Source organism: Balaenoptera ricei, chromosome 16, assembly GCF_028023285.1.
Source record: "Balaenoptera ricei isolate mBalRic1 chromosome 16, mBalRic1.hap2, whole genome shotgun sequence".
Classification (NCBI taxonomy): Eukaryota; Metazoa; Chordata; class Mammalia; order Artiodactyla; family Balaenopteridae; genus Balaenoptera; species Balaenoptera ricei.
Window position 1 is genome coordinate 4,463,997 of NC_082654.1, and position 273,359 is coordinate 4,737,355.

The window sequence follows — 273,359 nt, forward strand, 5'->3', positions numbered from 1 at the left end:
GGGCAGGCAACATGTACCCATCTGTGTCTAACTTCTTTCACCCAATGTAATATGTTCTTCGAGGTTCAGTCACAATGTCCTATGTACCAAGACTTCATTCTTTTTTATTCCTTTGTCATATTTCACCGTGTAAATATAACACAGCTTATACTGTAACATAGCCTCTTAGGACATACCCTGTTGATGGATATTTGGATTGTTCCCAGGTTTTGGATATAGCTGCTCACACAAGTCCTTTTGTGGCAATATGCTTTCATTTCTCTTTGGCAAATGCCTTGGAGTGGAATTGCTGGGTCATGGGAAAGATGTATATTTGACTTCATAAGTATCTGCCTGAGAGTTTCCAACCTGGTCACGCCGCTTACATGCCCACAGCAATGTCTGAGAACCCATCGCGCTCTGCACCCTCCCCTGCATTTGCTGTTCTCTGTCTTTTTAATTTTAACCCTTCTGGTGGGTGTGTAACGGTATCTCCGTGTAGTTTTAAATTGCACTTCCTGGTGTTTTGGGAATGAGTTCAAGTTCTCTAGGTTCCTGCTTATCTGAAAATGTCTTTATTTCACCCTTTTTTTAAACAGGGTATTTTCCTTGGATATAGAAATCTAGGTGGACAGATTTGTTTTTCCAATGACTGCCAGGCCTTGCAGAGTCTTGCCCTGGACTTGGAAGTCCAGCCCCTGGCTAAGGACCCTCAGCCGAGGTGTTGGCGTGCCCGCCCTTCTGCACACAGCCCCTCCTCTTGCGGCATCACGCCCACCAAACCCGTCTTTCTCAACAGCCCAGTCTCCAGTCTCTGCTCCCACGACAAGGGGAGATGCCTCCTCTCCACTCGGTCTCACCTTTCTGTACCCACACAGAAATCAGGGCCAGGAGGCACATGGCTCAAATTGCGTGGTTTCTTCTCTCAAGGATGCCAGCCTTAGCTGGCTGTGGCCCAGTTCCCGCAGAGAGTGCCTTACATATTTTGTTCCATTTTACGATTGTTTGAAGTGGGAGGGTGAGTCTAAAACCAGTTTACTCCATCATGGTTGAAGTCCAAGACCTTCTCATCTGTTCCTTTAAATAGGTTCCTTTGCCCTCTTTTTGTTGTTGCTGTTTTGTTTTGTTTTTGTTTTTGTTTTTGTTGTTCCTTGCATATACTGAAGAAAGCACTTCCTTGTCCTGCAGACTTGCCCACATCTGGATTCTACCTCCGCCTCTTACTTGCCCCTCTCCCTCGTGTTTCCCAGACACTGGTATTTCCATCAGGAGGCCAAATCCCATTCCAGCTGATTTCTTCGCAGACCACTCGGAGGTCCAGGTGTGTACTGCTCTCCGCTTGCACTCAATGCTCAGTCTCTTTCTGTGATGTGAGTAGCCTTTGATGATCATTGCCTGGATTTATTTTTTCATGAAGGATTTGCAGAATGGTGACATTCTTTTACAATTTCCCTTCTCCCGTCACTTACTGAGTGCATCTGTAAAGAGAAACTCTCCCTGATCAACTGCGTGTTTGCTCTGAGGCACAGCTCCTGGAAGAAAGGCAGATGGAAGCTTGACCTTCTCCCTTGCTTTGCCAGAATCTTTTGAAGGTGGCCAGTGAGTTTCTTTTCTTTCTGTTTTTTTGAAGGAATCATTGTGAACTTGAGGAATTTAAATATATTTTGTGCATTTCAAGTCCCTGTAGTTAGTCAATATTTTTTTAGCTGAAGATCAAAGTTTCCCCACTGGGGACACGGGGGGCCTCTTCACAGCGGCTCCTGGGTCCTTTAGGCGTGACCCCAGTAGTCTCTGAGAGGCATCCTTGCTTTTTACTTGTTTATTTTATTTATTTATCTTTGGCTGTGTCGGGTCTTCGTTGCTGCGAGCGGGCTTTCTCTAGTTGCGGCAAGCGGGGGCTGCTCTTTGTCCTGGTGCGCGGGCTTCTCACTGCGGTGGCTTCTCTTGTTGCAGAGCACGGGCTCCAGGCACGTGGGCTTCAGTAGTTGTGGCTCACGGGCTCTAGAGCGCAGGCTCAGTAGTTGTGGCGCACGGGCCTAGTTGCTGTGGGCACGTGGGATCTTCCGGGACCAGGGCTCGAACCCGTGTCCCCTGCATTGGCAGGAGGATTCTTAACCACTGCGCCACCAGGGAAGTCCCATCCCCATCCTTGCTTTTCAGTGTGACAAGTCATTCTAGGGTCATCCTGCTCAGATCTTGCACCTGTTACAGGATTTACCATTTCTATAGGGAAACTTGGTTGTTTTTAGTAGGAAACAGTACTGAGAGACCACAATCTAGGAAGTAAGGACACTCATGACTATTGGGTAAGTTCTAGGTCTTTCTGGGAATATATCAGGAAATATGTCTTCTCTTTCACATTTTAAAAGAAATATATACCATGAATTCGTACTGCCATTCCCAATTGAAAATCTACTTACTGTGACAAGGAATCCAACTCTGCTTTTGGATGTTTGACTGCTGACAGCTTTTAAGCCTCATCCCTTGCCTCCCTCCCCTCCCCCACCTCCCCTGCCTGACCCCACGTCTGAGTGAGCTGATAAGAAGGGCCAGATGCTCCTTGCTTCAAACCAGCCAGCCCCCGCCACCAGCTTACCCTCACGCCGGCCCCGCTTCCTGACCCCAGTAAAACCCCAGCCAGGTTCTTTTCCTCACGCTCGCGAGCCATTTCAGACCTGGTGAGAGGCCTGCCCTGCTCCCCCGGAGACCTCAGTTATCTGAGTCATGAACCTTTCATACCCTCTGGGGGATGGAGGCGGCACCATCAGGCCCTACACACAAATCAGACTAGAGGGGAGGGTCCCTCCTTTGCAGGGTCTCCACAGAACACTTCACTGTTTGATTTCATATTTATATCCTTTTTTCTTAGGCTGAAAAACTCTCTAGTGATACTCACGTAATTACCTATTTGCTTTCTCCCATTATAATAAGTTCAGAATAATGATATCAATATTACTACCAATGCAATTATTGAAAACTTCTTGATACTATTTTTCAGTTCATTTATATCCTTGGGGAATGGCTATCAAGGGATGCACCATTCAATTATTGTGTTTTAAATGACTTTAAATTATTGCTCTTTGTGTGACTCTGTTGCTGCCTGAATGTTAGTTTCACTTTAATTTCTACTTTTAGGGTGTTCTATATCTTTGATTCAATTGGTTTTATATTTATATAAATATTAATATGATTCAAGAGTCAAATCTATCAAAGAAGGAAAGTTCAGAGAAATCTAGCTTTTCTCCCTGTGCTCCCTCCTCCATTTTTACATTATATGTATTTCACATTATATGTATATTATGTATATCATAATATATATATTATATATGTCTATATACATATGTAAACTATATGTTTATTGTTTTATTTTAATAAGAGCAAATATGCATATATATTCATAAGCCCCTTTTTTAGATAAACGTAGCATGCTATATGCAACTTTTCCCACTTTATCTTTTGCACTTGATAATATTTGGAGGCAATTACTCCATAGCAGTTAACAGAAATATTAAAAACTTTTTGTTTGAATAGGCCACTTAAAGCTATTGAATCAATTGATGTATTTGATATCAATCTTGTTATATTTTAAAATATATACTGATATAGCTATGTAGTCTTTCACTATGTTATCTGTATTCTCTGTCTCTCTTTTCTGTATGTTTAGATATTTCAGAGTATTTGTAGTTATGGTCTAATGGCTACACTTACACTAACAGCTTTATATAATATCTTTGTCCCTTCTTTTTGAGCCCATTGGTTTCTTAACATGAGCCTTCTTGATAATTAGCTAAAACCTTCTCTGACACAATATTTAACTTGAAGTAATATTCTTTTACTCCCAGTTCATACCTAGAAAGCAATCAGAGAGCTTATTTTCTTTTGCATATACCCTCACCTCTACCCCACCCCAGTCGCTATTTGTTGTGTTATGTCTACATTGTCGGAGTTTATACCCTCTACAAAAGATATTCTTTTGCTTATAACCATCATGTAGCCTTAGTTCTGGACTTACATTTATATTTAATATTCAACACTGAAACTTACTAAAGGTATCTTCAGTTTGGGGTTATTTGAAGCTTGATCACCCCAAGTAAGGATGTTCAAGACAAGTTTTCTGTAGCCTCTATACTTGAAGGCCTCTTTGTTAACCTATATCGTCCAGGCATGCTTTCCTTGTTCTCTAGGGAAATTATTCTCCTCACTGTTCTCTCTTTTGTTATGATAAACGTCTAGGACATTCCACTGCAATTCATTTCTTTATTACTTAGGTGACAGGGTTTTCCTACAGTATTAATATAGGAGATTAGGACTCATAACTTTTTAGCTTCAAATTTCTAGGGGTCCCTATTCTATTCTTAGCAATAAGTGTTCCAAATTGGCCTGTACTTTCTTCAGGTTGCTTGATGCACTGGTTTGTATATGGTTCCTCTCTCACCTTTGTACCTAGGGTCCCTGTCTTGCTCAATTTGGAGTCTATCACCCAGCGGGAACCATTGAGTCTGGAAACTTGGTTGCTTGTCAGTGTACTGTATTTGTAAAGTAAATATTTCAGCCTTGCCAATCACTAACTCTTCAATACATTACACAGCAAAACTTCCTTTATGAGTGGACATATGTAAAGGACATTTTTTTAAAACTGGCAAAAGAGAAGGAGGGTCGATCTCAAGGAAAATTACCTTTCCCTACCCAGAAATTTCCAATGTTTCAAAGGCAAAATTTTACTTAGGGCTGTAATGAGGGCTTTCCCAATGATAGATATACACCTAGAATTCTATAATCTTCTAATAGCTACATATAAATAATCATTGATCATCTCTAAAGATTTTATTACAGTAAAAAAAACCACAATTACTATAGGATAGAAACTTGTCTGAACTAATTATTAGAGTATTGAAATTCTGTTCTCAAGCAACTCAAATATCTAAACCTAAACTCATAGATCTTTCCTTTCATTTTGCAAGAACCACATACTGAAAAGTGGTTCCAGGAGAGTTTCAATAATGACACCCCCCTCATCTCCAGGAAAGAGGGTCTGTGAGATTCTCTCCAGGGGCACCATCTGGCCCTGGGAGTCCAAGAATTATGAAGATCACAGAATTGAAAGTTTCAAATTGTTAGTTACTCAAATCTTTGACAGTGGAAGGAATGATCTTTTATAAGAGATTATCAATTACCTATCTAGTTCAACTACTCACATATCATACACCTAGAGGTCATAACCTTCTCCAATAAAATTGTTTCCTTCTATGTCAGTTCCCCTTGGAAGTAGTGATTTCACTCAGCATCTTTTGGGGATCTAGATATGCTGGCAGAGCCCTGCACTGTCATCTGCCTGTGGATATGCCAGTGCTCCAACTTGAAGTGAAGCCATTCCTGGACAGAGATCAAGGAATCCAATGTCCTTTCAAGGAATCCAGGGATCAAGGACCCCACATCCTTTCTAATCTTATTTTAGTTTTATTTTCCCATTTTATACTCAAGTGACCTACTCTGGAAGTTTCACTGTGGACTTTTGGGTCATCTTTGAAAGTAGCTTTATTGAGCCTATCTGTTCCTTACCCCCACCACATATGTCAGCCATACATAGAATGTTCTCAGAGAGCTGGCGAGTTTTATCCTTTACACACGTTTATCCAAGGAATCCAACAAGTGGCTTTAAATATTCTTTGGCTTTATGACTGACTTTTAAAATTCTGCTAACTCTGCTGAACAAGGATTTATATATTTGTTAAATAAATTGACAAGGAAAACTCAAAGACATTAAAGATACTTAGGGAAATGGCACGAAAAGCCTGTTGCCCCAAAGTAAAAAGGATGAAAAGTTTTAGAAAGGTAAAGAAAAGTGTTTAACCTTACCAGTAATTTAAAAATTCAAACTGAAAACTAGATAAGTAACAAGGACCTACTGTATAGCAGAGGGAATTATACTCAATATCTTATAATAACCTATAATGGAAAAGAATCTAAAAAAGAATATATATGTGTACACCTGAAACTGATCACCTTACTGTACACCTGAAACTAATACAACATTGTAAATCAATTCGATTCCAATAAAAATTTTAAAATTAGAAATTTAAGAAAATAAAATAAAAAAATTAAAATTGAAACAATATTCCATCCTTGGCTAATCAAACTAGCAGAGAATTTAAAATGTGAATGCACAGAACTGGTGGTAAAATAAGCATTCTCAAGTATTTCACTGAGTAGAAAAATTGTTACAAGCCTTTGAAAAGCAAGCAGTTAGATGATAAGGAGCAAATATTGTTTCGTCCAGAAACTAGATTTGGGGAGATCTAAACTAAGAACATAATCAGTTATGTCAAAACAAGGTTTTTGCCAAGATGTTCATCAGCACATTATTTATAATAATAAAATGCTACGGAAAACCTTAAATGTTCAAACACAGGGAAATAAAGTTACCAAAGTGATATTCAGCAAAAGTGAATGAGAAAATGCTTATGTTATAATGCTAAATGAAAGCATAGGAAATAAAATGGTGTGTGTATACACAGATATGTAATGTTTATTATGCAAAATAAACAGTAGACAGACAAAAATATGACTGGGTCTTTGTGTGTGTGTGTGCATTTTGGGGTAACTTTTTCTTCCTTCTACATTGTATATTTTCCAAATAGTCTATAATGGCAACATATACCATTACCATCTTAAATTTAAAAATGTTTTCCAAAATTTCTTTCATGTTTTCTTTTTTTAAAAATATTGAAGTATAATTGCTTTACAATGGTGTGTTAGTTTCTGTTGTACAACAAAGTGAATTAGCCATATGCATACATATATCCCCATATCCCCTCCCTCTTGCGTCTCCCTCCCACCCTCCCTATCTCACCCCTCTAAGGTGGTCACAAAGCACCGAGCTGATCTCCCTGTGCTATGCAGCTGCTTCCCACCAGCTATCTATTTTACATTTGGTAGTGTATATATGTCAGTGCTACTCTCTCACTTCGTCCCAGCTTCCCCTTCCCCCTCCCCGTGTCCTCAAGTCCATTCTCTACGTCTGCGTCTTTATTCCTGTCCTGCCCCTAGGTTCATCAGAACCATTTTTTTTTTAGATTCCATATGTATGTGTTAGCATACGGTATTTGTTTTTTTCCCATGTTTTCTGATGCCACGTTCTGTCCCAGTTTCTTTTTCTAAATTCAGAGAGTAGAAATCAATGTCCTTGTTCCCCGTTTCTCCAGGCTGTTAAGTCGCGCGTGGGCACACAGGGGTGGTGGAGGACACATAGGGTTGGCTGGAGGAGGCCTTCACTGGTCAGGGGACGTCCATGGTTGACTCCTCTCCAGGTGGTTCTTTACCTGTGCTAGTTGTGGTTCATCCTGTCTACAAAGCCCAGCTCCCCTTCCTCCCCCAGTGAAGAGTTCCCGGGGAAGATGGGCAGAATCAACAGCCCTGAGGCTAGAAGGATCTGGGCACCTTTGGGGAAGCAAGAACTCAGGTGGCTTGAGCAGGAAGTGGATTGGGATCAAACTGACTAAGGAGGCAGAGGCCCAGGTCACACGTGGCCTCATAGGTCCTGGCAGGAGTTTGTATTCAATTCTGAAGGCAATTAGCCACCTCTGAAGGATGTGATGCAGGAAGTCACATGATCTAGTGTGTGTTTGCAGCAGCTCATTCCGTCTACTGTGATCTGATCTGTGATCTGGTCCTCTACAGTGGGTCCTGAGGTGAGGTCCCAGAGGTCAGCAAGATTGTATCACATCACCTTCAGAGCTGGGACTAAGAGCGTAGGAAAGCGATGAGGGAATTTGGAGGAGGAGGTGTGGTCTCATGTGTGCTTGGACCTAGGTGGAGTTAGCCTTCCAGAGGAGCTGGGAAGGAAGGCCCAGGGGACCTAGTGGGGACAGAAGCTGGGAAGGCAGGGAGGGGCAACCCCACAGACCACCTGGTCACCGCACCTGTGGAATGCTGGCCAAGGGGAATGGCCGGGGAGTCCTGCTTCTGACTGGGGAGAGGGGAGATTGGGATCCGAAGCAGGGAGCCCAGGAGAACCCCGGTTTGGGGCCCCGGGAAGCAAGTCCAGCTTCGGAGATGGAGGTTGGAGCCAGGCAGATGCCCCAGGCCGGGTCAGCGCCTGGGCATGGGGGCTGGAGCTGACAGTGACCAGACTTCTAGGGGTCTCCAGGGTCTCAGCAGGGCACGTGACCAACGTGAGGGAAGAGCGCGCCCGATCCATTCCAGAAGGACCCCAGCCCCACCCCTGGGCCGCCTTTCTCGTCCCAGACCCACACTTTAAGGGCTGGCCGAGGAGCAGGGTGAGTGAGAGACGGGGAGGGGGAATGAAGTTGCGAGTCTAGGGGCGCTGCTGATGGACTCCGCGACCCCTACCTGCAGCCGCCCGCCCAAGGGTCCCGGGGCCAGGGTGCGTGGCTGGGACCCGAGACATGCCGTGGACTCGGACGGAGCACCTGCCCCGTGCGGTCCCGGGGGTGCCAGGATGAGACCCTGCACGGATAGACTGAGCTTGTGGGGGGAGGGGAGAGGGGGAAGGGTCCAGGAGGGGCGTCTGGAAGTCCAGGCCCTGCGCCTCCCTTCTCGCCCCTCCTCTACACCCCAGGAGGACCGGGTGTCCGGGATTACAAAAGATACTATTTATGGGAACAGAGATGACCAAACAACGGAAATGTCTCAAATGTGATAAATATTTATTAAACATATACTCAATTTATTGGAAGTGCACGCTCTAATTGGGCGAATGGGCGTGGATTTTAAGGGAATTGCTGAAATTTCCCTTTACTGGGTGCCGGGCAATGCCCAGTAGTGAGTTTCTGGCAGGTGAGAGTGGGAGGGGGGATGGCCGGGAGACGCGGTCCAGGGGCAGGGACACCACCCCTCCCCCACCCCCAGACACTTTCTCCGGCTGATCGATTTGGGGCACGAGTGCGAGGGTCTGAAAGTGAATTCCCTGAAAACTCCCCAGGTCCACAGACTCCCTGGAAAGCCCTTTCCGGCCCATCGGGGCTGGCGGTGCTTTAACTACAGGGTCCTTATTCCGCGTGCTGTTCAAGGCTGATTGTGCTGGAGAGGCGCCCCGGTGCAGACAGATGCCAGCCCTGCAAACCCGGATGCTCCTCCCAGCAGTGAGACTTGGGCTTTACTGGAAACTTAGGCTGCGGGCCAAGCCTCCAATTCAACAGAAAACACCGCTGCTCAAGCGCATCATCAACAGTTTAAAGAGGGGTCCTCCCACAGATCAAAGCGCCCCACTTCGGCATTCCCCGAAGTCTTTCCTTGAATTCCCTGCTCTCTCTGGAGAACTGAACGTATGTGTGGCGGAGGGCTTGTAAGATTATTTGACAGGAAATCTAGCACCTCCTAGTTCTAATTAGGCTGCCCCGACAGAGTCACAGAACAGTCCCTTATAACAAGCAGTAATTAGAGTGACAAAGTAGCATTTTACGGGGTTGATCGGGGATGAGCTTTCTTTGATAGTGTAAAAGTGAGGGAATGAAACTAATCCCCCAGAAGGTTAATAGTACCCAGGCATCTACACTACCCAACCCACATCAGCTTTGTCACAGAGGATTAAGAGTTGGGAATCCTACACATTCACGTTGTTTTTCTAGGTGCTTTCCCACATAACTGTAGGCACTCTATCTCTGCGTTGTATCTCGGGAATAGAAAGGCCCCAACTTTTGGTCTCAGGGTCCCTTTTCGCGCTTAAAAATCACTGAGGACCACTAAGAGTTTTTGTTTATGTAGGTTATTAACTGAATATTTTTTAAATTTCGTTTATCAATTCATTTTAAAGCAATGATGAACCCATTTCATGTTTCACATAGAAACATCTTTTTTTAATGAAAACTACCTCTATTATCCAAAACAAATTAGTGAAAAGAGCAGCATTATTTTATATTTTATATAAAATATATATTTTACTAAATCAGGTATCACAGCAAATCTCTGTAATACCTGATTTAGTCAAAGACAGCTGGATTCTCACATCTGCTCTGCACAGGGGAAATGCCACTCTCCACGCACGAGAAATGAGTGAAAAGGGCAAGGACCGTCTGTTATTACAAAGGTGGTTTTGACCTCATGGACCTCCTGCAAGGATCAAAGAGACCCTCGGGTCCCCAGAACAGCAGCTCCGGATCAAGGAAGGCCAAGCTCCAAAGGTGTGGAGTGAGCTGGAGGGCGGACATCCCCAATTCACTTCGTACCACGAGGGCCTGCAGAAGCTCTCCCCTCCCCCTGTCCCATCACGCACGTGGAGGAATCCTGTGGCTAATTATTTTACAATTCATCCATTTTGTAGTGCATCAGGTTTATTAATTAAAGAATTTTTTCTAAGAGGAAAACATTGTAAACCTATATGTATGGCAATAGCAGAGATTAAATAAATTATGGTTTCTAAAGCCGAATACTTTGCCGTCATCAAAAAAGAAAGAAAGGAGAAAGACGTACTCAATATTAATATCCTCGGAGTTTGTGAAGCAGAGAATACAAAGTACAGAACAATGTGTATATTATGATAGTCTTCGTGCGTTTTTATAAGAGAGTAATGCATGTGTAACTGGGACAAGACACAAGAAATTGCTTACAACAATTGGTTATTTTTAGGGAGATACAGGAATTTTTAAAAATTGTAAACCTTCCAGCAATGAGTAACATATTACGTACCACTGTTAACTGTACAATTGTATTTGGTCCTTAGAGAAAAGAAGGCAAGAAGGGTTTCGCGGCGGAGGGACCCTGTTGCATTTCAGTCCCGTCGCGGCCGTGGAGGTTGAGGACCCTCAGGTGGGCGTCTTCCGCGGACGCACCGGAGCTAGCCCGGCCAAGCCCGTCTGCCCCGCCCCGCGGAGCCCGTCCCCTCTTGCTCCGCCCCCTCCATTCCCATTGGTCTGCCTCCTCTCCCCTGCGCCCAATCGCAGCGCTTAGCGCCAAATTTGAATCGATGTTATCATTTGAATCTGGAGGGCGCGGCGGCGGCTTTCCGCGCCAGAGCCGCTAACGCCGGGCACATCCGGGACGTCTCTGGGCAGGGCCAGCGGGCCACCGGCGAGGGCGAGGGCGAGGGCGGGGGGAGCGGGGACTGGGGGCACGGCGAAGGTGGGGGCGGGCCGGAGGACTGAGGCCCGGTCCCTGCAGCGGAGGTGGACGCGTCGCCGGCCCCTCCCGGAGCGGACTCGGGTTGCTCGCCGACGAGCGGCGGAACCACTGGTGTCGCCCCGGGAGACTCGTCCTGGGTGAGCTGCGGCCGGGGAGCTTCGGGGGCGGGGGCGTGGGCAGCCGGCCGGGCCGGGGGCCGCGTGGACCACTCGGGGCTCTGCGGGGACCGGCGGCGGAGCGCGGCCTTGGCCCGGCTCGTCCTGGGCTCTGGCGTGGGGTCTCGGTGGGAACTCCCGGGAGCCCAGAGCCTGGCGGGCGGCGTCCTGGACGCAGGTCTCTGGGGGGCGCTGGGTGGTGGGCGCAGCCCCGGGCCTGGCTGGGGCTTCCACCGGGGTCAGGTAAGGCGTGGGTCGGGGCGGCAGGGGCAGCGGTGAATAGTACACGCGACCCCAGTTGGTCACTTACAAGTGACTTCTTAGCTCTTTGCCTTTAGAATAACCCTCACCCCCGCCCCCACCCCGTGTGTTTTATTTTTGTTATTTTGTTCAGTGGCGTGTAAAAGTGCAGTCAAAGGATTGCTTGTTAAGTCTGCTTCAGCAAACCTTTTGATGCCTGACCTTCCGGTACGGATTATAGTCACAATTCCTGTTTAGAAAATGGGTCCTACGAGACGCCTTGTTACCATCAAAAGGAGCGGGGTCGACGGCCCCCACTTTCCACTGAGCCTTCATACCTGCTTGTTTGGAAGGTGAGCCCTGCCCACCCGCGGACAATTTAGACAATTTAGCTTTAAAAAAAACCCTCAGTATTACTAATCAGAGATTAACAGACGAGATACCCAGCTCTAGGAGTAGTCAGCCCTCGAGTTTGCCCAGGACTTCCTGTGTATTGTCAATGCTACTGGTTGTTTATTATGAAATAGAATTCGAAGACAATGTTTTTTTTTTTTAAATGTAGATTTGTCAGATTCTTCCGGCAGGTCTAACAATTTATTTTTTTAAAGACTTTATTTTATTTTTATTTTTTTTATTAACCCATTAACTTTAATTAATTAATTTATTTATTTATTTTATTTTTGGCTGTGTTGGGTCTTCGTTTCTGTGCGAGGGCTTTCTCCAGTTGCGGCGAGTGGGGGCCACTCTTCATCGCGGTGCGCGGGCCTCTCACTGTCGCGGCCTCTCTTGCTGCGGAGCACAGGCTCCAGACGCGCAGGCTCAGTAGTTGTGGCTCACGGGCCCAGTTGCTCCGCAGCATGTGGGATCCTCCCAGACCAGGGCTCGAACCCGTGTCCCCTGCATTGGCAGGCAGACTCGCAACCACTGCGCCACCAGGGAAGCCCGACAATGTTTACACAGTTGTGCTTTTTCAGTCAAACAAAGATTTTTAAATTGATTTGATAAAAATATAACTGGAGAAAAATGTAAAGGATTCTCACATCCTGCTTCACTTCAGACTGTCTTTAGCCGCCGTGTTCCTCTGAAATCTCTCCAAACTGGGCATTCCTTGACTGCTGGGGGATATTATTGAACAAGTGAAGGAAGGAACCTGTGTATGGCTTGTTGGTCTTTTTGGAAAAATGGAAGTGGGAAGGAAAGTCCTTCTGGTTGTGTTTTGAGAACTTCTCTTTTGTTGCCTTGGTGGTGGTGGTGGCAGTAACATCTGGTCCCAGCGTAACAGGCACCATTAATCACAGCCCCTCTCCTTTTCTAACATGTGATGGGGAAGTTACCCTCCCTGTGGAACCCTGACCCCCTTCTACCCACACCCCGTCCTCCTACCAGCCCCACTCCTGCCATGTTCCACCACACTTCAAGCTCTTTCTCACCTTGGTGCTTTTAGCCAGTTCGAACTTTCATCTCTGGAATTTCTCTACCCTCCTACGTGACTGACTGCTTTCCAACTTTCAGAGACAGGATCCATGTTACCTGAGAAGAAGCCTTTACTGAGCCCTGCTCTTGTCTTTCCTAACCCCACACACGGTGGTGAGGCTGTGCTTTGTCTGTCTCACTACTAAGCTCCCCAAGGACAGGGACTGTCGAGTTAATAATTATGTGCTCGGTGTCTGGTATGGGGCCTGGCATATGAGAGGGGATCACTATTTATTTAGCACTCTGGCAGTTGTCCAGTCATAACATCAGCTGGAAAATTGAGTTTGGAATCAGTATGCAGCAGTGGTTATCAACTGAGAGCCGTATTGCCCCCCAGGAGCTATTTGGCAAAGTCTGGAGACATTTTTTTCATGTCACAATGTGGGAGGCACACACCACTGGCGTCAGGGAGCAGAGGTCAGGGTTGCTGCCAAACACCCTACAATGCACAGGACAGCTCCCACTACAGAGAACTAGCTGGCCCCAGATGTCAACAGCACCAAGGTTAAGAACCATTGATCTGCAGTGATTGCTGATGGCAGTCTCCTGCCAAACAGATTCTCAGTTCTAATGAGATAGTCTTTTTCTCTCTCTTGCTGGGATGCTCTGATACCTAAAAATCAAATTCTCTTCTTTGGCTTAAAGTAGCTGTTCACTTTCCATAGCTTCCACTCTCTTCAAAAGGGAAAAACAAGGGCTTCCCTGGTGGCGCAGTGGTTGAGAATCCGCCTGCCAATGCAGGGGACACGGGTTCGAGCCCTGGTCTGGGAAGATCCCACATGCCACGGAGCAACTAGGCCCGTGAGCCAGAACTACTGAGCCTGCGCGTCTGGAGCCCGTGCTCTGCAACAAGAGAGGCCGCGATAGTGAGAGGCCCGCGCACCGCGATGAAGAGTGGCCCCCGCTTGCCACAACTAGAGAAAGCCCTCGCACAGAAAAGAAGCCCCAACACAGCCAAAAATAAATAAATAAACAAATAAATAAATTAAAAAAAAAAAAAAAAGGGAAAAACAAAAAACATTTTGAGGCTTCCCTGGTGGTGCAGTGGTTGAGAATCTGCCTGCCAATGCAGGGGACACGGGTTCGAGCCCTGGTCTGGGAAGATCCCACATGCCGAGGAGCAACTGGGCCCGTGAGCCACAACTACTGAGCCCACGCGTCTGGAGCCTGTGCTCCGCAACAAGAGAGGCCGCGACAGTGAGAGGCCCGCGCACCGCGATGAAGAGTGGCCCCCGCTTGCCGCAACTAGAGAAAGCCCTTGCACAGAAACGAAGACCCAACACAGCCATAAATAAATAAATAAATAAATAAAATTAATTTAAAAAAAAGAAAAGAAACAAAACATTTTGGTACCAAATAGCAGTAATTCTGTTATTATACTGTAGTGATTAAGTGTATTTTTATGCGAGATTTTATAATCCAGAAACCCACTTGTAAGTGTTTGGTCATGATACAGGTAGGAAGGGATATTCTTAGACTCCAGAGGTTCGTATTGAGTACAGAGAGGAGGCATACGGTCTGTTCAAACGTGTAAAACCACAGGATGGTAACAGGAACACCAGAGACCCAAAGAGCCTTGCTAAGGGCATCTCTGGTTAGTTTCTGTGTGGGTTTGGGAATTCTCCCTTCAGCTGTTTCCTGCTGATGTTAGTTTTCTGTAAAAAGACAGGTTGCATCTAGATAATTTGTTGTTGCTTTTAGATTAGTGTCTGTAATGATAGGAGGCTTGTGACTCTGTCAGTTAATAATGTGGTTTATTTATTTATTTATTTTTGGCTGTGTTGGGTCTTCGTTGCTGCATGCGGGTTTCCTCTAGTTGTGGCGAGCTGGGGCTACTCTTCGTTGCCGTGCACGGGTTTCTCTTTGCGGTAGCTTCTCTTGTTGCGCAGCATGGGCTCTAGGCACACAGCTTCAGTAGTTGTGGCTTGCGGGCTCTAGAGCACAGGCTCAGTAGTTGTGGCACACGGGCTTAGTTGCTCTGCGGCATGTGGGATCTTCCCAGACCAGGGCTCAAACCCATGTCCCCTGCATTGGCAGGCGGATTCTTAACCACTGCACCACCAGGGAAGTCCCAATAATATAGTTTTAAAACAATAAAAAGCTCACAAGTTATGAGCATTTACTGTGTGCCAAACAAATGACAGACATGAGCAACTCATTTAATTTTCTGAAGAACACCATGATACGTTTGCCAATGGAGTCCTCTTTGTATATGAAGAAACTGAGACACGGAGAGGCCCTGGCATGAAATAACAGCACTTTTGGTGATGATTAAACCTTTAAACATACATAGCATTACCAATAAACATACATAAACCTTTTTTATAGGAAAAAAAAAAAAAGCACAGAGTACAAACAGTAAGTATTCTCCAAACTGATGTAAGGTACTCCTTTAGTTGGATCTTATAAGCATAGATATTTTAGTGAAAGGCAATTCAATTTTGTATTCTAATATTTTCCATTATAATTATTTTTAAGTACTCTAAGTTTTAATGATTTAAAATAGTTGCTTATACAATACTTATAAAAATTGTGGGCAAAATGCAAAGATCATTTACATTGCCCAGTTTGTCTTTCCTTTATGTCATTACATTTACAGATCAAACATAGAGTCAGATGCTGTTTTATTTTGAATCACTGATGTAAGTTTTTAAAATTGCAGCAACCTAAAAAATCTTTATTCTTTTGAATTAAGGGGTATCGAGTGTGACATTCGTATTCAGCTTCCCGTAGTGTCCAAACAACACTGCAAAATTGAAATCAATGAGCAGGAGGTGAGTGGGTTTTTGGAAGTCTGTTTTTTAAAACTTTTCACTTTTTATCCATTTATTAGTTTACATGTTTTCCTCTCTTTTCTACTTGTAGGCAATATTGTTTAATTTCAGTTCCACAAATCCAACACAAGTAAATGGATCTACTTTTGATAAACCTGTACAGCTAAAACATGGAGATGTGATAACTGTTGTTGATCGGTCTTTCAGGTGGGTAAGAATTAAATGAGCTAAAAATAAATAGACCTTCTGATTCACCAAAAACTAGCCTCACAGTTCATCAGTGATCCTTCTCTAATGCGGGTGAATGTCAGCATGTTTGAGGTTGCCATTCCCAACGCAGTCTTTATCTAAATTCATATGGATCTAGAAGGAATGGCAAGTGAGGTTTATTGTGTGCTCCAGCTCAAAGATTTGAGAGCACGTAACTATGCCAAGGTGGCCACGTCCTAAAGGAGTTTCATTTGGTTGCAAGTGTTGTGAAACTGCATTCATTTTACTTTTTTTATTTTAAAGTAAAATACACTCATAGAGAAAGTTACAAAACGAGATGTATGACCCAACTTACCATGAAGTGACCAGTCTTGTGATCATCACCCATCATGGACCGAATTTTGCTCTCCCTAAATTCCCAAGTTGAAGTCCTAACCCCCAGCTTCCTGGAATGTGGCTGTCTTTGGAAATAGGACCTTGAAAGAGATGATTAAGTTAAAATGAGGCCATTAGGCTGGGTCCTAATTCTACCCGAGTGGTGTCCTTATAAGAAGAGGAGATTAGGACACAGAAGCCAGGGGAGCAGGTGTTCAGAGAGATGACCATGCGAAGAGGCAGCAGAGGGCGGCCAGAGCCAAGGAGAGAGGCCCCGAGGAAGCCAACCCTGCCGACACCTTGATCTTGGACTTCCAGCCTCTGGACCTGTGAGAAAATAAATTTCTCTTGTTTAAGCCACCCGGGGTGTGGCATTTTGTTATAGAACTAATACACCACCCAAGTCATAAACAGAGCATTTCCGGAAGTTTCTTTCATGCATCTTCTAATCATTACTTCTTCCCTGCACCAAGTAAACCACTAATGTGGCTTTTCTGATAGCATGAAAGTCTTTAGAGTTCTACTACCTAAGCATGCATCTCTAACTGCTATGGTTTTGTCTGCCTTTATTAAACTCCATAAATTAGTAACTGAGTTCTGCTCTTACGGTTGTGGGGATTCATAGCATGGATGGGATGGATGAATTCATCCCAGTTTGTTCCTTCTCACTGCTTAAGGATTTCACGGAAATAATATCCACAGTTATATACACAATTACACACAATTTATTCATTCTGGATGGACATCTGAGTAATTTCCAGTTTCTGAAATGAGTCAGAGCTTGCTTTTTATGATAAGATATGGTTAATTTTTTACTAATCTGTCCTGGGTATTTGGAAAAAATGTGTGTTCCACAGCTGCTGGGCGGAGTGCTCTATCTGTGTAGGTCCATCAGATTCAAATTCCTGACTCTAGAATCCTAGTAAATTTTCCCCCTGATTCTTAGTTACCTGGACAGATAAGCTGAAATCACGCATTGAAGATTTTTTTTTTTCTTTTTGTTTTTTAACTGTCAGTTTTTTGCTTCCGATATTTTGAGGCCATACTATGGGTTTAAATTAAGAATTATCTCCTCTTGGCGGATGAAGCTCTATCATGTATCATTCTGAAATGTCCTGTACCTTTAATAATGCTTTTTTAAAATTATTATTAATTAATTAATTAATTTATTTTTTGGCTGTGTTGGGTCATCGTTTCTGTGCGAGGGCTTTCTCTAGTTGCGGCGAGCGGGGGCCACTCTTCATCGTGGTGCGTGGGCCTCTCACCGTCGTGGCCTCTCTTGTTGCGGAGCACGAGCTCCAGACGCGCAGGCTCAGTAGTTGTGGCTCACGGGCCTAGTTGCTCCTCGGCATGTGGGATCTTCCCGGGCCAGGGCTTGAACCTGTGTCTCCTGCATCGGCAGGCAGATTCTCAACCACTGCGCCACCAGGGAAGCCCCCCCCCCCTTTAGTAATGCTTTTGATGAGAGATTTCATACTATAGTTTTGTGGTTTTTTTTAATCACATTGCTTTCAACTTTCATAATCCTTAAGATTTAGACGATCTTTTGCAACCAGCTGTTAGGTATACTTTTGTCTATAACTGGTTGATCTTGATGGATTGACCCTTTTATCATTATAAAATGTGCAGTGTCTCTGAATAACTTTTATCTTACAGTCTATTTTGTCTGGTATTGGTACAGCCTCTCCACCTCTCTTCTGGTTACTATTTGCATGGTATATCTTTTCCCATCATTATCCTTTCATCTTGTTTGTGTCTTTGACTCTAAATTGTGTCTCTTGTAGGCAGATATAGTTGGATCATTTTTGTCATCCATTCTGCCAAATGGAACTCCATCTTCATTTCTGCCTTCATTTGTATTAAATAGATATTTTCTAATTTGAATATCCTGGTTGTTTCTTTTTCTGTGCTTTTTGTGAGTTTGCCTTCATTTTTAAAGGGTATTTTTTATTGGATAGAGAAATAAATATTATTTCTAGGTAGGAAATATTTGATGAGGAATGGAGAACAGAAATATGTCCCCCAAATGAGATGCTGCTCAAATTAAGATTAGTTGAGATGACAAAGTACCTCCAACAAAGACCAGGACATGGGTCATAGGAAGAAGGGCTTGATTCAGAACTCTGGTACCATGAGAAACAATTCCAGACGCTTGGCTGCTTCAGAGCTTACTTAGGTGGCATCTAAATTCGAATCAGGCTGTCTCACCGAGGTACCCGAGTTCAGCGTGTGTTATAAAAGGTTGTTCTGTGAATGGATACCTGAGGTCTGTTAGAACAACCATGTCTCTTGCTAAATATCTTTGCGTCTTGCTAAAATGTGCCTGTCTTTGTTCAGATACAGATGGAGTAAGTGGGAAGCTGAAAAGATCATAGTGATCTTAAAGTATAGCTCTGTGGTTACCCTGTGGTGAATGACAACACAGAGTGATAAAGGTGTCAGATGCCACCCAGCTTCTTGGTTGACCTTCCAAGCCATCAGATGATTTCCACGACCAAAATCTAGCAGACACCGGGTTTTGCTCTCTTGCGCAGTTGGTTCCAACACAGGAGGTGCTCAGGGAAGTTGTTGAATCTTACAGAATAGTCAGGGTTCAGAAATTTAATCCGGTCCCAACCTCTGACTGTGGTGTTCCAAAAGAAATCAATTTACCTAAGTTTTTAGCGTAAAAACACTTTCCTAATTTCTTTCCATGAATAAGGTAATATCTTGAATAAAACCTGATCTTTGTTCCTTGCTCCTTGGACATTAGTCAGATGTGGAAGTTTTATCATTGGTTACAAATCTTTAATCTGAATATGTGCCTGTCATTCTGTGCACTTCAGGTATGAAAATGAAAGTCATCAGAATGGAAGCAAGTCACCTGAATTTCCAGGACAAAGATGGGAACAGGTGATGGGGGATATTATGGAACTTTGGGCTCTGATTCTTTTGCATGATGATATGAACTCATTTATATGCACTTTGACACTGATTTCTCACAAGGGAGAAGGACTTACCAGTTATAGTAGGAAAATGTCACTAAGGTAGTAAAACAAGTTGAACTTAGGTATATTAAGATAATTTAAACTATCCTTCCTCTTTTATTCAAAATGAGAGTACTAGGTGTTACACTTTGGGCCCAAAGTCTCCTAAAGTATCTCACAATATGATTTCGCAAACCTTTGGCTAGGGCAACCCTGACGCAGAACTCAAATTCTAGAACCACATGATCTGGCGGCTCATTTTTTGTCCCATTGTACTCATCGGTCTTTATTCATCCAAAATAATCACATCAGAGTTGTAGGTACCAATGATGCTTCCCAGTTTTGACAGACAGATGACCCACGACACTGGAGGAGAGTTACTGCCCTGTGTCTATCAGTGGAGAAAACATATTCCAAACGGCCCACCTTATTAAATTGCAGTCTGGGCCCATTCTGGGAGATTTAGTAGGACTTAGAAGGTTCTGGGTTAATACTGAGATGTCTTATCCTTGTTACTTTTTATGAAGCTACTCAAGCTATTCTCTTCTGACCAGGTTGGAATTCCCTGGCTTAAGAGTCTTAGCACAGATACTCCTGAAATCAGCAGTGGGCTCTGCATGTGAAGTTCCCTGCTTCTGCTGTGTGCCCTTGCTTCCCCAGAGGACTAACTTTAATGTCAACCCTGCTCATCAGCTTTGGGGGAAAGCTAGCTTTTGAGGTATCCCACCCACCTACCAACCCAGCTTCTAACTTGTTAGTAGGTATAAGGAAACCAACCAAAAAGCTGGACTATGGGTTAGATAAGAGGTCCCAGTGGTCTATGACCTGTTCGTTATCTGGATTGTGATCATGTAAATATTGAAGTTGAATACTTAGAACATGTTATTTGACACTGATTTTTATGGCTATTGGATATTATAGTACAAAAAATATGGGCTTGTATTTTGCACACATTTTTAAATTTTAATTCATTTTTATTGTTCAGTCATATGATTCCTTTTGTCAACTTCAGATCGGAAGTTAGAAACCGAGCCCTCACATGGGAAGTTTGAGAAGCAGCGTATTCAATACCAAGAAATCGGAAATTGATTAAAGAAAGAAGTTAAAGTATTTGCCTTTGGATATATTTTGTGATTTTCCCCCCTAATAATTCAGAGGATATTATTTTTCCTCCTTTGAAACAATATTGGACTTTTATATCTTACATCTGTGTTATTCGGTAGTTGTTCCTCACCCACTAAAAAGCTGCCTGGGAAGGAATGTGAAGGCGGCCCAGTGGGAGGGCTGCATCCCAGCCCGTGCTCTGAGGGTACAGGGCCTCTGGGTGCATCGTTTTCGCTTTTGCCTTAACTTCTGGGCTTTCAGATAAACACTTAGTATCTGCCAGCAATGAGCACACACGCTAAGTGGAGCCCCACTTCACCCACAGGTCCTGTAGCCAACTTTTGATAAAACAGTGTACAGTCAATAGTCTGTGCCCTTGGTAGGTTCCCAGATACTGAGTGTGGATGATGTTTACTTTTAGCTTTGATTCTTCTTTCGTAGAAGTTCAAGGAAGTTATAAAAAGTCACTGAGGTTCAATTTAAGCAGTTTTAATCTTCAAGTTTGTTTCTTATTCTATTACTATATTTTTAAAAAATCAACTGAGAAATGCTTGTGTTATGAGTACCAGCCCAATGTCTTGGGCTCGTTTCTCAAAGTCTCTGAAAGTTCTCTAAGAACAGTTGGGTAGAGAAGGTCATCAACAGGAAGAACATTTTAGTAAATATGACTGTCGGTATTTGAAAAGGCATCTAAATTGCTGTTCTTATCTGCCAATTCACAGGAGCCTTCACGTCGGGTCTCAAGATCTAGCTTCCCTTCCAACCCTGGTTAGTAGTTTTTTTGGTTTTGTCTGGGATCCTGTAAGATTGGTTCTCTATGTAGCTTTGTGGTAAGGAAGGGACAGACATAGGCAGACACCTGAGTTAACTTTTCTCAAGTGATGTATGGGTGCCATATGCTTGTTGGAGGGTCCATGTAGAGATGAAATGTCATGCTCAGTTGTCCCCCCAATTCTGAGCAGATTGATAGCATTGGATGTCTCCTGTTGGTTATAGGAGGTATAGGAGGCTAAAGTGATTTATTTATTTTCATCATGGAACTAGTACCAGAATGCCATTATAATACATTTTGGACATTAAGAAATTTGTAGGCTAAGTGAAAGGCTAGGTTTTTAAGACAATTTGAAATAATTTTAAAATGTGAATATTGCCCATGTGAATCATTGAGAAAATCTCGAATTTCTGCTTCTTATTTCATAACTCATTGTCAAGACGGAAAAGTTCAAGATTCCATTGCCCGTTCAAAATTCACGGAAGAAGCTGCTTCAGGAAGGCCTGTGGTGCACGGGAAGAATGTCACCGGAGCTGGTACTGTCTCAGGTGGCTCAGGAGATCCTGTTGCCGGGAAAACACCTAACAGCGTTCATCCCTCAGAACTTCCCCGAGATAACGGCAGAAATGCAACAGCTCCCACTGCTGGGGATTCTCAAGAAGATTCCAGTGTAACATTGGGGAGCAGTAATGGAGAATTGAAGGCTTCTTCCTCTATAAAGTGTCTTAAGGGTAGTGACCAAAATGAATCTCCCTTTAGGAAGCTTTATGAGTCAATGAAGGTGGAGTTAGATGTGAAATCAGGAAAAGTCAATGTTCTACAGAACCGCAGAAAATCAGGATCACAGAGTCATTGCACAACAGAAAAAGAAAGCACTGGTGGTTTACAGAGTGAGACTCTGGTCTCACTTAAATCCAGACCAAAATCGGGCCAAAGCCCCCAAATTAAGGCAGACCCTGCTTCAGGAGAACAAGGAAGTAGCCAGACTGAGGGAAAGAGGAGTGATGAGGGGCCATTTCAGACCCCCAGGGAGACCAGGAGTCCCAGCATCCTCTGCACAGAGATAGAGATGCTGAAATCCACGACCCCTGTACGATATTCACAACAAAGTCCCTCACGGAGCCGGCGGAGTGAAGACCTGAGTGTTGTCACTGGTGGTGCATCCCTGAACCTAGATCAAAGTGAAGGCTCCAGGGCAGGTAATAAAACGTTTCCTCCTCGGAAGTTCTTACCGAGAATTCAAACGCCCGTGAAAGTTGAGAGTTTTGGAAATACACCGGAAAAACTTTGCCCCAAAAAGAGGAAGAGGATTCCTACAAATGTTGACGATCTGACAACAGAAACAGAGATTCTGCATCAGACAGTTTCAGCTCCATTGGTCCCTGAAGTTGAAAGGAAGATTCAAAGCGATTTTCTCAACAAGCCTGAGAAGCTGGGCGTGGCAGCTGATCCGGTGTGCCCTGGGTTACCGGGTCTCAGCTCAGCTGATGTCAGCAGCTTCGGCGATTCCACGAGTAAGTTTGTTTAACTGTAAATTTATTTCCCCCCCCCAAATTTACGCCTACCTTATGTCTAGATATGAATTAGTGGGACCTACCTTCATTCACGAATGATTAGCTCTGTGAGGCACATAAGGGCACATATTCATCATCTACTCATAGATTTGCCTGAAGACCCAGATAACCAACCAACCAGAAGAAGTACTGGTTATTAGGGAAGAATTAGCAGGGGGTCTAAGGAGATAAGGTGGTCCAAAAACATATTTGATTCTTCTGTCTACCACAAAACAAAGGAGAATAAGCATAAGCATAATTGCTTTTCACAGGAGTTTAATTCTGAACTATAAGCTCTTTTATCCTATGAGTTTGATCCTCTAGAATAAGTCAGTGGAAATCCCTTGGAAATCTTTTCATGTGGGGTGGCTCCTAGAACACACCTGCCCCATCCCCATGGGTTTACGTGCCAGGTGTTCTTTTACGTGCCTTTCAGACACTCATTTCCCATCCTCTATTCTGGCAGCAGGAGGGCCCACGGGACAGGAGTTTTGTTATCTTCCTTTTGCAAATGGGGAAACCAGTAACCTAATGGCACCCCGTGGGTGGCAGAGATGTGACCCGTGGAGCAGGCGTGGTAGCTCCAGGGCCTCCCACGCTCCTCGGGGGCCCCCAGGTGTTCTGATGCTGTGCCCCGCTGTCAGCTCTGCTTCTGCAGGGATCCCCCAGGGCAGGAGTGTGCGGCTCTGAAAGCAGGCCCACGCACATCAGTCACGGAGTCCCCACAAGTCTTACAAACGGGGCGCCTCACTTAGGCAAGGGTTTATATTGACAAGTGGTTCACAAAGATGGATAGTGGGGCTTGGGACGCATGAATTGCCCATCTGTCAATATCACCAGGAGAAGTTTCCAGCTCGAATTCTACTCACTGGATAGGTCTGAGTGAGACCCAAGTGTGAGTCTCTTGGAAAAGCTTTCTCAGGCCACTGCTGAAGCCCCATCCCCATCATCCCCCAGCTCCAAAGTGGGAGCCACTGATCCAGGCCACTCCCTTTATTAAGCTCTGTCCGCACAGGACTTGTCAATGTTTAAAGAAAGTCCTTGTCCTGTCAGGTTGGGACTTGGCATTTAGTGGTTTGTCCTGGATCTTTCCTGAGCTCTTGAAGCAGCATCACCTTCGTCAACATCACAAGAGAGTAAAGGTGTGTGAGGTGCCAGGTTTCAGTGAGCTTACAGTAGGTTTGTCTTTAATGGTAAATGGAAACAAGTCACACCTATGGTACGGTTCTCCTTTGCCCTCTCTACGTCTGTACCCATTCCTCTAGATAAGATGGATGGGGTGTCCCTGAAGAGGAGGCGGGTCTCCTTCGGTGGTCGCCTGAGACCTGAATTATTTGATGAAAACTTACCTCCTAACACACCTCTCAAAAGAGGAGAGACACCAAAGCAAAGATGGTCTCTGGTCACCCACACGCCAACCGTCCTGAAGAAAATCATCAAGGTGAGTTTACCCACTGGTCCCCCCTTCGGGTCTGATGATAGCGCACATCCTTGGTCCATATTCTTTCCAACCCCTCACACTAGTAGAATGACGATGAACACCTTTTTCTTTCTAATAACAAAGTAAAAATATAAAAGTCTCTGTGAGAGCTCATTCATGCGGGTGTTGGGAAATGAACACCTGGGTTCCTAACCACGGCCCGAGGGTGACTGAGCACAGGTGGGTCCTCAGGACTTTCCTTCTCTGCAGAGGCCTCTGCTGACCACACTTCCAGGGCCAGGTGGTCATGCTAGGGTTATAGTAAATACATTTGGAAAGACTCTAGAGGCATCATGACACAGAACCATAAGGTTTTGGTGTTTTTCCCTTTTAGAATTACAAGGTGAAAAGAAAAATCTTGGATGGCAGCACACCCATGATTTTCATCATCAGCTCTTTACAGTTTTTCATCACCTACCCTAGGCTGTGATCTTAGGTCTCTAGAACGGGGTTGGCCCACAGCTCGCCTTCATCAGAGGGCCTGGGAAGTCTTTAATTTCCTTTCACACTAACAGGTGTGTGAGGTATGTCTCCTTTCCTTTCCTTTTATATGGGCTCCTGGAAGTGAGTGGCTGTCTTTCCATGCAGATCAAAGGTGGTTAAATTCCCACGGACGGTGTTTCCTTGGACTTAGATAAGAGCCTCACTCATGAGGAAGTTCCTTTCATCTTTCCACCTGAAATACCCCAATTAAGAATTGTTTGGTGCCTTCTCCCCCCCCCCCCCTTTTTTTTTTTTTTAAGTGAGAGAGATAGACTCCCATCTCTACCATATACTTGCCAGACACTGTTTGAAAAGTTTGGTGCTTCCAGGTTTAAACAGTTTGGGATTGACAGGTACACACGGCTATATTTAAAATAGATAACCAACAAGGACCTGCTGTGTAGCACAGGGAACTCTGCTCAATATTCTGTAAACCTAAATGGGAAAGGAATTTGAAAAAGAATAGATATATGTATAAATGAATCACTTTGCTGTACACCTGACACTAACACAACATTGTTAATCACCTATACTCCAATATAAAATAAATAGAAAGCCTGGTGGTACTGAATTCTCTTAGCTTTTGCTTGTCTGTAAAGCTTTTGATTTCTCTGTCGAATCTGGATGAGATCCTTGCCAAGTAGAGTAATCTTGGTTGTAGTTTCTTCCCTTTCATCACTTTAAATATATCATGCCACTCCCTTCTGGCTTGGAGAGTTTCTGCTAATAAATCAGCTGTTAACCTTAAGGGAGTTCCCTTGTATGTTATTTGTCATTTTTCCCTTGTTGCTTTCAGTAATTTTTCTTTGTCTTTAATTTTTGCCAATCTGATTACTATGTGTCTCTGCGTGTTTCGCCTTGGGTTTATCCTGTATGGGACTCTCTGTGCTTCCTGGACTTGGGTGGCTATTTCCTTTCCCATGTTAGGGAAGTTTTCGACTATAATCTCTTCAAATATTTTCTCTGGTCCTTTCTCTCTCTCTTCTTCTGGGACCCCTATGGTGCGAATGTTGTTGCGTTTAATGTTGTCCCAGAGGTCTCTTAGGCTGTCTTCATTTGTTTTCATTCTTTTTTCTTTATTCTGTTCTGCAGCAGTGAATTCCACCATTCTGTCTTCCAGGTCACTTATCCGTTCTTCTGTCTCAGTTATTCTGCTATTGATTCCTTCTAGTGTATTTTTCATTTCAGTTGTTGTATTGTTCATCTCTGTTTGTTTGTTCTTTAATTCTTCTAGGTCTTTGTTAAACATTTCTTGCATCTTCTCGATCTTTGCCTCCATTCTTTTTCCCAGGTCCTGGATCATCTTCACTATCATTATTCTGAATTCCTTTTCTGGAAGGTTGCCTATCTCCACTTCATTTAGTTGTTTCCCTGGGGTTTTATCTTGTTCCTTCCTCTGGTACATAGTCCTCTGCCTTTTCATTTTGTCTATCTTTCTGTGAATGTGGTTTTCGTTCCACAGGCTGCAGGATTGTAGTTCTTGCTTCTGCTGTCTGCCCTCTGGTGGATGCGGCTATCTAAGAGGCTTGTGCAAGTTTCCTGATGGGAGGGACTGGTGGTGGGTAGAGCTGACTGTTGCTCTGGTGGGCAGAGCTCAGTAAAACTTTAACCCGCTTGTCTGCTGATGGGTGGGGCTGGGTTCCCTCCCTGTTGGTTGTTTGGCCTGAGGCGACCCAGCACTGGAGCCTACCTGGGCTCTTTGGTGCGGCTAATGGCGGACTCTGGGAGGGCTCACGCCAAGGAGTACTTCCCAGAACTTCTGCTGCCAGTGTCCTTGTCTCCATGGTGAGCCACAGCCACCCCCCGCCTCTACAGGAGACCCTCCAACATTAGCAGGTAGGTCTGGTTCAGTCTCCTGTGGGGTCACTGCTCCTTCCCCTGGGTCCCGATGTGCACACTACTTTGTGTGTGCCCTCCAAGAGTGGAGTCTCTGTTTCCCCCAGTCCTGTCAAAATCCTGTAATCAAATCCCACTATCCTTCAAAGTCTGATTCTCTAGGAATTCCTCCTCCCATTGCCGGACCCCCAGGTTGGGAAGCCTGACGTGGGGCTCAGAACCTTCACTCCAGTGGGTGGAATTCTGTGGTATAAGTGTTCTCCAGTTTGTGAGTCACCCACCCAGTAGTTATGGGATTTGATTTTATTGTGATTGCGCTCCTCCTACTGTCTCATTACGGCTTCTCCTTTGTCTTCGGATGTGGGTATCTTTTTTGGTGAGTTCCAGTGTCTTCCTGTCGATGATTGTTCAGCAGTTAGTTGTGATTCCGGTGCTCGCGCAAGAGGGACTGAGCGCACGTCCTACTCCGTCATCTTGAACCTACAGAGAAGTTATATTTGTGGTAAGGTTTCTTATGCACATTTAAATCTTGTCAGGAGCAGCCGCAGCCATCAGGGAAAGAAGATTCTTCAGAAGTCTGTCTGGAAGTGACTGCACAGGATGCATTCACGAGGTCTCCAGCTCCTAACACTGCTCCCGCTTCTCCACATGCACCCGACCGATGCCGTAGGTTATCCAAGGCGTCTTCCATCTCCAGCGACAGCAGATCTCCACATCAGACAGATATTCCCAAGAGAGGAGGGAGAAAAAGTGGCAACCTGCCCTCCAAGAGAGCTTCCCTGGATCGAAGCCAGCATGGCATCTTACAGATGATTTATTCCAAGAGAAGGAGTGGCGCTTCTGAGGCCAATTTAGTTGGTTAGTGTTGTATCAGCAGATAGGTTTCAAGGTTGATTTTCTCGTTAGTGCCGGTTTTGAAAAGTCTCAACATCTTTTCCCTGTGACAGTGGCAAAATCGTGGGCAGACGTGGTAAAACTTGGTACCAAGCAGACCCAGACCAAAGCTGTTAAACGTGGCCCTCCAAGACCCCTGAGCAAAAGGCAAAGAAGAACCAATACTCCGAAGGTAAGTGTTCCAATGTGAATTGCTCTTTGACACATAATATGATTAAGGGATACATTAAGTGTGGATTGAGGCTTTGACACTTTGTTGATTTCCTGATTGTTTTCCAGAAGCCGACTGGCATCATTCACAATCAATTTAGCACAGGCCATGCAAACTCTCCCTGTACCATAATAATAGGGAAAGCTCACATCGAGAAAGTGAACGGGCCGGCTCGGCCCTACAGGATGCTGAACAACTTCGTGGTCAATAAACCAATGGACTTTAGTGAAGATCTTTCAGGTAAAAGCATAGCCATGGCTCTTAGGAACCAGAAACCTTTCATCCTCCTGTGTGGGTCCACATGGGTGGGTATCACGTTTGTTTATCTGCTGTGCATGGGACAGGAGGACAAACAATCTAGTCAACTCGGAGGGTCATGATATTCAAGGAAGAGGGTGCTGGATTGGAGAACAAGGCCAGGTCCCTGACGATTTGGGGTCACGTGGCCTGTAGGAAGCAGGTATGGCAGGAAATGCACATCTTTACCTGGGAGAGCAGCACAGGTATACGACGTTGACAGCGGCTTTATGGTGAAGAAAGCAGCCTTGCTCTTATAATTGCCAGGGGTGGAGCAATTGGTTTGAGTGATATTTTGCTTCTTCAAGATTTCCTTTCCTTCCATGTAGCTTAGCTGGTTCGTGAAGCAAAGGCTTCTTTGAGCCATTCATAGTTGAGCCAGTATTGCCATTTTCAGTAAAAGTGTGATGTGAGCTGCTGATACTTGTACCGGATTAGAACCACGGCAGGGCCCTAGGTTTGGGATGTTATGCTACTTCGTTTGACCAGTAGTTTCCATTCTGAGCACTTCTGGAGGGAGGTGACACTTGAATCCATTAGGTGGAATCTTGTTTTTATTTCCTGGCAGATTTTAAGATGGGAGAATTGTTGTACCACTTATAAAACCCATGCAAGATACCCTCCAATTAGAATCACATTTGGATCAACATATTTAGCTTTTTAAAAGCAAACTATAAAAATGTAGAACAGTGATAGCCAGAGTTCTGATAGCATGCTCCATGAGTGAAAAACAATTTGAGCTTATACCACCCAATATGCAGATATATGTGTATCTGTGTATCCTTGTAAATTATGCACACGTGTGAGTGTACTACTACATATGTTACGAAGCATTGAAGACAAATTCTCAAAAATATTTATAAGATAAATAGAAGTTTAAATAGTACCTGGGATGGTAAATTTTCTCAGCCTTCCTTCAAAACATTTTTCTTAGACACTCAGCAAAGGCCACCCCTCGGTGTTAGTACTTTTATGACAAAACATTAATATGTGATGAAATAGTAAATCTTGGATATTTTAAGTAAGGCCTGAACGGTGGCAGAGGAATGAGCTTTTTAAGTGAGTTGCCTGGCTTGGGTGCCTTCAGAACAGGCTTCCCAAACACAATTTGCAGACGGCTGCCAGACTGAGAGAGCGTTTTGGTCCATTGATGTCAGAATGAGAAAAGTAAGGAGAACAGGAGGAGAATGAGAGTTTGAGAAACTTAAATCTTCCCTTTAGAGTACTGGATGGGTTTGCTTGTTTGTTTTCTGAGATTATGTTAGTACTACCTTTTGGTGTTAAAATGAAAAGATGGTGATATGATTACTTGACAGTACTAAAAATGGGCGGTCCTATCTCACTTTTAAAATTTGGACATTTTATTTGTACATAAACTCTAGTACGGCATAACCTAGGACTTACCGAAGGAGCATGAGGGCCCTAGATTTGGGGAAGCATGGAGAGGGACCCTGAAGGGCAGCCTCTGTCCTCTGGCCAGGGCTCACAGCTGGAGTTTACTCTAGAAGAGGGTGGACATCGACTTCCTTCATTCCATTTTCTTTCCAAGAGGAAGGCCAGAGAAGAGGCCATATATGAGTCTAACTTCCCATTGCCTTCTTCAAAAAATGGGTTCACAGCTGATGCATCAACCTCTCCCATGAGACCCTGTCTCCCAGAAGTTCTAGGGTGTGATCTGTTGTTTGCCTTCTGACATTTCCTCTGTTGTACGTGAGGACGGGCGTGCTTGTTTGCAGGTGTGAGCAGTCTGTCTGTTAACTGTTTTTCCACTATTTTCATGTAACAGGGCTGCCTGAAATGTTCAAGACTCCAGTGAAAGAGAAACCACAAAGGGTGAGCCTGTGTCCCTCCACTTTTTCAAATTCAGAGGATTTGCTTGGAAAAGAGCTTCCAGTACCTCATTCAGGAGAAAAACCTCTGCTGTGCGCTTCAGAAAATTCTGGTTGGTTTCCTTTTTTTCCCCTGGCACTTTGATCTTTTCAGTGGAAACTGTAGATGGTCTTCTTTTTTCACAACAGCTACTGTATTATTTATTTCTCTACGACAGATATTCCTGATAAAGTACCATGTCCAGCTTCCCTGTCCCACTGTTTTTAGGGGAGGTTTCTGTCAGCAGCTGAACCAGCACTGGCTTTCAGAGACTTGCGTGAAAAGGCATGCCTGTTTACTAACCGTAATCTACGTGTGTACACGTGGCCTTCTTCACTTAGCATAAGTAAAGAGGATGACAAGCAGGAAAGTGTAATGATCTCTCATCATACCTATATGTAAATTACTCAAATGTGAAAGTGCTGTCAGTTACCAAAGAGAAAGGCAGCAGGTGTGCACCGCGCAGGTAGTCCTGTTAATCTCTGGTTGGGCACCTGCCGCAGGATGAGAGTGAGATGTGAGTCTGTTTCTCTCTCGTTTACACTGGTCACCAAGTTTCTTTCATAGAGGGGACAGCGTGCTACACTCAAGATGCTTCCTGTCACTAAAGAATTGATGTTTCCTGTGTAACGTGGACCCTTAGCGTACTAAGTATAATCCATATTATTGCATTGGTGGTCCAGCAGATGAAGCAGCTGTTTCTCACATTTGATGAAAAAAATGTCTGTGTTCAGCTCACTGAGACCTGGCTGGCAGCCTTCAGGTGACCCTTCTTAAGGAATGTTTTTCTTTTATCCAATCCCCATAGACCCTTACCACTGCCTATGCATGACCCCACTCTGTGTCACCCAAAAACATTGTTCTTAATTGTGTGTGGTTCATGTCAGACAGATTTATGGCCACATAAGCAGCCTCATATCCTGAGGTGGATGGGAGGCTGGGTTATTGGTCCTTAAATAATACCTCATGAGGCTAAAACACCACATTGGCACATACAGTGCACAGAATATACTCATCATGTATGTGTTAATTTCTTATAGGACAGAATGTGTTCCCCGGGACTCAAGATGCACCAAAAGAGCTGTCTGATCAAAGTTCTGCAAGCCCTGCCTTAAGACACCAGTGTATTAAAATAAATGAAAGTATTATGAAAACTCCGAGGAACGTGTATAAAACAACAGGTGCTGAGATGAAAACTCCAGCGTTTGAGGCAACGACACCAAAGACAACATCTAGTGCAAACAAGTTTAGAAGGTCCATGGAGCTCAGAAGCTCACAGACACCAGGTGTAGAGTGTAAATACGAAGGCACAAAACCTGACACTCTTGAGAATGTCTTGGGAAGGTGTCTGAGGAAAACACCACAACCAGAGCAGAAGCTGGAGGGAGACGTGAAGGAAAGTGAAACATGTACAAAAAACATGGAATCAAAAGAAAATTCCAAAACGATGATAGCTGTGAGGAGATCAAGAAGAGCTTCAGAGCTGAAGTGTGAACTAGCAGCAGGCCTGACCGCCCTCGAGAGCTTGCAGGAGCCAGAGCCTGAGGAAGACCAGCTGGACATCCCAAGTCTCCTGCAGACCCCAGCTCATGCCAAGGAAGCAGTGGATGCAGAGAACAAAGCCACAAAAATGCGCTGTAAACCTCCCAGATCAGGCACAGTCGGCACGCCCACCAGGACAAACACACAGCTCAGGACGCCTTCCTGGAAAGTGGATGCAGAAGATGCCTCAGCCCTCGGGAAACTCACACAGACACCAGGGAAAACCATGCCCATGCACAGAGAACCAGGTGATGATAAAAGCATCAAATTGTTTAAGGAAACTCCGAAGCAGAAACTGGACCCTGCGGAAAATGTAGCTGGAAGTAAGAGGCGGCCAAGGACACCCAAGGGAAAGGCCCCACCTCTGGAAGACCTGGCTGGCTTCAAAGAGCTCTTCCAAACCCCACATCATGCCAAGGAACCCCTGATTGATGACAAAACCCCCAAAATGCTCTGCCAATCTCCACAGCTAGAAGCAGTGAACACACCAAGTAGAAAGGGGCGTCTCAAGACACCTTCCCAGAAAGTGGCTGTGCAGGAAGACCTCTCAGCTCTCAGGAAGCCCACACGCTCACACAGAGAACCAGAGGGTGGTGACAGAGGCATTGCAGTGTCTCAGGAAGCTCCAGGAGAGAAACTGGACCCTGCAGAAAATGTAACTGGAAGCACGAGGCGGCCAAGAACACCCAGGAAAACGGCCCCACTGCTGGAAGACCTGGCTGGCTTCAAAGAGCTCTTCCGAACCCCAGATCATGCAGAGGAACAAATGACTGAGGACAGAACCCCCAAAGTGCTCTGCCGATCTCCGCCACCAGAACCAGTTGTTACATCAACCAGCATGACCACAGGTCTCAAGACACCTTCCCAGAAAGTGGCTGTGCAGGGAGACCTCTCGGCTCTCAGGAAGCCCACACACTCACACAGAGAACCAGAGGGTGGTGACAGAGGCATTGCAGTGTCTCAGGGAACTCCAGAAGAAAGGCTGGACCCTGCAGAAAATGTAACTGGAAGCAAGAGGCAGCCAAGGATACCCAAGGAAAAAGCCCCACCGCTGGGAGACCTGGTTGGCTTCAAAGAGCTCTTCCAAACCCCAGATCATGCAGAGGAACAAATGACTAATGAGAAAACCACCACAATACCCTATAAATCTCCAGCAGTAGAACCAGTCACCAGGCAAACAGGTAGAAAGAGACGGCTCAGGTCACTGCCAGGGAAAGTGGATGTAGAAGAGCCCTCAGCGCTCAGGAAGCCCACACAGACACCAGGGGGAGCCAGGCACTCAGACAGAGAACCAGCGGATGGTGATAAAAGCATCAAATTATCTAAGGAAACTCCAAAGCAGAAACTGGACTCAGCAGAAAATGTAAATGGAAGCAAGAGGCCGCCAAGAACACCCAAGGAAAAGGTCCAATCTCTAGAAGACCTGGCAGGTTTCAAAGAGCTCTTCCAAACCCCAGATCATGCCAAGGAACCAAGGGCTGTTGTCAAAACTCCCAAAATGCTCTGCATGTCCTCCCAACCACAGCTAATTGTCACACCAACCAACATGAAGAGATGGCTCAAGACACCTCTGGGGAAAGCGGATACAGAGAAAGAGCTCTCAGCATGCAGAACGACACAGTCACCAGGGGAAACTAGACACTCAGAGGGAGAACCAGTAGATGATGATAAAAGCATCATATTGTTTCAGGAAACTCCAAATCAGAAACTGGACTCATCAGAAAATGTAAATGGAAGTAAGAGGTGGCCAAGAACACCCAAGGAAAAGGCCCCACCGCTGGAAGACCTGGCTGGCTTCAAAGAGCTCTTCCAAACCCCAGATTGTGCCAAGGAACCAACGACTGATGACAAACCCACCAACATACCTTGTCAATCTCCACAACCAGAACCAGTGAACACACCAAGTAGAAAGGGGCGTCTCAAGACACCTTCCCAGAAAGTGGATGTACAGGAAGATGTCTCGGCTCTCAGGAAGCCTCAACAAACACCAGGGGAAACCACACACTCACAGAGAGAACCAGGGGGTGGTGACAGAGGCATTGCAGTGTCTCAGGAAACTCCAGGAGAGAAACTGGACCCTGCAGAAAATGTAACTGAAAGCAAGAGGTGGCTAGGGACACCCAAGGAAAAGGCCCCACCCCTGGAAGACCTGGCTGGCTTCAAAGAGCTCTTCCAAACCCCACATCAAGCCAAGGAACCAATGACTGAGGACAGAACCCCCCAAATGCTCTGCCGATCTCCACCACCAGAACCAGCTGTTACATCAACCAGCATGACCAGACATCTCAAGACACCTTCCCAGAAAGTGGCTGTGCAGGGAGACCTCTCGGCACTCAAGAAGCCCACACAAACACCAGGAGAGGCCACACACTCACACAGAGAACCAGAGGGTGGTGACAGAGGCATTGCAGTGTCTCAGGAAACTCCAGAAGAAAACCTGGACCCTGCAGAAAATGTAACTGGAAGCAGGAGGTGGCTAAAGACACCCAAGGAAAAAGCCGCACCGCTGGAAGACCTGGCTGGCTTCAAAGAGCTCTTCCAAACCCCAGATCATGCAAAGCAACCAATGACTGATGAGAAAACCACCACAATACCCTATAAATCTCCAGCAATAGAGCCAGTCACCAGGCGAACAGGTAGAAAGAGACGGCTCAAGTCACCACCAGGGAAAGTGGATGTAGAAGAGCCCTCAGCGCTCAGGAAGCCCACACAGACACCAGGGGAAACCATGCACACACACAGAAAACCTGTAGGCGATGAAAATGACATCAAAGTGTTTAAGGAGACTTTAAGGCAGAAACTGGTCTCAGCAGAAAATGTAATTGGCGTCAAGAGTTGGCTAAGAAAATTTAAGGAAAAGGCTCAACCCCTGGAAGACTCGTGCAGTTTCAAGGAGCTCTTCCAAAAGCCAGATAAGGCCAAGGAACCAATGAGTGATGTTAAAATCGCTCCAGTGTCCTGCCAATCTCCACCAGCCAAACCAGTCCCCAGACGAACAAGTAGAAAGAGACGGCTCAAGTCACCACCAGGGAAAGTGGATGTAGAAGAGCCCTCAGTGCCCAGGAAGCCCACACAGACACCAGGGGATATGCAGAGAGAGCCTGTATGTGATGAAAAAGACAGCAAAGCGTTTAAGGAAAATTCAAGGCAGAAATTGGTCTTGGCAGAAAATGTAATTGGCATCAAGAGTCGGCTAAGAACATTGAAGGAAAAGGCTCAACCTATGGAAGACTCGGGCAGTTTCAACGAGCTCTTCCAAAAGCCAAGTCAGGCCAAGGAACCAGTGAGTGATGTTAATATAGCTCCAGTGCCCTGCCAATCTTCACCAGCCGGACCAGTCACCAGGCCAGCAAGTAGAAAGAGGCGACTCAAGTCACTGCCAGAGAAAGTGGATGTAGAAGAGCCCTCAGCACCCAGGAAGCCCACACAGACACCAGGGGATATGCAGAGAGAGCCTGTATGTGATGAAAAAGACAGGAAAGTGATGAAGGAAACTTCAAGGCAGAAACTCAACCCTGCAGAAAATGTAACGGGCATCAGGAGTCGGCTAAGAACATTTAAGGAAAAGACCCAACCCATGGAAGACTCATGCAGTTTCAAAGAGCTCTCCCAAAAGCCAGATCAGGCCAAAGAACCGGTGAGTGATGTTATAATCACTGCAGTGCCCTGCCAGTCTCCACCAGCCGCACGAGTCACCAGGCCAGCAAGTAGAAGGAGGCAGCTCAAGTCACCACCGGGAAAAGTGGACCTAGAAGAGCTCTCAGTACTCAGAGAGCCCATCCAAACAGCAGGGGAAACCACGCACAGAGAACCAGTAGGTGATGAGAACAATATCAAAGTGTTTAAGGAAACTTCAAGGCAGAACCTGGACTCAGCAGAAAATGTAATTTGTGTCAAGAGTCGGCTAAGAACATTTAAGGAAAAGGCCCAACCCCTGGAAGATCCGGCCAGTTTCAAAGAGCTCTTCCAAAAGCCAGATCAGGTCAAGGAACTGGGAAACAATGCTTCTGGAGTTAAGAGAGCCCCAAAGCAAGCAGCAGACAGAAGAAGACCTGTAGAAATATCCCGAAGAGTCCTCAGGGCCCCTAAAGTAAGGTTCACGGGAGACCCTGTGGGCAGCAGAGACCCTGTAAAATCACCAGGTGAAAGCTGCATCTCCCCGTCCCCCAAGAGGAAACTGGGAGAAGATGCAAGGGTTGTGGGCAGGAAGAGGCTATGCCCCACGATGGCTGCACAGGACCCTGAGGAAGAGAAGCCCCTCCAGAAGAAGCAGAGGACAGCCCCCAGGGAGAGACGGGAGCCCCCCAAACCCTCGGGCGTGAAGAAGAGAAGCCTGAGGATTTTGGCACAAAGGACTAAACCTGTGGGAAACCTGCCCAACAATGACGTGAAAACTAAAGCTACGGATCCACAAGGAGAAGCCGCGCACGCTCCAAATAAGGTGATGCAATCGTGTGATGCAATCGTGTGATGTAATCGTACCATGTCATCTTGGGTGGATGCTCTCCATTCTCGTATAACGTTTGCTATAAACTGTACATAACCCAAATGTATGTGTGGGTACCCTTTCCCCATGGGGTCCGCCTTCAACACAGTGAGTAACTGCAGACCTTCGTAAAGCATCCTTTGGGGATTTCTAGAGAGAATAGGCTAATTTGGGAAAATAACTGGTCAAAATTATTATTACACATTTTGCCAAGAACTTCTCGGGAAGTGACTGAGTTGTGTTCACCTTCAAAGGTGTGGAACTTTGTGCCGAGAAAAAGTGGGCAATTCAGTCCTGCCTTGTTCCAGACACCGAGACCTGGAGTGCTGGGTAGAAGTAGTATCTGCGTCAGTATTTAAACAATTAGAACAATTTACACGGGGCGTGTGTCTTGGGAAGACCATAACTGTCAAGGCTGTCAGATAGAGAAGCTTGTAAATTCGATTCCAGAAATAGAGATTTTCCTGTCCTGCTCTATCAATGATTGTTAAAGGATTAGGAATTCACTTACTACCTGAATAATGGGGCATTCTCCTGGAATACCCTTTTAACGCTTGTTATAATCAGACGTATATGACATTCAGACATTGTGATTGGAATTTATACTGAATTCCTTACTTATGGTTTATCAGTAGAAATGGTGATTTCTCCATTGGAACAAAGTGACAGGCACTCCCTTGACTCGATTAGATTACTGGCATCTTAGAAATTGAACGAATGGAAAATTTTCCAATTAATTCCCCTTTGAGTTCACTTTCGAATGATTTTCTCCATGTTGAGTTTTAAGATTTGTATTCCTCATTCTTGACGTTTTTTGGATGTCTTTTGAATTTTTTTAGGGAATGTCCCTGCGTACCAGGCGCCCCACTAAAACCAATATAGAGGAGCAAAGACCTGGGGTTCTTATATCAGCAGGAAAGATGAAAATAAAGAGAAGTGAAAAGAAGTCCCTGAAGACCTCCCAAGAGATGAAGCTACAAAGCCCAGAAGATGGAGCCGAGACTCCTACCTCTGGGGGCAAAGTTCAAGAGAGAAGGAGGCACTTGAGATCTGGGAAGCAGAATCAGAAGCCTTTGCCTGATGCAACAGAGGAGACAGCAAGGCAGGAAAGGGTGGAAATCCCCGTGAAGAAGCAGGAAGAGAAAGAAGCAACGGAATATTCAGACTTCAAGGGTTTGAGATCCAGAAAGATTACTCTCCGCCCTCGAGGAAACACTTCGGAGGGTGAATCCGAGCAGAGAGTAACCCGGGGTGCCAGGAGATGTGCCAACAGCCTTCAAAAGGCAAGTAATTTCCTGTTTCTCTTTTTTTAAGTGCATAGAATGTTTCAATATAATTTTTGCCCCATGTTGCTAGAGCAGACACAGCACATGATATGTAATAACACACCACCAGCTCCCGGTTAGACTAATGTTAAGAGGCATGAATCTAAACCACATTTTGTGGCTCTATATTCAGGTGTATCTGGGTTAGGAATTCCACTTTGAATAGTAAATTCACATTATAAAGTCATCATTCAGGAAAAACAAGGGATGGGACTTCCCTGGCGGTCCAGTGGTTAAGACTCTGAGCTTCCACTGCAGGGGGCTCGGGTTCAATCGCTGGTCGGGGAACTAAGATCCTGCTTGCCGTGGCCAAAATTTTTAAAAAAAGGAAGAAAAAGGGATTTATCCAGTTAGTATTTTCTGACTGCTTATTGCATACCCTGTATTAAGATTCCAGGCAGCTGTCTTCAGTCTCTGGTTAGAGACTGAATGAAACTTCCAGAGGGGTAACGCCTGATTTTGAAGGCGTCCCTTTGGCAAGCTGGGATGAAGAACAGGTGGAGGTGTGTTTAGCTGGGTAGTACTGTTAAGAGTTCCCATCCGGGAGGCAGTCTGGTGTCCTTTGTCCCATCCCACATGCGCTCTCCACTCACACTCACGTAGCATTGAGGGACGGTCCCCTTCAAACACATCAGTTGTTTAGAAGACCCAAAAGGTTTTGGCCTGAGAAAAAAACCAGGCCGAAATCTTTTGAGTCTTCTGGTTTTTAATTTGTTTCACATCTGGTCAAGTTGAGATTTTTAAGAACCTCTTTTTTATTTGTAATAAAAGTTGACAGCTTGATTTTTTTCAAAACAGTCAACCAACTGCAAACACTTGTTAATAAAGGTCTTAAATAATTGTCTTTGTGTATAAAAGAAAAAAAAGATTTCAGCCTGATGATACATTTGAATTCACTTTTCCTGAATGGTATTTATGAAAATTAGTGAAAATATACGTATTTGTGTGGAAATTTTCTTTCTCTTTTTATGATGTATTAACTTAAAAATAGCTTACAAACCTTTCTATCAAAGGACACAATATTTAACTTTAAAAAATTAAATAGTAAAAACAGTTTAAGGCAACTTTTACAGGCTCTATCTTAAAGTTTATTTCCAACCTCAAGATTAATTTTCTAGGACTAAAGGCCTGCATCACACCTAGAAAGGATCGGGGTTTTTGCAGAGTCGGTTACAAAAATTGTTCTTTTAAATTACTTGAGTTATATTTTTGTTCCCAAACAGGAAAATGACAATGTGGGTGTCAAGAAAATAAGAACCAGAAGTCATCGAGACAGTGAAGATAAATAGCCAAGAAGTTTAAAAGGGAAAAACATGTAATGAATTTAGTTTAGCGATAAGTTGTAGTACAATATTTGCCGTAAACTTTAAAGTGAATTCTGTAAATAATGCTGTCTGGAGGGGAGGGCAGGTTTAAGGGAAGAAAGCTTGGAATTTTCTGACTCTGAATAGTTTATTCAAAACCCCCATATGGAGGTTATGAAGGAGACCGCTGGGTCTCCTAAACTGATAAAAATTTAAAACTTGGGTGGGTGGGGGGCAGGGGCGGGGGAGGGTTTGCCAAGGTGTGGGCTTCAACTTGGCGAGATGAAGCCCTGGAGTTTGTGATGTCCACGGTCAACCCCCATTGGCCGTGGGCTCAGGCACTTGCCACGCTGTGTTGTAAATGCTTGTGTGTGTGTCTGTGTCCTTCTGTGTCCTCCATCTGAATGTGAAAGGCGGGGCTTCTATCCTGCATCCCCAACACCAGGCAGGCTCTCTGGAAACATGAATGAGGGGGTATAGGAAGAGAAAAATGAAAGTTACAAGAAATACCTTTACACTGGGGAGACCTCGGGTCCAGGCACTAGGGCTGTGGGTCATCTGCCCAGGACTGTCCTCTCCTTGATGTCCTGACCACTTAAGGGAATAAATGTGTGATTTGGAGGACAGTTTGTGATGCCATTTTCAGGGTAACGATGAGACTTTGAGGAATGACGGGTAGCTTGCCTTTTTCACGTTAAGTATCTTTGTCTAAACTGGGACTGCTTTCATCTGAGAAGGGATTCCCCCCCACTCAATCTTAGGGCCATCGGCCAGGGTGCCCCTCAATTCCAAACTGTAGCACCCCTCTGAGCTTTCATGTCATTTACACGTTCTGAGCTTTCTGCAAATCTGCTCTCACCTGTGTTTTCTCTGACCACGCCTGTTGGCCTGACTTAGTCCCCAGCAGGTCACCTTGGACAGGGAGCAACACAAACCCGAACGTTTCCCCCAAAAGAACGGCCGTTTCTGACAGCCGCAGAGCGTGAGGCTCTTTCCCCACCATTTCTGAATCACTTACACGTGAGCCCATGGCTCCTACATCTCGTTTTAAGCCTGGACTTTGTCTTCCTTCAGTTTCAGAGCCGTCCATCACACTGCTGTTCTGCTTTGTCCTGCTTTGTCCTCCTTTGTGTTCCCTAAATCAGAAATGAGCACACCTTCCCTCCAGTCACCTGTCTGGAGTCCTCCCCATTCACTTACCTTGCCAGGTGGAGGTATGGATGGACGATAAGAAAAGGTCGCTGTCCCCTAGAGCGTGAACTGTGACATCGGTGCCCCTGCCTGTCTGCTCTTGTAATCCCCGTGTCGGGCATGGAGCCAGGTCCACATAATAATAAATGTTTGCTGAACGAATACATGAATCCAGGCGTGTCTGCTGAGTCAGTGGTATTTGCTTTTGCTATTTCGGCTGCTGTAATACAGTTTTAGACAGTGTTGTCTGAAATCTTAAGGGAGGGTGAGTGACAGATGGCGGCAGGAGGGTTGAGGATGAAGCAGGGAGGGGACATTCAAAGAGCTGGGCCGGAAAGGGGTGGAATTCTGGCAAGCAGAAGGGAGAGTATTTTAGGAAGCGCAACCCTCGTTACAAAAGGCGCTCTATTTGAAGGTGTGAGTCATCCATGTGTCATTGAGGTAGGCAAGATTCAAGAAATTGTAAAATAGGAATTTTCTATGATGAAATTGTTCTGCCAACACTTCACATTTAGTAATAATTATGAACCTTACGTATAGAAAAATTTCAATTAGCTGTATGCCTGGGGAATGGGATAAAAATTAATTAAAAATCTCTTAGGGTTCAATTCTAACCAAAAATCTCACTGAAATATATCAGCATATTTTCTCGCCTTCGTAAGTACAGCATATCAAGAGCATAAGAGTGGTTTTATTTTACAGGGTTGTAGGTGCTGGATTAGAAAAGGTCATTCAAACAAGTGTCTACAAAAGCACACGTCCACAGGACACATCCTTTATTTAGCATTCTTGAGGGTGAAGGGTCAGAAATATTAACCACCATTATTTAGCCAGGCTAATTGTGTGTTTCAGAATGGGGTGCAAGAAATAAATACCTACTCGCTGTGTGGTTTGGTACCTTCTCTGAGCCTCAGATTCCAAGTGAGTAACATCCCTCTGATGGAAAGTTCTCAGTAAATGGAAGCTATTCTTTTTTTTTTTTTAACATCTTTATTGGAGTATAAATTGCTTTACAATGTTGTGTTAGTTTCTTCCGTATAGCAAAAAATATGGAACGCTTCACGAATTTGCGTGTCACCCTTGCGCAGGGGCCATGCTAATCTTCTCTGTATTGTTCCAGTTTTAGTATATGTGCTGCCGAGGCGAGCACGATGGAAGCTATTTTTTTTCATCTCCAAGCTTTTCCGTGATATGGCTGCCACAATCTCTCCTTCACTTTTTTGCTCCAATTCTGTACGAGCCAACTCTTGTCTTTCTTAGTTAAACCCCCCCATCCCCCTCACACATACGTAGACCTGCACACATATACACATGCATATACATAAACATATACATGGGTCCACACCCCTTCCTACACACATATACACATGCATATACATAAACATATACATGGGTCCACACCCCTTCCTACACACATATACACATGCATATACATAAACATATACATGGGTCCACACCCCTTCCTACACACATATACACATGCATATACATAAACATATACATGGGTCCACACCCCTTCCTACACACATATACACATGCATATACATAAACATATACATGGGTCCACACCCCTTCCTACACACATATACACATGCATATACATAAACATATACGTGGATCCACACCCCTTCCTACACACATATACACATGCATATACATAAACATATACGTGGGTCCACACCCCTTCCTACACACATATACACATGCATATACATAAACATATACGTGGGTCCACACCCCTTCCTACACACATATACACATGCATATACATAAACATATACGTGGGTCCACACCCCTTCCTACACACATATACACATGCATATACATAAACATATATGTGGGTCCACACCCCTTCCTACACACATATACACATGCATATACATAAACATATACGTGGGTCCACACCCCTTCCTACACACATATACACATGCATATACATAAACATATACATGGGTCCACACCCATTCCTACACACATACACATGGATACACATTCAGGCATTTATACACACACACACATACTCATACATGCAGATGAACACACACACACACACACACACACACACACACACCCTGCTCTTTTCTCTGCCTGGGACTTTCCCCACCTCCTGCTTCACAAGATGATCCCCGTCAGCCCCGAGCTCAGCTCCAGTGAGACTCCCTCAGAGAAGCCTCGTTCACCCCCATCCCCGTTTCCCAGGCTGGGTTAGTCCCCCGTCTTGTATCCGGGGGTCTTGCTGTGCATCCTCGTGGGACGTAGTGCAGTGAAAACTAGACGCCCCCCTCTAGGACAAAGCTTTGTCCATCCAGGAGGGCAGACCATGGATGGACAAGTCTCTATACCCTGGTGACCAGTGCAGGAGGTGTCTGGGATGAAATGATCTTAAAACCCACGGTATTTTTTATTAAAGGGAGGGAAGGGAAAGAAAACCAAACCAAAGCAAGACAGTGAGTGGCAGACGGGGTGGGGTCGGCGTGGGCTCTTTGGCCTCCTGTCTGCATTTCCACAGCTCTGACGTGGCCGGACAGTTGCTTCCCCTCCTGGCCAGCAGGCCCACTTTGGTCCTGCAGGAACAGCCCTTGTATTCGGGGAAGGGGACTCCCCACAACCCTGGCTCTGTCCTGTTCGTCTGGACAGAAGTGGGGAGTCCAGGGACAGGGATTTGGTCAGGGCCGCAGAGTCAGCAAACGAAGACGCGTGTTGCCCCGAGGTTGGCCGTCCTAACGTGAGTAGATCCTGGGAGTGAACTTGCGGGCAAGTCAGGGGGTGGGAGCCCGTGGTGGGTCGGTTTGTTCCCAGGAAGAAGTCTGTCAGGGGCAGAGAAAGGCTTTTGGGTGCCCGGGCGTCAAGTTCATTACTACCTGGAGGGGCTGAGACAGGAAGGAAGGGCCATCCTGAGTCCGAAACACAGTCAAGACCGAGGAATTCAGGCCTCAGCAGACGGGCGCGCTGGGCGGAGGTGTCCGGGTTGTCGTGGAAAGCGCATTGGAAACGTCCACTCCATAGAGTCAAGTCCAGCTACTGAACTAAAAACGACGTAAGACACTGTGGCTGGGAAATGCCCATCTGCTGGGCTTTCTAGACGATTCCTCTAGAAGAGCTGGTGGGACCGTCTTCCCAGGCACAGATGCGATGGTCCAGCCACAGCCCGAGGGACCCTGATTGCGGTGCCGTGCAGACCCCCGGGGCTCGGGCCGTCGCCCGGACATGGCTGCAGTCTCCCCTCTCCTGGTGCAGAGCGCCGTGCTGACACGTGGATGTCATCACCATTGCTCCTCACAGAGGGACAGAAAGTGCCCAGGACTTGTTCACGCGAAGCCCCGCCTGGCGTCTACACGGTGATCCCACAGGCATGAATGTTTGGTTTGATGCGTTTATTGGGTGCCGCCATGCAAGGGCCACAGAGGGCCCTGCTGCCAGGCGGAATCACCCACACACCCAGCAACCCTGTCGACGGGCTGGTAAGTCCCAAAGCTTCCTGGACAAGGGACGTTAGATAGCCGTCAACGACAGTCTTTTATAAAGCAGCGAAGGGAAATATTTATAACATGAATAACAAAGGGTTAGTCTCCACATTTTATGTCCGTCAGAGTAGCTTTAGGCCAGGAATGCCAAGTAGCCTTTAGACAGGATGAGAAAGCTGTGTATATGCTGACACGGCCCGACCCTAAGGCGGGACAAGGGCAATGTACACAACTGCCCGCAGGTAGTGCATTTTGTCGTTTCTAAGATACAAGGTTTTTCCATATTAACCTCTCGAACGTCAGGATGTATCTCAAAACTGACGGTGTCTTGCAAGAAATAATTGGCAGTGTGTTTGCTCTCTCAGCAAAACAAAGTGGGTTTGGCAATTTTGTCATCCTGGATTTGATGATATACCGGGAGTTCGGCTCTGTTGTTTTTATAAACAAACAATCAAGCAAGAGTCCGTGTGTTTATGTAACGGTACAGGTTTAAATCTGCAGATAGCTGTCTGGAAGGATGTACCCCAAAGTTACCAATGGACTGAGGTGGAGGAGTCAAGTGAAAGGCCAAGTTCGTACACACTCTTTCTCTTTGGTTTGAACTTGTACAACAAACGCATCTCCCTGTGTCGCCAGGGTGGCACCGTCCTTTGAAACCAGGGGCTGGCACCGCTGGAGAAAACCTCCAACTTGGGCCGGGGGTAGTGGCGGGGCAGGGCTCCAGGGTCCCGTCCTTCGGGAGGGCGATTCGGGGAGGCCCTCGGGCATCACTGCAGAGTCGAGTCCCCAGCGGGTGCTGGGGGGGTGTCTTTGTGCTGCCCCTCCCACCCTGTTCCCTCACTCGCACGTGTGGGGGCCTCCTCCCCATTAGCCACCTGCACCCACGTGCTTGATTCAGGGCTTCTTTCAGGGACATCCAACAACAGAAACCTTGGCTGTAGGGGTCAGAGCGGGGGCAGGGTGTTGGTCTGCTAAGGCCGTCCTAACAAAGTGCCACAAACCAGGTGGTTCAAACAACCAAGTCTTATTGTCTCCAGTCCTGCAGGCATGAAGGCCAAGTCAAGGTTGCTTCCTTCTGAGGCTGTGAAAGAGAACCCACTCCCTGGTCTCTGGCAGCCTCCGGGCCCTCTTCTCATAAAGGCGCCCTCATACTGGAGTAGAATGGACCCACCCTAATGGCCCACCTGACTCCTAGGCCCTCATCCTAATTAATCACATCTGTAACAAATATAACAAGGCTTATAAAATGTATTAAATAAATACAACCAATAATAAAAAGCGTATGTTTAGATTTCCACATTAGGCTCAGAATATCTAAAAGAGGAAGCTGGGGTGTGAGCTGGGGAAGGGCAGTGAAGCTGAAAAAGAGAGCTGGGGTCACCAGAGACACAAGGTGTGTAAAGGGAGGCCTAATAGGTGTTTAGGTTTTAGGAAGAGAAGCGACATTAGAAGGGCTCTCTGACCCCACCTGGCTGTGGACTTTGAGCATGTGGTCACCTTCCTCATAGATTTTGAGAAACCACTGCTCAGAGCTGAGCCCTGTTTGGACTCGAGGAGGGACGTGGGCCCTCTGCAGGGCCACCTGTGACTCGTGCGCCACACACCACTCAGGACTTCTGAAGACCAGCCCACTGGCCATCATGCCCATTCATGCCCGGGGGGCTGTTTCTATACCATGTCTGAGCTAAATTTTACAAGTCCTAAAATTGTCTGCATCAATCAATGCTTCCCTCCTAACGAACGTCTTGTCTAAAAGGATTTAAGGCAGAGGAACGAGATAAGGAGATTTCAATGAAGAAAGAGACGCAGGCTGGAAGTCAAAGTAAAGATTTATCCTTGCATCAGAATGTTTTGGATCTTGCAATTTGCATATACAAAGAATTCAGCAGCATTCACTGGCATCATAATCAGAGCAAGATCAAATGATAAATGGAATAAAAGAAAAAATGAGAGTTGAAACCGGAATACATACGTATATTATAAAGATTGCACATAAATTAACACAAACACAACAGAAGTATCAGTAATCACACATTTAAAAAAATAACATGGGCATGACTCCAAATGCTGAAACAGGTGTCAGGCTCGTTTTAAAAAGTTTTTAAAAACACATAAAAATACCTTTTAAAACACTGGTATGCATTCTTCATTCGTAGAGCACATGGAGAGAAACAGTAAAGTGAGTCACATAGTGACTGATACAGCAAGGAGATCAGAATGGTAGTCTTCTAATCGCTATTTGGCATTTGAATGTAGCCGCATGCAATGGAGAAAACTGGCAAAGAAAAATGACTTTACCAGCCTGGCGCTGTTTTGTTATGTACAATGGACTTTCTTTGACCGAAGGAGAGGAAGAGTCAACCTATCCCAGCGAGACAGAGAGGACAGGAGTCCCGGAGCGCCCACCAAGGCTGTCTGAACCGGGACCGCGGCCGAGGCCAGGAGGCTGCAGCTACTGGGAGGCAAGTACTGCCCCAAAGGCGGAGGGGGTCCTGCAACCCAGGGACAGTGGCTTCTGCTCTGTTCTCAGAACCACGAGGGCGGAACCGCAGCAGACAAGGGGGATGCACCAAGGGGGCAGAAGAACACACAAACGGGGCGCATCCCCCGAGAAGGTCTACCTTAATCTCAAGACAAGAGATGCCAGTAAGACCATTGAAGGGCCTGAAGGATTCTCATTAAAGGCTCCTAAATTTGGACCCCAATCCAGGCGCCTCGCCTCGACTCTATGACCCCTATATGTCGCCTTCACCACAAACACCGGCTCTGTTTCTAGGCTTTGGTGCTCAGTTTTCTCTCTTCCCCTTTAGTCAAGAAGGGCTTCGGGCTTGGGACTTTAACAATGCAAACAAACAGGGCCACCAGGTGCATCTTGCAAAGCTCCCTCCATTTTCTCTTCGACCCAAATGCGTAATCATTGCACCCAGAAGGGTGAGGGGCGCATTGAGCTGTGTGTGGAGCCCAGGGCTGCAGACTGGTGGCCATGGCAGCGCTCACGAAGTTGTGCTTTTGTCCGTCCAGCTGGGCACCTCATCTGACCCTTGGGTGGGGCTCGGAGGAGAGGCAGAAGCTTGATTACCCATGGGCTTGTTATTAGGACGTAACTTACCCTGGGTTACCTCTGTGCAATCAGTTACCAGTGGAAATATCAAATAAAGGCCTTCAGATTCACATCTCTTTTAAAAAGCAAAAAGTGTACCCCAAAATGCACATGTTAAGTGTTTTCAGATGTCTTTTTTTTATATTGTGCTCATCCGCTAGGTACCTAACAGCCACAGACAGATCACTGCCATTAAATCAAACCTTTCTACATTCATCCCTTTTCTTTTTTTTGCCCCATAAGCCAATCCTGTCTGGCAGTGAGATCATTATTATCCAGTGTCAGAGGTCTCACTAGTAACCATTCAAAAATAAATTAGCCTTTAGATTAAGGATTTCTCTTTTTCTTTTATTAAATATCGAGGAGTGGGACTTTAAAAAAAACTGTATAAATCTAGATTTTTTTTAAGATTTCTTTTCTTACAAACAGTCTTAGCTTTTACAAGAGATTTTTAAATACCAAAATGCTTCTCAGAAAGTTTAAAGCATAATTGCTTGTAGCTGCCCCACTGTTTCTACCAGGCGGGAGCTCCTTGCTTCCACGCGTGTCAGATGCTCTATCTGACCTTTTGGAATGGGAAGTGGTTTTTGTCATGCCTTGAGGCACAGCTCACGAGAAGCAGGGCAGAATGGCGGGGGCCGGGGGGTGGGGGAGAGTGAGAAGTGCGGTGGGTGTGATTCTCAGACAGACAGACAGCAAGCGGCGCCCAGCGCCGTGGGACTGAAGCTCTGATAACTGGTTTTGCTGGACCCAAGGCCCGGGCGAACTGGACCACTGGCCTTTACATCTTTTCTCATCTGGCCAAGATGGCACGACACAGCCTTGAATAAATGCATTTTTAAGTATTACTATATTGTCACTGACTACTCCAGTGTGTTTTAGACTTGGACTCAGGTTGTAAAGTCTTCTTTGATCTTTAAAAGGTAAAGATAAACCACGTGGGTTGAGACTGAGGACTACAGAATTCCCTACTTACACTGTATCTTCACAAACAGTTTGCTTTCAAAAAACCGCCACTGCTCAAGGCTGTAAAGTCAGTGTCAGGAAAATGTATTTTCCACCGATTTCTGAGTCCTCGACTGTTTTCTAACAAAGTTGTGGTTAGTATCTTGCATAAATAAACACACTTGTCATATTAAGATTTTTAACATTTAGAGGTGCTGACTGTGTGAAATGAAATGATATGAATCTAATGAAAAATTAAAATATTTTTACTGATATTAGCAGAAATATATATTTTATGGAATATTATTTGACCTTAATACATTATTCCAGTTTTTAAAAGGGGTATTTAAGATTTAATAACTTTACAGCAGGTGGCCTTTAAAGCATAACAAAATATATACAAAGAAATTAGGAGGATATTAATGTCAACTATGAAATAAATTAACATGACTTTTACAAAATATACTGACCATTAAATTAAAAAATATTTTAAGGCAGGAATTTTCATTTGAAATTAGCATAATCAGAAAATATATCAATAAAATCTTGTACCACTTTGTAGCAGAATTCATACTGTTCCTGAAAAAGAAAAACAAGAACATATTAAAATAATATGAAAAAAAAATTTGCCTAACTTAATTAGGAGAAACTTTAAAGAGAAGACATAAAAAAGTCTGACCAGTTATTGAAATACTGAATATCCTACTGCATATCAGCTTCTGTTACATAATTTACTTTTTAGGCACATGAACATTTCCAAATAAAGCTGTTTTTCTACACGGAAAATGTCAGTGTTCAGTTTCAACTTGAGCTTAGTGTATTTTGGACAGTCTGAGTGAGAGATCTTTAGTTTTCATATTTAAACTTAAAAACAACCACTTTTGAACTGAAAAAGAATGAGCATACTTAACATCAAACTTCATAATGTAATGAAAATAATCTATAGAAGTTAAATAAGATAGAAATATAGATTATTTTTAAGCCTAAATTTACACCGCAAAAGGGCATTGCTTTATATCAATTTTACTAGAAAAATGCGTTGCATATGTATAAGGCTGTTAACTTATTAGAACACTTGGACATCATCTGACTCCTGACCTCCCAGTGGCTCTTTGAGGCGGTGAGACTAGAGCCAGGTGGTGGGTTAACAGCGGACCAGAAAGCGGGTTGTGTGACAGGGCCCATAACGGGCACTCAAAAGAGGAAATGAAAGGGATGGGGAAAATGGCCACGGCAGGGCTTTCTTAGTGAGCCTACTGTGCGTCTTGGAAAACCACGCGTGCACAACGGTCAGCAGGCAGGTTCAAGTAACAACAGCTACCCTAAAAGGGTCTGGTTCCTTGCAGACCCTGGTCATTTGCTGGCCCAGTGAACATGGGAGCTGGGGAAGCAGCGGGACCAAGGGCGGCTCCCCGGCCCCCTCCCTCTTCTTTCCCAACACCTTGCGTTCAGCCTCTTCTCTAAATTCCCGTTGAACAAAAATCTACAGGCTTTTGGGTTGGAAGAGGCCAAGCGTTAGCCTGTCTGGCCGTTCCGGAGTCTCAGTCCAGCCATCATGGGAAGGAGCTGGGCTTTCCAGGGGAAGAAAAGATGAGGCAGAAAACTGCTGTCCTGAGGTTGCAAGGACGTTGTCAGGAGAGCCAAGAATGGACGGTAGGGGTCCTCCCTTCCAGCTACTAAGATTCCCACCCGATCACCCAGCGCCCCCCCGGAAGGGAAAGGAAAGTGCCTGAGTCGGGATCCAGTTAGCACAGAGAACGAGTGGGCCGGGCCGGGAGGGCAAGTGCTAAAATAAGAAGCCTTGGAGAAAACGACGGGTTATAACAGCCTTTAAAACTGACCTTGCTGTTGCAGAACAATCACCAAATTTGGTGAAGAGGCATCTCTTCTGAAAACCAGAAAGTGCGTGTTTTCACCACGAAATGAAAGAGAATGTAAGAAGGAACAGTGCATTGCATGGACTCCTTAAGTAAGGCCCCTGGGCAGCGTCTGGAGGCTGAGTGAGATCCAGCCAAGGAAAAGAGTCCAAACGAACAGTGGGAGATAGATGACAGGAATCAGGACTGTAAATGTCAGTGCTACTTTTGAACTTGGTACATATTTAAATGTACACTGGAATCTGGAGGAACAGTTCACTTCGACATAACGGTTGCTATCATCTGTGCCTCTGTCCAAGGGGTCTTATCATCTGAAGTCATGGGTGTGCCCCTCCTCACGTGTCCTGCCCGGGGGACAGACACCAGCCAGACGCAAGGGAAGAAGGGGGTCTGTAGAGCTTCACTGTGAGCTGACTGAAACCTTTAGCTCTTTTTCTTGGAAACTTTACCTCCCTCCTTCCCCGGGGACTTGAACTCTGTCAATGAAACATACATCAAATTCAACACGAGACCATTCTCGATTCCTCTGGAAACGGTTTCTTACCAGGGTTTGCACCATATGTGGCCTCTGAAGTCGTAAACTCTTCACAGCTTGGAATACGTCTAGAAGTCCCTCAGCTTTGACCCGTTCCAGAATGTTGCTGAGTGCTATGAAAGTCCCTGTACGCCCAGCTCCAGCACTGCAGAGAAAACGTGCTGGGTGAGATACTCCAACTCACCCACGGGCATGAGAACCCCACCGCCTCCGTCAAGCCCTACACGTCAGTACTGGAACGATCGGAGCTTGGGTTTTTAATGATCATTTATAGGTAGCTTAGCTTTGGACTAACAGTCAGCAAACATAAAATTCCTAAAACACTTGCCTAATTACAACATGAGTTGAATCAGGACCGGTTACAAGTTTTTAAGCTGGTGGAACCATTTCCCTTCTTCCTTGTGTAGACCAGACCTAATGGAGGCGGGCTTGGCTGGCCTCTTCCAGGGAGCCCTCTGGGGATGCACGGCTGCCCTCTGGGCCCTGGAATCCCACCCGTGGACTGACCCTATGGCTGTTCTCCCTGCGTCTGCCTTCCCACAGGTGGGATGACCTTGTGGGTCTCCTTCACCTTTGCATCCCTGGTGCCCAACACGTGTTAAGGGCAGTCGGGGTTTGCGGAGGTGGAACAAGAAGGAACTCAAAACGACATCTACAAAGGCACCAGGGACAGAAAACCGAGGCGTGTGCTCCCCCTGCTGGCCAGGCCGGAAGTGCGCCAGGCGGGTCCCAGACAAGGAAAGAGGCCCAAACCCTTCACGCTGGGTGTTATTAGCTACAAGGCGAAGTGGGTTGGTGCCAGTGGCAGTCGCAAAAAAATGGGAGCCACACATGTAGACAAAGGAACAGAAGTGCAGCTTTGGAGGCAAATCAGCACCCCCAAGATTAAACTCCCCAAACGCGAGGGAAGAGCTTTGCAAGGGTGGTCAAGGTTCCTGCCAGCAGCGGGGCCTGGCCCAGAAAAAAGGTGAGCTGGCACGTCTCCAGATTCAGCCGGATTCACCCTCTACCCTCGTAATGCTGTCTTTCAAAGTCTTTGCTGGGGGTGCCCAGCTGTGTCCAGGGGTCCCCCCAGTGTGTCCCTCTGCCCTTGGGCCTAACTCGGGAGCCGGGCTGAGAGGGAGGGCGTGGAGCTGCGGGCCCTCCTTATGGACCCCGGCCTGGACATCCGTGAGAAGCTCAAGAAGAGCCTCCTGCTGTGCTGGGTGGGCAAACCAGCCAGAGTCAGACAGTCTTTCAAAACGAAGACGACTCAAGTTCAGGGTTTGTCTGAGCGGTGCTTGGCAATTTTTTTTTTTTTTTTTGACAACTTAAAAAGCACAAAGAAATGTGTGTTTGAGGCATTTCCTGACTCCTTCCGCCCAAATGCTTCTGCGTGTATGGTGAGATGACACCTATGCATTTGCGTTATGTTATGTGCGAAGGGGAAGGTGAAGGATACCGTCCAGGGAAATGGTGCTGCTGGGAGCAGTGAACCGGGCGTGGGGTCTGCGTTCGCCCCAGCAGCAGGGGTGCCCGGGCCCCCAGGGGCGCTCACCTGCAGTGCACCGTGATGGGGTGGTTGCCCGTCTGCTGCTGCTGCTTCTGCACGGCCGCAATGAGGTCGATCATGCCTTTGCCCTCGGCGGGGATCCCGATCTCCGGCCAGCCGTGGAAGTGGAACTGTCGCACGACCCGGGTCTGCTCCTCCTGGCGGGCCAGGGGCTGCTGGGCGGGAAGGGCGTCTCAGTGCTGCCCCACCGCAGGCCCCCCTGCCCTCCCGGGGACTCGGGCCACGGTGGCTGGTGGCCAGCAGAGCTCCCAACTGGTTGGCCTCCTGGTCAGGGTGTCTGTAGGCCGTAGTCACCCTCAAGCAGAAGGCCAGCAGTGCTTCCTTCTGGGTGGGGATCACGACACTCAGAGGATGTGCCCCCGAGTCCCCAGGGCCCACCAGACCCCTTTATGGGATCCTTGGCAGTTTTGCTTGAGCTAACAGGAATCATCCCTTTTTTTTAAGAAGCCAGGACCCTACACGTCCCTTCAAGGCTGGAGATGGGCAGTTTCTGAGTCTAGCAGCCCTGGGTCGTCCGGTGACCCGCGTGGAGGAGAACAAGTCTTTGGGCAAAGCTGGGTTCCACTGTTCTGACCGCCTTGAGCTCAGAATCAAATCCCATAGGTGGGTCATCTTACCCCCAGTTGACACACAGCGTCCCCATTCTTGCCAGGGAGCAGTGCCCAAGACCCGGTGGGGAGGGGGGATGGCAGCGAGCCCCAGAGAGGCCTCTGCGGCTTCATCCATTCACTCCTCCTGCTCTGGGCCACCGTCATTGCTCCTGGGGAGCGGGTGGCGGTGGGACGCCTCTCGGGGTTGGCCACTTTGCTCCGCCATCCCCGTGCTCCAGCAAGGAGGCAGGCGACCACGGAGGTCAAATCTCATGGGAGATCGGCCACTTGATAACTCAGCATCCTACTGTCCTCACTGACCGTCGATACTAAGCTAACATGGGGCTCCGGAAAAGCCTGAAGGAGCAGGACATTCTGGCACAATGACAAGCAGGCCGCGAGTGATGTCCACAAGAGATCAAAGGGCTTTGGCAACAATACCTGATTGAAAGTGACCAGGAAGTCTCGTATACTGATGGCTTCAGAAAGGGTATCGCTCTTTATTTCGATCGTTATTTCTCCATGAGTCACTGAGCCCTCTGTCGGCCAGTACTGGTAGCATTTATCCTTGGGGGATAACAGAAAAAGAATTTGCTGCTAGCAGTTTTGACGATATGATGCAGAATTGCTCTCAAACCATTTACCGTATTTCGCCTGACCAAGAAAATAACCTATAAACACGAATATGAATGCTACCAGTGCCTGTTGACCAAGGGAACAGAGCAGAGTCCAGAAACAGACATGCGTGTATTTGCAACTTTGATACAGAACAGAAGTGACATGACACAGAGGAGAGACTAGTCAGTAAATGGAGCTGGGAAATCAGTTCTCCATATGGGAAAAGGGAACTGGATCCCTGACTCACACCCTACCTGGGCGGATATGAATGCCCCAGCCCCTCCTGGAGTTGGGCAGCGTAGAACTTGCCCTACCATATATGGTAGCCTTGAACCTTAATAAAAACAAACCAAGACAGGGTCAGACTTCACGTCAAAAACAAAACTGTGAACGCCTTAGAAGAAGAAAATACCTTTTCATTTTGGGGTACAGGTTTAACAAACAAGAGCCCCAAAGAGCGAACCAACCATGATATAGCAGATTGCAACATCAGATTATAATAAAATTAACTCTGCGTCATCCAAAAATATCAAGAGAATGAAAAGACAGACAATCAACTGGGATGAAATATTTGCAATATGTAAAACCAACAAGGGATCAGTACCAAGAATACGTAAAGAAATCCTATAAATCAAAAAGAAAAGGGCAAACAACCCACTAAAAAAATGAGTGAAAGGCATGAACAAGCACTTCACGTAAGACGAAATATGTCCTCGATAAATATGCATAGTGATGCCTACCTCACAGGGATCAGAGAGGTGCAAATCAAGGCCACAAAGAGATGATATTTATACCTATTTAATTATCAAAAATGAGGACATCAGACAACCCTAGGGATGTCGATGAATGATATTCACCCACTGACCACTTTGGAAACCACAACCACTTTGGAAAGCCATTAGGAAATGTCCTGCAAATTCAAACTTTCACACACACTCTCCAATGCAGCATTTTGTCTCTTTGGAACCTACTATTCCTTGTGCATCATGAGACACGTACAAGAAAGTACCCACAGCACTGTTTGTAAAACAACAGAATGGAATCAACCCAGATGCCCATGACAGAAGAAGGGACAAGTCAATGGATGCAGGATGTACGGTTTGTGTCGTGGAGTACAAGGAAATAACGATGAATGAGCCACAGTTATAGGCAGCAACATAGGAGAATATCAAATGCATAATTTTGAGTGGAAAAACCAACTCAACTTTTGAATAAAGTTCAAAAGCAGACAAAACTAAACAGTTGTCTCTTTAGGAATACACACACGTGATATAAAAAGATTTTTAAAAAAGCTAAGAACACATCTTCTAGGGTGGCTTTAATTGAAAAGATAATGATAAGTGTTGATGAGGATGGGGAGAAAATGGAACCCTTGTACATTGTTGGTGGGAATGCAAAATGGGGCACCTGCTTGGAAAGCAGTCTGGCATTTCCTCCAAATGTTAAGTGATATGAGTTTGCAATATAGTCACGATATGGCCCAGCAATTCCACCCCTAGGTATCTACCTAAGAGAAATGAAAAGTTAACATTCATGTAAAAACGTGTCCATGAATGTTCAAAACATTATTCATAATTCCCCGAGTGAAAACAACGCAAATATCCATCAACTAATGAATGAATAAATGAAATGTGGTATATTTATACAATGAAAAATAAAAAAGAGTGAGGAACTGATTCACGGATGAACCCTGACAACATTTATGCTAAGTGAAAGAGCTCAATCACAAAAGACATGTATGATTCCACTTATAGGAAATGTCCAGAAGAGGCCAATCCATAGAGTCAGAAAGTAGATTTGTCGTTGCAGGGACTGGGGAGAGGAAGTGGGTAAGTGATTTTTTTGTGGGTATGGGGTTTCTTTTTGGGGTGATGAAAATGACCTGGAATTAGTGATGTTGCACAACTCTGAATATACTAAAAACCACTGAACTGTACCCTTTAGAATTGTATGGTATGTGAATTATATCCCAACAAAACTGTTTTTAAAAAGCAAAGAAATCAAAAAAACACAAATTCAGATAGCGGTTACCTCTTGGGAGAGCATCTGGATAAATGTACATTATTGGCAAAAGTTTGGTTTTTTCAGCTGGATGGTGGGTTCGTGACTGTTTATTACGTTATTAAATAAAAACAAGAAGGCCATGCATGGATCTTTGGGAAAAAAGAAACATTTAACTCATTCAATTTTACCAGAACTATATTAATTAGGTACGTATATCAATACCTATGTCTTTCTGTTCCGAAAAAAAGTGAATAAATGTCTTTTTCTTCAACAGGTTGTGACCAAATTTGTATTTGTGGCAAACACAAGATGGCAGAATTTCAAGGCAGGTTAAATAAAATGTAGGCTAAGAATAAAGCCAGCGGGTAGTTACGGTTAACTTGTGGTGGGCGTGGTGATGAAATAAAACCTTTTTCATTTCCAGCCTCTCTCCCTCCTCAGTAGCTGTGGCCTGGCCTCACAGATGACAGCGGGTGGGACACTCGCAAGGGACAGATAGTCACATCAGGTGGGCTGCACCTGGTGTGTGTTAACGGCCCCAGAGGTGGGCTGGGCGGCGCCCTGACCTGCTCTCTCTCCTGGACCTCGGTCAGCATCACGATCGTGTGGCACTTCCACTCCCAGACCATCCTCCAGAAGTCCTCCACCGTGTGCGCCAGGGGCCCCTGGGTGGCGATGAAGTAGTCCTTCTGCCGGTAGCCCTTCAAATGGGAGCAGAGGTTAAAGTCCGACTTCCTTCCAACCCATTTCCACCGTGGGACACGTGAGTGTAGGACAGCCCAGGGCCGCATGAGGGACAGTACTCTCCAGGCTTCCAGGGCCTGAGCCAAGCCCCAGCTGGCACACGCTCAGGAAACAGGTCAAGATGCCCAAGCTAGACAGCCCCCCTTCAGCCCCAGGTCACCTCTGAATGGGTATAATGAACCCCTTGCTTGGGCTGGCTTTGATTCTAACATGTCTGTATGTGTCACAGCTAAGTTAGTATCGCAGTGGGGCAGCGAGCCTGGGCATGGAGTTAGAGGAAGTGGGTTCAAGTCCCAGGTTCTCCCCTCGGGCCCAAGTGACCACTGGCACAGCGTTCTCATCTCCAACAAAAATTCTCGCACAGACTTGGCTGCTATGCTCTCTCCTGCCCATTCATCAGCTAACTCTGCTGTGCACTAGGCAGCCTAAGACTGGGCCTGAACACAATCATGCTGTCCACGCACAGCACATGCGAGAGAAAGCGTGTGCAAGCACGGATAGAGGGCTGGTGTGCAACAGAGAGGTAAAAGGGAAGTCACTATGTATTAGAAGCAGATTGGAGGGCTTCCCTGGTGGCGCAGTGGTTAAGAATCCGCCTGCCAATGCAGGGGACATGGGTTCGAGCCCTGGTCCAGGAAGATCCCACAGGCCGCGGAGCAACTAAGCCCGTGCGCCACAACTACTGAGCCTGCGCTCTAGAGCCCGCAAGCCACAACTACTGAGCCCGCGTGCCACAACTACTGAAGCCCACGCACCTAGAGCCCGTGCTCCACAACAAAAGAAGCCACCGCAATGAGAAGCCCGCGCACCGCATCGAAGAGGAGCCCCCGCTCGCCGCAACTAGAGAAAGCCCGCGTGCAGCAACGAAGACCCAACACAGCCAAAAATAAATTAATTAATTAATAAAATTTTTTAAAAAAGCAGAATGGAAAAATAGCAAATTATTTAGCAGCGCACCTACATCCTCTATTTCCAAAGTTCCTTATTCATTTTCTTTAAGCAAGTGTCTGCTAATGAAATGGTTTGGATCTCTGTGGGCGTGTCCATCCTTTCTGATTGTGAAAGCAAGTTGATCAAGAGTCTCTGTGATTACAGATGAAGAGAGCATGCGTCCTCGCCAGGCACGCAAGCAGGGCGGGGCCGCTGCACTTACGTCTATAAAGGACGCGTTGATGTAATCCGTGTACTCCTGGCCCCTTTTCATGGAAAGGATGACGCGGTTGAAGTCATCTGCAAAGCAGTGCGTCCCCTGGGTCAGAACCGACCCCATCCTGCCTTGCAAACTTGAACGTGCTGCTAGGAGCTTCCGAGACATAAAACTTATGGATAAAATCACTAAAAAAAGTCAACTCATCGGAAGGTTTACTTTCTAAAATAGGTTAATCCAAGTGGCCCAGGGAAGTTGTGTTTTATCAGGAAAGTTCTAAAGTAATCCACTTATCATTCTCATTTGTCATAAACTGAGGTAATTCCTACCAAAATGTAAGCATTAAAGTAAATTTAAAGAGTAAAAGGAGTGTGGCCAGGCAGGCAAGCCGGGGTAGCCGGCCGGGGACATCACAGCCTCTAAGACCCTAGGGTCTGAGGCTGAAGAGGACTCGCTCAGCCCACACACCGCCTGCCTGGGCAGGTCCACGTGAGATCCCGCTCCTGCCCGAGCTTGAGTCCAGGAGGGGAGGTGGAGGGGACGTCTGGACGAGGCGCTCCTCTTCCCCTCAAGGCGGGTGCCCTCCCCTTCCCCCCATGGTTCCTCTGATGCTCCTGCAGGCCCCCAGGCCCTCCCTCCCCCCAGACCCCGGGCAGCCCAGTGCCCGATGCCCCCCTGCCCATGGTTTGCCCGTCCCCAGGCCTCTTCCTGGAAGGTCTCAGCTGAGTTTGGTCCTGCTGCACATCCTGGGCCAGGACCCCCGCTCTGTGTACAGGGGGCTCCGTGCCTCTGCCCAGGCTCGGGGGAGAACTGGATGACATGTAGAATCAGGAGGCACTGAGTCAGGCCAGGATCTCACTGCTTCCAGGAAGTCCTCCCTCTCCTGCCTCCACGCCCAGGTCACAAGCTGCCCGCCTGACACCCACAGGACTATCTGGGTCGCTCGTGCCTTCCCCACACTTGACAGAGCTCCCAGAGGGCGCCCTGCCCTTGACCCCTGGTTTACAGGGGTGGGTGGGCCATGACTTCTTAGCACCTCTAGCCAGAGGGTACCAGTCCGATCACACCTGCCTCAAGGGTTTACCCTCCGCGGCCCGGGCTGCCTTACATGGGATGATCTGGATGACCCTGGCCTTCTTCATGTTGGCCGGCAGGTTGCCTGTCCTCATGTTCTCCTTCATGATCCGGACATTTGTCAATTTCTGCGGCCAAGAGGACACAGCCGTGCAGTTAAAACCCGGACATTCCCGAGAGATCACTCAGCCTTCTAACAGCTCTACCGTCAAGGGCACCTGCTCAGTGGAAATACCTGTCTGCATCTGCAGACATTTCCCGAGTCTTGGGAAATAAAAGTGTATGCACGACACGCCCCCTGCACAGATGGTTGCTAAGCTCAGAAAGTCCCCAGTATTCTTCCCTCGGAAGTCACGGGCAGGACGGCTCCCCTGCTTTTTCTGGGGTCAATCAAGGGGGGAAGCAACTGAAAGCAGCTTCGTGTAAATGGCGGCCCTTCAGTCGGCACGTACCCTGAACTCCTCCTCCAGCCCGGCCTTGTCGAAGTGGGCGGCACTACCGTGCAACGTCTGCAGGTGCTTCTCCAGGGAGGACACGTCCAGCTCGGTGTCCCCGTAGAGGTAGTACTCCAGCAAGGCTTGGTAGATGAACGTGTACTGCATCTGCGGGGAGACGCAGATGGGCTCCAAGGGGGCCCTTCTCTTCTCTTTTGTGTAAAGGGAAGGGGGTTTGGGGGCAGAGTCAGATTGATGGCCATTTATAATGACCATCTATGGCCTTGACAGCGTGACAGCGGGCGTGACCGAGGACCTTCTCCCTGCCGGGCACCACTCTGCGTGCACCGTCTTGGGGAGAGGGCACACATCCCGGGGCGTCTGGCTTTGCTGTGCGAAGCTCACACCGGGACGGGCGGCTGGGCCCGAGGAGGGCGTTACTCACGTCCGTCTGAACCATCTGAGGCCGCTGATTGCGGATTCTGGACACGAAGTCAAAGACGTCCACCTTTTGCTCGGCATGCATCATGTCCATCATGGCATCGATCACCATGAAGGTGCCCGTCCGGCCCACGCCCGCGCTTGGGGAGAAACAAAGACGCCAAGTCGTGAGTCACATTTCCCCGAAATGAATGCCAGGGCGTCGGAACACGCCTGCAGCCTGGACGGGAGGACACCCCGCCCTCCACAGAGACTTCCACTTCATCCCTGAACACGAACTTTCCTCGGTTAATAAAGAGCAAATCCAGGCGAGGCCACCAGAGGGCACCACAATCTTAGTGGAAAGACCTCAAATCTCTCCCTCTACCTGGAAATTGTGTCGTAAGCCTCGGGTGAGTTGTACAGGTAATTTTTCCTCTATTACCCAATGTCGTCTTCTCCTTATCCCTTGTGTAATTGGATTTTTTATTGTCATGCTTGATATGGCTTTTCCAGGCTCTTCATAAGAATGGAGAACCCCAGGTCAGGTCTGCTGGCCCTGGAGCCAAGGTCATGCAAATGGGGGCTCTGTCTGGGATTCTAGCCCTCACCTCCGGGCTGGCGGGGGCCAGCTGGTCCTTAGGGGCTCCACTGAGAGGTCTCCCGCCTCGGGAAGCTGCCCGATTCCATTCCTGGGTCCGGGTTTCCTTCCCTCCCAGTGCTCTCCCCACAGCAGTCTGTGGACATTCTCTACCCGCCGCCCCACCTGTCTCATCTAGATGCCCACCAGCCAGTGAGGGCCGTCCATATGTGTCTCCCCAACACCCAGGGCTCAGGGGGCACACAAACGGACTCAGCCAACATCCGCTGGACGAATAAACCCCTAATGGCCCAGACTCATATGTGCAGCGTCGACCAGAACTGCACGTGGCAGCCCAGGGTGTCGGGTTAGTTGGCTGAACGGGGCTTTCCCCCTCTGGCCCCTGCAGCCAACGTGATCTTTTAAACGAAAAGGCTCACAACTTAATGAATGAAGTCCCCCACCCTGTTCCTCTTTCTGGGGGGAGGGTGGTACCGCTCTTTCCAGACCATTAGTCTCCAGAATGGTGCTAGGACAGACAGTGAAGGCCCTCGCCCTTGGAAGGACTCCGCGCTCATCACACTGAGGGGAGGGGAAGCAGACGAGACAGGAGAGGCTCCTTCAGGAGCCTTGGCTCTTTACAAGCGCAAAGTAAGAGAAAATCATCAGGTGCAGAGCCAGTTAAAGGCGCCCCACCCAACAGGTCAGTGGTAAGGGCCAGGAAATAGCGGGCTCGAGGCTGCGAGAGCCCAGGAGGCCCAGGTGCACGCGGGGCAGAGGGTGGGGAGCACCTGGGCGCAGGGAAAGGGACCAGGCCGGTTCCAAGAGGAAAAGCCCCGGGCCAGGCGCTCCTTCCCTGCTGGGCCCTGGATGCTGGTGCAGAGCTCACAGCCCTAGCTAGAGGCCCTCCCTGCTGTTTCTACAGGGCCCCCGGGCAGGCAGTGGGTTCTTTTTAAGGGATTAAGGGGGAGATGTTGAGGGTGAGTGTGGGAGAGAGAAGGAAATTGCGAAACCTCCCACCCCCAGGTGGTGCACGTCCTGGAGCCCCAGGAGACCCCGTGAGAAGATGAACTTGGAGGAATGAGGAGGTCTAGTCCACTCCCCCCGAGACTGGAGGCTGCCAGCCCATGGGAGCCTCTTCCCTGGTCCAGGGGGGCTCCGGCTGGCCTGAACTCCTGGTGGGAACTGCTGTCACCACGTGACCTGCTGCCACCACGTGACCTGCTGCCAGGCAGCGCCCAGACCACCCAACTGCCTGCAGGGGACCTCAGCTCTGCGGGAAAGCACAGACCCAGAGAGAAGGGCTTCCCTTCCGCGCACACAGAAACGCGCTGGCAGAGCAGAGCACAGAGCAGCAGGGAGGGCCAGGAGCTGCACTGGCGTCACGGAAATAAAGCATTGCCCCGGAGAGGCTACTCCTGCGTTCAATGGCAAAGGCTGGGATTCACAGCCACGGGGGAGCCAAGGCTGGAAACCAAGATGAAAGGCAAACGCACCTGCCCGGGGCACCTGTGGTGAGGGGGAGGGGAGCAGGGGAGGGCCGCATACTGAGTTTTCTCACGCACGGTGGATCCAGAGGCATCAGAAGAGAACAGAACTGAATGGCTGCCTGCAGCCACCCCTGACGCCACACAGAGGCTGCTTCTTCATCCCCTGCCCTCCAGAGCACAGCCGGTGGGCCCCTGAAGCTGATGGGAACTGAGCACATAGCCCCCTGCCAGCGGCTTCTCCAGCGGAGGGCCCTTCAAACTCTCCGCCCTGATGACAAGCTGCCGGCGTTGACCCCACCGACTCGGCTATGCGGGCCCGCATCTCTGCGGGGTTTCTCAGAAATCCCCGTGCAGGAACTCAGGCCTGTGGCCCGGCTGTCCAGGCTTGAGGAGGAAGGGCCCTGCTCACTGGGTGTCACGCTGACTGGACACTGGGTTTCCAGCTGTTAAAGACAGGGTCGTTCTGAGTATCACAGCCCTGCCAGGGGCAAAAGGCACCTGCACCTAGTGACACAGGTGCTCCGAACCTGCCACACGGGTGTTCAGCAGAAGCGGCACGCAGACTCTGGCTTCCAGGACGTCTGAGAACAGGGGCTGCCCCCTTGAGGGGGCCAAGCGGGGCTAGACCATGTCCCACCCCCTCCAATGCAGCTGCTGGGAGGAGCGTGCAGGGCCAGGTAACGGGACCCTTACAGGTGTCACCTCACCTGATGTGTAGTTGCTCAGCTCCCAGGTGCAGATCCAGGAGTCCATCCCTGGCCAGGACGCCAGGAGCTTCCCGCCAGCGACCCCCAAACCTCCCAGCCTGGGCAATGAGGGGCACAGCAGAAGCCCCCGGGCTGGGGCAGAGAAAGGATCTGGCCAGCACCTTCGGGCGCTGACCGTGCATCCGCCGAAGGATGAGGAGCACGGCTGGGGAATGTTCTCATCTTTGTGCCTTTGTCTTAAAAAATAAAACATGCGCACACCAGCCGGCCACCCAGAAGTCCAAGCCCTTTCCATGAACATGATTTTCGTGTTCGAAGCCGAACTGGCATTTAGTCATGAGCTACAGAGGGGGTGGATCTGAGCCTGACTCTATGGCTTGGGGAGCTCAGAGCAAATAAGAGCTCAGCATGAGAACAACCAGAGGATGTCCCGGTACGCAGAGGCAGAGGGGAACATGTTCTGGGAAAAGCAATCATTTCATAACCTGCCCTTCCACCACCTTAGTTGCTGCGGCTGTAACCACAGCCGCAGCAACTTACATGGGTGCAGTGCCCAGCATCCTCCCAGCCCCTCCGAGGCTGTCCTCCCCACTACAGCATCCTCCCAGCCCCTCCGAGGCTGTCCTCCCCACTACAGCATCCTCCCAGCCCCTCCGAGGCTGTCCTCCCCACTACAGCATCCTCCCAGCCCCTCCGAGGCTGTCCTCCCCACTACAGCATCCTCCCAGCCCCTCCGAGGCTGTCCTCCCCACTACAGCATCCTCCCAGCCCCTCCGAGGCTGTCCTCCCCACTACAGCATCCTCCCAGCCCCTCCGAGGCTGTCCTCCCCATTACAGACGCGGAAACCTCTGCTGAGAGAGGTCAGGTGGACCCCCTATAGAAGCGCGGTTTCCATCTCTGTTCCTTGAGGTGACCTGAGGGTCCCCGGCGGTGGAGGGGGGGGCGGTGAATGACAGAGTTCCATCCCCACCATCAACCTGGGCCTCTCGGCTCTTGTCTGGTTCCGACATTAGGCTTTCCCCCCTGGTGGCATTGAGGAAAGGGCTCTGCCGCCCCGGATGGGGAATATCCCCCCAGCTCTTGCCCTGAGGGATTCTCTGAGCTGCACCAGGTATCTGGGAGGCGCTTTCACGTCGCCCCTGCTGCCCCCCTGCCCACCCGGCTATCCGTCCCCTGAGTCCTCCCTGGAGGGCCCGCCCCGTGGCCCCGGCCCCGCACGTACCTACAGTGGACCACTATGGGCCCGGCGTGCGTGGGGTTGAGTGTCCTCACTTTTTTCAGGAACTTGAGCATCCCGATGGGGGTGAAAGGCACTCCGAAGTCGGGCCAGCTGGTGAAGTGCAGCTGGCAGACGAGCCGAGGGGCTTTGCAGCCGTCGGGGAGCTGCTGCGGGCATACACGGAGATGTGAGCGGGTGGGGCGGCCCCTACGCCTCCCCAACATCACGCTCTGAGAATGCTTGCTTGGGGTCCCCCTCTGCCATCCAGGTGTGGGCAGCCATGGGTACGGGTACAGGGGGGGCCCATCAGTGAAGGCTGGACGCCCCAGAGTGAGAGACCCTGATTCTTACTGCCGGCTCTGGACACAGCACCATGGCAGCAGGGGCAGCAGAGCAGGACGCACGGTCACCTGTCCCAGGCCAGGCCCCAGGCAGCTAGATACATCCCTACAGACGGCCCCAGGGCTCATGGACCCCGCTGGGAGGCAGGGTGGCTACATCCCAGTGTGCCTAGCTTTTATGCCTGTGTAACTACCAACAGCATAAGCTTTCACTCTCATAAGCATCTTAAGTTTCGGGGAAAAGATGTGGTTGGCCTACCCTCGGGAGACCCCTCCCATCCCCTGCCTCAAAGCCTCTCTCAGATTTTATTACCCAGAACCCAGGAGTTTGGCTCTCTGCCCAAAGCCACAGAAAGCTATATGGTGTATTGCGAAGTTGTGTGTGTGTGTGTGTGTGTGTGTGTGTGTGTGTGTGTGTGTGTACTTTGGGGAGGCAGGCAGGCCGGGGATAGTAAGAACGATAAAGCTCATCCTCTTTCCTTTCTTGCTGTGGTTTCTCGGAACCTCAGACTCATATTTTGTAATCTAACTACACCCCTCACTCTACCTTTGATTCCTGATGACACGACCTTCTGTTTTTTCTGGGTTTTTTAAATCTCTTAAACCTCTACTTCACCTGCCTTGCATACAGGTATCTTTATTGAAGACTGCCTTAAATCATTTCGGGGAAGGAAGGACTGCAGGAAATCAGTGGGAAAACTAATGAGGTGTTTCAGATATAATTTTGAAACTGCTAAAAAAAACTCACCTCACCATTCCAGCGTGTGAAATGACACTGTGTCACTGAGTGGGGACCCCCATGACCCTCCCACTGACTCGACTTCCTCCACCCAGCAAGGTCCCTGGGAGCCAGGAACACCCGGCACTGACTCAGGGCCCACGTGCACCTGTCTGCCATCTGCCCTGTAGACTCACGGCCTGGGCCCACTAACGACCATCCGCATCCCCGCCCGGCACTTCCTCCAGCCTCATCCTCCGCTCGTGAGAGCCGCGGGCAAAGCTCTTCCTATTATAAACGTAGACGGGTATCGACTCTCTCCCCTGCTTCTCCAGAAAGCCCAGGATGTCAGGTGCTTACGGACTGAATGCAGAACTTCCGGACGGTGTAGTCCACCAGGACCACGCAGTCCTCCACGCACACCCGGATGCTTCCGTAGGTCCAGCAGCCCTGGTCCGGCCAGTACTGATAGCACTTCTCCTGCGTGGAACAATGGAACAGAAACAATACGTCTGTTTCTGGGACCTTTGAGCACCTCGTTGCCCCCTCCCTGGCCATGGCCACAAGGCCTCACACACACCAGCTTCCCGTGAAACAGTCCTCAGCTGGGGAAGTGTGTTTCCATCTTAATCAGTGGGGAAACTGAGGCCACACAGCTGGTGGGCGGCAGGGCTGAGACCAGGATCGGACCATTTCCAGTTCACATCTCATTCACGCATCCACTCACTAACCCCACACATCGACCGAACCGTCTGGCTGAGCTGCCCCTGCAGAGCCGGGGACCAGAGCAGAAGTGGCCTCACCTGAGAGGGGCTGCCCTAAGCCCCCGAGGACCACGTGCTCCCCAAACACTGCCCGTCAGATTCAGGACAAACTAAATTTGCATCCCGCCCGTCCTCTGTGGGAGAGTCATGAGCCTGTGGTCAGCTGAACGTTCCTAATTTTTCTCCAGCCGGGAGGAGGCCGATGTGGGAATCTGCAGAGCGGGCACCTGGTCACAGAGAGGCCCTTCCTTTGCCTTCCCTCCCCCAGAACTACCAGAGGGCCACACGAGAGGGTGGGGATGGGGCCTCTGGCCCCTGATCCCAGGTTGTCCTCCTACAAGGAGGACCTGAAGGCATGAGGCCCACCTAAGGGGGAGACATCTGCTCCACAGCCAAGGGAGAGGCCCTGGGGTCAGCAAGCCGTTTACCCTGGAAACTGCCCACAGGGCACAGCTGTCGAGTCACAAGGGATTAATAATCTTATAAAACAAGAGTCAGCTGGTATTCACCAGCGCCCAGAGCTTGTGTGATGACACCCACTAGACAACTTCCCCTCCACGGCCCGGGCCCGGGTGACTCGCAAGGGACCCCGAGGAGAAACCAAGCCCTGAAGGTCCTGGTTCGGGACAGTCTTGGCCTCCTAGGGACCCTCCAGAGATTCTCACCTTGACAAACTCTCACTCAGGGACCCGAGGGCTGTTTCTCAGGGCCCCAGAGGGCTCAGTGTGTGCACTGTTTCCACGCCCTCAGCCTCCCGTCTACATGGCTCCCGTCTACGTGTCGGGCGCCGTCCCCTCCCTCCCATCAGATCATGCGATGCCAGAGCAGCTACATTTCGCAACATCAAGTCAGGATGTTGAAGCCAGGGAGACCACAACAGAAGTGTAAGCGATTAAGAAACAGGGAACTCTATTGAGAAATGATTTCATCTGAAACGGTGAAAATCAAGACACAGAAGCAGGCCAGCTCTGAGTCACAGAGACAGAAAAATGCAGTAGGATCTTTCTGTGGAGAAAGATGGAGGGAAAATGTCAAGTAACGTAGCAACAGGATCACTGATGGGGGAGCTGGGGGCGTCTTCTGAGTCCTGCCGCTTCTGCACTGGTCTCCTTGTGTCTCATGTTTATAAACAAGCCCCCAGAAGCCTGGTCCCAGGGGACAGCTGGTCCCAGGGGACACGGGGCTCCAGGTCAGCCTCCTCTTCTAGGGCCAGGTCCTGCCGCAGCACCTGCCCAGAGCGTGGGGACACCTCCCGCGCAGCCGCCCTGCCCCCCGGGGCCGTGTCCCTGCCCGGGAACCCCCTGCTTCCTCCCCTTTCCGGTGAGAGAGGAAGGCCAGGGCAGGATTCACACAGAGAAGGCCGGCCCTCCCCAGCCTTGTCCCAGCTCCCTGGAAAACAAAAGAAAACCCCTCTCCTCTCCCCAACCGGAAAGTGTGGGTGGAGCCTTTTCCGGTGCTTTTTTGGGCGGAAGAAATTAGTGATGGTGGCGGCCGCTCCGGCGGCCCCCCCTGCCGCCTGGCCTCCCCATCCGGGCCCCAGCTGAGGTCCCCACGGCCTGTCACTTCCATCTCAACGGGCAGCCCCGCCCTCCAGCCCCGGCCCCAGCCAAGCTGCCTGGGCTTCGCTGGGGACAGGCCAGCCAGCCCCAGGCCAGTGCGTGATGTGACGATGGAGCGCAGGGCGCGGGGTCGGGGGAATCAGGGCCTCTGGGCCCGTGCCTGGCCGAGTGCCAGGACGCACAGACCCTGGGAAGAGGCCAGCAGGACACACGTCTCCCGCCAGGCTGGGTCTTCCTCCTGGTCTGCTCGCGCCCACCCCTGTGCTGGCCCTCACGCTGGAATCTGCGAGAAGAATAGTCTCCCTGCCACTAGCGTCCGTCCCTCCAGCTCCCAATTCCTTCCTTCTGGAGAGCGAGCGAGAGCTCACTTCCTAAAGCACAGGCCCCTGATTACTGCTGAGAAACCCACCGAGGGCCTCCACTGCCCACCCGTCTCAGCCCGACGTTCAGCCCCGGTTGGTTCCCTGATGCGTTTGTAGCCGCTCTGTCCCCCGCGTGTGGGCATCCTGGATCTGGTCCAGCAGATCGCTCCCGGCCTCGCAAACACACCTCCCCGCCCCAGTGCCTCTCTCCAGCTGCATCTCATGCAGTCCCTCCCCCCACCAGCCCAGTCTTTGAGACCCAGCGACACCATCACCCCCTAAACGAGCCCTCCTGCCCCCGTCCTGGCCCAGGACCCAAGGGGGGCCGCCCCTCCTCTCCTCCACACCTCCAGAGCCACAATCATGCTGTGTTCCGGTTTATCCTACAGGGTTCTGTGTCCCTTTGGCTAAAAAGTGAGTGACTTCCAGGCATGAGAATGTCCCGGCGTCTCTGCACCTTCAGCCTGGCCTTGCCTTCCGGGTGCCCCGTCCCTCCCGGGCCACCACTGTCCCCGTTACTCTCCTCTATCTTTTCTGTCACCTCCTGACATAATCTACATTTACGTGCTCTCCGTTTGGCGCCAGCCCCCGTCAGTGGAATAGAAATTGCATGAGGGGTCTGCCGAGCGGCTCACCGCACGCACCCCACCTGGGGCAGCCGTGTCCAGGAGACAGAGGCCAACGTGTACCTGTCCCCGTAGGAAATGTCCCCGTAGGAAATGAACCAGCTTAGCCTAGAGACTTCAAGTTCTTATAATGTACATGCATTACATAATTAGCATAATTACAAACAGCTAATTAAACACACTGACACGACAAATCAGTATTACTTCAAGACGCCTTGTTTTTTCAAATGCATTTCTCTGGTCTGAATTATAAGCGGGAAATCGTTTTTTTTATGGTCTGAGGCTCAACACATTATACGTCCAATATACTAAAAATCTCTATATTAAAATCCATTGCTCCCACCATGGAGTAGCCTACCAGAGGTGACCCTCAGCTGAAAGAAGAAAATTCTGCATCATTTTTATATCACAGTCTAGGACAGTGAGATCCTTGGAACACAGAGAATTTATTTCAAAATAAAAATGCCGCGAGCCACCGGGTGTTTTTTCTCTTCTGCAGTGACAAGAGGGGGGCGGGGGGGAGAGAAAGGAAAAGGAAGTGGCAAGCAAACCCCCAGCCAAGCAGCTGAGAAGAAAGTGCTGGTGACTCAGAGGCTGGGCTTACCTCTTTTCTTTCTTTCAGGTTCGTCAACATGACGATGGTTGCAGACTTCTGTTCCCAGATCATTCTCCAGAAGTCATTCACTGTCTCCTGTTTAGGGCCTGTGGGTAGAGGATGGTCCCGAAGTCAGACAGAGAGGTCGCTGCGAGCCCCGGGCCTGTTGCCCTGGCCTTCAGGCCCCCAGGACGGCTGCTCCCCACCTGCCCTGAGGAAGCGGGTGATGGGCCTGCTGGTGCATTTCACACCCTACAGGGTCCCAGAACCCGAGTAGATGGCAGCCTCCCCATTCTGTCCTACCACTCCCCCCGATATCCCGCTGGGGCTGGGAAATCCTCAGGAGCCAAGTAAGACCCAGTTGGGTGATTATCTTCATGGGCCGTAAAGGCTATTCACATGGGAGCTGGGTTTCAAGCTGCCTGTCAAAGTGGTTTGTGGCCACTGGGGTGCTTGTCAAAGCCTCAGAATATGACCCTCCATCCAGAACTGCTGAAGCAGAGTGTGTGTGTGTGTGTGTGTGTGTGTGTGTGTGTGTGTGTGTGTGAGAGAGAGAGAGAGAGAGAGAGAGAGAGAGAGAGAGAGAGAGAGACACTGCAGGCTGACTGACCCATGCACCATGTCTAACCCCCCTTCCTCTGAAAACATCTCATTTTCTGGCTGCCCTGACAGCCAGTAATGCTGTCCAGTGAGATGTGGGCTGAAGTCCCTGGGGAGGGGATCTGAACAAAAGATAAAGTGTCCCCGGAGGAAAGTCCTCTGCCCATTGCCCTCTTTCCTGCCTGATTAAGGACACGGGGCCTCGAGGTGCAGAAGCCATTTTGTGACCCTGAGGATGACACTACGGAGGGTGGAGAGGTATAAAAGAGGCCCCTCTGCCCTGAGCTGCCGCCCCAGCCCGGGGATGCTTCCCCCGGATGTCTGCTTATAAGAACGAAAAAGACATTTCTATTGGTGTCAGCTAGTGTTTGTCAGGTTTTCTGACATTTAAAGCTGGGCCTATTCCTGACAGACTGTGGGCGTATGTGTATCTCCCTGTTTTTCAGGGAATGTGCATTTAAGATTTTGATCTACACTGCATTTTGGGACCCACGGCTCTAAAGACTCTTGCTGAGGAGTGAGGACGTCCAGGAAACCTATTTTAGCTCCAGTGACACCCAACCGCACCAGTACTGGCTCCTGGGGATGACAACCCCTGGGCAGATGGACGACATGTTGGATTGAAAGTAATCAAAATCACAAAGAGGGTTACGTGCGAGGGTTAAGGGCTGTCTTCATGGCTAAAGCGTCCTCGTGGTTATGGCCTTGAACTGGAAAGCTACTCACTCCCTTCCCCGCTGCTCCCCAAACCCGACAACTTGGAAGCCACGTAGAGCTCAGCCAGCCGAGAGAAATTCAAGGTTTTCTAACGCAAGTATCGACGTGCTGAAATGGCAACCCAGACCACTGGGTGTCTGGGTTTAAACCATGCAGGTGTGGAAACAGATCGTGTGTCTGTCTGTCTGCACATACACATCGTGTGGCTGCACATCTAACATGCCTGTTGTATGACAGACGCCCCCAAACGCTCCATGTCTGTCTGCCCTGACCACAGACGGGGGGCATATGCTCTCAGGGGTTCCAACTCTCCTGCTCTTTTGAAGCCCTGCTCCTAGGAGGAGTTGCCTCACCTCACAGTATAATGCTTCTCAAACTCTACTGAGCAGGATGACCTGGGAACGCTGGCCAAAATGCAAATTCAGGGACAGCAGCAGGTGGGGGGGTGGGGCCTGAGCTGCTGCATTTCTGACCAGCTCCCAGGGGATGGGACACTCCTGGCCAGTGAAGCAGACACAGTGAGTGGCAAGGCTGTGTGAGATTCATGACAGCTTTGAACTCTGTGCTTAGGGAAAGGCTAGACGGTCTCTGATCAGCCATGTAGATGTAGCAGCACACATGTACAAAAAGCCGATGTAAACCCTCGGGATGGCTGGTACCGGATAAAGAAGCAATCGCCTTCCACATCATTTTACCAAAATCACGTTCAGAAAGTAACTTAACAAAAAGCTTACCTTGAGCTGCTATGAATTTATTCTTCTCTTTATAACCCTAGAAAAATAAAATCAGATTTATAATTTTTCAAAATTATCGTTGTGGAAGGATTTTGTTGTTGTTGTTAGGAAAGTAACACGTATCCATCATGGAGAATTTGGAAAACACAGAAAACTCGCCAGGAATTCCAGAAATAACATGCTATTTTTGTATATCCCTCTCCAGTATTTTTTCTGTGAATACCTTCCCAGACACACACACAAGCAGAAACACGGACACACACACACACACACACACACACACACACATATATATATTTTTTAATTGGTTAATATGTATGTGTTGAATTTTTATAATAATTTTAAATTTCTAGTAAATGATCTTTTAAGGTTCAACTAAAATGGATTCTTAATAATCCATTGTGTATGATTTTACCACAATTTATTTAACTGGTCCCCTCTGTTCTGTTTGGTCAGTGATACAAATAATTCTGTAATGGATATCCTTTGGGCTTATCTGCATCTTAAGAACGAATTCCCGACACAGGTGCTAATTCAAAAGGCCCAGCACTTTCATGCTCTCTGTGCTGTGACCACTGTGGCCACTGTGCTCAGGAAAGTTGTGACAATTTACATCTGTGGCCGCGGAGAAGAACGTGCCCAACGGTCATGATTTACACTCAACCCACAATGGTCCAGGCGTGAGTGTCATGCTGGGTGGGGGGCTGGGCGTACTTACATCTATGTATGAAGCATTGATGTAGTCTGAACATGGGGTTCCGTCCACTTGGCTTAAAATCACCCTGGAATGGTCATCTGCAAAAAAAGCCAACACAAAAACCATGACATTAGGACAAGGGAATCACATGCACAGTATTAAACACTACAAAGGACATAACCACGGCGATCATGGGACAAAAGGGACATTCTCCTTAAACATTCCCACGAGATCCTCAGCGTCCTGAGGCCGGGGATGCACCTGTTGTACCTCAGCACTGAGGACAAGCCAGGCCGCAAACAGGAGCTCGATACAACCTGTGGGATGATGACAGGTACGAATTTCAGGATCCAGGAGTCGGTCCGCTGAGCCATCACGTAGACACAGCAGAACGTGCGGGGCCCCTACAGTGTGATGGCAATATTCTCCGAACCCCAAATCGGGCCCCAGTACTGACCAGTGCGGGTGCCCTCAGGACCACTTCCGGGGTCCACTCTCCCAGGCTTTCCAGGGGGAGCACAGCTCTGCCTCTGGACACATGGACACGAGGCTCCGGGGTTTGGGACTCCAGACCCCAGTCCTCACACTCAGGTCTGCCCCAGAGCAGGAAGGTCAGCCAGACTCACACGGACCGACTGGGCAGGATGGGCCACCGCCTGGAAGATTCCGGCCTGTGCTACAAGCGGTTTTCCAGCGTGGGAGGGCCGACCAGGGAGGGCTGTGTGTGAGTGTGTGTGTGTGGTGTGTGTGTGTGTGTGTGTGTGTGTGGTGTGTGTGTACTTGTGGGGTGTATAGTGGTGTGTCTTGTATACAGTGTGTGTAGTGTGTGTTGTATTTATGTGAGTGTGGTGTATATGTGTGTTTGTGGTGTGTATGTGTATGCTTGTGGTATGTATTTGTGTGTACACACATGTGGAGGAGTTTTCAACCGGGGCCCTATGTGACCTACGTGGGTCCATGTCACTTCTGCCTTCAGGGGCCCCTTTCTCCAAAAAAAAAAAAAAATTATACATTTTACTTTACAACTGTATTAGTAGTTGGTATAAAGATGAGTGTGAGGGACTTCCCTGGTGGCGCAGTGGTTAAGAATCCGCCTGCCAATGCAGGGGACGTGGGTTTGATCCCTGGTCCAGGAAGATCTCACATGTCGCGGAGCAACTAAGCCCGTGAGCCACAACTACTGAGCCTGCACTCTGGAGTCTGAGAGCCACAACTACTGAAGCCCGCGCGCCTAGAGCCCGTGCTCTGCGACAAGAGAAGCCACCACAATGAGAAGCCCACGCACCACAACCAAGAGCAGCCCCTGCTCACCATAACTAGAGAAAGTCTGTGCGCAGCAACAAACACCCAACGCAGCCAAAAATAAATAAAATAAATAAATAAATTTATTAAAAAAAAAAAAAAAAAAGATGAGTGTGAACCAGGCTGGATTAGGTATATATTTTCTTCTGATTCGAAAAGAAATTAGATGGTTTCATGGGTCCCTACAGGTGGTGTGGCCCCGGCCCTGGGTCTCCCCGCTGGTGTGTAAGCGGCCGGCCGCTCCCAGGAGTAGAACTATGAAGGATGCCCAGACTCAGCCCGGGGCCCGGGGATCAAGCCGCTTCCGCGTTTATTATGCTGCGCTGGGCACAGCGCATGGTGGGTACTTCATATGTATTTACTGCATTAATTACTGAAGAGTTCCGCGTCCTGGTCCCTGCTTTGTCCCCTCCTAGTCACAGGTTGTACGTCTCCCACTTACATGGAAGGAAGCTGGGTTGACTGCGAGCGGGTGGCCTCAGACACCTGCTGTGTGGACGCCGCACCACTGCCGCCAGCGAGCACAGGCCGGTGCGGCTCTCAGGGTCACCACGGCCCACACAGGGCGGTCAGGGTGTCCAACCTCAAACTCGCAGCCCACAGAGGCTCGGCCATGAGACCCTCCTGCTCGGGGGCTGACGGCCCTGAGGCAGAAATAGCTCTGGCTGAACACGTATAAAGCGAGTTGAACATAATTTGGACCAATTTACCCTTTTGAAGGCAGCTATAGGAAGCAGGGGGTTAAAAATAGCGTTCTGGTCACATTTAGCATCTTGCAGTTCTAAGAGCTTCCTGTCTTTTTACTCTAAAAAGTCACACTTCTCTTTCAAAACACTATTTCCTAAAACGGCGCTTTTTTTCCAGAAAAGAGGACGCTCTCTTGCTACCGGCCATGGAGCCCCTGGAACATCCAGCCTGTCAACACACCCGGCATCTTGACCGCTGTCCTCAGAGCTCCCTAGAGCCACATCCAGGACCGGGCTCCTGCACCAGGGGCATCTCGTAAATCTGATACATTTACAGCCGATCTCTGCTTGGGGAAGAGGGGGAGGGGCAGGGAAGGTGTACCGGACTGTGGGCCTTGGGCCCCCCCCACTTGACCCTGACCCCACCCTGAGTAAGAGCAGGGTCTCGCAGCCTTGGGACCGCCTGCACGATATCCCCGTGATCCAGCTGCCCCAGGGCATCTCTGGCCAACTGCTCAGTTTAATCAGATACGCTTCTCCTGTGTCTGGCTGCTGCCAAACGCCAGATGCCACCCAGCTGGCCATCTCCAGGGCCCACCCCGAGTATCTCCAGGCCACTGTTCCGTAAACGCATCCTCCCACCAACATGAAACACTCACACATCCTGGCAGAGGTCCCGCGGGCCTGTGGGGATGGCCAGCACCCTCAATTACCTCTGACGTGGCACTCCTGGGCCAGGAGGGGCTGAGGCAGGACCCACATTTTCATACATGCAGGAAAGGCCAACTCCCTTCCATAGTACGAGCTGGAGGACACGGCTTAGAGATGCTGTGCCGGTCCTGCTGGTCCCCGTTGGTGATCCTCCGGGGAGGCGGTGCCCACTCCCCCGGCCATCACATCTGGGAGCAGTGGTGGGTGCAGGTAATTCCTACACCTGGCCGCTAATTCCGCCCGGTTGAGCTCCCACCAAAACTACTCTTAATTAACAATGTAATCATTAGTTTTAAAAGATACAGTGTTCAGTGAGTGATAAGGAGAGGAATGCAGGCCAGGAACCTAGGAAAGGGCTTGGCGCTGAGTGGGTCCTCCACACGTACGTTCTGCAGTCAATGCATGAAGTAATTAATTAAGCTAGTTAATTCAACTAATACTAGATGTTAACTTCCAAATATCCTGATTTTTATTTGACAAAAAACATTCCAAAGACCCCCAACCTCCTTCATGGTTTTCCTTTCCCTTGAGCTATTCAAGCTGCGAAACTTGCCTCCGATAAACCTCACCCAATCTAACAGCAAGTCCTCTCAACATGATCATTGCAGTGTGTCCAGAACCGGACCCTGGTCCAAGCCACCCTCTCAGCTCAGCTGTGTGACCACAGTGGCCTCCTGACCCGTCTCCCTGGTGCTCCCTTGGCAAATATGTGTTGGATGGAAGACTACTTAGTTAATTTCTCTGGTTTTAGTTGACCCAGGCTCATGGTGGGCTCTGCAGAAAAAACCCACAAAAAAAAAACCCAAACAAATAAAACCACAAATAAATCCTATGCATGCAAAATGGGAAAGAATTGTTTCTATCAAGTGCTGATAATCCAGAGACCACAGAGATGAGGCGGGCCACAGCTTCTCCTACCTACAGAGAAGATGGACTCAATTCTAACCCTACAAATGCAACCAAGAGCCGACATGCTGAGGGCCAGCACAGGCCAGCTTGCTCCATCCCACGGAAGCACCGCCCGAGAAGGGAGGTTCCCTGGAACAGGGTAGGCCTTGGTCTGGGGTTCAAACGTGAACTCCCTGGAGTTTTTTGAGGCTGCCCTTCTGTTAGCCCGATGGCAAAGCCAACAGGAGGGTCCAGGATGGAGGAAGGATGTCGCAAACCTCCCGGGCCAGCTTCTACAAAGGCAGCTTGGAACTCTGGGGGTCTGTCTTGGCACCGAGGCCAAGGCGCAGCCCATCCAGCAACGCCCCTGGACAGATGTGTCTGGTCCCTGGTCCCCCACCCCCTGGAGGCCACCCTCCCCCGCCCATGGCCACCTTTAGCTGTGATGGTAAAGATCCAGTTACTTCTAAGCCTTCCCACAAAGCTGCCAATGTCAGACAGCTCTCTTATTCTGTCACTTCTGTCCTTGGTACAGGAGCCTTGTTGCTGGTGGCAAGAGCACTGCGTCCAAAACGGGAGATGCCCAGGGCCACCAGCTGCCCGAGACCCAGGCACAATTTGGGTCCATAGGAGGAGCCCTGCCAGCCGCTGCAGGGGGCACCCCTCTTGGGCAAATAGACCAGGCAGCACAGGTCTCAACAGTGAACACAGGCTTGGCAGCCAGACCCAGAGCGACACAGGCTACCCAAGTCCTGGGTGGGAGACAGACACCTAGACTCCCCGTTGCGAAGGCTGAGCCGCTGCGTCGACCCAGGCCCTGATCTCCAAGCCCCGGAGAATCTGCTGCCTGCACAGGCAAGGTCTCCAGTAGCTGCAAGGCAAGGCTGAGTTTAGTCAAAATGCCACCCATCACACAAAAAAAGTAAAATCTTACTGGGAAGGATGTTGGGGTATCTGTTTTTTTCTCTGTTTTCTTCTTTATTGGCCAGTTCAAAAGTTCCTTGTATGTGTCCAGACGGCAGTGACTAGAAGAAAACGCAGGGTCAGCACTAAACGTGAGGAATCCAACACCGTGTTTCCGTCACCTCCCTACTGAGCGCAGGAATCAAGAAATCTGGTCTCTGAGCACCTCCAGTGCTGGGCCCATCTCTCTGCTCCTGCCTGTGGAAGTCTCTGCCTCAGGCGCTGGGCCGGCACCGGGCAGAGATGTGATGGAGACACAGGCCCGCCTCCCCTTGGGCCCGCCGTCTAGTGGGGCCAGCGGAGGTGCAGATAACATGATGACCCACAGCTGGACCCCGAAGTGCGTTAAGGCAGGGGCTGGCCCGTGCATGGCCACCAAACCCCCAGGACTCACGATATTGGTCCAGAGCAGGTCCTGCACAAGTACGTAGGAACCGGCCACAGCAGAGCTCTGACCCGGGAGCAAGGACCCAGATGCTGGGCTGAAGGACGAGGAGAGTGATGGCGAAGGACCACCCTCGAGCCCTCCCCTGCTGAGGGCTTGGTGTGCTCTGAGGACCAGTGGGACAGGCGCAGCTGGGGGCTCCTTGAAAACGCAGACCTCAGGCCACCCCAGGCCCGCACAGCAGCTACCCACTTCCCCAGGGGACCTGCACGCACCGCCCTAACCCTCCCTTTGTCTTAAGAGGAGGAAAATGAGTAGAGGGGCTCAGCTAGGCCCCTAGAGCTGACGTGTGGCACAGCGGGTGTCAGCCCAGAGTCCTGACTTCTAGTTCTTTCCACTACTCAGAGGCCCCCGGCTCTTGTCAGCTCCAACCGTCTTCCTGTTTGCTCGTTGCTGGGGAGCTCCATGCTCAGGGGGGCTCCTCGAAGTGCACAGTGGGAAAGAGCCTTCTGAACCCCCAAATCACATCCTTCAACATTCAGCCTGACCATCAGATGAACCAGGGGTCACTGGTGTTAATATCCATTGAGTGTTTACAATGTGCCAGGCACTGAGGGAGGAGCTGGGTCACCTGCCTTCACAGCTTACCTATTATGAGGTGACACTAGGATCACTCCTGTTTTGCAGATGAGGAAAGAGAACCCCAGGGTGGCTGCAGAATTGTCCAGAGTCACCTGGCTAGCACACAGCAGGCCGTGGGAGGGCACCTGGAGCTGGCACCTGGACCACGAGAAGGGCACTCGCTTCCTTAAGTGGAGGGACAAGCAAGGGCTTCCCTGCGTCCGGCTGTAAGTGCCCAGGAGACCGAGGCACAGCCTGGGATAAAAGCCAAGGCCCCGAGTCGGGTCTGCAGCCCCCGGGGGCCCAGAGCCCCCTTCTCCCGGGTCAGGGGTTTCTCCATCACAGACCCAGCCCCAGCCAGCCCATGTCCTCTTTCCCCACCACACCCAGTGGCCACAGGCAGAGGCTCTCCAGGGCCAGTGTGGAGGCCAGCCCGGCGGGCACCTGGGCAAGGCTGGTGGGCAGTCCTCCGCCAGACCAGCACCCCCTCCGCCCGGAGCTCTTGGCTCTTCATCGAGCTGTCTTAACACTGAGTTTCTCGATCAAACCTCAACGTGAAATTTGTAGCAACATTCTAGAGCCTTCCCTTTTTCACCCCAAAGCTTTTTAGACCCCAGCACTGAAGATAAAAATGAGGCCTGAGACCATCGTGGGGGATGCACGATGTCGTGCGTTTGTCAAGACCCACAGAATGTGCAGCGCTGGACCCCTAACCTGGACTCCAGTTTGGAATAACGAGTCAATGCTGGCCCATCAGCTGTGACAGGTGCAACACACTCAGACAAGACGTTAATCGCTGGGGAAACGGTGCAGGGAAAGATGGGGTATATGGGAACTTGGTACTTTCTGCACCATTTTTCTGTAAACGTAAATCTGCTCTAAAAAATACTCTATTAAAATTAATAAATTAAAAAAACAAAACAAAACCAAGAAGCCTCCCTCTTCCTCTGAAGGTGAGGAAGGTGGAGGAGGAGTGGCTGGAGGGGTCTGAGTGGTAAGGATGGCCCCGGCTGTGCCACCCCCAGCCGTGTGGCCCCGGCAGCGACCGGAGAGCGCAACACGGAGATGGGGAGATGATCCTGCCTCCGTGGGCGGGCAGCACAGAAGTTCACAGTGGAGGCGAAGCGCTCTGCGCCCCGAACTTACACCCCATGTCCAAGCACACAGAATGACCGCCCACAAAGAGCAGGCCAGCAGTTTCTCCTGCTGTCAGTCATGTCTGAGCTGCTCCAAAAGCACAGGGCTAATAAGAAAGCTCTGGGGCGGGTGCGGTCTGCCATAGCTGGATAACCCCTGCAGCGCCCCGAGTGAGCTGTGCAGGGAGCAATTGGCTGAAAACTACCTTGTGATTGATTGTCCAGTTACGTAAATTGGCTAAAGAGGGTTTGTTGGTTTGTTTGTTTGAGGTGACATTTTTAGGCACTGGGCTTAAAATAACCTGCTGGGACAGAGGCTCGTGGAAGAAGCTGTCTGGAGGGGGGCTTTTCCTCACCTGCAGGGACTTAACCGGGGGCCTGGAACAGACTTTGCTAGGTCAGCGTTCTACCATTGCGGGTGGAGACGGCAGACTGGACATTCACAGAAGTCGTCCTGAGAAGGACAGCAGCTCAGACTCATCTCGTGCAGACGCTGGGCTGAGCTGGGCACACACCTTACCTCTTTCATGTGTTAAGACACTCCCATGGGGGCTGGGAGGGCCTCATTTCATAGACGAGGACACTGAGGCAGAGGTGAAGGATGTCGCCCGAGCCCTCTAGGCTGGTGAGAAGCAAATCTGGGGCAGGCGCCCAGGCCGCCCATCTCCAGCACCCACGCCTTGATCATCCCACTGAACGGATCCCAGTGCCAGGCCCTCTTTTACTTCACCAAGTTCATGGCAGCTTCCATTGGCCACACACACAAGTCCCAACACATCTGGCTCGACTACTTTGAGGCTCATCCGTCTCCCTGCACAGTTTCTGGGAGAGGAGCTCAGGACAGAGGGTGAGAAAAGGGGAGGGAGAGCGTCCAGGGCCCATCTCAAGCGTGGCCACCGGTGGAGCCAAGAGCAGGCTGGTCATGGCAGCTGCGATGCTCTCAGTAGAGCCTGCCCTTCACTTGAGAGAGGAGCAAACTGGGGTCCACAGGGGGACATGCAGCTGCCCTGGGTCCCCTGGAGCCAGGACCAGGCTCCATGCTGCTGGACTCGACCCCTCGACCCTCTCTCCCGGCCCTTCCCTGAGTGGAGGCCGTGGGCAGGAGGGCAGCTGGGAAGGCTGCTCGGTGGCGGGGGTGGGGAGAGCAGAGCGAGGCACTTGCTTTGGTTGCAAAACTGAAAGGAGTACCCCAAAACCCAGGAATCAAGAAAAATCACATTCAAATTCAACATCTAAACAAATCTAAACGCAAAAAAAAAAAAAAATCCATGATAACCAAAATATCAAACTTGTAAATAACGTCAGGACCAGCAACAGTGTGGTGATAAGCCATGTCGGAGCCTGGGGCAGCAGGAAACACCAGAGTGACCCTGTCTTTATTTACAGTTGTGCTGTTTTGTTCATCATGGATTGCTTGCATTAATTTTGATTATTTTTAAAAGCTGAATGAAAATAGAATTTATCCAGATGACAGAGTGTTTTGGTGCCCCCTTCAATTTTGCACCTGGGACAAGTGCCTTACCTGCCCGACCCTCTTCCTGGGCCCTCGCTTTTGAGATGGTGGCACAGCCAGCGAGTTCTGACTCAGCCCTCCCTCGGCAAAGCCGGTCACCAGCCTCCACGTGGAGAAATACAAGTACAAGAGGAAATAGGACAAGAATGGACGTGGGGGAAATGGTCCTGTAGCTGCCAACTTGGATAGTCATTTTGAAAATGGAGAATTAACTTCTCTTGACAGGCTGAGAGACTGCAAAACAATACTGCTTGGAGCTGTCTTTCACTATGACCTAATTTCTCAAAAAAGGGGATACATTTGGAAACAATTAAAAGGAAGCAAGATAAAGGCAGGTGAGGCTTGTGTTAAAAAATAAACAAAAGCATGGGTCTAAATGTGCCATCACCCTGCCGTGCCCTCCTGGGTTGCTTCTGGATGAAAAGTCACTTGTCTGCAGCAGGAGTCATGCTGTCTTTAGATGTCACAATGGTACAACTCTTTGCTGTTTACGAAGTCAGAGCCTCATATTTGACCTGTGAGGTCATTAAGCATCCTCCCACCCCCGCCCCTTCACAGATGATGGAAGCTGTGGCTTCCAGGAGATGAACTGATGGGCCGGGCGGGGCTGCGGTGCCACAGGCAGGGGCCAGGACCAGGTGGCCCCCCCTGCTGGAAACCCGTCCTCTTTCAAGCTCAACACCAGCGCATGGCTATATACGATACGAGGAAGATGCATAAAAGAAAACTCAAAACACGATCAGGGATAAACACTGGACAGCCAAATCCGAGACAACACTTCCCGGTGTGCCTGTCTGTCTGCCTGTGCATCAAAGCATCTATAACTACCTGTCTACCTATCTATCTACCTATCTATCTATCTATCTATCTACCTATCTATCTATCTATCTATCATCTATCTATCTATCTATCTATCATCTATCCGTCTGTCTATCTAGCAGATACACAATTCATGGGACATTAAATTAAAAAATCAGCAACACAAGGGGAGGTGTCATTAATGTACATTTGCATTTTTGTTGATAGTTAGTAGGATCAGTTTGTTACCATCGGGCTGGACCAGTTGGTCAAATTCATCTTAGCTGTTGCCATCACTAAGTTCATCCAAAACAGCGGTAGCAGGACGAACACACTGACTTGGGCAGAATCAAAGGGCTGTCCAGGCAGAGCTAGTGTCCCCTCAAGGCAGCCCCTCGACGGTTTAGTTGATGTTCTGCAGGATGGTCTGGGGGCTCCTTTGCTCTCAGCGTGAAATTGTTATCCTGTGGTCCACTCAGGCCCTGGTCTTGCACATTACCGAGATAACAGTGTTTACGTCACACCTGATTTTAGAACACGGCACTCGGGGTGTCTGAGCTGGAAGGAGGTTCTGAACCTCTTCCTCGACCATCTCACCTTATAAATGGGAATGAAGGTCATCACGGCAGAAACCAGGCTTCCCTGGAACCCCGTTTTTGGGACAGTGTCTCGATGGATGCAAGCATTCTGAGCCTTTGGGCTAATTTATCCTGAAACACAACATCCCATGTCCCAGCGCCTTTCCACGTGACAAGAAAGAGGGGCCCCAAACTCACATTGAACTCCTCCCGAAACCTCTTGCAGTCATCCGCCGACCGGACCCGGATCTCCTCCTCCAGGTGCCCCACGGGGATGGGAAAGTACTTCTTGGGCCCCGAGGGGGACCTGCTAAGAAGCATCACCCTTTGCTGCTCTGTGGGATCAACAGAAATACAGGGCTTATTAGGCCATATTCCCAGATGGGTGACATTAACCAGACAGACGGACACCGTTCCTGGGGAAATGACACAGCTGGAGGGGGGTGGTCGTCTCAGATCATGAGCAGCTGAATGCAAGGTCTGTCTCTCTTTTTTTTTTTTTTTTTTTTAAATTTATTTATTTATTTATTTATTTATTTTTGGCTGTGTTGGGTCTTCGTTTCTGTGCGCGGGCTTTCTCTAGTTGCGGCGAGCGGGGGCCGCTCTTCATCGCGGTGCGCGGGCCTCTCACTGTCGCGGCCTCTCTTGTTGAAGAGCACGGGCTCCAGACGCGCAGGCTCAGTAGTTGTGGCTCACGGGCTTTGTTGCTCCACGGCATGTGGGATCCTCCCAGACCAGGGCTTGAACCCGTGTGCCCTGCATTGGCAGGCAGACTCTCAACCACTGCGCCACCAGGGAAGCCCAGTCTGTCTCTTTTAACACACCCTGATCACTCATAGTGACAGATGGACGCCCCTCTGGCTGGTGTCCCCTGCTCTTACCAACCAGAGATGCCTCCTCTTCCCAGCTCACTCACCCACCCAGCCACCCCTCCTTCCCTCCAGGCCCTGCTCCTTCCTGAAGGGATCCTGAAGGGATTCAGGTGGCTTCACACTCCAGCTCAACTGTCCAGGTTTGAAATGCAGCAGAATAACAATAGGTTTCTGGGCGCAAATTGGTAACAGGCTGGGAATCAGTTCCGGTACGAGTCTCCCGCAGCCTTGTCTTCTTTGTAACAACTAGTCCTGGTTACTCAAGCCCCATAAGCTCCAAGAGAAATAAGAGAAACCACTGCTGGTTTTTTTTTTTTTTTTCGGGGGGTGGGGGAGGGGCTGGCGGCACTGAAAAGGAGAAGGGCCAGACTTCAAGGGTGTCCCCCGGACAAACTGCTTTCACAAATTCAGAGTGAGACAGCAAGCGACATCCTGGCATGTGCTTCTCTTCCTAGGGAATGAGCTGCTGTTCTCGACAAGGTCAACACTACTTTGCTGTCACTTGCCGAAGGGCCTGTCCCCACCTGCAGAGCTGTTCTGAAGGCCAGCCAAGAACTCCCTCCAGGGCTCATTCCGCCTGAGACAGACACTCTAGGATGAGCAAGCCGCCTAACCAGTCCCAACCTCTTCCTCCCATCCGGGCTGTTGGGACATGCAGGGCAGGGAGAAGGGGACAGGAAGGTGGCGCCTGGAGGCCACGTGTCATCATGGTACCAGGGTCACGGGTCCCCCAGCACGGCAAAACTGCCCTCCCGGGTCTGGCTGGGGTCCTTTGCTGCTGATATTCTTTGTTGTGTGCCGGGTCGGTTTTGTAATTCATCTGAAGTCTGACGACACCTCTGCTCCCCCAAACCACAGGACAATCAGGCAGCAAGCTGACTGAGGAAGTTGTAGTCACCGGTGTGAACAATATTTTTAAAAGCCTCTGCCTCACATACCTCTCTTGGACATCTCAACGCATGGGAAGAAAACGAATGTGCCTTTGTAAGCAGAATTTACAAGTTAGTAGCTGAATTTGGAACCTCAAAGAAAGGTAGGAAATTCCCCCTGAGCTACTCTGAGCCTCCCTGCTAAGCACGTTGGTACATCAACCCCCTTCTTGTAGCTGATCGGAAAACTGCGGATTCCACGGGGGCCCTTTCGAGAACTGTAAATTATGAGCCCACCTGTCTCATCTTAGGACGATCTAAGACTTACTGATAAATGTTATATGTTGAAATCCTGGAAAAACAACAGGATATGAACAGTGTCTCCCCCAAAGCCACAAACTGAAATGCCTCAAACGTCTGTTTCACACCAGAGAGAAAATGACACAAGTTCTGAAACGGGGAAACTCCGGTTATAAAGGACGGCATGATACCAGGTAAAGCCAGATGAACGTCGCAAAGCCGGAGGAGTTCATCATTTAAGTGTTAAGGTGTTAGGAAGGCACGGCCCCCCCCCCGCCCCAGGCCCGGCCCGGCCCAGCCCGGCCCGGCCCCCTACCTTGCTCTTCTAGGATTCCGTTTGGCATCTTCTTGTCGTTGGAGCTGACCACTGCCTTCCTCTGCCTCCTGAACCTGAGAGACACAGACGCGTTAGGTGTCAGCACAGGGAGCTCGCCGAGAGCCCCGAGCCCCGGGGATACCCACCAGGCGAGCCGGGAGAAGCTGTCCCCGCCGCTCATGGCTGGGCCACTGCCCTGGCCCCTCGGGCCCGCCCCTGCTCTGCCCTCTGCCGCCGGGCCAGCCCCGCCGGCTCATCTGCAGCCGCGGCCTCGCGCATCATTTCCTCCCCGGCAGGTCTGGGCGAGTCAGCGCCCCGACGCTCCTACCTGAAGACGTAGGCGGCGAGGAGCAGGCACAACAGCACGGGCAGCAGCAACCAGGCGAGCAGGGGCTGCGGCGCGCCGGGGGCCGGAGGGCCTGGGGGACAGAAGCAGGTCCCCGTCGGGACTCGAGGCACGAGGGAACGCGGGGGCTGGGCACGGAAAGGTTCCCAGCGCCAGACCTCACGGCTGGCAAAGTGGCCCCCCCACCAGCCCCTCTTCCCTGATGCCAGACCCCGCTTTACAGGTCACCAATTCGTGCCCCGCCCCCCCCATCCCAGCGGTCCTTCTTCCGGGACACCAGAACCCTCCTTTACAGCTTACAAACTCCCTTCCTCAACAGTCCTTCTTCCTGGACACCAAGACCTCACTTTACAGTTTGCAAAGTAGTCACTCCCTCTCAACCCTTCTTTCTGGACACCAGAACCCCACTTAACAGTTTGCAAACTCCCTCCTTCATCTGCCCTTCTTCTTGGACACCGGAACCCCACTTTACGGTTTGCAAACTCCCTCCTTCATCTGCCCTTCTTCCTGGATACCAGAACCCTACTTTACAGTTTGCAACTCAGTCCACCATCCTGGTCCATTGGGTCCACAAAGGCCCCTCTACTTAGATGAGCAGCGTTGACACCAGGAAGAACCTGAGCTGAGGGTCTGATGACCTGACGTGTCCAAGGTCCCCTGCTGCTGGGTAGTGAAGGCCCAGACCCCCGTGTGACCTGTTTCCCCAGGTCCCGGGGCACCTGTCCCTGCCCCTAACGGGAGGTGGAGGAGGGTGGGAGTGCAGATGCCCTGCTGCTCTGTCCCAGGACAGTGGCCCGGGGTCGCGTGGTGACCCGGCCTCGCAGAGCCGTGAGCTCCCGACCTCACCCGCCCAGAGGAAAGCTGGTGCGCAGGCACCACCCGCGCTCCCCTTTCATCTGTCTTTCCTGGACCAGAAGGGCCCACATCCCTGGACCCAACGTGGCCACCCTGTGGCTGCCCAGGGCCTGGCCCGCAAGCCCGAATGCCAGGGGGCTCTGGTGGCCTGGCCGCCACCCTCAGATCCCACCCCTCCCCGAGTGCTCTGACTCAGCTCCTGTCTCCTCAGACCGCCCTGCTGCCCCCTCCTCACCAAAGTGTCCTCGCTCGCCAAGGAGGACCTCAAAGTCCCCTCGTCCTCGAAGCCCACTCAGCTCCCCGCCGGTGGATCCCAGAGGGGCTCTGTGTGCCTTTAGCACTAGGCCCTATTCTCCTGGGGTGAACAGGCCCGGGGGGGCCCGCCTTCACCCCTGTTTCAGTGGAAGCCCCTGGAAGGCACGACTGGACCGTCATCACTTTGAGTCACAGAAGCACCAGCGGGGGCTCCACAGCCCCGCAGCCCCCCGTCTTGCTCCCCTCCCCACGTATCCCAAAGGTGTGACGGGCCTCTCACCCCTGGGCCGGGAGCTCCCCGCCTGGGCCCTGCGCCGACGCCGGCACGCTGTGGGTGGTCCGTGCTTATGCTCCTAATAAACGAAGGACTGTTCCCGACCTGAGCGATGCTAGACGCAGAAGTATTACACGCTGAGGACAGTGGTGACGAGGTGACCTCAGCCGCCGTAAACCTGGCCGGCCCACGAGATGCCCTCGTTCCAGGCTGCCCCAAGGCCCCTCCCATCTGAGCTAGCGATGCCCACAGACCACTGCGGTTGCACCGGGAGGCGGGGGTGCCAGGCTGAGGGCGCTGCTTAGTCCCTCCCCGGGAGCCCCTCCCGCTCCAGACGCTCCTCCCCGACCCTGGGAGCTGACCTGCCTGTGGCCTCCCTGCCTGCAGCTCCTTGGAGCACCCCCGAACCCTGCCGGGGCCTCGGAGCAGCTCAAGCCCAGACTGATGGGGGAGACGCCTGCTACCAAGGGGCAGAGCTGGGCCCGGCCCCAGAGAGGGCCCGTCCGCTTCATAACCGCCCCTCAGCTCCATCCCTGCCCGTCCGGATGCAGCCGCAGAGCCCGGCAGGTGCCCTTCTGCTCTCCCGGGACGTCCCTTCTGTTGAACTCCCCGCTTCTGCATTTGCTCAGCTTAACCCTGGCAGTGACTGACGGGCCAGCTCGTAGGCCCGAGGGCGGGATGGGCCTAGCTGAGCGTGCAGGCCTGCCGGGAGCTTCAGGTGGGCACCGGGATCACAGACAGCCCACCCCTGGGGCCGTCAGGGGCTCCAGGGTCCAGCCTCCACTCTCATGCTGCCCGGAGTCAAGGCTGCAGTTACAGACGTGGGCCATTCCACGGCACGCCCTCAAGGAGGGGGCTGAATGACCCAAGGCCCCCAGAAAGGGGCCGTGCACCCGGACAGAAGCGATGGGCCACAGGGACAAATGTGTTCCCCTGCTCAGGGTCTCTGTCAGTTGTCAGCAGCTGCCTCTGTTCCGGAAGACAGAGGTCAGGCGGGAACAGCCAAGGACCAGCAGGCCCCATGGGGCTCAGGGAACTGGCGGGGTGTCCATGTCCTGTCTGCGGGGCTGGCCGCGTCTTAGCCCCAGCCCTCGGGGGCCAAGGAGGGGTGCACGAGACGTGCTCAGTTCTTCCAATTTACCGAAGGAAGAAATCTATATTTTCACGTAAAAATGATCTGATTTTTAAATATTGGTAAGCAATTCAACGCAAATACAATTTTGAAAGCCAATGTGGGTCAGAAAAACCCTCTGCAGGCTGGGCTGCGTTCCCGGGCACCAATGGGCTCCCGAAGGGAAGTCAGGGTGATGACTAAGAGGAAATTCGAGTCTCTTTCTGTTTTCATTTCACGTTGATGTGACTCAGACTGGGTGGGGCTGAGGGTCAGGGCTGGGGAGCAGAGGGGGGCCCTCCTGGAGGTGAGTACCCTGGTGGTCCACTCGGAGCAGCGTTCTCCCCAAATCTCCTCCAATTCTATGCAGCCAATGCTCCAAGTCAGGTGCGTATGGATGTTCGTGCAAATTTATGCCCCTGCACGCCTGAGAAGTGTGCACACGTGTGTGTCGGCTTACACGGAATCTGGTCCTGGAATTTGAAAGTCGGGGGCTGCCGTGTGAGTTCTGACCTCAGTCACGCACCTGCACACTTAAACTTGTGCGGATCGCCCGCTGTGCTGGACGGCCCTGTGAGGTGAGGGTGGGCAGCAGTGGGTGGGGAGGCCCCTTGGTTCCCCCCTCAGCCCTAAAGAGCTCTGTGTAAGGCCTTGACGAAGGGACCCCCCCTTCTGGGGTCCCCTCTTGTAGTAAGGGGGGCACTGGATGATGTTCCTCCAATGCAGACCTGCTCTGCCTTGGGGGTCCCTGGGGGAGGGAAGCGTTGGGGCAGGCAGGGGTGGGAGAGAAGAGGAGGGAGGGGAAGAAGGTGGCAGAGCAGCTGTGTTCTGGTTGGGTGGGGGGGGGGGGCGTGGGCAAGGTCCCTGCAGGACCCACTGTTTACCAGAAGAGGGCGCTTTACAAGTCTGCTCCCACCCTGTACCTTGTGCGTTTTGCTGGGTTCTGGTCTATAGGAGCAACACAGGGATCCAGGCCTGCTGCAGAATGTTCAGACCAAACACAAAACAGTCACGGGCAAGAGCCATCCCTTCTTGTTCCCAGAGTTACACGCTGTTAAACTCGTGGGGTGTATCTGCCCTGACATTTTCCCTACACGTTTACATTCATAAGCCTACAGGTTCTCTGACAACTGGCGTCCCAACTACTCTCTCATCACATCTGAGACTCCACGGATCGTAAGATGTGCTATTACTTTATGAACCACTAAGAAAGGAAAACAGATATTAAGGCACACTTCAGGATACAGTGATGTGAAATGTGGGGGAAAAAAAAAAACAGATGAAATACGGTATCTGGCAGCTCTGCGACTTGCCTTTCTCGTTGGGTGGTCTGTCTTGGAGAGTTTCAGTGTCAGCACACAGGAGCCTCTGCATTTTGTTTAACTGCCCCTTGAATTTCCACTTTTTGGATAAACCAAGATTTGGATGGACACTTAGGTTGTTTCCAACTTTTTGGCTATTACCTACAATTCTGCAGCTCATGTCGACATCTTTGTGTATCTCACAAGGGTTTCTGTAGGCGAGCTCCTGGAAGTGGACCCTTTGTATTCTGCCCACACACGTTAAACTGTAATCGAAACTGCAAATTGCCAACCTCCAATGTTTCCACCTTCTACACTCACCTAGAGTGTACGATGGAGCCTATTTCTCCCAGATATTAGTAATTCTTTTAATTTCTGTCAATCTGATAAGTAAAATAATACCATTTAAGTTTGCACTTCCCTAATTTCTAGATGGTTAGGCGTCTTTTCATGATTCACAAACATACTTAATTAGATATTCATATTTTGCCTGGTCAAATTTTTTACCATTTTCCTACTGTCTTTTTTTGTTTCTTGTTAATGTTTAGGAATCCTTCATATAATCCGGACGATAACATTTTGCTATACAATTTATAGATAGTTGCCTTCAACTACTTGTGTAAAATAATGTCTCCTGATGATTATTTAATACATTTTGTTTGGTGAGCAAATGAAATGATTTCCGGTTATTTTGGAACACACTGGCAAAGCGCTGTGATCATCCCAAATGATGCTTCATCCTTCTTTTGGGGAACAGATGAAGTTTCAAAAGGCACCCCACACGGTCGGTCAGGTGTCCTCCGGAATTCTAGGCCACAGGAGCCCATCTACTCACATAACAGGGGCCCTGAGCCAGATGATTTCCCTCTTGGAAGTGACCAGCAGCCACTGCCAAGCCTGCAGAGGCTGCAGCAGGTGACTTTCACATTCGTTCTGGTGGGCACCAGGTCACACAACCCTCCCGCTTCCTGTAAGGACACCTGACAGCCACAGCCAATTATCAGCCAAGCATTTTATTTTTAAGTGAACCCAGGAGTGGGGAGCCCGTCACCCTGACGGTGACCACAGCGCCATCTGCAGGTGCATTCACACAGCTGCAGCGTTTCTTCCCCACTTTTTGGGCAAAGGATGCTCTGCCTGGTTGGATGTTTTGTTAAATGTTCCTGCAGGTGTTGGGCACTGGGACAGCAGAGGCCAGCTCCTCTCCGCCCATCCCAGGGAAGCACTGTCCTGAGCATCCCAGGCTGCAGTGCTCCGCCTGGCTCCCAGAGGGCCGGCTTGAAACAAGGCAGCATGACGAGCGCGGTTTCTGTTTGCTGGGGCTTCTGGTCTTTCTCTTCTGTGGTTTTGAATTTCTCTGGGGTTTCAATGTGAAGAGGGCGCTGCTCAGTGCAAAAGATGGTCGGGAGCCTAGAAGGGCTCTCCTAGCTGGGGGCTTAGGTCAGCAGGGAGTCTCACTTGTCCCTGCTCTTAGGGGCTTTAGTAGGATGTTTGTCCAGGGTTAGGAAATCATGTAAAGCCCTCTGGCTGGATGGGGACTGAACTCTTGACCCCAGGCTGAATGGTGTCAACTCTAATCACCTTGGCCAACTTTTTCCTGGAGGGAAGTTGATAATTTTTGTTTTCCTGCAGGTTTGTGATGAGTTAGTTGTGAGGCTCAATTTCATGTGTCAACTTGACTGGCCACAAAGTGCCCAGATATTTGGTCAATATATCTGAATAACCTAGGTATGTCTATAGCGAGGCCATTTGAATGAGATCCAGCACTTGAGTGGGTATTCTGAGAAAAGCAGATTGCCCTCTGCACTGTGGGTTGGGCCACATCCAATCAGTTGAAGGTCCGAACAGAACAAAAAGCCAGAGCCTCCCGTGAGTAAGAGGGAATTCTTCCTGCCTGACTGCCTTCCAAGTGGGGCATCACTCCTTCTGTTTCTACAGCAGCCTGACAGTCTTCAGATGGAAACTGAAGACTGGCAGTTTCCAGACGAAGACTGGCACACTGGCTCTGCAGATTTTGGACTTACCAGCCTCTGCAATCACGTGAGCCAATTCCTCATAATAGATATAGATATAATTATATATCTTATGGATTCTGTTTCTCTGAAGAACCCTGACCGATACACCAAGTGATACCCTATCAGAGAATTCCTTGAGTTTTATGCCTGGGAGCCTTGGGGGAAGGAGGGGATGGGGATGGGGGTGGGGACCGGCAACAGGCCTGGGCGCAGAGCGGAGGCCCAGCCCCTGCTGGTCACAGGCTTCTGCTGATTCTGCCGTGGGATGGAGCTGGCAGACACAGACAGGCCTACAAGTCTACCAGGGGGGCACGGGGGTGCCCAGGAAATCCATATCAACTCCTTGGGGACCTGGAGCCCACCCAGCTGGGCCTCCCTCTGTATCAGGCACATGTCCAAGAAGGAGATACCAAAAGATACTGAACAGCCAACTCTCGGTTAAGAGTCTGGCCGGATGACCTATGACATAGTCTCCCGTTAAAAACGGCCAACGTTGAGGAGTCCTCTACACCCCAGCGTGGTTATCTCTCTTAATCCTCACAGCACTGCTAAGAAGTGGGTACTATTATCACCGCCATCTACAATCGGGGATACTGAGGCACAGAGAGGGTCAGCGACTTACTCAAGGTCACTCAGCCACTAAGCTGCAGAACTAGATGTGAACAGAGGCGGGCGACTCAGGGGCATTTGCTCTTGCATCTCTTCTCTCCCTCTCCTCCTCCTCTTTTAACTTTGCATTTTTGCATTTACATTGTTTTATTGAGGTAACATTTCCAAGCTATAAAACACACCCATTTTAAGCATACAATTCAATGCCTTTCAGTAAATTCACAGAGTTGTGCAGCCATCACCACAATCCATCACCACCACTTCTCCATCAACCCACTAAGATCCCTCCTGCCCATCTGTGGTCACTCCCCGTCCTGCGCCCAGCCCCAGGGGGGGCTGCCCCCAGGGGTCTGCCTATCCCGGGCATTTCACATACATGGAAAATACAACACGTGCTCTTCCCTGTCTGGCCACCTTGCATGTTTCTGAGATCCACCCATATCGTCTCATGTATCAGGCATTCTTTTTTCCTTTTCTCCTTTTTAACTTTCAAAGTATAAAAACAGTGAGAGACTAGAGTAACGAACCCCCATGTATCTACCTCCTGACATTCTCGGATCAACTGTGTGTGTCTGTGGCCTGCCCCGCTACTCATTCTTTTCCAAGTCACTCCTAGACATCTTGTCGCTTCAGCTGTCAATATTCAAGTATGTGTCTCTAAAAGGTACGGACTCATTTCTTAAAATAAACCTAACTACTATACCAATATCTCGCCCCGAAATATTAATTTCTTAATGAATGTCATCAACTATCACACCAGCGTTTAAATATTCCCTACTGACTCATCCATGTTTGTTCAGGGCTGGTTTGAGTTGGGTTCAGCACAACGGGGGGCCATCCTGCCCTCCGCCCCACCAAACTGACACCGACTCTCAGCCCAGGGCAGGGGTGGGAGGTTATGTCCGCTGCCTCCTGAGTGCTCAGCCTTGCTTCAGTCAAATACAGAGCAACTGCTCTCCTAGCCAGCCTGCTCTACAGGCGTGCAATGTCAGAAGCACACTTCCCACTTACCTGCCCATCACCCCGCAAGGTCATCAGGAGGAGGGGCAGTGGGCAGTGTGGGCGGGAGGGCAGGGAGGAAGAGGCGGGGGGCCCTTACCTGCGGTCGTGGAGGTCCAGTTGCTCTGCGCGGTGGTGGTCTCGTTGCCCTTGAAAGCCTTGGCGAGGGGCAGGCTAACACCGGCCAGCAGGAGCGGACACAAGGGCTCCATGGCGACCCTGGAAGAGGCAGGACGGGCTCGGAGGACTCGCCCACCACCCACCTGGGGACGGCCAGCCTCCACCGAGGCGGGAAGCTCAGGGAAGACACAGAGGACTAGGGAAGAAAAACAGTGGGCCGGGGATCGGGGTGACAGTGGGGACCCTTTGGGAGCGTGGCTTTGTCAGTCTGCGGTAGGGGGAGACGTCTCTGTACTGGCACGATTTCTACCTGCACCTGGGAAGTAGCCTCACCTTAGAACAAGCCAGGTTAGTAACTCCATAACTACCCTCAGGTTATAAAAGCTCCTGCTGTTCAGGTTACTTTCCTTTTTTGTTTGTCTGTTTCGGGAGGGAGAGAGGAGGCCAAGGACTTGGAGGTGCCAGGGGAGAATAAACTCTTAAAACATCACGAGGTCTGGGATTCTGAGAGGCAGCTTCACAGACCCTCCAAGAGGCCCGGTCACCATGACTCGAGGATTGCCAACGACGGTAACTTGTTGAACGTGTGGGAACATTTCGCTGTGCCCGTGGTGACACGGTGGAATATTTCTGTGTTGCATCACAGCAGCCCAGAGATGCATCAGCGCCCTTGGTCACGTAGCCTGTGGTCACAGGGCTGGGGGGCTGGAAGGGGGGTCCAGCCACCTGCACAGGGTCCCCCTTTGCTGTCCCTCGGCCACAACCACAACTACACCCCGGCCCTTATTCCGGGTGCCGGCCTTGAGTACCTCCTACCTGAGCTACAGGAAAAGGTCCCTCAAAATCTCCAGCCCCCGGCCGTCCACCTGTCCCGCACTCCGGAGCCTGATTAACTGTCGTGAAGCTCAGCTCAGTCCCCTGCCTCGTGAGGTGTGAACAGTGACTTGGGGATGAAGAGCTGGCGCCATGTCACTGCTCCTCTGAGCCAAGCACTTTGCCGGCAGCTTTGCTGGATCATCTCGTTTAACCTTCACGACTCCGGGCTGATGGCCTTGCATCTGGACTCTGCTCCGGTCTGAGCTCTCAGGGGAAGCAGAGGGAAGCCCCCTCCTGGAGGAGGGGCCATGGTCAGCTCATCTCTGACAGAGCCTTGGGCACCTCGGGGATGGGGGAAAGTATTTATTGGGTGGATGGGCAGACGTGCTGGGCAAACCCAGACTGCAACGCGGCTCGACACAGAAAAAGGCTCTTTCGCCCAGGAGACCTGCCGGCGGTCACCTGGGACCCCCTACCCAGCACTCTGTTTTGGCAAGACACCATAAACCCTTGGGAATCATGACAGTGACCTCTCGGTGGTATAGAAACCCCTCCCGAGGGCTCCCTGCAACTGAAGGTGGGCAGCGGCACCTGCCGGGTGGGATCTGGTGCTGATGAGGCCGGTGTGTCCTCCCTCCCGGACGCCCTCCTCCGTTTCCATCCACAAGCCCTTTCCACAGTCAGCCTGGGCGCCCGGCCCTACAGATGGCACTTTCCTGCAAGAAGCCTCCCTCGGGAATACGAACGGACCAAAGCCAAGAAACACTTGTAATTAGAGAAGGCTCTGAATGAACACAAAAAAACCCAATCATTCTCCAGCAATCACCACTATTAAAATGAAACCATTCTGAGCACATTATGACAATTATCCCAGAACAACTACCACAGTCACGATCAACACTTTCAGTTCCTTCTTTTTTGTTTCCAAAATATATTTTAGATTTACAAAGTGAGCCATACATGCAAAATAGCTCTTGTTCTGTGAGCACCTACTGTGTGCTAGAACCTTTCTATGGGTATCACCCTCACAGAAATCCCTCCAGGGCTGAGAAACTGAGGTCCCACGGGGGAACTGGTCCATATCCAGTCCAGAGGAAACGCAGGAGTCACTATTCCAATCCTGGGCCACTGGAGACAAAAGCCCTCAACCCCTGACAGGCACTCTGCATACACTGCATTAAAAAATTGTTATTAAGCACCGTTATGATACTCTGAATATACGGATAAAGAAGATGTAGTACATATGTACAATGGAATAGTACTCCTTTTTAGAAGGAAATAATGCCATTTGCAGAAACATGGATGGCTCTAGAGATTATCATATTAAGTAAGCCAGACAGAGAAAGACAGATATCACATGATATCACTTATATGTAGAATCTAACAAAATGATACAGATGAACTTATTACAAAAGAGAAACAGACTCACAGACATAAAAAAACAAACTCATGGTTCCCAAAGGGGATAGTGGAGGTGGGGAGGGATAAATTAGGAATTTGGGATTAGCAGATACATACCACTATATGTAAAACAGGTAAACAACAAGGACCTCCTGTATAGCACAGGGAACTCTACCCAATATCTTGTAATATCCTATAATGGAAAAGGATCTGAAAAAAGTGTATGTAAAATATATAAATATACTATACATAAAACTGAATCTCATATATATAAGAATATATATATATATAACTGAATCACTTTGCTGTACTTTGCTGTACACTTGAAACTAACACAATATTGTAAATTAACTATACTTCAATAAAAATGAGAAAAGGAAATGAGATCACTAAAAAAATATATTTGAGTAAATTGTAGTGTAATTGATTAGAAAGTATTAATTGGTTTAATACAACCCAGAGAGGCAGAATTCCTAGGTGGAACATTTTTGTCTCCCGTGCATTAATTTAAAAACCCTCCTTTCCAAATGTTCAACGATCTAAAGGGAGGCCAGACAAGACCAGCTTATCAGGAATCAGACACCATGAGGTCTGCAAGGGCCTCCTGAAGCAGCAGGTGATTTGCCCAGTGTGACCAGCTGAGGGCACTAAACGTTGCAGAATTCAAACCCAGCCCACCACCTGGAGTCCCTTAATCTTAGCACTTAAGAGGCCAATGACAACTTGCCAGTCCCTGGCCGTTCACCCTCAAAGGGTCTGCACAAGCTACCTGATAAACACAGACACGAATCAGTACAAAAATAATGCTTCAAACAGTAATGAAATATATACTGAGTTTGATTTGTATTTAATCAGTGCTTGTGTGCTCTCCGAATGTGAAGTACTGTGGGGCATGAAGCACACTGCTCTCCAAAACTGAGATTATCAAAACAGATTATTTCCAAAAAAGCAGACTTAATTTTCACACCCTTCAAAAGTCAGCCAGCTATACATTTGATTAAAATTGTCTTTTTTTAAACCCCATTTGATGCCTTTTTAATACCATTCTTTAGGAAATGGCTCTGGGGCAGGCAGCCCGCTTGGTCCTGGAGATGCAAAGATGAATACAGTCCTGTGCCTGCCCTAAAGCAGCTCCCCTGAGCTGGAAGGACGACTGGGAAACAGCTACCCCTAAGACACCCACTCCCACGCTCCGGAGACGTGTGGCCACAGCACCAAGGAAGGAAGATGGGGGCAGTGATTCACCTGGGAGGTCACCAAGGGTCCCCAGAGGTGGAGGGCTAAGCGGTCCCTCCAGGACACAGAGGGGACGGACAGAGGCTTGAGGGAGACGACAGCACGACCTACTGTCCAGACAGTGGACGGTTTGTTCTGCTGGACCTCTGGTATGTGAAGGTAGCAGGGATGAGCAAGGCAGAAAGATGGGGCTGAGTTGAGAAAGCCCCTTGAGTGCCATGGTAAAGCATTTGGTTTGGTGTTAAAGGCTCATTTTCCATCAACAACATAGACTATCAGAGTTCCCTCACAGTCCGGTGGTTAGGACTCAGTGCTTTCACTGTTGGGGCCCAGGTTCAATCTGTGGTTGGGGAACTAAGATCCCACAAGCCTTGAGGTGCAGCCAAAAATAAATAAATAACCCCCCCCAAACCAAAACAAACCTCCCCCCCAAAACCCACATTATTAGAACCACTGGGGGCATTAAACAAAGATGCCAATTCCTGGGCCTAACTCCAGATTCCAGATGTTTGAAATCCAAATATATGGGCAGTGATGGGTTTTACATAGACTGAAGCTGAAAACCTTGGCTCTGAGCAATGAACCGCCATGAAAGTTTCGAGTGAGCACTGGAAGCCATCAGGAGCCACTGCTAAGATGGGGGGGGAAGGGGGGGTGATTTAGCCTTTGCTGCCCCAGGATGGTCCTGGAGCATGGGCTTCACCTGGGAGCTGGTTAGGAATGCAGGATCCCAGGTCCCACCCAGACCTCTCACCCTCTCGGAAGGTCCCTAGGTGGTTCCTATGTGCGTTACAATTTGAGATGTGCTGGTCTAGGCAACAGATGGGGCAGGTCTGGACTAAAGCAGGACCATGGGAAAGGAAGGGAGGCGGGATGTGAGGGGGGTTTCAAGGGTGGAATCCACGTTGATGGTAATCAGCTAGATGTGGTGAAGAGTGGGGTGTCAGAGGTACTGGGATTTCCATCTTGGGAGGTGGATGGGAGGGGACATCCTTCATCAGCTGAACGGGGGAGTGGGGTTCCGCTTTGGGGGGCTCCTATGACGTGTGACAGGCTAGCTGAGCTTCTGAGATAAAGTTCCTCACCCACCCTCACCGAAATCCCAAGGGAAATGTCCTGCTGTCCTTGCAGTGGGACGACAAGTTGTATTTCAGGGGGCTATGGGCCATTCTAGTGGAGACCACCAAGAGGAGGGGGGTCTGGGGCTTGGCTGGAAGGGAGGGGTGGGCTTGAGTTCACTCCAAGGGTAAGTGGGAGGGAGACAGGTGAGGATGGGGTGCTTGGCTTAGGGATGGGAAGGGGAGCTGGGTGTGAGACTGGGCAGTGGCAGCGGGGGGACAGAAGGAGGACAGAAGCAGATGGAGGTGGAACCAGAGCAGGAGAGGGCTTCTCCTGCCCCCTGCCCACTCCCCCCAGCCCTTGCTCACAAGCTTCCCCTCACGCGTGACCCCCTCTCTCCTTTTCCTTGACTTGTCCCATCAGCTTCTGAGGTCCAGCAAGTCTGAGACCGACGCTTGCTCCCTGGGGTCATACCACCCGGTGTGAGTTACAGTCATCTGGGTGTTGGGTGTCCCAAGCAGACCGGGTGCTGTCCCAGCCACCCCAGGCGATTGGGATCTTCAGCGCTTTGAGGGCTGGCGCCTTCCCTGAGCCGGTGTCTTTGAGGAGGGGCTGCTGGCTGACCCCTCCTGCCCAGCGGGGCCTGGAAGTGCCCTTTCCAAGTAGCCCTGGGTGTCCTGGCAGACCAAACCAGACTGCCCCCTGCTTCCCCAAGAGGGTAGTGTTTTCCTTCTGCAGCTCCAGCCCCTCCCAGGTGGTTCTTCTGTTCTCGATTACCTTGATAAAACAGACGAGGCTCCTTCACAAAGGAGCAGATGAGGATTTGGGAGCCATCATGCTGGAGATTTAAAGCCATCGCACTTAGAGCCCTCAGAATGGGCGCCCTGTAAATTCTCATCCAAATCAGGACCCTTTTGAGAGTGAAGGAGGGGCTAAAACAACTAAAGCTAGACGCTTTCTAAAATAATTATTGAAGAGCATTTTGGTCTTACTAAAATGGGAAACTATTAAGGAGTTCTGTTCAAAAACTATTTTTAAAACTTAAGAAAAAATTCTAGATGACAAAATTAACGTATCAATGCACATTACAGCAATATTTGGGGGGGAAAACCTTTTTATATTATCTCTATGAAAATAAAATAAGAACATGAACAGAATATTTATTCTCAGTACATATTCACCTGCTCCAATAAATTTCTTAGCCTTGTCTGTCCTTCGTATGTTTCACTTTTTAATATATTCTTCAATATCCTTAATATTTACATTTCTTCATGAAATTGCCTGTAATTTTTTTCAAAATAGCATCTTGTGAGCTCTCATCACTTAATTTGTTTATCCCTTCCTTGCTTTTGTAGGAATAAATTTTAATGTCTTCCTGTTCATAAACTATGTTTTCAATACTTGTAATTCTATAAGAGTCTCAAAGCTGAGAGTTTTTGGTTTGGTTTTGTTCTGCGGTTGTGTTTTTTGGTGTTCTATTTGTTGATGGCTACTATTAACTATTTCCAACTAATTTATAACAGAATGAAGCCAACATTTAGGGCCTCATTTAGAGAAAAGTTCACCATCTTTGGACACTCAGATTGATTTACAAAGTAATTCTTTGACGGCCTAAACATTTCTGAAATCTGATGCTGAATAGAGAAGGGAAAATGCACGCTATAAGCCGAAGTTAGTTTAGAAAATTCAACAGCGGCTTCATTACCGTACATTTTTCGTTCAGTTACCCTTGTAGCTATCACCATTTATAAAGTCTGACATCTACAGCTTCTATTTTAACTGACAGAACAGCCAGTTGGTTTGGACACAATTATAAATTATTTGTACACCACAATCAATTCTGAGGGTGATACACTTACCACAAACATTTATATTATCCTACAAAACAAATAACTGTATCACAGATGTTGAATTCTTTCATCAAATTTGCAGTAACATCAGCAATCACATCAGGTGCTTATCTTTGACGGAGCCAATTTTCAAGTTGTGGTTGGATTCCGTGAAATGGAAAAACCACAGAACTAAGATTGGAATTAACTGATTTTCTGTTTGAAAATCACTATTTGACAATGACTCTGATCTCAAACTGGCCTCGTTTGATGGTTTGTGAGGTTCGTCTGCTATGGGAGCATTAACACCTATCACTTCACCTTCGGTAAGTGCACAATGACACTTGGAGCTGAAAACAGGCAAAATGAACGAAGAAGAGCCGTTTGATCTGAATGAAAAGTCACGCTTTGCAGAGCATTATGCCCTGCATCTTCCATCCACCATCCTCAGGCACAGAGTTCCTAAAACAGCTGCTAAGTAGATGCTGATGCAGCAGTGCCTTGGGACTCAGTGAAAGGATGGTGATAAATGGGTCTCCACTGACCCTCCACTCAGGAGTATGGACGACAGAGAAGGTGGCCAATTCCAAGGGCCGGGTGACCCCCGCTGGGTGAACCTCGGACCACGCTGCTTCCACCCACCTGGGATGAGACGTGGAGATGCCCAAAGACGGGGAGGGGTGGACTAAACCTCGGTGGCTAGGTTTACACACACGTTTGATTTCAAAGGCATGAGTTTACTGGCTGGTTGCGTGAACCCCGTAGACCTGCAACGATCTGTTGGGTTGATTATTTGTTCATTCGTTCTTTCCTCTTTCAGCGATATTTACCGAGTCGACTGTTTGCCAAAGTCTGGAGAGACAACAGAACAAAGCGAGCACCGCCTTCCCTCCCTCAGAGCTCGTGTTTCAGCAGGAGACAGGAAATAACTAAATAATGACAATGCAACTCTGACGTGCCACGAGGGGGCCACACACGGTGAGGTGGCAGCACCTGGCGGGGACACCTACCCTGTCCAGGGAGGTCTGAAAAGCCGCGTGGGGAGAGGGGTGTCTTCTCAATGAGGAGTCAACCGGTCCACGGTGGGGAGTGGGAGGAGGAAGCAGGGGGGCAGCAGGAGCCAGGGGGCCCCCCATGCACAGAACGTGGTCCTTAGGAAGCCCCAGGACCTGCCAAGGGTAAGGAAGACCGAGGGTCTCTCCTGGCAACGCTGAGGATGGTTACCTTAAAGACATCCAGGAAAAGCTTTCCAGCAGGACTGCAGTAAAGCTCACTCCATGGGGCAGAATGACTCCTGCCCCAGGGCTTCCTGAAGGCGGAGCTGCTCTCATGAGTGTGTCCATCTGGCACAGGGGAGATGCTCAGGGAACGTGGTGGAAGGAAATAAACCCCTGAGGCAAAGCACAGCAGGCTCCTGCCCATCATCTACTGGGACTGAAGGCCCAGCTGTGTTTAGTGTCTCTGTCTCTGTATCTCTGTTGCTCTCACCCTCTCTCTTTCTCTCCTCTCCCGCCCCCACCCGAATGAAGGTCTTTGCCAGGCCACTTCACCTCTCTGATCTTCCTTCCCAATCAGTAAAATAAGAGGATCCAACGAGATAATAACTGTGAGTGAATCTTGTGAACTCATCAGCCTGGGCCGGTTATTAGAACTACCGGGGCACCACGCGTGCCGCAGGGAGACTTTAAACTCAGCAAAGTGACTGCTGGTATTTACCGAGAAGACCTCCTCCCCATAACTCCCCCTGGAAGCAGCCAGGGCCGTGGGCACAGCCTGGGGCGGGGGAAGCAGCTGCTATTTCCACGGCTGAGCCTGCCGGCCCGGAGCCCGGATGCTCACTCACTCTGTGGTCCTCGTCAAGAAGGTCTGCGCCTCGTCCATCCCTTCCGTTTGTCTCCTGTGGAGGTCGTGCCCTCCTGGGATGGTCTGTGTCGAGGGAGATAAGCTCCCTGTTGTCCCACAAAAGAACCATTTCTCTGCAAACAAGCTTCCGAAGCAGCTTGGACAGATCCGGTTGTTGCCACGCTGATGTCCAGGAACCACCAATGCACGTAGGTGGGGCAAGGCGCCGGCAGCCCCTGAGCCCAAGTGCGGGCGCCCAGCCCGGCTGTGCAGGGGCCTTAGCCAGCCCATAATCAGAGTCCAAAGTCGGCCCCAAGCCGGACACACGACCTCTCTCCCTTGTCCCCCTCGGCTTTAGTGACGGGTCCCTCAGCTGTGCTGGGAGCTGCCGGCCAGGAGCAGAAGGGGTGCGAGGTTCCTCCAGCTAGGCACAGCCCACGCCCCTTGTCACCTGCCCAGGCGGGGCAGAGCCAGGGCCAAGGGCACTGTGTCCCCTGCTCCCCAATCTGTCCTGGGGAACGCCGGTCACAGTGACCTTCAGAGGCAGCTGGAGAAGGAGAAGACGGAAGAGCTCAGGGTGGGCAACTCCGCCTGGGCAGGCGGTGGGCTCAGGTCCTGGGGTGGCAGCGTGTGTGCCCTCCTGGGGCGAGGCTTCCGGGCTCCGCAGAAACCCTGCCACCGGCCCGGAGGCAGGCAGAGCTGCGCAGATCCTTTATCTAACTGCAGACAAAAACGGCCCCTCACCTCCCCTGAGCCTGAACACCGCGGCTTAGAATGTCTGCCACGCCCCCTCTCAGGTGACCCCAAACTGCTTTACAGACCCTTCAAGGCCACCTGTGCACAAGGCGCGGCGGGTTGTATGCGCGGATGGAGAGTTTCACACGCTCCCAGGCCTGCAGTTCTGCACACGCTGCCCGCACCCTTCCCGGCTAGGGAGCACAGCGAAGGCCAGGAGGACGAGACTTCTGCCTGCTGACAAATCCCGAGGGCAGAGAGGCAGCTTCAACCAGGATGATCACACATGGGACCTCAATGATCCCAGAAAACCAACAAGCACTGCTGTTCACCTACAGTCGGGGTTACCGCGTGACACCCGTGGCGAGCAGGTCGGTGAGAGGTGAACCTGGGGCTCCGGGCACCCCTCCAGCCCTCAGGCCCCTGAGAAAGGACTGTGCTTGGAAAACAGCTGCCAGGAGCACAGACAGACAGCGGGTTTCCTCAACTGCTCGCCTGGGAAACAGACAGGGCAGGGCAGCACCAATTTTCTGAAATCACCCCTAATAAGACAAGTCAAGCCCTTTCTGCCTGCCGGGCACAGAGCTGAGCCCCTCCCAGCCTCCTGATACAGCCTTGAGGAAGCAGGGACCACTACGAGCCTTGGGGCCTTGATTATCTAGGTGTCTAGTACCTGATCCCACCACACCTGTTTTCTAGAAAATCAGGACAATATTACCCACGGGGCAAAATTATTACTTTTCTATGCATTGGGGAAGAATAAAAAGAAGAAGAAAGATGTATTCTCACGGTAAAGGAGAAACAAACCCAGACCTTTCCCAAGCTTCAGGGGTGAATATACTTACACGGATGAGAGATTTCAATAACAATTGTAAGACCCCCTTAAGCAGTAAAATGTGCAGACTTAGCAAGTTTCCCCTGTAACCACAGCCATCCTGCCTTTTCAGAGAAGACTTTGCTTGTTAAAAAGGAAAAGATGCAAAAGAGTGCTTTTTATCATAGCTGGTGAAGGTTGGAACTTAATTGCTTTTGGACAAAAGCAACTGCACAGGTCTAAGTGTCAAACCATTGAAACATCATTAAAAGGAGACTAGCAAAGAAGCCCATGTGTTAGGAGAGAAAAAGGGGAAAGACAGCCAGGGGGAAATGGAGGAGGCGAGCCTGGGCAGTTCGGCCAGGCAGGGCCTGCGTCGCCCATCGTGTCCCCCAGGGTCCCCTCGTCTGAGCCTCCCCTGACAGCCGCCCAGAGAGGCGGGCGCCACCTCTGCCTTGGACAGACAAGGACAGGGAGGTCAGAGGGTGAGCTGCTGGTCACCACCCAGGCTGTCAGGGCAGAGAGCACTGGGGGAATGAGGGTGCCCCGTCTGCAGCCTGAGGCACGTCCTGGGCTCAGCGAATCCCCAAGACAAGAGAACTAGAGAACTCAGCTCAAGGAGAGGCTGGGTCCTGAGTGAGAGGATGCAGCTTGGGGAGACAGGTGTGAGGAAAGCAGATGTCACAGCCACTGTTAGGTGACATTACCTGGCCTCGGAATAATGGATACCATAGTCTTTTTCCAAATTTGAGGCCATGAGTTCTCAATCCATTAGGAAAAATGGCCCTTCCGCAGAGCTAACTAAATTCTCTTCCTTTTAATTGAGGGAAATATTGATACAATAAAATCAGCTGATGTAATAGCATCTGAAAATGTATCTTGCTGTTCAATGACAAAGTGATATATTTAGGAGACAAAGTGCTGCTTGCTTTTAGGAGCAAAAGGGGCCTCTCTGCTCTCCACTATTGAAGGTTTGCTTCAAGCTCACCAAGGTCCACGGGTCTTACAAAGAAAAGTAGATCCTGAAAACTGGGAGCAATGAGCACGTCGATCTATTGTCCAAACTTTCTGCGTGGTTATTTTTCATCACTATCCTCAGAGAAATGACTGGAGGGACTTTGAGAGTTCTCACCTCAGAGAGAAGATGAGCCATGTGTTTAATTCAGGGACAAGTGAGTCCTCGAAATGGAGCCCGGATGGACAGGTGTGGGTCAGCCCTCAGACACGGCCCCATTGGCTCCGGGCTTGGGCCACGTGTGCTGTCTCTGAGGTTCTCCGGGGCTCTCTGCTGTCTGGCAGGAAGGTCTGAGCTAGAGCCATCCTGGACCAGTGGGGGTGAGAAGTGAGGGCAGCTCCTCGGGTCTGTGCAGCCTCTCACCTCCCAAGGCCTCGGCGGCCGGCCTGGAGGGCAGCTTACAGCGTCCCAACCAGGCCGGTTCTAACCACAAACGGCGGAGACATGAAGACACTCGGTGTGTGGGAAACAGCGGGGCCAGAAACAGCCGGAAAGGAAGGTGCCCTCCCCTGTGAACACCAAGGGGACAGGCCCAGGCTGGCCATCCCAGCTCCCGGAGGCCTTCAGTCCCCACGCCCGGCGCGGGACTCTGGCGCTTGCCCGCTCCCACGGGGCGCACACGCTCCGCTCCGTGTACCGCACGGCACGCGGGGCTCGGCTTTCCTCCCCGCAGGGCTCTGCCTCCCCACTTCCCTGCGCTCCCGAAGGGCAGCTTCCAAAGTGTAAAGATGCGCTCTGAGGCTGCGGGCAGCGTGGGCAGGTGAGAGGTTTGTAGCAGGTGCAGGGAGGTGGCGCTGGAGATGCTGAGTTGCAAAAGGTGTGTGCAGGGCTGCGGGCACCCTGCTGCCTGGGGTGCCCCCTGTCACTAAGGCTACAGCAAAGCAGTCTGCCGACCTTTCCACCCTTGGGAGTTTTGGGGGCTTGCTTTGCCGGGGCCCCTCGTTTCCCACCCCTGTCTGTAGACACACACCCACCTGCAGCCCATTCATGCCCAACCCAGAGTTCACGATTTACCACCACTGGGGAAGCCCAGAGAACTCACGGCCACAGGGCAGGTGAGAGGCACCCCCCGCAGGCCGGCATCCTCCAAATCCACGCAGAGTGCAAATGTTGCCGTGAGTGGGACATTCCACAGCAGAGGGACAGCAGGCCGGCCGCAACGCAGCAACTTACTTTTACATATTTTATTTGCGAGGCCCTTTGGCTAAATGATGGGTCCGGTATGATGAGTAATTCAGGGCCGCTGGGACTGCTAGTCATGAGCAGGGAGTGATACAGCCACGCTGGGTGGTTTCCAGGTTTAAGAGCCTTGGACACGGGAGAGGAGAGGGTCCTGATGTCTCTGTGGAGCTCGGTGTGTCTGGAAGGCAGCAGCATGCAGGCAAGAAATGGGAAGGATCATGCACATGCACACATGCACAGAACGACATGCACATGCACACATGCACAGAACGACTGGAGAAATACCTGGGAAGTAGGGTTGCCAGATAAAACACGCAGCACCCAGATATCAGTATGTCCCAAATATTTCACCGGGATACTTATACTGAGACTCATCCGCTGTTTATTGGGAACTCAGATTTCGCTGGGCTTCCTTCGGCTGTTTTTAATTTGCTGTATCTGGTTCCCCTACCAGAGGGTGTCAGGGTCGTGGTCTGTAACTCGCTGGAAGGAGGGGAGTACAGCCCAGAGAACAGAGAGGAGCTCTATGGAGAAAGTGACCTTGGGGAGGAGCTGGCTTGGAGGAGGGGCGGGACAGCGCCTTCAGGGTCAAGTTTGCAGCCCTGTGGACCCCCCGGCAGGTGATGTCCATCAGGCAGGTGTCACGCTCCGAGGGAGCTCTGGCTGGAGGTGGAGCTTGGGAGCTGCCAGCAGGCAGGTGACCTTGGCAATGGCTGAAGGACCTGAGAAAAGCAAAAGTGAAAGAAGAAATGGGGCATGGAGTGAACGCTGGGACCACTGATGCCTAGAGGCTCCTGGAGAAAAGAAAGTCATACAGACTAGGAAGGAAGAGTCAGACAGATCTGGGAGAAGCAGGGGGTGGGCAGAGGAGGGGCCGATCGCTGTGAGGCCGTGGGAACCGGCAGGGCTGGCCCCCCCAAGGCCCCAAGACCTGCCTGCCATGGGGCGCAAGTCCTTCCTCCGTGGTAGCTGTGACCGGGCAGGGCTGTTGACGTCCTTTCTCCTCCAGTGGTCATGGCAATGGAGATTTCCACGTGTCCAGTTTGGGAGTTAGTCTGCCGTGACACTGACTTTCACTCTCCTTTAGAAAACTACAGCACAAGCTCAGATCATTCACCTAACGGGTCAGATTGTCCAGATTCTGGGTCTCACTGAAGTCCTGGCAATTCAGACCCTTCCAGACATGGGGCCGGAAACTCCACTACACCAATGCTAGTGATGAACATGGTCACGAGTAAGTGGATCTCTGGCCAGTCCTTGGTCCTGAGCTCCCTTGGCCCAGGCCAGGCAGACGCAGACAAGGGCAGCCCCAGACTCTCAGCTGAGATTCCCTGGGAATGTGGGCGTTTTCCCAGCAGAACTGGGAGTTTTGTTACAAACATCGCAGGCTTGGTTTGAGGACTGTCTAAAGTAAAAGTCTCAACACGAAATCCTTTCTGTTTAATAAAGTCAGTAGAATTTAACATGGTGATTGGACTTGGATCTTTAGCCATTCAACTTTTTCCTAAAAAGTAGGTATTTGTCCTCCATGGCAGGGCAGAGGGTACATGACATTTAGTTTAATCTCTCTCTTGTCCTCGTGTCACGTTCTTCTTCTCTTGTGTCCATGAGATTGGGGGCTCAAAGGAGACCAGGTGTGCAGGAGCCGCCTGTAAATGGGCACGGATTGCTCAGGTACACAGGGCGAGGCTGCGTGCAGGGGCTCAGGTCTGCAGGGAACGTGCAGGCACAGGGCGCAGAGGACCCGGCTTCCACGCCCAAGTTGGCGCCTGTAAACTGAGCTTTACATGATTCGAGAACAAGACTTGATTTGTTGGATGAATGGGTACATTCTGGAAGAAGAGGGTGTACAGTGTAGGGGAATACGAGCCCTGGAAGTTCAACCTCTGCCCAAATTTGACTGGTCTCTTGGAAACTTTAAGTTATTAGATTCAGGGGGAGAAAGCAGGTGGCTGTGGACGGATGTCTCAGTTTACTTGTCTGTAAAGTGGGGCAATAAACCTACTGTTACTCCATCCTCAGCTGGCCGTGTGCTGAGCTTACCTCCTTATAGTGCGAGGCTTAGAACCTGGAGAAGGCACTTCCCGGAGCAAAGCAGGGGCCTGTCAAAGGAACAGACGGAGGATCCCAAGCAAAGTGTCCGCACTGGGAATTCCACCAAATCTACTACCGCTGATGCTGACACAGCAACAGAGAGTGGCAGCTGCTCTTCAAGGAATTCAGGAAGTCCATTACGTCTAAGAGTAAAAGGTCCTTTATAACTCATCTCTGTGCTTTATTTTATACGCACTGCTGAAGACCTGTGTGCACACTTGTGGATTATATGCTGAAATGGATTTCATCAAAGAACTCTGAAAAATCACAAGGACGACGTAAAGCCCCTGTGTATCTGAACCTCTCATGTACTGGTCCACACTGAATTCCCTGCCTGACCAACTGAACAGGGCCTGATACTTGGGGCAGATCAGCACAGCGAGGGGCTGAGGACATGACAGCACTCTCCCCGGGCCACAAGGAAGGACCCGTAAGAACACAGGCGTGTCTGTAAGTCTGTTAGGGGATAATTTCAATTTCCTACAGAAGTTGCAAGTTCCAATTATGCAACGTGCCCTCTTGAAGATGAAGAAAAAGTGAAGAGCTTCTTCTGTAAGAATTAAGTTTTTCTCCATCACAGTAGAGACAACAGAATGACAGATAACTAAAGATCCAAGGAAGCTTCTCCAAAGCACATTTTCACCGACCCCAAAGCTGTACTTGAATGTGTTTAAACACCAACGAGCCCACCGACCAGTCATCTACTAGAGAACATGAAACTTACCATGTTTCCACAGTTGGGGCCAAATAAGAGAGGAGTGAAGTACGAATAGACTTTTATTGCGTAAGATTTTTTCCCTATTGAAAAGAAAACCATCCTTCTTATTATCATAAAAGAACAAAGGAAGAAACCCCTGAAAAGCTCTAAGTGTAACTCTTCATCCTGAGTGGCAGTTACGTAACACCAGAGATGACAGACGAAGGTTCTGCTGCCTCACCTCAAATATTGTGAACAATGTCTCACAATCAACTGTTCGTGAGCTTCACAAATTACCAATAATTAATTTTTCCTACACTTGCAGTAGCGGATTGTCATTTCACAGAAGATACAACATCATTGAATCCTTTCTTCCTTAAAAATTACCACCTCAGCAGTGACAAGACAGTTCTGTTGGAATAGTCTTTAGATCTCACCAAAACCAACCAAATTATTATTGCAGAATAACTATTTATGAGCCAGAAAAAAAATGCACAGAAGACAGAAAGTTAATCTCTACAGATATAAGTAAACAACAATTAATAGACACCAAGGATCCTGCCCCAATGCCTTCTCAGTTCTTGTTACTTTTTCAATCAGAAATCGCCATGGCCCTAGGGGAGGGTGCTATCAATTTATGTGTAGCAAATATGAATGGTGATCTTTACTCCCTGGGAAAGGCACTAGGATTATTTTTTGTTCTCATCATATTGTACCTTAATATTCACGGAGATGTCCTGGTGCTACAGCCCAAAGCACTACAATCTCACTGAAGGTGACTCTTCAGTGATGGTGGTTTCTTTCCACCTGAGCCATCATTTCGGGTCTGTCCACGCGACTCTCCTGGGCAGATGCCACCAGTGCCCTCGTCCACTTGGGCAGCTCACCCACCTCCAGGGCCCTGCACCTGCCCCTGCCCCTGCCCTGGGAAGCTCTGCTCTCTCCACCCTAGCCCAGTGCCCTGGAGGTCTCTGCTGGTGCCTACAGCGGGTGGGCTTTGATCCATGTGCCTTCCCGTCTGCTGCCTCTTCTGAACTTGAATGCGAACTCCTGGGAGTCCTGCCATCTCAGGGTCTTGCATTTCCTGAGGGCAGGGAGCGTGGCGGGGAGGTGCTACACAGGGGGAGGGCAGAGTTTGCAAAGCATCCAGTAACATTGTAGGGATGTTGTCAGGAGGAGGCCAAGGGAAGCCTAGGCCTCTGCCGGGGGGGACGGCTTGGGGTCGGGGAAGGACAGGCCCCCAACACTCTGAAGCTGCCGTGCCTCCTTTTCTGGACCCGAATTTCACTAACAGCTGGAAGAACACCCATCAGGGCCATGTGGATCCACCCGCCGATGCAGGAAGATTCTCAGAGGCACAGACACCATTTTCAAAGAGCCTGGTGAGCCCCGGCCTGCCCTGCTTTCTCACTCGGCCCTCATCTAGGGTCCTGCCTGGGAAGCGCACCTGCAGGGAGCAGGTGTGCTGGGTGCCCGGTGGGGAACCCAGGTGCTGCTGAGGGAGGAGGGGCTTGTGCTTTAAGTGAGGCGTGTGAAGAGTTCTCCGGGGCTTCAGAACATGGTCAGGACACCTCCGAGGGGGTGATCAGGTAAGACCACGTCCTCTACCTTGTGACTTCCTCTCAACTTTCGCCCGGGCTGTGTCAGTAAATCAATTTGTGACGTCCTTCAAACAGGGTCCATAAATAAACCAACACTTCCATCCCTACCTCCAGGGACCGTAAGCCAACACCCTCCATCTAATTGCTTAGATATCCTTTCTGCAGCCTTGGGTTAATTTAACTCAGCAAATATGCCGATCGCCTGGGCACAGAGCTCGGCCAGGGATCAGTAACTAAATGCACATTCTACAGTCGTTCCTGAAAACTGAGGTTGATTACACTGGAAATCAAAGCCCTTGGGAAAAAGATGTAGAATCGACAAAAAAGCCAAATAAAGATGGTGATCCTTCACCTAAAAGCAGCCTCAGGAGAAGCAAAAGGGAAAAGATCCAGTAAGAAACTTGGAACTCCAGCATCATCTTTTTCCTTCTTTGTTTCCCACCAAGAGCATTTTTAAAGGTGTCTTTGGACCTTTCTCTTCCCCTCTGTAGCAGGCAACCTAGGTCCTGTAATGGGTGGTGGCCAGACTCCTGGGCACAGTGCAAGCAGAAGAGATCGCTGGGTGACCCTGGGTCCCGGCAGGAGCGTTGAATGACAGACTCTTGCCTTTGGAGGGTGCTGTAGCTTGACTTTCTTCCAAGTGCTCTACTTGGGCTAATTCTGGAAACAGCGTGCGTTCCGGAGCACCCACTCCCTGGGGAAGGGTGGAGGTGGCCCCAGGAGAAGGGGTGCAGAAGCCGCCCTGAGGCTGCAAGTGTCTGTGGAACAGGGTGCCAGCCGATCACTGCACTTTAACTTCCATTAAATCCAGCCTGCCTCCATTCTGCGAGCAGCTCCCAAACCCGCAGGGCTTTTGCTCTGGCTGCAAAGGCTCACAGGATGCGGACCCTGGCCCCGCCGAGGAGGCCACAGTCTCCTCCACGCCAGCACAGCACCCGGAGGATGGACGCCACCTGCACCCGAGACGTTGGGTCTCAGCGCCTGGGTCCTCTACACTCCTGTGCACAAATGCCCTCTCCTTGAGTTGAGCAGGGCTGAGGTACGGTTTAACCACGCCTCTCAAATCACGTGGCTCCCAGTGAAGTCTGTCCCTGCCGGTGGCCGCCAGGCTGGACCCCCTCACCGACCCCTCAGGATGGACCCGGAGCCTCAGTGCTGTGCGCTCGTCCAGGGTTGTGCTCTTGGTAGTTCGACCCACACGACACCGGAGGGAAAGGCACCAGCTGGTGGGAATCCCGGAGGACAGTGGAGGCAGGGCTGCCCAGGGGGCGGGCCAGCAGGCCAGGGGATCCTCAGAAGCCACTGGCCGTTTTGTCATTCCAAAGCCCAGTGTGTCGTTTTGTTATCTAATATAAACCGAGGCGAGGTTAGATCCAGATTTATCTAGTCATCCAGGCTCTAAAACCCAAATACCGACCCACGGCCAGACTAAGGCAGTTTCTTTTGTACACTGAACTGTCCTTAAGGAGGTTTCTGTTGCTGGCAACCAAACGGCAGAAGTTCAGTGAAAAAACTGCTTATATTTGTGGTCCGATGATATTATATCTGGATTTGGGGTCAAGAGATCAATCAGCAAAATCAAAATCAAGTAAAAACTGGCTTTGCATCAGTGCAAGATGTCACCCTTGAGCCAAGAACAAAGTCAGGATTTTCTGAGGCACAACTGTGCACCTTGTCGCATCTAAAGCACATCACTGGGTTGCTTAAATTCTGACACTTCAGTAAGAAGGCCCACTGTCAATTACCAGCGATCAATTTTCCTGGCTTTGAGCATAATTTCTCTGCCTTTCATTCCCACAGTAGCCCCTTGCAAAGCACACACACACACGGCTTCCACCTCCCAGCAAAGCCTTTTGGGAGCCCAGGGAGAGAATCCTGAGCTCCCTGGAGAGGCTCTTGGTGCTTCCTTGTAACAAGGGTCCCTGCACAGGGACCGTCACTCTGAGTTTGGGCAAAGCCAGACTGTCCATCCTCACAGCTCACACGCAGAGGGGCAGGGGTCCTTGAGGGGCACAATGGGTGCTGTCACCCTGCACCTCCCATGGGACCCTGCCCTAGCACCCCTTCCCACCTCCTCTCCATTCACCAACTTGGCTTTGGTCTGAAACCCCGGTCCAAGGGGGGCCTTGGGGACAATCCCAGGGCACACGGTGGGTACTCATTTGTCGAGCAATGACTAGATGAGTGAAAGAGCAGATGGGCCGGGCTTAAGCAGGACACACCATCAAAGAGTCACAGAGCGGCAGACCGTGCTCCAGGCTGACGCTCTGGCTACGAAGGCAAATCCTACAGAAGACCCTAGACGTGCAGCATTTAGAGAAGCAAGAACAACACGGAGCAGAGCCTGGCCTGAGGGCTCGCTCCCCAGCACTTGGGGCCTATTGAAGGCCCAGGACGAGCCTGGGCGGGACAGAGAGGTGGAAACACGGCAATTACAGCACAGTCTTCTGGGGGGCTCACCAGCTCCACCGTGTCCCACTAAACTTCTGGGAAAGGAAGAAACATGCGCATCGCCAAGGCCGCGCGAGTATAGATTTCGGCTGCGTGAACAAGACCTGTTTTGACTGGCCCACAAGACGGGAGATTCAAGAGGCAGGATGGCAGGGAGCTGGCAGAGGAAGGCACCGTGTCTGACTTGGAGCCAGAAGCCGCCGTGCAGCCTGATGGCTCTGTTTGCTGTTTGAAAGGCCCCTGAAGACGCGCGTGCAACCAGGAGCCCGGGAAGCAGCATTGGGGAGCGAACAGAGCTTCCCATCCAGTCAAGAAGGACTGTAATTCAGATTCTCGGACAGGACGCCATGGATCTAAGTAAGCACTGCCTCTCATGCTTCTCACTCCAAAGCCCCCGTCACCTCCAGAATCCATCTCCATCAGTCATTTGCTCTCTGAAAATGTCTAGAACGCACTCTCAGTCTGGGGGGCGGGTGTGGAGGGCAGCAGCTGGTCTGCGGGTGTGTCGCGGGGATGAGAAGCCCACCGAATCTGGGGCCAGATCTGTGTGCAGTCCCTGTGGGCCCCGCAGGGAAGGCAGGAAGGGGCCCCTCTGAAGTCAGCCTTCAAGGCTGCCAAGGTCGCGATTTTCATCAAATGAAAATGGGGCTTCCCTGGTGGCACAGTGGTTAAGAATCCGCCTGCCAATGCAGGGGACACGGGTTCGAGCCCTGGTCCGGGAAGATCCCACATGCCACGGAGCAACTAAGCCCGTGTGCCACAACTACTGAACCTGTGTGCCACAACTACTGAGCCCGTGTGCCTAGAGCCCGTGCTCCACAACAAGAGAAGCCACCGCTCTCTGCAACTAGAGAAAGCCCGCGTTCAGCAACTTCAGCAATGAAGACCCAACGCAGCCAAAGAAAAAAATCCTGCCACATCCTTCTCTTCAGTAGCTTCCACTGCCCTCAGGGTTGAGGCCAGACGGCCCGGGGGGTTTGGGCAGTGGCCCAGCAAACACACCAGCCTTCTTGCTCCCCATAGATCACTGGCTCCGGCTGTTTAGATCCCCCTCCCCACTTGCTCTGCCAGCCAAACTCCTCTTGACGCTCAGCTCTCTGACCCCAGCCAAGCTCTCCGGGAATCCGTGCCCCGGGAGACCCGGGTACCTGCTTCCAGGCCACCTGCTTCCCACTGCGCACCCTGAGTGACCGCCTTGCCGGTCTCCCCTATGTCTGAGCTCCTCAGCTCCTCGGCTCTGCAGTCCGACGAGCACACAGCAGGTGCTCCATGCGTGCACCTGGATACGTCTGCCGTCTCTTCTCTTGGATGGGCACCCTCCTCGCCCACACTCCCTACACCCTTGCAGAGTAAAGGAGGAACAGACGCCTGGCTGACTGATCCAGGGCAAAGGCGGGCGTTATGCCCTCTGTCCCTATTCTCCCAAGACCCCAGCCGGCACAGGTCCCCCGACCAGGAAGACCGGAAGGCTGACAGGTCACTGTCACTTGCTCTGAACAAGGTGAACATGTTCCTCTAAACTGCATTTGAAGGAAAGTCAAAATCCTAGCAATAAATTCAGAATGGTGCCATTGCATGGGTTGGGCAGCAATTTGGCGAGGGGGACCCTCCCGCCCATCCCGCCCGCCCCCATCACATTTACATCACACCTGCTGGTGAGGGATGTGCTTCTCCACCTGGATGCTTCGAGGGGTAAAAATTCACTGAAGCACGGAAGTCACAAACCCAAGCCTGCTGATGCAGTGTGATCCACGGACAGTCTAGGTTTGACGTGCGTTGGGTTTTGAAAGTTTTTCTTTTATTTTTAAAGATATAATTTTAAAGGTATAATTCTATGCAGTCAAATGCAGACCTTTAGCCTATGGTTTGATGAGTTTTGACAAATGTATACCCCACGTACAGTCAACATGAAGGGCACTGGCCACTTTTCCAGAAACTTCCTTCTTGTCCACTCTTCCCCCACCCCAAGAAGCACGCACTATTCCGGTTTCTATCTACAGAGATGGTTAGCTCTGCCTGTTCTTGAACCTCCTGTAAATGGAAACACAATACTCTTTTGTGTTCAGCTTCTTAAATTCAACAGGTTTCCAAGGCTCATCCTCGTGGCCATGGGCGTCAGAGGTCCACCCCTGTTCACTGCAGAAGAATTTTCCACTGCACGACTACCACATGTTGCTTACCCATTCTCCTCTTGATACACATTTGGGTTGTTTCCCAGTTTTTTGCTATTATGAGCAAAGCTGTTATGAGCTTGGGTGCAAGTCTTTTTGTGGACAAGGGTTTTTCATTCATTTGAAGGGAATGCCTATAAGTGGAATCGCTGGGTTCAAGGAGTAGGTGTATGCTGATGACTTAAAAGGATTTAAATTAGTTTGAAATATTTAAAAAGGGGGAGAGTCTACATAAAGCCTGGAGATCTGGCTTCTCTTGGGAAAACCAGGTCTGGCCTGAATTCCTGCTAGGCTGCGTGAGTTGGTCCCTCACCAGGAGCCTGGCTGGGCAGCGAGCCACACGGCTCCCACTCCACCTCGTTCATCACTCAGCCTGTGGGTGCCACTCGACCAAGGGACCCCTGGGCCCGGTGTCTGGATTTAAAGTGCCTCTCCACCCCCAGCACTCTCGCTCAGAACGCCAGCAAATGATACTGAAATCGGGGTTGGGGGAGCCTGAATTTTCTCCTGACTCAAAGCAAGAAGTTGTAGTAATTCCAAGTGAAACACTTCCTTTTCAGACCACGACCATCCACAGCTGTGGGAGGGTTTTAATTTGGTTCGGTCTTCTTTAATATGCGGCAGATACACAGTTTTTAATCTTCTTTTATTAAAAGTAAATCCACCCTCCTCGCCCAGGTCTCTTGTGTAACTGCCTAATTAGGGCAGAAGCTTGGCCCAGCCCAACAGGGTGGGTCGCTGTCCCTTAAGAAGGAAAGACTTCAAAGAACTGCCGGCATCTCCTGAAAAATGTTAATTGGGAAACAATGTGCATGAATTATTTATAACCGCACCTCTGGTTATTTGGAAGAAAATTTTGCCTGGAAATTGCAACTAAGAAAAGAACTCGCCATATTTCGTAACTCAAAGAAGCTGCTTTGGAACCTCCCTGCACACCTCAACCATGGTGGATACACACACTATTTGTGTCTGGAGGGGAGGTGGCGGCTAGGGTCCCTCCTGAAGGCCTGGCCCACTTCACGCCTCAAGCAAGGTCCCTTGGGTCTAATCTAAGTAAGTCAACTGTCGCTTCATTTATTCATCTATGCATTCATTCAACTACTTACTGGCACCTACTGTACAACGGTGAATGAAATAAACAAGACCTCCGTCATGGACCTCCCTTTATTTATTTATTTATTTTTAAATTTTTGTAAAATATCTATTTATTTATTTATGGCTGCGTTGGGTCTTTGCTGCTGCGCGCGGGCTTTCTCTAGTTGCGGCGAGCGGGGGCTACTCTTCCTTGCGGTGCCCGGGCTTCTCATTGTGGTGGCTTCTCTTGTGGCGGAGCACGGGTTCTAGGCGCACGGGTTTCAGTAGTTGTGGCACATGGGCTCAGTAGTTGCGGCACATGGGCTCTAGAGCGCAGGCTCAGTAGTTGTGGCGCACGGGCTTAGTGGCTCCGTGGCATGTGGGATCTTCCCGGACCAGGGCTCGAACCCGTGTCCCCTGCATTGGCAGGCGGATTCTTAACCACTGCGTCACCAGGGAAGCCCCAGGGACCGCTCTTTAAACACCTTCTCTTAATAATGTGGGACTGTTTACAGGATTGCTTTTCTCAACAGGCTCTACCCCTGAATGTTGACTTCTATCAAGATATTTTCTACCACCAGCCCCCAGTGGCACTCAGGATTCAGGCTCTCCCTCCATTTCTAAATCATCCCGACAGGTTTTCTAATAGACAGCCTACCTGCTGTTTGTTTAGATCACACAGATTCAGATCCGTAGGACAATTCTGTGTTTCCCCTCCTTACAGTTTTGGGGGAGTCTATTCTCTCTGCCACCCTCCACTCAGCTAACTGATTAGTTTCCATCTGGTAAGGCTAAACACTTTAAGTAAAATAGTTCCAGGGTTACAGTTTCGTTATCGATGCTCTGTCGGTAAACTACCATCAACACCATATAATTATGGAAAATTATAACAGCAGCACAGCCATAAACCAAAAAAGGTACACTTTGGTAATATTAATAAATTGATACTCTTCTCTTTAATAGAAAATTCATGCTTATTTCATAAAATGGTTTGCTCTCACTCTGGGAAACATTATGGCACTCATGAATTTTTAAAGAAATGCTGATTTAAGTACGACCAGGAGTCAGTAATAGAGATTTGTTTACGTGTTTATTCATTCAACAAATATTTACTGAGTGTCTTCTGGACACAGAGCATAGGAGGTGGCCTTGTTAATCAACAAGATTAGACAGAGATGTTGCCTTCAGGGGATTTCTACTCTGACCGGGGGCCAGCCCTCTCCTGAAAAGAACTTCAGTGGGTCAGGGTGGGGTTGTGCGGAGTGACCACACCAGACCACTTGAAAGTCTACTCTGCTCTTGCCTTCGATATAGACGTCCCGAGTGCTGTGGATGCCTCAGGGACCAACCCCCCATTCCTGACTTTGGGAAGCTCCTGTGGGCAGGAAACCATGCCTCTACCTTGCCTAGCACGTACTACGGGCACCATCGCGACCCCTGAATTGAGCAGAAACCCAGGCGGTCAGCGGCATGGCTGTCGGGAGAAGCTGATGGGTGGGCTCCTTCCTGAGGCTGGAGTCTCTCCCTGTTCCTACCTTGGTCAGGAGCTCCACCTGGGGTTTTGGCAAAGCAAGAGAAGAAGGTAGCAGCGGATATTTCAGCTGTTGGGTCCTGGGGATGCTGCATCTGTTCTCACGAGCAGAGGGCAAGGAGAAGTTGGGCGTACTGGCCAGGAAGCTGCTGGGCTTCTGAGTGACCAGGATGGCAACTATCGTCGGGGCATTTCATTGTCCCCAAATTGCCTTTGTGACGCCCTGGGAGGCTCCAGAAGGCAGCCAGTCTAGTGCAAAGAGCCCTGACGCCTGTTTCCTCTACCTGTCACCCCGGGCCAAGTCTCTTGCCCCCGGAACCTTTTTCCTCCTCTGTGGTCTGGGGGCACAGGGCCTGCGTGTTAAGACCCATGGGGACGCAAGTGAACTCTCGGCCCAGGTTCTGCTCTGAGCAGGTGGGAGGGGGCAGCTACAGACACAACCCCCGTGTTCAGGGTGCCGCCCTTGCGCCGGCACGTTCGAGGTACCCACAGGTGCGTGGTATCCACAGGTGCGTGGTACCCTCCGGCAGTGCAGGGTGCCCCTAAGATGCTCACAGCCTAATGGGACAGACAGACACACAATAATAAGCGTGGAGTTAGAAAGCGGAATTCCAGAGGGATAGGAGTGTCCAAGAAGGAGCTTTCAAGTGATTCAAGTGTTATAATTCTATAATTTGTTTTACGGGCTCAACTTGCACCCGAATTTGGAAGCATCAAGAATGCTGGCGGGGGCGGGACTCTGACTCCACGCATGCGCAGTCGCTGCAAACCCGAACGCGATGGCAGAGATGACCAGCAGGTGGCGCAGGCGGGGAGGCCAGGGAACAGCCCACCCGCACCTGCCCGGGGCTCCCAGACCCCAACCCAGAATGTTCCCACCTCCTGTGAACTCAGGCTCTCACCCACCCAGCATCCTTCCAGGGTCACTCCAGAAACGGGGCTTCTGGTACCTGCACAGCGCCGCACAGCAACCCCACAAACGCCAGGACCATTATTTGTTCTCTAATAATCTTTCTCTCCATGCATTATAGTGAAGGGATTAGTAACTAGCATTGTGAGATGCCTCTGAATTCTCCTGAATGGGCACCCTCACACCGATTTCCCAGCCTGGAATTCTATTTTATAATCCGTGGACACTCTACCTCTCCCTCAGTTAAGAAATGTAACACTTGAACGGACTTTCCTCGCCTGAAGTGAGAGAGACTATAAAGCAGACAGCATGCCACGTTCAGGAAACTGGCTTTGTTCCCACCGTGGCGATTCTTCCATACACGTTACAATTAATTATACTGGAAACTATAACTCAAAGTATGTACAAATAAAGTGGACAAGGGCAGAGGTAGCAGTTAATTAAGATGGAAGACTTCCAGAACATGTTGGCCTATCGCTTGCTTCCATTTAATGGATCAGTTACCAGTTATTTAATAAACTGACTGATGACAACTGCTTTGATATTTAGGTTTGGGGGGAAAGCGATGGAGAGAGGAAAAGAGGCCGGGAGGAAAGGAGAGGGGGCCATGTAAGGGGGGAGGCCAGGAGCTGGACAAGGTGGGGACTGCCTGTGCCTGGTGTGGTGACGGTACCTGTGCCCCAGGGAGGGGGAGCAGCTTTGTATTCCTCAGTCCAGGGGAACATGTCAGTTCCCGAACCAAGCTGAGCTCTTCTCTCTCTTGCCGCCCGGGCTGGCCTCGGGAGCCCCCGGCCCTGCCACTTTGTCTGAGAGCCTGCCTGTCAAGTGGGGTGTCATCTCCGTGTGAGGCTCAGGCGAGGCCATGAGTGAACAACGTGTGCAGACGTGCTCCAAACCCGCCAGGTTTCCAGGATGGGATGTGGGTCTGGTTCCCGACCAGCAGAGGGCCTGGCGCCCAGGGGCTGCCCAGGAGGATTTGCCGAGTGAGTGACCCTTGTTGCTGTGAGCAGAGCGACCACACGCCCTGCTTGCCTTGGATGGTCTCAGCTATGCCCGTCACCAGCCTAATTTTCCATAGTGTCCTCTTTCTCTCTCAAAGCATCAGGGCTTGGATGATCCACTGTGTGTCCACCTGACTAGGAGAGACGGATGGAGGTGAGGTCACCAGGCTGGCAGGAGACAGGTCTTCGTATGAGACCTGACCCAACAGAAATGGCCTCAAATCCCCCTCAATCTAATTAATAGCATTTAAACAATTAGGGAATTGGAGAATTCCAAGTTTTAAAATCCCAAATTATTTCATTCCTTTCAGCATCCTTTAAACCACAGCTGCCCTTCCGGCAGCATGGAAAGCACTGGAAAGAGCCTGGGCCACCAGTTCAGGGCAACCTGAGCTCTGGTTCTCTAGCTGTGTGGCCTTGGGCCAGCTCTTTCCCTCTCTGAGTCTGTAAAATGAGCAAAACAATGACCTCACGAGACTTGGGGGAGAGTCTGTAAGATAAGAAGAGAGCCTTTCACACCCTTTCTGGAATGTGAATAAACACTTTAAAGTATGTTCAGCTCAAAGGCAACTAAACAAGAAGCAACAGAATCCATTTTATTTCTCTTATTACAGACTGGTGTTCTGAGTCGGGGAAGGAAACCTAAGAGAGGCCTCAGTTTTCAGTCCCAGAGACACAAACCCCCAGAAGGGCCCGGCAGTTCCGGGGCAGTGAGATGTCTGGGGTTCACCCACCCACCACAGCATCTAGCAAGCATGGCTCTGCCCAGGCCCTCAAGGATGCCCGAGACCCGCCCGGACAGCACGCCTCTTGGACGCCACAAGCCTCCATGCATCGTCCCTGCTGCGCAGTGTTCGCAGGGCAGGTGCTCATGGCACAGAGCCCGCTGTGCTGTCCCTTGGGTGGAAGCGAGGGCAGACTTCTTTCCTGGGGGGAGCTGCCTGCTACCCCCAGTGCGAGCCCTGTGTGCGGCGGGGAGACACCAAGCTTTGAGTTCCACCCCAAGTCAGCACCGGGAGTAGGAAGTTCAGCCACGTAGCACTTGGGTACCGAGACAGAACCTGTGCCCTTATTTCAGAGACAACCATTTCCAGAAGCACAGTGAGCCGTGCAGGTGAGGGTCAAGTAAGGATGCTCAGGCTGATCGTGATGGTGACATCACAGGGCACTTGCTCCGGCCCAAGACATGGGTCCATGCACTTTACACATAAACACACTTGACCCTCATGGCAGCTCTCTGAGACAGTATAGGCGCTCATCATGCCTGTCTTATGGCAGAGGACTTTGAGGACCAGAGAGGTTAAGTAACCTGCCCAAGGCCACACAGCCATAAAATGGCAGAGCCTGAATTCAAGCCCAGGCAGTCTCAAACAACCAGACTTTAGAAAACCACGTCTCCAAGGTCAAAGTGAGCTCACCAGACCTGGGAAGTATTCTGAAACACTGTAAGATTTTATCAGGACAGGCACGGGGAGCGCAGGAGTCCATCTAAACTAAAAAGCATTTCCTTTCAAGACAAATGGACACGCATTCTGTAAATTCCAAAACTTCACTGAAAATATTTACTTTAACTCCGCCACCCCCTCACCAAAGGGGGGCGTGGAACTCCATGAATTGTTTTGGCACTAACTGATGTTAGCATTTTGTGGGTTTGGGATTCCAAACAGGTCTACTCAGAAACTTCATTTTATCTATTATACCTGGGAAATGGCCCTGCATCATAAGATAAGTGCTTAATAAATATTTGTTCATTGAGGGAATGAAATGGCCAAAAGGTTTACCAAAAAAAAAAAAAAAAAAAAGCCTGAGTTGAGCTTTATTTTCCCCAACTGGTGTCTCTATAAACACCAGATGCATCTCCTCAAATATTTATCAATATAGAATCACAGAACTTTGTCCTTTGAGAGAGATTCCTTGTTCTGTTACCCCAAAAAAGGAAGAAAAGAAACCTCAAAGGAAATGGATGTCCCAATCTGCTAGGAAGTCAGGTAACAGGAAAATAGGAAACAGGCCCTGAGAATTTGAGTTTATTCAACTGTGTTTAGAAACGCTGAGGTCAAGCAAAGGCTGGCCGCTTTAAGCACAGCGACACTGGACGTGGCTATGTCAGAGGGGAGTCTCTTTTGAGCAAAGAGCATCCTTTTATTTGAACGCCGATGATGAGGAGGAGGAGGAGAACGCTGTAGGGCAGAGCCACCCCAGAAGGCTTTCTTCTAGTGAAGGAGCCTTTCACGGGGCTTTGGCACAGTCATGGGGGCCCGGGGGTGCGGGCCATTCAATTCCCCGGGGGAGACTTCCTTCTTTTTTTTTAATCCACCCAAAGGCCTGCTGATCGCCTTCCTGCTGTATCCCAGGTCTGGCAAAGTCACCCAGATGGAAAGAAAGGACAAGGGTCCTGATCAGGTGTCTTCCGACTCCATGCAGGGAAGTTTTCAATAAAGACGCAACTCTGTATCAACAGAGCGTCAATACTGCGCCACGGCCGGTTTGTATCTAGGTGGTGTGTAACAAATGCAGCAAGCTTGAAAGACTATACTTCCCGACTTCTCTTTGGCTCAGACAGGAGGAAACAGACTTAAATTAAGCAGTGACTTTCAAGTCAAAGTTAGTTAAGTACCTAAGGGGCTCCTAGAAGTGTGTAAAATTCTTGTGCTCGGATTTACCTTTGCCTGTGAGAGTCTGCTTTCTACTTGGTCTGTGAAATCATGCCCAGGGACCCCGAGGGTGCCAACCCTAACTGAGCTCCAGAAAGAAGGTCCAGGGACTCACTTTGGTCTTAGGAAACCCAATAAGATCATTACCACTCCCAAGATCTGCAGTGGAAAAGGACAAGCAGCCAACCTGTAACAGATGCCGTACTGGCCTGAATTGTGTCCCCCGCAAATTCCTGTCTACCTGGAACCTCAGAACGTGACCTATTTGGAAACAGGGTCTTTGCAGATGTAATTCGTTAAGATGAGGTCGTAACGGATTAGGGTGGGCCCTAAATCTAATGAGTGGTGTCCTTGTTAGAAGAGGAGAGACACACACAGAGAGGGACGTGTGATACTGTGATTTATACTGTGCAATATACATTTGATCTTCCTCCTGGCCCCTGGCACAGAGCTCCTAAAACCCTTGGAATTTCCTAAGTGATAAGAACACTAGGAACATCTTTTGTTCTAACATTTGATCTTTGACCCCCGTTCCTGACACCGGGCTCCTAAAATGCTTTGAATGGCTTGGGTGATGGGAATGTCTTTTGCTCTAATGAGGCAACTCTGGGTGAGCTCCTGGATGGGGGCTGGTCATGAGAAAGACCAAGTCATGATTAGAAGCTTGACATTTTCAGCCATGCCCACGCTCCTACCCACCCGCCCCATTCTCTTGAGAAGGGAGAGGGGCTGAAAATGGAGTTAATGATTGCTCGTGCCTGGTGAAGAGTCCATAAAAATCACAATAGTATAGGGTTCGGAGGGCTTCCAGGTGGGTGAACACATCCATGTACAGGGAGGGTGACACACCCCAACTCCACGGGCACAGAAGCTCCTGCACTCAGGACCCTCCCAGACCTTGTCCTGTGTATCTCTTCATCTGGCTGTTCATCTGTATCCTTTATCGCATCCTTTAATAGACTGGTAGACGTGTTTCCCTGAGTTCTGTGAGCTGCCCTAGCAAATTAATTGAACCCGAGGAAGGGATTGTGGGAACCTTCAGTTTAGAGCCGTTCGGTCAGAAGCACGGGTGACCACCTGGACTTGTGATTGGCATTTGAAGGGGGAGCAGTCTCGTGGGAGGGATCCTTTCACCTGTGGGATCTGACGCTATTTCCAGATGATGTTAGAATCCAGTTAAACTGTAGGATGCCCAGCTGGTGTCACAGAGAATTGCTTGGTGGGGGAAAACCTCCACATGTCTTGTGACCATAAGTGTCAGTAGTGAAGTGTTCTGTGTAGACATAAAGGAGACACATAGGAGGAAAGAAAGGCTGTTTTTTTTTCTAAAACACCATGTGAAGACGGAAGCAGAGATTGAAGTGATGCAGCCACAAGTCAAGGCTCGTCAAGGATCACCAGGAACCATGAAAGCTGGAAGAGGCAAGGAAGGAACCTCCCCTAGAGCCTTCAAAGGAAACAGGGCCCTACCGACACCTTGATTTCAGAGTTCCAGCCTCCAAAACTGTGGGAGAATCATATCTATTGTTTAAGTGACTGAGTTTGTGTTCATTTCCTACAGCAACCCTAGGAAATGGATACAGACGCTGAGCTAAGAAAGTTGTGAAGAGGTTTCTAAAATGCCTCTAGTTCCCTGTCTGCCCATCTTCCCCCTTCATTGGCTGTGGGATCCTTCCAGATCCTTCCAGATCCTTCCAGACCTCCTTCCTGCTCATCCCCTACATCCATCGGTCCCCAACCTTCCACATTCTTCTCGCAGTCGACTTCCCCACTTTTCGCTTGCTCTGTCTCTTCACCCTGAAGGTCAAGACCTTCTTCACCACACCGGGCAGTCATCAGGATTAGGAACCATCAGGAACCAGGAGGAGCAGGGCCGGGTACACCCCCCAGGACACCCCGGGGAGGCCGTGGTGGCAGCCAGGTGGCCCTCCCATGCCTGGTCAGCCTGGTGCCTGCGGTCCACCCTGCACCCCATCCCCAGATGGGTGGTCCCACCCACCCCTCATCTGTGCCCAGGGACCTTCAGGCAGTTCCCACGCATCTGTATCCTCTCATCACCATCACAAGCTTTGTCTCATCATTCACTCATTTTCCTAAAAAAACCAAATACATGTATTTAAAAGGAAACGCTTCTTTTTAATTTTTAACATCTTTATTGGAGTATAATTGCTTTACAATGGTGTGTTAGTTTCTGCTGTATAACAAAGTGAATCAGCTATACGTATACATATATCCCCATATCTCCTCCCTGTTGCGTCTCCCTCCCACCCTCCCTATTCCACCCCTCTAGGTGGTCACAGAGCACTGAGCTGATCTCCCTGTGCTATGCGGCTGCTTTAAAAGGAAACACTTTGTCATTAGCGTAAATGGGAAAACCAGCATCGCTAGCCATATATAGTGATGATCTTAACAATCAGCTCAGTGGAGAAGGGGAAGAAACTCTTGCTAAACACTGGCCCCGTGGAAGGCTCTTGGGCCAAAGCCTGTTCTCTTTCTGTTAAAAAGATGTGTGAAGGTGTTGAAGACACAGTAGCATCAAACTGAGCCTCTTCCCGCTTTGAGCATGAGAAAGCCTGGAAGGGGATGAAGAAGGGAAGAATTTCTCCCTTCATGGTTCAGACTTGTTCACTGCTATGTTCTGTTTCCCACCTAAAACCATCTCAGGACTTTTGTGCATCAAAGGGCACTAGCAAGAAAGTGAAAAGACACCTTACAGAATGGGAAAAAGTATTTGCAAATTATGTATCTGATAAGAATCTAGTATCCAGAATATATGAAGGGCCCTTACCGCTCAAGAACAGAAAGACAAATAACCCAATTAAAAAACAAAGGACTTAAATAGATATTTCTCCAAAGAAGATACACAAATGACCAACAAGCACATGAAAAGATGCTCAACATCACTAATCGTTAGGGGAACGTAAACAGAAACAAAACCACAATAACATACCACTCATGCCCACTAAGATGACTAGACTTTAAAAAAAAAAAAAGAAAATAACAAGTGTTGGCAAGGATGGGGAGGACCAGGAACCTCATACTCTGCTGGTGGGAACGCAAAACGGTGCAGCTGCTGTGGAAAACAGTCTGGGGGATTCCTCCAACAATTAAACGCAGAGCTACTCTATCCCCAGTAATTCCACTCCTAGGTATATATCCAAAAAACTTAAAACAGGAGTACGATAACTTGTACACCACTCTTCATAGCAACATGCTTCACGACAGTCAAAAGGCAAAAGACAACCCAAATGTCCATCAACTGATGAACGGACAAACTAAATGGAACTGTGGCATGGCCGTACAATGGGATATTAGGGCAGCCATGAAAAGGAAGGAAGCACTGACACCTGCTACAGCCTGGGTGACCCTCAAAAACATAACGGTAAGTGAAAGACACCAGACAAAAAGCTCACATAATGTCTGATTTCATTTTTCTATGAAATACCGGAATACATCAAACAATAGAGACAGAAAGCAGATTTGTGATCCCAAGGGACTTGGGCGAGGGGGAAATGGGGATTGTCTGCTTAAGGGGTACAGAGGGTTCCTTTTGGGGTGATGAAAATGTGTTGAACTAGGTAGGCACAATAGCTGCACAACACTGTGAATGTACTAACTGCCACTGAACTTTACTCTTTAAAATGGCTAGTTTTAGGTGATGTGAATTTTACCTCAATAAAGACAGAGCATCCCAGGACCACCCCATACTGTACTTTGGGATAAAAGGCACCCTCCCCAGCCTGGCATCCAAGATCCTCATGAATGATAACAGTCACAAAAGTGAGAGTCGGCGAGACATTGGTTGAGTGCTGCGTACCCAGGGCTTTCCATTGTCCACTCATTTAATCTCCACGGCAACAATAAGAGATTGGGACCACTGTTGTCCCCACTTCACAGATGAGGAAACTGAGGCACAGAAACACTGAGTAACTTGCCAGAGTCACACAGCTCAGTAGCTGACACAGCTTCCTCTGGGGTGGGGCCGGAAGGGGTGTCAGAAATGGTGCTACAGGCGGAATATCCCAGCGGGCACGCAAGGCTTCTATACAGGATTCCAGTCTCCAAACTTCATCCCTTTCTGCTTTAATCATTTCTCTTGATTAAATACTAGTCCTACATTCTGTGGGTCCCATTGTGCTAAATTACATGGTGAGCATGCATTGCAAATTACACTCATTATTAGAAGTCACACGGCAACATTTATACTAATTAAGTTGGGTCTCATTTCTTTTGCTCTAATTTTAAAACCCTGGCAGAACCCCAGCACCTTATGTCTGCGTGTGAACGGCCATAAACGGATGGAGTAAAATGCACTTTTAACTTCCAGCTATTTAAGATTATTTTAGACTTAAAAACTGCCTTCAGTATTATGCTGCTTTCTTTTTTCTTTTTTTACACTATTAGCAAGATGAAGGTAACAGAGTACAGTTCTGAAATGCAAACCGTACAGCATGCTTTTAAAATCGACAGTGCAAATATTTTCTTTAACGCGTTAGAAAACATTTTTGAAAGTCTGTTTTCCCCGAGCATGGCTGACTTTTTAAATGTGTTTCCCAAAGAAGTACAAATGACTGCGACCCAGTGCAATCAGGAGAATATGAAGGAAGAAACAATAACAATAATAGCGATGCTCTACAGAGCCTGCTCAGGGCCGGGCAGTTTGCTGAGCGCTTTACAAGAATCATCTCATCTCAGTCCCTCAGCCACTGAAGAGGAAGGTACTACCTTCCAGAGGTCAAGTCACTCCCGAAGTCTCAAAGCAAGGAAGCGACAGGGCAGGATTTCAACGCAGCCTCTGATCCAAAGGCTCCAACGCTTTTCCACACTTCAAACTATGGAGCTACGCATGCGTGTTTGTAGGGAGACAAAACACATCACACATAAGACGTATCGCCCCCAAATATTGCAAAACCAACTGATGTTGCTTCGTTCACCAGCTCGCGTTCGTTGATGTAGAAGCAACTGCGTGAACACCTGCTATGTGCCAGGCAGGATGCCAGGAGCAGGGAAGACGCAGATGAGCAAAAGCAGATTCAGCCCTGCCTTCCTGGGTTCTGAGGTGTCCGCTCTTCCTGCCAACCCGCCCACCGTGGCGTTTTCCCCTCCTCGCACCCCCCTTCCAATCGCTGGGGTCCTGAAGCCGAGTGATCCCCACTCCTGCTTCCTCCTGAAGAGTACTCTCTCTCTGCCCTGGTCCCTCCGGAGCCCTCCTGTACCGGGGGGGGCCACCTTTACACAAACTTCCTGCAAACAGGAAACTTCATCACCTGTTCCCGGGATGGGCTCCCTCCCCCAGCTTCCCCGCAGCACAGGTAAGCAAACAGGGGTGCGGTCCACTGCGGGGGGGACATTCACACTCTGTTACAGCTCAGCTCCCCGCTCAGCAGACACATGGCTCTGGATTAGGGAGGGGGCGAGGGCTGGAGTGTGCCTGCCCAGGGGTCACAGACTGTAACTGAAGTCCCGAGGCAGTGGCCAGCCCTCCGGACATCAGACAGCAGGGGCGCTCTTTCTGCAACATGAAGGAGGGCGTTTACTTAGGGGGGCCAGGGGGAGGGGAAACCAGGTGAGACCATAACCCCTTCAGCCCTTAGACCCCTTATTCCAGAGGAACATCAAGCTGCCGCGTGGCGGCCCTACTCACCAGGGGCTGACTCTCACACACTCCGTGTGTTCCTGGTTCTGAGAACTTTCCCATACGTTATCTCCCCAGAGCCCGTCAGCCCCCCCGGGAGGTCCCCAGGGGCAGGCAACGGAAGGCACCGTTTGCCTGTGTTGCGAAGGCAGCTCCTTAGGGGAGCGCGGCCCTGAGCCGGCCCAGGATCCGGGGGACAGAGCGGGAGCCACCCCCAGGCCACCTCACAGCCCCCAAAGCCATACTGCGAGTAGGAGGATTTAAATCACATCAAAAGGCAGTAAAATGGTACAAAATTCACCCTGCGCATGACTGGGATAAGGTACTGTGGGAGCAACAGCCCAGGTTTTCCTTACCGTGAGCCTCTTTCCAGGACACCAAAATCCACGCCACTCAGTGTGAAAGAACAGGAATTTATGACTGGATGCTCTGAGCTTCCAACTCCCAGAGAAGTGGCCCCTTGCTCTTTTCTGTGTGCTGCCCCATACACAGCACACACACACACACACACACACACACACTTCTCTTTAGTGAAGCACAGCCAGATGGCACCTAAGTTGGCTGGAAGGTAAGGGACGCACTTTCACATAAGAGGCAAAGTGCTATGAAGTTTTTCACTCTGGACTTTCTAACATGAACTAGTCTGATGTGCTCTCACAGGGCAAACAGAAAAAAACAGCAAAATTTAAGGTGAGCTGTGGATCCCATTCATGATGTTTCTGGGGGCCCACATGCACAAGGGTGTCCTTATAACGGGGGTCCCGGGGAGAAGGCCGGCCCTGGCACAGCAGTTTCCGGCCACCGGGCACAGGCACCTCCGGAGGCGTGGTCCCGAGTGAGCGAGCAGGTGGGGTCCTTACGGTAACACCGGGATGAACGGCCATCCCTCCAGGAGTGTGCAAGAGCCTGGAAGGGCTCCCTCTACTTTGCCGGGAAAGACTGACGTCCCAGGATAAACTGATTAAATGAACCACCTCGCAGGAAGCAACCTAATATTTTTTTCTCAGCAGGAAGCCTGTTCTCACCATATGTATCCAAAATAATTCAAAGGCGAGTTGTATCTGCGTTACCCACAGAGCAGCATTAGCAATTGAAAAGTAATTTGAGCATCTATCAAACATACAGTCACTGTGAGAACAGATGCCATTACAAAATGATACAGCCTTAACTGCAGCAGTGGGAGAAAAAAGAGAGAAAGAAAGAAGGCAGGAAGAAAAAGAAAGAGAGAGAGACAGAGAGAGAAAAAGAAGGAAGGAAGGAAGGAAGGAGGGAAGGAAGGGGAGAGAAAGAAAGAAAGAGAGAGAAAGAAAGAAAGAAAGAAATTGAAAGAAAGGAAGGAAGGGAGAGAGAGAGAGGGAAAGAAAGAAAGAGGGAGGGAGGAAGGAAGGAAAGAAAGAAAACAGCTAGAAAAAAAATCTCTTTCTCCCATTTTTTAATTGGTTAGTCGGCTTTCAAGTCAAATATTTCCTAAAATGTCTTTATAATTTCCACGTTAGCTGAAAGATGCATGTCCAAAATCTTAAGCATGTTCTCTTTGCTTAAAGAACATTTAGATATTATATTTTAAGTGAAAGAGAAAGTACTTATATGTTAAATAGCAATTTAACGCATAGGAAGACATAAAATCTGCACAAATCGTTTGTAAAAACTGCTCACCCACCACCTGCAAGGATATTACAATTTTACAAACTGGTAGCATAAGCTCACACACAAACTTGACCAAGAATAGAATCGCTGTGACATTCTTAAATTAACAGTGAGAGGCAACATTAGATATTACATTTTAAAAGCTGTTGGAAAATGCATTTTTCTCCCAACCAAAACCAGCAACATAAAGAACATTCCAGATATCCCTTTTCCTGTCTGTGTTGTGCATCCCCGGATACTTACAGAGCACGGCTTTCTGAACAGCCCCTAGGTGATCAACTCATTCAAACCCATGTCCACAGCACTGGAGCCTCGCCGGTTGACAATTTGAACATTTCCAAGCAGGCTACTGATGCAAAGGGCAATACATAATTTACGTGGGTATTCCCTCTGTAATTCTCCTTCTGAGGCTAGTGGCTGCAGTACCCAGACTATGTCATCAGAAACCAGAGCCCAGAATCCAGCAGGGGAAAAAGTGTCAGGAGAGGTGGCTCATCTCGAGTTGAAATGAACACTTGCAAATAAATTTATAATTTGCAGTGGTGGAGTGCCCTTTTTTCCTTTTTTTTTTTTTTTTAAGTTTAAAATAAATCAGGAAGAAAGGTGGCAGAGAAGCAGTCTGGCTGCTGGAAGCAAGGCAACCCGGCTGCTGGCTGCTGCAGTCGGCGGTCCCAGCTGGGTCATCAAAACCCTCCGGCGCACTGCGCTCGGGAAGGCAGAGGAAGGGAAAACACCCAGCGCCCAGGATGAGCGGGGTTCACAGCCCGCAGAGAGCAAGCACAGACATGTCAAGATCCATCACGAGTCCCGCGTGCTTCAGATTTAGTTTCCAAATAAAAATTACCACTAATGTTATCCTTTCCCCCGAATTCTTTCAAGGCAAAACTAAATTGAAATACAACTGAAAGTGAAGAAAACGTGCAGGAAAACTCTATCACACACGTATGATGCGAGCCTTTCCCCCAAATAGGCTTTAAAGGTAACAATCTTTTATTCTAGAGCTTTCCACTTAGCTTAGAGAAAATTCTATTTCAGGCATGATGCTGCTTTGAAGAGAGAACTTCTTATAGCAGAAAGATCTCTTTTCTCTCTAGAGCACTTCCTAAAATAAAAAGGGAAACGGACTCCCAAGCGTTACTCTCAAGTCTGTTATCTGAAAAACGGAAGCTGCCAAGGCTGCTTGTTCTCACCAAGTTCTCCTTCTCTTGCGTTAAAGTGGAAGATCTTTTTCTTTTACAGAGCTTCTTTATTTCACATTCTATGGGTCAAGCTGTATCCCTGGAAATGTGGCCCCTTCATAAAGAAAGTGCCTTTCCCATGGACGTGGTTATCAGTGCACGAGGTAAAAGGCTGTGCAGACAAGTCTGGCCAGTTGCACATCTTCAGGAAGGAACGCCGACATAAACGCACCAAAGCAGCACCCAATGTCTAGAGGATGGTTTGCTACGTCTCACTTCTGCTGCTGCTGTTGTTGTCAATACTATCGATATTACAATTCCTCCGACCAGCCCCAGGCACTTTCATTTCGTCCTGAGAATTTGATGTGAAGTACTGTTTACAGAGTGCTTCCTATGTGCCAAGGACTGTGCTAGATAGTCATATACTCTTTCACTGAATTCCCAGTTATTTCTGCCTCCAATAAAGCAAAAATCCAGACAGAAGTGGAAAGCCTATAAAAGAAGCACAGGTCGACAACGGTCCTACACACGTGTTCTGTGTGGCAGGGCCAGCGACCAGGCTTCCAGCAGCTACTGGAATAGCAGCGTGCACAGAATAAATCGCCACCCTGCCTTCCTGGGTGCCTTAGATGATCACATTAGTTGCCTGTAAATCCATTCATTTTCTGAAAACGCCACTTCTCGTTCATTTTCTGTTGATAAGGAATTTCTGAAACAATCATCAGAAACCATCTCTACGGCAGACAGCCAATGCTACTCGCCTGCAACAGGATTTGAGATCTCTTTTATTCCCGAAGGGGGCCATTATTTCCACCGGTTGCCATGGTGATGCTGCAGTATCGCTGCCGGGGTTCCACTGCTTCCCGATGCAGTCACACCACACACTTAAATCAAACCATTTGTATCACCCTGCACGGGTTTTTTTTTGGAAAACAAACACCTGGCTGCGTAAAACTTAGTTAACTGAACTCATCTTCATCTCACAGTGGTGATGAATGGGGACGGCCGAAAGTGTCTGTGTGTGCCAGCACCCACGTGGGCAGCAAGATCTCAAACAACAAGAGGAAACATCCAAAAATATCTTATTTTTTTCCCTTCGTTAATTTAAGGAGAGATTTCTTACTATTTCCAGTGACTTGAGAAATGCTTTTCAAAAAGCGAAAGTAAGGAGTTTGGGATGAACAGATCACACTACTGTATATAAAATAAACAATAAGGACCTACTGTATCACACAGGGAACTATGTTCAACATCTTGTAATAATCCATAATGCAAAAGAATCTGAAAAAGAATTATATATATAAAACTTAATCACTTTGCTGTACACCTGAAACTAACACAACATTGTAAATCAACTTTACTTCAATAAAAAATAAATTTTAAAAAATGGAAAAAAAAGATGCAAAGCAGTTAGTTGCCTGAATCTACTTACATTGGTACTCAACAAATATTTATTGAATGCAAAAAAAAAAAAAAAGGCAAAAGTAATACGACTAGAAATGAGGAACTGTACATTTTTATTGTTGGGAGTTTATGTTAACTGAACCTCTGCCATATTCATTTTTAAAGCAACAGCTTAATGCTCCTATTTGTGCATCTCCTATCTTGCTTTTACTTGTAACTAGTAGACACACATCCGCACACAAATACATATCCATGAACTTATTTATTAATTCCTGAGGTCTCTAACCTGTGAAGTGTAGCTTAAATAAATGAAATTACTGATTTGACTTTTCAGTCTTTAAGCCCTGATTTCCTGAGCATGAACCGTTCAAGTGCGGAACTCACTTTGAACTCAAAGATGCTGGTTTTCTGAGGCTCCAGCCCTGACTCCAGATTGTGGGAGGGGTGTCCACCCCGTGACAGCCCCAGAGCAGAGGAGGGAAATGGGAGATCGCCAGGAAAATGGCAGGTGGGAGCCTTCCTTTGGAGCACACGGACTTCACCACATTTCCTTCTCAGCAAACACAAAATTTATCTGGACACTCAGGGTGAGCAGTCAGCTGTCCTTACCTCCTACTGCAAATGGTCTTGAGAGCCAGCTTGGACTCCTGACACCACAATGTTAATCGGAAGGGGAGAAATCAAATCACCTGGATTGGATTTCAGAGGTCACTTTTTGGAAAAGGCAGGTAGGTCATTTACCAAAGCCAAACTTCAAGGAAAATGTCAAATCTAAGTTTGGCCCAAATTCATTAAGTTAACCTGAGTTGAACTCATGTTACCTGTGCACTCTGGTCTTTTTTTCTTCCAACACTATATTTGTTTGGTGTTTGTTTTCTTTCGCCTTTTTCCATTTCTTTTTTTGCCATGACACTAAGATTGGCCAGGCTCAAAGCTGAGAAGCTTGTTGTTTTAGGGACAGAAAGAGAACTCTCTCCACGTAGGAAGGAATGCCGTGGGGGCCTAAGAAACCGAGGCTGCAACGATGAATAGACACACTTCTTACAACTCCCACTTCATAAAGAAATGAGGGGGAGGGGGTGGGGGAGGGATGGCATGGGAGTTTGGGATTAACAGATGCAAACTATTACATATAAAATGGATAGGGACTTCCCCGGTGGCGCAGTGGTTAAGAATCCTCCTGCCAATGCAGGGGACACGGGTTCGATCCCTGGTCCGGGAACATCCCACGTGCTGCGGAGCAACTAAGCCCATGCGCCACAACTACTGAGCCTGCGCTCTAGAGCCCACGTGCCACAACTACCGAGCCTGCGCTCTAGAGCCCGTGCTCCGCAACAAGAGAAGCCACCGCAATGAGAAGCCCGCGCACCGCAGCAAACAGTAGCCCCTGCTCACCGCAACTAGAGAAAGCCCGCGCGCGGCAACGAAGACTCAACGCAGCCCAAAATAAATAAATAAATAAAATCAAATGGATAAACAGCAAGGTCCTACTGTATAGCACAGAGAACTATATTCAATATACTATGATAAACCATAATGGAAAAGAATATTTAAAAAGAATGTATATATGTATGTATACACTACCAAATGTAAAATAGATAGCTAGTGGGAAGCAGCCGCATAGCACAGGGAGATCAGCTCGGTGCTTTGTGTCCACCTAGAGGGGTGGGATAGGGAGGATGGGAGGGAGATGCAAGAGGGAGGACATATGGGGATATATGTATACGTATAGCTGATTCACTTTGTTATACAGCAGAAACTAACACACCATTGTATAGCAATTATACTCCAAGAAAGATGTTTAAAAAAAAAAGAATGTATATATATATGTATAACTAAATCACTTTGTACAGCAGAAATTAACACATTGTAAATCAACTAAACTTCAGTAAAAAAATTAATTAAAAAAATAGCAAAAACACAACACCAGGGCAAGTTGAGAGAGACTGTGGAAGGAACAAGCTTTATATTTTAAGACCCTTAGCGCTTTTTTTCTGCTTTGTGTGCCTTTTCATTGTGCACTGGAAAGAAAGAAAGAAAGGAAGGGAGGAAGGAAGGAAGGGAGGGAGAAGGAAGGGAGGGAGAAAAGAAGAAAGGAGGGAGAGAGGAAGGAAGAAAGGAAGAAAGGAGGGCTGTAACATTCAGAGCGATTCTGGCAGCCAGGGTGCATCAGCCTGGGTTTGTGAGTTCTCAGCCTGAGTGTGTGTGATCTGAGCCATCTCTGCACCTCTCTGATTCCTCCTTCAGGGGAAAGAAGGGTCTTCCTGAGCTCAGCTTGGACACGAAATGAGGCGGAGGGCGGCCGCTGAGAGCTGGGAGGTGCGCTGAATGGAAGGGGATCCACTGACTTGGCTTCCGTATTGAGGCACCACAGTTATAAAACCTGGGGAAGCCTCCAGGGCTGATGTTCTGAAAAAAAAAAATCCTTAAGCTGGAGTTTGTATGGTTAGAATCCTGAGCAATTTGAATAGACTTTATCTAAAGTTAGTATAATGCAGGAGAAATGGGGGCACCACTATCTCGCTCCACATGCTGCCCCCTGGTATGCAACATGCAGCCTGCCCCCATCCCCAATCTTCTCCTACGGGTTTATTTTCTACGGTGGAAGCAATGTTTTTAGCAGGGCAGGTTGGAGATTTTCCCCTCTCTCTACTATCCTATGCGTGAGAGTCTTCAGCCCAATAAACTGCCTTTGGTGAAACAGAAGTAAAGTTATTAATGTTGCAGAGCGAGGGAAGCTTCCGACATTGCATGCTTCTTCGAGGAGCTTCTTAGAGGAGCTCTCTCCCTTCCAAACAATTAGACAGCATTCACTGCTCCACATCCACGCTGGGAATAACATGTGAGACTTTACATCATCTTGAAATGAAAAGTGAATGGTGCCGCTTGCTGGCAACAAGATGTCCATGACATGAATTTTCCCAGAGAAACCTGACACTCTAACACCCAAGGGTGGCAGCTAAGACAGAAGCAGGTGGAGTAGATTGCTTGCTGAACCCTCAGAGAAAGCTCCCTGTTTCATGCTAACACACATTTTAGAAATAGAGGTCAAAACCATTTCGTTCAAGGTGGTCTGGGATTTTTTTTTTTTTCCAGTGTGTGTGCACGTGTAGCCTGAGTGTAAACACGGACAGAATGCCAAATGAGACAAGTTAAGAATGATTAGGCTCCTGACCTGACAATTTTCCTCTCATGCTCAGCAAATTCACCACAACTCGAAGCAGTGCTTGCTTCAGTCATCCTGTGATGCCATCCGGAAGCATTAATCAAATATTGCAGCATCATTGGAAAACAGGGGTTTTGCATAGGTGTTTATAACAATCTATTGCATGGAGCTATTTATGAAACTACAGAAGCCTTGGGTACCGTCCAGTTCCAAACCCTGCCTGCAGGCTCTGGGCCATCAGCTGAGTACCAGTAGTTCTGTGGTGCTATTCTGGATCCACAGACCCCGAGAATTTAAGGGCCTCTGGGACCTAAGTCCTTTACATGGAGGCCCTACAAAGCACAGGACTCATTGGCTGTCAGGAAGCCCCTGGTGATTGAACTTGGCCTCCTGGCTGTGACACCGACATTCTGGCAAGCCCCCGGGCTGCACCCTCTCTTCCTGGAGGGGGGCCACCGTGAGCTAACCTCCTCTGCTTCAGAAGGGAGAAAAAGAGCTCCATCCAGTTCCAATGTATTTCAAGATTCAAGGGATATGCCCACCAAGCAAAGCCACCTACCAGCCTTGAAATCCCGTGTCTTCAAAAGGGATATGTTTACATCAATGAATTGAAGATGCAGTCTAAGATGAGAACCTGTTATCAACCATAGGTTTTACACACCAGGAAGAATCGCTCTGCCCTCAGCACCACTCCCGTGGTGCCACCTTCCATCAGAGCAGAGAACTCTCCGCACCCCTTCCCCAGGAGCCAGGATGACCCCAGTATTCAACCCCCAGCCACACAGATCTGAAGTCTTCCTTCTCAGAGAGGAGAAGCCCAAGCATGGCTCCTGGCTTAAGGGGCTCTGAGTTCTGAGGATAAGGAGATTTTGAGAGGCACCAAGTCTACTCAGGAGATATACCAACGCACTCGGCTATAGGCAGGTTCCTTGTTTTTGTTTTCCTGATTTTGCTCCATCCATTTCCCTGGAGAGATGGTGTGCTTTGCCTTTTACTCAACGCGTCTGAAGCCCAGGCAGCGAGGAGGAGGCCCCTGCAGCCAGGAGCTTCCGGGACGTGACAGAGCCGAGTCGGAGGTCCAGGCTGCAGGGCTTCTGAGGGCTGCGGGTCGTGGAGGGGATGGTGCTCTCACTCTCTAAAAATACAGCGAAGTGGTGAGACTCGGCTTCTGAATGTAACTCCTTCTATGACAGTGGGCTGCATAAATGCTAAAAGCTTACCTGCTTGAAATTCAGGGGGTTCTGACCAAACCCCCTGAGGGATAACACAAAACACACTGCTAATTCCGAGATCCTATCCTACACCACACCGCAGGGTCAGTTCAGGCTAGCATGATTTACTTCGCACATTCAGGTCTTTTTCACCTAATCTCCTTGTATTTTCTGCAGTTACCCATGTCACCTATTCCCCTAGGACTGGGAGGGTAAGGCTGTGACCGGCAGCTTGGTGTAGGAAGGTGATAATTAGGGGTCCCGGGCACTGAGAGCTCTCCGAATCCAGGTGCCTAGCCCTGCCCGCCTCTCTCCCTGGGTCCTGGGGCTGCTCTGAGAGCTGGGTCCAGCTGTCACTCCCCACTGTTCAGCCCTGTGCTGTGCCAGTTCCTTTACACGGTGATGTGCTGGACTTGAACCTCGGTCATTCTTCTTGGTGTATAAAACCTTTGGTGGATAACAGGTCCTCATGTTAGACTACACCTTTAACTGATTGACCTAAAACATATCCCTTTCAAGACAAGGAATTTCAAGGCGTGTAGGTGGCTTTGACTGGAAAGCATACCCCTTAGTTCTTAGGAATCTGCCTAAGATGAGTGGAGGGGTTGGTAAGAGAACTGCCATTAAAAACCCAAATGGAGCTGAAACGATGTAGTTCTGGCCTGGTTTGGGGACCAGCGTGCACCTGGAACACTGCTCTCCCCCGAGTTCAGGCAAAAAGTGGGCCAGAAGTGCCAGCGTGCCCATTTGACATCTGCCATGCAGACGCAAGGTAAAACAAAACCAACTCAGCCTCACCTGTGAAAGAAATCACTGAAGCCAGTCTGGTGATGGACAGAGGAAATCCTGGGGGATTGACCGGAACTCTTGGGGGTGCTGGTTGCCTTCATTTATTTATTTATATCCCTCTTGCTCCAAAAGGGAGCTAAAGCAGTGTAAGGAGTACTAAAGCATATTCTTTCATTCACGTGCCAGCACTTGCGTGCAGGGACAGAGGGACAAGATCCCTGTTCACACAGGGCCTACATTCTAGAAGGCGAGAGAGTGGATGAATATGGCCTCTCCAGAGAGTGGTGAGTGTTTCCACAACAATATAAAGAAATCGAAACAGGGTGGCAGAAAGTCACCCGGGATTGGGGGTCGGATACGGAGGGCTGGCAGTGCTGACAGGGGTGGGGGAGACCTTTCCAGAAACTAATGATGGAAGCAGGGAGAAGTAAAGATCTAGCTGGAAACAGATCATGTCCGGGGGGCGGGGGGATGAAATCCCTTATCGAAAAATGCCCCGGGGGAACATTCCAGTATTCTGACCACCATTTCTCACACCAGAGCCGGCTTCGGGGTCTGAGACCAGAGACTCAGAAGGGGCTCAGGGCCTGGGGCTTAATGCTGCAGCCACTTTCTTGAATTTGGAAGAATTTTATCTCTGAATTTGTGTTTGGCAAGTGAAGTCTGATGGAACAATTTTGCATCCCGCCAGGGGCTTGGGGCCTCGACTCACACCTTCTGCCTCCTTCCCAGGACGGGTTCCTACAGGTCAATTTTTGGCCCCTGATACGCAAATGCCACCTGCCAAGTTCCAGGGCAGGTGCCAGGCATCTCTGAGGGTCTATACTGCCTGAGAGAATCCCCGTACCCCCAGGGAGCATGACATTAAATGGAAGGTATAAAACACTCTGGCAGGTCCAGAGAGAGACCACAGAAGAAGGGAAAAAGCTTTTTTCCTGCTTTTTGAACAAGCAATCTGGCATCTTCTGTAGGTGGCCCTGGTCTTGCTAAGTGCCGCCCCAGGCACCACGGAGAAGGCAAAATGCAGTTTTCTTTCTGCTAACTGCCTCGCTTCCCAGTCTTCCTCAGTCCATTCATTCATTTACTCATTCATCCACTGTACGCGGAGGTCTGCTAGGTGCCAGGCCACCCCTGGGGATTTGAATTAGGACATTTGCTGTCCTCCAGGAGCTGACACGCCCCTACATGTCGCAGTCAGCCATGGGGGCCAAATCGATTGTTCTCTGTCCCTCTGCAAGGATCCAATCAAGCATTAGTTTCACGTTAAGTGTCACACATTACATAAATCATGGGAAAAAGCAGAAAACAGGAGTTTTTTTTTAAAACATGCATTTTCTAAAGCTGAACAGGCAGCCCTATGTCATCAGACCATTCTCTGAATTTGACTTTTCATTCCTCAAGATTACTATTTAATTCTCTTTTAACCATACCCTTGAAGGAAACCCTTTCCTGTGGATTTTTGGAGAGCACCGCCAGGATTGCTCAGACACCACCGATATGGTTCTCTGACTTTCCCACAATCTGGTGTAGAAATTTCAAGGAACCGTTTCCCCGATCATCTGTTCACCCTCAGTCAAGCCCACTGGGTTCTGTGATTAGGGGCAATTTCAACTTCTTTTTCAGATTCCCCAGGGACACTGTGATATATACAACAGACACATTTTTATAAGGAGTGTTATAGCCCAGCTGAAATAAAAGTTAAATTTTTTAATCTCTAAAATGAATTTCAGAAAGGGCTCACCACGGTCCGGTGAAAACGAAGACTCCCATTTGTACCATTATTACAAATGCCCAGATACAGTTCTTGATTTTCTGACCAGGTACTTGGGTTTCCCACACAATATTTGGATTTCTGACATGGCATGTGGATTTTTGGTGCAGTATCTGGATGTCTGGTGTGGTACCTGAAGGTCTGGTGTGGTACCTGAAGGTCTGACAGTGGTGCATCTACATACGGATGGAGCACCAGAGGTTCCTGCTCCCGGCCTGCAGTTTGGCTCTCAGGGAAGCTGGTTTTCCTGAGCTTTACCAGGCCCGGGAGCAGCCACCCTGATGAAGGGGTGTCTCTTTTGCAGGGCAACAGCTCGGGGAAGCCCTGAGCCTGAACCTAGGATGCTGGTTAAAGGCAGATCGTCCCTAAAGAAAAGCAACACCCCAGCCATGGTCTCTTGCACATTCCAGTGTCCTCACCCAGAACACAGATGACTTTTTGTGCTATTAATGTTGTACTGGAACTTTGCTATTTCCTGGGGTCCCATCTTGGATGGAAAGAATGCCGGAGCCTTCCAGAGGTGGGCGATTAAGGAGACAGTGCTCTTAGGAGGTGGGCGACTTGATTAAAGCCACCCAGCCAGTTGGGAGAGACGGCGAGCCTCCTGACCCCTAGGCCGGCCCCTCCTCTGCTCCTTTCCTGGTCGTGTTGTTTGGTTGGACTGACTCCACGGAGCTGCCCACCTGCCCTCCCACCGCATCCCCACCTTCCTTTGTTATTCTTCTCTGATCTGTACCATCTCCTGCTGCCTCCGGACCTTTCTGGTCCCTGCATTTGCCATCCTGGTGCTCACCCATCTATCTTCTCAGGCAGCACTGTGGAGATCCGAAGCTGGAAGCCCTGGGTGCAGGGCTTGCGCCTGGACTGCTTGTCTGGAGGATCCCTGGTCTGTGCTCGGGCCAGGAGGGAGCGCCTCATGGTAAAGACGGATGATCTTCACTCCTCATGCATCTCAAGGAGCAGGGCTGAGATGCCGCTGAGTGGAAGCAGTTTGGCAAGGACTGAGCCTGAGACGGGAGCAGAACAGCTCTGTTGTCCAGAGCTACTGCCACTTAAGGTGATGGACACAGAGGGGTTCCTAGAACCCAGCGGGCAGACAGAGGCCATTCGGGGGAAAAAGCGTGGACCTGCATGGAAACTGATTCCGTTACTAGGCTTTCTGTTAGGGAATCCTACCGTGTGGCGTTCCAAGTGGAATGGATTTGTTGCAACATAAAAAAAAAAATGTTTAAAAAAATCACACAACTTGCAAAAACATTTTTAGAGAGAGAGATGTTTTTGGCTGTTTGATAAGACACGGTCCCCTCTGGTGGAGAACATCCCAGTCACAGGGTGACACCATCACTGCCATTTCGTAAGAGCCCGGGGAAGCGAAGCGCCTTGTCTTAGTGATACTACTGTGTCCCTTAGTCTCAAACCCTCTGAGTACCACATTACTCAGATTCTATCAAAAATAATTTTTAAAAGGAAACATGACTTAATCCTCAGCTGCACAGGAGGAAAACGTACAGCCATGAGCCATCACTCATGAAAAATTAAATAAATCCACCCACAGCGGGAAACAGCACAACAGAATGTCGGTGTTGGCTTCACATTGGAAGGAAGCCAAAAATAGATCCTGGAAACAGTGACGTCTCCGAATCTGATCACGCTCACACTGTGTGCTCTCGGGATCTCCAACTTCACCTCAGCAACACACACTTTGCAGCCGGGATTTGTTCTGGAGGACTCTCACAAGAAGGGAGCAGAGTGGTACTGGGGTTTCCATGGTACCTGATGAGATTAAGCAACTCGCCTTCCCCGTCCATCAGTTCTTCAGGTAAAATACACCATAGCAGGCTCCCAGAACCCTTTGCCAGGATGGATTGCAAAACAGTGGAGAAAGGACCTTTGTTTTGTTAACTAATGTTTCTGCTTAAGTTTTAAAATCAAAACCCACGGATTCCCAGCTTTTGCATATATGTAAGCAACATCACAGAAAGAAGAAGATTGCTTTTCCAATATTGTTTTCCAGGAATAAAACCCTCTTTTACAGGTTCCTGCTTCTTTTGGAGGGCAGCAGGAGAGCAAATTCAAATAAGAGAGAGAAGGGACGAGAAAGCACCAAGACAGCTGCTTCTTTTTCAAAGCAAAGATTATAAAACCTTTACATCACAATGTACAAACTTCATCCCAGAAGGGAAGGCAATGAAGGTGACAGCCCCCAAACACGGAGGTTACGCAGCAGTGGTTACTTGAGGGGCATTTCTGCTGTTAACTCAAAATCCAGAGAAGCATTGCCCTCGATCACAGAACTTTATGTCATGAAGGGACCTTTTAAAAATCCTTACAGGGCTCTTTATGTTTTAAACAAAGAAGGTGTGACTTAGGGCATGAAGGGACACATCCAAGTCATTCAGCTTTCTAGAACTAAACTTGATTTCTGACCAATCCTTTTCTAGGCTACTGTGCAGAACACACAATCAGAACTGCTAAAGAAAGGACTCAGATATCGGCCCTGCAGGAAATATTTCCTGAAATCAGAACTAGGATCTACTGCTGCATTTTTCAAGACCTGGCACAGTCATAAGCCTGCAGGAGACACCTGATAAACGCTGGGCGAGTGAATGGACAGACTACTGGCCACGCCGAAAGGAAGCCTGGCAAGAGTGTGGGAAGAGATTAGAAAACTGGATTTGGTCAGCAGATAACATGAGGAAATAGTTTGGAACCCTGGCCAAGATCAACTTAGGCGATCATAAAACTGTTCCCAAATATAATTATTTACCAGAAAACTGTTTGCAGAATCCACAGGATATGTTCTTTGTTAATAATGAGCTCTACTACTTTCATAACAGAAAAATCACATTTTCCATAATGGCAAATGCATTGTTGTGTTGTTTTTTTTGGGGGGCAGGTCTGCACCCTACCTTTGGAGGTGGTCATGAGAGCTGACTGGTTTTTAGGTTTGAGAGGAACCTGGGCTCAGTGCAGGGAACACGGGGACCTGTGAGCCCCTTCCCACTGTGCTCTCACCCCTCCATGCCTGCCCAAGTCTCCGTCCCCCCATCTTTATGGCGGAGGTGAGAACGCACACCTAGACTGCGCCCAGGAGTCAATGAGGCCCAAAGAAGACAATGAACTGCACGTGAGTTATCGGCAATGCCATTTAGGTTTTCAGCATAAGGCATTTACAACGTTATCTGGCAAAACAGGAAATAGATCAAGTCCTGCTTTTGCAAATAATAATTTCCACCAACATGATGTTTTTAAAAAAAATTAATTTCTCAGCAGCAACACGGTAGCTTTAAAAATATTTACATATATGTAACACCTGAACACAAAATCTGTACCATTTCTGAGAGCAGATCAATCTTGGGAGAGTTGTTTGAAATCAGTTGAATACCGTCAACATATTTTTTAAAAGTTGTTAGAATTCCATCAGCCCCCATCATGAAATAACACAAATCCAAGTTCTGGTTTTAGCTTATGTTCATTTCGATTCAAAACAAGGAGAGAAGCTACTCAGAGAATCCATTATGTGACACATTTTTGTTCAGCCATTCCATAGGAACCTTTCCTTTCCCAACATTTTAAATAGTTTATAGCAAACTCTGCATCGCAATAAGCAGTCTTTAAAAAGTCACCCCCAATTGGCAATTTTGGAACAGAATGCACCGAGTCTCCTGCTGGCTGAATGTCCCGATTCACACAGGGACGTCCCCCGTGGATGGGACTGCAGCTGGGGGCGAGGTCCCTGACCCTTCCCTGTGGTAGCAGGACTCCTTCCTGACTCTGTGGCCCAATGGGTCTGAGAACGTTCTCTGTAAGTCACACGCCCAACCGTTTTATAAACATCTTGTCTTCTTTCCCCAGCGTGAACACTGCCTTTAGCCAGGCAGTCGGCGCAGATCTGCAGCTGACGATGCCATCTGTCCCTACAACGTCAGCGACACAGACGGGACGACCTTGCCCCCAGACTGCTGGCCCCGCCCTCGTGAACCCAGACACCAGCTCCTGGAAAACCAGCTCGCTGCCCGGCCCGCCTAGATACCTCCCACTTTCTCAGCGCGTCACTTTTAACTAAAATGCCACTTCACAAATCTAGTTGCTAAGGAAAATTAAGAGGGCGGTTTTGATTATAAAAATAGAAAATGTCCGGGACTTCCCTGGTGGCGCAGTGGTTAAGAATCCGCCTGCCAATGCAGGAGACACGGGTTCGAGCCCTGGTCCGGGAAGATCCCACATGCCGCGGAGCAACTAAGCTCGTGTGCCACAACTACTGAGCCTGCACTCTAGAGCCCGCGAGCCACAACTACTGAGCCCATGTGCCACAACTACTGAAGCTCGCACGCCTAGAGCCCGTGCCCCACAACAAGAGAAGCCACCGCAATGAGAAGCCCGCGCACTGCAATGAAGAGTAGCCCCCGCTCGCCGCAACTAGAGAAAGCCCGCGCGCAGCAACGAAGACCCAACACAGCCATAAATAAACAAATAAATAAATAAATTTATTAAAAAAAAAAAAAAATAGAAAATGTCCAACTTAAAATGGGTGGGATTTTGACGTGTCATCCAGGCAACCCAGGGCCCCAACAATAGTTGGGGATTGTTTTCCTAAAAAGTGAGCCTTAGTTGGCTTCCTGGCAGCCCCAAAGCAGACCGTTCCTCTGTACCATCCCCACGCACCACTTGGCCGAGCCGTGGTGTATTACACAGTTTCCTGAAGCATGAGTACCAGATTTCCTGCCCAGGGCTGCACAAGGTTAACCAAAGTGCTTGCCAATGTTGCATTTAATGGATGCGTCCTGATAATATTCTTTAACCCAATTTTTAAATACCTTAGGAATTACATTACATAAAAATAAACCATGACATAAATCCCAAGGGACAAGAAAGGCTCCCCTTTCAGTCTCCCTTTACCTCTTGTCCTACGGGGACGACCCTGGGGAGCCATCCTGGCCTGAGAGAATCCATGTTCTCCTGTCAGCAGGAACAGGATTTCTAGAAGAAGAATTCCAGCTCTGAACTGGGTCTGCTGGGAGCCCAGAGATGAGCCACGCGTTTATATGGGAAAGCTATGTTCCTATTTCCTCTAAATGGAAACTCTGACAGCTCGATATCCATGCCTTTGCTATATGACAAATGCTTACTTATTGGACGCTTTTAGGAGGTACTTCTTGGAAGAATGTTGAAACTTTCCTGGGGGGAAAATGGAAATGGAAATAAATGAGGGATTGAGCTGTTTGTCACCATCAGATCCAAAGGCATTCTTCCAACTGGCTGTCAGTTTCTACTCTCAGTTTGCGGGAGAATAACTGCTTCGTTGTTGGGAGAAACACATTTTTGCTTGGATAGGAAACCCGCGCAGTCCATGCATGCTAATACAACCCCGAGAATGTGGCAAAGGAAGGAAACGGGAATCGAATCTCTTAGAAAGTTTTCAAATCTCCTGTGCTCTGCCCATCATGCTTCTCTGTTCTTCCTACAGATTCAGAAACCAGGACAGGACACAGAACACCTGTTCTGCCAACAGAAATGCAACCCCAGCTGAGACGGGCAGAAAGGATGCTTGGAGTATTCACCCCACCCTGGGAGAACAAGGCCCCTGCAATTGATTTAAAAACCTTCAGATTCTTTATTTTTTTCCTTTCTACCATGGGGACTGTTCAGACCAACACCAAGGAAGAAAAGTGACTTAGAAGAGGAAAATCACATGTATTGAAACTGACAGAGTTGGAATCAGAGATCGTTACAGAGGACAAGGCTTGTGAATAAATATTCTAAGTTACTTTTAAAATTAAAGTCACTGTTATTTAACATTAGCACTTTAATTTGGTTTTCTTTTACTCCTTGGGTATTGCCATGAACCAAAGTGAAATCGTCAAACTGCAGTATCAATTAATTTTACTTACTGGTGGATACGCTTTGGTATAACAATGTAAGACCTCAAAGAGCCTGGAGAAGATATTTAAACCTTAATTATGCGTCTTCCGTATATTCTTAATTCTGAAATTCCACTGCATTTTTTGAACACTATGCAACCGAGACCCACAGAGTTGCAGGCATTCCCCAGTTGAGGGAACTTTGGTCGTATCTGATGATCGATATGAGCTATAATATTACTTCCCAAATCTATTTTTAGATACTGAAAAATAGAAGAGGAAAAATACGAGAATGGGAGGTTGTACTAAAAAGACTCCTCTTTCTCCAGTTTAAAATTGACTTTTTTTAAAAGTCAAATATTAACACAGAGTGTCTTTTGTTAAATGAAAAATCAGGGATTATTTCTAGATAAGGAAATGCCTTTAAATATCCATTATAATACAGCGAATACATCACTACCCAGTTAAATGCCTTCTTTAAACATTGGAAACAATTTTCATCATTTTCTGAGGACGCAGACAATAACCGTTTTACTAAATGCTTAGACTTTGGGTTATTTCACTTAAATGTCACAAGAATCCTAGGAAGAGCTGACACCTGAGACGCTGGCATGTTCACTCCCCTGTAGCCACTGCACCGAGTGTGGACGGTGGCCTGGGGTGGTCCCCAACCTCAGGGCATTTACTCTCTCCCGATCTGCCCAAGGTGACCTATTTATTTAGTTCTAACTGACTCAAAAGCAAGTTTCCAACCTCACCAATTAAAAATAAATTCCTTTCTATCAGCTGAAACCCTGACCCTCTGGAAGGAGTCTGAGATGTTTGGCGATGAACTTGCCATAGGCTAAAAGACCTACAATTCCAAACAAAGGCAGCGCCTAAGGTAGCCGCCGTTGGGGAGTTCATGGCTTCCAACACACTTTCCTCACATGGAAGAGAAAGACTCTGGAAATCAGAAACGCTCTTAGTCTAAGGACTCACAGCTCCCTAAGCACAACTTTACTTGCCTATTGAAAAGGAGGCAAAGGATGGGACCAGGTGGAAGAGACACTGCCTGAAGCTGGTGGCTGCCAGGCACCTGTGGTGGAACCAGAGGTCGGAAGTCACCTCCGGGACACAGGCTCAGCTGCCTTTGGACGGGGCATGAACTTCTCAACGTGGGGCTGGTTTGAGACAGTGGCGGCTAGGGGCCCCTGGAAGCACAGGTCATGGGCTCACTCAGCTGAAGTGAGGCTGAGCCAGGCATGGCCAGGCAGCAGGTCAACCCTCCAAGAGGCCAGGAAATCCTAGAGCAGGTGGATGGCACCTGGGTGTGGAGGGGCCAGGGCTGCGTCGAGAGCTGAGGGAAGCAAAGGTCAGACACTTCTAACGCATCATAACCTGCGCCTTGTATTTCGGAAGGAGATGACTCTGCGGGGCCTGCCCTCAAATGTTTAACTTCAGTGTGGGCAGGATCCACTGCTTTTGATGGCAGCAGGTTTAATATCCATTCCAACCCACACGAGCGAGCGATACCTCTCGCTTGGGATTCTGAGGCAAGAAGGCATTGCAGACTTCCTCTAATTAAGTCTCCATCCCATTAATATTATTCCAGTAATGACCCTTCTCTTTGATCCCACCGTGACCATTTGCCCAAGTAAAGTGTGCCATTCAGAATCATCAACATCCAATAATTATAGGATAAAGAACATGGACAACAAAATTAGTTGAGTAGGTAGGAAATGGAAGTTTTCCTCTTCTCTGTCTTGATACATCTTTGACTATATTTAGCATTTTTTGAGATAAGGAGAGACAGTCTGTACAACCAAAATGCCCTTGATCACACCAGGAATAACCACAAGCACTGATGCCCAAATGAAAGGCACACCCCCGAAAAGAGGGGCCAGCGGGGCCAAAGAATCCACCCATCAGCCTTAGACTAATTCTGAACAGGATCAAGGTATTTCAAATAAGGTGATGCATTTGAGAAATGCAACGTCCCAGCGGCCCACATCCTGGTTCACTCACAAGAGGGGCGCACATACCAGGGCAGATCATGTGTTACCTGCCCACAGGCTGCAGCCACTTCAAAAGCTCTTAGATGGTCTTCGCTCAATTTCCTTAGGAAACTTGGCAGCATTAAGTTGATTAAGCGAACACAAAAAGGGCGATGGTGTTTCTTTTACTAAGTACTAGGACCTGGAGGCCATGGAATATTGCCTCAAAAGGTAAAAAATTATGGAATGCCAACACTGTTTTTTTTTTTTTTTTTTCACTAAAAGTGCAATCTGGAAAAACTCCTTTTCAGCAGTTTTCCCCACAGCAGATCAATTTAAGAAGCAATTACCATCAATGCAATTATGTGCCACTGTGTTCCCAACAGTCCCGGAATGCGTGCCACTGCGATAAGGCGAGGCCCTTTCAAAAGTAAGGACAAGTCAGTGAGGGGAAGGCGTGTGGAAATTGTGTTCTCAACAATACATTTCAGGATTCTGAGCAGCTGAGCCAGATTCTAAACGCCAAAAAAAAAAAAAAAAAAAAGAAAAAAATGATGTAACCGAAAGTGTGATATGAGCCTGTTTAAGCCAGTTAAGGCATAAAATTCAAATATAACACACTGACCATATGGCCTTCTTTCTCTAGAAGATAATACTTCTCAAACATTGAAAGCCCAAACATTTTTTTTTTTCGCTAGTTAACTTCACATCAGAGAAAAATTTTTTTAAAGTTTTGTACTTACCAAGGGAAAACGAAGGCTATAGTCTGAAAAAGAAAGAGAAAAAAAGAGAGGGTCAGTTTTCTGGTTTAAAAAAAAAAAAAGTGCTCGTTCTAGCCACTGCTTTTTCTACAGCACTAGTTGAATGTGCCCGTTTTTGCCTCATGATTTGGGGTCTTCTTGAGGCCTTTTAACCTCTGTAATAATAACTTCTTTTTGCTGCAATCATCAGCTTTCAAAAGTGTCCCGCCCCGAACGCTCCTGTACAGTCTCTGGTTGATGGCGGAGCACAGCGGCTGCCCTGGATCTGAAGTGTCAGCCTCTGGCCCCTAAGGTGCTGCATCTGTTAGCGGCTCCTTCTGTGACCTACAGTGTCCCCTCCCACCCCCAGCCATCCCTTCAGCCCAGCTCCCCACAGACACAGCCTCTTAAAACCCACACAGGACACCCCCCTTCACCCCAGTTTTCCAGCTCAGTCAGTATCCAGCTTGCTCGTTCCCCATTCATTTAGCTTTCACGCTCTTTTGGTTTTCAACACCTTTACTGAGATATAATTTACATCCCATATAGTCCACCTGCTTAGAGTATACGATTCAATGGTATTTAGCACCGTCACAGAGTTTTGCCACCATTCTCACCATCTAATTGTAGCACATTTTCATCATCCCAAAGGAAACCCCCTGCCCATTACCTCATGACTCCCCCAGACCACCCTCTCCCCACCCATTGGCCCCTGCAACCACTAATCTATTTTCCGATATGGATTTGCTGATTCTGGAAATTTCATATAAATGGGATTGTATAGTACGTGGCCTTTAGTGACTAGCTGCTTTCACTTAGTATGTTTTTGAGGTTCACCCATGTCGTGGCCTGTTACCAGGACTGACTCCTTTCTACGGATGGATACTGTCCCATTATATGGATGGACCACCTTTTGTTTATCCATTCTGCTCAGGTGACAGACATGATCTTGCTCTTGTGGGAGTGGCCAGTAAGGCAGCCTCACACCAGGGCTGTGAGCCTTCATCACCCCGTGGCTGGAGACCGTGCACCGTCGTTATCACGCTTCTGCCCTGCTGCACGGTGGAATCATGTTTTGATGTCGCTATTTTTAACAGCTAATGCAGTTCACGGCGTTTTCCACCAAATAGACTACTTATCTTAGCCATGGTCAGGCTACAGATATGTTAAACCAAAGACTATCCTCTACAGCACACAAGTATAACAAGTGGTTGCACTCATTACAAAGATGACCTGGGAAGCAGGTTTGAAGCCACAGAAAGGAGCCTAACTAATTCTTCTGATACTGAGGAATCTTGAAATCTACTTGGGCAAATTTACAGCTAACCTTGTTCTTCACAGTGGACGACTGAATGCTTCCCCCTAATATCGGGACAAAGGCAAGGACGCCCACTCTCACCACTCATACTTGTCCTGGAAGTCCTAGTCAACGTGATTAAGGCAAGAAAACAATACATAGAAATTGAAAAGAAAAAAATAGGACTTTGTCTTTATGCTCAGATGACAAGATTCTGGACATAGAAAGTTCCACAAATCTACAAAAAAGCAATGGAGGACAAATCTGTTGAGTAGCATATAAAGTCACAGAGTTCCCAGAGTACAAAGGAGCCCAGCATCACCTAAAGCAAGTGGGGGGAGGGTAAGGAGAGCACTAAGTGTTAGGCGACAGGGGATCACTGTGGGTATGGGAACCACTTTTTCGTAGAAATAACTTATTACAAGAGTCCACTCCTTCCAACCCCCCCCAAGAGCTTGGGAAGATGCTGGAAAGAGTGACTTGTGGTGTTTGCCTGGGGCCAAGCACAGGGACAAGCCAGGAGTGCAAGGTACCCTTAATATTCAGGAGGATTCATAGAAATGCTCAAAACTCCCTTCCAATGCAATGCTGAGTCATTTTAATGTAAAACAAAACCCAGCGATAGGCAGAAGCAGGGCTGCAGCCTTGAGTCAAACCCAACTAAAAACCACAAGGCAAAAAAACCAGTCAACAGGTGGTTAAATAAATGAGTAAAAGCACCGTGGACTAAATCCCAAACGAGCCCGATTAATAATTTTGAATTAAACTTTGAAGTGATTTTTAAAGCAAAGCAAAAATACATGAAACAGTGGGCTCTACAAACAGATCACAGATTATATTGGCTTGGGGCTCACACATGTTCGCATGAAACCACAGCCATCAGCTTCTCTAAAGTGCAGAATTAGAGCAAAAATCAAGCAACCAGAATATCCTCTGAAGTCAGCCTTTATCACATGAACACTTCCCTTAGCCCAAGGCCCTCCTGCAGATGGCTACTGTGATATTGAGCAAATAGCTAAAATGGTGAAATAAGCACATTAAAAAGCGGGGGTGGGGGAAGCTGGTCCCCATGGACAGACCCACGTCCCTCTGGAGGGGCGTGTCACTGAGGAGCTTGCACGGGGCAGTGCCACAGCTGGAAAGGCTCCTGGTCTTACTACAACAGCACCGTCCTCTAAAAAAGGAAACGACAGAAGCTACTGATTCATTGGGTCAGTCGAGTGCGTTGGTGGCTCCTGCGGCATCTCACCCACAGCCCACAGCCAATCCTAGGAGGCAAGATGAGACCCATTTTTTAATAAATTTATTTATTTATGGCTGTGTTGGGTCTTCGTTTCTGTGCGAGGGCTTTCTCTAGTTGCGGCAAGCGGGGGCCACTCTTCATCGCGGTGCGCGGGCCTCTCACTGTCGCGGCCCCTCTTGTTGCCGGAGCACAGGCTCCAGACGCGCAGGCTCGGTAATTGTGGCTCACGGGCCCAGTTGCTCCGCGGCATGTGGGATCTTCCCGGACCAGGGCTCGAACCCGTGTGCCCTGCACTGGCGGGCAGATTCTCAACCACTGCGCCACCAGGGAAGCCCGAGACCCATTTTAAGGCTGAGAAGACTGAGGCTCGGTGAGCTCCCTGACCTGTGTCACACAGAGCAAGGAAGCAGGGCAGCAGGGATGCTGACACCAGCCTGCAGTGCGGTTCCCTCTGGTTTGCTTGTTCTTTCTTTTCTTGTCTCCATCCCCCCAGCGAAGCTGTAATTCCTCCAGGGACCGTCTTCCTTTTCTTTACATTCCTAGTGTGTGGGACACTGCCTGCCAGGAGGAGGGCCCACAAAAGACCTTCTGTTCAGGGCGACATGCATACTGCAGAATTTCGTAAAGCCCCTTCTAACCCTAGAAGGAGCTCCACTGTGGTCTATGGGCCGGAAAGATCTAGAAAGGCCCAGGCTGGCCACATACTTCCTGTGGGGAGAAACAGCCCTATGGGAGCGGCTGGGTTCACGGAAGCCCTGGGCCCCCTGACCACGGAAGTGTGGAGGTCTGGCCCTGGGGCCTACAGGGGCAGCCGCTCTGCTTCCAGGGAGCAAAGGCAGGAGGATGCCCAGCTAGACCCTGGGAAAGAGGCCAAGTGAGGCCACGGAGCAGGGGAAATCCACCCTGGGGGCGGGGAGGGCAGGCGAGGTCAGGGGGGCAGGCACTCCCGCAGGAAGTGGCCTCGCGGCAGGGCTGGTCCTGATCGCTCACAAGATATGGAAAGACCCAGCGACGTTATTGTGCATCCAGACCTTGCTAAGCAGAGGATAAAACTGCACCATTTAGAGTCAATCCCTCGGAACTGCTCTATTCAAGGAAAAAATTAAAATTATTCTGACTTGTCAAGCTCTGAGATGGACAGAACTTGGTAATCTTTCCAAGCTCAGACAAAAGTAAAATGCCTTTTGTACACACCCTGGGCCTGAAGCATTGTAAACATTCGAGTGGGTGGATTGTATGCTGCCGAGGGTGTATCTACAAGCTTCTCTTTTAAATGGGCAGCAGCATTTTAAAACTTTTGGGATGCTCATCTGCGTTTTACTTTTTTTATATATATATAAATTGATTTATTTATTTTTGCCTGCGTTGGGTCTTCGTTGCTGCGCGCGGGCTTTCTCTAGTTGTGGCGAGCGGGTCGTTGTGGTGTGCGGGCTTCTCATTGCGGTGACTTCTCTTGTTGTGGAGCACAGGCTCTAGGCGCACGGGCTTCCGTAGTTGTGGCTCGTGGGCTCAGTAGTTGTGGCGCACAGGCTTAGTTGCTCTGCGACATATGTGATCTTCCCGGACCAGGGCTTGAACCCGTGTCCCCTGCATTGGCAGGCAGATTCTTAACCACTGTGCCACCAGGGAAGCCCCTGCATTTTACTTTTAAATGTTTATATACGTATTTCTATATGTACAGGGCACCTAAAATGTGAACTTTTAACGATGGGTTAAAATCTTAAAACGCAAGGCCATACAAATAAAAATCTAACACACGCAATTAGACGCTATGGACCCTAGACTTGAAGTAATCTTCCTGGGATAATCAGACCCCAGAGTGAGGCTCCTCCATCGCGGCGGCACTCTCCTGGGCTCCCGTGTTCCCCAAGACCGGCTTCTCCTGATCCATTGGTCAGAGCCCTTGGAAAAGCAGGAGTGTCATTCACTCTCAGTCATGGTGACACTCAAGCACAACGACTAGGACGATTGGGGGTCCAACGAGCAGGAAAATCACTACACGTGGGAAAGCAACTGAAACCCCATCACATCCACCAAAGGCAGTGGAAATGGATGAAACCATCGCTGCTTCAGCATTGTGTCCAAGCAGGACCACGTTCACCCTGCTTCCTGCTGCTGATTCAAAGGATTGGGAGAATGCAAAACGCCTCTGAATCATCCCTGCAGGCCCTCACTGATCTCACGCTCTGCCAAGTCTCACAGTTTCCTTGTTTACCTTCCAGGCATCAGCAAAGCTGTTAATTTCTGTATTTTCTAATGCATGAAAGAAAGGCTGGAAAGGAACCTCTCTGAATAACGAGCAGTTTGGGAGAATCTTTTGCCCATCCTGGAAAAGGGGGAGGGTCCTTAAAACGATGTTGCCAAGGCTGAAAAGAAGTCCACTTTCCCAGGCACCCATTCTGTGAATCTATGACGAACAAGCTGGGCTTCTAAATATTTGGCAACTTTTAAAAATTATTCATGGGCAGCTGCTCAGAAGATCCACGTGCATCGCTGCCTGCTTCTCGAGAGTGTTTTCTGAAGCACAATCCCCAGCCCCCAAAGCGCACATAAGGGCACCTCTCTACCCCACAGTTGGGGGTCCCCTCTTTGGACTAGGAAACTATGCAAATTGGCACGCCAGGGACTCCATTTTTGCAAGTACAAACGACTGCTCGTTTCCACTCTTCCATGTCTGTCTCTGCCATGGTCACTGCCATGGAATTCAGGAACACAGGACATGGATTCCCTGTGTTCCCTTCTGAAGCCCCAGAGGGGAGTGTGGTCTGTCCTGGCTCCCATCTCACGGGCCATCTGTGCAGGTTGCAGGTGTGGGTCAAGCACATGCCCCGCCCCCTGCCCGGTGCCAGGGCTCCCTGGGCTCGTCCTCCTGCCCCCAGCTTGGGCGTTATTAATTCACATGCCCACCTCTCTCATTCGGCACAAACGCTTCTTAGATAGCAGCAGTTAGTCACTGTCACCTTTCAAAAAGTGTTTTCGCCATGAGTAGCTTCTTCGTGGGGGCTCCAGTGCTTGAGGGCAGGGATGGTGTGAACATCTCTGGAGGAAGTATCAACCCTGAAGACAGGTATCCTGCGGGGTGCTCACTTAGCCAGACATCCTGCTAAGTGCTCACTGAATCCTCTCAATACTCTGATGAAGAGTCTGGTTTAGACCCACTTTGCAGATGGGAAGACTGAGGCCCAGAGATAAAGTAACTTGCCATAAGGATCCCTCTCCAGGGCCTGGGTACAGGCTTCCTTGCCTCCTGGAGTTCTTGGGAAACAGAACCAGCTGCACTAAGTACTTAAAAGGCACAAGAGCTCTTTGCCTGGGCTGTGGGGTTTTCTGAGCTGTGGGGTCTGTGCATGTCCCTAGGTGGGCCTATTGCTGTGAGGCCCACCCAGGGCTCTGAGCAGGGCCTGGTACCCACAGCACACTCAGCTCAGTCTCTGCTGAGGGAGGTTATCAGGCCCAGAGGGCAAGAGGAAGGCAGGTCTATGAGATCCACAGCTCGCCCTTCTGGCCCCTCCCCTCCCCCCTCTAACTCATCACATAGCCAGGCTCAGTGGCAGGTTTACTGTCCTCTCGTGTGCAGATGTCCTCCTGTGTGCACGTGTCCACCTGCTACTTTAGTGATGTTCTTTCTCTCTCATTGTGCAGAGCTGGGCTCAGAGCCCTGCAGTAGATTCTGAGCATTGAGAAGCAGGTGAGGAGATTCAGAGGATGGGAAACAGGAGTCCTGAAATGCACCTGTTCCCACATGTAAGGCATGTGCTCTCCCACCCCACCCAGCCCACCTCGAGGAACCCAAAAGGACTAAAGCGGGCCTAGTCCCACCGAGATGCAGCCCCTGGGCCCTTGACTCCCCCTGGATGCTCACTCCCGCCCACATGTAAAATCCAGTCCCAATACCAGGGGTCCAGCTTCCCCCTCTGCTTTGTTATCTTTGTCTTGGAAACTGCCCAGGGCCCTTAAGTCTCCTAATGTTGGGGTAGGGGTGCAGATTTCACAATTTCCCTCAAAAGCTTCCAAGAGGGGTGCAGCCACTATGGAGAACAGTGTGGAGGGTCCTTAAAAAACTAAAACTAAAAAAAAAAAAAACAAAAAAAACTAAAAATAGAGCTACCATGTGATCCAGCAATCCCACTACTGGGCATATATCTGGAGAAAATTCTCATTTGAAAAGGTACATGCACCCCAATGTTCGCTGCAGCACTATTTACAATAGCCAAGACATGGAAGCAACCTGAATGTCCATCTACAGAGGAATGGATAAAGAAGATGTGATACATATATACGATGAAATATTACTCAGCCATAAAAAAGAACCAAAAAATGCCATTTGCAGCAAAATGGATGGACCTAGAGATTATCATACTAAGTGAAGTAAGTCAGAGAAAAACAAATATCATATGATATTACTTATATGTGGAATCTAAAAAAAATGATACAAATGAACTTATTTACAAAACAGAAATAGAGTCACAGATGTAGAAAACAAACTTATGGTTACCAGCCGGGAAAATGGAGAGATAAATTGGGAAATTGAAATTGACATATACACACTACTAGATATAAAATAAATAACTAGTAAGGACCTACTATATAGCACAGGGAACTCTACTCAATACTCCGTAAAGACCTATATGGGAAAGGAATCTAAAAAAGAGTGGACATATGTACATGTATAACTGATTCACTTTGCTCTACAGAAGAAACTAACACAACATTGTAAATCAACTAGACTCCAATTAAAAATGAAAACAAACTTCCAAGAGGGAAAAAAGTGGCTATTGTTGGAAACATACAAGTACTGGCAATCCTGCCTCACAAACGATGGTTCTATCTCTTCTGCAGTAGTGGACAAACGGACATTTCTCATCGACAGAGGAAACCCAGGAGCCCTTCGGCTTGTCAGCAGGTGATGTTTCTTCAATCGTGCCACCTCCTTGGAGGTCCGCCCCTTCCTTATGGGTCACGTGTGAGCCAGCTCTCCCTTCACCCCTGTTTTTAGTTACACGCCTGTGACCAAGCCTGCTTCACTTTGCACACTCTTCTTATGAAGCAGGGTCCCACCCTAAACCCTGGCCCCAGCCCTCTTGCTTCCTGGGTGCTGGCTCTTGTACCCCCATCCCATCCCACTGGACCGTAGTAAACTGAGTCACGCTCAGCCAGGTCCCAAGACAACACTGGCACATTCTTTCCCCTGCGCCCGTGGACCTCAGGGTCCTGGTCTGTAGGATGGGCACCCAGGCTCCTCAGGTTGGGTCACAACTTTCTACTAAAAACATCAAATGTCAGCATCACTTTCCAGTTTACAGAGCAATAAGATCAGTAGATTAATTTGATCGCTTTACTTTTTCTCCACGACCAATCACTCATCTGCTGGTCAGTTCTACCTGGAGTAAACGGACTGAAATACAAATTAACCCTTAATGGCCCACCCCTCATTGGTTGAGTTGCTCCTGGGGTCCCCAGAAATTCTGGCTGGGCCACATGCAGGCCAGATATCCTCTGTGACCAGAGATGTCCCTCGGGCAGAGAGAGACACGAAGCAGCCCCTTTCCAACAGGACTGTCTGCAGGGGACTTCTGGGTGGCCTGGGGGCTCTGAGCACAGCTGTTTGCTCCACCCTCAGAGCTGCTCTAAAGCAACAATGCAGATTTGGGGAAGAAAGGCGACTTTGGAAAGTCCAAGTATGAGAGCAGTACCTTCAGCGCGTCACTCACAAAATGCTCCCTGAATCCCTGTTACGGACCAAAGTTCTCCAGGTATGCACAGCGCTGTCCCACACACTGTAGAAAAACCCACAGACAGAATTTACAGCAGGTGTGGTTCTTCCTAAGGACCAGAGAGCAGGAGGAAAACGGGAGAGCTCATCCACCAGAGGCCAGGACACCTCACCCTAGTTTCCTAACACATTCAACTCACAGCCTTCCTTTTATACCTGAAAATACTCAAGACTCCCTCCAAGCCTTTAGGATCAGCAGAGGACAGGGCCTGAGACAGAGAAGAGAACTGTAGCCATGGGCTACAACCTTTAAAAGGCTCTTTGAAGGGGACTGAACGACAGGTGCTGGAACACCATGGTCTCCTTGTTAAATGAGACTTTATCTTTCAAAACGCATACCACGACCCTCATACACTGCTGGTGGGATTGTAAAGTAATAGAGCCACTTTGGAGAACAGTATGAGAAAGGTTAAGCACAGAGTTACCACAGGACCCAGCCATTCCACTCCTAAGTAGAAAACCATATCCACACACAAACTTGCATTATTTATAACACCCAAAAAGTGGAACCAACCCAAATGTCTATCAACAAATGAATAAATAAATAAAATACGGTTTATCCATACAATGGACTATTACTTGGTAAGAAAAAGGAATGAACTTCTGATGCACTCTGTAACATGGCTGAACCTGGAAAACACTGTGCTAAGTAAAAGAAGCCAATCACGAAAGGCCAGATTCCATTTGTATGAAATGTTCAGAGAAGGCAAATGTATAGAGTCAAAAAGTAGAGTAGTGGTTGCCTAAGGCTGGGGGGAGGGGTAGAGGGAAGGAAGAGTGATTAAGGATACAGGGTTTCTTTTGGGGGTGGTGCACATGTTCTAAAATTGATTGTGGTAATGGATACACAACTTGAAAAACATACTAAAAAACATTACATTGTACCCTTTGAAAAGGTGAATTGTGTGGTATGCGATGAATATCTCAATCAAGCTGTTATTAAAAAACAAACCAAAAAAAAAAATCCCCACATTAACCATTAGTATAAAAATCAGAAACCACAGTCGGTTTCTCAGCCTGTTTTTAGTAGACTCACATGCTTGGAGATGTGATTTATATACAGCGCCATGATTTTTCCTAGTAAAACTAGAGAGAAGTATCCCACATGCTGAGAACAGTGCTGGCCCAAGGGAGGCATCCACAGACCTTGCATGAACTTCATGAGCTCTGAAGGAGTACCAAAAATCCTGTGATTCTAAACTTTCTGCTGCCCAAAAATGTCTGAGGACCGTTCTTACCTTCCAGGTGATTCTCTAAAATCGAGTTACCCTCCAGGTTGGCGCTAGGGGCCAGGCGTGTATAACGTGGAACCAGTAGAGTATGAAGGGGTCCCAGTGACCACCCCTGAACACACCTCAATGTCTCCAACCAGGTGAGGCAGGGGAGAAGGTGGGCTCAACAGTCAGCTGAGGATGGGAGTGAGACCTGACCAGAGAACAGCCTACTCTGCATGCCCTGTGCCTCCCTGCTCGCCTGTGCCAGAGCCTTGATCACACTTTACCTGACATCCTACTCCTCTGCAGGATGGGGCTGCAGAGGGGCATTCCTTGAGAGCAAGGCCTGTTTCACTCCTCCCACTGGGGTCAGACTGTGAAAGGTACTCAGGACGGGCTTGGCCGGTGATCATCCTTACACTCTGCTGTAAACAGCAGCAAGCTGCAGAGGCCAAGGGCAAAGCCACGTTCCCCAAGGCAGTGCAAGGGATGAGCCACGGCATTAAGTAATTATTCAGGAGGATCATTATTCCCATGGACCCAGAATGAAAGGAAACTTATATAATGTGTTTAGTTTTAAAATATCAATTGTTGCTGTTAATTAAAATGCCAGTTACCAACAATCATATACAAATGGCAAAGGGACAAGTAAAATGTGCCACTTTGCTACTATTAAGAGATGCAATATTATTATTACATAATTATAACTATTGTTACTGAATAAAGACAACAGCATTTCTGCTCATCAGATTGGCATCGATGAGAAAAGTCAGGTATGTTGGTAAACAACCCCCTGGATTGCTCAACAGAGCCTGGAAGTTCCCGGGGAAGAGTCTCAGGATGTGGACAGGCCACAAGTGAGCAGCACGTGGTACCCAGACACCCTCCAACTTGGGGGTCCCCTTCCTACTTCTAACGCCAAGCTCCCCTTTCAGCAGCCCCTCTGAAAGCCACAGCATGCTTCTTGCAACATTGTCCAGGGCGGAACTTTCCAGAGGCTCCTCACCCACAGAAACTGTTTTACTGTCCTCCAGACACATCAAGGTCTTCCCCACATCATCCCTTTCCTCATGCTGCTCCCCGACCCAGAAAGCTCCCCACCCCCCCGCCAGGTGCCACTCAAGTCCCGCCCTCTTGTCCCAACCACCAGGCTACCCTGGTCTTATCCCTCCTGCTGCTCCAGGAGCACAAAGCTGTCCTCTGCTGCACCCTCTGTGTCATCTTTTTCCAGCCCCACCTTCATAACAACAGGATATAGAGGATGGTGGATTGAGATCAGGTCACCTTTGCCACCGACTCGGCTGCCCTATGACGTGGGCAGGCACAATCCACATTTTGCAGATGACAAAAGCAAGGTGCAGACACTCACCCCCATATCCACAATCTGTGGCTAGTTTGCTGCTTTCTGAACAGAAATCCTATTATCTCTAACTTGAACTTCTTTATTGTATACACAGTTCTGTGCACTTACCAGAAACTCAGAAAATACTAGTTGGAAGAATGAGTAAGTGCTTTAAATCAGATGTTACTGTTCATTGAGTGTCTACTGTTCACTGAGCGTCTACTTATGTGCTAGCGTCATGCTGAGTGCTGAGAATTTAGAGATTAAAAAAGTACGTGGATGGAAGCTCCGGGTCTTTACTCTAATGGAGTCCAATGACAGGTTTATCAACAAATCACTGAAAGGCAGGGGTGAGTGTTCTGATCACGGTAGCCCAGGGGCTGTGAGAGATGGGAGCAGCAGCCCCTAACCCGTGTTGGCCAAAGTCAGGGCATCTTTCTCAAGAATAAGATCCCCAAGCAGATGACAAAAAGGCTAGGAAGCTGGGGAGCTCATGGAACATTCTAAAAATGGCAAATGATTTGAATCCTGGCTTTGACCTTGGAACAAGTCACTTAACCTTTTTGAGCCTTCATTTCCTCCCCTGCAAAATAAGGATAAGAATCCCTACCGTGCTGGGTTAACAAATGAGGTGAACCCACATACAGGATCCAGCACTGAACTCTGTAGATACCCAGCGAGTCACTAATACGGATCTGGAATGTGAGATGGGCAGGGCCTGGGAAGCTGCAAAGGCATTTGGATTTGGGTTGTAGCCACGAGGGGGCTGCAGAAGTCTGGCAGCCTGGACATCCCTTTCTGCTCTCTGCAAGGAAGGTCACTGTGCTGGCTGTGGAGAGGTCAAAGGCTGGGGTGAGCTGAGCGTGGCCAGTGGATCCCCGAGGGTCCAGGTGAGGGACGGGGAGGTGCTCCTGAGGGCACTGGCAGTAGGGATGGAGCTGGGGGGAGGCGGCTATTTACAGATCAAGCGGGGAAGAGCCCACCAGCCTTGGGGAATGGAATGTGAAGAGGAAAGAAAGGGAAGGAAGAAATCAAGGTAACCTTGGACCTGAGCTGGGCACCCAGGTAGAAGGTTTGCCACTCTTGGAGGTGGGGTCCTAGCCTGAGTTGCCAGGAAGTGATGTGTATGGGAATCCCTCACAGACACCCAGAGGATGTCACTGAGAGACTAAGAACATATATAAGCATCATAAGAAGAGGAGAAAACCTTTCTGAAAATGGCGCAGTTCTTTTTCAGGAACATGGCCTCCAGAGCAGAGCAGTTTGTTAGTAATAACGAACTTGGAGATAAAGTCTTCCAAGAAAGACTTTGAAAACCAGTAAGCCAGATAACTAAGAGATCTACTAATCAACAAGTTGTTTTGCCCAGAGCCCCTCAAACATTTTATGATTTTTTTCCCCACCTTAACTGGCTGATCTGAACCATCTAAACTAATTCATTATTAAGAATCCGTGGAAAATGCTCAGAGAAGAGGCTAGTTTTAAAACAAGGGGAAAGAGAACATCTTGAGCATTAAATGTGTGGTCCTAAAGGGGAAAAACTAAACGTCGCCATTTGACAGAGAGCTCATGATGGAAGGTGAGCTTTCGGGGAGCTCACACATCACTGAGCTGTTAACAGGCTTGATATGCGTTGTTGCTGAGGACAGGCGCCCGCTTTCCCCCTGCCCCGCCACAGGGAAAGTCCTGTGAACTTGTAAGGAACCCCTCCCTCCTCCACACGTAAGAAGACTGCAGTATTCATCTGAAAACAAAAACGGCATTATAACACAAATATGCAGCGCTCCATTCGGGAACAATACACTGCAACAGAAGTGTCATGTTTGACGGCATTCTCTTTTGTCTACCTAGAAAGGTCAGCCCTCCTCTTCCACTGGCAGGCAGGGTACCCATCATTCTCAGAGAAAATGATTTTCTTCCTTTACCACTCAAGGAGTCATCTGAAAATGAATGGACTTGAGCTGCTTCCACAAACAATCTGCACAGTCCCAGGCACTGGGGTAAACGTGGAGATGCCAGAGGCTGGAAGTGGAGCAGGGACCCCAGGGCCCTCCCCGGCCTCGCGTGGGGCCGGTGGTCTGCCCTGTGACCCAAGTCTGAGGGAGGGAGGGAGGGAGAAGCAGCGCGTCTGCTCCCCAAGCCAGGCCCACCACTGCTGCCATGGAAGGCGGGTGACCTTCCTACTTAGGTGACCTTGGGCAGGTCCCACATCCTCTCTGTACTTCAATGGCCTCTACACATGAGGTCACAGACAGCTTCAGAGGAAGAGCCAAGCACACAGCGTTGCGTGAATGAGCTTGTGAACTGTAAAGGTGAGAGGGGAAGGTCCAAGGTAAGGGGCGGCTCAGGACAGAGAGGCCACTGCTTGCCCCCTGGGGGTGGCAGTGGGCTGGGGCCACGTGCACAGGGGTCAGAGGGGCACTGATGACCTGTCAGGCTCAAGGCTGGACACCCCCAGTACAGGGACCTCTCTAATCCACATGACGACCTGGAGGCCAGTTGCACGTGGTCAGAAAGAGGTCAGGCCTGAAGCAATATCCAGCTGGATATGTGCTCCCCGCCCCTGGGCAATAATACCCCCAACGTTTGGGAATCCTGATGCTTTGATTCCCCGGGCCAGGAATCACTTCCTGGGAGACAAGCTGCGTACGAGGAGCAGTGCCCAGGGCCATGGCCGAGGAAGCAGTCGTGACCCAGCTGACCAGAGGAAGGACCCTCCAGAGATGCCTCCTCAGGCACAACCCCCTCGTTTCCTGAAACGGCCGCCTTTTATGTGATGTGTTGCAGCCAAGGGCACCAAAGAACCACCTTCCCACCTAACCCCAAACTCAGATCAATGGTTCATGAGCAAATTCAAAGAAAGTTCAGCTCATTTAAAACAGAGCTGGGTCTCTGAAAAGGTAAAAGCTCTGGAAGTTGAATTTGGGAAAACCGCCCAGAGCTCAAGAGCAGGCCTGAACTTGGCAGGACCTAAGGGCATCGAACAGACCCTGTCTCAGCCCGCTGGCCACCCCAGCAGGTATCCCTGCTTGGCCCGAGCGAGCTGCCTGCCCTCCTGGCCCGTATCTTTGGCCAGCGGAGAGCTGGGAGTCTCACTCCAGAGCAGCCAAGTTTCTAACAAACCCCCTTCCACTTTAACTAAACTGGAAACCACGGGATCTTGGGAGCCCCTCCCAGAGCCACCTCGTGAGGAAGAAGCACCCAAGGCAGGGCTGGATGGGACCCACCTTACCCATTTGGTCATTCTATCTGAGAACTGAAATCACCGTGACCGTGAGGACAGCAAGGCCGGGCTGCCATGCTTGGGCTCGTGTACCCCGTGGCCGCGCTGCGTGTCAAGCCCTGGGCAGGCACCTCCTCCCCGAAGCCTCCCCTTAGAGCCAAGGGCCAAGGACGACCCTCCCCAGGACCGAGGAGGGAACAGAAGCTCTGAGACATGGTGACATCCCTCAGTGAGGACAAACCTCCCCCTCCCCCCAGGCCTGTTACTCTAAGAGCCCTGTTCCCAGCAGTTCCCTGATCCTTCGCCCAGGGTCCACCGGGGCCCTTCTGTGCAGTGGACTCAGCAGGCTGTGAGTGTCTGGGTGACCCTCTGTGCAAATGTGCCAGCCTCAGTGACCGCCACGTCCAACGGTGTGTAACCCTCACGATGAACGAAGCTCACACCGCAGGTCATATTGGGGAGTTTGGGATTGACACATACACACTGCTATATTTAAAATAGATAACCCAGGGCTTCCCTGGTGGCGCAGTGGTTGAGAATCCACCTGCCAATGCAGGGGACACAGGTTCGAGCCCTGGTCTGGGAAGATCCCACATGCCGCGGAGCAACTAGGCCCATGAGCCACAACTACTGAGCCTGCGTGTCTGGAGCCTGTGCTCCGCAACAAGAGAGGCCGCCATAGTGAGAGGCCCGCGCACCGCGATGAAGAGTGGCCCCCGCTCGCCGCAACTAGAGAAAGCAGAAACAAAGACCCAACACAGCCATAAATAAATAAATAAATAAAATTTTAAAAAATAAAAATAAAAATAAAATAGATAACCCACAAGGACCTACTGTATAGCACAGGGAACTCTGCTCAATATTCTGTAATAACCTAAATGGGAAAAGAATTCAAAAAAGAATAGATACATGTATATGTATAACTGAATCACTTTGCTGTACACCTGAAACTAATACAACATTGTTAATCAACTATACTTCAATATAAAATAAAAATTTAAAAAATACACATAACACAAAATTTATCATTTCAATCACTTTCAAGTGTACAGTTCAGTAGTGTTTAGTATAGTCACACTGTTGGGCAATATGCAAGATGAACTTTTTCATTTTGCAAAACAAACTCTGTACCAACTAAACAACAACAACAAAAAGATCTTCCCTAACATTTCAGTTCCGTGTGACATACAGGCAGGCCCTCTGCGTGGGACAAAGGACACAGCGGCCTTTGCTGCCGTTGTGTTAGACAGGCAGCCCTCTGGTTCCGTCACAGATATGGGTCGGGATAAAGACCCAGTTGACTTCGCTGTGTCAACTAATTTTAATGGCAGAGAAGCCTTTCTGTCCAACCACTAGCCCCAGATAAATTTCACCTGGGGGGATGGGTTATTTTTAAAATGACTAATCATTCATAATTAAAACAAAATGGGCTCTCTCCAATAAATGGTTCTTATGACTTGAGTAGGAATATTATCCACCTAAAATCTTCAACATGGAGGGAAACATAAGGTTACCTCGTTCATGAATGCAGCTGTAATGAAAACTTTAGAGTCCGTTAGTAAACTTAGACTGCTGTAGGATTAATGAAAGAATCGTCAAAATTTTCAAGCTTCAGAGTTTAGAATAATAATTTTATAAAGTATTTTTAGGAGGTTGTAGGATCGTTCCATCTGTGGCTATAACATGTAATCAATTGACCAGCAGATATTTCTCGAATGCCTACCACGTTTGAAGCATCTGATGAGATGCTTTGGGCTACACAAAAAACTACAACAGATGAGTTGTCAACAGTGGTGAAGGAAGGGTCCCCCCCAACCCCCGGGACAGGCAACGAGGGAGGAGAGATGGGCTGCCTCTGAGGACAGGAATCTGGACTCTGGTCCTGGGCGGGGGGAGGGCGGGAGGAGGGCGCTCCAGGCCTGTAGCTCTGATTCCAGCTAATTCTGCAAACGCAGACCTTTCACCTGCAAAGCTGTCGCTACAGTGATAAGGCCCCTCACTGCCCTTCCCTGGCTTGGTCAGCTCCGAGGTCTAAGGCACTCTCGCTGTCACAGAGCAGCTCTGTTCTCGAAGGCCCTGGGAGGACAGGGTCCCCAAGAACCTCGCTGTGCAGTGGCCCCTACCTTTCCCAGCCCCCTCACCTCTGCCTCTCTTGGTCCAGAGGCTGCATGTGTGTGTGGTGGGCTCCCAGGCCACTGCAGGCCAGGGAAACACCTTGGTTACACACTATTCTATGTGCGTGTGTGTGAGTTCCTCTAGGAGAAGAACAAAGAACTCGACTGCAATGTTTTGGGCAAAGGAATCCAAATTCTTGAGCTGCCGGGCAGGGGACGGAGACACCCACGCTTCCTTCTGCAAGGCTCCTTGCCCTGGACGCGGTGCCCGTGAGCCCGGGAAGCAGAGCCCACCACAGGCACCAGCGCGTCCGCAAATGCTGAGGACGGTGGCGGCCGCTCACTCCGGTCTTGACTAACTAGTTTACACTCGCTATGATTCTACAGACCCCTAGTGCGACTGGCTCCTGTACAGATGCCAACACCAAGAGACCACCGGGCGCGGGTACGGATGTCACCTCCTTCACCCGCACGGTGACCCTGGAAGGCTCCAGAGCACTGGGTGAACGCAGGGTCCCCTCTAGTTCCTCCAGACTTTACGCTCTTTTGCTTTATGTTATTATCACAAGGTTCCACAAAAAAGCGATGGTGAAAGAAATGGAGAAACAGAACTTACTTAATCCTATGCCAAGGTATTAGCTTTCCATACTTAATTTAGTACTATACCCTCAGATCAGTATTTCTTAAATTAAGGGATTAATACATGCTGTGGAGATAGAACGGGGATTTCTCCATCTTCTGGAGGAAAAAAATCATTGTTGCAAACACCATCAACTGAATGACTCAGGCTTTCAAAATAAAGCTGTCTTAGAATCCAGCACCAGGAAAGTGTTGATGCTTCCTGAAAAACTGGGAACATTCTTTTAATCAGACTAGAACAATACGAGCCATTGTGTTTCCGTTTTTGCCATGTCAGCCAGGAAGCTTAGGACCGAATTTAAGGTACAACTGCAATCACAACTTATCTCCAGGGAAAGGGAGCTGGCATTTGTGGAATGCCTACTTGTGCAGGGTGCTTCCACCAAATATTTTTAACTGAATTCCTGCAACTGCCTGCTTATTATTCCAGCTTCACAGGGTAGAAACACAGAGTTAGAGACGCAGACTCAGGAGCTCAAGGCGAAGGCAGCACGCAGACCCAAACCCACCGAATTACGACCATCCTGACACAGTGCAGCCTCCCTTCCCTAAGTTGCCCCAAACCCTTCTTGGGGGTAAAGAGCACAGATTACCAAGATGACACAACGGTAACGCCCGCCCCCAGGATGGAATCGATGGGCATTTCCTGCCCCGGGCTCTGAACCACAGCTCTCTGGTTGTTAGAGACAACCCCTGTGGGTGGCCAGGGTGGGTGAACGTTTTGCTGGGTAGAGCCGGGGCTGGCCGGGGACCGTCTGTCGAGATGGCTGTGCCTTCACTGGACATCAGGTCTGTGGTAGCTGCCCTGTAAGATGACGTCTGAAGGCTCCTCCCCTCCCTCCTCCACCCCTCCCTAGCGGCTGCCACTCTTCCTCCTCCCAACTTGCCGGCTCCAGCCCAGAGCGCAGGAACATTCCGAAACCTTCCCAGCAACACAGAGCCCAAAGTACTCTGCTGAATTCACAGTTATGCCGAATGCTAAACCATCGATTCACGTGGTGGCGACGCCTTCCTGAACACACACAGTCTGTGAGCTGGTCATCGGTGAGCATGGCCTTTGAGGACTGGCCGCTAAGACGACTCTGTGACCTACACAGGGACACACGCGTCCATAAGAGCCAACTGGGATGCCGTCAAAGCCAAGCCATGGGGACTCACTGAGAAACTGCGCAGTGCCTTGCACATCGTAGGTTTTCACAAAACATGAGAAAAAGGTGTTACATACTCTATGATTCTATTTACATAAAGTTCAAAAGCAAATCAAACGAATGGAGGGCTTAGAAGTGGGGAGAGTGGTTGCCCCGGAAGGAGGAGAGGAAGCGGGGATAAAGCAGCAGGAGGCTTGCGTGGCAGCTGGTCCCGTGTTGTCCCTCGGCCCTGCTGGTTACCCAGCGGCTCACTTTGTGAGTACACCCACGTCGGGAAGGACGCTCAATAGTAGTAATTTGAGCTACTATTTTGGATCATTGCTGGTATTGCTTTTTACCCTGTATAAATAAGCAAACAAATTAACTAATGTGTCTTTAGATGAATGGATAAAGAAGCTGTGGCACATATATACAATGGAATACTACTCAGCCATAAAAAGAAACGAAATTGAGTTATTTGTAGTGAGGTGGATGGACCTAGAGTCTGTCCTACAGAGTGAAGCAAGTCAGAAAGAGAAAAACAAATACCGTATGCTAACATATATATGGAATCTAAAAAAAGAAATGGTTATGAAGAACCTAGGGGCGGGACAGGAATAAAGCCACTGACATAGAGAATGGACTTGAGGACATGGGAAGGGGGAAGGGTAAGCTGGGACGAAGTAAGAGAGTGGCATGGACTTATATACACTACCAAATGTAAAGTAGATAGCTAGTGCGAAGCAGCTGCATGGCACAGGGAGATCAGCTCGGTGCTTTGCGACCACCTAGAGGGGTGGGATGGGGAGGGTGGGAGGGAGATGTAAGAGGGAGGGGATATGGGGATATACACATGCACATAGCTGATTCACTTTGTTATACAGCAGAAACTAACACAACACTGTAAAGCAATTATGCTCCAATAAAGATGTTAAAAAAGCAATTCGCAAATGTGGTCAACTAAGAAATATCCTCACTTTACCTGCTCCTCACCCAATAGGGCGACAGATGACTATTAGCATCAAGAGACTTAAAGGGTCGAAGGGCGCAGTACCCCTGGCCTGACTGTGCCCTTGGCGTGTTTGCTTGTTCGCCGTCAGAAGCCTGATTTCTTATGGAACAAACTTGTTTACCTTTAGGCACGAACTTTATTTGAAATGACTTTCTGACTTTTATTTGTTTTCAAAAGGACAGGAATCTTCAATCTGCATGTAAATCTTTTTATGATGTTGACTATACGGATGACCTTGACCCTTCAGTGGTGGGAGGGATTGCCTTTCAGGGGCTGATCGGGTGCTGTGGTCAAAGCACATGGATTCGGATCTGTCCTTCTGCCGGGGGAGAAAGGCTCCCCTTTCTGAGCTGTGGGGTTTCCATTTACAAAATGAGGGGAGTCCCCCTGTACCCTGGGAAAGTCGGAAATGTAGTGACCGACTAGCCCAGCCTTGCCCCGGACCTTCTTGTTGTACACTGAAAATCCCACGGGCCGGTGAACCCCTCACTCCCTGGAAAACTGAGTGGCTGGCCACCTTGTAAACATGTGGCATGTGCCAGGTAACGTTCATAATGGAACTTCTACGGTGTCTGGCTCAGGCCACAGGCTTAATAAATACTGACTTTTTATCGTAACCAGGACCACAACCTTCTCCCAAAGGTTTCCCTCTGTGTGTATTTCGGCTGTAATATCTGTTGACGTATTATACCTGAGACACCTCCCCTAGTCCTACCTTTCCTTCAGTTTCCTGACACACTTGAAAACATAAATGATGAGTAACCTTCTAGCAGTTCCTATCAGAACATGGACATCCAGCCAGAGACAGCGAACCCTGCCGACCCAAGATGCAGCACCTGGACTGCTGAGTTCCACTCCTTGTGTTAAAATGAGGATGAAATGCCCGTCCACTTGTTCAGGTGTCTGGATGCGTAGTGGAGACCCGGCGCACCTGCTCATTGCCCTGTTCAGTGGGTGTGGGAGCTGGCACTGCACTCAGCCGGGGCCACCTGTGGACCAGCGACCATGCAGAGCCATCCAGGGGCCGGGCGGTGCAGGCCAAGGGGCCAGTGAGGAAAGACAGGAGACCTCAGTGTCCAGGGGTGCGGTTCACAGCCAGTGAACAAGGTGAGAGACGGGCCCAACCCCAAGCTGGCCATGGTCTAAATGCTCCACAGTGGGTACCAGACAGAGACAAGGTTTCTGGGCTCAGACCCTCGCTGTACCCAACGAGGGGGTCCCCCTGCTCAGCTCAAATTAAGCCAGTTTTATCATCTAATGTCTGGCCACTAAAACACATTTATATTTATGTTTTCATATAAACTGTAAGAGATATACAAAATGAAATTGGTTATGTACTTATGTTTTAATATAAACAGTGGAAGAAATACAAAGGGAAATCGTGACTTCTTCCTAATTAAAGGAAATGTAAACATTTCTGATTGGGATCTGGCTCTCACCTTCTACTGCAAATACCTAGGGAAGAATGAAAAGAACCTGGTGTATAACAGAAAAACTCCCAAACTCCCAGCGGAGTGGACAAACTCAATCCATGCTTTTTTCACATTTCCACAGGGATGTAAATCAATTTAAGTACTTAAAATAGCCACAGAAAGGGTGAAAAAAAGATCAACCTCTATTAGTTACCATGGGAATTACTAATTGAAGCACTTCTTTTGTCTTTTCAACATCCTTGCCATTCCTGTGACATTTAGAATGATAAAAATTAAGGGAGCCGGCATCTATTTCCTTCCATTTGATGACTATAAAAATATCGTTATGGAAGTTCAAATTAAAGAAGCTTCTTCAGAAGTAAAACTCACTTATTGTTGTAGTGACATGCTTATTAAGGAAATCCATCTTGGACTGAATTTCACAAGTCAAGTGCAGGATCTTCATAGGTTTATGAGATTTGGGGAAAGAGACATTTAAAACCCAAATGCTTCCAGGACATTTCAGTGGGAGAAGACATGAAAGGCTGGCTGGTTGGACCCTGTCGCTCACCCAGACCGCAGTTTCCTGCAATCCAGATAACTCGCCAATCTCCCAGCAAAACGCCGACATTTACAAGATTGCTGCTGAGCCCGTGTTCTGAAAATTAGACATCGGACCGCAAGTGCTTATTGAAAATGAAACTCTTCATGGCATTCATTGGTGCAGAGTGCTTTTTGGGTTTGTTTGTTAAATCATTACTTGCACAGAATTTGCATTCCCCAAAGTATTCAGTAATATTCCCGAATGTTACCAACCTGTGTCTTTGCAGGAAGGATTGCCATGTAATGCAAGCGCCCTTGGAATATGAAAACCGTTGCTGTGGCACTTAGGTTTATGAATAAAGAAGTAAATCTTTCCCTTAAAATTGAGAATTGTCTACTGTTAGCCACGGGAAAGAGGCATTTCATTAATTCTTATAGATGGCTAGAAGTATCACCTATAAAAATAAATCCCTAAAAGTTTAAATTTAATAAAGGAAAAGGATACCCTGCCAGCCAGGAGGAGGTAATGGACCGCAATTACACTGGGTTCAACTTCAAATGCAATTAGCTTTGCAAGGAGTGGCCTCGACAGGAAAGAGGCTAGACAACACCGGGAGGAAGATTTTAAAACCTGGGGGCCAGCACTAACCCTGATGCTTGCTTTACGAAAATAAGCCTGAACCCCTGGACCGAAGGATGAGCAATAAGAGAGATGGAAGGTACGGGGCCTGCTTTCTCCTCCAGGAGGGAGAAACCATCTTTCCATCTCAGCACAGAGGGCAAGGCAGCTGGGGCACAGGGGCTGGAGACCCTCGGCCGGAGCAGACTCTGCTTCTTCTCTCTCGCAGAGGACCTGGTACCCAGGGCCCCGGGCTTTCCCAGAAGGTGAGCATGTGCTGTGGCCTCAGACTGCTGGAGAACACCCCCGGCCCAGCGGCTTCTGCACACACACACACACACACACACACACACACACACACACACACAGGCACACATGCTACCCCTCTAGGTGAGGCGGGGGTTGGGGGAGACCTCTCCAGGATTGGAAGCGCTCCCCCTGACCACTTTGGATTTGTCAACTCGATTTTGCCATACAAGTGATGCAAAGAAGACTCTTTCTCAGTTATCAAGGACAAAGTGCACTCATTTATGAAACATTTTCTGAGTGCCTACTATGTGCTGGGCTCTGAAGATATCACGAGGGGCCAACTCAGAAGCCCCTCTGGCTCTCAGCCAGCTCACGGGGGGGCGGGGGGAGACAGATGGGAATCATGTGTTTACATTAACAAACAGTTCTTTGAGAGGATGCACCTGACCCAGACTAGTAGTCAGGGAGGCCTTCCTGTAGGAAGCGACCTTGGCTGAGAGCTAAAGGAGGTGAGGGAGTTAATTAGATGCAAGGGTGGTGGGAGAGAGCATTCCAGACATCGCATCCAGCCAGCCCATGGAGAAAGGGCCCACACCACAGGCCTTTGGCTGAGTCTGCTCGCCCCAGCCCCTCAGGGGCAGGCGAAGGACCCTCGGTATCTGGGTATCTGGGTTATCTGGACTTTCACGTGCCTCGGTGGGGGTGGTGCCTAGCTGCCACCTCAGTGGCTGTCCCCCATGGACCCCCTTCCTCAGGCACATCCTTCCTCCAGCCTCAGCCAAGGTTTCTCAGCCCAGGCCTCCCCAGCCAAGGTTTCTCAGCCCAGGCCTCCCCAGCCAAGGTCTCTGGATGCACATTTCCACTTCCATAGAGGAATCTGAAAGTACCCTGACTAGGCAATACAGAGACCCCAACCTAGCTCCTCTCCCAGGCCCTGGTTTCTGCGGATGGTAAGATCCCTTCCCACCCACCTAGACATTGCCTTAGCCTGGAGGTTCTCTGCTTTGGCAAGATGACACTTTGGACCAGAGAACCCTTTGTCACAGGGTCTGTCCCTGGCATCGCAGGATGTTTAGCAGCGTCCCTGCCTCTACCCACTAAACGCCAGTAACACCCTTCCCCCCACCTCTCCAGTCATGACAATCAAACACGTCTCCAGCAAATGCCCTGGGCTGGGGGGCGAGCGAGAACCACTGCTGCACTCCTCACCCACGCAGGGCACCCTCGGCTTCATCCACCGCCTCTGAGGCTGCTGAGAGCTACCTGTTCTCTACCACCTCTGGTCTCGGTTCAGCTCTGGCTGCTTTTGTCTGGATTCAGTCAGAAGCGTCACCATGTCCAATTCATCCTCCCAGCGCTCAGCACAAGCCTTGGTACGTAATTCATGTTTAACACACGTCCGTTTGTGTGATGAACAGCCTCCTGCAATAGTGTCCCAAATAGTCTCCAAGCCTCTTCTCCTCTTGGCCAGTTGTTATCTTTTAAGGGGCAGGTCTGACCATGCCATGACCTTGCTCGAAAACATTCTGTGGCTCCCCACGGACGTCTCAAATTATCAGGCTGGCAAATTACTTTTCCAAACCACCTCTGACTCATCCCCATGTTTACCCTGAACTGATCTTAAGCCAAATGAGGCACTGCTTTTTCACAAATACACCTTGTCTTTCTCCCAGTGGTAAATGCTTGAGACCCCAGAGAGAGCTCAGGCGGTGGCCTGGAACATACTGACGGAGGGGATGGATGGGAGAATGGGAGAGTGTCTGGGAACTCCCTAGGATAAAGCTTTGAGGTCCTTTTGAGGCCAGGAGGATAATCCTTCATCTGTGGGAGTGACCCCAGTGATGAAAGCTTCACCCATCCTAACCAGCCATGTAAGGGAAACACTTGCCAAGAACACTCTCTCTGCCTGGACCTATTAAATGGTCCAGCTTAGGCTAACCCTGAGCGCACACCCCCCTGGGCGCTGGGGTGGGCAGGGACCCCAGAGACGGAGCCTCCCATGTCTGCCCCAGAGCACCCACTGCTGTGCCTTGAACGGGGCATTTGTTCTATCAACATTGAAAGTTGTTTGACTGCAGCTGATGAAAAATGCACGGGTCTCGTTCCGACAGTGAGCTGACGATGCAGGGGACGTGGAAGTGCTGGTGAGAATTGCAGGGATGCCTGTGGGCTCGGCCCGTCCCCAGCCCCGCAGACGCCGCACATCAGGGCACAACCTCTCCCTCCAGATGACGGTGGCCTCTACTCCCGGGCGCGGGTCTGTGCCCGGCAAAGTAGAGCAGCCGCAGGCAGAGGATGTAGCAGTGGACCTGGGCTCACTGTCTGGTGAGCAGAGACAAGTCACCTGACCCTTTGGCCTGGGCTCCCTGACCGGCCTCCCTTTCTCTCTGAGAAGGACACACGACCAGGCACGGGGCCTGTGCTCCGCTGGTGTCAGCCTTCCTGCAGGTTTAGGAGCAGTACCTGGGGGAAGCGTCTCCTGCTGGGGGCCAGAGCCGTGTGCCCCGGGGGGCCAGACTTCCCTTGACCCCGGGCCCTGGCGAGGAGGACCGACTGGATGTTTACTGTGTTTCCCTGTCATCACCTAAAACTTAGAAAAAGGAAAGATAATGAAGGTTTATTGTTCAGTGAAATTAAAACCACCCAGTAATCCATGAAGGAAAGTGCGAGTCTCTCTCCCATCCACCAGAGCGAGCATCTCCTGGGTGGTCATTACATGCCAGGCATCGTCCGAGGCGTATTTCATGGCTTCTTTCATCCGTTCGTGCATTCATTCATTCATTCTCATTCATTCCACAAGCACCTGCCAAGTACCCGCACTCATGCCTGGGCCTGCCCCACCTGGGCACGGCACGTGAGCAAGAGGGTCCTGGCCCTGCTCAGCGCTGCCTACAGTCAGGTGGCGTTGGGGGTGGAGGGCAGGAATGAGAACATCAACACACAAAGACGCACACGACTACCAAGGGCGGGAAGGGACAGATGCCGGCGGAGAGGGTCACACAGCTGTAAACGGCGGCCACCCGATGAAGGGGTGCCCGCCTTAGTCAAGATGCCTCTACCCTGTGCGCCCGCCTCGTTCGTTCTCGGGTGCCAGGCCACCCCACAGCCTCCTGGGAGAGCCCCTCCGCCCACCTGATCACTGTCGTGCTGCACCATCCCCAGTCCTGGGCAGGAAGAGGGGCATCTTCCCGGAGGGAAATGCCAAGGCTGCTGTTGGCCTGTACCAAGCTTCCCCCCCCTTCCAAACACACCCTTGCGCCACCCAGCCCCAAAGAGAGGCCTCTAAGGAAGCATTTTCAATTCTCCACGCCGGGCGCCCTACAAACAGCTCCCCAACAAGCCAACACTGTTCCCACTCCCCTCCCACCATCCCAGCTCCAAAAAGCGGAGGCTGTCACTGATAATGATATGAAATAATTAGACTGCAGCTGGGATATTTTGCTGAATGTCTAATCGTTTTCATTTGTGGGAGCTGAAAAAAGCACTTATATGCCCCGGAGAAGGCCATATACATGCGGGACACGTTGGGGAGGAGGAGAGGCCCCTCTTAAACCCAAGGCTCTGCCTTGACCAGCCGAGTCGCTGGCATCATCTGAATGTGCGCTCACAGCCAAGAGGAGGGGCCAGTGGGAACCACCTGTTCCCGTAGAAGAAAAAGTCTCACATTTGGGGGCTAATGGAACTATGGGCTCATAAATTCCAGCAAGGTCTGGGTGATGGTAAATTCACACACTGATTGAGTTAGGGGTCCAAACATGACTTGGACCCATTCCAGGCTGCAGGGACACAAAGCTACAGTTGTGAAAAGATGTGTGTGTGTGTGTGTGTGTGTGTGTGTGTGTGCGCGCGCGCGCGTCTGTGTCCCTAGGAGCTCAGGGTCACAGGGGACCAGGTGAAGTCACAAGTGAGACCCGACCCCAAGGAGACTGGAGCTGGATGCAGATGAACAAGAATGAATCCTGCGAGGCCTAAGTTATAGCAGGGAAATCATCCAAGGGCCCAAGGCCAGGAGAAGTTAATAAAGGAGCTTTTAAATGTGCAGATAGGAAATCATGGCTCTTAGCAAACAGTGGAGGCTCTCCCCTCTGTGCTTGTCCTTAGACTGTTCTCTCTCTGTGAAATCCAACTCAGTGCCCACATGCTATGTGTCTGCCCCATGCAGAGCACGGTGTAGATGCTGTGGGCTGCAGGGGGGGACGGTCCGCTCTCCCATGCACATCCCCCCTTGCCCTCCGAAGGCCACCATCGGACCGTCCAGCGGCAGGCACCCGGAGCCCACCAGGTACCACGCACACCAGCAAGCCTCGACCACCCGGGGGGGGGGGGTCTCCTGTCTGACCAGCTGCTGCCACGCATTCAATTCCCCTCATCTCTTATCACTTTCCATCTTCTACAGTAATAACCTCACTCTGCCCTAGCTTCCCGAGCAACCGTGTTCTCCTCGAGGACAGGCGCTTTCCATCCCCTGCAGCACCCAGGAGAATCTCCATACGGCTCCCCTCAGGACAGCTCCCCTCCCTTTAATAAGTACAAGAGCTACCACTGGCAGCCTGCCAAGCCTCGGGCTAGCCGCTCTGTAGCATTATCCCATCTATCCTCACAAGCGGCCTGCAAGGTTGGTATTATTACTTGCATTTTACAAGAGAGGAAGGAGGATTTAAAGAGGTAAGGAGACTATCCTAGGTCTCCCTCCTGGCAAGTGGCTGAGCCAGGGTCACTCCAAGTGGGTCTGACTCTAGCGATGTCCTCAACCCCTACGGAGAACGTGCTGAACTCCATTTGAACAGCGTGTGGCTTAAGCACAAACATCTTCCCAGCAATGGACTTAACGCTTCTGTCTTGCCTGGCAATCACTTTGTTTGCAAATTCAGGAAGACTGCCTTTTATCAAGCTAATTTCAATGGTTATTACAAAATATAGACTAATTAAATCTAAATTATTGAAGATGTGCAGTTACACTTTAGAAACAAAAAAAGGTAAGGAATTCAAGAAAAAGCAGAGGAAGACCTAAGAAATGCATAGGCTGTCATCTTGACGCAGGGTTTGTTCCTTTTAAACAGGTTCAGTAGGTGGCTGTGAAATGAATGAATGTGAAAATGAATGATGAATGAGTGAGTATGCATGAAGTGGGTGGCCTTTTAGGATGCACATGCACTGTACTTCACTCCCCTCAAGCCCTGACCTGTAATTAACCTGGATCTCTCTTTTTTAAAAAATAAAGGAATAGACCAGTTGAACAGGACTGTGTCTATTAAAGGAATTGAAACAATAATTAATAACCTTCCAAAGTGGAAAGCACCAGGCACAGATGGGTCATTGGTATATTCTACCAAACATTTAAGAAATTGTACCATCTCTTTACGATGTCGTCCAGAAGACTGAAGCAGAGGAAGTGCTTCCTAACTCATTCTATGAGGCCAGCATTACCCTAATACCAAAGTCAGACAAAGACATTACAAGAAAACCACAGACTCATATCCCTATGAACATAGATACAAAAATCCTCAATGACATATCAGCAAATAGAATCTAACGCTGTATAAAAAGAATTATATACCACGACTAAGTAGGATTTATCCTAGGTATGTAAGGCTAGGTATGTTCAACATTTGAAAATCAATGTATGTAATCCATCATATGAACAGGCTAAAGAGGAAACATCCCATGATCATATCAATTGAAAGAGAAAAACCATCTGACAAAACACAACACCCATAAATGATAAAAACTCTCAGCAAACTAACAGAGGGGAACTTCCTTAACTTGATAAAGAACATCTACTAAAAAATCTACAGCTAACAATACTTAATGGTGAGAAACTAGAAGCATTCCCACTAAGATCAGGAACAAGGAAAGGATGTCTCCTCTCATCACTCTTGTTCAACATCACACTGGAAGTCCTAGCTAATGCAATAAGACAAGAAAAGGAAATAAAAGGTATACTGAAAGGGAATAAGAAGTAAAACTGTTTTTGTTCACAGATAATAGTAATTATTTATGTAGAAAATCTGAAAGAATTGACAGCGGGGAAAAAAAAGAATTCCTGGAACTAATAAGCAATTATAGCAAAGGTGCAATACACAAAGTTAATATAAAAAAAGTCATTGCTGGGCTTCCCTGGTGGCGCAGTGGTTGAGAATCTGCCTGCCAATGCAGGGGACACGGGTTCGAGCCCTGGTCTGGGAAGATCCCACATGCCGTGGAGCAACTGGGCCCGTGAGCCACAACTACTGAGCCTGCGCATCTGGAGCCTGTGCTCCGCTACAAGAGAGGCCACGACAGTGAGAGGCCCGCGCACTGCGATGAAGAGTGGCCCCCGCTCGCCGCAACTAGAGAAAGCACTGGCACAGAAACGAAGACCCAACACAGCCAAAAATAAATAATAAATTTTTTTTAAAAAGTCATTGCTCTTCTATATACCAGCAATGAACAAATGAAATTTGAAATTACAAACACAATACCATTTATACCAGCACCCCCCAAAATGAAATAGGTATAAATCAAACAAAATAAATTTCAAAATCTCTATGAGGAAGACTGCAAAACTATGATGAATAAACTCAAAGAAGAGCTAAATAAATAGATATTCCATGTTCATGTATAGGAAAACTCAGTATTGTCAAGATGCTAGTTCCTCCCAACTCGATCTATTGATTCAATGCAGTTCCAATTGAAATATAAGCAAATTATTTGTGGATATTGACAAACTGATGCTACTTTTATAGAGAGAAGCAAAAGACTGACAAGAGCCAGCACAATACTAAAAGAGAAGAAAAGTTGGAAGACTGACATTACCTGGACTTCAAGATTTACTATAAAACTATGGTAATCAAGACAATGTGGTATTGGCAGAAGAACAGACAAATAGGTTAATGGAACATATCAGAGAGCCCACAAAGAGACCCACATCAATATAGTCAACTGATTTTTTTTGACAGAGGAACAAAGGCAATACAATAGAGCAAAGACAGTCTTTTCAACAAATGGTGCTTGAACAACTGGCCATCCACAAGCAAAGAAATGAATGTAGGCACAGATCTTACACCCTTCACAAAAATTAACTCCAAATAGATCACAGTCTTAAATGTAAAACTGAAAACTATAAAACTCCTAGAAGATAACATAAGAGAAAATCTAGATGACCTTGGGTATGGTGATGACTTCTTAGCTGCAACACTGGAGGCATGATCCATTAAAGAAATAATTGATAATCTGGATTTCATTAAAATTAAAAACTTCTGCTTTGTGAAAGACAGTGTCAAGAGAATGAGAAGACAAGCCACACACTGGGGGAAACTATTTGCAAAAGGCATACCTGATAAAGGACTGTTATCAATAACATACAAAGAATTCTCGAAACTCAACAATAAGAAAATAAACAGCCTGATTAAAAATTGGGCAAAAGAGCCAAAAAGATACCTCAGGGAAGAAATATACAGATGACAAGCATATGAAAAAAATGTTCTACATACATGCCACCCTTCCCTACATCATTCCCCTGAGCTCCAGGAACACTGAACTTTGGTGATCCACCGCCAACCATGTTTTCCCCATCCCGGTTACAGGGTAGGGCCGTTTTAGTTTGTATACCACATTTTATAAGTCAGGGACTTTTCCTCAGTGTATGTGGTCCAGTACAGATAGGTAATAACCTGCACACCTTTGTCCTTGCCCACACTTAGAGTCAGACAAGTGCTCACAGGTGCAAGCTTTGGGGAGATGACAACACATTGGTGTATCTTGTTCTTCTCATTTATGAAGCGTCGCAGACACCCCACCCTGTCAGCCCCTAGAGGTCCAACGCACGCCTCTGAAGGGCAACATTTTGGCCCATGATGCAGAAGTGGAAACAATCTTTTATCGACCTTTCCCTATTGATGGGCCTTCACATTTTTAATTTAATTTTATTGTTTGCCACAGTAAACATCTTTGTGCACGTGTTCTTACTCACTGGCCCTGAAATGAGGGCAGAGAGTCTGACTTTTCATCTCTTTCCTCCTACGGCCTTGAGCAGGTTTGGTCACTTAGGAGGTGATCAGTACCCATCAAACAATATAGGTACAAATGGCCATTCATCCGCCATGAATTATGACACGTCTTTTTCTTTGTGTTTAGGCCCTGTGGCAGAGTCTCCCATCAAATAAATAAATTATTTAATTTGATAATGAAACTAAATTGATACATACATTTATTTTTAATCACTTGAGGATTTCAATGCATTCTACGTATCTATCTTTTAACATAAATATGGAATCATTTAGAGGAGAACCATCATTTCATTCACACCACTACAATTTGCCCCAGGGACAATTTTCCCAACATAGAGCACCAACTATGTTACCGCATCTTTGGGACAGGATATCGAGAAAATTGAAATTACTTTGAAGCAAGATAAGGAAAGTTCAAAAAATAAAAGTGTTATGGTGTGGGTTTTCTCAGAACGAGCTGAGCTTGTGGAATCTTTCCTTTTTTTATATTGGAGTATAGTTGATTTACAGTGTTGTGTTAGCTTTAGGTATACAGCAAAGTGATTCAGATATACATATATATATATATAGATCCTTTTTCAGATTCTTTTCCCCCATAGGTTATTACACAGTACTGAGTAGAGTTCCCTATGCTATACAGTAGGTCCTTGTCGATTATCTATTTTATGCATAGTAGTTTGTATCTTCTAATCCCAAACTCCTAACTTATCCCTCCCCCCACTCCTTTCCCCTTTGGTAACCCTAAATCTGTTTTCTGCCTCTGTGTGTTTCTGTCCTGTCAATAAGTTCATTTGTATCTTGTTTTAGATTCCACATGTAAGTGATATCTTATGGCACTTGTCCTTCTCTGTCTGACTAGTAAGTCAGTATCACTTAGCATGATCATCTCTAGGTCCATCCATGTGGCTGCAAATGGCATTACTTCGTTCCCTTTTATGGCTGAGCAGCGTTGCATTGTGTAGATGTCCCACATCTTCTTTATCCACTCCTCTGTCGACGGGCACTTAGGTTGCTTCCATGTCCTGGCTCATCTTTCTAACTGGACCTTGACAAGAGAAGCCCACCAAGCGCAGCTCAACTACTTCGTTTGGAAGGTCAGCTGGGGACCCTGGAAGTCGTCTCAGAAGTGCTGAGGGAAGCAAACATATTCCTGGAATCACGGTGAGAAACAAGGAGCTCCCTCTTTCTTCTGTCACTGCAATGAATCATCAGTGTAACTCGGGCTGTTGGAGAAGCCCCACCCCCGACCCTGGAAGGAAGACGCCTCGCCTGGCCTGTCAGACCTCACCAGCCTCCCCACAGGATCTGCCGTCCTTCTCCAGCCTGCTCCCTGCCCCGTCCCAGCCATCAGGGCCACCCTCACCTCCAGGTGAAGCCGCCGCACAGCAGGCCTCTCTCAGAAGCCCGAGGAGACACCCCAGGTCAGCACGTGGCCCCCAGAGGTGACCCACCGCACTCTCTTCTTCAACTCCAGCGTCGGGCCAGGGGAGAACGCAGGGGTCAGGAGGGAAGACGGATAAAGCAGACAATGCATTTCTGTGCAAGCACACGAGGAGGGGGGCGATGAATCTCGGGAAGGAAATGCCTCACCGACAGGAAAACAAAATGGTCACGGCCTCCACCCTCGGAGCTCTGAGGGAAAGCCCGGCTCAGCCCAAACATGTCACCCTCGATGGCCTCTGTGACTGCCTTGGGCACCCAGGACCTACTTCCCAGAGGATGTGTCGGGACCGCGAGTCTTCGGTTAACTGCCAAGCCCTGCTCTTGCGGAGGGAGAGGCACACGCTCCGTCCACAGTAGCTACCCCCGCCTTCAGTGCTGGCGACATTTGTCGTGAGCAAGGGGCCTCCTCACGCAGGTGCCCAGAGCAGGGAGCGAGGCGGGCGCCTCAGGGCGAGGAGCCGAGAGTCTGGCTGGCCCACGGCCCGGGCTTGAGGCAGGCGGCCAGACACGGCCACTTGGCCCCGGAGGCTTCTCCGTGGTGACCCGCCAGCTCCTCAAGTGACCACGCTCTGCCCCACGGACGTGTCACAGGAGTGGCATGGGTCACAGGGGAAGGCTTTTAGAGATGGTCTGATCCCAGCTCTACATTCACAAGGGAGCCTACCTGCAAACGCCCTGAGTTAGGCTCTGGGGAGGCAGGGAAGGAGCGAGGACAACGCGGGGCCTGCCGTCAGGGTCCTGGAGAGGAGGCGGCTGCCAAAGATCAAGGCCATCAAGTCCGCAGCGCTGTGACTGTCACCATAATCCCTCCTCTCCCCAAACCGGACCCTCCCCCTTTCCTGCTGCCCCCGTGGAAGGTGCCGCTGTCCCCCCAGCTGTCTAATCAACTGGGGGTCATCCTGGTGTCTCCCGCTCTTACCCCAAACATCTCAGGCACTGTTATCTGAGAACTGTGCTTCCTGAAATTTGTGGAATTGGCCCACTTTCTCCATCCCGTTGTCACTGACCTAACTGCGGGGCGCTATTATCTCTCACTGCATCAACCTTCCAAGTGGTCTTTGCTTGCGTCAGCCTCTTATGCACGTGGAGCCAGCAGCACTTTCCATATACTCAGATCTCCCGCTTACACTCTGAAAATGGCTTTCAGACTATCCTCAAGCTCCTTGTAAGGCCTTCATGATCTGATCTTTGCTACTTTTCTAGCTTCATCGACCTATGCATCCAGGGGTAATTCACTCACCTACCCATTCATCTACCCATCCAATCAATGCCTGCCTCCCAGGGCTGCTCATCTGGCCCTGACCTCATAGTGACCATACTGTCATTACGACACAGCAGCTAAGGTTTTACTCTTAATCCGAAGTCCCGCTTTATCCCCCAGTGTGGTTCCTGAATCCCCACCAGGCCCTCTGCCCCGCTGGACCTCAGCCTTCCCGGCAGGAGGGCCCTGATCTCCTGCCGCCCTCCACCCCGTCCGCTGGCTGATGGGTTTCCCTGATGGGAACACCTTCGCCTGCTCGTGAGTTCCACAGCGCTGAGCTCGCCAGCTTGCGGGGACAGCCCCGGTGCCCACGCGGACCCCTTCTCCTCCTTCCCCAAAGTCTACAGCCAGAGAAGCACTGCCCCTCCACCTGCGCACCGCCCCCCAGCCCCACTGCCCAGGCCGGCAGGCAGGTCCAGCTCCGGCACGGTCGGCGCCAGGCCAGTCCGCCTCCCCAGCTCTGTTCTGGCAGATGTGAGCGCTGGGAACGCCCGGAACTAGGAGACATGGGAGGACAGACAAAACCCCTGTGGCAAGTGCTGGCCAACTGCAGAATAAAGTGGTACAAGTCTCTCCAACCCCATCTGTCTGAGAAAACGATAGCGGGTGCAGCTCTCCCGCCGCCGCCGGGGAGGCCTCCAGACCACTCCCGGCAGCGAGACTCCGGAAGCCTGGGGCCTCAGTCGGGGGGTGGGAGCGGGGGTCCTCGCGTGCCGGCAGCCTGGCCCCGTGTAGGAGGGGCCTGCCCCACGCGTCCTCCAAACGGGGACTCTGAGGTGGACTGCTCCCAATCCCTGCCCGCCCTTCCGTGTGGGAGAAGACAGGGCAGGGAACTTCAGGAATCGACGGAACCGCAGCCGGAACCGGAGGGATCCCCGGGCCCTTGGGCCTAATGGGGGAGAGCGGCTAAGAAGGGACCAGCAAGGCGTTATTCCTCAATACAGATGTCCCAGAGGAGCCGAGACCAGGACAGGAGAAAGAATGTAAGCATCTTGATACGGTCTCGATTTTTAGAGATGAGCACATACTACTGCAGTATTCAGAAATAATACATTTCTCAAAAGTTGATAGAGACATGACCGCATTTTGCCTGGAATGGCACACATAGGGAAGGTTTCCTTAAAAGACCTCTTTCTAGTTTAAAGAACCTGATTGTTTTCGTTAGGACAGGATGTGGTGATACCTCGCAGAGTAACAAGAGAAGGATAAAACTGAGAAAAAAAAAATCATTGAGGTTTCTGTTAGACCAAAGAGGGAAGAAGAAAATCACTCAAGAATCCTGGCCTGTGTGATCAAAATGACTTCCAAGTCCCAAAGACGTCTTGGCCTCGTGATCAGAGACGCCACCCTCAGGTTCCTGCTCTTGCAGGATTCTTTTCAAAATTGTGGTAACATATACTTAACATAAAAGTTACCATTTTAACCCCTTTTGAGTGTACAGTTCAGTGGCATTAAGTCCGTTCACAGGGCGACCTTCACCACTAGCATCTCCAGAATTTTTCCCAAGGTGAAACTCCACACCCATTAAACAACTCCCATTCCCCTCCCCCAGCCCCCGGGAACCTCTCTTCTACTTTCCATCTCTGTGAATCTGACATTCTCGGGACCTCGCTTGAAGGGAATCACACAGTATTTGTTCTCTGGCTTATCTCACCGAGCACAGTGCCCTCAAGGTCCATCCCTGCTGCAGCTGGGTCGGAACTTCCTTCCTTTTCAAGGCTGAATAATACTCCACTGTATGGATAGACTTTGTTTTGTTTATCTATTCATCCATCCATTGACGGACACTTTGTATGCATTGGCTTTCAGGTCTAAAGACAAAGGGTCAAACTGAATTCGATCAAGTTGACCTATCAAAGGCATGGGCTTGTTAGTTAATTCAATTTTTAAAATCAAAGCTATCATATAATTTAAAGAAAAATCTTTATTTTATAAAATTTCACTTCAGACAGGCAGATACACAGCACCCAATCCCCTGACTTCCTCTTTTCCCCAGTTCTCTTCCATCCCTAGTGGTTTTTACAGCCTCTGAGCTGCTAGTGAGTAGACGGAGTGAGATTCCTTGGTCCCCTTTCCTGAAAATGCCTTCCTGGAACGTGAGGCTCTCTCTTCATTTCCGCTCACTCTCATTACTTCTGGCACGCTGATCCCTGGAATGTCAAGTGGAGCACCTACACACTCTTGATTGGACTGCAGGAGAAGTGGCCTGCGTTGGGGGATGCTGACCTACTTTCTCCCCGTGAGATATCATAAAAAGACACTCAGCTTTGCAGATTAGTGTCAACATGTTGCCCATTTCCTTTGCCTTTTTTCCCACTGGTGACACAGTGCACAATCTCGCCGTGGCTCTCTGCACTTGGCCCAGGGGGAGGAGTGGGCTGCCTTACCAGCTTACCTGGTTCCCCGCTCTGCAAATCACCTGTCTGTAGGTAAGGGCCCCCGGGGCTGTGTCCATGAACCAAAGGAGCCTGGATGTAAAGGCAGAGCCTTCAAGGATGCCCACGGGGACTTGGCTCGAGTGGTTTTAGCAAGATGGAGGAGGCAGAGTTAGATTGTGGAAAGGGCAGAGGAATGGATTTCCGGAGGTAAAGAAATGAATGAAGAATGCATCAGTTGGGGTGGAAAGCTGACTGCCCAGAGACCAAATGCAGGCAGGAAACAGCCTGTTTAGCTCACCTGGTGTAAAAGAATATTTTATTCAGTTGTCCACATTTTTATTTTTTATTTTATTTTTTTTTAATTTATTTAAATTTATTTATTTTATTTATTTATTTTTGGCTGAGTTGGGTCTTCGTTGCTGCGCACGGGTTTTCTCTAGTTGCGGTGAGCGGGGGCTACTCTTCGGTGCGGTGCGCGGGCTTCTCACTGCGGTGGCTTCTCTTGTTGCGGAGCACGGGCTCTAGGCGCGTGGGCTTCAGGAGTTGTGGCACGCGGGCTCAATAGTTGTGGCTCGAGGGCTCTAGAGCGCGGGCTCAGTAGTTGTGGCGCACGGGCTTAGGTGCTCCGCGGCATGTGGGATCTTCCCAGACCAGGGATCGAACCCGTGTCCCCTGCATTGGCAGGTGGATTCTTAATCACTGCGCCACCAGGGAAGCCCTGTCCACATTTTTAAATTGTAGCATGTCACACAAAAAAGATGTCCAGCATCTCTTGAAAAATCAGACGTGCCCACCCGGGCTGCACTGGGCTGAACCTGAGTGGGGCGGCCCCTGTGAGTGGGGCGGCCCTGTGACCGGGGCGGCCTGGCTCCTCCCAGCCTGGCTCTGCCGGTCCCTGGACCACACCTGCCTGGCCTGTGCCCTGTGACCCTCCGGCGGCTACGGGGCCGGGCACAGAACAGAATGGGCACACAGGAAATCTGTGCTGTTCCCGCTGAATGGTGGCTGTCCAGGAATCCGGGGATGGAGAAGAAGGAGATTCTAGTTGGAAAGAAAGTTTAATCTGAAGTTCTTGACTTTAACATATGGAGACATTCAGAGTCAGTGCACCCTCCACAGCCTGGTGCAAGCACAGCCTTTTCAGTGGTCCTGACCTTGACCTTGACCTCACAGACGCCGCAGGCCCTCCTGTTTACACCAACCCTACTGCTCTTTCCCATCTCGGCCAGCCTTGTTCCGGGAGCGCCTACGGACAGATGTCTGCCTTGGCCAGCTCAGTGCCTCCTTCCGGCCGATGTTCTGCTCTGCACGGGCTCACGTGGGAAGCCCTTCATCTGTCCATTCCCAAGCACACGCTGGGCCCCTTCTGAGTACCAGAGCGCGCCTGGGGGGACGGCGGGGTGGGAGGTGTCTGAGGTCAGCAGGGGCCTGGTAGGGAACTTGTCCCTGGGACTAAGCAGATGGGATTCTTGCATGAAGATGACCAGGAGCCTCCAGGGTGTTTAGTCAAGGAAGCACCAAGGTCAGGGTAGAGTTTTCAGAAAGATGTTCTGGGGATGGGTGTACGGGATAGACCAGAAGCCTGGGTGGGCTGCAGTGCCCGCCACCCCGGTGGCCTGCTCCCAGCTGCCTCGCCTTTGGGGTCCATCTCTTCTCTCTGCTCCTCCAGGAGCTGCCCCCTCCCTGGCTGTGTGGAATACGTCTCCATGGTTGTTCTTCCTGCTTCTCATGTATCTGAACTGCCTTCCCATCCGGACTGGAATCCCAGTGAGGGCTGGGCCATGCTTTCCCTCCCCTCGTATCCCCTACGTGGAGATACAGTGACCTGTGCTCAGCTGAACCTTCAAAATGTGTGCTGCAATCGCCAGTGATCACAAACAATTCTGCGCTTGGGCCTCTTTTTTTTTTTTTTTTTTCTGGAATAACTAGACCTAAAATGTAAGATTCCTTTTTTTGGAAAATCACACACTGCAGTCATCTTCCAAAGATAAAGTTTAACATGTCCTGGGTGTTTCTGCTACAGGAGGCTAGGATGTTTGAAAAATAAAGAAAGATGAAAGAATTTTTTTAAAAAGATACCAAGAAGAATTCTATAATTGATGGAATGAGTCCCTTTTGTTCGCAGGAGTGAAAAGTTCTAAAGTCATATTTTACTGAAAAAGCTATAATGTGAAGCACAAGCAAGTGATTTCACTTGCCGAAACACCAGGAAAAGCGTTTTACTGGAATGTTATTATGCTATTTAAAGATAATGAACCATGGGGATTAGTTCATAGCCTTTGTTCAGAAAGGCATTCATACAATTTTGTTCCAAGAGAGGGAAACATCCCTCTGCGGCAGTAGGCTTTTGCATGTCGGGTTCCTCGAGTTCTTCACGGAAGGTCTGATAACATGACATCCTAACTCACATCAACATGGAGCGCCCTGGGATGTGCAGGTCCAGGCAGGGTCAGAAAACACATATTTGGGGCTTGAGGATGGACATAATGCCTTGACAAAGGTGACTGGCTCTGTTTCTGTTTTTCCAATTCCAAATGCAGAAGCAATGATACTAATTTTTATCAATTTACATACTTCCCATCAGTAGCAAAAAAGAATATTAAGAGGTAATATCATGTGAAATGTATCATAAAGCTGTGAAAAAATTTAAAAAGTTATATCTATCTAGCAACCCCAGTTCTGGGTAAATATCCAACAGGAATGAAATCGTTATCTCAAAGAAATATCTGCTCCTCCGTGTTCACTGCAGCATTATGACCAAGATACGGAAACAAACTAAGTGCCAATTGATGGACAAATGGTTAAAGAAAATGTGAGACACACACACAAATATATTTTATATATATATATATATATATAGAGAGAGAGAGAGAGAGAGAGAGAGAGAGAGGGAGAGAGAGAGAGATGATGGACTACTCAGCCTTAAAAAAGACAGAAATCTTCCCGTCTGCAAAAACATGGGTGAAACTGGAGGGCAGTACGCTGAGTGAAATAAGTCAGACACAGAAAAACAAATACTGTATGATCTCACTTATATGTGGAATCTAAAAAGTGTCAAATTCATAGAAGCGAATAGTAGACTGGTGGTTGCCAGGGACTGTGGGTGGGGAAATGGGGAGACGTCGTTTCATAGAAACTTTCAGTTATAAGATAAACAAGTTCTAGGGATCTAATGCACAGCACGGTGACTGTGGTTAATAACACTGTATCGTATACTTAAAATTTGCTAAGAGAGTAGATCTTAAGTGTTCTCACCACACAAAAGGTAATTACTTGAGGTGAGGTGTATGTTAATTAGCTGGATTGTGGTAATCATTTCATAATGTATACATATCAAATCATGTTCTACACCTTATACATATACAACAAAAAAGTAATATCAACTCTAAAAATGTTCTGGATTGAAGAAAGTGTAAGATCACTTTAAAAATGTCCATTTAACCAACAATTAGTCATGACTGAGCTGTGCTCCATGATTAGAACTTAGAGGATTCCAGTTCGATGGCACACACACCCCTAATTAAGGGGCTGCCATGCTGGCTTGTTCACAACTATTATTTCATTGAGAGATTTTGTTTGTCAATTCCCTTCACAGTGAAGAAACTGAGGCCCAACACGAAAGCAATTTTGCACACAACAGTCATGGCGGGACTTGGCGAGTATACCAGGGCTCCTGACTTTTAACCAGCTTTGCACCCTACTAGGCTGCTATTCGGAGACATAGGGGAATGAAAGCTTTTTTAAAAGAATATGAGCTAGTATCATCTACTTGAATATTAGTCATACATCTTTATTAATATCTGTAAGTAAGAGCCATGGAGTTTCCACACACATATGTATACACACAAACTTACAAGCAGCTTATTTTAAAAAGGCATACGCCAAACTATTATATATAGAATGGATAAACAACAAGGACCTACTGTATAGCACAGGGAACTATATTCAATATCTTGTAATAAACCACAATGGAAAAGAATATGAAAAATTATATATATATATATATATATATGTATAACTGAATCACTTTGCTGTACACCAGAAACTAACACAACATTGTAAATCAACTATACTTCAATTTTTTTTAAAAAGGCATACTCATGGAATTCCCCCTTTTTTCCCAACTGAGATATTGATTCTACCTAGGTGAGAAACGACCCCGGGACCTCTGTTTCCTCATCAGCAAAATGCCATCCCTGGTTGGGCAACTGCTAGAACCTCCTTTCAGCTCGGAAAGTCCAGGATTCTAATTACAAATTACACTCGTGGTTTAATTTGGGCAAGTGCAGAGTTGCAAATCACCCGATTTTCACCAATTCCGATATGAGTGAACTGTACAGGGTGCTGGAGAGGCATTTTAGCCAAATGATTCATGACAAAGTGCCTTTGATTTCTTCCCGAGGTGGGGAAAAAATGCAGATTTTTTTTCAAAAGGCATTGTCATCTGAATAAATACAATTTAAATCACATATTTAAAACCTGAATCCCATTAATAAACATTTTGCAGCCAGATCACTGGAATCGGCACCTTTACTTTTGCATTGTGTTTGCTTGCCAAGCCTCTTCAGGAATAAAAATATCAGAGTTCTGTCTGCAGGAGAACAGAATTGCCTATGGAGGGCGGAGGACGTAGATGTAGGGATTACGAGTCTCAGCTCTCAACACCCCTGTCACTTCCTACACAGGCCGCCTTCACTGTTTCAAGAATCATTATTCATGCCTTTTACAGGATGACAACAACACTTGGTCCTCTTTAAGCTGAATTGGAATTAGAAATTCTCAGCTAATTGCAACTAGATCAGCCAGGGAATGATTCCGCACAGTCAGCAATTTGACTAAGCGGTTCGGGGGTTACGACACCCACCCCGCCTGGGTGTCAGAATCAGTTATCTCTTCAATAGGGTTAATGGTCCAGGCAAACTCAGACATGTGTGTGTGTGTGTGTGTGTACATATATACACACTGGCCGCTATTAAATACCACAAATATTGAATAAACAGCTCAAATAATGTCGTTTCAAACCACATTTTTTAAAAAGCTAAACCCCAAATCCGTACCCATTTATGAAACAGTCTTGACATGAACTTCACTATGGGATCACCTCTACCGTGCTGTGATTGGTGAGGTTTGTAAAATTGTTTTTAAGTATCACGGAGGATACAGTACTGTCACCATTTAAAAGATGACATCAGATACCCCTGGGTTATCTTACAGAGAGTAATTTTCAAATTTAAGTAAGAAATAAGAGGTGGGTTGTGTTCAGTGAAACGTGAGGGGCTGGGCTGCAGTCTGGGAAGCTGAGGAAAGAGCATCCCCTCACACACACACACACACACACACACACACACACACACACACGATGCTCTGTCACACCAGGACAGTGTGCCCCAGAGGCCGCATACCTGAGGCTCAGAGGCCTCTCCACCTGCACATCAAGGAGGAGGGTTACTGCCTGAGTAAGAAATCATGTGGTTTCAAGGCTTAATGACCGACACCAGGTGCTCCTTCCAGGAGGCCCTTGCGGGAAGTCTCTGTGACCCTCTGGACTCTTAGGAGACCCTGTCTTGGGCACTGCGGGGGGACCACAGCCCCCGAACGCCTCCAGCCTGACCCTGCCAGGGAGCTAGACCCATCTCCAAGCCAGGGTGCCCTGCAGAATGGGTCAGAGAAAGGTGCCCTTGGGTGGAGACGGGGTGGGTCCTGTGGGAGAAGGGGGGATCCCCAGGGACAGAACTGGGAGCAAAGAACAGAGCGGCAGGTTTTAGGCACCAGCTTGGGGGGCAGGGCCTGTGTCATAAAGCTTTGTATGGGGGCGGGGGAGGGGCGGGGGAGGAGGAGGGGAGCCTCACCCCCGACAGCACCCAGAGCGCTGCTCCAGGGGAAGGGCGGCACCGTCAGTCACGTGTCCCTACTGCCGGCCTCTCCATGGAAACCGGAGGAGAGAAGGGCAGATGAAGATGGGGGCACCCGCTAATTAGAGGGTTTGCATGAGGTACATGGGGGCCGGGGCGGGGATGGGGACGGCAGCGGGGGGAGGGGGGCAGGGCTGGCAGGAAATTCCCTCTCAGGAAGGATGCTCATCGCGGGGCCCCAGATGCCAGCCCCACGCTCAGCGCTGCCAGTGAAGGACAGAGCAGTCTCAGGTCTAAAGAAGGAGGCCTCCAGCGGGTGCTGCCCTGGGCCACAGCCTCAGAGACACCTGGCTCCCTCCCGAGCCTGGGTCCCTAGAGGACAGGTGTCTCCTTCCCCATGAAAGCAAACATAGGACGGAGGTGTCTTGTTCATGCTGCATGGCGTCAGCTTCTGAGTTTCCTAAACCAAGGCTGAGCTAGGGAGGTGAGGAAGGGCCAGCACGTTTCCTACAGACGTGCTTAGCCCTGGGAAAAGATGCGGAATTCCGGGAAACTCAAACCATCCCCAGGCTAGCCACGGAGCAGATTAGGGTTCCCAGTTTGGAGAGATAGCCAAGCTCAGTTTGCAGACAGTATCCTATTTCTTGAGGATGGATTTCAAAGACATGTCCCAAAAGGCAAATGTGTGTGACTCTCTCTCCAAAGCAAGTAAAATTCTAACACATTAAAGGACAGGAATATCCTCTTAACATAAGAGCTTCACACTCGTGCTCTCAACAGGGAAGCAATGACATGGAGACCAGGGAGCTGAGGATGGACCTGGTACCCTTCCCCTCAATGAACCCACTCTAGTGCTGAGAAAAAGGGAAGGCGAACCCCAGCGTTTTTGTTTTTGATTCCAAGATTATCCCCTGCCAAAAGCCTTCCTTTGAGAAACGCCACCTCCTCTATACTGGTTCCAGAATCTGTCAGAACGAGTGTGAGAAAGAAAGCTGAGTGACTTTCAATCACTTGCGTTCTCTCTCTCTTTGGTTGCTTAACTAGTAGGTGTCTAACTCTTCCTAATTCACAAATTGTTTTCTTAGACGTCACTTCATTAAAGTCTAGTCAGGATTATTATTCCCAGATGGTTAATACTGAGGCTTGAGAACACAGAACTTGCCCCAAATAGCCCAGCCAGGAGGGGTGGGGGAAGAAAACAGAATCCAAATTCTCTGACCCCCGCCCCCGTCCTCCACCACATGGGGTAGATCCGTCCTTCCCAGGTGATAGAGGTTGTCCTGGGCAACCCCATGTAGGAAAACAATGTGTGTTTAGGATTACTTTCTCTGTTAAATGCCAGGGGACCTCAGATACATATTAGGATATTAGATGATATTATAATTAAATAGCTTTGTAATATTAATTTGCGATTATACTTGAAAGGAAATTCCTAGGAAACCTAAAATATGCCACACATTTGAGCACATTTCCATGTATCCTCCTTCAGAATTCTCCCAGAGTTTAATTTGGCCCATGATGTAAACAATCCCTCATTTTCATCCAGAATGTGTGGCATGTTGCTATGTTTTCAGGAAATAGACAAATCATCTTAATTTATGTAAAGAGTATTCCTAAAGATATGATAATGGAATCTTCGAGGCGTAAACACCGAATGTGTAAATATCACAGAATTATCTCCGCACATATTGTCTCCGAAACGGAAACGAATCCCTTTGCTGCAACAGTCCCTCAGGAGAACCTGACATTTTGTTATTTTGATGTTAATGTGCACGTGCAGGGGGCTGGGAGGCAGAATTCTAAAAATATCCCCCAGATTCCAACCCATCAAACACTAGTCTAGGTGCTGCTCGGAAAGGACCTGGCAGGGGGGTTACGGTTCCTAACCAGCCGACTTTACAATAGGGAGCGCATCCGGGATTATCCGGGTGGGTCCAGTCCAGTCATGCGAGCCCTTAAAGGCAGGAAAGGAGCAGAGAGGGTGGGCACAGATGGTGGGAGCAGGGGAGGGACTCCCCCCACCCTGATGGCTCTGAGGATGGGGGAAGGGGGCCAGGAGCCAAGGAGCCCCTAGAACCTGAGGCCCACCCTCCACCTTCAGCCAGCATGGAAACGGGACCTCGTCTAAATGACCTTGGAAGCGGACGCACCCCAGAGTCTCCAGCAAGGAGCACAGCCCTGCCGACACACTGATCTCATCCTGTGAGACTCCAAACAGTGAACCTGCCAGACAGAAGCTGCGCCCTGGGCTCCTGACCCATGGAAACTGTGGGATCAGAAGTGGGTATTGCTTTAAGCTGCTAAATTGGCGGGAACTTATCACATCGGCAATAGGAAACTGATAAGCACGAGTGGGAGAGTGGCCGTGGGCACACACGTGTGCAAATGAGCAAAAGCGCCTTTTCCCACCCTCCTTTCTCTAAGAGAAAAACAGAGAAGTGGCACTAAAAACTGCAGTGATGACTGTCCTTGTCACTTTACCTGTGTGGCTCTTCATTTTCCCAGAGGGATTGTGCACAGCTGGAAGGTCAGAATGTATTTTTATGTCTCTGATTTCCCAAACGATAAGCACTTAACATATATATATTTGCATATGCTAAGTGTGCCAAATATAAAATGTAGGGCATCTATTTATCACTAAAACTCACTCTAAAGCAATAACTAACACATGGCAGAGCTCTTCACCATGGCACGATTTTTTGCGTGTTGCCAAATTTTCAGCACATACAGTGCATTTACTTTCCTTTTCCAATTTTTTTTTCCTTCCAATGGGGAAGAAGAGAATCCTACGTAAGGCCTTTCATTGAATTAAAATAAAAGATTATGGCACAAATTTCTGTACCTTGTATCTTCCTTATATTCCTTACTAGGAGAACCACAAAATGGATATATTGATCATAAATAAGCATATGGTTCCTAAAAACTTTAGCCACTGAAGATGATATTGACCCGTAGATTCAGGTAAGACTGAGTCAGTATTTAGCTGCCCACTTAAAGAGTCCACAGAGGCTTTAAAAAAATAGCTCCACTAGATAAAAAAACATTTTTGCTGGGAGATGAGTTCTGTTGTGATGAAAAAGACAGAGATCAAGGCAGAAAAATACGTCAGTCTGCGGTGCCGCGGAGATAATCACAAACAGTGATGAAACACACACACTTGTGTCCTGCCTTCAGAAAGAGCTCTTAACTTAAAAGGTGGAATAGGACCATTCTCCTGGAATATGTTGGTTCACATTTTTCCTGCAATTTAGGATTCCTTCCTTCTGGGTAAAGAATCAAGGACGGCTAAGGAATTTCATAAATAAAAACAGAAGAAATGCTTTACAGTTCACCAAAGAGGAGGGAGGCATAGGGGATCCTGCCCACAGTTGAGAGTGATTTTGTGAAATCCTATTTAATGTACGCAGAACAGAAAGAAAGAATGATGGCATGGTGGTGTATTCTATTGTGGGCAAGCTACTACCTTGGAAACGGTGTGGCAGTCAGTCTTTGAGCAAGGTCGCTCTACCGCAAAAAAATGCAAAAATGTAAATAATAAAGATATTTTAAAGCCAGTGTGTCTCCCAAGGGTTCTTAATCTTTTTGGTGACATGGATCCCTTTGGCCATCTAGTGAAGCTTATTCTCAGAATAATGTTTTTAATTGCATAAAATAAAATATATAGGACTAACAACCCAATATTTTTAATGGGCGAATTATTTGAACAGACACTACCAAAGAAGGTGTACAGTTTGGCAAATAAGCACAGGAGAAGTTACTCAAAACCACTGGTCATTAGGGAAATGAAAATTAAAACTGCAATGAGCTACTACTACTCACCTATAAGAATGGCAAAATTAGAAAAGTAAACAACAGACAACAGCAAATGTTGGTAAGGATGCAGAGCAACTGGAACGCTCAAACACTGCTGATGGAAAAGCAAATAGCACAACACTGCGGAAGATAGTTTGAAAGTTTCTTATAAAGCTAAACATACATGTGATTCAGCAACCCCATCCTACTTACTTATCCAAGTGTAACGAAACTAGATTCACACAGAAACTTCTACGCACGTGTTATAGCCATTTTATTCATAAGTGTCCCCAGTGGAAACAACCCAAATTCTCCCCATCTGGAGAATGGTTAGCCACAAGTGAGTACTTCCATACATGGAATACTACTCAGCAATATTGATACACACCACAGCAAGAATGATTCTTAAACCCATATGCTAAGTGAAAGAAGCCAGACTCAAAAGGCTACATATTGTATGATTCTCTTTATAGAACTTTCTAGAAAAGGCAAACACTCTAGGAATGGAGAACAGATCAATCGCTGCCAGGAGTAAGGGGTGGAGTTGGAGGGTCTGACTGTAAAGGAACAGCATAAGAGTAGTTTTAGTTGGGGAGGCAAAGACTGTGTCTTGATTGTGCTGGTGGTGACGCATCTCTATGCACTTGTCAAAACTCATAGAGCTGGACACCAAAAAGAGTGACTTTTAAATCCTGAAAAAAAATTTTTTTAATTGTTCCTAAGTGAAGTAAGTCAGGCAGAGAAAGACAAATATCATATGATATCACTTATATGTGGAATCTAAAACAAAAGATACAAATGAACTTATATACAAAATAGAAATAGACCCACAGACATAACAAATTTACGGTTACCAAACAGGAAAGGTGGGGGGAGGGATAAATTAGGAGTTTGAGATAAACATATATATCACAATACTATATATAAAATAGATAACCAACAAGGACCTACTGTACAGCACAGGGAACTCTACTCAATATTGTATAATAACCTATAAGGGAAAAGAATCTGAAAAACAATAATTATATATGTATAACTGAATCACTTTGCTGTACACCTGAAACTAACACAACATTGTAAATCTACTAGACTTCAGTAAAAAAATAAGTAAAAACTAACCATAAAGTAAAAATATATATATATATTGTTCCCACCATAAAAAAGTGTTTTAAGGGATGAGGAATATAGGATGACAAAGGAAGCCAGTTATATGAAAATAAAGTGTAAATTTTTTCCCCATCTAAATTTCCAGACCCTCTGAATTCTATCCATAGACTCCCATGAAATCCCAGGTTAAGAATCCCCTAGTGCAGACCAACATGATCAGCGATATTACGGGGAGAAGAGTCTCTGTGGCCAAAAGAGTTTGGAAATGCTGGTGTCCTCCCACCTTCTCAAGTGGCACCTGATGCAGCTATAGCTCTCAGCGCACCTGACCACACATGGCACTTGGGGAGGGGATACATGTCCCAGAGAACCCTTTGGAAATACCATGTTAGATTAGCAGATTCTTGAGGGTGGTGCCCACGGTTTCCTGACCTTTGGGTCCCCAGCACCTGGCCCAGGTAGAGACTCAATAAACACCTGTATTTGTTAAACAAATAAAATATCCATCTATGCTTACTTCTAAAAACAAAAAACAATCAATTTTACCTATTTACCATACAACTCAAACTTCCAAGTAATTTACTTAAAATACTTTATTGCTTTAATACTAAGGATTTACATAATAATTTTAACATGAATCGGGATTGATAACTTTATTATTTACACAGCACACATCATGGAAGAAATTAACCTGAAAAATTACAGTTGACAGCATCTAATTACATAAGCCACCATGAATGCAAGGCACCTAATTTTATTTTACAATGCATATTAAACTCCTTCCCCCCAAATACAATGGCTTAATGTTGTAACCTGAAATGTATGCCAATCCAAGGTTTAATTTTGCTTTTAAGATTAAGTAGCACATGTGTAATTTAAAAGTGATTTGAAACAGCAAACAGTGTCATTGGGCTTACAATTAATGCGCTTTTGACAACTGCAAACAAATTGAATGCATAAATCTATTCACAACAATCTCTGTATTTAACAGACATGTCACTTTGCATGACTATACAGTTAATTTTCGTTCTCCAGTGTGAAAGCTGATTTATGGTGACCTTGACCTCCAACACTGCTCTCAGCATTTCGTTCAGCTATAAAAGTTGGGCTGGACAAAAAAACACTATGAAACCAAATGCTATGATTTTTTTTTTCTTTTCTTTTCTTTTTTTAAAAATTTTTTTGCCACACTACACGGCATGTGGGATCTTAGTTCCCCGACCAGGGATCGAACCCGCGCCCTCTGCATTGGAAGCACGGAGTCTTAAGCACTGGACTCCCCGGGGAAGTCCCATTATTTTTTTTTCTGATGTGACATCGGTGCAGTCCTTATCTACCTAACACTGTGCTTTCCAAAATGTTATTTCAAAGATAGATACACATTTCCAGTATACACCTCCAAGTCTGTACTGAGGGTAGGATGTTTCCTATTCACTCAGCCTTGTAGGTGGATTCAGCATCAGATGAGCATGCTGTCTAACCCAGCACAGCAACTCTGTCACACACCCAGAACAAATGGTTCTAGGCGCACAGAGAAAAACCAGTAAAGACGTAAAAAAAGGGAACGGATTGGCACTGGAAAACTTCCAAAAGAAGGCCGGACAGAATCAATACAAACGGATAGTAACATGTGCATTTAAGAACAGAGAATTGCTGTATCTGCACTAAGTTTTCTACTATTTCCTTCCCGCTCAGAAATTCCAAGCTCTAAGGAAACAAACAGACTTGTCAATAACAAACACGATTTACCGAAAGGGAGAGCAGGCCAGGAAGCCAGCACGCGATGACAACTGGATAAACAAAACAAGAGCAACTCAGAGGATCGTTTCTCTGTTAAATGAAAGGAATTTTAAAGTCTGTTCAGATATTGCATGAGAATGGCTGGAAAATGAGTGAAAAACAGCCAATATCCCAAATAAATCTTCTTTGACGTTTTGCTTTAACTATAAATCTGAAGGCTACCATTAATGCAATTTACGAATCTTGAGAAAAAAAGTAATTCGGGGTTATCGTACCTAGGAAATCAATATTCCCTCTGATAGTTTTTGCAGAGTGCATTAATTTTCTTGGCCAAAAAATGATGGCGCTTTTTGTATTTTATACCGAAATACAATATAAAATACGGAAAAATCCATTTAAATAATAATAGTAATATAATAATCATAATAAATAACACATTAAAATGCACCAGATAAATGGATATTACTATTCACTCCTAAAAGTAAAATTAAATCAGGAAAGTAATTCACTCTATGTCCCACCACGGAATCAGAATCACCTGTATTCTGATATAAAGGACCAAAATAACCCACTCACAAGTGTTACTTATTGTATTTTCTTTAGCCACATATTTTATTCAGAGACGTGGCCATCTCAGAATCATGGTCTGGAGTTGCAGAAAGAGGGTCAAAACAAGCTGCCTGGATTTCCAGGCCCATCCCCGCCAAGCTGTTCTTCTCATCACAACCCAGTGTGCAGGTCTGGCGACAGGCCCTGCTTAGAAAGCGGACAGACCCCGGTTGGAAGCCCAGCTCTGCCACCTTCTAGGGACATGGCCCTGAACAACTCACGTCACTTGTCCAAGCCTCAGTTTTGCCAACCATAAGATGGCCTGACATCTTACACACATTCAACTTAAGAACATTCAGCCACACGAAGTGAATCCGCTGTGTCCTCCTGTGCCTTCTCAGAGGGGGGCATCCTGTCACAATGAGTATGATTCCAGTAGCTAAAGGAATGTATTTTTTAATAACACGGCCTCTGAAAATAGAAGTCAGTATTTCCTTTAGTGTCAACCAATGACACCTACGGGTTCCAACACTGGAGGAAAAGGTAGCTGAATTAGTCTTACTGACATAGTAACACACGTGCCACCTTCCTGGAGGTGTGTGACCTGCCCTGGGGCGGAGGCCACTCCAGTAAACCCGCCTGTTCCTGTAACTCCGTGAGGAAAGAGACAAGAGCTATGCGCACACCTGACACGTGGAGGTCCCTGAATGGCAGCTGTTATTAGTCCCTCTGTCTCTCTCTGTCTCTGTCTCTCTCTTTCTGTCTCTCTCTCTGTCTCACTCTCGCCTCTCTGTGTCTCTCTCTCATCTCTGTCTCTCTAGCTCTCTGTTTCTGTCTCTAGCTCTCTGTTTCTGTCTCTGTCTCTCTGTGTCTCACTCTCGCTTCTCTGTGTGTCTCTCTCATCTCTGTCTCTCTAGCTCTCTGTCTCTGTCTCTCTCTGTCTCTGTCTCTCTCTGTCTCTCTCTGTGTCTCACTCTCGCCTCTCTGTGTCTCTCTCTCATCTCTGTCTCTCTAGCTCTCTGTCTCTCTCTCTCACTCTCGCCTCTCTGTGCCTCTCTCTCATCTCTGTCTCTCTCTGTCTCTGTCTCTCTTGTCTCCCTATTAGATCACGACAGCCGCTTCCCGGCTGCTTCCCGTTCCCCACCTGCTGGTTCTCCTGCCCCTGTACCACCAGGATTACTCTGCACACACGCAGCCTGTGACCAGTCCACAAGGAGCAGAGCCCATGTCTCTGTCTTGCTTCCCACGTCCCTGCTGTCCAGGCTCCTGCACTAAGTTCACCAGGAAACGTGAAAGCAGCTCCAGGAAATGGAACCAAATATCCCTGCTGTGATGTGAAAGCTCCCCACAGAGAGAAAAAAACTAATATTAAAGGTGAATTTTCCAAATCTGACTTCCCAGACAGAACAACTATAAACGCTTGTCTCTTTACTCGTTCACGGCTAGACATGCTCATATTAAAACAGCCTCATGGGTGAGAACAAAATAAAAACAAGCTCTTTAAAAATTTTAATAGCCTCTACTTCCTTCCAGAAGACAATCAATTACAGTAGAGAAGGAGAAAATGAAAAAAAAAAAAAACCTCAGTGTTTTTTTTTCACACGGCACGAGACGCTGCAAACAGTTATCTATAAAGCTGTAACACTTCCTCACTATGAGCAAAGGAGGAAGCCTAGAAGTTGCATACTCTGCCTTGAGAAAACACAATATATAGAGTCTTGACCTTAAAAAAAATTGTTAAGAAGTGATTATTTGTTCCCTAAAAGGATTAGCTGCTTTACAAAAGGATTATCTACAGACTTCTAGAAGGTATTAAGCTTAGCCAGTGTATATAAACCACGATTCAAATTAACATAACTTTTCAGGAATATATTAATATGTAATACTGGGTTTACTTGGAGACAAAAATAGCCCTTGAGTTCAGTACGAACCAGGCGGCATGAATGCCTGTGTTTGGGGGCTGCCCTTAGCAGCCTCAACTCTCGTCCTACTTTCTCCACCTCCCAGTGCAGGATCCTACCTGAGCCTCCCTGCCACGCACCGGCAGCCAAACTCCGGCAGGGAGGCGACACAGGCTCCGACAATCGATCCTACCCAGGACTGACTCTTGCGGGTGAGTTGTGTATCCAGGGCTGTTCTGGAGCTGCTTGCAGAGGCCACAGCTGCGAGGGCCCAGCGGCAGCAATGTCCGGCAGACCACAGGCCACATCCTCATCAAAACCTCCTGTGGCCTGGCCTTGACTGTGGTTCAGGCTGTGAGCCTCCTGGGTTCCTGCCCCTTTTCTGAAACTGGTTCTCCAGGCTTCCATCTGATTCTAAGGACTATTCAGTAACCTTCTGTCCAGTTTCTTTTCTCAATTCTGTGGTGTACAGCTAAAAGCCACATCTAATACACCCAGGATAATAAGCGAATGAAGGCTCCTCACCAACACCTGCTCTGTGGAAAGGGCTTTTCATCCTTCTCTGCATAAGTGGGGCTAACCTGTGTGACCAGCAGAATATTGCAGAAGAGACCTTGTGACTTCTGAGGCTAAGATGCTGCAACTTCTGCCTTGCTTCCTCTGGGACCACTCTCTCTGGGGGAAGCCAGCTGACAGTCGTAAGGATGCTCACGCTGTCCTATGGATATGTGTGTCCACACGGGGAGGCACTGAGGCCTCCTGCCCACAGCCGACATCAGCTTGGCAGCCATGGAAGTGGATCAGCCAAGCCTCAGACGTACTAGCTTCAGACAGGTGAGCTGAGACAAAACTGCCGAAGGCTGCATTTGCTTAGTCCACGGAGCAACCTCTTCAGTGCCTGGGAATGTGCCTCGCAAAGTATCCAGGGACTCCTCCAAAGGCCTCTGCTTAAAATAGAAATGGGCGACTTCCCTGGTGGCGCAGTGGTTGAGAATCCGCCTGCCAATGCAGGAGACACGGGTTCGAGCCCTGGTCCAGGAAGATCCCACATGCCGCAGAGCAACAAAGCCCATGTGCTACAACTACTGAAGTCTGCGCGCCTAGAGCCTGTGCTCTGCAACAAGAGAAGCCACCGCAGTGAGAAGCCAGCACACCGCAATGAAGACACAACACAGCCAAAAATAAATAAATAAATAAATAAATAAATAAATAAAATAGAAATGGTACTGAGGGCTGAGGTTTTCTCACTTTGCTCATTCATTAAAGCAGCTACTTTCTAGCGAGCTCAGCTACAGTTGTACTAGATAACTTCTAGATTTAAAAATTATATATTATCAATAGTTTTTAGGAAAGATGAAAGCACTAAGATACGGGGGTCCATGCCAATGTTTCCATGTTCTGTGACCAAATGGGACCCTACTGGACACTTCACCCACGTTGTCCTGGTTAATCTTGCAGTTTTTATTGCTTGGGTCATTAAATACCCCCTGAACACAGGAAGGGACGTTGGGCAGAGAGGAACATACCGACCGTAGGTCAATGGTGAAATCCTGCTGACAAACATACATCTGCCCAATCCCGCATCTTGAAAACATCCCCTTGTCCTTCCTGATGAAGAAGCAGGCCTGTGACCTTATAACTCAACCCCATTTCCAGCTCAAACTCTTTCTCGATAAAAACACTTCAGAGTTTGTTCTCACGTGCTCCTCTGATTTGTTCAGACACTCAGTTTCCCAGAGACATGGTCCACCTCACACCGTGGTTAATTGTATTTTTTATGCATTTTGACACAGCATTTAAACCTCCACACAAACACTCCTTGTACTCGTCATGGATATTTTCCAGCTTAGGCCTCCTGCAGGGAAATAGTTCCCTGCCAGACAGGCCGGACAGTGCAGCGATCGCACGGGTTTCATCAGGATCCGCGCTGCTCGTTTAAGGGGCTGAGCTCCCACCGACCAGAAATCAGGCGGTGGGAGATGAGTGCAAGGGAGTGGGCACCCCACCTGAAGGTCAGCTCCAATCCCGGGTTCATCCAGATCCTGCCAGAGGTAACAAGAAGTAACATGTGTGTGGTTTGGACACTGCATTAAAGAAAGACTGTGACTCCGATGCTAGGGTATCTCGATAGAATTTTTCCCAAAGTAGAAACTCTCCATGGAGCCCTTAAAACGAATCCAAAATGATTTTCGAATCAGGAGCAGCTGGGCAAAATCATTCTGTTACTCAGTTCTGCCAGGCTGGCAGCACTTAGCCCTGGGTATCTGTGGTTCCTCAGGCCTGAGTCAGGGTCTCTCCTGCAGCCCCTGGGGCGGCCCCTGTTTCCGGAAGGCTGTCCCCCTGGCCTCCTCATGTGATGAGGCAATCGGATCTTTTCATTTTTTGGAGACTGGGCAATAGGAGGGAGGAAACAATGGGCATTTCTTGAACTAGCTTTGCTATTACTCGTTTCAAAAGAACGGCACGCCAGCCATTCTGAAGGTGAAGTGCCAGCTCTCAGGGCCACTGGTCGGCAGGCATGCAGCGGGCAGGAAAGCTGCCAGAGGCACGAGGCCACAGCCACTGACATGGCCACTGCCACCAGCGGGGCCGGTGCCTGGGGTCAGGGCCCTCACTCCACAGCGCGAGTGTCCCCACCGCGGGAGGGTGAGCTCAGCGGGGTCTGGGGTTCTGGAAGAAGCAGCCCCAGGGGTGGAGCTGAGACTGGGGAAACACAAGAGAGCAGAGTGGGGAAGTGGCGAGCAGGAGGGGAGCCTGGGGGGGACAAGCCCGGCCACAGCCAATGGGTGGCCCTGCCGCCCACTTTGGCCTGAGAGTCTGACCTCCTTTGAATGTTAAGGTTAGGAAGAGAGTCGCAGGAGTCCGTATTCACTACAAGATAGATGGGCTCTTTAAAGAGAGGCTGGCAACATTTCAGTCCCGGGCGGCAGCCACTCAGCCATCAACACCCACGTGGAAATGGGGCCCCTAATGAACACACGCCGCTCCGGATCCACGGGGAAGGGACGCGGGCACGGTTCCCGGCCCAGGAGAGCCTCTCAGTCCCACGTGGATGACACCAGGACCTCGGGGCGGCCCCCTCGCCACACACGGTCCCCAGAGCAAGGCTGAGCTGGGCGCCACCGGCCTCTTAGGGGAACCCTGGGGGCAGACAGACAGACAGACATGGAAGCCCAGGCGCCAGGTAGAGGATGCAGGGGCAGGACCCGTGGATTCTGTTCAGCGCCGGAGCCCCAGCACAGAGTAGGTCTCCCGTTCATACTTGCTGACCGCACGAGTGAATGGACGTACGTACATAACTACAAGTCTCCTGGGGCTTCAGGGCCGCGGGCAGGAGCCTCCACCATCACCAGCACGCTGCTGGGAATCCCACCCTCCACCGTTTATTCTGTTTAGGCCTCGGCTTTCCCGAGCTGTCGTCTTATAAAAAGCAACACTTGAAACTGGCCCCGACTGAGTCCCTAACACCTCGTCATGGGTTAGTCTATCCAAGAGCTCTCATTTAGGACAGAAGCGGCCGGACTGAAAGGGGAGCAGAGCACGAACAAAGGGGATTCGCCCGGGATACAAGTCTCCCTCGGTGCAGGCACTCAGGACTGGCCCCCTCCCGACGATGGTCGCATTTCAGTCCTGAGAGCCATGAGTACCAGGTACCATCTCAATCCCGCTGTCGGCCCTGTGAGGAATCGGTGCCTCTTCTCCACCTGCCCAGGCAGCCACGGGGCCGCCTATACCTCCGGGGCACCCTCTGCCCTCTGTCACTGTGGAGAGGCCTGACCTCATTCCCGGGCCCCTGCAAAAAGCCCCTGACGTCTTCCACCTGGCCACACATCGGGATTCCCTGGGGAGCTTTGTGAAAAATGCAGCTGCCGACCTCACGGCATGCAGGATGCTCTGGGACCTGCCCTCTGGGACCTGCCTGATGCACGGCCCACTGGAGGCGACCACTGAGAGCCCCCCGGACCCCCAGCCCACCCCTCATCAGCCACCTCCCCCATCAGCACTCCCCTTCCTCAGAACTCCCCTTCACCTCCCCCAGCCCAAGATGGAGCCCAAGTCCCTCCTCTGATTCCAAGACCCTTCCCAGGAGGCCCAGGGGTCCTCGCATCCTGCTCCCTGAGTGGTCCAGCCTCTTCCCCCCCCCCCCCCGCTGAAGGCCCCAGCCACCCTGCCCCAAGGTGATCTGGAGGGAGCTGCTCCACCCCCGACCCCTGGCAGGACACGGGGCCCAGGCCTGGACAGTCAGAATAGGGCGAGCCCTGGCCACGGTGCAAGCTTTGGGGACGGCAAGTGGCCGAGGCCTGGCTCATCAGAGCCAAGGAGACCCACCTGGCAGCCTACGGCTGCACCTGCTGGAAAGGCTCTCTCCCGGGGGAATGAGAGGCTGCTGGGGAAAGAGCCTGTCCAGGCGAAGGGGCAAGGACGGCGGACCTTGACGGCAACGCTGAGTCACTGGATCCCGCTCTTCCCGAACCTTCGGTTACGTAAGTCAAGGAGGCCTCTTGTGAACCCGAGTGGAATGAACCGTGTCTCCACCTCTGACACCCTCAGATCCCTGACAATACACAGCCCGCCTCTCCCAGTCTGCGGGGCGACATCACACCTCCCCCTGCACTGGGGCCCCCCGGGAAGGCCAGGGGAGTCGTGGAAGAAGGGTCAGCCCACACCCAGGTACAGACCCTCCAGCAGACCCTCCCACAGACGGGCCTGGGAGGCTACAGCCACGTCAGTAATGGGAGCTGCTCCTTCTGCCCCGCCACCGGGACCCCCACCAACTAGCACCGGTGATCAGAGGGGAGTGTGGTGACCTCAGGGCAGCTGCACACCCACCAGCTCCCTGGGGATACGTACCCTGGCTGGGAGTGGGGAACAGAGTGGACCCTCAGCCAGACTCAGAGTGGAGGCAGCAAGGGGCTCCTCCCAGAAGGCAGGCCCCCCTCAGGCTCCAGGGGCTGCCCCTTTCCAGGGGGGCCAAGGGACTCTCCTCATGGGCGCCTAACCGATGTCTCGTATCATTGGCAACAGGGGTCGAGCCCCAGGATACCAGATACCAATCACTCCACACGTTTCAATGCATATAGCTGCCATCAATCAAGCCCATTACATCCACACGGCCAGGCAATTCCCACCCAACATCGTTCAGGCCATCGGCTCAGAAGTCACTCTGGGAAGCATGGCCACGCCCCTTGCCTGCCAGGTCTGAAAATGGACACAGCACATCGAGCCTGGCTGCTGCAATCTCCAAGCTGCCAGTCACTAAAGAAAGCACAATCTCTGTAAAACACTTACAAATCACTGCTATGCTGACACAAAACAAAACAACAAAAAAAATCCACTGCGAAGTAAAATAACCAGGATTGATGTCATTGATTTCTGCCCGGCACAGCCTGACCATTCAGGGTGTGCATTTTACTATAACAAACAATCAATCATTTGCTAAACAAAAGCATGCCACGTGCAAGAAACACACGTGACTGCCTTCTAAAATACCGCCTGGACGCAGCTGGCCGGGCCGAAACCACACCCAGAGGAACAGGCTGGCGAGACTCAGACCAAGCAGACACAAGACGGAGGCCCAGCAGTGAGGCCATAGCTCCTCACCTCCAGACTCCGCTCGAGGGTGGAACGTTCCACTCCTGTCGAAACAGACAGAGATAAGCTAGGCTTTCGTGTGATGGAAGCAGATGAGGGGCCTCCATTTCCCGAAGCCCCAAAACTGAACAGGGGGTCAGACACAGGAGGGAGGATAAAGGGGTCAGCCCACCAGGGTGGTGAGAACAGGAAGAGGATGCTCGGTTGGCCTTGTTCTCCGCTTTTCCGTTTTTCTTTTTGCAGACGCCGCCCTGCTCTCATCAGTCTCTGGCCCGCCGTCTCCTTGAGTCCTAACACCATGCCTTCAATGAAGTTGCAGAGTTCTGATGGAGAGATATTTGAAGTTGATGTTGAAACTGTGAAACAATCTGTGACGATTAAGACCATGTTGGAAGATCTGGGAATGGATGATGAAGGAGATGATCCAGTCCCCTTGCCAAACGTTAATGCAGCAATATTAAAAAAGGTCATTCAGTGGTGCACCCACCACAAGGTTGATCCTCCTCCTGAGGATGATGAGAACAAAGAAAAGTGACAGATGACATCCCTGCTTGGGATCAAGAATTCCTGAAAGTTGACCAAGGAGCACTTTTTTTTTTTTTTTTAAGATTGATTGATTGATTGACTGATTGATTGCTATGTTGGGTCTTCGTTTCTGTGCTAGGGCTTTCTCTAGCTGCGGCAAGTGGGGGCCACTCTTCATCGCGGTGCGCAGGCCTCTCACTATCGCGGCCTCTCTTGTTGCAGAGCACAGGCTCCAGACGCGCAGGCTCAGTAGTTGTGGTGCACGGGCCTACTTGCTCCGCGGCATGTGGGATCTTCCCAGACCAGGGCTCGAACCCGTATCCCCTGCATTAGCAGGCAGACTCTCAACCACTGCGCCACCAGGGAAGCCCAAGGAGCACTTTTTGAGCTTATACTGGCAGCAAACTACTTAGACATCAAAGGTTTGCTTGATGTTACCTGCAAGACTGTTGCCAATATGATCAAGGGGAAAACTCCTGAGGAGATTCGAAAGACATTCAATATCAAAAATGATTTTACTGAAGAAGAGGAAGCCCAGGTACGCAAAAAGAACCAGTGGTGTGAGGAGAAGTGAAATTTTGTGTCTGATGCTGTAACACTGTAACGACTGTTCCAAATACTAGTCACACTGCTTTGTTTATAATTGTTAATAATAGAAAAACGGTCCACAAATGCAGCAGCAAATCAGTTGTATTAGCAGAATGTTGTCCTCATTGCATGTGTAGTTTCAGTGCAGACTCCAAACTTATGGCTCAGTTTCTTCTAGTATGATCAAAAGTTCTTTTTTCTTTGCTCTGAATAAAACTGAACTGTGGGTTCTCTATAGAAAGTGGCATTTCGGGCTTTCCCTCTTTTTGTAAAGCAATTTCTGCCTAGTTTACTGTCCGGTTAACTTCAGTTTAGTGACTTTTAAAAGTTGGCATTGTAAATAAAACAACTTGCAAAAAATTTTCTGAAATCGAATTAACAACATATTATCTTTATTCATGAGTTGGAAACTGGAAAAAGGCTACTTGAGGTAAATGTTATCAGAGTGGGGTTATCAGAATGTCTTCCAGCTTCCTGGACTCCACTGGTATTGATTAGCCTGTATGTAGCAGGGCTCCCTTAACTGGATCTGAGGACGTGTTTTTGCATTTTGAATCCTCTCAGCTTTGAATATGTTGGCTAGAGGCTCAGTTACTACTCAGTCTGTGGTTTGAGAGGAAACAGAATTAGACAGTTTGCTGGCTTTTCAATTAAAAAAGACACTTGACCCATGTGGTGTGTCATCTTTTTATAATCAGTAATCCTATGTGGGGAAACCCATAAACACTACTTGCATGTAAAAAATAATTTAACCTTTAATGTTAAAATGTGTGGTGTAACGCAGAAAGCATCAGTCACGAATGCAAGATACTTTCAATAAAAAGTAAGTTACATTAAAAAAAAAAAACAAAACAAAACAAAAAACGGGCTTCCCTGGTGGCACAGTGGTTGAGAATCTGCCTGCCAATGCAGGGAACACGGGTTCGAGCCCTGGTCTGGGAAGATCCCACAAGCCGTGGAGCAACTAGGCCCGTGAGCCACAACTACTGAGCCTGCGCGTCTGGAGCCTGTGCTCTGCAACAAGAGAGGCCGCGATAGTGAGAGGCCCCCGCTCGCCGCAACTAGAGAAAGTCGTTGCACAGAAACGAAGACCCAACACAGCCAAAAGTAAATAAATTAATTAATTAAAAAAAAAAAAAAAAAAAAAAAGATGCTCAGTCCGGGTCAGGACATGGTACCAGGAACAGGCATTGTGACCCCGGCAAGTCTCAGGCTGCTCACCTAGGGCGGGCATTGTCCTCAGACTCTAAACAGGGAGCTCACACGGTTCCCCAAACTTCTCAAAGAGAAAATGTCTAAAGCAAAAAGGTAGACTTGGTTTTGGTATTTATTCATTTATTTTCTTTTCCATTACAGTTTATCCCAGGATATTGAATATGGTTCCCTGTGCTATACGTTAGGACCTTGTTGTTTATCCATTCTATATATAATAGTTTGCATCTGCTAATCCCAAACTCCCAATCCATCCCTCCCACACCCCCACCCACCCTTGGCAACCACAGTCTGTTCTCTATGTCTGTCAGCCTGTTTCTGTTTCGTAGATAAGTTCATTTGTGTCATATTTTAGATGCCACACATAAGTGATATCAGATGATATTTGTCTTTCTCTTTCTGACTTACTTCGCTTAGTATGATAATCTCTAAGTCCATCCGTGTAGCTGCAAATGTCATTATTTCACAGAATTGGCTTTGGTTTTTGGTAAACTGAAGGATTTATATGGAAAACGTATTTCTAGTTACCTAAAAACAAATGAGGAAGGTTACTGAGAAAATAACTAGAAATGAGTAAAAGTGTTTTCTTTTTTATTTGATGAAAATCAGTGGGAGGGGTGCCTCTTTAGTGTGCAGTGAATTCAGTTTCCCGAGCACAAAACCATGGTTGCGTTGAGCCAGGTCGTATGTCCATCCTGGGCACTGTTCTGCACACAAAGGTACCTGGACCTGGCTCCGTTTGTAAAATGAAGGGAGAAAATGAATTTTTTTTTTTTTTTGGCCGCACGGCACGCAGGATCTTAGTTCCCCGACCAGGGATCGAACCCGCGCCCCCTGCAGTGGAAGCGCGGAGTCTTAACCGCTGGACAGCCAGGGAAGTCCTGAGAAAATGAATTTTTAATGCAATGCAACTGGGGGCCTCACCATCATTCCTGACCTCCGTGACTCTGAAGGGTGTTTTACAGCCCAAGGAGCCCTCAGGAAAACTCCCCTCCCCCGGCATGGAAGACAGAACTTGAGTTTCCCAGTTGGGCCAGTTCATGGAAATCTACAGGGAAGGTTCTCACTCCGGCTGGCTGAGAAATCGGCAAAGGCACTCAACCTCTGTCAGAAGCTCTTCCTCGGGGGCAGCCGGCCTTCTTCGCTCTTGGAAGTGAGCGTCTTTCCTCTCTTACAACTGCCAGGATGCTGACCAGCTGGGGCGGGCCAGCTGCATTAAGCACCCCTCAGATTTGGTTTGCGTAAGTGACCATGATTCTTTGAGCCTCTCCCCCAGCTGCTGTGTTCCACTCCTTTAATAAACGTCATTGCTTCAAATCTGGCTTTTCTCCACTTAAAAAGGAAATTTAAAATGTGATGCAGCAAGCTAGACTGAGGTCTGCAAGGCAAGAGTCCTGGGTGCAGGGAGAGAGTGGGGTGACTCCCAGTCTATACCTGTCAGAGGCCAACGGTGGCCACATGCAGGTTCATGAGCCCTTCCTACCACAATTCCTCTGAGCCGGCTTCTCTGATGACAACAGCCACCATTAAATGACCTATTTCATGTTATTTTATTAGGAATACGGTCCAATCCCCCATGTACAATGTACACTGTAACCAAATTTCTCATAAAAAGAAAGATAAACAGTTAGCAGGGTGATGCACAAACATTGTCATTACCAGTTTCAAGATGAAAAACTGTCCTCAAGCCGCGTTGGGCAGACTCTCCCTAGTAGAATCACCTGCCTCTAGTCACCAAATTCCTTGGCTCCCCGCCAAAGGCACCTCCAACTCAGCCTACAATCTGGTCTTATCGTTGTCCCTTAATCTGGCCCAGGTGCAAAGCAGTCTTCCCAGCCAAAAACCTCAGGGCCTTGGTCAGGCAAGACTCGTGAAACTGTAAAAACAAACAAACTGTAGACACATGCATTTTTCTGCAGGATGAGTCTATAGTCTTCCTCAGAATCTCAAAGGAGGACATGAGCTCAAACAGGTTGAGAACTGCTGGGCCATCACACAGAACCCAGACTCTTAGAAGTGTCTGGAGAATCCCAAGCTTTTCCATCTGTCTTGTCCCAGTCTCATCATCCCTGGGCTTTAGTTGCACTCAGATACCCGCTGTTCCTCAGATAAGTCACGCTACTTTTCACCGCTGGGCAAGCACACGGAGGTCCCTCTGACTGGAATGTTCTAGCCCTGTTGGCTGCCAAGAAAACATCCTTGAAAACGAAGCCTGCTCTATTTGGTGAAGCCCTTCCAGGCCCCTGCTTCAAATGCCCGTCTTGACGGCTCTGTTCCACCTCTGCATCCACCTTTGCATTCTATATGCCCTGGAAATGATGGATTTTGCCCTCCTATGGGTGTGGGGCACCCATAGAACAGGCACTGTGACTTTTTGTAACACCAGTGTTAATAAGCCCAGTGCAAGAATATCGTAGATATGCAATAAATGTTTAAATCCCCATTTGTCCCTTCTATACGACCTTACAGACTCTTTTAAATACAACCCACATTTGATTAAAACCAAGAAATATCCTTTGAAAGAATATCACTGGCTGGCTAAGAATAGGCCTAGCTTGGCCCAATTCTGTGCAAAATTATTAAATTTCTGGCTCTTGCATTTTTATATTATGTTGGGCCAAAATCAGGACTTTGCTCAAAGGAATTTAAATGAGCAGACTGATACCATCTCCAACAGATGACTGAACTTTAGCTGATGTTCGCAACACTGGCGAAAAGTAATTTATTGAATTACTGATGCACTTAATGAAGTGCTGCCAGAAGCTCAGGAGAAGACAGTGCTGAGTCAACTGTATTTGAACTTGAAGGACGGGGTGACTGTTTCAAAGCATTTTGATGTCCAGGACTTAAATGTTGGGCTGTTTATAAAACTAAGGCCACTTTCAGAGCCAGAAAAACCACCTACTGAAGAAAAGCGTTCATTACAAGGAATACTTTTATTAGTAACCAGGCAGGTTTTGAGATGACTTGAAATAATGTGGTTGCAAAGGAGAGTTTCTTTTGATTAGCCAATGTCATAGTGCAACTAAGATGGGTTTATTTTTACATGTTTAAGAAGCTGAAGTATTTTAATCTCTTTGAAAGAGCATTTATGTGTTTTCTAGTCATTAAAGCAAGTGCCCTAAGGCAACATTTTGTGAGCCCAGACTGATTTACTGTAAATCCCTGAATGTCATAAAAGGATACAAATATCCTGACTTTTTGTTAATTCATACTGATTCCCTACCCCTGTTCCCCTGGAATTGTTGAGAGAGCTTCTGCTTCTGAGATGCAGTGTCTTTGGGTCTAACTGTTAGCTCCGTGCCCTAATGGAAGTGACAGGTCACCCCCTTGCTCTCTGAAATCGTCTCAGGCTATGCCTTGGTCCTTAACTCTTGCCTACAGGTACTAGGATCCAGGGCTCCCATTCCGGAAGGAAAAATTTGGAGGCCTCCTCAGATGACAATCATTAGAAGATAAAAAGCTTAGTATCTTGATAGTCTCCCTGTTTTGTAACAAGTGGATTAGTATAAAATGGCTAAGAGCAGGCCAGCCCTGGGAAAAATTGTGACGTAGGAAAAACTGACCACTGGTGTCCTCAAAGCCCTCAAAGCCCCTCTGAGCCATAGCATATCTCAAACGACCAGAGAAAAGCTTTATCCCATGACAAGAATCCAGCCAGACTGGTGAGTGAGGGAGGGGAGGCCCCAGGGCTGTGACATCAAATCATGTAGGTGGGTGTCCCCCTTTGAGGCCAGCCTTTTGAACCGGAGAGGAAGAAAGGGAGGCCGGAGCTCCCACGGTTTAACGGGGTACCTGCTGGGACAGGAGGTGGCACCGGCCGGGCTCTGCCCCAGCGGGCTCCCACCCCCGGCACTCGTGCGTATTGACAAAGGAGTCAAGGCCAAGTCTGCTGAACTCAGCGGAGCAGACCCATGGAAGCACCGTCCCTGGGACACAGCCTGAAAACGCCAAGTCCTTTTGGGGTCAGAAACAAAATAACAAGGCTGAGTACAAAGGTCACTCAGAATAACACATTGTAACCAAGTAGCTAGGCGACAGGACATTCAAAAATCTTAGCTGAGAAGAAAAATGGAAGTAATTTGCTCCCTAGTACAAAAATCGTTGACTAACGTTCAGCTGGAAACGACCAAATAGATTTAAGGACATTAATAACCAAAACTGCCTGTGTTTACAGAATGGAAATGGTGTGACTTGCTTTGAGGACAAAGCAAGTGTAGCTGAGCAGAAATCAGAGCTCAGATCATCTCGAGCCTTTGATGCCGGTCCTGTCGCCCCTGGACTCCTGGACATGATAGCTGTATCAGTGACCGTCTGGTAAGCAGGAGGCCGTGCTCTCTATACGTGACCTCAATCCATCCACATAACAACCCTGTTTGGGAAGTGTCATTGTCCCCATCAGAAAGAGGAGGGATCACACTGGGAGACAGTAAGTCACTTGCCCAGAGCCTCAGTGTCAAGAGCCCCAGCCTGACCCCATCCCTCTGCTCCAAAGTCTGTGCTCTGAGTCCTGGGCTGGGCACCTGCCAGTGAAAAGCAAAGCCCGGGGCTTAGATCCACTGCTGGTTCTCAGACAGAGTAAAATCACTGCTGGGGGAGCCCTATGCATACAGCCTCCTCCACTGCCCGGGACAGACAGCTCACACTCGGGTCTGTCACTTCCTCCCCTCCCTCCACTCCTCCACTTTCCACTTCTCTTGGAGGCCTGGGTGCCCTGTGAGCTCCAGGCACCTGGCGAGCAGCCCAGCATCCCTGGAGAGCATGACGCAGCCAGGGCACCTGCCGGGGAGCGTGGCTGAACGCTGAACACTCGTTCCGGCATGAGCCTTTCTGCCAGATCATATTTAGCGTTGCTGGAACCCAGGCTTGGGGTCCAGACAAGTTTTCCTATCAATTCTTCATTCCCCACCCAATAAACAGAACAGCAAAACACCTGCCCAAAACGCTTCAGGTTTTTAGCACATAACCAAGGATCATTTTTTTCCTTCAAACTCTCCTCTGTCCCCTGCTGGAGTTTATATTTGTTTCAGGGAGAAAGAAAACGTTGTCACCTTTTTGGATCTCGCATCCAACATACTCTTGATTATATATGAAACCTGTTTAAAAACACACGTTAAAAAATATATATTTACTTGCTTCTTATTCCGCTGGGAATCAATATAAAAGGGTATGTTTGTTTTTCTGAAAGATATTGCTAACATTTTTTTATTTCGTAAGCTTTGACAACTCCTTTGAAGTATCTGCACAACTGAAAGAAAGACATCAGGCTCACATTTCTGGCTCTGGGCCGGGAGCCGTATGAGTTCAAAGAGGCTGCGAACCACATCAAAACTCCCCAGGTAGAACACCTGGGGCAGCCCTTGATGGACAAGGTTTGGGGAACGGCAGCCAGACGGAGAGAAGAAAGGAAGCCAGCTTGGTAATCCCCAAACTAGGGGTCTCCCAGCCTGAATCCGGCAGACACTCCCCGAGCCCCACAACTGTACACCTGCGTATCTGTTGGAGGATTTAGTAAAACTCAAGGAAACCTGTTTTCCTCCGGTGCAGCTGATCTAAAACTCCAACCATCTAGAATGTTATCCAGCACTCTGCTTTTGGAGAAAAACCCAAGTGACAGAACAGTGAGAAGTTAACTCTCCAAAAAAAGCCTTTCGGTATGTCTGGGGTCAGCATGTAAAACTAACACCATTCTGAATATACCCATGAGCCTAATCCTACTCTGGGTAGATCTGGTACCCAGCGCAGAGAGGATGTGGCCCCTGTGATGAACCGGGAACGGGAGGCCGCCCAGCTGTGGATGCAGCCGGGCGTGCGGTCGGCAGCACCGCCTGGACCAGCATGGATGGGTGAAATCGATCAGCACACTGGGGTTAGGAGGGGCTCAGAGATGGCCCGGTGCCACACGTCTCTCTTTGGAGGTAAGAAAAGTGAAGTTCTGAGGGTTTGGGGGGCAGTCCACAGTTTCATAGCCTTTGTTTTCTAGTCTAGAAGCCATTCTCTTGACCCTGGGGCCACGCTGGTTCTAGACACACCACTTCTCGATGCCAGTTTGGCTCACTTGCATCTGGCACACAGCCTGGTTTAATCCAGCCCATGAACCCAGGCTAATGCACATAAAACACTGCATCTCCGCCTACCAGATCATTCGAACATTGAAGAGTCAATGGCGTGTGTTAAAGAATGGATTTGTTCATGGAGCACAGATTAAAATACTTAATCACGCAAATGTTACATCATCTTTCAAATTATCATGCAAAAACTAAAGTTAACTGGCATGTCTCACCGTATTGATTTGATCTAGCACTGTGGAAGGCACACAAAAGGTATCTATCTACTCATGTGGATTCTGAGTTTATTCATTTATTTATTCAAACATCACTGTTTCTTCCTGCATGCAATACACAGCCTCGGGTATTGGAGGGGACTAATAACCACAATTTACGGAGCGCCGGCCATGTGCCTGGTACTTTATATGCATCAACCGTCACTCTCACAACAGTCCCGTGAAGTAGAGATTATCATTCCCATTCTAGAGGAGAGAACACTGAGGCATGAATCTTGAATAACTCAGCCAAGGTCATACCAGAACCAGGATTTGAATCCATACCTGAACCCAAAGTCCAGGCTCTCAGAGACATACCTTCCACCCTGAAAACACAAATGACCTGGGAGAGGAGATAAACACGTCAACTGGAAATCAAAATAGATTCTCATAGCTGCTTCAGGACAGGTAACCTTCTGCAGAACTAAAAGGAAGAGAGATATCTCTTATGGAGAGGGGTTAGGAAGGCTTTGTGGAGACAGGCATTTGTGGGTCTTGAGGTATGAGTAGGAGTCCCGAAGACGGAGATAAAGGGGAAGGAGATTCAGAGTAGGGGGCTGGGCGGGTTCCATCTCTGAGACTCTGGAAAGCATAGGGGTGCCTTCAGGGAGCACAGAGCCATCGCTTCACTAGGAGACGGCACGCCAAGAGAAGTGCTGAAGGCGATCTTGGAACACGCAGTTTCTTCCTAGTGATAATCAAATATTAAGAAGGCCAGTCTTTATCCTAATGGATGTATTTGTTCTTGTTTTGACAGCAGAACCTCTGTAAGTGTAACTCAAACATTATAAATGAAAAAGACATGTCAAATAAAGGAACGGAGGCTGGCGTCCATGGGGCGCCTGACTGATCTCCAACCCGCCTCCTTGGGAGGTCATCTGGGGTCGCTCTGGTCCAGGTCAGACAGTCATTTTAGCAAGTATGTCGGGCATCTCCAGAAGCACTGTCAATGTGGTCCCTAGACAGACCTCTCTTATCCCTCCAGGATCCAGTTCAATCACATTAAAAAAAAAAAAAAAAAACGAGTGGCTCTACCTATCAACCACAACGACATCCCCTAAAGAGACACAGAGTCCCCTACATCCGCAGATGCGCTCCCGAAACGTTTCGATTCGTCCAATGATAGCTATCAGAGCCTCCTGTCAGGTACCTGCCTGGCTGGGCACGGAGGACACAGTATGGTCCTCGGGGAAACGACAAGCCAGCCTGTCTCTCCACAGCAGGGTGGAGGCTGGGCTGGTGTGATCAGACGGATAAAGAAAACATCAGGAAAGTGTTGGGCTGGGTCAAGGGAGTTCACAAGTTTGATTTGGGACATGTTGAGTTACGGGCATTTGACATCCCAGAAGAAAGGTAGAGTGGGCACCTGAGCCTGGGAATCGCAGAGGACTGGTCTGGGCTAGGACGTGCCTCTGACCTGGAAGGAGGGGGCTTTGCTAAAAGGGGGATGGCTTGGACTGGGATGATGGCAGCAGGAGGAGAGACCAGTGGACCAACGGGGGCACAGTTCAAAGGAGACCCACCTTCACGTTCCAGCTTCACTGCTAACCAACCATCGAGCGCTGTCAACCCCTCACACATCCACCTTCAATACGCCCCCTCTGCGGACCCCGGACCCCCATCCTACGGCTGCTGCAGCCGCTCTCAGGGGTTGACGATTCGCACACACACACATCCCTGGACGGGAAGGGATAAAGCGCGAGGACACAGAGCTCCGGGGGGCTTCTGCAGGCTTCCTTGGAGGCACTGACCCAGGCCATCTCGGGGCCAGGTGTCCCTCCACAGTAGTGAGAAGTGGCCCCCGTGCAGGGCTTGTGGACCTGACCACAACGCTTCGCATTCCCTCTGTGCCTCCACAGCGGTCCCGGGAGGCCTCACAGTGACAGTAAAGTGAACTTCCTCAACCACTGCCCACAACTCACTTGGCTGGGGGCGCTAAGTAGGTATGGCTTTAAATCTAAAACCGTCTGGATCCATCTAACGACCTGGCCTTCTACAGGGACAAATCTAGCTCTTAGGTCTCGCTGACACATGGAAAGTCTGGGGATTTTGGGGGGAGGGGAGGGGCAGTTGCTGGTTCACAGGCATCACTAACACCGATGAACAAAGACCTCAGCCCCTGAGGTCACGGTCAGAGGCAGTGTCTCGTCGGGGAAGGGCCTGTTTCATGTCACCACCTGGCCCTTTGCTCCCCGAAGGCTTAGAGCCTGTGTTCAGAAAGCCCAGACCTCAGTCCTATTCGCACACAGAGCTCTGCCCCATACCACGAAGGATGTGTGACCATGGCAGTCAGGAGCCAGCCTGGGCCACCAGCACCCACCCTTTCACACCCTCCTTTGGCTGAGAGCTCTGATTCTGAAAAGGCACGGCCCTCCCTTTATCCCCTCTCCCTGCCACAGTTTATATGGGCATGAGTCTATTTTGCAGAGGCAGGATTTCACTGACCTTTCAGACACAAAGACCTCTAGGGACCCTGGGTCAAGAGGCACCGGGGGTCAGGAGCTGGCTGGACGTGGGCCCAGGGACTTCTGAAACATGTGACCAGCCTTTGCCGGTTTTGATCCAGTTCTACCACCTTTCACTCTAGAATACAAGCACACACAGAGCCGGATTCCTCTTTCCTTGAGTTTCCTGGGTTGAAACTCTGGTAGAGAGGTCCTCTTCCGAGACAGATCGATATCACAATTCTGCCAGTATAATTGTTTCACCTTTCTAGAAGGGTTTGCCACGCCAGGAAGGAATTTAGGTCAAGTCCAGCACAATCACTCAGGGCTTGGCTATGCCTCTCCATCCTAGGGGTTGTCCGGCCTTTCCCAGATGGTCCCGGGGAGCCCGCGGGCTTGGCGTTGCGCTGCCCTCTGGCCCAGGAACTCTGACAGGTCACCCCGCTGACGCGGCGGGCCGGCCTGGGCCAGCGGGGCCTGCCCGCGTCCCCCGCACTCCCTGCCGCATCTCTGAGCCCCCAGCGGCATCCCACTCCGCTCCCCTCCCCGGGAAGGCAAGGGGCGCCTGGACAGCAGCCCACGCCCCTCCCGGAGTTGGTGCAACTCGGAGTCGCTTCCTCCAAAGGCGCCCGTCTCGTCTCGACCCCCTGCGTGCGGCAGCCCCCAAGTCACCCGCTTGGCACCCGCTCTGGGTCTCGCCTGCTTTCACACGCGTGCTCCCTGTCGCCGTCCCCCCAGCGCCGTCGCCACCCGCAGACACACACGCTCCTCCGGTCCGTTTACCCAGAGGGAGCGCGAGAGCTGCCAACCTGGTCGCCAAGTTGGGCTGGGGGGGCCCGGGGCCCGAGGGCCGGGGTCGCGCGGTCCCTTGACGCTGGCGCCGGGCGCGCCGCGGGCCGGCAGGGACCGGGCTCGGGGACCCGGCACCCCGGCGCGGCCCCTCCGGCGGCGGCGGCCGAGGCGGCGTCCCCGGCCTGCTCCGGCCGCCCCGGGCGCGCGGCCCCCGGCCCGCAACCCGCGCGCACTCACCTCGGGGGCGCCGGTCCGGTCGCGCCGATCCCGCCGCCGCCGCGGCGGCTCCGCATCTCCCGGGCGCCCGCCCGCCGCCCTCCGGGGCGCCCCGCCGTCCCCGCAGGACGCGCAGGACGGTCGTGGGGACGCGCGGAGGCCGCGGGGTCCGGGCGCCGCCGCACCCGCGCCGCCCGCAGCCGAGCAGGAAATTTGTCCGGCCGCTCCCGCTGCTCCTCCGCGCCGCTCGGCTCGGGCTCCGCGGCGGGGGCGGGGGCGGGCCCGGCGCCGCGAGGAGCGGGGGCGACGCCTGGTGTCCGGCGCGGGGAGCGCACCCGGCGCCCGCCCCACCTGAGGCCGCGGCTCCGCCCCGCAGGGATGGCCGGCGCCCGGCAGGGACCCGGCCAGCCTGGACGTTGTTAACCCAGGCTGGAGCCCCACGCGGAGACCCTGGCCGGGACCCAGGCATCATGTAGGGGGTCAGGGTGTGAGAGCCACTTTTACGAGCGGGAAAGGCCCTTGCTACCCAGCCTTGGCCCTGGACACCAGGAAGCGGCGTGGCTGGGCGCCAGCTCTGGGCCATGCAATCGGTCCAGGAGAGCAGAGGGCAGGCACCCTGTACTGCCTCTGGTTCGGAGAAGTAGGGAGAGCCGGGAAATCTCCTGAGCTGGTATCTTCCTCTGTAAAGCGGGAATAAGGGTGGCCACTTGGTGGATGTTGAGAAGGGCTTACTTGTCGTTAAGGCAATATCCAGCACACGCAGGAGGAAGAGCGACTGCCAGAGGGGTCTGGACCGGCTGTTCTGGGGGACGGCTTTCTAGGTGCCCTCTTGCAATCTGTTTAGGGAGGTTTCAGAGTACAGGAGATTCCATGGGGAAGGGCAGAAAGGATGCGTGTTGTCTCATCTTGGTTCTGCGCCTTCCTGCTGTGCCCTCCACGTTGGTCCAAGGCCCCCGCCCTCATGAAGGATAGTGCATCCCTGTTGCAGGGACCTCACTCATTATGGCTTGTGAATGAAGGAGCCAATGGTGAGAAGGTGATATTCAGGGTATGTTACCCCACCTTGTATCAGTAGCCAGCAGACCACCTTCTGGGACACTTGGGACCTGTTCTGGACAGAGCTGTAGACCCCAAAGGCTGAGGAGGATGGCCACCTATTGGCTGAGACCGTCCACAATGCAACTTCCCTTCCACAGGGTGTAAAGAGGGCTCAAAGAGTGGAGAACTTGAACTCAGCTTTCTTGCCTTGCCCTGTCCATGCTGTCCCTGGGGGATCTTGTCCAGCACCAGGACTTTAAATACCATGTCTACGCAGGGAGCTCCAGAAAAGCACAGCCCGTCTGGTGGTCTCCTCCAGGCTCTGATCCTCCTGGTTGTCTACCATGGCAGACCCAACTCTTGCTCTGACTCTGCTTCTCGGCAGGCATCCTGTCTCCACCTGCCCTCCCACCTCTAATCCATCCCTACGTCTACTTCCTGTCTAGCTCCAAAGCGCCTCTTGAATGTGCCCCTCCTCCCCACTCCACTGCCTTCATCTGATGACTGCAGTGGTCCGCCAACTTCTGACTCACTGTTTTTTAGGCAATCCATTCTAAGCACACCATCCAGGAGGACCCCTACAAATGGAACCAGGTCCTGCCAGCCCTCTGCTTAAAAACCTCCGTTCCGAATAAAATCCAAACTCGTGGGAGGCTCTGCCTGACGTCTCAGCTGCTCCTGAGCCCCTCACCCCGTTCCCTGGGCTCCAGCCCCCAGGTCCTTCTCTCTGGGTCAGAGCCCAGCTCTTCCCACCTGAGACTCCCCTCCTTGGTACCTGGCCTGCACCTTCTTCCTGACTGCCTCTGGAAAATCACCCTGCGCCCCTCCCCTCGGCTCCTCTCTCACCAGGTGCATTCACTTGTAGGGTGTCAGTCATGGCCCCCTCCTTCCCCCTCTCTCTGGGCTGTGAGCTCCAAGACAGTCCACGCTATGCCTCTCCCCATCACCTCTCCATCTCCAGCTCCTGACGCAACAGGATAGCCAGGAGGTGCCCAATAAAAGCCTGTGGGCTGGCAGAACAGAGGAGGGGCGCCAGCCCCAGCGCCAGGCAGCCGGGTCACCCTGGAGACCAGCAGGTGGGCGGCCCCCTCCTGAGCGCGCCCTGGGGGAACAGCCCCGGTCAGGTGGGGCTTAGGTAGCCCAGTGACTCCAGCCAGCTGTCAATATCCCTGCGTGGTGGCCTCCAGAGCCAGCCTTCTGTACAGGAGGCGATCACTTCAAACTCTGATGAGCACAGTTTTGCTTGTTAACCCTGCAGGGCTGCAGAGGCAGAGACTGTGATGCAAGAAGAGAGAAACAAGTTGCCCTTGTCAGACATCTGCTGTTGGAAAGTCAGCAGCTGGGGGAACATGATGAGGGGCAGATGGTGCCTCTCTCCGGGTGAGATCCTCTCTGCTGGACCCCCACGATTCTTCCCAGAATTAAGCAATATCCCTCAACCTCTGAAGTCTAAAGACATTCATTATCGTCGTACAAGAGTGTGTTGTCGGAGACATCGATCCAGGGTTGTGCTGATTCCCATTCGGAAGCCCCTGGATCCTCCACATCCATCTTCCCTCCACCTCTCATGGGCTCAAGGCCCCTCCTGACGTCAGAATCAATTCCCTTATTCCCCTCCTAGGCTCTGAGGACCACCCGCAGCCTCTTGCCATCCTGAATACCTACGTACTCTCATCTTTTATGACCCCAGGACATGGCCCTTCTTACCTCCACAGCTTCCTCTTTAGCCCCGACACACTTCCTGTTTAAACCACCATCGGTTTCACATACGCCATCCTCCCACCTGTCTCTCACCTCCTCCTCTTCACCAAGCCATGCAGCTCCTTTCCTTTAAAATACAGCTGGAGGCAGTTTTCCTGTGACTGGTAATGTTAACTGTAGTTATGTGTCCCGTCTTCCATTTTACTGGAGGACCGGGCTTTTGGATTTCTCTGCAGTAACCCAGATAATGCCCATCATGCTTTAAGGGCTCAACAGATGCCAATCAAAGTTAAAATGCTGAGGACAGAAATGGTCTCTAGAAGAATAAGCAAAAAAGGCAAAATTGGTATGTAGAGAGAAATCAGAGTTTGCTTTTAAACATTGTCCAGAAACATTAACATAAAATTGCTCAAATTTAGGAGATAAAATCAGAAGGTCTTGGTGACTGTTGGCTACAGAGCAGGGCAAGGAAGGAAGACTGATTTTTTTTTCCTTTAATTTTTATTTATTTATTTACTTATTTATTTTTGGCTGCATTGGGTCTTCATTGCTGCGCGCGGGCTTTCTCTAGTTGCGGAGAGCGGGGGCTACTCTTCCTTGCAGTGCGTGGGCTTCTCATTGCAGTGGCTTCTCTTGTTGCGGAGCACGGGCTCTAGGTGCGCGGGCTTCAGTAGTTGCGGCTCACGGGCTCTAGAGCGCAGGCTCAGTAGTTGTGGCGCACGGGCTTCGTTGCTCCGCGGCATGTGGGATCTTCCCGGACCAGGGATCGAACCCGTGTCCCCTGCATTGGCAGGCAGATTCTTATCCACTGCGCCACCAGGGAAGCCCAGGAAGACTAATTTCAGGACCTGTCCCCACATAGAGAAAACTCAGGATGGATGGCTATTCCAGTCTCTAGAATGTGCCAGAATGAGTAACTCTAGTGGATCCAGAACTTTCCATTTTTACATTACCCATCTATCCTTCTCCCTCCTCTTTTCCCAAGTTATGCCCAAGTATTAATATTTACTAACCAGTGAAATCATGAGGACAGACCCTTTGCTGGAATTTTCCTTTACCCTTTTTTTCTTGGAGTACTTTTCATTGTTGAATAATATATCATGTATTATAGAGATCCTAAATGTACAGTTTAATAAATAAAGACAAATGCATCTATCAAGATACTGAACATTTACATCACCCCAAAAAGTTCTCTCATGCCTCTTCCCAGAAAATCTCCCACTCCTGCTAAAGGCAGCACCTGTTCTGATGTCTATTACCATAGATAGTTTAACCTGATCTAGATCTTCGTATAAATGGAATCGTACAGAATATACTTTTTTATTTCTAGCTTCTTTCACACAGCAAAACCTCTTTGAGGTTCATGCTTTATTACCTATATCAGTAATTTAGGTAATGTATCTTTTTTCTCTCATTGCTTCAAAGATTTTCTCATTGGTTTTTTTAAAAATTTGAGTAAAATATGTCTTAGTGCAGTTTTCTTTCTTTTTTTTTTTTTTGTGCAGTTTTCTTTGTCTCTATCACACTTGGGATTAGTTGTACTTCTTGGCTCATAAAGTATATAATATAGTTTATAATATCAGTTTATAGTTTTCATCAAATTTGGGAATTTTTCAGCCATTATTTCTTCAAAAATGTTTTCTGCCTGCCCTCATTTCTGGGACTTCATTTATATGTACATGGTATATCTAATATTGTCCCATAAGTCACTGAAGCTCTTTAAACTTTTAAGCCATTTTTTCCCTCTGTATTTCAGTTTGCCTAGTTTTTATTACTATATATTTAAGCTTGCTAATCTTTTCTTTTACAGAGCTTAATCTTCTCTGAAGTCCACCCAGTGAAATTTTCATTCAGATATTGTATTTTTAGGTCATAGAATTTTTATTTGGTTGTTTTAAAACTAATTTTTATTTCTCTGCCAAGTTTCTTCATATGTTTGTTTATTGTATTCAGCTTTTCCATTAAATCCTTGAATATATTCATTATAGCACTTCTAAGTTCTTGGCTAATTTTAACATCTATGTCATCTTTGAATGTGCATCTATTGAGTTTTTTTGTCCTGATTATTTTCCTGCTCCTTTGCAGGTCTAATTTTTTTTTTTTTTTTTTTTTTTTATCGTTTGCAGGATGCAACATTCCTGAGAGTTTAGATTGGTTGATCTTTTGTTAGAATAAGTCTGTAGAAATCCTTATAGGTGAGAGTAGCCCCAGTTTTATGACAGACTTCACTGAAGTTTCATCCTGATAATGTACAAGTTAGTATTCCATGGAAGACTTCAGGAATTCTTACGCAGACCTCTAGAACTTCTTTTCTGTACAGATTTATTCTGCTTTGGCACCCCGTCTCACACATTCCAGCCTCCCCAGTAGCCACAAACTTTGATTTCTGTTCCTCTACTCAGACACAAAGCTGCTGTCTCTTTGGGCTTTACTTCTCTGTGCTGCAGTTTAGAAAACTTCCCAGGCAGAATGCTGGGGTTAATGTTGTAATCATCTCATATGTTTCCTTTCTTTCAAGGATCACAGCCTTCCATTGATCAAAACAAACAAAACAAAACAAAAACGAAAAAACTTTACCATGTGTGTTTTTCCAGTTTTATACACTTTTATATGGCGAGAAGATAAGTTTGATATCCTTACTTTGTCATGGCTAACACAGAGCTTCCTACGTTTATTTTAAATATTTATTGCATTGTTTTGTAATTATCTATATGGATCCCTTCCCCCAAGGCTTGGTCTAAGTCATTTTTGCATCTTTAGCCCCTATCAAGCACCTTAAATGGTGCAGAGTGAATGATTTTTGAATGAATGAACTAATATATATGTGTATATATACGTGTGTGTGTATGTGTGTGTGTGTGTGGCAATTCGTTTTATGTTATGTGCTGTTTAGAATTGTAATTAGTTTAGTAAAGTTATGTGGTTATGTTATTTAAATAGCAGTTACCTTTATACTTAAAAAAAATAGGAAACACATATACATGGCTCAAAATGAAAAAGGTTCAAAAAGTGAAATAATGAAAAACATGTCTCCTTGCTTCCTTGTTCCCCAGACAACCAGTTCGCCTTTTTTGAGACAAAGTTAGTTACCAGTTTCTTGTCTAATCTTCCAGAGGAATATTAGGCATTTGCAAACATCTGTATATATATGAATTTTCTGTTAACTAAATTGCAAGATATGGGTATTTTTCCATATTAGTAATTATAGACCTACTTCGTTCATTTTAGCCTCTGGAGTCAATATGTGGTTGCACCAGAATGTATTTAACTCTGCTTCTATTGTAGACCACATAGGTTATTCCCAGTCATTTTCTAATACAAAAACAGCTATGTGGAATATCCTTGTTCATATGTCATTCATATGTCATTTCAAGTATATGAGTATATGTGTGAATATAGAATTCTTGGTCACTGGATCCAGGTTGTTTTTTTTAAAATAGATGAGCAATATGTGTGTGTGTGTGTGTGTGTGTGTGTGTGTGTGTGAGTGATTCTTTGGAGATAAGTTTTCACTATGTGAGTATGAGTGCAGTTACCATTCCACCTGTAATGACAAATAGCATTAATTACTTCTCTTCTTATATGATTAAGAAAGTTAGATTCAATCCCTTAAGTAAACTGACATCTAGAAACTGGAGTAAATACCACTGGAAGGCCAAATAATAAAACAATTCAGCACCTTCCAAGATCTGCTTCGAGGGGTGCATAGAATTCCCTCCTATTCCCCACTCAAAAACTCATAAATGTTTATGCTTTGGCAAAAGTGTATTTTTTCCTCAACTTCTTTGAGAAACTTGAAGACCTTCAATGGATTTCTGGCAGAATGAAATGACAATTTCTTTATTTTCCACCATGAAATTCGTGTCTGTAATCCACAGAACATTATTACTTGTGGAATGATTTAGTATCCACCTAGGTTTTGCCTTGTGTATACTTTTGATTTGCTTCAGGAATTGAGGAAAAATGTTGGTAATAGAATATAATACAGCACTGAGATACCAAGGAAAGTCTCTTGGTAAATAGGAGATAGACAGCTATTTCTTATCAGCTATTAAAGCAGGATAGAAATTTAGTTCTTAAATGTTTAATTTCTGGAAGTATTGCAATGTTAAGAAAGGCTTTTATGTATTAAAAGATTGCCTGTTTGAAAGATAAATACCATATGATATCAGTTACATATGGAACCTAAAATACTACACAATGAACTTATCTACAACACAGAAACAGACCCATAAACATAGAGAACAGACTTGTGGTTGCCAATGGGGAGGGGGTGGGGGAGGGATGGAGTGGGAGTTGGGATTAGCAGATGTAAACTATTATATATAGGATGGATAAACAACAAGGTCCTACTGTATAGCACGGGGAACCATATTCAATATCCTGTAATAAACCATAATGGAAAAGAATATGAAAAAGAATATATATGTGTATAACTGAGTCACTTTGCTGTACAGCAGAAATTAACACAACATTGTAAATCAACTATACTTTAATAAAAAATTTAAAGATTAATAATTAAAAGAATTTTAAATTGCCTCTTTAATGGAAAATTATGAGTATGTCTAGGCAGCTTCTCTATTAAAATGATCCCAAAGTACACACAGTCTACATACATTTTATAACAAAAGTGAAAATGTACATGAATTAATTAAAAATAGTAAAATAAATCCTGTTATATTCTTTAGAGTTCTAGGTGCTGTAAGATGTATACTTGCGATTTAAAAAAAAATGTTAACCTTTAATAACCCACATGACAAACAAAAGAAGAAATCAGCAGCCTCAAATTGTAGAAATAAACAAGAAAGCTAACAGCTTGTCCCAGTGCTTTATCAGCTAGACTAGCACTTTCCAAAGCAAGAATCCTTTAGTAACGATATATTGTGGAGGAAGGAAGAGATGATTGTATATGGTAGACAGTACAAAACGGCCATTTTTAAACTTCATATATGAGTTGCATATTTATTTTCATGTATTTATTTTCATATTGGTACATCATCTGAGATTTTATTACACGTAGGCTAATGGAGATAGTATCATAGTCAATTAATTTGTAAAAATATGAATATAGAAAAAATATTAAGGAATTAGAGGTGGGAATTCACATCTGTCAAAAATGGCACCAGTGGAGCTGGAATGATGGAATTGTGGGAAGTCTGGAGCCAGGGCCACTGCCCAGGAGCTGACATGACCTTCGTCCCAGATTTTGGTCTTGTTCTCCAGTCTATGAAGTCTTCGTGTTCCGGACTGTGCTCTATCTGCAGCAGCCTCTATACCACAGGCTCTGACATCACTTTTCTATTGTCAGCCACACCCAGCTCTGTCTATCTCAGCCCATACTTCATGCAGCCCCTGCCCCTGGAGGAGTCCCCGGACATCTTTCACTCTTAACAGAGGGGGAGACGGTCCCCAATGTCAAGCCCTCTGAGATTCCCAAACCTAGTTGGAAAAGGTTCTTGACTTGAAGCAAGATCACAGATTCTGCCTCCCCAAACTCAAATGAATCAAAAGCAAGACCACCTCCCCCCAACTCTAGGAGGTATGTGTGTGACAGCTTTAGAGCTAATAAAATGCCAAGAGATTTCTGGGGTAGAGGCATATAATTGTTTTTTGCAATAACTTAAAGCTGAGAGGATAAAAGTTCTGGACAAGGATGAAAGTCCATGAACTCAGGAGCAGATCCAAAAGAAACATAACCAGGAAAGAGAACAAGACAGGTGACCTCGTTTGAGGCCCTGTACCAGGTTATGCATGGGACTTCCCTTACCTGAAACGTATGTGAGCTTAAGTCAACTTGATTTAGGTATTTTGTCAAAGCTCTGTACATTCTTTCCTCCTGGATGCATTCGGGGGAAAAAGTGAAAGAAAGTCATCCAGCCAAAAACTGAAGCTTGGTGAAGATAAGACAAAGTGAGCCCAGATAATGTAAGAAGAATATCAGCGGAAATCACTCACAATGTATTAGAACAAAGCAATGGTTGGACAGAACTGCCCAGGTTAAGCATAAGCAAGATAAAAAGAAATGCCAAGGGGACTATGTAAACATACAGCCAAAGGAAAGAAAGACAGAGTAAACCCTCTGGGGTTGGGAAAACACAATCCAATAAAGTTTCCTCTGCATGTATTATGCTATGTAAAGACTTATAATAAGAAGAATTTGTTAAAATAAGAAATGAATAATGAGATAATAAAACAATAGAGATGAACTGAAACTCCAAACCACACAATTTCAGATTAAATACATAAGCTAGAAAAAGACTTGACTGAAAGACTAGTTATCCCCACAGAGGAAAGTAATGGTGAGTGCAGAGGAAGAAGGTAAAGAGACCAAATCAATTAGAGAGAGATGGTGGATGTGGAGGTCAAAGATAACCCAACCCAAGAATGACTGATGTGTCTCAAGGTAAGATTTCAGCAAATGGGGCTCACAATTCAGAAATATGATACAGAAAAAGTGTATCTGCCATGAATTGAGTGAACAGATTGAAAAGACAATCTAAGAATGAGAAAAAAAATGATACAGAACAATCTATACAAAATGTATTCAGGTCAGCTACTGCATTTCATGAATAAAGGCTTTTATAACTATGCTATCAGAATAAGAAAGTCACAATCAGAGAGAAGAAATAAAGCCGACCTCAGACTCTTCCACAGCAACATTCAATGTCAAAAGACAACAGAGTAACATGCACAAAATTGTGAGGGGAAGAAAATGTAGCAGCCACACTGTCATTCAAGAATAAAAGCTGACTGCTTCTTCTGACCCTGATGGAGGAACAGGGACAAGATTGGTCCTCCAGTAATAAAACAGAAAATTATATATATATAAAAAAAGAGTTTCTAGACACTGGACATCAGGCAGAATAGGACTTTAATTCCTGAAAGAAAAGAAAAAAATGAAGTTTTACTGACCACTGCACCAGGGAGTTTCCAAGGAGGAATTCACAGGCAATGGTGCAAGAGAAGAAACCAGGAAGAGCCAGTAATCATCTGGAGTCAAAGAGAAAGAGATCAGAGTTTGGGGAAGCAAAAGTGGCTAAAATTGGTGGTGCAGAGTCTTGGAGAGAGATAGCTGCCCAGGCAAGCTCTAGAGGTCTGCAGGGAGATCCCTCAAATCTTTGGTTGGTTGCTGGTCCAAAAGGGTGAGAGGAAGCCATCTGAGGTCACAGGAAAAGAGCCACTGGAAAGCAGTGTGACAAACAGTTCCTGGAGTTGACACAGAGCTGGGAAGAAAGACTTTGTAATAGAGAACCCAGAAAGAGACCCACACAGTGTGGTCATCTGATTTTCAACAAAGATGCCACATGCCAAGACAATCTATCAGGGAAAGGGTAATCTTTTCAAGAAATCAAGCTTAAACAATTGCATACCCACATGTATAAGAATGAATCTCAGCCATTACTTCATACTATATTAAGAAAAAAACTTCAAAATAAGCAAATAACCGTAAATGTAAGAATGAAAATTATAAAACTTCTAGAAGAGAGCATAGGAGAAAAATACCTTTGCAATCTTGGGTTAGGCAAAGATTTCTTAAATATGACATTTAAAGCACAATCCACAAAATGAAAACAATTGGTACTTAGACTTCATCCAAATTAGAAAATTTTTCTCTTCAAAAGATACTACAAAGAATATGAAAAGATAAGCCAGAGACTGGGAGAAAATAGTCGCAAAACATATATCTAGTAAAGGACTTACATGCAAAATGTACCATATAAAAAACTCTTAAAACTAAAATGGCCACCAAGAAGGATATGTATAAATAAATTCTGATTACTTCACACAATGGTAAACCTGATGTATTGGCATGAAAGGGAGTCCTATGACAAACTGTTGAGATTTTTAACAGATGATTACGAAACAGAACACGGAGTAGAACTTGATTTTAATATAAACGTGTATGGGCATAAGAATATGGGTATAAAAGTCATTGCCCAAATATGAACACAGTTATTTCTTTTAGGATGAATTTTTAAATTATATTTGCTCTCTTCCTTTTTTCTGTGAGTTCCATTTGATATTTTTTCTAATGAGCATGTATAACGCTTGCATCATGATATAAAATTATTTTCAGACTGGAAGAAGGCTAGAAGGACATAACTACGGAAATTCTGTCCTATCCCTAAAAATGTAGTTAAAATGAATAGACTTAAGTAGAAAAAACTAGTTTTCCCCATAATATGCAACGCTGTGAAGATAAAGATGCACATTCACTGTGTTAAGGGTGTGTGGTTAACTTGGCACAACTTCTTCTGATGAGCAACTTAGCAATGCATAGCAACAGCTTCAGAAAACGTTCACATGCTTTGACTCCCATCTAGAAATCTAAGCAAGGAAATATTCAGAGATACGGATGCAGGATTATCTAGAAGGATGTTCATGCATTGTTCTTTTTCAATCATAATTTAAAATTTGGAGCAACATAAATGTCCACAATAGTGGAGTATTTGTGCATATATCCCCGATAACTCATTCAACAAATATTTGCTGAGTGTCTGCTGTGCCAGGCTGTTTGGCAGACCCTGGGTCTAGTGGTGACCCAAACAAACATGTCCACCTCCTGGTCCATAGTCTAGTTATTCTAGTGGGAAAGACAGACATTATCAACTCATTCCGCAAGTAAGTTAGGTGCTATCCAAGAAAAGTACAGGATGAAAATGTGTATATACAATATTACTTTATAGCCAGATAAAGAATATAATAAAAAGAAGTGTACATAATATGCTGTGAATATCTATTTATTATCTCGAGAAATGATCTTCTTGCCAAATGGGGGACTTTCTCTGAGGGCCAGAAATGATCATTTACAAACTATTCGCCACTCAACAGGGAGAATGGAGTCACGAAGACTTAAAGCAGGAATGTTCAGAACCACTTCCATCAGAGAACTAAAGAGAAAGAGAGATGAAACCTCTCAAGTTATAATTTAAATAATGTGCAGGTGTCTGTTGGTGGGAATGTAAATTGATACAGCCACTATGGAGAACAGTATGGAAGTTCCTTAAAAAACTAAAAATAGAACTACCATACGACCCAGCAATCCCACTACTGGGCATATACCCTGAGAAAACCGTAATTCACAGAGTCATGTACCAAATTGTTCATTGCAGCTCTATTTACAATAGCCAGGACATGGAAGCAACCTAACTGTCCATCATCAGATGAATGGATAAAGAAGATGTGGCACATATATACAATGGAATATTACTCAGCCATAAAAAGAAACAAAATTGAGTTATTTGTAGTGAGGTGGATGGAGTTAGAGTCTGTCATACAGAGTGAAGTAAGTCAGAAAGAGAAAAACAAATACAGTATGCTAACACATATATATGGAATCTAAGGGAAAAAAAAAAGTCATGAAGAACCTAGTGGCAAGACGGGAATAAAGACACAGACCTACTAGAGAATGGACTTGAGGATATGGGGAGGGGGAAGGGTAAGCTCTGACAAAGTGAGAGAGTGGCATGGACATATATACACTACCAAACGTAAAATAGATAGCTAGTGGGAAGCAACCGCATAGCACAGGGAGATCAGCTCTGTGCTTTGTGACCACCTAGAGGGGTGGGATAGGGAGGGTGGGAGGAAGGGAGATGCTAGAGGGAAGAGATATGGGAACATATGTATATGCATAACTGATTTTTTTTGTTATAAAGCAGAAACTAACACACCATTGTAAAGCAATTATACTCCAATAAAGATGTTAAAAAAAATTAATGTGCAGGTGTGATCCAATTTGAAAGAGGAAATTTGAAAGGTGCACTTCTTTATCAAGGTCTAAAAATAAGGTGTCAACTCTTCTCTTTTCACTCTCCAGTATCTTTAGCAAGGGCTTCATCTCCTTAGGGTTTCCTTTTGGAACAATTGTTAGGGTCAAGTCATTAACCTTGGTAGGTGGGACTCTGTGTTGTCGGCTGCTAGAATCAGCAACATTTGGGGGGTGCGGATCCTTTGCTCCCTCATTATTTAGGAATTCTAGTTCTCTCCTGACGTGGTAGGCTGAACTTTCTTCCAAGGCACTTGAAAAAGAGTTATAAATTAATTGTGTGATTGAGGAAGTCTTGGAAAGACCATGCCTACCCCCTTGTTCCTGCTGGTTGGCTGTAACCATAGCAACCTCTTACTCCAGACCAAAGTTCAGCTACTGTAAATCTTTATGACCGTGTTCATAGTCCAATGTTCATTAATATGACCCTTCCTCATGGAGAGCAACGTTTTATATCTCACAAGCAAGTGTTAGACTCCATTTCTAAATACTGGACTCCAAATGAGAAGGTCCAGAAATATTATAAAAAGATCTTTGTTTTTTTACCCTAGGATCCTTATTTTCCTGAGAAGATGCCTACGGCAACGAAAAGTCTGATGTTCTTATCCAGCTTTGTCACAAGCTTGGGGGCTTCCATCGTAATTTGTTCTGTTCTTACAACTCAAGAATGGGTCCGCAGTACACTTGTCATTAGTGACACTTCTTCGAATGGTAGTGTGATCATCACCTACGGACTCTTTCGTGGGAAGAGTATTCAAGAATTGAATCATGGACTTGCAGAATCAGACAAAAATTTTGAAGGTAAATCATAACTTGTTTGAATGGATACAGTGAGATTGAATTAACTGGGTAAGATTCATACCATCCTGTATTTGGGCCAAATAGCCCTTCAAAAGTAATTTCCTTGTGAACTTAGCTGGGCTGTAGATACGAACGCATATTTTTAATTTTGAAAGTTCACTGAATCATTATTTCAGCTTCCTCGGTTCTGGTTGTGTCTATTAGCAAAACAGTCTAAATCATTCTAGCAGAGGCTATGCTTAAACAGTACTACAGAGTGTATTGATAGGTAAATAGTTAAGTAAAAATATGGAACACCAACATGGTATTCTACAGCCAGTAGGGAGAACATTTTTAACTGTATTGACTATGGATTTTTAGTTGGAGCAAGAACCTCTGTCCAGAACTTCATTACTGGCATCTACACAAGGAAAAAATAAAGTGGAAAATATGGACAATTTCTTATCCTTATATCTCAAGTTCATTTCTTTCACTGATTTGAATTTGCAGTCTTACCTCCAATATCTCATTGCTGTTGGAATTGATATTAAATTTCCATTAAGTCTATTAATCGAATATTTTACAGGAATTCCTAAATTTTTTTCTGATTTCATACACACTAATGTCCTACTCTCAATGGGAGGAAAACAAAAATTCCTTGAGAATGATAAGTTGAATTTAGCTATTTGTTTGGCGTTTGAAGTTTGAATATATACCATTATGTTTTCTAAATTTAAAACCAAATTTGTAACTTGTTTACCACCTTAAACGGACTTTGTTTCAAAGGGTGCTGCGTGTAGCTCACTACACAGGCTTTATCAGGTATTATGCAGTCATTACCTCTTTCCTTATAAACGTACATCATTTTCTGCCTTATACAAATGTAGTGTTTAGCCCTCATGCCCTGCATAATGGTGGGACATTAGCTTTTGACATTAGCTCCAAGTTCTAGCTCTAATTTGTGACTTTATTAATGAAATGATTTCCTTAAATCCAGAGCAACATAATTATATTTCCAAATTACAAATTTGCCTTTTAGACCTTAGCAAAAGCAACGTCTCCCCCAGTATTTTAGCAGCATTACACATCTCCTCTGGTATCAGCCTCAGGTCCTCAGGAAAATGAGGAATATTCTCTTTACGGCGACTAGAAAAGAAGACTTTCAAAGATTCACTCCCATTTTCAGTTCTGTGAATAGCATTTGCGAAACCAAAACTTGTTCTACTTCCTGAATTTCCAGACACTTGTAAAATTTTTAAAATACGAGAAAACAGCCTGTGAATTTTTTGATTTTCATGCAGTGTCTGTTTGGAACCAGTAGGCTCCAATTTGAGATAACTGGCTTCAATGAGATCCCTGACTCCCTACATCCAGAGAAGCGCCGAAGAGGCCCGGGTGGGTCAGCACCTGGTTCTAGAACCCCATGGGAGTGATGTGAGCACGGTGGCTTTGGGAGGGCAGGGACAGCTGTGGTCAAGGATAGCTCTGAAGGCGGCAGGGCAGCCCAGTGGGCCCACAGAGGAGGTGAAATATTTGCATTTGCTTTGCCTGGCTCTCTATTTTTACTCTTTTTTCTTTTTCCTACTTTTACTCTTTTCCCCAGAGAGCCACATTCCAACTTCAAGTCACTGTATCCAGTCACCCCAGGGGCTGTAGAAGATAAACGACCTCCCAGGCACTGAGATGCTGCACAATTTCAGGGCGTTAAAATCGTCTAGGGACACCTCAGAGCCCAGGGGTCTTCAGTGTTGATGGTTTTAGCGGTCGTTGAACTGGGAACACTTGCAAACAGTCCTCTTGGAGAGGGAAAAGTCACGTAACCCGAATGTAGATGGTGGTTCAGCTGGTGCAGGTGTGTGGACATGGTCCCCCGGGAGCAGAACTGCAAACGCGCAGGGAGACAGGTTCTTTAGGACCCCACGGGCTTATTTCCAATCAGAAACCAACCATTGGCAGTACAACAAAATCATCGTATAAATGCCACTTTCCTGCCCTGCCGTGGTGGATTGCCTTTTCATATGAGAAGTTAACCATGTCAGTTTCTTAGCTAGGATGAGGTCACACTGAAATCTCCAAAGAGTTATGAATGTTGCAAAGCTCTGCTATATTTCTACATAGGATTTATCACATGGTGCCGATTTGGGGCTGTAGATTTTGAAATGAAGTGATGATGGCTGAGTTCAACTTGCCAAAATAATTCAGCCTACAATACGCCAATTGGTGAGGAAAAGAATCAGTCCAACCTGGGGAGGAAACTCTCCGTGGTGTAGCTAGATTGTTCGGGCAGCTCAGGCTCACCAGGAGCTCTACTAGCCTCATCCAGAGGCATCCCAGCTTGTCCAACACCCAGATGAGAAGTGCCAGGTGTCCACCAGTGAGCACGTTGCCTTGCTACTCCAAAGACTCTGGATATTTAATTTTGGTTCAAAAAAACCTTCCTGAGCAGCTACTATGTGAGCGAGGGGCTTGGATCCCACGCGGAACTGCACAGAGCTGGGTGGACTCACCACTTAGTCTTTCTAGAGAAAGACCCCGACCCCATCAGTTAAATCCATCAGCCCGCACTACTTGTAGGACAAAGGTGAGTGCAGGTCACCATGAGAACAAGGGGGAGTTTCACCCCAAATGTGCCTCCCCCTGCCCACCAGTCTCTTTTCACTACCTACCCCTTTTGTTCTGGGGGAACTCAAAGTTGTACTGTTGGCTCAAGCTAAAAATAATGAGGAGAGTGAGTCGGCTGCCAAAATCAATTAACTGCAAGAATGACTGAACTGAAGAAATGAGGTTTATATCTCCAGAATTTACAAAAAGCCCCTTCTTACTACTCCTAAGTGTCCTCCCATACACATCCCGTACTTTCCCCCCGGGGTGGCAGCGACATATAATTTGCCCCCAGAGACATGACCACACTGGGAGGTGGAGTATAAAGGGGCAGAAAAAGCTTTCCCCCATCCTTCTTTCCGAGACAACCCTCGTCAATTTCCCAGAGGCTGAAGCCATCAGCTGGGATGTCCTGGGAGAGCTCCTAGGCCACACTCTGGGATCCATGGAGTTAATGAGCCCTTCCAGGGATACACTGTGGTCCAGGGACTGAGAAGCTCCACTGGGTCAGGCCCCCTGGTGACCAGGTGCTTGAGGAGGGGCTGGAGGCCATTCCTCCGCACAAAAAAGCCACCGGCTCTCCCTCAATTTCCGAGGACTTCCTGAAAAGCAGAGCTAGAAGGGCCAGATGGCCAGTGGGGCTTGAGTATCAATGTCCATGCACAGGAAGCCCGGATGTCCGATGACCCCCCGTGTGAGCACTGCCCACCACCCAGTACATTTCGGCCTCCCAGCTGCGGGAGCCGTGGCCTCTTTCCCCGGGGCTGCCAGAATCCGAGCGATTAGTTTCAATTGTGAGGTGGCTTTCTCGATTCCGATGCTTGACCCCTCAAAGGAAGGAAAAAGAACAGAATGTATTTGCTAATTTTGTGGGCAGAGAGCAGCTGTCAGATGCTGTGGGGGTTGATTGTGATTTCATTCTTGCCAACTTTCACTGAATTTCCAGCTTTCATTGTCTGAGTTCTGAGCCAGGAAGGGGAGGGGAGATACAGCTGTCATACCTGTGTGGCAGGGAATTCAGAAGGCCGAAATAGAATTTGGAAATATGGCAGTTAAAATTAAGATAAATTGTCACCTTAATTCATAGAAAAGTGTGAGTCAGTAGACTCCAAACGGACTCCCTTTTGAGAACTGATGTCTAGTAGATCTTACCAACAGTCAAAAAGAAAGCCAAACCTGACTGTCACTTTCTAATATACTCTGAAAAGGTGGAATGTTCACCATTTGCAAGTGAACATCCATGTACAGCTTTTAATAAGAAAGCTTTCCCCAAGGCAACTTGGTGCCTTGGACACAGGACGTTTTTCCCACGCTGAAATTTTTATTTTCTAGTTAAGTACCCAAATTTTGTCTTATTGGCTAAGGACAGAGGTCATTTAGTTCCCAGCAAACTTCTGATTCGATGCTGGAGTTTCCTCCTTCATGCTCAGGCAGAGGCTGTGGGAGTGTGGTACAAACAGGAGCAGTTCTTGCCGGTGGTGACTAAGTTTGGAAACATCTGCAGCATTTGACCCTGCACCTCTGAACAGGTGTGTCCTGCTTCTTGTTTCTCCTATTCTGGTGTCATCTTCCACGAGCCGCAAAATAGGTGTGTGCTACATCACAGCCATGCCAAGCCCTCACCACTGCATCTCCGGGGTGAGCCAGGCAAAGGAGCTAGAGCCTCGGGCTTGAGGGCAGGGTCTTCGGAACTGTCCCAGCCCAGACGGCTTCCCGGAGGGCAGGGGGCCCATCGGGTCCCACCCATCTCCACGCAGGCAACAGGGGGTGGCAGAGAGGACCGCATTCTCAGTTTAACCAATGCCTTTCAGAGTTCTTACCTGGAGTGCATAACAGAGGGGGCTGCGCTGAGAACTTAGCCCTTCCCATGGGTTAATAACAGAAACAGTGACAAGGGCTGGGCACTGCTAGGGACGAGCAGACTGGACGTGTGTGCGCTGAACTTTGCACCCAGGCCCGTCTCACTGAGTGGTGAACTCATGGCCTCTGTGTTGCTGAACTGGTATTTCCCTCTTCTGTCCTCTCTGGTCTCCCGTGGGGTTTGAAGGGCTGGAGCTGTGCTCACGGGAGGCCATACCCACATTTCTTTTCTCCCGCCCCTTGTCTTTCCTGACTCCTTTCTTGTCTGCTGGCCACACCCTCCTGCCTGCCGGACAGCCCTGTGCTCCTGGCATTCTATCCCTGCTCTGTCTGGAGACACTTCCAGCCCTGGGCTTGGCCACGTGACGCGGCCATCAGGGTGAATTCTCTCACACACGAGGGTCTTTACAACCAGATCCCCAACGTCCAGATGTGTGAAGGCAGATTTGCTGGCCAAATCTCTTTCATGCCCACCCTCTGTCCGATGACAGGAAATTTACCTCCCTCGCAAAGTACCGCTGATTTAAAAAGAAAAACATCTGAACTAATAACATGTGGGTATTCAGAGATGGAGAGAGGATGGACCCCGCACAAGTATCGTCACATCTTATCGGGAGAGTTGAGCCCATCTGGCCAGCATGGGTAGGGAGGTAAAGTCAGACTAAATGTGTGCGGAGTCGGGACCAGGCTGGCAGGAGCTTTGGAATCACGTCTTATGAAGAACACGTTGGGGTTTATATCCCTTTTCAAATACTGGGAAAGGCTCCAAGCAGGAGAGGAGGGAGTGGATTCTGCGTCGCTCCAAAAGGAGCATAGGATGCAGGGTAAATGCTGTAGAGACGCAGAATGAAAAAACTTTAAATGACTAAGGAGACGCAGCGATGGAAAAGGCCACCTTGCAAAGAGAGGGCTCCTCGCTGCCAGGACACGTTTCAGGAGGAGGCTGCAGATCTCCTCTGGCTCCCAGGGCCGCTTTCTTGAAACTGCGCCATCCATGGCGGAACAAGAAGGTTTCCATGGCCGTTCTGGTTTCTGTTCTTTAAAGCTGCTCTGGGGTGAAGATGTGAGAGGCTCCTGCTCTCTCCCAGGGGACCTGAAAAACAGGAATGGAAAGAAGGAAGCTTTTACTTTTTCTTTCCCACCCCCATCATGGTTCTAACACCTTGTAATTCCCAATGATGGTGTTAGTACATTACCAAGGACTCTGAAATCTTTTTCCCAATTTACTTTTTTCCTTCTGTCGCTGTGACTTTCACAGAACCTCTTGGTAAACACTTTATTGAATGTGCTGGCAATCTCCTAAGGGCCTAAAACACACTGGCTGTTCTTGGAGATGTTTATAAACGCATGGCTGGGTTTCCAGGTAAATGGGGGGGGTGGGGAGAGCGCATCTCTGGTGTCTGCTCATTTTGCAAACAAAGGACAGAGCGGAGGAAACAGATGCCTGGGGAGGCTGGCTGCTGGTGGTTAGAAAGAGGAGAACGGCAAAAGCAGGAACTGATGGCAAACGGCCCAGGGCACCTGCGTTTCATGTTACACAAGTGCATATCCACGTCTGGAGCTCCCCTACACATAAGAAGTATGCAAATTTTATGAAAAGACTGACAGTTTCTAACCCCAGTGCCTAAGCGGGTAGAATGGGGAAGGAGGTAGAATGGGGTGCGTGAGGGTGGACCTGCCCTCCGGTCCAGAGTTGGTCTTTGCATTTGGTGCCACGTGCTTACCAAACATTGCTTTAGTTTTAGGGACATTGAACAATTCTTCCCCAAAGACTCTGCACTTGGTGGTCATCCTGTTCCTGGTCCTCAGTTTGTTGACTTCGCTGTTGAGCTCTGGGTTCACCTTCTACAACACCGTCAGCAACCCCTATCAGACGTTCTTGGGACCGATGGGGGTGTACACCTGGAGCGGACTCAGCGGTGAGTATCGGCCGAGACGACGTGCTCTCTGCCTCCGTCCCCCTGCTTCCCTCTCACACACGTGGACACACACGGTCACGGTCGAGCCATGGGCATTAAGAGGGCCCCCTGTGTGCTGAGTTGCGTGCTGGGGGCTGAGGTTTGTTTTTGTAAACTTGCAGCATTTATTCAGTATCTTTGGAAATAAAATTCTGTTTTAGGTGCCCAGGTAAGAGACCAGAGTGAGGTGAGGAAGGCGTGTTAGGTGTTAAAATATATGACATACCCAGTCTTTGCTTTGGAGTATCTGGTGTAAGGAGTTGAACGAAAAACACACGCATCCACAAAACATTCACTGGGCTCCTGTGGTGTGCTTGACTCCAAATGAGGCTCCACGTGATGTGTGGAAGTCAACACGTGAACACACGTGCACACACGTGCACACACGTGCACACACATGCATGTGTGTTATTCAGTCTCCTTCTTGCCCCCATAGAGCAGCAGTCAACTTGGCTTAAAATCTAAACCTGAGCGTGGCACAGAGAGCCACCAAGAATGCCATTTTGGAGAATCTGGGGCCAATGCCCTTCTTGTGGGCAACCTGTGAGTCCCGGATGTTGCTGGGCGGTGCTGCTAGGTTGTGTGACTTGTTTGCTGGGAAAGGTATTGGGGTGGAGGATGGGAAGTGGGGCCCAGCTTGAGTCACAGTGTTTTGGACTTTCTCTGGGTCTCTGGACTCTGTGGCCACTGTGTCTGCCCAGGGACGCGGTCACGTGGGAGCCTCGTTGCCCCTGCCGGACAGCCGGGTTTCTCCTGCTCTTTCCCTCCCTCCACCATGAGAACCTGATCTCGAGATCGGATCAGAAGCAGCCCATCCTACTAACCGGGCGGCTCTGGAGGTGGTCGCGTGTAAGCCACAGGTGGTGCATTTTTTTTTTTTAATAAGTTACTTTATTTATTTTTATAAATTTTTTTTAAAATTTTATTTTTGGCTGCGTTGGGTGTTCGTTGCTGCGCACAGACTTTCTCTAGTTGCGGCGAGCAGGGGCTACTCTTGATTGTGGTGCGTGGGCCTCTCATTGCAGTGGCTTCTCTTGTTGCGGAGCACAGGCTCTAGGCGTGCGGGCTCAGTAATTGTGGCTCACGGGCCTAGTTGCTCCACAGCATGTGGGATCTTCCTGGACCAGGGCTCAAACCCGTGTCCCCTGCAGTGGCGGATTCTTAACCACTGCACCACCAAGGAAGCCCGGTGGTGCATTTTAAACACAGACCAGGAATGTTCAGGGACAAAGAAAGGTGCCCTGGATATTAGGCTGTAAGGAAGCCTCAGAGGAGGGGCTCTGGGCAGCAGCTCTCTCCCGTCCCCCTGCTGAGAGGCCATCCTCACACTGGCCGGTGCAGGTGGCAGGAGGGGGCCCTGTGCTGTGGCTCCCAGCGGTGCGGTGCTGAGAACGAACACCCGGCTCTCGGGGGAGGGAAGCCCTGGCTGCAGCCCTGGCTGGTGCGAGTGTGTAAACACTTTCACTGCGGCCTTTTTCAAGCTAATGGTTGAGGAGATGTGTGAGCCAGTCCCAGCCCAGCATGGATACAAGGGAGAGCCATGCAACTCACTGATCAAGCAAGCGCAGTTCATAACTATCGTGCACCACAATGGTGGAAACTTGGGCAGCCCTGGGCAAGCCTGCACCATGGCCACGTCGCACACTCACCCCTCAGCTCTGAGCGTTTGGTGTCAGGCTGGTGTAGCCACACCCACACACGACTAGCCCTTTCCTTTCTTTCTGTGCTTTTATTACCCGGTGGTAAAAACAAACAAATGCCCCAATTTAAAGGGCATCTGCTGTGGGCCAGGCACAGCAGTCCTGCGGAATGAGTATTCCTGCTTCCTGGCTCCCAGTGGAGCTGGGGGAATTGGTTCCAAACTCAGAGATCCTCATCCAGATGCCCGGGTTCCTTGCCCCAAGCTGTTTCTAGGACGGTAGTTCACCTCCGTCAACCAAAGCAAAGGCAAGACTCATTGGCACTCATTGCCAGGGTAAAAAATAGATTATTTTAATTTTTGCTCATATGATTAAGAAGCTAAGGGACACTGTGGCTTCAGGTACAGCTGGATCCAGGGTCTCAGCCAGCACCGTCAGAACTCTGTTTTCCTCCAGTGTTCCCTCTATCATTAAGCAGCTGGGCTGGTCCTCTTAAAGGCAAGAGGGCTGCCAGCCCTTCTTGGCCCATCACCAATGCAGCAACCCCAGGAGAAAAGATGACTTTTCCCCCCAAATCTGACTCTCACTGGAATTGCCCTTCTCCATTTCTGGAGCAAGCTCCATGGCCGGCAGGGTTGAATTCACTGACTGAGCCCCTTGGCAGAGGACTGACCACCTGGGAGCTGGGGAGGATGGATCCGAGAGGAACATCGGGCTCTCGGACCAGATGGGAAGGCCCGATGTGGGCCCAGCGGGACAAAGCCGGCCCCCGTTCCTCGGTCTACATCTGCAGGGCTCGGAGCGCATCCCTCCATCTCGGCAGGAGGGAGCCCCAGGCTTTCAGCCTCTTTCTCCATGGTCGAGTCTAAGCTGGCTTTGCACAGGGCACGTTTGTGGAGGAAAACATGGAAAACAGGGCCTGCAGCCTCCCTCACCCTGGTCCCCACCTGCTTCTAACAACAAAAAATTGTTTGCCAGGCAGCAAACTCCCGCCACGTTCCCTCCCAGGCTTGGAGCAAGTTCTGACACACAGAGAGGCTGTGAGCTGGGCAGAAACACATTCGGAGACTTTGACTTTGCCTCTCTGTTCAGCGTTTGGCTTTGCCTCTGAAGGCCCTCACAGCCTCCAGCTTTGATAGGGCAGACTTGGGCCCCGAATTTGGTCGGAGAACTTAGTGAAAACTCAGTTCATGGGAGGCTTAGCCTGCAGAGGGTTTTGGCCACAGAGATGCCATCACTGTGTCCTTGCCTTGGGTCACCGTGGGGAGAGGGCAGGGGTCAGGCTGCCCTCAGGGGTCCTGGAGGCAGAGGGAAGGGCCACACACCCCTCTCCAGGCTGGGCTTGGACACCCTCTCTTTGGCTGCAAGGAAGAAGAGGGAGTGGTTCGCTAGTTTGTTTCTGAAGGATCAGGAGGGGGTTCTGCTTTTTTAAAAAATGTATTTATTTATTTTTGGCTGTGTTGGGTCTTTGTTGCTGCGTGCGGGTTTTCTCTAGTTGCAGCAAGCGGGGGCTACTCTTCATTGAGGTACACAGGCTTCTCATTGCGGTGGCTTCTCTTGTGGAGCACGGGCTCTAGGCGAGTGGGCTTCAGTAGTTGTGGCTCGCGTGCTCAGTAGTTGTGGCTCATAAGCTCTAGAGCGCAGGCTCAGTAGTTGTGGTGCACGGGCTTCTCATTGCGGTGGCTCCTCTTGTTGCAGAGCAAGGGCTCTAGGCACACGGGCTTCAGTAGTTGTGGCGCGTGGGCTCAGTAGTTGTGGCACGTGGGCTCTAGGAGCACGGGCTTCAGTAGTTGTGGCACGCGGGCTTAGTTGCTCCGCAGCATGTGGTATCTTCCTGGACCAGGGCTTGAACCCGTGTCCCCTGCGTTGGCAGGTGGATTCTTAACCACTGCGCCACCAGGGGAGCCCTGGGATTCTGCTTTGAGGAGAAAAATACCAGCATCACCTCCCGGGCCCCTGTGCCCTCTGACCCCAGCCTGGCGTGGCCCAACCCTGACCCCAGGGGATAGAACTGTAGTCTGAGAGATGATGGAGCCGGAGAGAACCTTGCAGACGGTGTGTCCCAACACATTTGATCCTCAGCCCAGGAACCGAGAGTGAGCGTAACCCGGCAGCTCACACGGCCCGATGGGGACAGGCTGGGGAGGGAAGCCAGTGTCCCGAGCCTTCAGGGGCTCCTCCTTCTACCAGGGGCTCCCTCCAGGCCCAGTAGATCTTCCGTCCCAGGAGCCGGACGACAGGCTGTGAGAGGCGTGCCCTTTTTCAGGGGGCTCAGGTCAGCATCCGTGTCCCTGACGGCCTCTCCCAATTCAAATCAAAGCATCCACTTCAGGAAAAAGCATTTAACCCATTTCCATCCTACCCCTTTATGACTAAGCTTTCATTAGAAACCTCCCAAGAGCACAGTGAAGGATAATTAAGGGGCGTGAGACGCATAGCGCAGAGAGCAGGGGGTTTGTATGTACCCATTCCTTTTATGATTAACAAATAAAACCATTAGGTTGAGGATGAAAGACCGTCATCACGGAGAGTGAGAACTCCTCACGCAGAAGCCCTCTCATTAGGGCCTCTGGAGGGCCGTTCCCTGGGTGTGGGTTACGATCAGGACAAGTTTGATGCCAAAATGTCCTTCTAGTTCTGGGTAAATGTCAGCAGATGACGAGTCACGCAGCCTGGGTCCCAGAGGACCTCCGTCCTGGGGATTCCCGGACAGCCACCCGGTGCGCTCAGGCCCCGCTCCACCCGCCGGCGCCGGCGGCATCACGAGTCTGGAATGTCTGCGTCCTGACCTTCCTCCTCCCGCCTTTTTAAACAGCTATATTGAGATATGACTCACATACCATATAGTTCACCCATTTAACCTGTGCCATTCAGTGGTTTTAGTGTGTTCACAGATCTGTGCAACCATCACCACAGTTGATTCTAGAATATTTTCATGGTCTCAAAAGGAAACTCCACCCCCCCCCCCAGCCCATCCCCAGTCCTAAGCGGCCACGAATCTACTTTGTGTCTCTAGCTCGCGCTCTTGGGAAGATGAGGGCTGAGGCTCGGGGAAGCTAAGCTCGTCTCCCAGAACCAGTAGCCGGAGCCCTTGAGCCCTGCTCTCTCTGACTCCAGAGCTGCGCTCCGTAACGAGGCCAAAGGAGCTTTCCAAAGTCAAAATGGAGGAATGCTCTCTAGTGAAGGACCTCGTGAAGAATAAAAAAGGGAAGGTAAACAATTTAAAAGGCTCTTCTAAAATGAGTTTAGTAAAGAGATCCTTCCTGGTTAAATGCTGTACTCCGTTGTGTGTAGAATGAAATCCCAGCTCCCGAGCCGGCATTCAGGGCTCTCCAGGTGGGCCCATCCTCTGTATCCAGTACTCAGGACCCTCAGGACCCCTCCCCGTCAGATGAGCTTGTGCCTCACAGACCCGAATGCTCTGAGTTCATCATCCACCACGAGTCTCTGTTGGGGCTGCCTTTTCTATCTGTCCTCCCTCGGCCTTCCCATCCCGCTGGCCTCTCTAGATAGTTTCCCCGTTGACCCCCGTGTTCAAGCATTTATTCCTCACTCATTCAGCACACCTGCTATTGCCCAGGGAAGTGGGCAGAGCAGCTCCTTCTGGAAGGACTTGAGCTGAATGCTTGTCCCTGTCCGCAACTGCCCTGCACCAGCTTTAGCATTTGGAGCCTAGAATCTAGCTCGCGTCTTTCATTCCTTTTACATTCTCCCTAATGCTTAAAAGAGAGTAAATCCCAGTGTAGATATTCAGTGAGTACCCATAGAGTACGTGTGGTAAAAGAAAACAGTGACATTAAAAAATGTATCACCGTGTTACCTATGAAACTATTTCTTCCTTTCAGCATCCTTCATATTCATAACCATGGTGCTCTTTGTGGGGAACACACAGTCCAATCACCTCTCAGAAGAGCTGGCCCAGAGGCTCTACCCACTTTATCCGGCAGCCACTCACGGAGGAGCGTCCCACAGTTACGGATACTCGTTCTGGCTCTCCCTGCTCGTCATTCTTCTAAACGTAGTCACCGTGGTCGTCATCATCTTCTACCAGAAGGCCAGACACCAGAGGAAGCAGGAGCAGAAAAAGCCCATGGAATATGCCCCAAGGGATGGAATTTTATTCTGAGTTCTGTACCCGCATTTGGTGGTTAGGTCTACTCTGTTGTGTGCCAGCTCCCCGAGCGGTAACTGGCTGGCTTGTCTGCAGGTAAAGTGCAGCCCTGTTTGACTGTCATTCCGTGACAGTTTTTGTATCTCATGACACTATGTTCTTCATAATTGATGTACCCTTGCAAAAGGATTCTTCCCACGAGGGTGGGGAAGATGAAAGAGAAAGCTCTCCAGTCCTTGTAGTGTTCAAAGCAGCAGAATGATTGTGAGCCTACGGACCTTTCTGACCGGGTCTCAGTCTATTAGGTAATAAAGCTTTGGGTTACACACCTTCCCTTTGAGTTGCTCAAAGCACTTTGGTACCTACGATCTCATTCACCTCAGGAGAGACCACGCATTTTTCTTCCACTCTATGAAGGAAGACTTCCAGGCACAGAGAGATTCAGAACTTGTTTTTCCTAGACCAGGTGTTGGAAGCAAAAGGAGAGACTTAGGGGTGTACGACCTGGTCCTCTGGACCCTCAACCGCCGATATAACCTAAGCCCAATGGTGAGTAGAAATGCTGATATTCATTTTTGAGTTTCCAAGATGGGTTTTTTTGGTAGGGAAAAGATTAGGAAGGAAGAAGATCAAGGAAAGATTAAAATTATAGCCCTACAGCCTCATGCTAAGAAGGTTAACTATATTTTTGCTTTAAAAAGATCGTGGTGAATTCAGTCAAAAGAGAAATGTCATATTGTGGTAAGTTCTAAAAACCCCATCAACCAACCCTCTGCTTAGTTGCTGCAGTGTCCCCGACACAGGTGTAGATGGTCAGGTGGGAGTGTATCACCCATCAGCAGACTCCTTGCCCAGCCAGAGGCTAAGAAATGGGTTCCAGCTCTATGGCTTGCAGGCATACCCTGATTCAGGGCCAGGGCAGGTGCACAGCACAGGTGATGGGTTGCCTTCTAAGAACAGGTGGGTGGAACGAGTTCATGGCCTCATGAGAGGACAATGGGTGACCTGGAATATTTTAAAAGACACCAGATGGATTCGACCTACTTCGCCAGTAGGATATTCTCCCGGAAAATCACTTTGAGAATCTTTTGGGCTTGACAGAACACTGACAGAATTCTGAAATAATCACCTTTCATGTCTTGATGGAACCAGAGCCAAAAGAAGCAGAATTCCTTTAGTGTAATTTACAAAGCAGCAGCTCTTTGGACAGAAAGATACATCCTTTATGAAACTGGCAGAGATTAACCATCTTCTTACCCATTACTTTTTAACAATCTGTCTTAGAAATAACATTTTTCATTCAAGAAACGTGCACTGAATACCTGCGATGTGATTAATGCCTTGCTAAGCCAGGTACCTGCCCCCGCGGAGATCACAATTGAACAGTCAAGACAGACATTCAAAAAGCAGTCACTAATTCCGTGTGAAATCCGTTCTTAGTCACAAAACTGTGTTCATCCTTTGAAAGGTCAGTTCTCCATAACCTCCCTCCGCCAAATCCTACTAAAGTCAAAATTACTCTAATAAATCAACTTAGTGTGAAACTGAGCATATTAAAAATATGATTACCCACAGTGAAACTGTTCTAAATTCTTTGAAGCTAAAAACATTTATGTTCTTTGGAAGTTTGAATTTTTATATCAGATGTTGCTAATAGGGATGAGTAACAAAGAGGAAACAGATGAGGGTAACAAATTTGCCCTCACATCCTGTATCAGTACGAAGGATTCTGTAGCTGGTGAAGACTGTGTTTACTCATCTCAGCATTGGAGCAGAGCTCGGTTTCTTTAGAGGACAGACTATCTTAATCCTTATATCACACATGGTCTTTGAGGAACCACTTAAGACACGGGAAAATCAGGTAAGTGGAGCTACAGTCACAGTTCGGGAGACGAAGAGCTTTGCTCTCTTACTACGTCTGAAGGTAGAAAGTAAAGAAGCTGCCTGTGTGTTCAGTGGAAATCTTCTTAAGGAAGGACAGGGCTTGCTGACTATTCACAACCACAGGCAATGTGGCACGACCCAACTCTGGCCTCCTGCCCCGGCCCCCAAGATGGGCCTTTTAGTGAATGTCCGTGGGGCAGGGAGGGGGACTGACTGTTTTTTCAGGGAAAAAAGTGCCGTTGAATAGTAATTTGCTGTTCTAAAACTACTAATAAATGTGCATTCTCTTACTTTTCTTGTAATGGAACCACCTGAAACACTATTTTGAAGGGGTCCAAACTGTTCCATGAAATATGAATGTTTCAAGGGTGGTGATATGACCCCTAATCAGTCCACGTGGTCCTGTTACGATGAGCTTAGTTTACCATATAAAATATCGTGCTCTTCAGTTTTATAAGAACATAGAGTCTGTGATAATGATTGTAGGGAAAGTCGTACTTTACACTAATGTCAAAGTGATGGGGCTCCTCTAATGGGCTGATGCTTGCAAAGCACGGTGGCAGACAGGGGCCTTAACCTCCAGTTAAGCTTCACCTTCATCATTACAATTTGATTTGATCATCTCACCGGTGGACCAGGCAGGGCAGGGGGAGTTGTCTCCTTGGATATGCCACTTCTCTGGGTCTAATTAACCATCCTGCAGCCAGCCCCACGTGGCCGTACAGGATTGGTACCCGTGGCACATAGCCATACAGGTAGACGTATCAGCAGCCTCCTGCCTTCTGATTGGCCTCTTGGAAGCCCTAGGAGCCTGCAGTTCTGCAAAGCATAGGCAGGTGCCAAGCAAAGTTCCAGAACAGGTTCTCCCTCCACCGGCCCCTCGCCCACCCAGAGTACATCCTTCTTTTTCACTGAAACCAGCCACTGAGTGCAGACTTGAAACCAGGTTCTTAGCTGTCTAACCTGATGTCTTTCTCCAGCCTGGACCAGGTTGCAGAGCAGGTGTGTGTGGGACCGGATGTCTAGGAGTCAGGAGGCTTTCTGATTCTGAAACTCCAGCTTGGAGAGAAGCCAGGCTCCTTGGTCCCTGAGCCCCACGGGGGTCTCCTGACCCTGGGACCCAGATCCCCCCCGAGGGCCTTGGATACATAGGTCCCCCCGCCAGGGGCGTGGAGGGCTGATGCCTCCGTAGCAGCTGGGGCTGCAGTCTGCTCTCTGGGCCTCATTCCCTGTCCTCACCCCCAAACACCCCCCGACCCAGGACACAGGACCCAGTTGGAGGCTCCATTTGTACACTGCTCTGACATCTCATAGGAGCCGCAAGAAGCCAGCAGTACCCCCCTTCTCTGAGCTTTTCTCATGATGAAAAAATAAGTAATAAATAATAGAAATGACAACCGGTGTGGGATTGAGCAGGGAACGTCTGCAGTCAGGCTGCCTGGGGTGGAGAAGTTAATCTCAGCAAGCCTCGTTCTAATCATCTGTGAAGTGGGATCACAGTACCAGGCTTTGCTCTCAGCAATGTGAGAATGAACTGTGATAAAGGATGTAAAGAACTCGGGGCCTTGATAACTGATGGCCATCCCTCTCCTCACAGAACTGGGAGCCTGCAGAGCGTGGTGGTGGCAACTTTAAAAGCTAGAGAATGTTGCCCCTTTAGCTACCACATTAATAATTCTTTTGTTCTGTAAATGAGCAACAAACAACTTAAACCCCGGGAGGCTAATAAACTTGCCCAAGTATCCACAACTGGCAAGTAGCAAAGCAGCACGAAAAACAGGTCTCCGGGCCCCTGTTCTTTTTTTACTAATGTTTGATTCGGTTCCGTAAACATTTGTCTGCATCCGGCTGAGGGTGGACCGAGGGGACAGAGGAGAAGGTCCCTGCCTGTGAGCTCTGCCCGAGAGGAGGCATGGACTTCGCGGTATTGCCCGTGGGGCGAAGCCGCACATTTCACTGCATTTGTGTGTCTAACAGCGGATCTGGATCTGGTTCATTCAGAACACAAAAGAGCAGCTTGCTCAGGCAAAAGCACCCAATTTGTTTCAAATAAATCCTCAGCCGGGCTGGAGAGGGCGGGGTCCCCCGACGTGACCCTCCCACACACACTCAGATGAGGCAACGCCCCTTGACCTAAGAACTTTGTGCTTCTTAAAATAGAAAGCGAGGCCCAGGTTACTCATGGTGACCTGGGTCACTGGATTGTTAAAGCCGAGCCCAGGGAGGAACCGAGACCTGGGGAGTCCGTGGAATATTAAATGCCCTGAACGCGACTGCACGGAAGGTCAGCCCAGGCTGTTCTCCCTGCCCTTCCTGCTCTGTGATGTCACGCTGCCCGCAGACTCTGAAAATTCTTAGAGCATCACTTAGAATTCCAGACAACGTCCTAGTTACAAAAAAAGAAAAGTGAATCTGTCTTTGTGACAGGCTTCAGACCATGAAGGTTTCATTTTCAAAATGTTTAAATGTTTAGTTAAAAAACAAAAATTTAGCTAGAAATACGTTGTATTTTACGACTATTCCTTTTAAATGAACTACTTTAAAAATGAACACCCCTCCTACCTCTGTCTCCCACTCCTCACCCAGAGGCGTAGACTTAATAATTTGTAACCTTGACCCTTTGTAGAATGCTCTGCCCCTCTGGCTGTCCTGGAGCAGGGCATGCCCACAAAACGGTCCCTTCCACAAGCAGGGGTTTCTGCTTTTCTAATTCACTGCACAGATGGTGGGTCTTCCAGAGAAGAGTGTGGTCACAGCAAACGTCACCATCTCTCAATGTGTGCTTCCCCTAAATGCTCTACAGGAGAGAATCCATTGAATCCTCCTGGCAAAAGCAGGTGCTGGTTTAGAATTAACTCATTTCACAGATGAGGACTGAGGCTTACACTGTTTAAATGGTGTGTCCACAATCCCGCAGCAAGGGAGACATTGAGCAGAGATGCCAGCCCAGACTGTCTGCCATGTCTTGGGTGGGGCACATGCCCTGGGGGCCGATAATCTTACGGTGGCCCCTTGTGTCTGTATCAAAGGGTTGTAAAATGTCCCAAGAGCACATCCACGCACTAGACCTTGGCCTCCATCAGGTGTCCTCCTGGTAAGTTGGCTGGATTCCTGAAGTGCTGAATCATTCTCCTTTGGCTTAAAAGTTTAACTATTTTCACCAGACACTACACACTGAGTGTTATCTTTATGTACTTAAGGCAGACTAACCTCTTCTTTTTTTTTTTTTTTTTTTTCTGAAACATTTATATTAACATATTTCCATACATATTTCCATACAAGTACAAATATAAGATTTTTAGAAATTTCATGTAATGTCTGAAACATTTATATTAACATATTTCCATACATATTTCCATACAAATACAAATATGATTTTTAGAAATTTCATGTAATGTCTGAAACATTTATATTAACATATTTCCATACATATTTCCATACAAATACAAATATAAGATTTTTAGAAATTTCATGTAATGTCTGAAACATTTATATTAACATGTTTCCATACAAATAACCCAATGAAAGTTTAGTATTAGTTGTTTTGTTTGTTTTTTTATACTGCAGGTTCTTATTAGGCATCAGTTTTATACACATCAGTGTATACATGTCAATCCCAATCGCCCAATTCAGCACACCACCATCCCCACCCCACCGCAGTTTTCCCCCCTTGGTGTCCATATGTCCATTCTCTACATCTGTGTCTCAACTCTTCTTGATGGCTCCATCACTGTGCTAAGTAGAGGTTAAGTATTCTGTTGAAGGCTGGTGAGGAAGTGCAGAAAGCACATGCTTATGTGCTGAGACTTAGGTTTAAGTGAATACACAGTGAACAAATATTTATTGAGCGCTAAGTCTATTTAAGATGGGTGGCAGAAGGTGGGAACCCAGCTGGACAGACAGACCTTGAGTCCACCCTGACGAGGCTTTCCAGCAGAACCTCTTTGGGAGCATCTTGAAGGTGAACCTAGACTAATTGGGAAGGTTTCCCGAGAAAGACGTGGCCTTTGCTCCACCCCGAATTCTGTGACCTTAGAGAGGATCTAATCCAACCCTCGGGTTACAAGGAAAGCAAGGGAAGCTCAGATCTAGGAAGTCGAGGGTTTCTAATCTCTGCTTCCTCATTTGAAAATAAGAAATAAAAGGGTAGAGGAAGATTCAGGATCCTTTAAATTCTTGGTTTTTTCTTCTTAATTTCATTAAGTTTATTGTTTAAAGAAACATTTACATAAACACAAAATGTGAACAGGTCAAGGTTCCAAGTATGCAGGACACATGTGATAAGTGTTTCCCAGGGAACTTCCGTTCCTATAAAAATTTTGTTTTTGCGAATGCTGCTATGATATTCCAGGAGGGGTATAACAAGCCTGATCTGCAGGGGTCTTACTTTGCTGTATAGTGTTGTTGAAACGTTCCTTTCAGCATTTGCCTCACAAAAGTCAAATAACGCCGTCTGCAGCAACATGGATGGACCTAGAGATGATGATACTAAGTGAAGTAAGTCAGACAGAGGAGGTCAAATATCATCTGATATCACTTATATGTGGAATCTAAAATATGACACAAATGAACTTATCTATGAAACAGAAACAGACTCACAGACATAGAGGACAGACTTGTGGTTGCCAAGGGGGAGGGGAGGTGGGGGAGGGATGGAGGAGGAGTTTGGGGTTAGCAGATGCAAACTATTATGTATAGGATGGATAACCAACAAGGTCCTACTGTATTAGCACAGGGAACTATATTCAATATCCTGTGATAAACAGTATTGGAAAAGAGTGTATATATATGTATAACTGAATCGCTTTGCTGTACAGCAGAAATGAACACAACATTTAAAATTAACTATGTTTCAATAAAATAATTAAAAAAAAAATAGCACACACAAGAACCTCAGGAAAAAGGGCAATGAATGAATGATGACGACAATCAGGTACACTTGATAGGATAAGAAAAATTCGCTTCATATTCCAGAATGAGAAATCTTTGAAAAAATGTTCAAATTTCCAGACTCCTCCATGTTTTATTTACAAATGAGTGCCCAGGAGCTCGTGGTGTACTGTTGAGGAAACTCTGAGGTCATGTGTCTGGGAGCTGTGTGGCTTTTTACTGAGAGTTCCAACCCACGCATGTTTCACACCCTGCTGTGAACGCAGTGCCTTTGGAAGGTTTTTTGGCTGTACTCTGACCCAAGTCAGTTAATGCCACTCCACCTGATAAACTGCCACCCCCAGTGCGGCTCAATGCAAACATCTAGCTTAATGCCTCCATGAAAACTTGGCTGTCATGGACTCGTTCAATCAAATAAAAACTTGTAGAGAATTTTGATAGCAAGATAAATGATGCATCACTTTTTCAGAGGGTCATAGAGATGGATGGCATTTAAGATGCTCATGGCTAAAGATCAGGAGTTCGTAAACCTTTGGTCTCAGGGGGACTCCTTTGCACTCTACAGATTGCTGGAGGACCCTCAAGAGCTTTTGTTTATGTGGGCTGACTGTACTGATATTTACCACATTAGAAATGAAAACTGGTAAGTTTTCACAATGATCATTTTTTATTTATTAAAAAACCCCAACAAATCCATTACATGTTAATACGAACAACATATTTGAAAGAAAAATAACTATATTTTTTGAAACAAGAAATAATTTAGTGAGAAGAGTGTCATTCTTTTGTATTTTTGTGGATCTCTTAAATATCAGGCTTAACAGAAGATGGCTAGATTCTCCCATCTGCTTCTGTCTTCCATCTGTCATCAGTTGTTTGGCTGAAGAAAACTCAACCTCACATGGAGATATGGTTAGAACAGAGAGGAGTGTTTTATGGCCCTTTACGGGTCTTTGCTTTAAGGTCAGTTGCCATGTGGAATCTGAAACTATAGGAGTGAATTTTTCCTTCTCTGTTACATTAACACATTGCATCCTTTGCATTGGTCTCTTTTGTACTGTGACTGGATCATTTACCATGCATGATTTTGTAGCATCAAATATTGATCACTTGAAAAATACTGGTTCACTGACTTAGGCAGATCTTCCAAATGTTGACACATTAATTATAAACCTCTAAAATTCACATTTGTTAATATTGCCACCAATCTCATCAGAAAAGTCTTGAAGGACTGGGAAGCTGGGAAGCTCAGGATGGCAAATACAAGTTTTCCAGAATTCTAATCTTTTGCTTGAAAGCTCAAATTTTATCCTTGGCAACAAATACTGTCAGTTGTTTTCCTTGAAGGGACAGACTCACTTGATTCATTTTTGAGAAAAAGTTTGCCAAATACTCTGGCCTGAATAACCATAGTTTGTCAGTCATTCTTTCAAATAGAAATGGCACTGCATGAAAGAGGCAGTAAGTTTAGCTCACGTTTCAACCAACCTCACAAGTGCTTTCCCTGGAGACGCTCACAGTGCTTGGGTATGCTGCAAACATGCTGTGTGCATATTTTCATTTCAGTCAGAGGTGTTCTTAACTAGAACTTGCTTTTTTCCCCACTGCAAGTACATGGTGGTGAAGAGCATGGTAATGTCTGGCGCAGTTTGATGAGTGTCTTCATTTGTGCTAAAGTGCAAGCAATTTTACCCACCATTGCAAGTACCAACCCAGTTCAAAAGGCAGATGACATCTTACTATTGTGATGAAGATAGTTTTGATCAGAACCCAGAACTCTATTACAACGATATTTGAAAAGGAAGGTTAGGATTCCAAGACAGTTTCCAAGATGTAAGTGAGAGTCTGTGTCTTAACAAAGCCTCAGAACATGGTCCCAACTAACAGAGTAAGACAGCCATGTCTTACTCTGTTTCTCTGGAGAGTGACAGTTACAGGGGATGGAGATGTAGAGAATGTAATTATATCCACATCATGCAACGTGATGAAGCAACTGAAAATGATGATTGAGAAGGAAATATGTACACATAATATGGTGTGAAAAAGGCAGGAGTTCTACTGCTAACGGGGGTATCCCAAGGTGCAGAGGGGCAATGGATTTTATTTTTTCTTACATTCTCCTGTATTTCCTACAATTGGCATGCGTTACGCTCATATTCAGAAATAACGACCAACCTTCTTTCATTCTTTTAAAAAGGCAGAGATCAGGAAATGGGAAAAATCAATCCATTGATCACGAGGTCAGCAGGTCTAAGTGTCGTAGTCAGAATCATAGAAAAAAGGTAAAATTTGAGTTGCAAAGCTTGCTGAGTCTGAGTCCAGCGGCAAAGCTGGGAGAGCAAAAAGACGACATCCACCCCGGCTATAGAGGGGAGTCCCCAGAGTGAGAGCTGATCCAAACTGGTCATTGTCGGGCAGATGCTGGCCACGGCTGCTACAAATGTTTATTGCTAGCATTTGTAGCTGTAAATGGCCTCCCATGTTTACTTGCTACAATCCCCAGTGGCAAGAGGTATCTTCCAGGACGACCTTGAACGTTTCCCACATTCTTTGCGTGAGGTTCTGTTGTGGGCTGAATGTCTGTGTCCCTCCAGGTTCCTATGTTGAAGCCCTAATCCCCAGTGGGATGGTACTTGGAGGTGGGCCTTTGAGGGTGATCAGATTTAGATGAGGTCATGAGCGTGGGGCTCTCCTGATGGGGTTGGGGCCCTTGTAAGAAAATGAAGAGAGGGGCTTCCCTGGTGGCGCAGTGGTTAAGAATCTGCCTGCCAATGAAGGGGACTTGGGTTCGAGCCCTGGTCCGGGAATATCCCACATGCCGCGGAGCAGCTAAGCCCGTGCGCCACAACTACTGAAGCCCGCGCGCCTAGAGCCCGTGCTCTGCAACAAGAGAAGCCACCGCAATGAGAAGCCCGTGCACCACAACAAAGAGTAGCCCTCGCTCACTGCAACTAGAGAAAGCCTGCACGCAGCAACAAAAACCCAGTGCAGCCAAAAATAAATAAAATTAAAAAAAAAAAAATGAAGAGACAGCAGAGCTCTCTGTCCCTCCGTCAGCACCAAGGAAAGGCCACATAAGGACGCGTGAGCAGGTTGCTGTCTGGAAACAAGGAAGTGAGCCCCCATCAGGAACTGAGTCTGCAGGCACCTTGATCTTGGACTTTCCAGCCTCCAGAACTGTGAGAATTAAATGTCTGTTGTTTAAGCCCCCCCCCCCCCCAGAATGTGATATTTCATTATAGCAGCCTAAGCTGACCAAGACAGGCTTTTTAGACCCATTCATCTATGGGGGGCATGGTCAACTTGAGCAGACGGGCCTCTCAAAGGTAACTGTGTTTTGTGATAAGCCCCGCAGAGCGCTGGACAAAGGAAAGCAATGAATTGGGTGCTGGCTCTCAAGTGGGGTAAGAGGAGGCAGCAGGGAGCTAACGTTGGCCACTGCTCACTCCTGTACGTGGTGGGAGTGCGGGTGGTGGATGAGCCCACGATCAGGAGCTTGGCTCCAGCTGAGGACTTCCAGCTAACCAGCTGTGTGACCTTGAGCTGCAGCTTTTCCTCTTTGGGCCTCGGTTTCCTCATTCACATGACGGGAGGCCTTCCGTGACCCTGGCTCACTCCTACATCTAAATGTTGATTAGGTCCATTGGGGTCTTTCATGGGGGTTTGAAAAAGGCAGTTCTGCAGACTTTTTGTTCCTAACCATGATGTTGCAGGTAGCCTTTGGGTGGGTAAGAGGGTGGGGAGATTGGGCTTAATCTGGGGTCAGGCATGCTGACAACGAATGGGCAGATATGAGAGGAGGACAGATTTGTATCCTCCAGAGGAGGATGGATTCCAGCAAAGGGGAAGAAGCCCTGTGCTGACAGGCGGTCGGAGGCCCATGCCCTGGATCCACAGGCTGGCACGTGCTCGCCTCCGTCGCTTAGAGGACACCACGGAGCAACTTGTCCCTCTCGAAGGACTCAGCGCGGGCTCGGGAGATGCGGAGATTGAAGAGGCCTTTCACAGGGCACACACCTGAGCTGTGAGCACAAAGCCCAGGGCTGTCCCTGCCTGGGACCCAAGCTGTGAAGAGAGGGAATCTAATGGAAACTTCATGGGAGACTTCATATCTTGTTCACCATCCGCTGAAGGTGAGAAAAGACAGCCATGATTTTTTTTTTTTTAAACATCTTTATTGGTGTATAATTGCTTTACAATGGTGTTTTAGTTTCTGCTTTATAACAAAGTAAATCAGTTATACATATACATATGTTCCCATATCTCTTCCCTCTTGCATCTCCCTCCCTCCCACCCTCCCTATCCCACCCCTCTAGGTGGTCACAAAGCACCGACAGCCATGATTTTTAAGGGAGCACCACAGCCAGGGTGATGGTGGAGGGAAGGGAGTCAATGGGGAGAGCCTGCTGGCCCCAGATGAGAACGAGAGAATTTACCGAGGCTCCCGCGGTTCCTCTGAGGGACACGCAGACCAGACACCACTGGCGAACAGCCTCCTTTTCTAACCATTGGCACACCTGCTCCCTCGCCTGAGACTTTCTGTTGGGAGCAGAGTTGCCAGTTACACTTCAGAGTGTTCACAACGAGCCCAATTTCACCCACACGGTGATGTTTTGATGCTTTTCAACCAGAGAAAGCAAAGAGCCAGTGCTCAGGGGGCAGGTAGAATCATCAGCTCTCAGAGAAATGCAAATCAAACCACAATGAGACACCACTTTGCACCCACTAGCCTGGCCGGAATCAGAGGCAGAGAACGGTAAGCGTGGTTGAGGGTGTGGAGAACTCGGAACCCGCGTGTACAGCTGCTGGGGGTGTGCAGTGGTGCAGCCACTTTGGAAAGCAGTCTGGCAGCTGCTGAAATGGGTAAACAGAGCTACACACGACCCAGCAATTCCAGTACTAGCTATACACCCAAGGGAATTAAAAGCACATTTCCACATAAAATTTGTACACGAATGTTCATGGCAGCATCATTCATAATAGCCAAAAAGTGGAAACCATCCAAATGCCCATCCACCAACGAATAGATAAACAAAATGTGGTGTAGCTATGCAGTGGAATATTAGTCATCCATAGAGAGGAGTGAAGTACCGGCATATGCTACAACATGAACGGGCCCTGAAAACACGAGGCTCAGTGAAGAATCCAGACACGAAAGTCCACATATTGCAGAATTCCATTCATATGTGATGTCCAGAATAGAGAGATCAGGAAAAACAGAAAGTAGATCAGTGTGCTTAGAGCTGGGAGGGGGGACACAAGGATCAAGGAGAGACTGATCAAGGGTTCAGGGTTTCGTCTTGAGATGGTGAAAATGTTCTAAAATTGTGGTGATCGTTTCACCTATCTGTGAATATACTAAAAACCATTGAATTGTACATTTTTAATGGGTGTGTTGTATGGTGTGTGAATTATATCTCCATAAAGCTATTTAAAAAGTCTGTTACATTCACTTCTAATATTTTTACATGAAATAAACAAAAAATTGCTAAGACCATGGAAGCCTCCTTTCTACCCCATCCCCGGTTCTGTTCCCCTTCCTCCCGCACCAAGGTAGCCACAATCACAGATTCTGTCCTTCTGTCCATGGTTTAGGTCACTTTTCCATAGCCCCTAAGCATCTTTTATTGTCACCACCACAAAAGCTCTGGGAGACTGAACCATTACTAACCCCATTTGGCAGATGAGTAAACTGAGGCCCAAAAGGTCAAAATTGAGCTGCCCAAGGTCAAAAGTCCTAGCTGACTCCAACTGGATGCTATTGTCCCACCCCTGTGTTAGCAACCTGCTTTTTCATTCCCTGTTTTTCCAACCACCTTCTTTGGTAAAACCTCACAAATGATCCCATTAATCTGTTTCCATGAAGAGAACATTATGAATAACATTATCAGTGAATATGTTACACGCAGAAATCTCAAAACATCTCTGGTATTTTCCAGGACACATTTTTACAGTTCTAAGGTGATTTTATAAATCCTTCTATAAAATGTGAAAATTGCTATTCTGAACAGCTCGAGCAGACGATCTAGGTTTCTTAAGTAGAACCCAACTAATTCTCACCTGCCGGACCTACGAATGTCACAAATCTTCCAAGAAGCCTTGAACATCTTATGGTTTTTGTCAGCAAAGGAGGAGAAACAGAGAGAGGAGCTGAGAGCCTTTGCATTTCACACACTTCATCATGGAGAAGATGGACGTGCTGTGAGCCATGAAATATCTGCCAAAAAAGGATGAATAAAACCGGTAAACTCTCCTAGAAGCCCGACACGGGCAGCCCCCGACCACTCCCGCCCCAGCACCCCTCTGTGGCTCACCCTAAGAAACCAGCCACTGCACCTCGGACGAGACGCCCTGCCCACTGGCTTTTGTGGGGCCCCCTGGATCTGCGAGGCATCGTGGGCAGACACGGAGATGGACAAGACGTGGCCCTTGCCTTCAGCGCAGTGTTACCTATCAACTGATGTTGACTTGCTTCTTATCAAAAGTTGGCCCATAATAGTGAGAAAGAGCGGCTTTTTAAGGGACCCTTTATATCCAGGAACAGAGATGCACAAATTGGCTGGTGCATCTCAGGCCACGGTGTTTGCAGGTGAGCCGGAGCCCACGGAGCCCCAGATCCACTCGGGCAATCCAGGCGAGAGCCCCACTGTTATGGGCTGAATTGTCCCCCAGAAAGAGATGTTGGAAGTCCTCATCCCGGTGCCTGCGCATGTGACCTTATTTGGAAATAGGATTCTTGCAGATGTAATTAGCTCTGCACCCTCCCATCCGCATCCCACCCCCACCCCACACACGCACAGCTGAGGGACAGCGTGGAGACTCGGGGGGAGGGCGGCGGGGAGGCTCAGGGAACTTGGCTTTGCTCCCACGGGGTCAGGATCTCACTTCCTGGCCTTGGCCACTCTCTGCCTCCTCCCCCCGCCCCTACCAGGGACCCTCCCGCCGAGTTTCCTCGTCTGTAAGCTGCAGCTCTAGGCCAGAGGTCAGCAAACGACTTCCCTTTCGTGGGCCAAGTCCAGCCAGGCCCCAGCTTTTGCGGACACAGTTTTACGGAAGCACAGCCGTGCCCCGGGAGTTAGGCACCGCCCGCAGCTGCTGTGAGGCCCCCGCGGGGTGAGGGGTTGTGAGGACAGCGTATTGCCCTCAAAGCCCTTAACTGACTATTTCGCGTCGCCCCTGCTCTGCCGTTTTCAGTGGGAGCAACACTGCCTCCTAGCGGGCGACTTGGAAACTGTTTCTGGTGAGTCACTGAAACACTCTCATGTAACTTACTTACAGTTCTTGCAGCTCCGCTTTCTATTAGAGTCAAGCCATTATGTTTACCTTTTTTGAAAGGTGGAGCATAAGCAGGTGATAGTCTCTATGGATTCACTGTGGAGACATTAGAGACAGCGGGACGACAACATCCTTACAGCCCCCGGGCGGCCCGGGACCCCGCCTCGGCATCCCACGGCCCTTTCAAGGCGGCACCACTAGAGGGCAGTATAAGCCCGCGAGTGCGTGGCTGGAGCCTGGGCCGCCGGCGCCACTGAGAAGCAAGTGCCCGGGACTGGCAGGGGGTCCTGAGCTCTCAGCAGGAGCCGAGGCATCAGCGGGGCCTGGGTCCGAACCGGGGAAGGGACCATTCTGGTACGTGAGCCATGGGGGAGCAGAAGCCCCCCTGCCTTTACTTGGATGTCGCCCCAGCCCCAGTGATTTTGGAAATGCCTTGTCCTCAAAGAGGTTCCTTCAAAGAGGGCTCTGCTTGGTCGTGCCCTGCAGAGTCGCATTTACACTCTAAAGTTTCCAGAGGTCGGAGGTCAGACAGCGAAGGAATCCGCCCCTTCAGCTAAACTGACACCCTCTCCAATTTATTTGACATTAGGGTCTTTTGTGTGTGTGTGTGTGTGTGTGTGTGTTTGTGTGTGTAACACCCACACCATGAAGCGGACCTCGGTGAATGCTGACTGACCCTTTCTGGGAATGCTTGGCTTTTGGTTTGGTTTTGTCTTTAAAGCTGGATCCTTGTTCATTTTCTAGCTGTCTTTGCCAGTAACCCAGGGCTGGTTTCTCGGAGGGGGAAGGGAGCATGCTGGCAGGCAGGGTCCCATCCCCACAGGGCTGGAGGGAGCAGATCCTGTGTTGCTGCGGGAAGGAGCGCTTGCCAAGAGGGAGAGCGGGGCTCATGGATTCTAAGTGCTCTCGGACCACATCCGTCATAACTGTGGGTCAGTTCACTTCTCCTGATTTCTGTGTCTCCCCTTAGGCCCCCCTCTTGTCTGGGAAAACGATGGGTGGCTGACAAAAGCAGCAGATAACTAACGAGAGAAAGTTGTGTAAGAAATGTGGAACGACCCCAAACCTCTAACATGGTTGCCCTGTTCCTCCTTGGACCACGGCTCCCGGGATGGACAACGGGAGAGCCGGGAGTGGTGTGATCCTCCTCTCCATCTCCCCCGGCCTGAGAACACAGGCCGGTGCCATAGGACACGGGCGCTGGGTGATGTAGCCGGGAGGAAATGCAGATCCCCGCATCCTGAGACGGATGGGGCTCATGTTGGCAACAGCCACTGAGCAGTGAGACTAACGTCACTCCTCTACGATGCGAAAGGTCAACTGCCGCAACAGAAATCTGGAGATGAGTCTCCATCACCATTAATGGGTGTCACTGTGCAGTTGATTTTTGCTGATATCCTTTTAAAATCCCATGCCTGTTACATCCTTGTAGATTCCAAGTGTTGGAAACCCCCCTCCTTCCCTCCTCCCCTTAACCTCACCCACTACCTGTGACAATCTAATTCTTAATTCTTCCACAGTATGTTCAAGACCTTGAGAATAGGCCACCTCCTCCAAGAAGCCCTCTGGGGCCCCCTTTGCTGTGCACCCTCAGCATTTTATTTGCATCTCTCGGGTGCCCACTGTGACGGGCTGGGAATCCTTCTTGCACAGAGTAAGCTGATTGGATTAAACATGAATCAATGAAATAATTTTCAAGACAGGCATCTCGGAGGTGCGTCATACCCGCCCCTCTCCCACCCACCCCTCCTGGGGGGCCCCGGCAGCAGTCCTGCCTTCGCCCTGCCTGCACGCTGCCCTGCTCCCACCCACGGCCCCAGGCCCCCTCACCCCCCCACGCAGGGCCATCCCAGCCCCACCTCACAGGACCTCAGCCCCTGCTTCCTCCCGGCCACCTGGGCCCTACTGCCCTTGAGTCCCCAGTGTCGCATCCCAGCCAGGGCGGCCCTCCAGTCCTGTGTGCCTGTTCCTCTCTCCCCCTGAACTTCACTTCAGCCCACGGGGAGCTCCTGGGGCTGGGGGCGCTCTGGAGGCTGCGTCCGATCCGCCCTTGTCTTTCACGTGGACCGGTGGGGCCTGCCCACCACCCTGCCCCCCAGAGCTTTGGCAGTCACCCCCCGCCGACCAGCCCAGCCGAGATGCATCCTCCGCCCGGCCAAGTCCCACGGTGCCTTGCAGACAGAAGGTGACAGGGCCTGGCCCCAGAGCAGTGGTCTGGGGTTTACAGACCACACTGAGAATTAACTTGGAAACGGCGTGCTCTGAGCACTTGGTGTCACGTGCACACTCATTTTCGAGTGTTCACTTCGTCCATCTCAGGTAGTGACATTTATAAAACTCCTTTCTTCTCTGCCTGAGGGATGGCGACCACAGCTGGACCTTGACTGTCTGCCCTCCCGTGAAGGGCAGTCGCTGCCAGCAGGGCCCTGGGAGTCCGGGGGGCAGCGGCCAGACCATGGCCCGTGGCCCGTGGCCCGTGGCCCGTGGCTGTCTCCCTGCCCCCCTGCTCCCGCCCACGGACACGGGCGCTGGGTGATGTAGCCGGGAGGAAATGCAGATCAAATCCAGACATTCCTGTGTCCAGCTGGGGCAGTACATCCCAGGGCTCACTTGTTTCTAACAGAGGCTCGCGTGGCCCAGGGCGCTGCTTGGAGAAACCAGCTCTCTGGCAGTGGGAACTGAGATGTAAAAGTTAATTGTTTTATTAGACTTTAAAGAGCAGAAGAACAGCCCCCCAACAGCAAGTGCTTAGGAGTTGTTTTCTAATTTATTTTTATAACGAGTTTTCACTTGGTATTGATCGTCAAGGGCTCTGGGGGGACCTGTGCCCTGGCCCCTCTTGAGGGCTGATGCAGTGGAAGGCAACGTGTCGTCCGGTTTATAATTAATTCCTTTCTTTTAAGGAAAGCAATCAGGAAGAATCTCGTGACGCTGGGGATTTTCCCTGAGTGAAGTATTCTCAAAGGCATTGCTGGTCTTTCTGGAACAGAGCAGAGCAGCTTCTGGGGGGTGAGTGGGAGCGTTGGGTTAGCGTGAGTCTTGCTAATCCTTCCTAGAGTGAAAACTTGTTTGCGTTGTGAGCAAATGACTTCCTTCCCAGACCTGGGGTGGGGTGGTCACACCAGCTGCCTCCCACCCTTTCCCCCTTTGATGGGATTACAGCTGCTTGGGGAGATTCATTTCACCTAATAGGCTCTGATGGATGGCCTTCGGCGGGGTTGAAACATCCCCTGGCCTGAGGGAAAAACTCGCATTTCTTCTTCTTGAAAAATTATTTCTCACAGACTCCATTTAAATTCTTTCTCAATAGAAATTTCCCATAAATTTATAGCTCTTGAAGATTATCATTCTCTCAAACAGAACCCTAGGAAGGAAGGTAGATTCTTCTTTTTTTTTTTTTTTTTTGGTGTCTTTCCTTTTAGGTGTTAAATGTCCATGTAGGATTTATTTGAGTGAACACAGGTAGGTTAATTCTATAAACAAGGACCCCAGAGGAGTCGGTATTGCTGTAACGTAGAGAACCTTATTGTGACGTAGGCCATGGAACGGCACTGACTTTCTGCGTTTTTCATGGGATTCAGAGGACATGTATGATCGCGTCCGCCTGCTGTGGACCCCAGAGGTTGCTGGGCAGGTCCTGGGAGGGATGTGAGGACAGACGGACGCTGCAGGGGCTGCGGCCGGCTCTCCCCTGTGCTGGTCCCTCTCCCACGGGTCTGTCCTTCTCTCCCCCCAGGCCTCTGAGCAGGTACTGCCTCCCCACCCCATCTCTGCCCGTTGCCCCCTGCATCACATCCCCACCCCCCTCTGCCCGTTACCCCCTGCATCACATCCCCACCCCCTCTCTGCCCGTTGCCCCCTCCATCACATCCCCACCCCCCTCTGCCCGTTACCCCCTCCATCACATCCCCACCTCCTCTCTGCCCGTTACCCCCTGCATCACATCCCCACCCCCCTCTGCCCGTTACCCCCTGCATCACATCCCCACCCCCTCTCTGCCCGTTGCCCCCTCCATCACATCCCCACCCCCCTCTGCCCGTTACCCCCTCCATCACATCCCCACCTCCTCTCTGCCCGTTACCCCCTGCATCACATCCCCACCCCCCTCTGCCCGTTACCCCCTGCATCACATCCCCACCCCCTCTCTGCCCGTTACCCCCTGCATCACATCCCCACCCCCTCTCTGCCCGTTACCCCCTGCATCACATCCCCACCCCCCTCTGCCCGTTACCCCCTGCATCACATCCCCACCCCCTCTCTGCCTGTTACCCCCTCCATCACATCCCCACCCCCTCTCTGCCTGTTACCCCCTCCATCACATCCCCAGCACTTCATCTTCCGGTTTGTCTGATTCTCTGTCTCCACATTCCCGCTCTAAAACCTGTGCCCGAAATGGCCCCTGGACCACAGTCGTGCCCACAAGGGCTGCTGTCGAGTGAACGGAGGATGGAGAAGAACTGGGGTTTGGTTCAGGCCGCACCGCATTCGCTGTTTCGCTCTTGGGCAAGCTCTTTGGAGCCCCTAAGCCTCAGTGCTCCCATCTGTGCTCTGCACCTGGTGGGGGTGGGTGGGTAAGGGGGCTCCGGAGCCCACATCCTGGCCCCTCGGATTGAAGGGAGGATGGCGGATCCCTTCTCCCCAGGTCCTCATTACGGCATGGGGCAGGGAGGACCAGGGTGAGAGGTGAGAGCTGTGCAGGTGCCCCGATGGAAAGCCTAAGAGGGAGGAAGCATCAGCTGGGGTCGGATGGAAGAGACCGCACTTCTCAGACGCGCGAGCAGAGGCCGGGCCAGGGGGTCTCCCGTGGATTCCCAGGGCACCTGGCACCTCTGGGCGCCCTTGTCACATGACAGTGTCATCATTCAGGGCCTGTAGCTCCCAACCCCACCTCTACCCACAGGCTGGTGGGCACAGGTATGGGGTCTTGTTGGTCTTGGCGTCCTGCTGTCCAGCAGAGTGGGTGCAATACAGGAGGACGCCCTCAACCAATGGCGATTCCGCATGGGTTTGACAGTGGGGCTGGGTGGCAGCAGGGTAGGGTGCCTGAGTGTCCCCGGGCACCAGGTCTGTGCTGGGTGGGGTGAGCGGCGGGGACGGAGCCGGAAGTGTAGCCAGAGGCAGGGCTTGCGCACTATTTCAAAACTGCCTCCCGGCCCCGTGTTCACTGGCTGAGCTTTGTCTTCTCAGGATCCCCACCCACCAACGGCTCCAGGTGACAGGCAGTCTGTTCTACACGGTCTGGCTGGAACAGTACCTCCCAGTTTCTTGTTCCAAGTAGATTCTAAACGAAAATTATTAGAGGAAAGAAAGGCAGAGTATCTCTTGTGGAGTGAAATATAATCCAGCAGTTGCTGAAGGAATGCTGTCTGAGCACCTGGGGTTTGAGGAGAGTACGTGGAAACTAAAAGAGATGAATGTACATAGCACGTCACCCAGTCCCACGGTTAAGAGATGCTCTGCAAAGGGACATAGGTGTTAGGTTAAGTAAAACAAAACCGCAGAGCTTTGCTTTCCAAGGTCAGAGCTCTGGTACCCCATCTTATTACATACATTCATGACACTTATAATTTTATGTATGTAAAATTGTGTGTTATATATGTGTATATGTGGTATATATGTAATAAAGATGGGCTATAAAATTCATAGTTTTGTATACATGTAAATATATAATCAAATATATAACACACACATATACACATATATGCTATACCAGGGTCACAGCTAACCTCTTAAATGCCCGATCTGTTTAAGATGTTTAATTTAAAACACAGTTATCCTGTGGGCTGCAGTGCTATTAAACCTGGTGAATTTTTTTTTTTTCTGAGACCTGGTGATGGACTTCTTTACCCCAAATCTAAGAAACAACAGATTTGCTGTGTGTGAGCCCCAACGGAGACGAACATAGTCTTGGGTGGAATGTGCCTGCTACCCTTTAGGGAACAAAAGACAAAAATGCATCATTTTCAGGGGATGGGGTGGGATGGGATGGAGGAGCATATCAGAGAAGGCTTCCTGGAAGAGGTGATGTGAAAGCCAGTAGCAACTAGTCAGGCAGCTGGGGAAGAAGCAGGTAGAAGAAGCAGCAGGTACGAAGCCCCTGAAGTGAGGGACTGTGCTGGGTTCTGGGGGCTCCACGTAGGGGAGGGTGGCCGGAAATCAGCCTGGAGGAAGAGAGCAGTGAGAAGGCAGAAGTGGAGGCTGGATTCCTCTGTGATCGGCCCTGAATGCATGAGGTCCTGTGGGGTCTGAGCTGGGAGGGGTGGCTGTGAGTGTGGTTTATTTAGATGGCCATCTGGGCCTCTGTGCAGATGCTCTGGCCACTGTTCAGTGATGACCAGGGCCGGGGGTGGAGCAAGCGGGAGGGGGCAGTGGGGCTGGGAGAGCAGGTGAGGGTCTGAGCCACGGAAGGATGTGGGGCGGCAAGGAAGACCATGGTTTAGCCAAGACAAGAAGATGGGACTGCTGGGCTCTGGGGGTGGGCTGGAAGGGAGTGGGGGACAGGGAAGCCCTTGTGGCTTCTGGGGAAGGCGGAGGGTGGCTGAAGGAGGGGCAGGTCCCGGATGGCGGGAGAGAGTTCACCGTGGGACATGCTGAGTTCAGGTGCATTTGGGACATGGGCTACCCAGGAGGAAGATGGTTGTGCCACCGGGGTCCCCGAGAATGGTCTAGCTGCAGCTTCTGGAGTCATCAGTCTGGGGACGGGTGGTGGAGGAAGACACGGGAAGACATTCCTTGGCCAGGATCGTCCAGAGCCCGAGAAGAGGCCGGGCTGAGAGCTGAGCCCACAATCGTGAGGCCCCCTCCCCCAAAACACACCCTCTCCACCAAGGGCCCCAGGAAGCAGTGCCCCCGACACTGCAGCCCCGAGTCGGGCGGCGAGTGGGAGGCCCCCTGCAGCCCCCAAGGACCCTCGCGGTGCTGGGAGCCTGCTCTCACGCCCAGCGGGCTGTCCTGGAAAGACAGAGCTGAAGATCCCCCAGATCAGTTTCCGCGCCGGGTGAGCTGCTGCAGAAAGGCTGAGTGACAGCCTCGATAGAGATTGCTCCCTGTTTACCTGTAAACAGAAAGCCGCTAATCTCTTCCTCTGCTGCCCCCTCATTTAAGCAGGAGATGACAGGGATGAAAAGGCCCCCAGAGAGCTGAGAAGCCTGGGGCTTTGTCCTTTTCTGAGGGGGACTTGGGTGCCTGGAACCGACTCCCCGACAGGGACTCACTTCCCCTGCCAGTCCAGGCAGCCCCAGCCCGGGTTTAGCGCCCCTGTGAACAGACTAAACAAGCACACGGCCTGTCGAACAATAAAGACAACGCTGAGTCCCCAGATTCTGTTTGTGCGGGAGAAATAGTCTGCTGTTCGGCTAACTGGTGAACTTGGAAATGCTATGGCCGGGGTGGGTGATGGGGTGAAGGGGAAGCTGGTGGCCCCGGAAGTTGACAAAATGCCTTGCAGGGTGTTCTCAGGGATGGGGAAGCACTCCTTCTGCCCTCGCAGGGTCTCCAGGCTCTAGGCGGTCTCCCCAGGTTGACCGCTCACCTCCACCGTGTGGTATGGCCCTGGGACTCCCGTTCCTCTCTTTCACCTTCAGGGAAGAGAAAGCACCTTATGCAGAATTTGCAGGAGGGTCTCTGCTGGGCTTCTGCATTTTCTCATTTCTCTGATTACATTTATTCTTTGGCTAAAGTTTTTCTACAGATGAGAGGCAGGTGGATGACATGGAGGGGGTCTGTCCTGGGAAGGCCCAGAGGGTCCCGCTCAGTTACAGGTGGACCCTCTCTCTTCTTCTTGTGCTGTCTGGTCTGGACAGGGGCTGCGACGTCCTTCAGAGGGAAGGATCACATCCATCGCTCGTTACACAAATCTTTCCTTCACCCACTGGTTCACTCACCCTCTGTTAGGTGCTCTCTCCTGGCTACACAGTTCTAGGAAGGACACAAAACTGAAGACAGCACTCTGTCCCAGGACTCTGCTGGCATCTCACAAGTCTTCCTTAAACATCCACATACTCACCTGCATTCCAGGTTTACGGGGGAAACAGCTGTGGGATAAACCCTTCCTGGAAAAGCACTCTAAAGGGTCAAAGCTTTCAAAATTAGACACGCACACACACATTCACACGCATGCACACGTACAGGCATGCTGTCTCTCTCTCTCTCTCTCACACACACACACACACACTCACACACATGCACACATACAGGCATGCTGTCTCTCTCACACACACATACACACACACACACACACTCACACGCATGCACACATACAGGCATGCTGTCTCTCTCTCACACACACACATGCGCACACACACACACACACACACACTTTGTTTTGCAAGTCACTTCAGTGTCTCCCAGAAAACCTTAATCATACAGGCTGCACCTATTTCCAAATATCACATTAATTTTAATCTTGGGCTCCTGGTCTATGTTTTCTCCTTCTTCCAAAGCACATGTTCATAAAGCAGAAAGAGGAAACTTCTGTTGCAGGCAGAGAAAGATCACTCAACATCTGACTCTTAGTAGACCCGGATTAAAGCAAGTGAACGCCTGAAATCAAGTTCCCGCTGCCAGGTGTGTCACCCTGGACTAGGGGCTGTCCCTGCAGACACCGCTGAGTGTGTACGAGGTCCTCAAGAGGTCCCACGGTCACCATCCTCCCGCTTCCAAAGCTGGCTTCCCCGGATCAGGTTACCCAGCAGCAAGTGACTTGCCTGCGGAACAATGACACCCAGTGACAACCAAGCGTGGAGAAGGAGGCCACGCTGGGAAGTCCAGGCCTGTGACCGGGCTTTGAGCCTGGCCTGCTGCCTGTCAGCCCTGGAACCTTGAGCAGGTTGATTCTATGGCTTCTGCCTGTTTCTCCACAGATATGAAGTGTCAGTTCCCTGCGGTTAAGAGAAAAATGGCTCCTGATGCAGAGCTTGGGGACAGAGCCAATGTCTTTATCAACCTGGGCTTTTGGGTTCACCTGGCTGCCTGGTGAAAGCCACATCAAGGTCCCTTAAATCACCCTGACAGGGGACCAGCCAAACCCACCCCGTCCATCTTCCTTGATCTTTCACAAACGCAGGAGGAAGACCCAGCTAGCGGGGCCACCAGCTTACCCTGCCCTCGTATAAGAGATTTTAGAAGCCCCCAAAACAAACAAAATGAAACTTCTGATGGTGATTCCTCACGGGGTTTCTGAGCTTGCTGAGAAGAAACACCTTTATCTAAAAGTTGGGATTGTTGACGGAGTGAGATGAAAACTCTCCCTCTTGCCCCAATAACTCCTTGCTGCTTCTTGTTTTAATCTTTAGGAAATGAATGTCCATTCCTATTACAAATTGAGAGGCTAGAGAAACTTAAGAACATTTAAATTTATATTTAAGAATATCATAGCTTATATATCCTAGAAGGAAGTTATAGGAAGCATACAGTGAAAATTGCATGCTCTCCAAAGTACAAATCTTGCTGAGACATTGTGATTAATAAAAAACTATTTAGTAAAGCACAGTGACCACCTTCTTTTTAAGAACAAGGTAGGGTTTTCAGCATTATGAAATTAATACAAATACATGGGAGCTAAGGATCTGTGGGATAAGTGATGCTTTGAAACTGAAGCAGAAGCCAGCATCCTCCCACAAAGGAAGGCAGCCTGGGAAGCAGGCATTGGGAGTGGTCCAGAGGGAGCCACAGGAGGTGATCCTCTCCTGCAGACGCTGTGTAACTGGGCTGACTTTTTTTTTCCTATTGAATGTCAATTTCTGGCAAACCAGTGGATTCCTTGTGTCCTCTATTTCCCTAAACTGAGACCTAGGCAGCTCCCTCCCACGGAGCCGCACCTCTGGGGACTGGAGTTTTCCCTTTGAACTGAAGCTGTTCATACTCCATCTGGATCCCAACCATCCCACTTGCCCCAGTCTTATGGCTACTTCACCTCTTGCCGTCACAAAACGTACAAGAAGCATTTCCTCAGATGCCCGCTTTGAGTGCCTGTTCCCCAAGAAAAACATCTAGTGAAGGAGCAGGTTTCTTCCCTTAAAAAACTACTTCAGGCTGGTGTCCAAGGACCTATCTGTTGTATAATTTTAGTAGGACAGATTCATCGGGACTTCTTGACTGCTATCTTGAGAATTTGAAAAGCTTGTTAGCACAAAAAAAAAAAAAAAGAAAGAAAGAAAAGAAAAGAAAAATGAGAATGTTTGCAGGCTCCTTTTTGTTATATCCCTTTAAGCAGAAAACCAGTTGTAACCAGCACGAGTCAGTTCAAGTGTGCTCTGTCCTGTAATTCACACCACCAGCCTGCAGAAATGAAGAAGAATTTCTCCTTTAAACTTTTCCACATTAAATGATGGGTTTTTATGATTTTAAAGTATGACTGTCACTGCGGTGAGAAAATTGTACACTCCCTTCATCTTGCTTTTCTTCAGGCTTTCAGAGGAAAATGAGGGAGCAAAGTCCCCAAACCAGGAAAGTGGAATGTTTTCCTTTGTGCAAAAATTGCTTGGAGTCCTTCATTTGTACTAAAAGCGAGGTGACCCCAGCAAGAATCTCCATGACAGTGGAGTGTAATTGCAGTGAAAAATTAGTCTAAATTAGTGAAAAGACAAATGTTGCCATCTGTCAAATGACATTTCAATTGTCTTTACATTTTCATCCGTATTTTAAAGTTTGAGTGTTTCAGCCCAAAGAAAAGATTTTGAATGCCAAACAGAAAATGGGCTCCACATTCGTATTTCCATTCTGCACGTGAGGGTGAAAGGAATTACATCCTCACAAGAATGCCTCCTGAGCAGTTTTCTAACTTCCTTAATTACTGGCGGTTTTTAAGGGCTTTAAATGTGCCTCTGCAATTGCTCTCGGCATTGCCAAAGGGTCTGGACTTAACGGTTTCCACTGGAAGAAAAAAATGAGCTGTGCATCTCTATCTATGTGTGTGTGTTTGTGTGTGTGTGTCTGTGTGTGTGTGTGTCTGTGTCCCTACAGAATCTTTACTTACAAAGTGGTTGAGAAAGAGGGCTAGCTTCATCAAAAACAGACATCTTTCTGTGGGTATCTACATAAACTGATGCTAATAGCAGATGTATGATTTGTAGAGACTTGGCATGGTCTTTCCAGGGAAGCTGCTTGGAAACCCCAGAGTCTTTTTTAGCAAAAATTTATAGGCAGCTTCATAATTTTAGAGCAGGGATTCTCAACCCCAGCATGACTGACATTTTGGGCCTGATGATTCTCTGTCCAGGGACTGTCCGGTGCATTCTAGGGTATTTAGCAGCATTCCTGACCGCTACTCAGTGCCAGTAGCACTACCTCCTTATCCTAAAAGCTGTGACAACCAAGGACATGTCTACACATGGCTGCATGTCCCTGGGGGCGAGACCACCAGAGTGAGGTCCACTGGTGTAGAGACCTGTGTGTGTGTGTGTGTTACCGGTGATGGGAAGTTAAACGACCCCACGTATCCCAGACAGGCGTCCGTGGGGCTGACTCCAAGCCATCTGACACGTCTCAAGGGACACTGGTGTCTTTTGTCCTGTTTACCTGAGGGGCAGGTGGCCGGCTGGCGTCTTTAGGAAGATTAATCAAATGCCTCTTGGAGAAGCTGCCCTGACTTCGCCTTCGGGGCTCTGCCTTTTGCCCCGACTCATCCCCCCCTCCTCCACCCCACCTGGTCCTCGGGATTCTTTGGGACATGGTGACAGGGAGTGTTGATTTCAGAAGATGCATGAGCTCAGGGAGGCCCTGGCTGGGTTCCCAGGACCCGCATCTCTGCCCTCAGCCCTGGGCCTAGCCCACCCGGCCTGTTTCCGTAGCCCCTGACACCACTTTCCTGATCAATGAGGGAGAGCTTGCCTCGGGACACAGCTCCCCCCTTCACATTCTTCGGAGGCCAGTGGGCTCTCCCACAATCCCCAGGGATGTGGCAGCCCGGCCCTATTTGCAGCCACCTGGCCCCGAGAGCCACGTGTGCTCCGGCTGCTGGCGGTGCTGCTGTTGACTCTAAAGCTGTAAAAGGTCAGCGCCAAACAGGACGCCCTGGAAGATGAGGGAAACCGAGTCCGGGATTCACTCAGGATCACACAGCTAGTGTGGACCGGCTTCCCACACTGGGCGGCCTGTTCTGAGTCTCTCTTGGCCTCCACAAAGCCAGAAACGGGTGCCTTCTACAGGCAAAGAAAGGACACACAGAGCAGCTCCATCAGCCCTCCCTCGGGGATGCGTCCTCACTTTGAGGACTAGACCCCAGAGATTCAGAGGGGAAAGAACCACCAGTTCTGGCCTTGAAGATGGAACTTCATGGTGCGCAGATGAGGGTGGGGTGAGGAGGGGGGTAAGAGACCCAGATCTATCGCCAAAGACTTTCTCATTGATCCATCCACCACCTAGCCACAAATCACAGACCCCCTGGCCTGCCAAGCATTGCGCCGGGTGCTAGAACCCAAAGACACAAAAGAGATGGCTCCTTCTCTCCAGGGGCTCAAGGTCAAGTGGGCCATCAGCTTTGCTGTGGCCAGACGTAGGGCCCCTCCTGGAGGTGGGCAGGCAGCTGGCACCTGCCTCCTCTCTCTAAGGAGGTCCCTCACCCAGTCCCTGGAAGGTGACTCAGGGCCACGATTTCTGAGAGGTCAGCCCCCTGTCCCTGCCAGGATGAGCTCCGCAGAGCTGTGAGCCCGGTAGGCAGAGACACGCCTGCTCTGCACCCCCTGGGGGGCCTCCTGCAGAGAACCTTGGGTGTTGCTGAGGGATCTGTGTTGTTTAGAGAAAGAATTAAGCAACCACTTTTGTTTAAAGACAAATATCATATGATATCACTTATATGTGGAATCTAAAAAAACGTGGTACAAATGAACTTATTTACAAAACAGAAATGGATTCACAGACATAGAAAACAAACTTATGGTTACCAAAGCGGGAAGGAGGGAGGGATAAATTAGGAGTTTGGGATTAAAATATACACACCACTATATGTAAAATAGATAAACAACAGGGACCTACTGTATAGCACAGGGAACTATACTCAATATCTTATAATAACCTATAATGGAAGAGAATCAAAAAAAGAATAGATGTATATAAGTGTATAACTGAATCACTTTGCTGTCTACTGAAACTAACACAACACTGTAAATCAACTATATTTCAATAAAATTTATTTTTCAAAAAGAAAGAATTACTAGGCTGAGGACCAGAGGGAGTGGGCATGAGGACGGAGGGCATGAATCTCCTTGAACACTTTCATGAAGATATTGTCCTTGTCTCTGCTTCCTGTGGACCAATGTCTGGATCTCGTCTGTGCCTCATTCAGGGGACAGAGGACAGTGGAAACCTGACAACCCAAGCAGCTCGACTGGGGAGACTTTTGCCCCTGGAGGCCTTGGCTAACCCAGGGCCCGGGCAGTAGAGTTGCCCCATTGAGCAAATAAAAATATAGGAAACCAAATTAAATTTGAATTTTAGGTAAATAAAAAATGGGACATATTTACACTAAAATTGTTTGTTGTTTATCAAAAATTCACATTTAACCTGGCATCCTGCATTTATCTGGCACCCCCATCAGGGATGATGGGTCAGCTGACTCCTAGGGAAGCCCCCCAGTCTCACCCCAGGGGCACCCAGGAGGTGGGTGTCCATCTCAGCCCCGCATTAACCACCACCAAGTGACCTGGAGTGGCTCATCTTATGTCTCAGCTTCCACTTTCAGACAAGAAAAGCTTACCCAGGCCATCTTCAAATTATGGGTCCATAATTTAATTTCCCTTTGCTTTTTAAGTGTACCATCCATTACATTAAAGCCTATACAAGTTGATAAAAAAAGCACAACCTTCAAGGAAGCTGCCAGGTTTATGGATCCAACACCATTATTTTCCAAATCATGTTCTTTAGGACAACAGTAGGTTAGACAAAATGAAGTGTTTTCTCCCCGCCCCAAAACTACATTAAGAACTGCCAAAAGGAAACTGAAAATATTCTACAACTCTCTTTTCGAAGAAAAACTACCTGTCAACATGAAGTGAGGCATGCGAATTGCTAAGCCCAGTATCCAATGAAATTTAAAATACATTGATGAACAGAACAGGAATAAAGATATAGACATAGAGAATGGGCTTGAGGACACGGGGGGAAGGGGAAGCTGGGACGAAGTAAGAGAGTGGCATGGACATATATACACTACCAAATGTAAAACAGATAAGCTAGTGGGAAGCAGCCGCATAGCACAGGGAGATCAAGCTCGGTGCTTTGTGACCACCTAGAGGGGTGGATAGGGAGGGTGGGAGAGAGGCTCAAGAGGGAGGGGATATGGAAATGTATGAGTGCTTGTGGCTGATTCACTTTGTTGTGCGACAGAGGCTAGCGCAGTATTGTGAAGCAGTTATACTCCAATAAAGATCTATTTTAAAAAATACATTTTAAGATGAAACTTGGGCAATCTCTAGCAAGTCCTTAATTTATGCAATTTACACGAGTTCAGTCAGAAAACATTCTAAGAGAGAAAGAGCCTGCGATTAATGCCCCTCGCCATGGCTCTTCCCAAGTGCATGCTCCAGAGTGAGTGTGGGCAGTGATCCAACCCGAGAGCCCGCAGGCCTCTCCTGGAAGCAGGGAAGTAGGATCCTATCACCTAAAGATGTGGATGCAAAGTTATCCAATGCGGTGGCACCTTGAAACACAAGGCGACTACTTCAAAGAGCGCTCAGATGCCCCAGTCTCGAGCAGGACCCTGGTCATGCCGAGTTACTGAAGAGGGATGTCGTGTTAGTTTCCAATGAGGCACCCCCTTAAGAAATATTCAAAGGAATGTTCTCGGCTGATTTTGATCAGGCTCTCTTTTTAAATTTAGCACTCTGTTAGTTACTGACCTCCAGCTTAGCATCTTAAAACCTCAAAAAGCATTTATTATCTCTCATTGTTTCTGTGGGTCAGGAATTTGGCCATTGCTTGCTGGATGGTTCTACCCTGGGGTCTCTTTTGAGGTTGCAGTCAAGAATTCAGGGACTTTACAAGGATTCACAGGGATTTCAGGGGCTGGCAGGGGGCCGTAGTCACCTGTCTGCAGGCTGGACTGGAGCTGGAGGAGCCACATCTAAGATGAGACCCTCACGTGGCCACTGGCAAGAGGCCTCAGGTCCTGACCACGTGGAGCGCCCCAAAAGACTGCTTGAGCATCCTCACAACATGGCAGCTGCCCTTCCCCCGAGCAAAGGAGCCAAAACAGAAAACAAAGGAAGTTCTTGGGCAGGGGCCATGCTAATCTTCTCTGTATTGTTTCAATTTTAGTAGATGTGCTGCTGTACACCTGAAATGAACACATTATTAATCAACTATACTCCAATATAAAATAAAAATTTTTAAAAAGTCCTTGATGTCTTTTATAACCTAGTCATATCCACCATGTTCTATTCATTAGAATCGAATGGCAAAGTCTAGCCCGTGCCCAAGGGGAAAGGGATTTGACTCCACCTGTTGAGAATAGTGTTGGCAAACCTGTGGACGTAGTTTAAAACTACCACAAGGATAGCACATTCTAAAGCTGTACAACTAAAGCTCAAACAGATGGGGTTTCAGGCTTCAGCCGGAGGGAAGGCAAAGGTTGAATCAAGGTTCCTAAATCTACAGCTCCCAGGTGGCCGGCACTGCCTCTGCTTGGGGACTGAGAGACGGTGCCTCTCTGGAAGCCGTGGCCCGGGGGAGTCTCCTGTACCTGTGCCCTGGGAACCTGGCATGTAAACTGACCTCCCCCCCAGGGCACTCCTCTTGGCGCCAACGGGGCAGAAGGCAGCAGTACTGATGGGGAAGGATGGGCCACCTGGGCTTCCGGGCTCCCCTCCCTTCCAGACACTGAAGAGGCCACGATGAGTGTGGGAAAGGACATTTTGAGGCCAGCTAGGGCTTGAGAGAAAGGGAAAGAAAGTGAGAAATTACAACAGAGGCTGGGCCTGAGGGTCACGTTCTGGAGAGGCTGCAGTGGAGGAAGGCAGAGACGGATCCAGGCTCAGCTCTCTGGGCCTCTGCGATTCTGCCTCCAGCGGACGTGAGGTTGTCTGGCTCGCGAGGCTGATCTGCTTTTCAAGCACATATGGACACCAGACTAGGGCTCGCTTTGGGAACCCAAGGGCCTCTTCTGGACCACAGGGCCTGGGCCTGTCTGTGGTACCCAGGCGGTCTGCTGTCTTGATGGATGCTGGGATGGCCCATGAAAGTGAGAGAATTTTCACTGGTCAACAACCATTGTAACTTCACACTCAAACATCATCTGAGGACAAGACCCCAGGTCTGAAGAGCATCACTGCCCCCCTGCTTCTGTCCCCCCGCATCTGCTCACACCCCCTTCTTCCCCCGTGAGGCTGGTGAGCAGTGGTCTCCCCTGGTCCCCCCAACCCTTAGCTATCCTGGTCACAGGCAGTAGCTTTTCTGGGTGTCTGTCTCCCCTCTCAGGCTGGCGTTCTCTGGTCCAGTGAAACGTCCTCTTCTAGGTCTCCTGAGGGTTTTGTTCATGGGCAGCGTCACTGAGAAGTCCAAACAATAACAAAGCTAATGGTCACTGGTACTCATACTTACTCTGAACCACGGGCGCTAAGGAGTTCCCTGCACACCACAACACCCCATGAGGAGGAAGCAGGAGGCGGGCGGAACTCACCCAGCCTGCGGGCAGAGGACCAGCCCTGGGGGGCACGCTCAGGGGCCTCTAGGTCAGGGCTGTCTCACAGAGCTCTTGCCGATGATGGAAATGTTCTATTGTCTGCACCGTCCAATACATGGCCACCAACCACACGTGGCTGTCGAGCACTTGAAACGTGGCCAGGGCAACTGAAGAGATGAGTTTTTGCTCTTATTTAATTTTAACTTCTTTAAATAGCCACGTGTGGCTGGGGACCACCACTTTGGACCACGCAGGTCATGGTGGTCCTGCCCCTTCATTTTACACCCATAGAAACTGAGCTGCACGGAGAGGAGGCGGACAGCGTAAGAGCCCTTGGGGGTTACAGAGAATAGGATTCCCTCTGGCGGCAGAGTCCTTGTCACCCACAGCAACTTGCTGACAGGGGCGGGTGTCTGCCAGGCTGAGTGGCAGGACAGGTCCCAGACGGGCAGGGAATCCCTGCTTTGTCCCGGCGGGTGCTCAGCTCTGCTTGGAACACAAAATCAAGACCTCCAAAAAGCAGGGGAGGGTCAAACGCTAGGGCGTCACAATGTGGAGCCCCACTGCAGACCCCACGAGGTTGGGGCCTCTTTGGGGTCTCCTTTCGGGGTCTGAGCACTCTGGTGAATATTTCTCCCCAGCTGACTCCCTCAGACACTGAAAACCCTGAATGAACATGCAGCCTGGCGATCACCCCTCAGATCAACGTAAAGGCCTGTGAAAGCCATGTGAAGCAATGAGTCCAGCGGGTATTTCTTTTCCACTTAAGCCCACAAATAATGCTCTCTGATTATACAACCATTTGTGGACTCTACAAGCCAGACGTTTAGGCAACAGAGTCGAGCCTGTTTCCCTCAAGCAGTGTGAAAATCCCAGAGTTGCATGTCAAGTATTACTATTTTTAAATGAAATGGAGATCAGGGTGAGGAAAAGACTAATTTAGGCTAAACTGGCAAGTACATATAATTTACAAAATTATGCAAAAGTAAAAACTTCAATTTCCTTTCCATCAAGGCATATTCTGTGAGAAAAACCAAACTGTCTCATGCCTCTGCATTTGTGCTGTTAGGTCCTGGGACTAATTTGGGGGATTTTTTTGTAGAACTCTGAGTGGTTCACCACAGGAAGTCTGTGAAAACTCTTAGGGGCTGTGCCAGGGTGCTGCAAAGGCAATGAACTTCTATCGGCAATAATTCTCCTTCTTCTCTTGTGGGCTGTTACCCTGGCAACCCTCTGGGTGGTACCCTGTTCCGCCCGCCCCAGGTGTTCTAAAACGCAGAGCCCTCACTTCAGAGGTGGGACTGCTCTCAGGTGTCAGATCCTCTGTCTGAGGAAATTGCTTTACTTTCCTTCATTCCACAAGAATGTAAAAATTCATTCTTACGCTGTCCTAAATTGAGAAAGACAAAATGTAATTATGTGAAGGTCAGAAGACCCTAACAGAAACAAGCAATGAGCACTATGGGGTCATTGTTCCCTGTTTGTCACCCCCCCGCCACCCAATCTATTTCCACTCTCTCTGTCCTGCTCTGTGCTCAGGAGGCCAACCTCCCCTCTGTGGGGGAGAGAGGACAGGGTATTTCTACCCCCTTGCTGCCGGATGCTTCCCTGGAGGTGGTGGGTCCCTCTGGGACTCTGCTCCTTTGACACGGGCCCTGTACAAACACAAGGGCACATGTCACAAACTTGCATACACATCAACGTACTAAGGAACAAATGATCGCCTCTCACTTGAGAAGTGTACTGGAACACGCCACCCAAAATGTGCCTCTTTGGCATGGCGATTATTTTGAGCTAAGGGCAATTGAGAATAGGCAGATGCAGGAAAAGCTCTTTACCGCTCCCTAGCTGCCTAAAAATAGAGTTAAACTTCCCCTTTTGTAAAGGAAATTTCCACTTACGAAGACTTCTCCCACCAGGAGGAGAGCTACCCCTGGAGACAAATCCATCACCCAAGAAACTCGCGTCTGCACAAGGCAGCCCATAATGGCACCCGTTTCCTCCCCTTCCCAGGGCTTCCCTCCGCATCCAGAAGTCCAACCCCTTTTGCTTTGTTTAACCTAAGATGGTAGGTAAACCTCAATCTTCTGGCCATCTCCAAGAGCCATATTCTTCATTGTGATCTCCCTTAAAACTTTTTTTTTCCTTGTTAACATCTTTGATCAGCTTGACTCTGGGGCCCCAGCCTAGGAGGGTAAGGGGAAAAGATTTTTCCTGCCCTACTTGCATACCCACCAGCATCTGTCCGGTGACTGAGTCCTTCAGGCCCCAGGAGACACATCTCTACAACTGTTCCCTGAGTTCTGATGCTGAAAAGTAGCCCGGTCCTCCACCGTCTGGATCTGGCGGCTGTACCACGACCAAGAAAAGTCAGAGAAAAGTCAGAAGAATTCCTCATCAAGTCCTTCGTCTCGGGGGCAGCAGTGTGGAGACCCTTGCACTATGCAGCATCAGCCGCCGGTGGTGCCGGGGGACCACTTCCTGACTTCTCCTCCTGTTCTGACGTTCGGTTCTGGTGGGTCTCTCACAGCAGCCACTGACACATTCGTCACCAGGAGACATGGCCTCAGCTTAGCCAAAGCCATGCCATTCTTCGGCACCATTCTAAGGTCATAAGTGGTATCTTCTGCATCTGCCCATGCTGGAACATTTTGATAAAATGCATGTCAAATGTGACTTTGCAACCACTTTAGACACACAATGGAATGTCGAATACGTGTTGTTAAAGCACTTAGGTTTGATTTAGGTGAGATAAGAGACACTCTGGACAGTTAAGGAATGAGAACAGAAGATTCCTGAATAAAGAATCTGGTCTGTCATGAAAAATCAGATTAATTTTGAATTTGCGATGCTCACAGTTATTTGTTATAAACAGTTGCTTGCTGTTACTCATGTTAGTAAAATTACACCAAAAAAGGTCAAGTAGATCATAGTTTGGCTATTTTCACTTTTTAAAGGATTAAAAATGTTTTAACAATTTTTAGGAAAAAAATAAATTGAAAGAAACTGCAGGTGAAATATAAACTAAAGTGACATTCCAAAATGCATATCAGAAAATTAGAACAAAAAAATAAAAGTTTTGCTTGATTATGAAGGAGAAATTTCTATAAAATATTCCTGAAATGATTATTTATTTAGTCTGTAAATAAAACTATAATGTCAAATAAAAAGAGAATTGAACAAGCTGAGCTCCATACTACTATTTCAGTTTTTTTTTTTTTAGAATTCCAGCATTTAAAAATGTGAAGGAGAAGGGTCTGTAATAACCTATATGGGAAAAGAATCTGAAAAAGTGGACATATGTATATGCATAACTGAATCACTTTGCTGTACACCTAAAACTAACACCACATTGTAAATCAACTCTAATAAAAATTAAATTAAAATTTAAAAAAAAATGTGAAGGAGAAGGGAAAAACTAACACTGCGTACATCTATATGTTGGTTTAAGATACATGAAATTGCTTAATAAGTGAGAATAATTTATCTAAGCTTAACATATTATGAGTTATTTTTTTCAGTAAGGATAATTTATCATAGGAGATCCCATTATAATTTTTGAATACAATATGTAAATTTTATGGTTCATTTGTGAATTTAAGCATTGCTTAAAATTTTATTGCCAATTCCAGCTGCTACAGCCTCAGCAGGGCAAACTGCCTCCAAATTGAACTTAAGAAAAGACATAACTAAGAACTACAGTAACTCCAGAAATGTTGTCTAATTTGGCATTACTGTCAGCAGAATAGAAATAATGTAAAACTCTTGAATATGAAACATAATTTGTGATTTTCCTGAAATGAAGCCATGGAAAATAGATCTTGTGGATTAAGAATATAAAAATGTATGGATTATGTAGGCATTTTGCTATTCATCCATATATTGCTAGCCTATCAACAGAATACTCAGAAACGGGTAATAATAATTAAATTTAGTTACTGTTGGTATTTTGTTGGCTTTAGACATATACAACTATAGCTTTTCTATTTTGTCTTTATGCAGATGTATTTATCATGGTAGGAGGATAAGACAAGTTTTATTTAACAATTTGGTGGCTGGATATATCACTTGAAGATATTTAGACTTGTGGCACGCGTGCCTTCCTCTGTGTGCTTGCTGGGGCCTCTGCACTCCCTCTTTCACCACCAGGCTCTCCGGGGCCCGGCTAATTCCACTCTCTCCCAGGCTCTTCAGGCCCAGGAAGGTTCTATCTTCCCCCCGTTGCTAGTTGCTGGGGCCTCAGCCTCCTTGGTGGTCCCTTAATGCAGCCCACACCTCCGTAACGGTCCCTTCCTTTAACGGTTTTCAGATCAATCTTCTTGAGTGCCCTGCATGGCTCTCTCCAGGACGCTGACTGATGCTGCTGGTATGTTAGAGTGTTTAAGAACACACCCCATTGCCACGCATCCCTCTGTCCTTCCAAAATGCTCCATTTTCTTCACGACACTGATTCCCTCCTGACATTATAGGTTGGCCTGCTGGCTGCGGGTTGCCTGTCTCTGCCCTAAACTGTGAGCTCCCTGAGGGCAGGGCTCTGACTGGTTCCCTGTGGGAGTCCCAGGGCTAAAAACAGTGCCTGTCACATAGGTGCTCAATAAATGCTTGTTAAGTAAATTTGATGGAAGAAGAGAGCATATGAGTAAGGTCTACAAGAACATCTAAAATTCTAAACAAGGTCTAAAATTCTCCAAGAACTGGCCCAGGGTACGTTTTTATACAATAATCAGTGAAATGTGAGTGAAAGTGGGAAATACTTCAAAAGGACGTAGGTACCCACCTACCATATTCTGCTGTTGAGAAGGCTGTGATAAGACACCTAATATGCCCTCAACGCCTGGCGCATGGCGGGAACCCAGTCTACACAGTTCTCCATACATCCTTTTCTTAGTCAAGAAATGGGAGGGATTTCCAAAGGCCTGTTCCCACCTCAATTACTTTCTTAGATTAACTACTTTAAAATTGGGGGCAGGATGTTAAAATCAATGAGGTTAAAAATTGGCCAAGTGGAGAATTATAATCTTAAATTGAGAAAAATAGAGTGTGGCTCAGAAGTGCTCAATGTGTCCATTAAAATAAGAGTTGCCAATGTTTGACTCCCCTAAATCCTTTTTTTTTCCCTCCCATAATGAGCTGCCGAGTACTGTGATGTACAGTCACACAGCAATTACATGGAACCTGCAGCCCGATGAACAGTGTTCATTATTAGTTGAAGGGATTTCTGCAGAGTGGATGAGGTTGTGTGAGGGTCGGGCTGCCTGAGTGAGAAACGCCCTGGTCTCCATCACTCACAGGAGAGCAGGTTGGCGGCCCCAACCGGGGAAATTGCTACTTGGCTGCGTAGGGTGACAGGCACACACTACACGGCTGTCCGGGTGGCGTGGGAAATAAACGAGTGTCACGGCGGGGTGTCAGGAGGTAACTAGTAGCCCCTCAGCTGTCTGTAAACAAACATTTTTGATGCATGCCATGAAGAGCTGAAGCTATTTTGGTGATCAATTTTGCACTCCCAGGAAGCGGAATTTAATTACTTGTCTGATTCCCAGAGCCCTACATCAAACCAGCACCGACATTAGGGAAACGGGCTCCCCACCTGCAGAGGGGGCAGCTCTCTGACGCCAGGGTCTTCACTGTGTCGCTTTCTCACTCTTTTAGAGCAAACCATCCGTCTCCACCGGTTCTTATTTAAGGGCCATTTTATTTTTGTTTCTAAAATCAATCAAAAAGCCCAAAGCATCACTAAAAGGCAGCAGCAGATAAACATAACTGAGTTCCGCAAACTTTTACTGAGCATCTACTATTGACATTATTCCTATGTCAGGGATGCGAAGACAAAGCTGAGTAAAGACCTAGTGTCCGGGCTCAAGGAGCTTATAGTGAAACAGGAGAAGCGGCCGTATCAAACACAGAATGTCAAGATACAGTTTAGAATAGACTTTCATTTCCTATCTCTTGTGTTTTACCCCTAACTAAATTTAAATGTCCATTTACTAGTATCTTTAACACTAATTAAACAACTGAGTTAGACTCTGCAAAAGATATAATAGTTAATAAAAACAAAATAAAAATAAAAATGATGTGCATCTATTTAGTGCCAAACCCTAGATTCAGCAAATGATAAATATTTAATAAAAGCAATTACTATTATCTCATTAATACAAAACCCAATAAGTAGGTATTGTGATTGTCCCCATTTCACAGAAGAGGAAACTGAGGCTGGGAGTGACTCAGCTACTGGCTCAAAGTTACTCACCCTGGTCTGCCTGATTCCTAGGCTCTTAAGCCTAATTCCCTTCTAAATAAGATGTGACCCATGCTCTTAAGGTGCTCTCACTCCCTTGTTGTGGAAGCAAAGAAGACAGGCATGTATGGACATAACCTGCACGAAGAAGAGGAGAGTATGGGGTGGTCCAAGTGTGACAGTCCCTGGCCTGTGGGTTACAGGTTAGGGTGTGGGAGGGACCTCTGCTCAATGTTATGTTCACTCCGCTCACCTCTGGGGAGGAGTCCGTCAGACCTGGAAGACACACCTGAGCAGCATGGGGAGCTGAGAGCCAGGGATGTGAACCTACACAAGGTCTTCTGTCCATCAGTCAGGACAGTCCTGA

General features: G+C 48.7%; 3 protein-coding genes, 1 non-coding gene and 2 pseudogenes across 8 annotated transcripts; 3 read left to right on the plus strand and 3 right to left on the minus strand.

The window, feature by feature from the left end:
• Positions 1-11,158: 11,158 nt before the first annotated feature.
• On the plus strand, positions 11,159-38,569 carry MKI67 (marker of proliferation Ki-67). Its single transcript, XM_059899327.1, has 15 exons — positions 11,159-11,192; positions 11,605-11,803; positions 15,619-15,697; positions 15,789-15,904; positions 19,108-19,174; positions 21,075-21,120; positions 21,565-22,638; positions 23,943-24,118; positions 27,013-27,334; positions 27,424-27,542; positions 27,650-27,821; positions 29,665-29,820; positions 30,788-35,730; positions 36,615-37,058; positions 38,324-38,569. Exons 2-15 carry the CDS (start codon positions 11,712-11,714, stop codon positions 38,387-38,389), a joined length of 7,872 nt encoding a protein of 2,623 aa, XP_059755310.1. The 5' UTR covers positions 11,159-11,192; positions 11,605-11,711; the 3' UTR covers positions 38,390-38,569.
• A 2,069-nt stretch (positions 38,570-40,638) lies between these two features.
• LOC132351337 (U6 spliceosomal RNA) lies at positions 40,639-40,745 on the minus strand. Its single transcript, XR_009498276.1, has one exon. It is a non-coding gene; the product is annotated as a U6 spliceosomal RNA (small nuclear RNA).
• Positions 40,746-47,477: 6,732 nt separating this feature from the next.
• Positions 47,478-210,711, minus strand: PTPRE (protein tyrosine phosphatase receptor type E). 5 transcript variants are annotated; one of them, XM_059901024.1, is made up of 21 exons: positions 210,654-210,711; positions 143,127-143,149; positions 89,613-89,731; positions 82,076-82,166; positions 81,748-81,821; positions 79,589-79,725; positions 74,331-74,421; positions 69,831-69,907; positions 69,113-69,149; positions 67,071-67,168; positions 63,516-63,635; positions 62,100-62,263; positions 58,125-58,260; positions 57,698-57,847; positions 57,280-57,373; positions 56,178-56,254; positions 54,847-54,981; positions 52,100-52,225; positions 51,054-51,220; positions 49,526-49,661; positions 47,478-47,683 (listed from the first exon to the last, which is right to left on the minus strand). In XM_059901024.1, the coding sequence occupies exons 3-21, from the start codon at positions 89,722-89,724 to the stop codon at positions 47,609-47,611; spliced, it is 2,097 nt and encodes a 698-aa protein (XP_059757007.1). In that variant the 5' UTR covers positions 89,725-89,731; positions 143,127-143,149; positions 210,654-210,711; the 3' UTR covers positions 47,478-47,608. The 5 variants fall into 5 exon arrangements, with proteins under 5 accessions (XP_059757007.1, XP_059757006.1, XP_059757009.1 ...); XM_059901023.1 differs by having other exon boundaries at positions 51,054-51,223; XM_059901022.1 differs by lacking the exon at positions 47,478-47,683 and having other exon boundaries at positions 49,024-49,661.
• Positions 198,832-199,938, plus strand: LOC132350615 (S-phase kinase-associated protein 1-like; annotated as a pseudogene).
• Positions 210,712-223,583: 12,872 nt separating the features above from the next.
• Positions 223,584-237,670, plus strand: CLRN3 (clarin 3). Its single transcript, XM_059899582.1, has 3 exons — positions 223,584-223,941; positions 230,121-230,300; positions 235,825-237,670. The coding sequence occupies exons 1-3, from the start codon at positions 223,713-223,715 to the stop codon at positions 236,103-236,105; spliced, it is 690 nt and encodes a 229-aa protein (XP_059755565.1). The 5' UTR covers positions 223,584-223,712; the 3' UTR covers positions 236,106-237,670.
• Positions 237,671-265,344: 27,674 nt separating this feature from the next.
• Positions 265,345-265,423, minus strand: LOC132351355 (U6 spliceosomal RNA; annotated as a pseudogene).
• Positions 265,424-273,359: the final 7,936 nt, after the last annotated feature.

Bases quoted from the DNA above. Each gene is read 5' to 3' on its own strand.
- MKI67 (XM_059899327.1), top strand. From the start codon at position 11,712: ATGGGTCCTACGAGACGCCTTGTTACCATCAAAAGGAGCGGGGTCGAC. The intron at 19,175-21,074 runs GTGATGGGGGAT...GCCAATTCACAG, and splicing joins CAGGACAAAGATGGGAACAG to GAGCCTTCACGTCGGGTCTC. The intron at 24,119-27,012 runs GTGAGTTTACCC...AAATCTTGTCAG, and splicing joins TCCTGAAGAAAATCATCAAG to GAGCAGCCGCAGCCATCAGG.
- PTPRE (XM_059901022.1), bottom strand. From the start codon at position 89,724: ATGGAGCCCTTGTGTCCGCTCCTGCTGGCCGGTGTTAGCCTGCCCCTC. The intron at 74,422-79,588 runs GTGAGTTTGGGG...GTTTTCTTCTAG, and splicing joins GGTTTCGGGAGGAGTTCAAT to TCACTGCCGTCTGGACACAT. The intron at 69,150-69,830 runs GTAAGTACGCCC...TTATTTTTCTAG, and splicing joins TCAATGCTTCATACATAGAT to GGTTATAAAGAGAAGAATAA.
- CLRN3 (XM_059899582.1), top strand. From the start codon at position 223,713: ATGCCTACGGCAACGAAAAGTCTGATGTTCTTATCCAGCTTTGTCACA. The intron at 223,942-230,120 runs GTAAATCATAAC...ACATTGCTTTAG, and splicing joins ATCAGACAAAAATTTTGAAG to TTTTAGGGACATTGAACAAT. The intron at 230,301-235,824 runs GTGAGTATCGGC...TCTTCCTTTCAG, and splicing joins CACCTGGAGCGGACTCAGCG to CATCCTTCATATTCATAACC.